Genomic DNA, 264686 nt, shown 5'->3' on the forward strand with positions numbered 1-264686 from the left:
GCACTTTTTTTTAAATTAATTGTATTTTAACTTGTATTTTAACGTATTTTAACTTGTTATGTATGAAAGCGTGGTGTTATGTTTGTCTTGAAGCTGTCGTGGCACTGTAATTTCCTGAAAAGGATTATTAAAGGAATAATCTAATCTAATCTAATCTAATCTAATGACTTCAGAATTAAGGGGTAACATGAGGGGAACTTCTTTACTCAGAGAGTGGTAGTGGTGTGGAATGAGCTTCCAGTGGAAGTGGTGGAGGCAGGTTCGATTTTATCATTTAAAAATAAATTGGATAGTTATATGGACGGGAAAGGAATGGAGGGTTATGGCCTGAGTACAGGTAGATGGGACTAGGGGAGAATAAGTGTTCGGCACGGACTTGTAGGGCCGAGATGGCCTGTTTCCATGCTGTAATTGTTATATGGTTATAAATTGCGTGTGGCCTCATTCTGCCTTCCCTTCCATGTTATGCTCCACCCTGACTCGAAAATTAGTTGCTGGTCCTTCATTGTTGCTGACTAAGTCCTGGAGCTCCCTCCCCAATCACACTGGGGAAGTGCTTTCGCTAGAAAGACTGGATTGGTTCAAGAAGACAGCCCACCACCACCTTCTAAGGACAAAGAGGGCTCAGAGATAATTGCAGGTCTTACCAGCAAGAGCCAGATCCAAAAAAATGAATATATAACAAGGTCAGATATTGCTTTATTTCTTCTAGCAGATGGTTGCCAGTCTTTGAAATGTTTCCCCAAAGAATAGTGGAAGTGAAGTGGTTGGGTTAGGGCAGTGGTTGAAAGATTCTTCAATAGTGAGGGAGTGAAAGTTTACTGTACGTAGATGGAAATGTGGAGTTTACAATCAAATCAACCAGTCTTTAGTAGTGGAGCTGATCAACGGGCTACACCTGCTCCTAATTTAAATGACTCATACACGTTTGTGTGAACTCTGTATATGAAGACCGTGATCTTTCTGTGACTTCCACAGATATTATAGACATGTGCTGGATGCTGGTTAAACAGTTTTAAAAGAAAGTTATACAAAAACTACCAACTTCTTTTTCTCAGGTAGGTATTGGATTTTGGAAATAGCTTCTAATTGCTTCACATCTAATTCTTGCCCATTTATTCTGTGTCACGAGAAACATTTTGTACATTTTCAATACAAACATGCAGAATTCTTGTGCCAAACATCTGGTCATTTTATTTGAAGAAATCAAACATTAAAGTTGGTATAACATGAATAAAATAACAAACCTATATGAAAAACCCTGTCCGAGCCACACAAACCAATACTAGTATGCATTCTACAGGTTAAAACAGTGCACAGGCAGCTGATTTATCAATATTTAAACAGTGATTTCCTGCCCATTACTTTGAATATATAAAATGTAAATTAAATCTTTAATATTGAAGGAAAAAATGCAATTAAATGAATTTTGCATAATGCATTCACATATTTAAGAAGCAAATTTTAAAATATAAATTTCAAAATAAAGCACCCTTGGTTGTTCAAACCATCAACACAGAGGTTTGAAGTTTCACCCACATACAAAATGAAATATGTCAGGTTTTGATGTTACCTTGAAATTAAACAGATACTCAGACTAAATGCTACATTAATTCAGAGTTAACATTATTATGGATACAAAATGAAATTATAATTGAGGTGATCATATTTTGTTGCAGGATGGCATATTGTGTCATTACCATACAAAATCTATTTATTCACATTATTAGCAATAAGTAGCATCTTAATAAGGTCAACAATGATTATCAATTTGCTTAATGGCAATGCTTCATTTACCGTGCCTGAAACCTTTTCCTGTTTTTGCACAAACTGATACTTGCTTTATAAAATTGTGCACCATGAATTCTCATTATTGGTGGTTGGTATTGATGATTGATGAGTAACATTTGGAGTAACATTTGGAGTGCGAGTCCACGTGGGAATACTTGTTTGCCTCGGGGCCACAGCACAAGTAGCAGAATAGTTAGATGATCTTTCACAAACTGCTTTGGTCTCAAGGCAAGCAAAGCAAAACTCCACATGACACCTGGAGCACAGGATATACTTGCACATTTCTTTATGCTCTATAGTAATCCCACATGTGGGACAAGCGCGGAATTTAGGGCATTGGATGTTACTGAAGGATAAAGTTTTCATGTCACAGTTCTTAAGGGCGTCCAGCTGAATGTTTGTACATCCTTCATTGTCACATCGATCAGAACGGGGTGCATGGCCCTTCCATTGCTTCGAACATTGCCAGCAAAATTCATAGCAACTTCCATTTTGCGCTGCACAAATGGAACATCTCACTGAAAGATTTGTCAGATCTTTTCGCTCGACACAAGTCTGGCATCCAGGGCACTGAAGAAAGACAGAACAATTACATCAACACTGAAATAAAATATGTATAGGAAGGAACTGCAGATGCTGGTTTAAACCAAAGATAGTCACAAAATGCTGGAGTAACTCAGAGGGACAGGCAGCATCTCTGGATAGGAATAGGTGAGGTTTCAGGTCGAGACCCTTCTTCAGACCCGACCTGAAACGTCATCCACTCTTTCTATCCAGAGATGCTGCCTGTCCAGTTGAATTACTCTATCATTTTCAGTCTATCTTCAGTGCATACCAGTACCTGCAGTTCCCTCCTACTGAAACTAAATAGGAGAATGGGGTTGAGAGGGAAACATAGATTAGCCATGATTGAATGGCGGAGTAGACTTGATGGGCCGAGTGGCCTAATTCTGCTTCTTGCAAATATGAGCTTGTGATTGCCTATGCCCATTTCCATCTTGCCAATTTGGATTTTCTCAATTCCTGTTATGAATGTTGTTACCATTTATTATAAGTAAGGTGCTGTATTACCGTGCTGAATTCACAGTACTTTGCCGCAGCGAGTAAGGCAACCTTCTCTTCAAAATACTTCTGTTCATCGTCAGTCAGCAATGCATGCCTGCGAACCTCCACATAGGGCCATTCCTTGTTGCACTTTTCTTCTGTTCCACCCTTTATAGCAGGGCAGTGGAATGTGGAATGACCCTAAAATAGGTATTGGTTGTTGCAAACAAAAATACCAATGTTAACATTTGCTTTGATGCAAGGCCATGCAAGAGTTAAAATGAATGAAAAGTGCATGGAAACTGATTGCCAGAAATACTTACAGAATCTATCAGGCTACGGCACCACCCGGTCAGAGATGTGGGGTCCACAGCATGTCCACAGGACATCTCCACTCTGAGAACATTTGGGTCATCATCGCCTACAAACGAGATCTTTCATTAGAGTTCTGGCATAACTTTTATAACAAGCAAATTCTGACATAAAAATATAATGTAAACTCTCCATAAATGTAGAGAATTGTCCCAATATATCTTAGTTACAAAAGGACAAAGCCAACCATCAAACTCTCTCCCCCTTTCTGCTGGGATCACTCTGTGTGTGTAATTTCCTGGTCTGCTCACCCTCCCCACCCAGCCCTTCCATTCCCTGGCATTATCTATCATCTGCAAACATTGAAGAGGTCAACCTTTCTAACTTGTTCCTCCCATATTGCTAGCAAAGGAGATACCATGGAACATTCACTTTGCCAAACAATGCTCAGTTTGGTTCTTCCAATGCATTCAGCTGCAGCCCTCATTATAGATATGGTGCCAGCACGTAGCAAGGAGTAGATTACTAGAGCGGAGATCAGACTGACTACACTTGGAGCTGAGAACTACACTATTTGACCCAGTTGAACCTCAAGGTGGCCCTGTGAAAAACCAATGGGCAATTGGCACTCATCAGTCTGGAGTGTAGCAGAGTATTGAGTATAGAGTTTGGGAAGTCATGTTGCAGTTATATAAGACGTTGGTGAGACCTCATTGAGAGGATTGTATTCAGTTCTGGGCACCTTTTTAGAGGAAAGATGTTGTCAAGTTGTAAAGGGCACAAAACAGATTTACAATGATGTTGCCAGGATTCAAGTCTGAGCTTTTGGGAGAGATTGAGCCGGCAGGGACTCTAGTCCTTAGAATGCAGGAGGCTGAGGGGTGATCTTATAGAGGTGTATGAAATCATGAATAGATTGGTTAGCCGGCCAGTCTCTTGCCCAGAGTAGGTGGATCGAGAAACAAAGGGCATAGGTTTAAGGTGAAGGGGAAAAGGTTTAATAGGAACCTGAGGGTAACTTTTTCACAAAAAGGGGTTCTGGGTGTATGGACTGCACTGCCGGAGGAGGTGGTTGAGGCAGGGACTATTGCTATGTTTAAGAAGCAATTAGCCAGGTGCATGGATAGGACCGGTTTAGAGGGATATTGGCCAAATGCAGGCATGGGACTAGTGTAGATGGATATTTTACCTGTGCTCAATTTTATGGGCAATGTCTCACATAACGAGGAGGCAATGGAGACGGCAGAAGCTGGAATCTGCTGCAAGAGAAGGTGAGCAGCTGCAGGAACTCAGCATCTGTGGAGGGAAATAGACAACCTCCCAAGAGTCTCGACAACGTCCAGTGCTATTTCCCACCACAGATGTTGCCGGACTCGCTAAGTTCCTCCAGCCGTTCCCCTTTCTCTCCACACTATCATATCGAACCAGAATGTCCCTTCGGCAGAAAATGTTAGATTTAGACCAATGTTAGATTTGGGCCGAAAAGTGGCAGATCTTTCAAACCACACAAGCGCCTGACAACGCAGGGATCCTACACAATAGAGATTGACCGTGCACATGCATTGCTGCCGCTGTGTTTTTCGTCACTATTTTGGGAGGTTGAACATTACACAATACACAATACAATTTATTTGTCACTTGAACCTCATAGAGGCTCTAATGAAATGTTGTTTCTACAGTCATACACACATGAAAAAAAGACCCAAGACACAACACAATTTACACAGACATCCATCACCGCGCATCTCCTCCTCGCTGTGATGGAAGGCAAAAAAACGTTTCTCTCCCCTGCACTCCCCATTCCCCTCCCGATGTCAGAGTCAAAGCCCCCGGCGGGCATTAATTGCATTAACTGCCGCTCTAGCACCAGAGACTGGGTATTTGCAGCAAATGACACACCGCTCTCCCCTTAATCCATCTGGAACGTAAAGGGACAGGAGAGTCATAGAATATTCCCCAATATGGGAAGGTAGTTGAAAATGAATGACATCCCTGGGGACAAAGTCATCTTCCGAGTCTGTACTACCCTGATGCTGGAATCTCAGACAAGCCCAATCTCATTCCCCCCCTCCCCCGTTTTTGCACCGTCCGAACTGGCCACACGGGTCACCTCCCACGTCCCAGGAAAGCGTTGACAAGTTCATTAGTTTCCGTTCATTAGTTTCCCAAGGCTGAATTGAAACATTCAGACGGAAGATGCTTGAAACGCTCGGTAGGTCAGGAAACGTCTGCAAATAAAATATATAAACGAATGAGTTTTAAAAAGAAACCTGTGATCTCGTCCTTTCTCTGTACAAACTTCAGGGTGCTGTCATTGGGATCATAGCGCTTTCCCGGCGTCTCCGTCATCCTTTCCTGGATGCTCAGTCCCAACCAATGTGTCCAAAGGTTCATGCCGCCTGTTCACGACCGCTCCGACTGTCTCTAAAGTCAAACACCCGACTGATGCTTGCTGCAAACAAACGTAATACAGCGTGAACCTTATGACCAATCCCATGGAGTTCCAATCTGTAGAGTTTCACTTTCAATTTATTATAAATGAGTAAGACTCGTGTGCCGGGAAACATCACAACACCCCCTCTCCCCCCCCCCCCCCCCCCCCCCCTCCACCACCTCCCCCCCCTCCCCCCCCTCCACACCAACACCGGAATTCCCATTCACTTGGGTGGCTACTGTATGAACACTGCATTCTGGAATTATGAGTAACAGCTCCATTCTCCCTCTCTCTTTCCTTTGCCTCACCCCTAACCCCCCTCTCATTTCCCCGCCACCTCGTAGAAACAAGGAAACATGTTGGTTCGCAAAGCAAGATACAAAGTGCTGGACTCAGCGGGTCTGGCAGCATCTCTGGAGAAATCTCAGACTGAAGAAGGGTCCCGACCCAACACGTCACCTATACATGTTCTCCAGAGATGCTGCTTGACCTGCTGAGTTACTCCAGCATGTGTGTCCTTTTCACCCATCGCCCCACTTTCTTTCTTTCTCTCTTTCTTTCTTTCTCTCTTCTCTCTTTCTTTCTCTCGTTCTTTCTCTCGTTCTTTCTCTCGTTCTTTCTCTCGTTCTTTCTCTCGTTCTCTCTCTCGTTCTCTCTCTCGTTCTCTCTCTCTCCTTCTCTCCTTCTCTCTCTCTCTCTCTCTCTCTCTCTCTCTCTCTCTATCTCCCCCACCTTCTCTCTCTCTCCCCTCTTAAACTCTCTCTCCTTCTCTCTCTCTCTCCTTTTCTTCTTTTTTCTTTCTCCCTCTCTCTTTCTATCTTTCTATCTCTCTCCCCATATCTGTACCATCACTTGCTAGGCTTTTATCTCGCCCCCATCTCTTTTGACGTCACCTTCATGGAAATGTGTCAGCCTCGATAACAATCAGCACGGGAGCACCTCAAGGCTGCGTGCTCAGCCCCCTGCTGTACTCACTCTATACCCATGACTGCGTAGCGAACCACAGTGCGAACTCCATCATCAAGTTCGCTGACGACACCACTGTTGTGGGGTGTATCACTGATGGGGATGAGTCAGAATATAGAAGAGAGATCGAGCAACTGTCCATATGGTGCCAGCGCAATAACCTGGCCCTCAACACCAGCAAAACCAAGGAACTGATTGTGGACTTTGGAAGGAGTAGGAGGGGGACCCACACCCCCATTTATATCAACGGGTCGATGGTTGAAAGGGTCAAGAACTTCAAATTCCTGGGCGTGCACATCTCTGAAGCTCTTTCCTGGTCCGAGAACACTGATGCAATTATCAAAAAAGCACATCAGCGCCTCTACTTCCTGAGAAGATTACGGAGAGTCGGATTGTCAAGGAAGACTCTCTCTAACTTCTACAGGTGCACAGTCGAGAGCATGCTGACCGGTTGCATCGTGGCTTGGTTTGGCAATTTGAGCGCCCTGGAGAGGAAAAGATTACAAAAAGTAGTAAACACTGCCCAGTCCATCATCGGCTCTGACCTTCCTTCCATCGAGGGGATTTATCGCAGTCGCTGCCTCAAAAGGCTGGCAGTATCATCAAAGACCCACACCACCCTGGCCACACACTCATCTCTCTGCTACCTTCAGGTAGAAGGTACAGGAGCCTGAAGACTGCAACAGCCAGGTTCAGGAATAGCTACTTCCCCTCAGCCATCAGGCTATTAAACCTGGCTCGGACAAAACTCTGATTATTAACAATCCAGTTTCTGTTATTGCACTTTACCAGTTTATTTATTCATGTCTGTATATATTTATATCATGGTATATGGACACATTTATCTGTACTGTAGTAAATGCCTTACTATTTTCTGTGTGCTTAAGCAAAGCAAGAATTTCATTGTCCTATACAGGGACACATGACAATAAACTCACTTGAACTTGAACTTGAACTTCAAAAATGCTGCCTGACCTGCTGAGTTCCACCACCGTTTTGCGTTTAGCTTAGATGCACATTTGATGCCATGGGCAGAGTGGGCTAAAGGGTATGAATGTAACCTTTTATTAACCTTTATCAGTTAAATCACTCATCCCAGTCTCTATATATTAAGACGTGCAAAAATTGACAAAGACATTAAAAATATGAATTTATTATGAAAATATAAATGAACTGTTAATCAATTATATTGACAATAAAATCCACAAGGAAACTGGAGATCAGGGAGAAAACCCACGCAGTTTACGGGGAGAATGTACAAACTCTGTACAGACAGCACCCGCAGTCAGGATGGAACCTGATTATTCTGGCTCTGGCACTGTACCGTTGCACCACCGTGCCGCCCATAGGTGTTATAGGGAATGGGCACAGAAGTGAAAATGAAGTCAACAACCATGGTCATATTGCATGGTGTGGCAGGTTTAGGGTGACTTCCTCTTGCTCCTATTTTCTTGTGTTTGTGTGTTGTCAGAAGACTAGTCACATTGTATGTATGCTCTGTTCAACTTAATTCTGGGCCATTTAGCCTTATGGCAGTAAGAATCGTAGAACATGATTGAGCGCAGACAATAAAGGTTTCACTTTTTGAGTAAGAAAGAACTGCAGATACTGGTAAAATCAACGGTAGACACAAGATGCTGGAGTAACTCAGCGGATCAGGCAGCATCTCTGGAGAGAAGGAATGGGCGATGTTTCGGGTTGAGATTGAAGAGTAAATGGCCTGTCCCACTTGGGCGACCTAATTGGCAAGTTAAGAAGAGCTTAGGAGAGTTTGGAAAAAATGTCGTGTTGAAGACCAGCTTCGACTATGTTGAAGACAAGCTTCGACTAGCTTCGACTAACTAAGGGAAAATTGAACCCCGAATAGTGGAGTGAAGACGACCTCCTTCGATCTCCTTCTACCTCCCTTCGACTATGATGAAGACTACCTACGACTAGCTTCGACTACCCACGACTGACATGCCGACCTTCTACGACTAAACCTACGAGTAAAAAAAGTATCGATTTTTCCATGGTGACCTTTTTTTACTCGCGGGCATTTTTTAACATATTGAAAAAACCGCAGCGACCTAGCTGAGGCCTCGAATACGCGGAGACCACTCTCGAACATGAAGGAGAGTTACGAAGACCTCCTACGACCTTGTGGTGACCATGCTGCGAGTATGGATTGAGGGCAAACTCGCCAGAACTCGCGGTGGAGGTCGCCCAAGTGGGACAGCCCCTTAAGGATAAGTAAACTACACACATATTTAATGCAAGGGAATCAATGGAAAAGATGACAAAGTTATCCACACATTTCTTCATTTTATTATTTCACTTGATCAACAGTAAAATTATAACAAGATGTGATACAATTTTCTGAAAATAACATGAAAAATGTGTGCAGAAACCTGCCTTTATGAGTGTGAAATTGTTTGTGATATTTCTTCTATTACTTGAATGTTTATAGTACTATGGTAAATAAAATCTCATGTGTGGATTAACTAGGAATTAGAGTAGGACTTGGGTACAATGATTAAACATTCATTTACGAGACTAGTGGTATATATTGGAGCAGTTATTGCCAGCAGTTCCTGCATTGTTGCCGTACAGTGAGCTGGGCAAAGTTGGCGGCCAACACCAACATTGGAGATAGATTGGGGAGTAAAGAAGGTTATTTAGGATTACAATCTGGAACAAATGAGAAAGTCGGCCAAGGAATGGCAAATAGAATATAACTGTGACAAGTGCAACGTGTTGCATTTTGGTGTTAAACCAGGGCAGGCCTCGGGGTAGAAGAGCATAGTTCCCTGAAAGCAGTGGTGAGTCAGTTATTTGGCATGCTTGCCTTCATTAGTCATCTTTCCACATTTAGTTCTCCAATATTTTCACCTCCCGTCTTAAACACCAACCTTGTGCTTGTACACAACACTGCATTCATTTAAAATATTTATTAATAAAGGATAAAGGTAAATAATGTTTGAGCAAAGGTCATGCATGCAACGTTTATACAAAACTGCCTCGTTGTATTTATTGAATCGATAGGCAGTGTAATCATGCATTTACTCTCCCGTGCTAAACAGCTGATGGGAAAATACAAAGACTATTTCGGTGAGGATAAAAATATAGTATTGAAACAATGCAGGATTGGTTTACAGACGAGAATACGGTGTATAGAACAACAGGTGAAATGTTGAAGCCCCATATTGAAATAAATACTAAGGTACATTGGATAACATACACTTTATGAATGTTAAGATTATCGTTGTGTCGGCATTTTCGGATCAGAGAGATATGGATCATCACTATTCATTGTCTAGAATCTTCATTTCCACACGAATGTTTCACGGGTGAGAATCTCACTCGCTGTACATTCCCCCTCCTACCAGACCCAGTACGGCGAGTATTGTGGATCTGTCCTGGATCCCGTAATCAGCCAATGTTTTCTTGTCTTCCAGTTGCTCATTGGAAAAAAGCAGGCGGAGGTCACATGTGTCCCCGACCTCTGCAGAAAAAGAAGGGGGGGGGGGGGGGGGGTGAGAAAATAACACGGCCTCAAGTCCATCCTGAATGCCTTTTCCACCGATCACTTGCCAGGCATTGTTCACCCCCCCACACCCATCCACACATTGATTCAGCATCTATATTCTAGCTTCCTATCCCCAACAACAATCAGTCTGAGGAAGGGTCCCGACCTGAAACGTTGCTTGTCCATCATGGAGGTGCTGCCTGTCCAGCTCACTTTGTTCCCCAGCACTTTTCATCTGTAAACCAACATCTGCAGTTCCTTGTGCTGCCGTCTTTGGTAAACCGTCTAACTTCGCCTTTACATCCAGCATCGATCCCGTTCATTAGTCACACACGTAACCACGTTTCTATCGACCCCATGGAATATTGTCATTCCAAATTTGCACCCCCCATCACAAACTGCTTTCTCGATTTCATCCCAGCTTTTATTTTTGAAAACTAGACGCCTCATTTTACTCACGGACCTGATAGCACTTTCTCGACCACTTTCTTCTTTAAACTGAGGACTGTCATCCTTTTGAAATCATCTTCGGATTCTCCAATATCAATAGTATTTGTTTTTCCTTTCAGGCCGTTCACGAACACTTGATACGTTTTCCCCATCGCAGCACCCGGACCGTGAACCGCTCTGTTCTCTCTTCGTTAGTTTATAGAATCTGTTTAAAACTGGACAAGGTTTCACTTTTGCTTTCCACATGTTTTCAAGATATGCAGCACTGAGCAATTACGTGGCGAATCTCTGTTGCAACCAAAGATTCTAGAGGAGTGTCACCTGCCTGTGTTTGGCACATACAGTGCCCGCCATAATGTTTGCGACAAAGACCCATCATTTATTTATTTGCCTCTGTACTCCACAATTTGAGATTTGTAATAGAAAATATCACATGTGGTTAAAGCGCACATTGTCAGATTTTATTAAAGGCCATTTTTACACATCTCGGTTTCGCCATGTAGAAATTACAGCTGTGTTTATACATAGTCCCCTTATTTCAGGGCACAATAATGTTAGGGACACATGACTTCACATGTGTTTGTAATTGCTCAGGTGTGTTTAATTGTCTCCTTAATGCAGGTATAAGAGCGCTCTCAGTCTTTCCTCCATCCTTCCATCACCTTTGGAAACCTTTATTGCTGTTGATCAACATGAGGACCAAAGTTGTGCCAATGAAAGTCAAATAAGCCATTGTGAGACTGACAAACAAGAATAAAACTGTTAGAGACATCAGCCAAACCTTAGGCTTACCAAAATCAACTGTTTGGAACATCATTAACAAAAAAGAGAGCACTGGTGAGCTTACTAATCACAAAGGGACTGGCAGGCCAAGGAAGACCTCCACAGCTGATGACAGAAGAATTCTCTCTATAATAAAGAAAAATCCCCAAACACCTGTCCGACAGATCAGAAACACTCTTCAGGAGTCAGGTGTGGATTTGTCAATGACCACTGTCCACAGAAGACTTCATGAACAGATATATAGAGGCTACAAGATGGGGACTCTCTACTAAAGAAAATTCAGGCATGTTCAAAATAAGAATTCAAATTATTTTCATATTTTCTTTCCAAGTTTCTACATTTTATACCAAAAAAAAAGACACAAAATGCTGGAGTAACTGAATGGGTTAGGCAGCGTCTCTAGAGAAACATGGAAACATAGAAAATAGGTGCAGGAGTAGGCCATTTGGCCCTTCGAGCCTGCAACGCCATTCAATATGATCATGGCTGATCATCCAACTCAGTATCCTGTACCTGCCTTCTCTCCATACCCCCTGGTCCCTTTAGCCACAAGGGACACATCTAACTCCCTCTTAAATATAGCCAATGAACTGGCCTCGACTACATTCTGTGGCAGAGAATTCCAGAGATTCACCACTTTCTGTGTAAAAAATGTTTTTCTCATCTCAATCCTAAAAGATTTCCCCTTTATCCTTAAACTGTGACCCCTTGTCCTGGACTTCCCCAACATCGGGAACAATCTTCCTGCATCTAGCCTGTCCAACCCCTTAAGAATTTTGTAAGTTTCTATAAGATCCCCCCTCAATCTTCTAAATTCTAGCGAGTACAAGCCGAGTCTATCCAGTCTTTCTTCATATGAAAATCCTGACATCCCAGGAATCAGTCTGGTGAACCTTCTCTGTACTCCCTCTATGGCAAGAATGTCCTTCCTCAGATTAGGAGACCAAAACTGTACGCAATACTCCAGGTGTGGTCTCACCAAGACCCTGTACAACTGCAGTAGAACCTCCCTGCTCCTATACTCAAATCCTTTTGCTATGAATGCTAACATGCCATTCGCTTTTTTCACTGCCTGCTGCACCTGCATGCCTACTTTCAATGACTGGTGTACCATGACACCCAGGTCTCGTTGCATCTCCACTTTTCCTAATCGGCCACCATTCAGGTAATAGTCTACTTTCCTGTTTTTGCCACCAAAGTGGATAACCTCACATTTATCCACATTATACTGCATCTGCCATGCATTTGCCCACTCACCCAGCCTATCCAAGTCATCTTGCAGCCTCCTAGCATCCTCCTCACAGCTAAAACTGCCCCCCAGTTTCGTGTCATCCGCAAACTTGGAGATGTTGCATTCAATTCCCTCGTCCAAATCATTAATATATATTGTAAATAGCTGGGGTCCCAGCACTAAGCCTTGCGGTACCCCACTAGTCACTGCCTGCCATTGTGAAAAGGACCCGTTTACTCCTACTCTTTGCTTCCTGTCTGCCAGCCAGTTCTCTATCCACATCAATACAGAACCCCCAATACCGTGTGCTTTAAGTTTGTATACTAATCTCTTATGTGGGACCTTGTCGAAAGTCTTCTGGAAGTCCAGATACACCACATCCACTGGTTCTCCCTTATCTACTCTACTAGTTACATCCTCGAAAAATTCTATAAGATTCGTCAGACATGATTTACCTTTCATAAATCCATGCTGACTTTGTCCAATGATTTCACCACTTTCCAAATCCGCTGCTATCCCATCTTTAATAACTGATTCTAACAATTTCCCCACTACCGACGTTAGACTAACTGGTCTGTAATTCCCCGTTTTCTCTCTCCCTCCCTTTTTAAAAAGTGAGGTTACATTAGCTACCCCCCAATCCTCAGGAACTACTCCAGAATCTAAACAGCGTTACCCCCTCCATTAACAGACTCCTAATGGTCCTTCCATAAGCTAGTGTACAGTCCAATACACTTCTAGTACCAATGTGGAAATTGGACTTTGTCAAAGGAACTGATGCTCTACAACGCTGAACTCTGCATTCGGTATCTTCCCCATTGTTCTATCTATCGTAGTTGAGTTTGACGATTGTATTTATGTAAGATATATCTGATGTGTTTGGATAGCATGTGAAATGAAGCTTTTCACTGTACCTCAGTACATGTGCCAGTAATAAACCTAAACCCAATATCTGGGAAAGCTGGACTAAGTGAAACAAAGTAGAATAACGTAGAAGAAAATTAAACTGAAGAGTTCCAGGAAATAGAAACTCAAGTCAAAAACAGAATAACACAAATTGGGTGTGGTTTAGAAGTCTGCTTGCCAAAAGGACAAAGGGTGGCACAGTGGTACAGCTGGTATAGCTACTGATTCATAGCACCAGAGGCCCGGACTCAATTCTGAACTCGGTTGAAATTTGTATAGAAACATAGAAACATAGAAAATAGGTGCAGGAGTAGGCCATTCAATATGATCATGGCTGATCATCCAGAATCAGTACCCCATTCCTGCTTTCTCCCAATGTCCATTGATTCCGTTAGTCCTAAGAGTTATATCCAACTTTTTCTTGAATACATGCAGTGAATTGACCTCCAGAGCCTTTTGTGTCAGAGAATTCCACGGATTCACAACACACTGGGTGAAAAGGTTTTCCTCATCGCAGTCCTAAATAGCCTACCCCTTATTCTTAAACTGTGACCCCCTAATTCTAGACTCTCCCAACATTGGGAACATTTTTCTTGCAACCAGCCTGTCCAATCCCTTAATAATTTTATATGTTTCCTTAAGATACCCTCTCATCCTTCCAAATTCCTTTGAATATACAGAATGGAGTTTGCATGTTCTCCCTGTAATTGTATGACATTGCAAATGCAGAAGGGAATTTAAGGTGTTGAAGGGAACTAATTAAAAGTGTCTTGAAAGCCCCATTTCAAAATAACTCTACCAGAACCACAAGAGACTGCACACAAAGCATTCAACTAGTCTGTACACCACATACAGGAAACACAGACAGAAAGGTACTGTAAACAAGGAGGCCAGAGACATCATGTTATAGGTTAAAGGCCTTTCGTTAAATGTATCAGCCAACGCCATTTTGTTCAAATATTCAGACGGTCATTTCTCAGTCTGCTTTAAATTGTGCTTTCATCAAACATACATTAAATGATATAATTCCCAATGGAAATAGTATTGCCAATAAAACTAGTCTATCGTCTCTCGTTAAACACTTCTTGAACAATCAGGTTTTAAAATAATGCTCTGTTCTTAAAACCATACAGAAACTTCCTGTTTATTTCCTGTTAACCACCGGAGCACCCTACCCCCTCCCGAAGGTGATGATCATTTATCCTACCCATCCCCCTCTCCCCAATCTTACCACCGAGTATGCCTTTCTGATTCTTCAACCTGACCCCTCCCCCCCCCCCCCCCCCCCCCCCCCCCCCCCCCCCCGTCTCTATCATGCACAATCAAGGCTGATTCCCCATATTTGGTGAATACCCCTAATACATTGTAACAAGAACCCTAGGTGAGGGAAGACAGCTACATTTGGATGAATGCAATTTTGTCAAACTGGGACAAAAATAACTGGATAACGTCTGAAACATAGAAACATAGAAAATAGGTGCAGGAGTAGGCCATTCGGTCCTTCGAGCCTGCACCGCCATTCAATATGATCATGGCTGATCATCCAACTCAGTATCCTGTACCTGCCTTCTCTCCATACCCCCTGATCCCTTTAGCCACAAGGGCCACATCTAACTCCCTCTTAAATAAAGCCAGAAGGGTCTTGACCTGAAACGTCACTTATCCTGAGATGCTGCCTGACCCACTGAGTTACTCAAGAACTTTGTGTCTTTTAAAAAAAATAAACCAGCTTCTGCAGATCCTTTTATTTCGAGGAAGATATTTATATTAATGTTTAGTTTAGTTTTGTTTAGATTAGAGATACAGCACAGAAACAAGAGCTTCAGCCTACCAGGTCCATGCCATCCATCGATCACACATACACTAATTCTATGTCCTACACACTAGGGGCGATTTACCAAAGCCATTTAATCTACAGACCGACACATCTTTGGAATGTGGTAGGAAACCGGAGCACCTGAAGAAAACGCACGTGGTAACAATGAGAACATACAAACTCCGCACAGTCAGTTCCATAGTTGGGATCGAGCCTGGTTCTCCAACGTTGTGAGGCAACAGCTCTCTCGCTTCACCACTGTGCTGCCCAGTACAATTAAAGCTGCATTAAAAATGCAATTGGCATCATAATACTCAATTCATAATATTTGAACCAAGCTGATGCCATGTAAGAGCTAACATTTATAATCTTCATGATGTATAAAATGTATAATGCATTCAGCTTCATGGAGCCTCCTGTCAATGCTACATTTTAACTGCAAAGTGGAGAGGGAACTGAATGCCTCATTTCAGTTGCCCAGACATTTACCCAGTCTGACAATTGACTGATATACTGAAAGTTCGGAGAATTTTCATTTGAAACTTTATCACATTTGCCCTCTCACATTTGATCTCTGGTGCTGTCTTAATGGAGTTTGCACGTTCCTCCTGTGACCATGTGGGTTTGATACACCAGTTATTTCCACATCCCACAGATGTGCAGCCTCTGTAGAATGCCCCTAGTATGTAGGGAGTGGATGCAAAAGTGGGTAACATGGAATTCGTGTGAATAAGGGCACTGATGGTCAGCATGGGCTCAGTGTGTTTACTTTCTATTTTATCGAATGCTGGAGGATTTATTCAGTTCTTCCGGACAATATTTTTAACTGAATCAACATTATTAAACAGAATATTAGTGATGACCATTTGTTCTTTCTGAGAAGTTGTCAGGTGCTGTCCTACTCATAATTCGGAGCAAAGCTTCTGTCTTTCCAGCATAACAAGAGTAAGAGGCAATGGGAACCTACCTCAGTAGAGGGTGCAGTCTTTTGTTTAGTTTAGTTTAGAGATACAGCACGGAAACAGCTCTTCGGCCCACCGAGTCCGCACCGATCAGTGATCCTCACACAGTAACACTATCTTACACACACTAGGGACAATTTACATTTATACCAAGCCAATTAACCTGCAAACCAGTCCATTGTTGGTATGAGAGGAAACCAAAAATCTTGGAGAAAACCCACACGGTCACAGGGAGAACGTACAAACTCCGTACAGACAGCACCCGTAGTCGGATTCGAACCCGGGCCTCTGATCTTGTAAGCGCTGTAAGGCAGCAATTCTACCGCTGCGCCACTATGAAAGGTTTGGTTATTGGAGATCATGAGTATGTGTGTTTGAAATCTGTGTGATGAATGAGTATCTAGATGGGTGTTGGTGAAATCAGGAATCTGCGGAGATTCAGCAATTAGTGCCGGGATTACTCACGATGTGTGGAGGTTTTGTGTCATCAGCTTAGTACTGGTGGGGGGGGGGGGACAAGATCATGTCATAAGTGATAGGAGTAGAATTATCCCATCAAGTCTACTCCACCATTCAATCATAGCTGATCAATCTCTCCATCCTAACCCCATTCTCCTGCCTACTCCCCATAACCTCTGACACCCGTACTAATCAAGAATCTATCTACCTCTCCTGTAAATATATCCACTGATTTTGCCTCAACAGCCTTCTGTGGCAAAGAATTTCACAAGTTCACCACCCCTTGACTAAAGAAATCCCTCCTCATCTCCTACCTAAAAGAACGTCCTTTAATTCTGAGGCTATGACCTCTAGTCCTAGACTCTCCCACAAGTGGAAACACCTTCTCCACATCCACTCTATCCAAGCCTTTTGAGGTTAAGAGGGATGCAAACTTGCAGGTTGGTAGACGGATGGTAGACCTCCAGGAGTGGGGTGGGGTGGGACAAGAGATTTTTGGGGGCAGTGCCCAAGGGAGACTGAGGACAACCTGGTATAAAAGTTACATAAAGGGAACCTATATCTCAGGTGTGTTCCCATTCAAGTCAGGGCTCAGAATCATTCGATAGGTCGGCTTTTGCACGAGTGACTTCCCCACTGCGCAGATCATGAGGTCATAAATTAATTATCTCAGGTTTAGCAGTACACTATGTTAATGACTTCATTTTTCATTCCATTTTGTATTTTATTGAAATTGAATCACAGAACATAAAAAGCGAAGTGTAGTTCAGAGGTTCATTTATTGTCACATACACCAATTGGTGTCGTGGAATTCAAGTTGCCATTGCAGAACACTAATAAGAATACAACACAACATTAAAGAAGAATTTAACATAAAACATAAAAACATCCCCCCACAATGGTTCCCACTGTGAGGGAAGGGTCAAAGTCCAGTCCCCATTCCCTTGTCCACCCATAGTCGGGCCTATTGAGGCCTCCGCAGTCGCTGCTACGGGGCCCGATGTTTCAGGCCCTTCTCGCCGGGTGATGGTGCTCCGGCGTCGGGAGAACCTTCTCAGCGGCTTGGGATGCCTGGAACGGCCACATCCTTACCGGAGACCGCGGCTTCAGAAGCCGACAGGCCGCGCTGGATGGAGCTCCACCACTGGTGATCTCAGCGAAAGATCCCAGGCTCCCGATGTTAAAGTCAGCGCCGCAGCCCGCTGCTTTCCTCAGAGATGCTGCTCGGAGGAAAGCCGCCTCTCCGACAAGGTAGGGACTGAGAAATACAAAGAATAGACCTCCAAACAACACTTCTTAACGTACTAAAAATTAAAAAAAGGAAGTGAAAGGGCGGACAGCTGCAGGCAGGGCAGCCATACCCAACTGGACGGTGCCCCCTTGTGTGAACAACTTTCCAGGCAGCTGAATAATCATTTGTTTAAAAAAGTGAAAGCTGGACTAAGTGAAACAAAGCTGGACTAAGTGAAACAAAGTAGAATAACGTAGAAGAAAATTAAACTGAAGAGTTCTAGGAAATAGAAATTCAAGTCAAAAACAGAATAACACAAATTGGGTGTGGTTTAGAAGTCTGCTTGCCAAAAGGACAAAGGGTGGCACAGTGGTACAGCTGGTATAGCTACTGATTCATAGCACCAGAGGCCCGGGTTCAATTCTGAACTCAGTTGCTATCTGTATAGAAACATAGAAAATAGGTGCAGGAGTAGGCCATTCAATATGATCGTGGCTGATCATCCAGAATCAGTACCCCGTTCCTGCTTTCTTCCCAATATCCCTTGATTCCGTTAGCCCTACGAGCTATATCCAATTTTTTCTTGAATACATCCAGTGACTGGGCCTCCAATGCATGAGTTTCATCCGGGTTCCCCAGTTATTCCCACATCCCACAGATGTGCAGCCTCTGTAGAATGCCCTTGGTGAGTAGGGAGTGGATGTAAAAGTGGGTGACATGGAATTAGTGTGAATAAGGGTCATGTTACGGACCTTCTGGACCTTGGCAGCACAGGTAATGATGGTCAGCATGTGTTCCCATTCAATTCAGGGCTCAGAATCATTCGATAGGTCGGCTTTTGCACGAGTGACTTCCCCACTGCGCAGATCATGAGGTCATAAATTAATGATCTCAGCTTTAGCAGTACACAATGTTAATGACTTCATTTTTCATTCCATTTTGTATTTTATTGAAATTGAATCATAGAACATAAAAAGCGAAGTGTTGTGTGAACAACTTTCCAGGCAACTGAATAATATTTGTTTAAAATATTGTTTAAAGTTTGGTTATCAAAGATATTACAATGGTATTTATCACAAATGATTACTTCTCATATATCTTCCAATGTGTAATTTAATATAATTCCACAATAACATTCTGATTAAATCCCCACTAACATAATCACAACATATGGTTTCCAAAGTCTATACAATACATATTTAAATGTTCAGTACAAGGACATGTACAAACACTGCCCGCTTTAAGTTAGGGTAACGTTCTGTCAACCTTTACTTGTCAGATTTTACTTTTGATGGAATCACCGTAGGGCACTTTCTGCAGTGCATGGCCTTCTGGGTAAGCACTGCCCCCATTGCCACCTTGTTTCTAATGTAAACCTCAGTGATCGTACAGTGTTGTTGAAATTACAAACTCCCTTGACTGCAGGAGGTACTGAGTACAGAATTGTTTACGTAAGTACAAGTTTACATCAGTCGCTTATTGCATAAATCAAGGTGTGTCTGTAAATAACTACAATTAGCTAATTAATAATTCAAATAAATTCTTAATTCTATTCATTTTGTCCAGAGTAGTTCTGCAGATCTAAAATCACTATCAATTAACTTCCATTACCTACTTCTATTTATCAAATACATTTGATAAGACAAAGATATTGTTTTATTTTTCTAGCTGATGGTTACCAGTCTTTGAAATGTTTCCCCAAAGAATAGTGGAAGTGAAGTGGTTGGGTTAGGGCAGTGGTTGAAAGATTCTTCAATAGTGAGGGAGTGAAAGTTTACTGTACGTAGATGGAAATGTGGAGTTTACAATCAAATCAACCAGTCTTTAGTAGTGGAGGTGATCAACGGGCTACACCTGCTCCTAATTTAAATGACTCATACACGTTTGTGTGAACTCTGTATATGAAGACCGTGATCTTTCTGTGACTTCCACAGATATTATAGAGATGTGCTGGATGCTGGTTAAACAGTTTTAAAAGAAAGTTATACAAAAACTAACAACTTATTTTTCTCAGGTAGGTATTGGATTTTGGAAATAGCTTCTAATTGTTTCACATCTAATTCTTGCCCATTTATTCTGTGTCACGAGAGACATTTTGTACATTTTCAACACAAACATGCAGAATTCTTGTGCCAAACGTCTGGTCATTTTATTTGAAGAAATCAAACATTAAAGAGCTGGTATAACATGAATAAAATAACAAACCTAAAAGAAAAACCCTGTCCGAGCCACACAAACCAATACTAGTATGCATTCTACAGGTTAAAACAGTGCACAGGCAGCTGATTTATCAATATTTAAACAATAAATTCCTGTCCATTCTTTTGAATGTGAATGTGAAATTAAATCTGTAAATTGACGGAAAAAATGCAATGAATTTTGCATAATTCATTCACATATTTAAGAAATGAATTTTAAAATAAAAATGTCAAAATAATTCAGTTGTTCAAACCATCACCCCTGAGGTTTAAAGATTCACCCACATCCATAATGGAATATGAGTTGGTTTTGATGTTACCTTAAATTTAACCAGATATTCAGATTAAATGCCACATTAATTGAGAGTTAACATTATGATGGATGCAAATTGAAATTACAATTGAGGTGATCATATTTGTTGTGGGATGCTATATTGTGTTATTGCCATACAAAATTAATCTTTTAGCAGTATAAGCAATTTGTATCATCAAAATAAGGTCAGCAATGATCAATATTTTGCTTAATGGCAATGCGTCAATTATTATGTTTTTGTGCAATCAGATTCTTGCTTTACAAAATTGTACACGATGGGTTCTCATTATTGGTAGGAAGATCATCATCATTGGTATTTTCTGAGAGTATATTCAGTATGTGATTCATCCAGCGAATACTTGTATTTGGAGTGCGAGTCCACGTGGGAATACTTGTTTGCCTCGGGACCACAGGATTAGCACAAGTAGCAGAATAGCTAGATGATCTTTCACAAATTGCTTTGGTCTTAAGGCAAGCAAAGCAAAACTCCACATGACACCTGGAGCACAGGATATACTTGCACATTGCTTTATGCTCTATAATAATCCCACATGTGGGACAAGCGCGGAATTTAGGGCATTGGATGTTACTGTAGGATAAAGTTTTCATGTCACAGTTCTTAAGGGCGTCCAGCTGAATGTTTGTGCATCCTTCATTGTCGCATCGATCAGAACGGGGTGCTCGGCCCTTCCATTGCTTCGAACATTGCCAGCAAAATTCATAGCATCTTCCATTTTGTGCTGTACAAATGGAACATCTCACTGAAAGATTTGTCAGATCTTTTCGCTCGACACAAGTCTGGCATCCAGGGCACTGAAGAAAGACAGAACAATGACATCAACACTGAAATAAAATATGTATAGGAAGGAACTGCAGATGCTGGTTTAAACCAAAGATAGTCACAAAATGCTGGAGTAACTCAGAGGGACAGGCGCCATCTTTGGAGAGAAGGAATCAGTGAGGTTTTGGGTTGAGACACTTCATCGGTTACCGAAGGAACTCGACCCAAAACGTCACCAACTCCTTCTCTGGGAGTTGCTGTTTATCCCACTGCGTTACTCCAGCATTTTGTGTCTATCTACTGAAAAACATGCATTTTCATATCTAAATACTTTACACTTTGAAATAGTTTAGGCTGGAGCATTCAGTATCTCACATAAACTGGGGATGAATTCCTGATCACCCAATCTATCCTTGAGCTTTTCTTCATCATCACCATCATCTTTGAGCTTTAGTTTATCTGTGCTATTTCACTATATTCTGCACTCTGTTTCCAATCTGATTTTGCACAACCTGCTGAACTTGTGTATGGCTTGCCCATTCACGGATGATATCATTTGTCTGGATTGCTCACAAACCAAAGATTTTCACTGTATCTCGATGCAAGTGACAAAGATGAATCAATACCAAATTCAACGGGAAGTCAGAACTTGCAACAAGTTCATCAGACAGACAGGTTTCTCTGTCTGAGAGTAGACATTCTTGTTTCATCAGGATGTCAGGGATTATGAGGACAAGGCAGGTGAATGGGATTGAGAGGGAAACATAGATTAGCCATGATTGAATGGCGGAGTAGACTTGATGGGCCGAATGGCCCAATTCTGCTTCTTGCAAATAAGAGCTTGTGATTGCCCATGCCCATTTCCATCTTGCCAATTTGGATTTTCTCAATTCCTGTTATGAATGTTGTTACCATTTATTATAAGTAAGGTGCTGTATTACCGTGCTGAATTCACAGTACTTTGCTTTGCCGCAGCGAGTAAGGCAACCTTCTCTTCAAAATACTTCTGTTCATCGTCAGTCAGCAACGCATGCCTGCGAACCTCCACATAGGGCCATTCCTTGTTGCACTTTTCTTCTGTTCCACCCTTTATAGCAGGGCAGTGGAATGTGGAATGACCCTAAAATAGGTATTGGGTGTTGCAAACAAAAATACCAATGTTAACATTTGCTTCGATGCAAGGCCATGCAAGAGTTAAAATGAATGAAAAGTGCATGGAAACTGATTGCCAGAAATACTTACACGATCTATCAGGCTACGACACCATCCGGTCAGAGATGTGGGGTCCACAGCATGTCCACAGGACATCTCCACTCTGAGAACATTTGGGTAATCATCGCCTACAAAGGAGATCTTTCATTATTGTTCTGGCATCACTTTTATAACAAGCAAATTCTGACATAAAAATATAATGTAAACTCTCCATAAATGTAGAGAATTGTCCCAATATATCTTAGTTACAAAAGAAGGACAAAGCCAACCATCAAACTCTCTCTCCCTTTCTGCTGGGATCACTCTGTGTGTGTAACTTCCTGGTCTACTCACCCTCCCCACCCAGCCCTTCCATTCCCTGGCATTATCTATCACCTGCAAACATTGAAGAGGTCAACCTTTCTAACTTGTTCCTCCCATATTGCTAGCAAAGGAGATACCATGGAACATTCACTTTGCCAAACAATGCTCATATCTATAACGAGCTGCAGCCCTCGTTATAGATATGGTGCCAGCACATAGCAAGGTGCTGATTACTAGTTCAAACTGATTACACTGAGAACTACACTATTTGACCCAGTTTAATCTCAAGGTGGCCCTGTGAAAAACCAATGGGCAATTGGCACTGGACGTTTGCAGCAAATGACACACGGCTCTCCGCTTTAATCCATCAGGAACGTAAAGGGACAGGAGAGTCATAGAATATCCCCAATCATGCGGGTAGTTAGTGACCTAACAGAGTTGAAAATGAACGACATGATTGGGGACAAAGCAATCTTCTGGGTCTGTACTGCCCTGGCGCTGGTATCTCTGACAAAGCCAATCTCATCCATCCCTCCGCCCTTCCCCATTCTTGCTATTTGTACGAATTCTCCCTGTGGCCACACGGGTTACCCCCCACCTACCAAGAAACCGTTGATAGGTTCATTCCTGTCCGTAGAATCCCCACCCCACCCCTCTTTAGGTATTTGTGGCTTTGTGTTATTTTTATCCACTAAAACAATTAAAAGCAAACTTTTAGGACAAACAAATCATTACCGACTAATATATCATCACCACCATTACACTATCAGCATTCCGAACATCATTTTGTTCAAGTATAAAACACCAATTAACCCCGTCTGTCCCATCTCCTTATCTTTCCACATTCTAGCATCTGCAGTTCCTCTTTATTTCACTCTGGCCCAGAACTTCTCTCCCGCTTGCCCCTCGACTCCCTTGTTGAATGTTTTGTCACCGATTCAAACATTCAGACAGAAGGTGCTTGAAATGCTCAGCAAGTCAGGAAATGGCTGCAAAGAAAATATTTTTCCGATATAAAGTAATGTTTTTTTTTAAACCTGTGATCTCGTCCTTTCTCTGTACAAACTTCAGGGTGCTGTCATTGGGGTCGTAGCGCTTTTCCGTCATCCTTTCCTGGATGCTCAGTCCCAACCAATGTGTCCAAAGGTTTCTGCCGCCTGTTCACGACCGCTCCGACTGTCTCTAAAGTCAAACACCCGACTGATGCTTGCTGCAAACAAATGCAATGAAGTATGAACTTTACGACCAATCCCATCAAAACGGAAGCGACGTTTTGCCACGGTTGCAACTCCAATCTGTAGCCGTTTCACTTTCAATTTATTATAAGCAAGACTCGTGTGCCGGGAAATATTACCACATCCACCTCACCACCTCCATTCACTTGGCAACTGTATGAACACGGCATTCTGCAATTTGAAGTAACACCCACTTCTCCCACTCTCTTTCCTCTGCCTCACCCCAGCCCTCTCAAGTCCACTCACACTCAGACCCCTTAAACAAGACCCAAAGTGGTGGCATGCAGCATCTCTGGAGAAATCTCAATCTGAAGAAGGCTCCCAACCCAAAGCTTCACCTACATGTTCTCCAGAGATGCTGCTTGACCTGCTGAGTTGCTCCAGCATTTTGTGTCACCCACTCCCCCTCCACTCTTTCTCTCTCAATCACCCCCCCCCCCCCCCCCTGTCTACCCTGCCCTCTTCCATCCATATCCTTCTCTCTGGCTTTATAAAGGTATATCACTCTTCTTCTCTGACACAAGACTCCAGACGGGCACCCGAATAAGGGAGCACATCACTCACCCCGATCCTGGCCTCTCTCCACTGGCTCCCTGTGCGGTTCCAAAAAAATTTCAAGATCCTCCTTTATGTCTACAAAGCCCTCCACGGGCTTGCCCCCACCTACATCAAAAGCCTACTTACCCACCACACCACCTCCAGGTCCCTCAGATCGGCCGACTTGGGGTTACTGAACATCCCGCGGTCTAGGCATAAGCTCAGGGGCGACCGTGCCTTTGCAGTTGCAGCTCCTAGACTGTGGAACAGCATCCCTCTTCCCATCAAAACTGCCCCCTCCATCGACTCCTTTAGGCCGAGACTAAAAACTCATCTCTACTTCCAAGCCTTTTTTGACGTCCTCTGAGCGAGGCTTTATTGTATGTAGTGATGTTTGTATTTAATCTATGAACCAATGTTGTTTTGTTATACTATTCATATACCAATGTAAAGCACTTTGGCCAACGAGAGTTGTTTTTTAAATGTGCTATAGAAATAAAAGTGACGACTTGACTGGACAATTTTGTCCTCTTTTCAAATCTAGCGTTTGTCCATCCAACTCCCATCCAACTCCCATCCAACTCCCATTCAAGGTCCCTTCATCTGTATCCACCTATCACTCGCCAGGATTCATCCTGTCACTACCTCATTTTCAGCTTTCTCCTCTTCCGTTACTTGGTTCTTGGTTTCTTGGTCCTCCAAAATATTCCAAATGGAATTTAAACTGGAGGTGGTGATTTGGTAATTTGGTACTTACAAAATTCTTAAGGGGTTGGACAGGCTAGATGCAGGAAGATTGTTCCCGATGTTGGGGAAGTCCAGAACAAGGGGTCATAGTTTAAAGATAAGGGGGAAATCTTTTAGGACCGAGATGAGAAAAACATTTTTCACACAGAGAGTGGTGAATCTCTGGAACTCTCTGCCACAGAAGGTAGTTGAGGCCAGTTCATTGGCTTTATTTAAGAGGGAGTTAGATGTGGCCCTTGTGGCTAAAGGGATCAGGGGGTATGGAGAGAAGGCAGGTATGGGATACTGAGTTGGATAATCAGCCATGATCATATTGAATGGTGGTGCAGGCTCGAAGGGCCGAATGGCCTACTCCTGCACCTATTTTCTATGTTTCTATGTTTCAACAAGGGACCAAACCCAAAGGTACACAAAAAAGCTGCAGAAACTCAGTGGGTGCAGCAGCATCTATGGAGCGAAGGAAATAGGCAACGTTTCGGGCCAAAACCCTTCTTCAGACTGATCGGGGGTGGAGGGGGTGGGGACAAGAAAGGAAAAAGGAGGAGGAGCCCGAAGGCTGGGGGATGGGAGGAGACAGCAGGAGGGCTGAGGAAGGGGAGGATACAGCAAGGACTAACAAAATTGGGAGAATTCGATGTTCATGCCCCCAAACCCAAATATTGCCTGTCAATCCCTTCCACACACACTGCCAGACCCGTCGAGTTAATCTAGCCACATTGTGTTTATCCAAGATTCCAGCATCTGTAGTTCTTTGTGTCATCCATTGTGTCACTTACTCCACTTATCTTACAATCCAATCACCCTCACCTCTACCCACTTCTCACTTGTGTAGGATGGAACTGCAGATGCTGGTTTAAACCAAAAATAGACACAAAAAGCTGGAGTAACTCAAGCAAGTCAGGCAGCATATCTGGAGAAAAGGAATAGGTGACATTTCGGGTCGAGGCCCTTCTTCTGACTGAGTGTCAGGGGAAAGCAATCTCTAGAGGTGCTTTCTCCTGAGATGTTGCCTGACCCGCTGAGTTACTCCAGATTTTTGTGTCTGTCGACCTATCGCACACCACCAGATTCAGGAGCAGTTTATTCCCAGCTGTTATCAGGTAACTGAATCATCCTACCACAACCAGAGAGTAGTGCTGAACTAATCTACCTCTTTGATGTCCCTCAGACGGGACTGGACTTTCCTGGTCTTACCTTGCACTAAATGCTATTCCCTTATCATGCAGCTACACACTGTAAGTGGGTTGACCATGTATTGCCTTTCTGCTGACTGGTTAGCAAGCTACAAAAAGCTTTTCACTGTACCCCGAAGAGCGTGACAATAAACTAAACTGAACTGCACTATCACTTGCTAGGCTTTTATCCTGCCCCCATCTCTCTTTTGACGTCATCTTCAAAAATTCTGCCTGACCTGCTGAGTTCCCCCACCATTTTGCGTTTAGCTTAGTTATGCCCCTGTCCCACTTAGGAAACCTGAACGGAAACCTCTGGAGACTTTGCGCCCCACCCAAGGTTTCCGTGCAGTTCCAGGAGGTTGCAGGTAGGTGCCGGAGGTTGCAGGTAGTGGAAGCAGGTAGATGTTACTGCTGCTGGGTGTGTACTTTTGCAAGAACACTGAAGCTGGACTTTGGGCCAGCTTCAGAATTGGTTAAGAGGTCCACCTTATGTAAGATGTTGTTGAGGATTCTGAGGCAACTTCCAATCAGTCACCTTCGTAACATCTGTCCATCGCTGCTTGCTCCCAATTCCACCTCACTGCCCCCTCTCCCACTATTGTTCTCACTATCTGCCGAATCACAAATATGACAATTTGTCTGACTCTCATTAGCAATCTTACAAAATTTTGACATTTTAAAAATCAAGTCTTTAATTTATCCCATCAGATAAAGCATAAAAAGAAGTTTAATTTGACACATAATTCACTTTCATTTTTTTGCAAGTTTTAGAACCAATAGACACATTCTGCAAGCATTTTAGAACCACTAAGGGCACTTACATTTGAGTAGACATGTGTTCAGTGTTATTCACAGCTCAGAGAAACGTGACCCTCTGCCTTCCTCCAGCTTGCAGACACTGATTGAGGCACACCACTTCCTGGTTTTATAGTCCCTCCCCCCTGCCGCCAGCCGGGGCAGCAGAGAGAATGGGGAATTTTGTAAAAACATTAATATCTCTGTCATTTTTAATCGACTTGAAACATCCTCGGCACACATGCGGCGGAGGAGGGCTCTGAGCAAGGTGGACAAAAATGATGGCCGTAGGTGGCGGCGTTCTCTCGGAAATCGCAGCACAGATCGCCAAAACCGGTCAAGAACAGAGTTTTAGTAATATAGATATATTTATAAAGATATAAATAAATAGTTCACTGTAAAACATGTGATTGTATTGAAATTCTAAGAGGAAAAACAAGTTGTATAAGATTCAAGCTTTGTATTTTAATTTGCAGAACAAAAACAATGACAAAACAGAGTGGTGCCTGAGTTCCTCAGTAAGATATTTTATTATTTTCTAATTGTTTCTGTGAATAAGAGACAATATTTCTGTTGCTTTGATATTAGGAGACTATATTGCTACATGCTGAGCCATTGTATAATCCTAGGCAGATTGAACCAATAATAAGGATAGTTTCAAAGTAAGTGTGTAATGGTTTTGTACACCATAGAACAAGAATAAATGTTGTTAGGCTGTGAAACTCTCATCCTTCTATGCTATTGAGTCCTTGATCTCACAAGCTGACTGACTCTTTATGTACATTTCCATTTATTTAGCATTTACTTACTTCTACATTTGTTACATTTATTTACATTTATATATAAGTACTATCCTCTTTAACCCACCCAGTCTTCTCCCAGCTCTCCCATTATTCTCACCAGGGTTCACCTCAACTCTCTTTGTACGAGGATGGTGTCTATCAATCAGTTTGTTTGAAAGCACTGATTCCTCACCTGTTGGAATGTAGCTGTTAGATCACCAGCGACCCTTGGTTTCACCCCAATCTTCAACGATCTCTCTGCAACAGACTCACTGCTCTGTATGAAAAATATTTCTAGCTTCCTAAGAATTAAAGAGCGAGCCTACTAAATAATATTGTAGAGTTTGGGGCAGCATGGTGGCACAGCCATAGAGTTACTGCCTCACAGAGCCAGAGATCGGGTTCAATCCTGACCACAGGTGCTGTCTGTATAGAGTTTGCATGTTCTCCCGTGACCTGCATGGGTTTTCTCCAGGATCTGCAGTTTCCTCCCACACTCCAAAGACATATAGGTTTATAGGTTAATTGGCTTTGCTAAAGGTTGTAAATTGCCCCTAGTGTGTAGGATAATGTTAGGGTATGGGGATCGCTGGTCGGCACAAACTTAGTGGGCCAAAGGGCCTGTTTCTGGGCTATATCTCTAAATTAAACCAAACTACATTCACCACATTCACTGGGTGGTTCTCAACCCAAACCTGGAGCCCACAATTTGCTAAGTGAGACATCTCACCACTTGCTCCCCAGACTTTTTCCAACAACCTTTGGACCAAAACTGATTTGCCGAACAAGTTGATGAATTAGCAATATGCTTATTATTATTATTTTTTAAATTTCAAGTGATTTTCAGAATATTTGTGCCATGACCCAACAAAGATTAGGTCTGAAGGAGGGTTTCAACCCGAAACGTCGCCTATTTGCTTCGCTCCATAGATGCTGCTGCTCCCGCTGAGTTTCTCCAGCACTTTTGTCTACCTTCGATTTTCCAGAATCTGCAGTTCCTTCTTAAAGCCCAACAAAGATTAAATGATAAATAATTTGATGAATATTATTCACGCAAGCGGACAATGTAAAATGCTGTTATAATCCTCAACACAACTTTGGATATTTTTTAAATAGGGTTCCAACGAAGCAGTGGAGAAACGACGATCTAGTTCACCACGATCTGGAAGATCTGGAAGATCTAGAAGTCATGAATCTGAAGAAAGCCTGAAATTACAGAGGAATAAGAATTTGCAGGTAGGGTTGCTGAGCTTGGCTTGCGGACGCTTTGCTCATGAGGAAATCTGCAAAGTCGCCTCTTGATGTTCCCTTCGGCAGTCCATTAGGATTGAGGATCATTTCTTCTGCTCCAGTTCTGTTGATTATGAAATTGCCTGCTGACGTCAATGTGAGGTATTTAAATTCATTCTCATTGGGGCAGACAGCGATTGATGGGGGGTAGATTTTGAAGGCAGTGCACTCCTTTCAATATTTCCCATCGGTTTCATGAGTTGGACCTAGAATATCAAGGAACATACAGGATAGGATAAGACAAATAATGTAAGCCAGCCACCAATACTTTGAGCTGAATGTAATGGGAAGCCTAGAGAGGAGGACGGAAAATGCAGCCGAATGAAAATAGAAAGTAAGAAAATACAGAGTTGGTAGAAAAAATATATTTTCTCGAGCGGTCAGTTTGACATTTTGTAATGTTGCACAATATTCAGAGATATTTCATAGGATTTTTCATCCTAACAAATAGAATGTAAAATGTTATTACTATTTAATGAACTGATCTGTATAACATTTTCTTTATAGGAATCCAAAGAGGCAAATTTCTCAAGGCAACAGTCTTTGGGGGGATCGAAACGAGGCAGAAGCTCAGAACCCAGAGTAAACCCTGAGGTAAGGTGATCGAAACACGATGAATCGAGAACGTCCTAAGATGAGTTCAGATATTTAAAAGGAAGGAGGATTCAAAGGGAAAAAGAATGATCTATAAGAGGCCGATAAGGTAACCTAGAGTCTTGCATACAATTCTAAATGAGAGCCTTATGGTTGCCTCCAACAGAGATGGATGACACTGCATCAACATTATGGAGAAAGAGAATGAGGTAGTGGATATAATAAACATAAAGAGAAACAATATTAACAGGTCCATCATCTTATAAATGGAAATGCCAAGAATACAAAGAAAGACAGAATGTGCTGGAGTAACTCAACGGGTGAGGCAGCATCTCGAGAACATGGATAGTTGGCATTTCAGGTCAGCACTCTTCTTCAAACTGAATGTGATGGTGGGGGGTGGGGGGGGGGGGGGGGGGAGAGAATTTTTGGCGGACGGAGAGGCAGGTAATGGGGGAGTTTAGGCAAGGGTTTTCTTGTAATAGGCAGATGGTTGGAACAATGGCCAGAGATTAACACAGAAGGTTTGAGACAAAAGGGTTGTAGGGGGAGGGGAGCAGTAAGTGTAACACCAGGTGGGACAGTAAAGAGCAAAGATCTTAGAGCAGAGCTTGGTAAAGAGTGTATGAGGTCTAACCATTATTTTCTGATCATCTTTGGTTACATATCTGTAATTGGAGAACTAGAGGAGTGCCAACATGGCATTGTTCTTTAGAAAGAGGGATGTAGCCCAAATAATTACAGGGTGGTCAGGTGGGCAAATTATTACAAAACAAATTGACGACGTTTCGGGTCGTGACCCTTCTTCAGACTGATGTCAGGGAGGGGGTAGGACAAAGCAAGAATGTAGGCAGAGACATTGGGACTAGTGGGAGGACTGGGAAAGGGGGGTGGGGGGGGGGGGGGGGAATGAAATGAGAGAGCTAAGGCTATCTGAAGTTAGACAAGTCAATGTTCATACCACTGGGGTGTAAACTACCAAAGCAAAATATGAGGTGCTGCTCCTCCAATTTGCGCTGGGCCTCATTCTGACAATGGAGGAGGCCCAGGGCAGAAAGGTCAGATTGGGAATGGGAGGGGGATTTGAAGTTCTGGGCAACCGGGAGATCAGCTTGGTCAAGACAGACTGAGCGGAGGTGTTCAGCGAAACGATCATCGAGCCTGCGCTTGGTCTCGCCGATGTAGAGAAGTTGACACCTGGAGCAGCGGATACAGTAGATGAGGTTAGAGGAGGTGCAGGTGAACCTCTGCCTCACAGACTGTTTGGGTCCTAGGATGGAGTCGAGGGGGAGGTAAAGGGACAGGTGTTGCATCTCTTGCAGTTGCAGGGGAAAGTACCTAGGGAGGGGCTGGTTTGGGTGGGAAGGGACAAGTTGACCAGGGAGTTACAGAGGGAACAGTCTCTGTGGAAAGCGGAAAGGGGTGGAGATGGTAAGATATGGTTAGTAGTGGGATTTATTTACAGGTGGCGAAAATATTGGAGGATTACACGTTATATACGACAGGTGATGGGATGGAAGGTGAGGACAAGGGGGACTGTCCTTGTTATGAGAGAGGGGAGGGGGAGTAAGAACGGAGCTGTGGGATATCGAGGAGACCCTAGTGAGAGCCTCATCTATAATGGATGAGAGCCTCATCTATAATCCTGCCTTCCCCCCAACCACAAAGGCGCTAAAGTTGCGCACACGACCAGTGGCAGAACTGCAGCGCCGCTGAAGGCAGGTATTGTAACATCGCTACTAATTGCACAGGAATACATTGGTGAAAAAATGTTTTTAATTTTAAAGTGTGACATATTTTGCTTTCTTAAATTGTTGCCAATCTCCTTTCAGAATGACACAACGTACAACCTGTTTGCAATCTGCAATCACACTGGAGAATTTGGTGGTGGCCATTATGTTGCTCACATTAGACCAGAATCCTCCAGTAAATGGTACTGCTTTGACGATTCACATGTCGCTGAGGTAAGTCTTATTTTGCCTTTGTTGATAAAAGTGTCGTGATTTTTAGAACAAATTATCAGTCCATTTAGGTATTCCAAAATGCATCCAAAAATTAATAGTTGACAATCATTTCTGGCAAAATTAGACCCAAAGTGCTGGAGTAACTCAGCGGGTCAGGCAATATCTCGGGAGGAGAAGGATAAGTGATGGTTTGGGTCAGGGCCCTTCTTCAGTCTGAGGAAGGGTCCTGACCTAAAACACCACCTTATCCTTTTCCCCTTTGGCATAAGCCAGCATTTGCAGCTATTTGTTTCTACATTATTTTGCACATATTGCATAGGATGAAGTTACAGAATTCATTTTGATTATATTGCACCAATTCTAAGAAGCATGATGGGAAGGTTAAAAGTTAACTAGTTGTCATTCTGTAATATCTATATGCTACTTGGCACCTATTTGACTCTAAATGAATATAGTGGGCTGCAGATGCAGTGTAGATACTTCCGCACTGGAGATGCAGTGGAATCTCGTAGTGCCATTATTCCACTGTAAGAGGCAGTGAGTTGGGCCACAGATATCAAATGTTGTATTTATCTGAGATTCTCTGTGTAGTTCATGTTATAGGAACAATATTAAGCCTACTGGCCCATCAAGTCAACTCCGCAATTCAATCATGTCTGATTTATCTATCCCTATCAACCCCATTCTCCTAGCTTTGCTCCAAGTCCCCTGACACCCTTACTAATCGAGAACCTGTCAATCTCTCCCTTAAATATATCCATTGACTTGGCCTCCACAGCTGTCTGTGACAATTCCACAGATTCACCACCCTCTGACAAAAGAAACTTTTCCTCATTTCCTTTCTAAAAGTACATCCTTTAATTCTGAGGCTATGGCCTCTAGTCCTGGACTTGCCCATTAGCGGAAACATCCTCTCCACATCCACTCTATCCAAGCCTTTCACTATTGTTTTCGTAAATGTGAAATTGTGGGTCAATTTTCCCACAACATCTAATCACTGTGACATTAAATACCATGAGGGTTTTTAACATTGCAGTCTCCACATATTATGGTTCTACCAACTCTCTCAATTGGACACAATGAACTACAGATGTAGCAATCTTGCATTGAATACAAAGTGCTGGGATAAATCAACAAATCTCCACGTATTTATATTTCTCTCCTCTTCTATGCTTATCTGACACCCTTTTGTCTCCTTTTCATATCTAGCCTTTTGTTCACCTATCTGCCAATCAAACTTCCTTCACCTGCATCTACCTATCTATTGTGTAGGAAGGAACTGCAGATGCTGGTTTAAACCGAAGAGAGACACAAAAAACTGGAGTAACTCAGTGGGACAGGCAGCATCTCTGGAGACAAGGAATGGGTGATGTTTTGGATTGAGCCCTTCTTCAGACTACAATCAATCGCCAGGCTTTGTCCTACCCCCACCTTCCAGCTTCTTCCTGCTTCAATTAGTTTGAAGAAGGTTCCCGACCCTTCCACAGGTGTTGCTAGACCCATTGAGTTCCTTCTGCATTTAGTGTTTTGATCCAAATCTATGTCTCTGATTGAGTCACATTTTGTGTGAGTTTCTCAGTCTACACCAAAGATTTCTGGTACTTTTGTGCAGTTTAACATTTTTTGAATTTTTCAACAATGTTCTGTCTTTGGATTGTTTAAACCAAAATACTTTATCTGACATTATCTGTGAAATTAATGGACTAACACTTTTACAGGTGGAAGACTTTGTTTATGAAGCATGCCGTGGCAATGGGGTGCCCTGCATAAGGTACAGATGCAGTTTTGATGTTGTTTAATTTAGAGTTACAGGGATAGGCCATTTGGCCCACACAGTCCTTGCCAGCCATCAGTCACCCATTCACACTAGTTCCATGCTATCCCACTTTTGTAGCCACTCACCACGTGTGGAAGGCAATTAACAGATGTCAATTAACATACAAAACTGCATGGCTTTGGGATGTGGGAGGAAACTGGAACACCTACAGGAAACCCACAGGATCATGTGGAGAATGTGCAAACTTGGCACAGACTGCACCCAAAGTCAGGATCGAACCCCGGCCTTTAGTGCTGTGAGGCAGTATCTCTACCACTGTGCACTCAGTTGCTCGCTGAGTTTCTTGTGATCTATGCCAGATCTCTGCAGAATAGAATATACCAAGATCTAACTTGAACCATTTATGTATTTTAACTACAGATCATCTACAGCATATTTGTTAATGTACAGAAAGGAGAAAGCCAACATCATGGAAGGTAAGTGTTTTTTCACAATGCCATTGAGGTTTTTATTCAGCAATAATGAAGCTGTTCACATTCTAAATGCAGCAACACCTAGACACTATCTAGGCAGGTAACATTACCACAAAACTAGTGACGGGCAATGATGATATTCAACAAGAGAATGTTCAGCTATCATCCTGACATTCAGAGTCATTCCCATCACCAAATCCCTCGCTATCAATATGCTGGAGAGTACCATTGAGCAGGCAACTGAGCTGGAGTAGTTTACGGCATACACTATGTCTAGGAATACTGTGGTGAATAATCCACCTCCAAACTCAACAAAACCTGTTCACCATCGACAAGGCTCAAGTCAGAAATGTGATGGAATACTCTCCATTTGCCTGGAAGAGTGCAGCTTCAACAACACTCAAGAAGCGATGACACCAGATAGGAAATAGCCCAATTGCCAGGCACCCCATGCAAACCATTCACTCACTCCACCACCAGTGTCCAGTAGCAGCACTTTGTACCATCTATGGGATGCATTGCAGCAACTTGCCGAGAGTCTGTTGGTCAGCACCTTCCTAATCCATGACCTCTACCAACTAGAAGGGCAAGGGCAGCAAAAGGGTGGGAATCCCATCAATTGGAATTGCCTTGCAAGCCACACACCATTCTGATTTGGAAATATATCGCTGTTCCTTCACAGCTGTTGGATCAAAACCCTGGAACTCCCTCACTAACAGATTTGTAGGTATGAGATCACAAGCGTGAGGTACAGTGAAAAGCTTTTGTTATGTGCTAACCAGTCAGCAGAAATACATGATTACAATCAAGCCATCCATAGTGTACACATACATGACAAAGGGAATAACATTTGGTGCTAGATGAAGTCCAGGAAAGTTCAATTAAAGAGTTCGAGGGTCTTTAATGAGGTAGATAGTAGCTCAGGACCACTCTCTAGCTGTTGATAGAATGGTTCCGTTGCCTGATAGCAGCTGGGAAGAAGCTGTTCCTGAATCTTGAGGTTTGTGTTTTTTCTCCTGTTCCTCTTGCCTGATGGAAGGGAGAAGAGGGAGTGACCAGGGTGAGACTAGCCCATGATAATGCTGGTAGCCTTGCAGAGGCAGCGTGAGGTGTAAATAGGGTTGATGGAAGGGAGGTTGCTTTGTGTGATGGTCTGGGCTGCGTCCACAATTCTCTGCAATTTCTTGCGAACTTGGATGGAGCTGTTCCCAAACCATGCTGTGACCAAACTAATGTTTCACCTTATTGGCCTTTTCGCCCATTCTCTTACATACTGTAGTTATCTGAAGAAGGGTCTCAACCCAGAAAGTCACCTATCTATGTTCAACAGGGATGCTGCCTGATCTGCTGAGTTACTCCATTTAGTGTATTAACCAGCACCTGCAGTTCTTTGTTTCTGCATATCTAAACTGTTGTATCTGTGTTAAATCCTGGGGGCTGCAGAGAGCCGCATCGGAAGATGAGAGACTGTTCACTGACTTTATGTTTTGTGGTATTGGAACGGTGTGTTATTGAAGTCAGAAACTAAATGGGACGAATCATTGCGGTGACAGACAATGGGAAACTCAGGGCCACTGTCGGGGGCTGCACTGTTCAACACCTGCTGGTTCCACCCAGTCTGCACATGGCTTCTCAAACATAGACAAGATCATATCATGAGAAGTGACTGCAATTCGACAGAGTGGAAACGATACGTGAATTGCTGGTTCAGCAGCGTGGAGGGTTTGAATCTGGGGATGGTTGGAAGGGATGGCGTTGAAGGGCAGGTGTTGCATCCCCTTGAGATTGCATTGGAAGATTTCACAGGGAGAGTGCGTGTTGGTGTCAACAGAAAACTAATCCAGGGAAAGTAGACTGCTTGAAGAAGGCACGGTTTGTATGTTGTTGACGTCATGTCCAATGTGGTGAAGGGGTACGGAGGGTGATTCCTTGAATGTGGAGGCAAGTGGGGCAGCATTTGAGGACCACACCAATTCTACCCTGGCTGGAGTAGATGGAATAAAGAGTTAGGAAAGCAATAGGGGACCCATTGAAATTTGGAGAAAATGCAGAATCCATTCATTCTATGACTTCCTCGACATGTGTTCATCATTATAGGAGCAGAATTAGGCCATTCGGCCCATCAGGTCTACTCTGTCATTCAACGGTGGCTGATCTATCTTTCCCTTTTAACCCCATTCTCCTGCCTTGTGTGCATAACCCCTGACACCCATGCAGCTGCTCAGTTGCCCCATCCATAACACAAAGAGGAAAATGACTGGAGAGGGGTTTGGGGGGTGGATAGATTCTGCTAGATACTACTGAAGGAAGTTCAACACCAAGTAGTTTAATTTTTATGTCTTGTCTTCTCAGCCCAAAGCTTTTTCTTTACTCGCATTAAGGATGCCCCTTTGCCCTTCCTCCCAGATACAAGTATGCAATTTTTTTAAACTGCTGGTACAGGAAATCTGAAAATAAAAACAGAGCCAGTTGGAAAATTCAGCAGATTAGGCGGCATTTGTGCGAGGTGAACCATTCAATATGTCAGGTCTGGGACCCTTCATTTAGTTGTTCCAGCATAAGTTTACAAGTGCTAGGAGTAGAATTAGGCCATTTGGCCCATCAGGTCTACTCTGCCATTCAACTATGGCTGATCTATCTTTCCCTCTGCTTCCTGCTCCCCATAACCCTTGACACCCTACTTTTATATCCATTGACTTGGCCTCCACAGCCTTCTGTGGCAATGAATTCCACAGATCCACCACAGATTCATTTGGTTTTGATAAAAATGCTAGATGGGATAGCAGTTCTTCACTCGTTAAATGTGGTCACATCCCCATTGAGTTAATTTGAGTTCACATTCGCAGAGTTTTATGAAAGCATCCCTTCTCTCCAGAGATGGTGCCTGTCCCACTGTGTAACTCCAGACAGTTTGTGTCTATCTCAGGTTTGTAGGCTAATTGACTTGGTATAAATGTAAAATGTCACTAGTGTGTGTAGGATAGTGTTATTGTGCGGAGATCACTGGACAGCACAGACTCGATGGGCCGAAGGGCCAGATACCATGCTGTGGAGCTAAACTAATGTGTGTGAGGTAATATTAAAATTAATCTCCTATTAATCTCTTCCACCTTGCAAGGTAAGATAATTAACAATTTAAAAAGACACACAGTGGAGGCGTAACTCAGTAGCATCACTGGGGAATATGGATAGGTGATGTTTCAGGCCGGGAACCTTATTCAGAGTATTTGTAGTAGTGGGGAGAGGTGGGGGCAGGACAAAGTCTGGCAAGTGACTGGTGGATGCAGATGAGGTGGGGGTTTTGATAGGGAGTCGGTCAGGCAAAGACCAGAGATGAAATGACAAAAAGCGTGAGATAAAGAGATAAGTATAGAAAAGGCTAGAAATGTGAATCTAGTGGAAGAAATGTATAAAAATATAGACACAAAGCTGGAGTAACTCAGCGGGACAGACAACATCTCTGGAGTGACAGTTCAGTTCGAGACTCAAAATATAGATGGAAGGGGGCGGGGAGAAGGGGAAAGGAAGAAATGGGTGTGTATCCAGGTGGGACACAGGGAAGAGAGGGATGAATAGTGGGGCAGGGGTGCAGTGCCTAGTTTAGAATTACCAGCCTTTGCCCATCTTGAATATTCGTGTTATGCAGTTTAATTACTGTTTAGCCATGTAATTATTATGTAAAGGTTTATTTATGCCTTTCACTATTATATTTCTAGAATCTGTTGGGGACACTGATACAGATGCAAAAGCTCAAAGGATCAAGACACAACGAATATGTGATGGAGGTAACAGAGGTCAACAGAGCGATGAAACTTTCTATCCAAATTTACAAGGTCCTCCAGGCAAGAATCGTACACCAGCAAAAAACAGAGATGAAATGATAAGAACAAGAGATGGCAGAAACCAGACTGAAACTGTGGTAGATAATAGGGACAAACCAACTGTAGGTGACAAGTCAGGTGAAATAAATATTAAAAGCAGCAAAGAAACAAGAGCAGAAAACACAATAAGTCAGAGTAGCAACAAAGTGAAATTAGAACAAGCAGAACTGACCGATGTAATAAGTGAAAGGAATGATAATGAAAAGATTCGATTGATAACAAATACAGCAATGGAAACCTGCACTGAGGTAGAATCTGAGAAATCGGTAGAAGGATTATCAGTTATCAACAGCACAGAAGCAGATGACTCCATGTGTAACTGTGGATGTTTCCACCTTAACTTTGCACCTATGGTCCAAGCTATCTCAAATTTACTGAACTGACTTTTTTGCTGTTGGGCAAAAAATATCTGAAGGGAAGATGAAATTAGTAACAATCAATTAAGCAAAATAAAACCCTTTCATTCAGTTTTCTAAAATTAGTTTGGTTATAAATTAGTTTTTGTGAATTCAGAAGCACATTATTTGCATATCTGCAATGTGGATTGTCAAGTCAGATCTGTGCATTTTATTCGGGTTTATTCATAATTTTAGTTTCAGTTTTTAGTTTTTGAGATACAGCGCGGAAACAGGCCCTTTGGCCCACCAAGTCCGCACTGACCAGCGATCCCTGCACACTAACACTATCCTACACACGCGCACACACACACGCGCACACACACACATGAACACACACACGCACACACACACACGCATACACACACACATACGCACGCACACACGCACACAAACACACACACACACGCATACACACACACACATACGCACGCACACACGCACACAAACACACATACCATACATACACACTACACACACACACACACTATACACACACACATACCCACACACGCGCATTCACACATGCACACGCACACATACACACGCACGCACACACACTAGGGACAATTTTACGTTTACACCAAGCCAATTAACCTACAAACCTAATTAATTTAATCTTTAAAATGTGGGAGGAAACCGAGGATATTGGAGAAACCTCATGCAGGTTACGGGGAGAACATGCAAACTCCATACAGACAGCACCCATAGTCAGGATCAAACCCGGGTCGCTGACGCTGTAAGGAAGCATCTCTACTGCAACGTCACCACGCCACCATAATTAATTTATGCTGCTCCTTATCTTTCACATACAATTTACTAGTTTGGCAGAATATAATTTTCATGGGCTATTTTTAAGGTGCAGCCTTTATTATCAATGACAAAGCTGCTGAGCCTTTGGCCAGATATCTCCTTGGATGGTACAGTGTGAATATATTGTTTGAGGGTATCCTGTGAGATGTTATCATGTTTTGCACATTATGGAATTAGTGGTGTATTTATTGGTTGTGGGGAATTGACTCATACCCCTCCCGCCCCCCTCCTTTATGAAAATATAATTGTAAAATATGCTTGAATAAGTCACGTTATTTAACAATGTGTTTCTTCCATATTCTCTTGCATAATGCACAAAACCTTCGAGATTTGGGGGGAAAGATTAAATCGGAACCTGAGGGGTAACCTTTTCACATAGTGGGTGTATAAGCTGCCTGAAGAGATAGACAATAGGTGCAGGAGTATGTGATCAAGGCTGATCATCCACAATCAGTACCCCGTTCCTGCCATCTCCCCATATCCCTTGACTCCGCTATCTTTAAGAGCTCTATATGACTTTCACTTGAAAGTATCCAGAAAATTGGCCTCCACTGCCTTTTCACCCAGAGAGTTGTGAATTTATGGAATTCCCTGCCACAGAGGGCAGTGGAGGCCAAATCACTGGATGGATTTAAGAGAGAGTTAGATAGAACTTTAGGGGCTAGTGGAGTCAAGGGATATGGGGAGAAGGCAGGCACGGGTTATTGACAGGGGACGATCAGCCATGATCACAATGAATGACGGTGCTGGCTCGAAGGGCCGAATGGCCTCCTCCTGAACCTATTTTCTATGTTTCTAAGGCAGAGAATTCCACAGATTCACAACTCTCTGGGTGAATAAGTTTTTCCTCGTCTCAGTTCTAAATGGCCTACCCCTTATTCTTTAACTGTGGCTCCTGGTTCTGCACTCCCCAACATCAGGAACATGTTTCCTGCGTGTCCAATACCTTAATAATCTTATATGTTTCAATAAGATTCCCTCTCATCAATCTAAAATTCCAGTGTATACAAGCCCAGCTGCTCCATTCTTTCAACATGTGACAGTCCAGCCATCTTGTGAATTAACCTTATGAACCTAAGCTGCACTCCCTCAATAGCAAGAATGTCCTTCCTCAAAGTTGCAGACCAGAACTGCATACAATACTCCAGGTGTGGTCTCATCAGGGCCCTGTACAACTGCAGAAGGCCTTCTTTGCACCTATACTCAACTCCTCTTGTTATGAAGGCCAACATGCCATTATCTTTCTTCACTGCCTGCTGTACCTGCATGTTTACTTTCAGTTACTGATGTACAAGGGCACCCAGATCTCATTGTACTTCCACTTTTCCGAACTTGACACCATTCAGATAATAATCTGCCTTCCTGTTTTTGCTACCAAAGTGGATAACCTCACATTTATATATCAGCCATGCATCTGCCCACTCACCCAACCTAGCCAAGTCACCCTGCATCCTCATAGCATCCTCCTCACAGTTCACACTGCCACCCAGATTTGTGTCATCTGCAAATTTGCTAATGTTACTCTTAATCCCTTCACCTAAATCACTAATGTATATTGTAAATAGCTGCGGTCCCAGCACAGAGTCTTACGGTACCCACTAGTCACTGCCTGCCATTCTGAAAGGGACCGTTAATCCCTACTCTTTGTTTCCCGTCACCCAACCAATTTTCTATCCATGTCTGTACCCTACCACTAATACCATGTTCTCTAATTTTGCCCACTAATCTCCCATGTGGGACTTTATCAAAGGCTTTCTGAAAGTCCAGGTACACTACATCCACTGGCTCTCCCTTGTCCATTTTCCTAGTTACAACCTTAAAAAATTCCAGAAGATTAGTCAAGCATGATTTTCCCATGCTGACTCGGACAGATCTTGTTGCTGCTATCCAAATGAGCCTCAATTTCATCTTTTATAATTGACTCCAGCAATCTTGCCCACCATCCGATGTCATGGCTACCTGATCTATAATTCCTTGTTTTCCCTCTCCCTCCTGTCTTAAAAAGTGGGATAACATTAGCTACACTCCAATTCACAGGAACTGATCCTGAATCTATAAAACATTGGAAAATGACCACGAATGCATCCACGATTTATAACCCCCTCCTTCAGTACCCTGGGATGCAGACCATCAGGTCCTGGGGATTCATCAGTCTTCAGTCCCATCAGTCCACCCAACAACATTTCCTGCCCAATGTGAATTTCCTTCAATTCCTCCGGCATCCTAGGTCTTCTGGCCACTAGTACATCTGTAAGATTGTGTGTGAGTTCCTTAGTGAATACAGATCAAAAGTACCTGTTCAACTCGTCTACCATTTTCTTGTCCCCATAGTTGGGGAACAAGGAAATAGTTGGGACTGGTACTACAACAACTTTTAAAAGCCATTTGGATGAGGAAAGGTCTAGAGTGATATGGGTCAAATATGTGCAGGTGGGACTAGTGCAGATAGGGCATCTTGGTCAGCATAGGCAAGTCGGGCCGAAGGGCCTGTTTCATTGTTGTATGAATCTGTGACTCTAAAATCATATTCCTGACACTACATCATCCTGTGAATCAAGAACAGAGATGTTAAAATAGCTGCTCAAATAACTTTTGCTATCTCATGAAGGAGATCATGTCGATCTGTGTCCTTTCTTGTAATACTCCAAACTGCACATTTTTTACAAATTGAACTGTTGAGCTGCATGTAAATCTTTCATTTTATTGATTTAAAATATATTTACAAATAAATGAATGCGTGGTCATTTTGTCTTAAGCTTGTATGTGTCATTATCAAGGTAGACATTGTAGTTTAGTTTAGAGATATAGCATGGAAACAGGCCCTTCAGCCCACCGAGTCTGTACCGACCAGCGATCCCCGCACACTAACACTAACCTAGTTCACTGCATTCAGTGCTCACAAATGGCTTGCTCCGGTGAGGAATCCAACCATAGACTAGGCGACCATTTTGTGAGGCACCTGTTATGTCCATTACAACTGTCTCAAGCATCTAGCTGCATACATCTTTAATTCCTCTCCGCTCCCATTTCTGACTATCCTCGGCCTTCTTTATTGTTACAAAGAGAGCAAATGCAAACTGGAAGAATAGCATTTCATATTCCGCCTGGATAACTTAGAACACAATGATATAAACACAGAAAAATTCCAATTTCTGATAACTCATACCCCAGATTCTACTCCCGCACATACTCAGCTGCCCATCCAGTTTTCTTTTCCCTTTGTTAATTTCACCCACTTCCTCCCTCCTCCCCCTCCCTCACCTGGTTCCATCTACTCCTCATCCACTCCCTATGTAGCTCCAATTATCACCTAGCAGCCTCTGCCCACCTTCCCTCCACACTGCTCTAGCCTGGCCATCCTTCCCCTTCCCTGTCAGTCCTGATACGGCAGAGTCTCGTCCAGAAGTGTCGACATGTCTTTTGCCTCCACAGCTGCCACTTGTCCTGCTGATTTTTAAAAAATTCCAGATACCAGCATCTGCTGTCTCTTGTCCCCATTAACTTAAAGATGGTCATAATGTAGGCCTGGTTCTCATTTTAATGTCAACAGAGACCTTAGTGATGTGGATTATCTGGTTCATTTTCAGATTGTTTCTGGGGAGATGAAATGGCTGGAAAACAGTAATTGCAGCTGAAACTGAGGTCCAATGGTTTCAACCTCCCCTCCATATACTTGGAGAGAATTCCTTATCGTTCATTATTGAATGTTGGACAAGCAAATTTGGTTAGCCCACAACAAAGGCTTTTCACTGTACCTCACTACACGTGACAATAAACTAAACTAGGCATTTGAGGATGTCACTAGCTGAGTGGATAATGGGAGCATGAGGAACTAGTACATGCGTATTTGTAAAAGGCATGTGATGGGGTACCTCAAATTTATGTTACATTTGAGGCTGCAACATAAAGTTGCATAACTTTAAGAGATGGGAGGAAGATTGTCACTTCAAATCAGTTGTGAGACATGCTTAACATAACATTGGAACATTTTTTAACTGGGTGTGGATATTTTTAGTTGCACTTTTGCAGATACACATACATGAGCTATTAACAAACTAGTTTCTGTGCAGATTGTTATCAAGCAACAGTAAGTCAATAGTATTTCCTTATCTGAAACTCAGTGAATTTTGGCTTGTGGTTTTGCATAATTTGATTGAATGAATGTACAATCTTTATCCGTGGGGACCTGTGCTGGACTACATTCATGAGTTGGGGAATGGGACGGACCACGATGGAGGTGGAAGTGCGGGGTTGCATGCACTAGGGAGGGCTGGGTAGGTAAATTACTTAAAGGAGACCTATCAGAGGTAAGTTCTCAACATAGGCTGATTTTCATCAACAGGTATGGTGAATGGATGGTGCAAGGTATTCATGCTCGGATCTACTTAAAGAGGATGTATCCAAGTATAAGCTTCTACTCTTTCTATTCAAGTGTCCTCATACATTATGAGATACAATGCATGGAGGATCTAGAGGATGATTTTCACTTTTCCATCCATATCTTGAATCTCACATCTTCCATTATATTTCATTCGAGACATACAGCTATGCAGCAGAGAAACGGACCCTCCGGTCCATCTCGTTTATACAATCAAGTTGTCAATCTGAGCTAGTCCCATTTGTCTGCATTTGACCCATGTCCCTCTGAACCTTTTCTGTCCATGCATCTGCCAAATGTCTTTGAAGCGTTGTAATTGAACCCAACTCTGCCACTTCCTTTGGCATTGTGTTCCACAAACCAACCAACTTTGGTGAAAAAAAAATTCCCATCTGCACCCATTTCAATCTTTCATTTCCCAATTTTAATCTATGCCTTTAGTTTAAGAGACTGCTACCCTGGGAAAAACAATTCACCCTATCTATGCCCCTCATCATTTTCTATATATATAGTACCTTGATAAGGTCACTCCTCAGTTCACAGCCAGAACTTACTCTCTCATTATAAATCCCACCCTCCACTCCCAGTAACATCCTTGTGAATCTTTCCTGCACCCTTTCCAACTTAATTAAATTAGATTTGAGAATATTTCTGAGCACAAATATTTTTATTTTTAAAAATACATTTTAGAATAAGCACATAAAAAGCATTGTGGAAACACCATATAGAAACATTATCCATAAGGAACAGGAAATTTATATAAAATTGTGACTTGTATCCTCCTTACAAAAGGAGTGCACCGCATTTGATTTATGTTTCGCTTGAAGATAATTTTTAATCTGCGAGGCCTAATACTCATCTCCCATGGATGTCCGTAAGTAATACTAAACATTTTATAACAGATACAATTCTTACATTAATATAGCTACATTAACATTATCGCAGGTAGTAGAGCCATACTTCATCTTAAATGCAACAAGAATTTTCAGCCAGTTCATTACAACTACCTATTATTCCTATGAGTTTTAAGATAATATCAAAATAAATTCAGAACATGAACAATTAACCACATCTGTCACACTATTTGTAACTTGTAGCTGTGTTCAACAATTCTTTGACCCCTGTATCCGGGTATTCTGGGTCTTGTGTTTGACACTGCTCGGGTGTTGTGGCATCAGACCCTGGCAGTTAAAAAACATGAATATTAATTAAAATAAATGACATAGAACATGGAAGTGTACAGAATAGTATCAGGTCCTCAGCCCACAAAGTTCATGTTGAGCATGATGCCATGTTAAACTAAACTCTACGGCCTTGATGTGATCCATGTCTCTCCATTTCCTTGACTCCTAAACGCCCCTGTTGTCATATGATCATAAGATGCAGGAGGAGAATTAGGCCCATCAACTCTGCTCAGCCATTCGATCATGGCTGATCTATTTTTTCCTCTCAACCACATTCTCCTGCCTTCTCCCTGTAAACTTCGATGCTATGGAGGCACAGTGGCGCAGCGGTAGAGTTGCTGCCTTACAGTGCCAGGGACTGCGGTTTGATCCTGACTACGGTGCTGTCTGTATGGAGTTTGTACGTTCCCCCTGTGACCAAGTGGGTTTTCTCCAGGTGCTTTGATTTTCGCCCACACGCCAAAGACATACAGGTTTGTAGGTCAATTGCCTTCTGTAAATTGTCTATAGTGTGTAGGATAGCGCTAGTGTACGGGATGATTGCTGGTCGGCAGGGACTCGGTAGGGTAAGTGCCTGTTTCCACGCTAAAGCCCTTACTAATCAAAACCTACCAATCTCCACTTTAAAAATACCCAATGATATCCTCCATCCCTGTCTGTGGCAATGAATTCCACAGATTCACCGCCCTCTGGCTAAAGAAATTCTTCCTGGTTCCATTTTAATGGCATGTCCTTTTATTCTGAGCTGTCGCTTCTGGTCCCGAACTCTAACATGAATGAAAACCCTCTCCTGGTCAACTCTGTCTCGGCCTTTCATTATTCGCTAGGTTTCAATAAGATCGCCCATCTAAACTCCAGCGAGGGCAGTCCTGGAGCCATCAAACATTCCTCATACATTAACCCAATCATCCCCAGGATCATTCTCATAAATCTCCTTGGGACCCTCTCTGTCACTAATGCAGCTTACTTTAGTAATGGGGCACAAAACTGCTCAATATTCCAAATGTGGTCTGACCAATGCCTTAAAAACCTCAGCATTATATCCTTGCTATTATATTCTAGTCCTCTATCATTGCATTTGTTTTCCTGACTACAGACGCAACCTGTAAATTAACCCTCTGGGAATTCTGTACCAGTCCTTTAGCCATTTTAATTTCCGAATCCTCTCCCCATACAGAAAATACTCTACGCCTTTATTCCTTCTATTGAAGTGCATGATCGTATAATTTGCAACACTGTAGTCCCTCTGCCACTTCTTTGCCCACTCTGCCAACCTGTTCAAGTCCTTCTGCAGACTCCCTGCTTTCTTCACACTACCTGCCCCTCCAGCTATCTTCGTATCATCCGCAAACTTGGCCACAAAACCATCAAATTTCATCATCATTATATTAACATATAATATGAAAAGTAGCAGACCCAACACCGATCCCTGTACAACACCATGAGTCACAAGCAGAGGAAGCCCTCTTTATTCCCACTCTTTGCCTTTTACCAGTCAGCTAATGTTCTATCTATGCTAGTACCTTGCTTCTAATGAAATGACCTCAAAATATTCCAAATGCAGTCTGGCCACATTGAAGGCTGCAAAGCCTCAGCATTGCATCCTTAGTTTTAATTTCTAGTCGAAATGAATGCTTCAGCCCAACTTGCACCTGCCGACCAAGATGCCCCATCTACACTAATCCCACCTGCCTGCTTTTGGCCCATATCACTCTAAACCTTTCCTACACATGTACCTGTTCAAATATTTTTTAAATGTCATTATAGTACAAGTACTACATTTTCTGTTCTTGTGAAGAAGATCCAAAAATGACTTATGGTCTCAGAAAGGAAGCAGTCCTCTTTATTCCCCATCTCTCTCACTCAGCTGCTGAAACTAGTGCTGATCTGCATGGATCCATCTACTCCTCCTGTTGACTGAAACTATGAGCATCCATTAACAGACATCTTCTTTCTCCAGTTGAGCTCTGCAGTGTGTCCAATAAGATAAACACTGGACTCTCTTTGTATGGAAGCCCTCAAGAGAATTTTACAACATAAATGCTCAAAGAGTATTCAAAGATTGACGATATGCATAAGGTAGCAAAGGCAAAACCGTTATAATGGGTGACTTCAATCTACATATAGATTGGGTGAATCAAATTGGCAGGGGCGCTGAGGAAGAGGATTTCTTGGAATGTATGCGGGATAGTTATCTAAATCAACATGTAGAGGAACCAATGAGAGAGCAGGCTATTTTAGACTGGGTATTGAGTAATGAGGAAGGGTTAGTTAGCAGTCTTGTTGTACGTGCCCCCTTGGGCAAGAGTGACCATAATATGGTTGAGTTCTTCATTAGGATGGAGAGTGACATTGTTAATTCAGAAACAATGGTTCTGAACTTAAAGAAAGGTAACTTTGAGGGTATGAGACGTGAATTGGTCAAGATTGACTGGCAATTAATTCTAAAAGGGTTGACGGTGGATATGCAATGGAAGACATTTAAAGACTGCATGGATGAACTACAAAAATTGTTCATCCCAGTTTGGCAAAAGAATAAATCAGGGAAGGGAGTACATCCGTGGATAACAAGGGAAATCAGGGATAGTATCAAAGCGAAGGATGATGCGTACAAATTAGCCAGAAAAAGCAGCATACCGGAGGACTGGGAGAAATTCAGAGACCAGCAGAGGAGGACAAAGGGCTTAATTAGGAAAGGAAAAATAGATTATGAAAGAAAACTGGCAGGGAACATAAAAACTGACTGCAAAAGTTTTTATAGACATGTGAAAAGAAAGAGATTAGTTAAAACAAATGTAGGTCCCTTGCAGTCAGAAACAGGTGAGTTGATCATGGGGAACAAGGATATGGCGGACCAATTGAATAACTACTTTGGTTCCGTCTTCACTAAGGAAGACATAAATAATCTGCCGGAAATAGCAGGGGACCGCGGGTCAAAGGAGTTGGAGGAATTGAGTGAAATCCAGGTTAGCCGGGAAGTGGTGTTGGGTAAATAGAAAGGCCGATAAATCCCCAGGGTCAGATAGGCTGCATCCCAGAGTACTTAAGGAAGTAGCTCCAGAAATAGTGGATGCATTAGTAATAATCTTTCAAAACTCTTTAGATTCTGGAGTAGTTCCTGAGGATTGGCGGGTAGCAAACGTAACCCCACTTTTTAAGAAGGGAGGGAGAGAGAAAACGGGGAATTACAGACCAGTTAGTCTAACATCGGTAGTGGGGAAACTGCTAGTCATTTATTAAAGATGGGATAGCAGCACATTTGGAAAGTGGTGAAATCATTGGACAAAGTCAGCATGGATTTACAAAAGGTAAATCATGTCTGACGAATCTTATAGAATTTTTCGAGGATGTAACTAGTAGCGTGGATAGGGGAGAACCAGTGGATGTGGTGTATCTGGACTTCCAGAAGGCTTTCGACAAGGTCCCACATAAGAGATTAGTATACAAACTTAAAGCACACGGCATTGGGGGTTCAGTATTGATGTGGATAGAGAACTGGCTGGCAAACAGGAAGCAAAGAGTAGGAGTAAACGGGTCCTTTTCACAATGGCAGGCAGTGACTAGTGGGGTACCACAAGGCTCAGTGCTGGGACCCCAGCTATTTAAAATATATATTAATGATCTGGATGAGGGAATTGAAGGCAATATCTCCAAGTTTGCGGATGACACTAAGCTGGGGGGCAGTGTTAGCTGTGAGGAGGATGCTAGGAGACTGCAAGGTGACTTGGATAGGCTGGATGAGTGGGCAAATGTTTGGCAGATGCAGTATAATGTGGATAAATGTGAGGTTATCCATTTTGGTGGCAAAAACAGGAAAGCAGACTATTATCTAAATGGTGGCCGACTAGGAAAAGGGGAGATGCAGCGAGACCTGGGTGTCATGGTACACCAGTCATTGAAAGTAGGCATGCAGGTGCAGCAGGCAGTGAAGAAAGCGAATGGTATGTTAGCTTTCATAGCAAATGGATTTGAGTATATGAGCAGGGTGTATGTACTGCAGTTGTACTGCAGTTGTACAGGGTCTTGGTGAGACCACACCTGGAGTATTGCGTACAGTTTTGGTCTCCAAATCTGAGGAAGGACATTATTGCCATAGAGGGAGTGCAGAGAAGGTTCACCAGACTGATTTCTGGGATGTCAGGACTGTCTTATGAAGAAAGACTGGATAGACTTGGTTTATACTCTCTAGAATTTAGGAGATTGAGAGGGGATCTTATAGAAACTTACTAAATTCTTAAGGGGTTGGACAGGCTAGATGCAGGAAGATTGCTCCCGATGTTGGGGAAGTCCAGGACAAGGGGTCACAGCTTAAGGATAAGGGGGAAATCCTTTAAAACCGAGATGAGAAGAACTTTTTTCACACAGAGAGTGGTGAATCTCTGGAACTCTCTGCCACAGAGGGTAGTCGAGGCCAGTTCATTGGCTATATTTAAGAGGGAGTTAGATGTGGCCCTTGTGGCTAAGGGGATCAGAGGGTGTGGAGAGAAGGCAGGTACGGGATACTGAGTTGGATGATCAGCCATGATCATATTGAATGGCGGTGCAGGCTCGAAGGGCCGAATGGCCTACTCCTGCACCTAATTTCTATGTTTCTATGTAGTCAGCTGTGTCTCAAAAGTCTTTTTCATGCATCCAGCAATAAGATATTTGTAATTAACGTAGCCTAATAAAGCCATTGCATCGTGTACGTACGTCAATGATTTGGTGAAATAAAGGGATTACTGTTGGATTGCACAAATCATCATACCTGCTTCCTTGTTTGTGTCTACCAGTCTGTACATAACCATGTAGGCACTTGTGGACCTAGAAAATATCAAACAATTACGTTTTTTTTAAAAGAGCAGAATATATGTCATGTCTAATCCCAATATATATCAATATGCACATTGTTCCCATCAGGTTCATTAATCACCCTTTTCCCTGCCCTTCGATTTGGTTTGCAAGTGAATTTAAAGATTTTGCAATTTCTCCAACACTAAGTAACTGATTACATTATTGGAGTAACAACACCTTATATTTTGCTTGGGCACGTTACAACCCAGCGGTATGAATATTGACTTCTCCAATTTCAACTAACCCTTGCATTCCCTCTCTCTCCATCACTCCCCACCCTAGTCGCACTGTTAATTTCACTGTTCGTACCCCTTCATTATCACCTCTTCCACAACCAACAATGAACCATTGTTGGCTCCACCTATCCTTGGTCATCGGTGCTGGCACTTATTTTGTTCTGTACGTTTTCATACCTCTAGTTTCCCTCTCCCCTGACTCTCAGTCTGAAGAAAGGTCTCAACCCAAAACATCACACATTGATTTTCTCCAGAGTTGCTACCTGACCCGCTGAGTTACTTCAGAACATTGTGTCAATGTCAAAAGCCAAAGTATCCTTTATTGTCATTCAGACCGCTCGGTTTGAACAAAATTTCGTTGCTTTGCAGTCATACATATAATAAAAATAACAAAACATACAATAAACACAAATTTAACAACCACCACAGTGAGTTCACCAGGCACCTCCTCACTGTGATGGAAGGTGATCTTTGATTACATTATGAATCTATCCAATGGACAAGGCTACAAGTTCATTGGGTGATTTCCTACAAGTATCTTGCAAAAATAATTTGTACCAATACATGTTAACGCAAACATTTCTTAGAAAAGGGATTATGTGTTAAATTTGCTCATTACCTTCGCTTGGTATTTTTCCCGATCTTCATGATGATGAATAAATATTAATTGAAGACGTGAAAAGGAGAACATAAAAATGTCATTAGCTGGCAGGAGGTTGATATGTGAAGCAATTCAGAAACCATAAACATAATGTAAACAATACTAAAACATAATTGTTAACAAATTCAGTGGTGGTGGGAGATTGCAACATTCATGGGGTCCGCCCTGTTTCGACGAATGCAATCAACCCGGCGTGCACAATCAAATAGAACAAGTTGTCCGACAACTTTAGACTGTCCAAGAAGAAGAAGAACAACAACAATTTCAGTGCAGTAGTTAGTGAGCCATCTTAGCTCAGGGTACGTTTATTTGTATATTCTTTACAAGTGGAAAGTACAGCAAGCACACGGGGATGTCCGCACTTACATCTGCTTGCAGTCCACAGTAGGAGTGCTAAACACAAGGCTGGAGCACTATCAGACTCAGGAACAGTTTCTCCCCCTCTGTTATCAGACTTCTCAATGGTCCTTCCATGAACTAGAGTGCGTTTATTCTCCTCCACCTCACAGTTCGTTGTTGGGAATAAGCCAAGTGATCTCCCAACCATTAGATCGGTTCAAAGATTTATGGTCGTGAAACATCTAGTGATGAATGGTGGTGGACAGTAAAACAGCTAACAAGGAGAAGAGACTACAAGAACATCAGGGAAAGTGCAGCCCAGCATGAGGGATCTCTGGTTTCCTCCCACAATCCAAAGACGTACAGGTTTGTTGGTTAATTGGCTTGGTAGAATTGTAAAAATGATCTCTAGTTTGTATAGGATAGTGTTAGTGTGCGGGGATCACTGGTCGATGCAGACTTGGTGGGCTGAAGGGCCTGTTTCTGTGGTGTATCTACAAACTAAACTGCACCGGGTTCTCTCATGGTGGACATTTCAGGAGGCAATCAAAATGTATCTTCTGGCACAGGATTACAAGTGCTTCAACTATATCTTTAGTGCCCCCAGCTGGGTTGCCCTATCACTGATGGTCTTGGAGTGACCTCTTGGTTGGGAGTTCACTTAGCTTCAAGAATAGTGCAAAGCCTGGAAAGAGTGGATGTATAGAGGATGTTTCCACTAGTGGGACAGTCTAGGACCAGTGGCCACAGCATCAGAATAAAAGGACATAGCTATAGGAAGGAGATGAGGTGGAATTTCTTTAGTCAGAAGGTGCTGATTCCATGGAATTCATTGCCACAGAAGGCTGTGGAGCCAGTCTATGGATATTTTTTAAGGCAAAGATTGATAGATTCTTGATTAACACGGGAGTCAGGTGTTGTGGGGAGAAGGTCGGAGAATGGGGTTGAGAGGGAAAGATAGATCAGCTATGATTGAATGGTTGAGTAGACTTGATGGGCCGAATGGCCTTATTCTGCTCCCAACACATATGAATAGCTTATTCCTAACAACCACAGGTTCTTGAAGACTACACCATACTCACCGATGAACTATGGACCATAATAAATAGGAACTGAGATGTTGGTTTATTCCAAATGTAGAGACAAAATGTTGGAGTAACTCAGCGGGTCAGGTAGCATCTACGGAGAAAGTGAATAGGTGACGTTTTGGGTCAGGACTGAAGAAGGTTCTTCATGTGACTGAAGAAGGTCCCGACCTGTAACGTCACCTATCCAATATCTCCAGATGCCGCCTGACCCGCTGAGTTACTCCAGCGTTTTGTGTGGAACTGTGAACTGTCTTGGGTTGCTTCGGTCTTTAGTTGTGTACTGGTATGGAGTTATTAATTAATAGATATTTTTTATTTATTATATATTATTGATCTGTATTGTGATACAGGGCTGTTATAATGCTGAATGTAAGAATTTCATTGTTCCGTGGTTGGGTAATATGACTATTAAACATTCTTGCCTCTTGACTGTAACTTGTACCTGAAAAATGGATGGGGGTCAGCTTTGAAAACCGTGACAAATATTCCACCTCAGCTAACCCACTTACTGCACTGAATCACATTCATATTTAGCTGTTACTTTGATCCTTTTTCAAGGAACAGTTTTATTGCAGACATAAACTAAGAAAATGGCCTGACTCTTGGATTCTATGCTGTCCTTTCCAGGAATCGACAAACGGACTTCCCATTCGTGCTTTGGAGAATTTATCATTCCATGAACAATTTTTACCTTTTCAACAAATCTATCATCAAAGGAGTACCAGTCACCAGAGCCTGATTTTATTTCAGCAATATAATGTCCGCTTCCATAACTTCCAAAGTGGTGCCAGATTGCAAATAGTTCATATTTTTTCACCTAAAGTAGAGAAATGAGACAGCGTTATATTTTTCATGCTATATACATTTCTTATCAATAGTTTAGAAGGTTGAGGGGGGACCTCATTGATACTTACAGAATAATGAAAGACAGAGTGGATGTGGAAAGCATGTGTCCACTGGTGGGAGAGTCTAGGACCAGAGGTCACAGCCTCAGAATTATAGGGCATTTGTTTAGAAAGGAGGTGAGGAGGGTAGTTGATCTGTGGAACTCATTGCCACAGAGGGCTGTAGAGGCCAAGTCAGTGGATATTTTTAAGGCAGAGATGAACAAATTCTTGATTAGAACGGGTGTGAAGGGTGATGAGGAGAAGGCAGGAAAATGGGAATAGGAGTCAGAGATCAGCCATGGTGAGTAGACACTCAAATGGCCTAATTCTCCTCCTATAACTTGTGAATGTACAAGACGTTTGTGTCAAACATGATGTCAAGATAAAATAAACTCATCTGCCTGCACACGGCCCATTTTCTGCTATCTAAAAGCCTCTTAAAAGCTTCCATCATATCTGCCTCCACCAACAAACCCGGCAGCATGTTCCAGGCACCCACCAACTTCTGAGTAGAAAATCTGCCGCGCACATCTCCTTTAAAATTTCCCCTCTAATCTGTGACATTTCCACCCTGGGTAAAAGTGTGAAACTTACATTTAAAATCTGGGACGGTAGAAGTGCTGGGAGGGGCGGCACGGTGGTGCAGTGGGAGAGTTACTTCCCCCAGGTTGTTTGACGAGTCAAATAGGTGCTGACCTCAGGAGCTGTCTGTGTGGAATCTGCACATTCTCCCTGTGACCGCATTAGTCCCCTCTAGGTGGTCCCATTTCCTTCCACTTCCCAAAGATATGTGGTTTGTAGATTAATTGGGATCTGTGAATTGTTCACAGCCACAGAGAGGACTGCTTCGTTTCTTCAGTGAACTATCCCCATTGGAAAGGCAGCACAGTCCAAAGCCACATAGCTTGCACCAATAAAGTGTTAGTGAACTAAAGGCTCAGTTTCCCCATCCTTACAGGGAACATAATTATGTACATTTATGCAATGTGTTGAGATTAGTTTAGTTTAGGTACAGTGAAAAGCTGCCTGCTATCCAGTCCGTGAAAACACTGCAAGATGAATAGAACCAAGCCTTCCACAGTGTACAGACACAAGGTAAAGGGAATGACATTTAGTGCACGATAATGTCCAATTAAAGATAGTCTGAGGATCTCCAAAGGTGATAGGATGGTTCAGTTGCCTGATAACAGCTGGGAAAGATACTGTCCTTGACAGTTGGTTAGCCCCAAAATGTGTTTCCGCGGCCCCTTCAGCCTGTCTGTCTTTTTTTAATTTAAATGTTGTCTAGTTAAATGTAGTTGTTCGTGTTTTTAATAGTGTTTTTAACTGTGTTTATGTGGGGGGCGGGGGAGGGGAAAACTCTCTTCCCAGCACGGGAGACCCGACCTTTTTCCTGTTGGGTCTCCGTTGTCGTTGGGGCCTAGCACCGTGGAGCGGCCTGCAGCCGGAACGACCTGGGAGCTCCAGTCGCAGAGCCTGCGGACTTACCCACCATCGTGGGGCTGGCCGGCATCGGAGCGTGAGGAACATTGGAGGCTCCAGCTGCAGGTCCGGTGGACTGGGATATCGGGAGCTCGCGGGTCTGGGTGGAGAGACCGCTTCCCGGAGCTTCCGCAACGCAACTTCTCCAGCCCGTGTCGCGGGGTTGGAACGACCCGGAGCGGGGCCATACATCGCCCGGCGCGGCTTCAATGGCCGTGGGACATTCCAGCGCCCGCTGGGGGCTCCAACTTTGTGACTTTTAGACCTGGAGCGAAGCCGTACATCGCCCGGCGCGGCCTTAAATGGCCGTGGGACTTACCATCGCCCGCCTGGGGCTTCAACATCGGGAGAGAAATGGTGCAGGGGAGAGAAAAGACTTTGCCTTCCATCACAGTGAGGAGGAGATTCACTGTGATGGATGTTTGTGTGAATTGAATTGTGTGCGTGTCTTGTAGGAATTGTCTCTGGTTGTATGGCTGTGGAAACAAAGATTTGTTTGAGCCTCACTGAGGTTTAAATAACATGTAATAAATATTCAATTCAATTCAATTTTCAATTCAATTACTAGATTGCAATGATGTAAAAGACGCATTGATGAAATTCAGCTCAATATATCTTGGAGCAGTTGTGTACGCTAACCTCTAATGCAGGAAAGTAACTTTACCAATCGCACGCCATTCAGCTGTGCTTTTAGAATTTTGAACGTCACCTTAATGCCTCAAAACCTTTTTTGTTGCCTTCACTGTTGAAATTGTAATCATGACAAGAAGACTGTGTGTGGTGTCAAGGGGCGAGTTACTTGCTGCGGGCTAACTGAACGCTGTCAACATTTAAATGCGTCAAAGCCATTCTTTTCATTTGGTATGTGCAATGATCTCCTTGTAGTACCACTTCCAGGGTGTATTTCTACAAAGCACATTGAATTAATTGGGCACAGGTGGATTCCATTGACTTGGTTACTGAGGGAGAAAGGATGAATTATACCAGGGACTATGTGCGATTGTAAAGAAAAGGTAAAAGGGCACTGGGCCATGTTCAGTATTTGTTGCTTCCTTACCTTGTCCTCTGGGGAAACTTGCTCTGACTGATCTAATGGAGAGAATAAAATAAACACATCAGAAGAAGGGCACAGAGGGGCACAGGGGGAAGCACAGCACAGTGGTGCAGCGGTAGAGTTGCTGCCGTACAGCGCCAGAGACCCGGGTTCGATCCCGACTACGTGTGCTGTCTGTACTACGGAGTTTGTACGTTCTCCCCGTGACCGCGTGGGTTTTCACTGTGTGCTCTAGTTTCCTCCCACACTCCAGATGTACAGGTTTGTGGGTTAATTGGCTTTCGGTAAAGATTATAAATTGTACCTGGTGTGTTGGATAAGCAAGTGTACGGGGATCGCTGGTTGGCACAGATTCAGTGGGCCGCATTGTATCTCTAAACTAAACCAACTAAGAAGAGATTTGTAAACTAAGAATTTAGGCAAAGGAATTAAGTATATAATCTCCAAGTTTGCAGATGACACAAAGCTGGGTGGCATTGTGAGCTGCGAGGAGGATGCTATTAGGCTGCAGGGGGACTTGGTTGGGTGAGTGGGCAGATGCATGGCAGATGCATTACAATGTTAATAAACGTGAGGTTATCCACTTTGGCGGCAAGAACAAGAAGGCAGATTATCTGAATGGTGTCAGGTTAGGAAAAGGGGAGGTTCAACGAGACCTGGGAGTTCTTGTACATCAGTCACTGAAAGTAAGCATGCTGGTACAACAGGCAGTGAAGAACGCAAATGGCGTGTTGGCCTTCATAGCAAGAGGATTAGAGTACAAGAGCAAGGAGGTCCTACTGCAGTTGTACAGGGCCCTGGTGAGACCACACCTAGAATATTGTGTGCAGGTTTGGTCTCCTAATTTGTGGAAGGACATTCTTGCCGTTGAGGGAGTGCAGCGTAGGTTCACCAGGTTAATTCCTGGGATGGCGGGACTGACATATGATGAAAGAATAGATCGACTGGGCTTATATCCACTGGAATTTAGAATGAGAGGGGATCTTATAGAAATATATACATTTCTTAAGGGATTAGACAGGGTAGATGCAGAAAAAATGTTACCTATGCTGTGGGAGTCCAGAACCAGGGGCAAGCCATTTAAGAATAAGGGGCAAGCCATTTAAGACTGAGATGAGGAAAAACTTTTTGACCCAGAGTTTGTGAATCTGTGGAATTCTCTGCCACAGAAGGCAGTGGAAGCCAATTCACTGGATGTTTTCAAGTGGGAATTAGATTTAGCTTTTAGGGCTAACGGAATCAGGGGATTATGGGGAGAAAGCATGAATGGGATATTGATCTGGGATGATCAGCCATGATCATATTGAATGGTGGTGCTAGCTCAAAGGGCTGAATGGCCTACTCCTGCTCCCATTGTCTATGTTTCTATGTAAGAAGATAGTCGTATAATTGTAATCACATGAGATCAGTCAAGTGTCTCGCTCTGATGTGGATGATTATCCCTGATGGTTCCAACAAACCTTGAAATGTCCAAGATGTTCCCCCTTCACAATTCTCAGAATTTCCATTCTGCCCTTGCAGAGTTGGAGTGGAACTTTGTTCTCCTTCCGTCACCTCAGCAAAGCATTTACTTGGGGAATGATTCTCCTGAAAGAGAACAGAATGTGCAAAGGCCATTAATTTACTTAATCTTTCACATTGCCAGATCATGGAGTCATGTTTAGCTGAAGGAAAATTGTAGCTCAAGTTGCCATTGTGTGTCAGACATGTGATCTATCAGATGCAATTGAGGAGTTTTCAATCTGAGAGGAGGTAGAAATTGAACATTAGCGCACACGCATGTACAGACATGTCAACAGATGATAACACCAATGGACTACAAACAAGATCAAGAATGCATCTTTAAGATACGAGAGCAAGCTAATCCAGTGATGAAGATGCTCTCAATACAAATGGATTAATAAGACTGGAACCAGGCAAGACACAATTTGGTTGCAGATTCAAATAGAAGTTGCAAGAAGTTATTATCTGGGAAGAAAAAAAATTGAAGTAGTCTGGAGGCAGATCAGCAATTTGCGTGAGACTGGGCTGCTAGAACTGTTATTGACTTTGAGGCAATCATGAAATGTTGGCAGGAAATATTCTTTTCATTTGGTATCTGTAATGATCTCCTTGTAGTACCACTTCCAGGGTGTATTTCTACAAAGCACATTGAATTAATTGGGCACAGGTGGATTCCATTGACCTGGTTACTGAGGGAGAAAGGATGAATTATACCAGGGACTATGTGCGATTGTAAAGAAAAGGTAAAAGGGCACTGGGCCATGTTCAGTATTTGTTGCTTCCTTACCTTGTCCTCTGGGGAAACTTGCTCTGACTGATCTAATGGAGAGAATAAAATAAACACATCAGAAGAGGGGCACAGGGGGAGCACAGCACAGTGGTGCAGCGGTAGAGTTGCTGCCGTACAGCGCCAGAGACCCGGGTTCGATCCCGACTACGTGTGCTGTCTGTACTACGGAGTTTGTACGTTCTCCCCGTGACCGCGTGGGTTTTCACTATGTGCTCTAGTTTCCTCCCACACTCCAGATGTACAGGTTTGTGGGTTAATTGGCTTTCGGTAAAGATTATAAATTGTACCTGGTGTGTTGGATAAGCAAGTGTACGGGGATCGCTGGTTGGCACAGATTCAGTGGGCCACATTGTATCTCTAAACTAAACTAAGAAGAGATTTGTAAACTAAGAATTTAGGCAAAGGAATTAAGTATATAATCTCCAAGTTTGCAGATGACACAAAGCTGGGTGGCATTGTGAGCTGCGAGGAGGATGCTATTAGGCTGCAGGGGGACTTGGTTGGGTGAGTGGGCAGATGCATGGCAGATGCATTACAATGTTAATAAACGTGAGGTTATCCACTTTGGCGGCAAGAACAAGAAAGCAGATTATCTGAATGGTGTCAGGTTAGGAAAAGGGGAGGTTCAACGAGACCTGGGAGTTCTTGTACATCAGTCACTGAAAGTAAGCATGCTGGTACAACAGGCAGTGAAGAACGCAAATGGCGTGTTGGCCTTCATAGCAAGAGGATTAGAGTACAAGAGCAAGGAGGTCCTACTGCAGTTGTACAGGGCCCTGGTGAGACCACACCTAGAATATTGTGTGCAGGTTTGGTCTCCTAATTTGTGGAAGGACATTCTTGCCGTTGAGGGAGTGCAGCGTAGGTTCACCAGGTTAATTCCTGGATGGCGGGACTGACATATGATGAAAGAATAGATCGACTGGGCTTATATCCACTGGAATTTAGAATGAGAGGGGATCTTATAGAAATATATACATTTCTTAAGGGATTAGACAGGGTAGATGCAGAAAAAATGTTACCTATGCTGTGGGAGTCCAGAACCAGGGGCAAGCCATTTAAGAATAAGGGGCAAGCCATTTAAGACTGAGATGAGGAAAAACTTTTTGACCCAGAGTTTGTGAATCTGTGGAATTCTCTGCCACAGAAGGCAGTGGAAGCCAATTCACTGGATGTTTTCAAGTGGGAATTAGATTTAGCTTTTAGGGCTAACGGAATCAGGGGATATGGGGAGAAAGCATGAATGGGATATTGATCTGGGATGATCAGCCATGATCATATTGAATGGTGGTGCTAGCTCAAAGGGCTGAATGGCCTACTCCTGCTCCCATTGTCTATGTTTCTATGTAAGAAGATAGTTGTATAATTGTAATCACATGAGATCAGTCAAGTGTCTCGCTCTGATGTGGATGATTATCCCTGATGGTTCCAACAAACCTTGAAATGTCCAAGATGTTCCCCCTTCACAATTCTCAGAATTTCCATTCTGCCCTTGCAGAGTTGGAGTGGAACTTTGTTCTCCTTCCGTCACCTCAGCAAAGCATTTACTTGGGGAATGATTCTCCTGAAAGAGAACAGAATGTGCAAAGGCCATTAATTTACTTAATCTTTCACATTGCCAGATCATGGAGTCATGTTTAGCTGAAGGAAAATTGTAGCTCAAGTTGCCATTGTGTGTCAGACATGTGATCTATCAGATGCAATTGAGGAGTTTTCAATCTGAGAGGAGGTGGAAATTGAACATTAGCGCACACGCATGTACAGACATGTCAACAGATGATCACACCAATGGACTACAAACAAGATCAAGAATGCATCTTTAAGATACGAGAGCAAGCTAATCCAGTGATGAAGATGCTCTCAATACAAATGGATTAATAAGACTGGAACCAGGCAAGACACAATTTGGTTGCAGATTCAAATAGAAGTTGCAAGAAGTTATTATCTGGGAAGAAAAAAAATTGAAGTAGTCTGGAGGCAGATCAGCAATTTGCGTGAGACTGGGCTGCTAGAACTGTTATTGACTTTGAGGCAATCATGAAATGTTGGCAGGAAATATTCTTTTCATTTGGTATCTGCAATGATCTCCTTGTAGTACCACTTCCAGGGTGTATTTCTACAAAGCACATTGAATTAATTGGGCACAGGTGGATTCCATTGACCTGGTTACTGAGGGAGAAAGGATGAATTATACCAGGGACTATGTGCGATTGTAAAGAAAAGGTAAAAGGGCACTGGGCCATGTTCAGTATTTGTTGCTTCCTTACCTTGTCCTCTGGGGAAACTTGCTCTGACTGATCTAATGGAGAGAATAAAATAAACACATCAGAAGAAGGGCACAGAGGGGCACAGGGGGAGCACAGCACAGTGGTGCAGCGGTAGAGTTGCTGCCGTACAGCGCCAGAGACCCGGGTTCGATCCCGACTACGTGTGCTGTCTGTACTACGGAGTTTGTACGTTCTCCCCGTGACCGCGTGGGTTTTCATTATGTGCTCTAGTTTCCTCCCACACTCCAGATGTACAGGGTTGTGGGTTAATTGGCTTTCGGTAAAGATTATAAATTGTACCTGGTGTGTTGGATAAGCAAGTGTACGGGGATCGCTGGTTGGCACAGATTCAGTGGGCCGCATTGTATCTCTAAACTAAACCAACTAAGAAGAGATTTGTAAACTAAGAATTTAGGCAAAGGAATTAAGTATATAATCTCCAAGTTTGCAGATGACACAAAGCTGGGTGGCATTGTGAGCTGCGAGGAGGATGCTATTAGGCTGCAGGGGGACTTGGTTGGGTGAGTGGGCAGATGCATGGCAGATGCATTACAATGTTAATAAACGTGAGGTTATCCACTTTGGCGGCAAGAACAAGAAAGCAGATTATCTGAATGGTGTCAGGTTAGGAAAAGGGGAGGTTCAACGAGACCTGGGAGTTCTTGTACATCAGTCACTGAAAGTAAGCATGCTGGTACAACAGGCAGTGAAGAACGCAAATGGCGTGTTGGCCTTCATAGCAAGAGGATTAGAGTACAAGAGCAAGGAGGTCCTACTGCAGTTGTACAGGGCCCTGGTGAGACCACACCTAGAATATTGTGTGCAGGTTTGGTCTCCTAATTTGTGGAAGGACATTCTTGCCGTTGAGGGAGTGCAGCGTAGGTTCACCAGGTTAATTCCTGGGATGGCGGGACTGACATATGATGAAAGAATAGATCGACTGGGCTTATATCCACTGGAATTTAGAATGAGAGGGGATCTTATAGAAATATATACATTTCTTAAGGGATTAGACAGGGTAGATGCAGAAAAAATGTTACCTATGCTGTGGGAGTCCAGAACCAGGGGCAAGCCATTTAAGAATAAGGGGCAAGCCATTTAAGACTGAGATGAGGAAAAACTTTTTGACCCAGAGTTTGTGAATCTGTGGAATTCTCTGCCACAGAAGGCAGTGGAAGCCAATTCACTGGATGTTTTCAAGTGGGAATTAGATTTAGCTTTTAGGGCTAACGGAATCAGGGGATATGGGGAGAAAGCATGAATGGGATATTGATCTGGGATGATCAGCCATGATCATATTGAATGGTGGTGCTAGCTCAAAGGGCTGAATGGCCTACTCCTGCTCCCATTGTCTATGTTTCTATGTAAGAAGATAGTTGTATAATTGTAATCACATGAGATCAGTCAAGTGTCTCGCTCTGATGTGGATGATTATCCCTGATGGTTCCAACAAACCTTGAAATGTCCAAGATGTTCCCCCTTCACAATTCTCAGAATTTCCATTCTGCCCTTGCAGAGTTGGAGTGGAACTTTGTTCTCCTTCCGTCACCTCAACACAGCATTTACTTGGGGAATGATTCTCCTGAAAGAGAACAGAATGTGCAAAGGCCATTAATTTACTTAATCTTTCACATTGCCAGATCATGGAGTCATGTTTAGCTGAAGGAAAATTGTAGCTCAAGTTGCCATTGTGTGTCAGACATGTGATCTATCAGATGCAATTGAGGAGTTTTCAATCTGAGAGGAGGTGGAAATTGAACATTAGCGCACACGCATGTACAGACATGTCAACAGATGATCACACCAATGGACTACAAACAAGATCAAGAATGCATCTTTAAGATACGAGAGCAAGCTAATCCAGTGATGAAGATGCTCTCAATACAAATGGATTAATAAGACTGGAACCAGGCAAGACACAATTTGGTTGCAGATTCAAATAGAAGTTGCAAGAAGTTATTATCTGGGAAGAAAAAAAAATTGAAGTAGTCTGGAGGCAGATCAGCAATTTGCGTGAGACTGGGCTGCTAGAACTGTTATTGACTTTGAGGCAATCATGAAATGTTGGCAGGAAAGATTCTTTTCATTTGGTATCTGCAATGATCTCCTTGTAGTACCACTTCCAGGGTGTATTTCTACAAAGCACATTGAATTAATTGGGCACAGGTGGATTCCATTGACCTGGTTACTGAGGGAGAAAGGATGAATTACACCAGGGACTATGTGCGATTGTAAAGAAAGGTAAAAGGGCACTGGGCCATGTTCAGTATTTGTTGCTTCCTTACCTTGTCCTCTGTGGAAACTTGCTCTGACTGATCTAATGGAGAGAATAAAATAAACACATCAGAAGAGGGGCACAGGGGGGGCACAGAGGGAGCACAGCACAGTGGTGCAGCAGTACAGTTGCTGCCGTACAGCGCCAGAGACCCGGGTTCGATCCTGACCTCGTGTGTTGTCTGTACTACGGAGTTTGTACATTCTCCCCGTGACCGCGTGGGTTTTCACTGGGCACTCTAGTTTCCTCCCACACTCCAGATGTATAATTTGTAGCTTAATTGGCTTTCGAGAAAGATTATAAATTGTCCTTGGTGTGTAGAATAAGCTGGTGGACGGGGATCGCTGGTCGGTGCAGACTCAATGGGCCACATTGTATCTCTAAACTAAACTAAACTGAGAGGAGAATTTAGACGAAGGAATTAAATGTAAAATCTCCAAGTTTGCAGTTGACACAAAGCTGGGTGGCAGTGTGAACTATGAGGTGGATGCTATGAGGCTGCAGGGTGATTTGGATAGGTTGAGTGAGTGGGCAGATGCATGGCTGATGCAGTATAATGCTGATAAACGGGAGGTTATCCACTTTGGTGGCAAGAACAAGACAACAGATTATTATCCGAATGGTGTTTGATTAGAAAAAGGGGAGGTGCAACAAGACCTGGGTGTCCATGTACATCAGTCATTGAAGGTAGCCTGCAGGTACAGCAGGCAGTGAAAAAAGCTACAGGCATGTTGGCCTTCATAGCGAGAGGTTTAGAGTATAGGAGCCAGGAGGTCCTACTGCAGTTGTACAGGGCCCTGGAGAGACCACACCTAGCGTATTGTGTGCAGGTTTGGTCTCCTAATTTGAGGAAGGACGTTCTTGCTATTCAGGGAGTTCAGCGTAGGTTCACCAGGTTAATTCCCAGAGTGGCAGGACTCACATATAATGAAGGAACAAATCAACTGGGCTTATATTCACTGGAATTTAGAAGCATGTGATCTTATAGAAACATATAACATTCTTAAAGGAATGGACAGGCTAGATGCAGCAAAAATGTTCTCGATGTTGAGGGTGTCCAGGACCAGGGGTCACAGTTTAAGAATCAGGGGTAAACCATTTAGGACTTTGATGGGGAAAAACATTTTCACCCAAAGAGTTGTGAATCAGTGGAATTCTCTGCCACAGTAGGCAGTGGAGTCCAATTCACTAGATGTTTTCAAGAGAGAGTTAGATATGGCTCTTATGGCTAATGGAATCAAGGGATATGGGGAGAAAGCAGGAACAGGGTACTGATTTTGGATGATCAGCCATGATCACTTTTGAATGACGGTGCTGGCTCGAAGGGCTGAATGGCCTACTCCTGCACCCATTGTCTATGTTTCTATGTAAGAAGATAGTCGTATAATTGTAATCACATGAGATCAGTCAAGTGTCTCGCTCTGATGTGGATGATTATCCCTGATGGTTCCAACAAACCTTGAACTGTCCACGATGTTCCCCCTTCACAATTCTCAGAATTTCCATTCTGCCCTTGCAGAGTTGGAGTGGAACTTTGTTCTCCTTCTGGCACCTCAGCAAAGCATTTACTTGGGGAATGATTCTCCTGAAATAGAACAGAATGTGCAAAGGCCATTAATTTACTTACTCTTTCACATTGCCAGATCATGGAGTCATGTTTAGCTGAAGGAAAATTGTAGCTCAAGTTGCCATTGTGTGTCAGACATGTGATCTATCAGATGCAATTGAGGAGTTTTCAATCTGACAGGAGGTGGAAATATTGCATTAGTGCGCTTGCCGTAACAACAGGCATGTCAACACACATTCACACTGATGGATAATAAACAAGATCATACAGATCAGAGCAGAGCAAACTGATCCAGTGCTGGAGATATTCTCAGTACAGTTGCATTTGTAATTACGGAACCAGGCAAGACAGAATTTGGTTGCATTTGTTTAAATACATATTGCAATGTCATTGACAGGGAAAGCTGACGGAGGCTGGAGGCAGATCAGCAATTTACATGAGTGGGCTAATAGAAATCTAATCCACTTCAGTGCCATTAACTATGAGGCAAACATGGGATTGATTGATTGCTTGTTGGATTCAAACATACATCATAGAAACAGCCCCTTTGGCACACAGAGTCCATGCTGACTGTTGATCAGCCATTTGCACCAGTTCCATGTTATCCCACACTAATATTAACTCCTGACAGTTTAAGGACAATTTACACAGGAACGCCAAACCCGCATGTCTTTGGGATTTGACCCACAGGTCTGCTTCCTTACCTTGTCCTCTGTAGAATCTTGTTCTGACTGACCTAAAAGAGAGAATGAAATAAACACATCAGAGAGTTTTTGATACCCCCATAATTACATTCACATGAGATCAAGCAAGCCCCTTGCACCGAGGTGATTCGAACAAACCTTCAGCCTCAGTTGGTCTCTCTTCATCATTCACAGAATATTCTTCCTTAAGAATAACTTTCGCTTGCAGAGTTGAAAGATCACCTTGCCCACGTTCCACGGCCGTAAAAATGTGGTTATTCCCAGAATTATTCTCCTGTAAAAGAGCAGGATATCAAAGGAATAGTGTTGCTGTTGGCAGGGGCTAGAGAAGATGCAAAGATCAATGTTCCCGCAATCTCCTCTCTTCCCTCTCGTAATAGCCTGGGATGGATCCCATCAGGACCTGGGGATTTCTCCACCTTAATGCTCGCCAACACCTCCTCCTTCTTAATCTCAAACTGCTCTTGCACATCAGAATTGTCAACACTGATATCCCTGTCCTCCGTGTCATTCTCCTTGGTGAAAACAAATGCAAAATACTTGTACCATGCCTACATCCCCAGACTCCAAACACTAATTACTTCCTTTATCATTGAGTGGTCCTATCTTCTCCCTGGTTTCCCAGGACAATGAACAAGAGGGTTATAGGCACATTATGCACATTGCTGTAGCATAAGTGAACCCTGTCAACATTGAAATGCGTCAAAGCCATTCATTTAATTTACCATTCATATCACCAGATCGGGCCCTAATGCTTAGCTGAAGGAAATTGTGGTTCATTTTGCCATTGTATTTCACACATGTGGCCCATCAGAGGCACTCGAGGAGAGGTAGAAATTGAGCATTAACATGCATGCAGAAACAACAGGCATGATCATGTCTATAGACAAGGAAGAAGATTAATAATACATCTTTGAGATTCTAGAGGAAGCTGATCCAGTGATGGAGATGCTCCCGATAGAACTGGATTAGTAAAACGGAACCAGGCAAGACAAAATTTGGTTGCAAGGATTCAAATACAAGATGCAATAAGTCATTGTTTGGGATAGAACGTTAACAAAAACTGAAGGAGCCCGGCAGCAGATCAGCAATATACATGAGAGTGGGCTGAGAGAAGTCTTAATCCACTTTAGTGCCATTGACTATGAAGCAAGCATGGGATTGATTGATTGTGGAATTGAAATATGCAGCACAGACACGGGCCTTTGGTACACCGAGTCCATGCTGAATGTTGGTCACCCATTTACGCCAGTCTTGTGTTATCCTGTATAAACATTCACTCCTTACAGTTTAGGGGCAATTTACAGATGCTAATTAACCTACAGACCCACATGTCTTTGGGATGTGGGACAAAGCCAGAGCACCCGCAGGAACCCACAAGGTCACAGGGGGAATGTACAAACTGTATACAGACAGCAACCAAGGACTGATCGACCCTGGGTCTGATGCTGTGAGGCAGCAGCTCTACCACCTGTGCCACTATGATGCCCAGGATGTCAGCAGTCAAGATTCCTTTCATTGTGTATCTGCAATCATTTTTGATGGTATCACTTCTCAGGTGGGAATTTCCACAAGGCTTATTGAATTAGTTAGACTACTGTGGGAGAAAGGATGAATTAGACCAGGAACTATAAAGGATTTCAAAAAGGTAAAAGAGCCCTGAATCTTGGTCAGCATTTTCTGCCTCCATACCTTGTCCACTGTTGAGTCTTGCTCTGACTGACCTGAAAAATAAAATGAAATAAACACATCAAAAGAGTTTATGAAAGCCCCATAATTGCATTCACATGAAATCAAGCAAGTCTCTTGCATTGATGCAGATGATTTCTCCCCGATTATTCTAACAAACCTGGAGCTTCCTCAGTCATTTTCCCTTCACCATTCAAATAATATTTTTCCTGCCCTTGGAGAGGTGAAGTCTCACTTTGCCCTCGTTCCATGGCCTCTAAACTGTGGTTATTCTGGGCATTACTCTCCTGTAAGAAAGCAGGATATCAGTTGTTTAACAAGGGAATAGTGTTGCTGTTGCCTGTGGCTGGAGAAGATGCAAAGATCAATGCTCCCGCAATCTCCTCTCTTACCTCGCTCGGTAGCCTGGGATAGATCCCTGGGTGTCCTGGGGATTCATCCACCTGAATGCTCGTCAACAACTTCTCCTCAATCTTCAACTGCTCTTGCACATCAATATTGTACACACTGATCTCTCTGTTCTCCATGTCCTTCTTCTTGGTGAAACACAGATACAAAAAACGTGTTTAGTACCTCGATACATCCCCAGACTCCAAGCACTAATTCTGTCCTTTACCCTTGAGTGGTCCTACCTTCTCCCTGGTTTCTCTGGACAATGATAAAGAGAATAATAAGGACATTGTGCACATTGCTGAAGCATAATTGAAGCCCAAGTAAAAAATGTAATTGCCAAAACTATTCACTTAATTTACCATTTACATTGTCAGCTATGTGCTTGCTCACATTGTCAGTAATGCTTAGCTGAGGGAAATTGTGGTTCAGTTTGCCACTGTGTGTGTCAGATATAAGGTCCGTCAGAGGCAACTGAAGAATTGTCATTCAGAAAGGAAGTAGGAAATTGAGCATTAGAGCACACGCAGAGACTTGGACATGTTAAACATGATCATGCCTATAGACAGTGAACAAGATCAAGAATACATGTTTGAGATTCTAGAGGAAGCTGATCCAGTGATGGAGATGCTCCCGATAGAACTGGATTAGTAAAACGGAACCAGGCAAGACAAAATTTGGTTGCAAGGATTCAAATACAAGATGCAATAAGTCATTGTTTGGGAAAGAACGTTAACAAAAACTGAAGGAGCCCGGCAGAAGATCAGCAATATCTGATCAGGGAAGCTGCTAGTCAGTTATTAAAGATGGGATAGCAGCACATTTGGAAAGTGGTGAAATCATTGGACAAAGTCAGCATGGATTTATGAAAGGTAAATCATGTCTGACGAATCTTATATAATTTTTCGAGGATGTAACTAGTAGAGGGGATAAGGGAGAACCAGTGGATGTGTTATATCTGGACTTTCAGAAGGCTTTCAACAAGGTCCCACATAAGAGATTAGTATACAAACTTAAAGTACATGGTATTGGGGGTTCAGTATTGATGTGGATAGAGAACTGGCTGGCAGACAGGAAGCAAAGAGTAGGAGTAGGGTCCTTTTCAGAATGGCAGGCAGTGACTAGTGGGGTACCGCAAGGCTTAGTGCTTGGACCCCAGGTATTTACAATATATATTAATGATTTGGACGAGGGAATTGAATGCAACATCTCCAAGTTTGCGGATGACACTAAGCTGGGGGGCAGTGTTAGCTGAGAGGAGGATGCTAGGAGGATGCAAGGTGACTTGGATAGGCTGGGTGAGTGGGCAAATGCATGGCAGATGCAGTATAATGTGGATAAATGTGAGGTTATCCACTTTGGTGGCAAAAACAGGAGAGTAGACTATTATCTGAATGGTGGCCAATTAGGAAAAGGGGAGATGCAACGAGACCTGGGTGTCACGATCCACCAGTCATTAAAAGTAGGCATGCAGGTGCAGCAGGTAGTGAAGAAAGCGAATGGTATGTTAGCATTCATATCAAAAGGATTTGAGTATAGGAGCAGGGAAGTTCTACTGTAGTTGTACAGGGTCTTGGTGAGACCACACCTGGATTATTGCGTACAGTTCTGCTCTCCAAATCTGAGGAAAGACATTCTTGCCATAGAGGGAATACAGAGAAGGTTCACCAGACTGATTCCTGTGATGTCAGGACTTTCATATAAAGAAAGACTGGATAGACTCGGCTTGTACTCGCTAGAATTTAGAAGATTGAGGGGGGATCTTATAGAAACTTACAAAATTCTTAAGGGGTTGGACAGGCTAGATGCAGGAAGATTGTTCCCGATGTTGGGGAGGTCCAGAACAAGGGGTCACAGTTTAAGGATAAGGGGGAATTCCTTTAGGACCGAGATGAGGAAAACATTTTTCACACAGTGAGTGGTGAATCTCTGGAATTCTCTGCCACAGAATGTAGTTGAATGCAGTTCATTGGCTATATTTAAGAGGGAGTTAGATGTGGCCCTTGTGGCGAAAGGGATCAGGGGGTATGGAGAGAAGGCAGGTACAGGATACTGAGTTGGATGATCAGCCATGATCATATTGAATGGCGGTGCAGGCTCAAAGGGCCGAATGGCCTACTCCTGCACCTATTTTCTATGTTTCTAATATACATGAGTGGGCTGAGAGAAGCCTTAATCCACTTTAGTGCCATTGACTATGAAGCAAGCATGGGATTGATTGATTGTGGAATTGAAATATGCAGCACAGACACGGGCCTTTGGTACACCGAGTCCATGCTGAATGTTGGTCACCCATTTACGCCAGTCTTATGTTATCCTGCATAAATATTCACTCCTTACAGTTTAGGGGCAATTTACAGATGCTAATTAACCTACAGACCCACATGTCTTTGGGATGTGGGACAAAGCCAGAGCACCCGCAGGAACCCACAAGGTCACAGGGGGAATGTACAAACTGTATACAGACAGCAACCAAGGACTGATCGACCCTGGGTCTGATGCTGTGAGGCAGCAGCTCTACCACCTGTGCCACTATGATGCCCAGGATGTCAGCAGTCAAGATTCCTTTCATTGTGTATCTGCAATGATTTTTGATGGTATCACTTCTCAGGTGGGAATTTCCACAAGGCTTATTGAATTAGTTAGACACAGGTGGATTTCATTCAACAGGTTACTGTGGGAGACAGAATGAATTAGACCAGGAACTATAAAGGATTTCAAAAAGGTAAAAGGGCCCTGAATCTTGGTCAGCATTTTCTGCCTCCATACCTTGTCCACTGTTGAGTCTTGCTCTGACTGACCTGAAAAATAAAATGAAATAAACACATCAAAAGAGTTTATGAAAGCCCCATAATTGCATTCACATGAAATCAAGCAAGTCTCTTGCATTGATGCAGATGATTTGTCCCCGATTATTCTAACAAACCTGGAGCTGCCTCAGTCATTTTCCCTTCACCATTTACAGAAGATTCTTCCTGCCCTTGCAGAGGTGAAGTCTCACTTTGCCCTCGTTCCATGGCCTCTAAACTGTGGTTATTCTGGGCGTTACTCTCCTGTAAGAAAGCAGGATATCAGTTGTTTAACAAGGGAATAGTGTTGCTGTTGCCTGTGGCTGGAGAAGATGCAAAGATCAATGCTCCCGCAATCTCCTCTCTTACCTCGCTCGGTAGCCTGGGATAGATCCCTGGGTGTCCTGGGGATTCATCCACCTGAATGCTCGTCAACAACTTCTCCTCAATCTTCAACTGCTCTTGCACATCAATATTGTCCACACTGATCTCTCTGTTCTCCATGTCCTTCTTCTTGGTGAAAACAGATACAAAAAACTTGTTTAGTACCTCGATACATCCCCAGACTCCAAGCACTAATTCTGTCCTTTACCCTTGAGTGGTCCTACCTTCTCCCTGGTTTCTCTGGACAATGATGAAGAGAATAATAAGGACATTGTGCACATTGCTGAAGCATAATTGAAGCCCAAGTAAAAAATGTAATTGCCAAAACTATTCACTTAATTTACCATTTACATTGTCAGCTATGTGCTTGCTCACATTGTCAGTAATGCTTAGCTGAGGGAAATTGTGGTTCAGTTTGCCACTGTGTGTGTCAGATATAAGGTCCGTCAGAGGCAATTGAAGAATTGTCATTCAGAAAGGAAGTAGAAATTGAGCATTAGAGCACACGCAGAGACTTGGACATGTTAAACATGATCATGCCTATAGACAGTGAACAAGATCAAGAATACATGTTTGAGATTCTAGAGGAAGCTGATCCAGTGATGGAGATGCTCCCGATAGAACTGGATTAGTAAAACGGAACCAGGCAAGACAAAATTTGGTTGCAAGGATTCAAATACAAGATGCAATAAGTCATTGTTTGGGAAAGAACGTTAACAAAAACTGAAGGAGCCCGGCAGAAGATCAGCAATATCTGATCAGGGAAGCTGCTAGTCAGTTATTAAAGATGGGATAGCAGCACATTTGGAAAGTGGTGAAATCATTGGACAAAGTCAGCATGGATTTATGAAAGGTAAATCATGTCTGACGAATCTTATAGAATTTTTCGAGGATGTAACTAGTAGAGTGGATAAGGGAGAACCAGTGGATGTGTTATATCTGGACTTTGAGAAGGCTTTCAACAAGGTCCCACATAAGAGATTAGTATACAAACTTAAAGCACACAGTATTGGGGGTTCAGTATTGATGTGGATAGAGAACTGGCTGACAGACAGGAAGCAAAGAGTAGGAGTAAACGGGTCCTTTTCAGAATGGCAGGCAGTGACTAGTGGGGTACCGCAAGGCTTAGTGCTTGGACCCCAGGTATTTACAATATATATTATTGATTTGGACGGGTGAATTGAATGCAACATCTCCAAGTTTGCGGATGACACTAAGCTGGGGGGCAGTGTTAGCTGTGAGGAGGATGCTAGGAGGATGCAAGGTGACTTGGATAGGCTGGGTGAGTGGGCAAATGCATGGCAGATGCAGTATAATGTGGATAAATGTGAGGTTATCCACTTTGGTGGCAAAAACAGGAGAGTAGACTATTATCTGAATGGTGGCCAATTAGGAAAAGGGGAGATGCAGCGAGACCTGGGTGTCATGGTACACCAGTCATTAAAAGTAGGCCTGCAGGTGCAGCAGGCAGTGAAGAAAGCGAATGGTATGTTAGCATTCATATCAAAAGGATTTGAGTATAGGAGCAGGGAGGTTCTACTGCAGTTGTACAGGGTCTTGGTGAGACCACACCTGGAGTATTGCGTACAGTTCTGGTCTCCAAATCTGAGGAAAGACATTCTTGCCATAGAGGGAGTACAGAGAAGGTTCACCAGACTGATTCCTGTGATGTCAGGACTTTCATATAAAGAAAGACTGGATAGACTCGGCTTGTACTCGCTAGAATTTAGAAGATTGAGGGGGGATCTTATAGAAACTTACAAAATTCTTAAGGGGTTGGACAGACTAGATGCAGGAAGATTGTTCCCGATGTTGGGGAGGTCCAGAACAAGGGGTCACAGTTTAAGGATAAGGGGGAATTCCTTTAGGATCGAGATGAGGAAAACATTTTTCACACAGAGAGTGGTGAATCTCTAGAATTCTCTGCCACAGAATGTAGTTGAATGCAGTTCATTGGCTATATTTAAGAGGGAGTTAGATGTGGCCCTTGTGGCGAAAGGGATCAGGGGGTATGGAGAGAAGGCAGGTACAGGATACTGAGTTGGATGATCAGCCATGATCATATTGAATGGCGGTGCAGGCTCGAAGGGCCGAATGGCCTACTCCTGCACCTATTTTCTATGTTTCTAATATACATGAGTGGGCTGAGAGAAGTCTTAATCCACTTTAGTGCCATTGACTATGAAGCAAGCATGGGATTGATTGATTGTGGAATTGGAATATGCAGCACAGACACGGGCCTTTGGTACACCGAGTCCATGCTGATTGTTGGTCACCCATTTACGCCAGTCTTGTGTTATCCTGCATAAACATTCACTCCTTACAGTTTAGGGGCAATTTACAGATGCTAATTAACCTACAGACCCACATGTCTTTGGGATGTGGGACAAAGCCAGAGCACCCGCAGGAACCCACAAGGTCACAGGGGGAATGTACAAACTGTATACAGACAGCAACCAAGGACTGATCAACCCTGGGTCTGATGCTGTGAGGCAGCAGCTCTACCACCTGTGCCACTACGATGCCCAGGATGTCAGCAGTCAAGATTCCTTTCATTGTGTATCTGCAATGATTTTTGATGGTATCACTTCTCAGGTGGGAATTTCCACAAGGGTTATTGAATTAGTTAGACACAGGTGGATTTCATTCAACAGGTTACTGTGGGAGACAGAATGAATTAGACCAGGAACTATAAAGGATTTCAAAAAGGTAAAAGGGCCCTGAATCTTGGTCAGCATTTTCTGCCTCCATACCTTGTCCACTGTTGAGTCTTGCTCTGACTGACCTGAAAAATAAAATGAAATAAACACATCAAAAGAGTTTATGAAAGCCCCATAATTGCATTCACATGAAATCAAGCAAGTCTCTTGCATTGATGCAGATGATTTGTCCCCGATTATTCTAACAAACCTGGAGCTGCCTCAGTCATTTTCCCTTCACCATTCACAGAAGATTCTTCCTGCCCTTGCAGAGGTGAAGTCTCACTTTGCCCTCGTTCCATGGCCTCTAAACTGTGGTTATTCTGGGCATTACTCTCCTGTAAGAAAGCAGGATATCAGTTGTTTAACAAGGGAATAGTGTTGCTGTTGCCTGTGGCTGGAGAAGATGCAAAGATCAATGCTCCCGCAATCTCCTCTCTTACCTCGCTCGGTAGCCTGGGATAGATCCCTGGGTGTCCTGGGGATTCATCCACCTGAATGCTCGTCAACAACTTCTCCTCAATCTTCAACTGCCTTTGCACATCAATATTGTACACACTGATCTCTCTGTTCTCCATGTCCTTCTTCTTGGTGAAAAACAGATACAAAAATACGTGTTTAGTACCTCGATACATCCCCAGACTCCAAGCACTAATTCTGTCCTTTACCCTTGAGTGGTCCTACCTTCTCCCTGGTTTCTCTGGACAATGATGAAGAGAATAATAAGGACATTGTGCACATTGCTGAAGCATAATTGAAGCCCAAGTAAAAAATGTAATTGCCAAAACTATTCACTTAATTTACCATTTACATTGTCAGCTATGTGCTTGCTCACATTGTCAGTAATGCTTAGCTGAGGGAAATTGTGGTTCAGTTTGCCACTGTGTGTGTCAGATATAAGGTCCGTCAGAGGCAACTGAAGAATTGTCATTCAGAAAGGAATTGGAAATTGAGCATTAGAGCACACGCAGAGACTTGGACATGTTAAACATGATCATGCCTATAGACAATGAACAAGATCAAAAATACATGTTTGAGATTCTAGAGGAAGCTGATCCAGTGATGGAGATGCTCCCGATAGAACTGGATTAGTAAAACGGAACCAGGCAAGACAAAATTTGGTTGCAAGGATTCAAATACAAGATGCAATAAGTCATTGTTTGGGAAAGAACGTTAACAAAAACTGAAGGAGCCCGGCAGAAGATCAGCAATATCTGATCAGGGAAACTTCTAGTCAGTTATTAAAGATGGGATAGCAGCACATTTGGAAAGTGGTGAAATCATTGGACAAAGTCAGCATGGATTTATGAAAGGTAAATCATGTCTGACGAATCTTATAGAATTTTTCGAGGATGTAACTAGTAGAGTGGATAAGGGAGAACCAGTGGATGTGTTATATCTGGACTTTGAGAAGGCTTTCAACAAGGTCCCACATAAGAGATTAGTATACAAACTTAAAGCACACAGTATTGGGGGTTCAGTATTGATGTGGATAGAGAACTGGCTGACAGACAGGAAGCAAAGAGTAGGAGTAAACGGGTCCTTTTCAGAATGGCAGGCAGTGACTAGAGGGGTACCGCAAGGCTTAGTGCTTGGACCCCAGGTATTTACAATATATATTATTGATTTGGACGGGTGAATTGAATGCAACATCTCCAAGTTTGCGGATGACACTAAGCTGGGGGGCAGTGTTAGCTGTGAGGAGGATGCTAGGAGGATGCAAGGTGACTTGGATAGGCTGGGTGAGTGGGCAAATGCATGGCAGATGCAGTATAATGTGGATAAATGTGAGGTTATCCACTTTGGTGGCAAAAACAGGAGAGTAGACTATTATCTGAATGGTGGCCAATTAGGAAAAGGGGAGATGCAGCGAGACCTGGGTGTCATGGTACACCAGTCATTAAAAGTAGGCCTGCAGGTGCAGCAGGCAGTGAAGAAAGCGAATGGTATGTTAGCATTCATATCAAAAGGATTTGAGTATAGGAGCAGGGAGGTTCTACTGCAGTTGTACAGGGTCTTGGTGAGACCACACCTGGAGTATTGCGTACAGTTCTGGTCTCCAAATCTGAGGAAAGACATTCTTGCCATAGAGGGAGTACAGAGAAGGTTCACCAGACTGATTCCTGTGATGTCAGGACTTTCATATAAAGAAAGACTGGATAGACTCGGCTTGTACTCGCTAGAATTTAGAAGATTGAGGGGGGATCTTATAGAAACTTACAAAATTCTTAAGGGGTTGGACAGACTAGATGCAGGAAGATTGTTCCCGATGTTGGGGAGGTCCAGAACAAGGGGTCACAGTTTAAGGATAAGGGGGAATTCCTTTAGGATCGAGATGAGGAAAACATTTTTCACACAGAGAGTGGTGAATCTCTAGAATTCTCTGCCACAGAATGTAGTTGAATGCAGTTCATTGGCTATATTTAAGAGGGAGTTAGATGTGGCCCTTGTGGCGAAAGGGATCAGGGGGTATGGAGAGAAGGCAGGTACAGGATACTGAGTTGGATGATCAGCCATGATCATATTGAATGGCGGTGCAGGCTCGAAGGGCCGAATGGCCTACTCCTGCACCTATTTTCTATGTTTCTAATATACATGAGTGGGCTGAGAGAAGTCTTAATCCACTTTAGTGCCATTGACTATGAAGCAAGCATGGGATTGATTGATTGTGGAATTGAAATATGCAGCACAGACACGGGCCTTTGGTACACCGAGTCCATGCTGATTGTTGGTCACCCATTTACGCCAGTCCTGTGTTATCCTGTATAAACATTCACTCCTTACAGTTTGGGGGCATTACAGATGCTGATTAACCTACAGACCCACATGTCTTTGGGATGTGGGACAAAGCCAGAGCACCCGCAGGAACCCACAAGGTCACAGGGGGAATGTGCAAACTGTATACAGACAGCAACCAAGGACTGATCGACCCTGGGTCTGATGCTGTGAGGCAGCAGCTCTACCACCTGTGCCACTACGATGCCCAGGAGGTCAGCAGTCAAGATTCCTTTCATTGTGTATCTCAAGTCAAGTCAAGTCAAGTTTATTCGTCACATACACATACGAGATGTGCAGTGAAATGAGAAGTGGCAATGCTCGCGGACTTTGTGCAAAAAGACAAACAAACAAACAAACTACAAACAGAATGGAACAGAATCACATTTTCTTTTCCATATTAAATAATATGGGCGGAAGGAAAAAGGGAAAAAACAGCAAATTAAAAAAAAGCAGCAAGAGTGGTTCAGTAAAGTTCGTCCCTGGAGAGTTTACAGACCTAATGGCCTCTGGGAATAAATTCCTTCTAAACCTCTCCGTTCTCACAGCATGGCAACGGAGGCGTTTGCCTGACTGTAGCAGCTGGAACAGTCCGTTGCAGGGGTGGAAGGGGTCTCACATGATTTTATTGGCTCTGGAGTTGCACCTCCTGATGTATAGTTCCTGCAGGGGGGGCGAGTGTAGTTCCCATAGTGCGTTCGGCCGAACGCACTACTCTCTGCAGCCTTCTTGTCTTGGGCAGAGCAATTCCCAAACGAGATTGTAATATTTCCGGACAAGATGCTTTACACAGCCGCTGAGTAGAAGCATTGGAGGATCCTCAGAGACACTCTGAATTTCCACAATTGCCTGATCTGCAATGATTTTTGATAGTATCACTTCTCAGGTGGGAATTTCCACAAGGCTTATTGAATTAGTTAGACAACTGTGGGAGAAAGGATGAATTAGGCCAGGAACTATAAAGGATTTCAAAAAGGTAAAAGGGCCCTGAATCTTGGTCAGCATTTTCTGCCTCCATACCTTGTCCACTGTTGAGTCTTGCTCTGACTGACCTGAAAAATAAAATGATATAAATACATCAAAAGAGTTTATGAAAGCCCCATAATTGCATTCACATGAAATCAAGCAAGTCTCTTGCATTGATGCAGATGATTTGTCCCTGATTATTCTAACAAACCTGGAGCTGCCTCAGTCATTCTCCCTTCATCATTCACAGAATATTTTTCCTGCCCTTGCAGAGGTGAAGTCTCACTTTGCCCTCGTTCCATGGCCTCTAAACTGTGGTTATTCTGGGCGTTACTCGCCTGTAAGAAAGCAGGATATCAGTTGTTTAACAAGGGAATAGTGTTGCTGTTGCCTGTGGCTGGAGAAGATGCAAAGATCAATGCTCCCGCAATCTCCTCTCTTAGCTCGCTCGGTAGCCTGGGATAGATCCCTGGGTGTCCTGGGGATTCATCCACCCGAATGCTCGTCAACAACTTCTCCTCAATCTTCAACTGCTCTTGCACATCAATATTGTCCACACTGATCTCTCTGTTCTCCATGTCCTTCTTCTTGGTGAAAACAGATACAAAAAACTTGTTTAGTACCTCGATACATCCCCAGACTCCAAGCACTAATTCTGTCCTTTACCCTTGAGTGGTCCTACCTTCTCCCTGGTTTCTCTGGACAATGATAAAGAGGATAATAGGGACATTATCCCATATTATCCCAGATATGCAATTTGCTTGAGACTGGGCTGATACAAGTCTTAATCCACTTTAGTGTATATTAGCTTTGAGATAATCGTGGGATATTGTCAGGGAAGAATCTTTACATTTTGTATCTGCACTGATTTATTGGTATTATTATTTCTAGGGTATATTTCCTTAAAGCTTATTGAATTAAACCAGCAAAGATGGTTTTTATTGATCTGGTTACTGTGGGGAAAAGGACGAGGTATTACTAGTGATTTCAGTTGGGAAGGACAAGGCATTACATGTGATTTCAAAGAAAAGATAATAGAACTCGAGACCGTGTTCAGCATTTTCGGCTTCTTCAACTTTTGCTGTGTAGAATCTTGTTCTGACTGATCTAAGGGAGAGAATGAAAGAAAAAACCCATCAGAAGTGATTTTGAAAGTCGCAGAATTGTAATCACAAGAGATCAACCACGTTCCTTGTCCCGTGTGGGTGAATTGTCCCTCGTGGTTTCAACAAACCTTGAGCTTCCTCTGATCTCCCTCCACAATCCTTAGATGTTCCTCCCTGGAACTGCTGGGTTGGAACGGAACCTTGTCCTTCTTCCATAGTATCATGACGCCGTTTTTGCGAACCAAGTTGCTCCTGAAAGAGAGCAGGATATCACCAAGGAAGGATCCCGACACAAAACATCGCCTATCCATGTCCTCCAGAGATGCTGCCTAATCCACAATTACTCCAGCAACGTGCTCTATGTAAGCTTCCAGCATCTGATGTGTCTGAAGAAGATCAGTTGTTTAACTGGGGCATAATGTTTCTGAACAGTATCTGCTGTTCACTTCATTGTTCAAGATTGCAAGCCCAGATAACATCCTGGTGAATCCCTTCTTCTTCCTTTCCAGGTTAATCATATTCTTTTTACAGTTTGATGTCATCTGCAAATTAACTAATGATGTCTCAAAACCAAAACTCAAATTGCCTTGTTACATTCATTGACATTCTGTTAAACCATTTCCCTGACACCATGTACACTCACCAATAAACCAGCCTTGCGCAGTCACACATAGTTTTTATGATTATGATATTGCCGTTTGTGGAAGAAATCTGTGCTGCACTTCAAGATTAATGCAAGTTGTTTTTCCTAAAAACATCTGACTATCTTCAACCTGTACTGGATTAGCTTCTGTTGAATTCAGAAAACATATGTAGAAGATGCTGGAGTGGCCGTGGTGTCCTTGGCCACCATTGAGTCCATGCTGACCATTGTTAACCTGTCCACACCAGTTCTAGATTACCCCACATACGTATTCACTCCCTACACTTTAGGGGCCATTTACAGAGGCAAATTCACCTTTTACTCATTCCCTAATCATTGTCAATCTTCCGAGTGGTTCAACAGAATGATAACATCAATGTTGGACAATTGGTCCCCTGGATAGACAACTCGATAGAGCCACCATTGTTGTACTTGGAGCAAAGGACAAATTGTTGCCAATTCAGGTGGCACCCTTCCTCCACGTGCCATCTACCAACTGACTGCCCCTTGGGATCAGAGGGGCACCAGAAAGGGAGATGAGGGCCACAGGCAAATAACCAGTTACTAAGGCTGGTCTCCACTAGTCAGCTTCACTAAAACTCAGCTGGTAGTCAGCCTTTGCCCAATTAACCAACCAGCTCATGGGCCCAGCACCAGCAACAAATAGGAAGTAATTCCCTGGGCTGGATGCCAACTAGCTGGCTGCCCTAGTTAACTATCGCAGATGTGCACCACGACAGAACCACAGCTTTCTTATTAAACGTTTCCAATTCCCACACTTCTTGAAGCCCGTCAGTCAACACCTCACCTCTTTTCAAACTTGTTTTCCGTGTCCTTATTTTATGTCCCTTTATGATTATGCTTTGATCTTTTTCTACATAAACTGTTCCTATGCCAACTTGTAGCTACAAGATCTGAATAGGCTATGTAAAGATTAAATCTCAAAGACACTGTGCTAAATAGGATGTTATACGTTTCATTCCATGGATTTAGTATGAATGTAGAGTAATAGATTGTGGTTCCGAATAATGGCTAAATTTATACAAGTATACAGTAGGAGGCTGGAGGCAGATCTCAGTAATTTGAAGAGAGTGTGCTGATAGAAGTCTTAATCCACTTCAGAGCTATTGGCTTCGAGGCAATCATGAGATGTGAGCAGGGAAGATTCCTTTCATTGTGTATCTGCAATGATTTCCTGACTATCGCTTCTCGGGTGTATTTCAACACCCAAGGCTTATTGAATTTCTTTTCTGCCCTTGCATGGTTGAAATGGGACATGGTCTTCCATCTGTAGCTTTTACACAATAGTTATTCTGGGAATTATTCTCCTGTAAGAGAGCAGGATATCAGTTATTTAACTGGGGAATCGTGTTGCTGAATGAGATCTACTTTCACTTCACTGTTCAAGGACAGTTTCTTCCCAGCTTTTCACTGTATCTCGGTGGGGTCAAGGAAAGAGCGTTCAGTTCACAGCCCTGTTTCCACCAATCTTTCCACCACCACGCACAAGAAGCGAGAAGACAGACACCATTGTATGCAGATGCCGAGACATGTGCTCAGCTCTGGCTGAATAACTTCTAATCTTGCGTGTGGACTCTATAAGAAGACTGTATCTTGGTACACGTGACAACAAATGAAACGCAACTCAACTCAAGCCTGCAAGCCTAGGTAACATCCGGGTGAATCTTTTCTGCACTTGTGGCCAAGTTAAGACTAACATTTTTAAACAACTCACAACTTGAAGGGTACAAGAAGGCACCAGAAATGGGCAGCTTTGCGATCTGCTATTCTTACATTCTTGTACTCCAGTATGATTATTACTGAACTGTATGTTTAACTGTACCCAGGTACATGTGACAATAATGTGCCATTGAACCACATAACAGAAAAAAGATACACCAGAGCTGAGACAAACTCCAGCAAAATTAATGCTTTTATGCATTACCTACCTTGTTCTCTGGTAATGTTGGGCACCATTCATTGTAGTCATCCTAAGCAAAAACAAACCTGCTGTTAAACAGCGAAACTACTGGTAATATGATTGCACTGACCAGGGGAGACCTTCATCTCTGATGACTAAAGATAACAGCAGCTGATCATGTCATCATGTCGCACAGAGTGTGGTGAATCTGTGGAACTCTCTGCCACAGAAGGTAGTTGAGGCCAGTTCATTGGCTATATTTAAGAGGGAGTTAGATGTGACCCTTGTGACTAAAGGGATCAGGGGGTATGGAGAGAAGGCAGGTACAGGATACTGAGTTGGATGATCAGCCATGATCATATTGAATGGCGGTGCAGGCTCGAAGGGCCGAATGGCCTACTCCTGCACCTATTTTCTCTGTTTCTATGTTGTCTTCAATGTTTAGATGGATGCAGTCAGCAGTTACTGATCTTGCATGAGTTTAATATGAGCAACTCAACACAGTTTTGTTTTTTTGATAGAATATGATTTTGAAAGCAGTTTAGTTTAGTTTAGAGAAACAATGCGGATGAGAACAGGCCCTTCGGCCCATCGAATCAGCGCCGACCAGCAAACCAACACTATCCTACACACACTAGGGACAAGTTACAATTTTACCAAACCAATTAACCTATAAACCTGTACGTTTTTGGAGTGTGGGAGGAAATCGGAACTCCTGGAGAAAACCCACACAGGTCACGGGGAGAACGTACAAACTACAGACAGACAGCACCTGTAGTTAGGGTCACACCTAGGACCCTGGCACTATAAGACAGCAACTCCACTCCACCCCTGTGCCACCATGCTGTCAGTTTGATCCTTTTCCTTTTAGAAAGGAAAACCGATGTACATTGTATAACAGATTCCAACACTATGCCAATAGTATTACACCAGAAATATATGTTCATCGTGGAATTAAGCTGTCTAATGCTGGGAAGTGCCTACTTGAAGTCACAGTTCCATCTATTTGCTGTTTTAACACTCCTTGACACAGGCACAGACTGCAGAGCCCAAAACCTGTAACCACACAATCCATTGGTGACGCTAGTCGGTTCTTTATCACCTCTCCCAGAGTTTGTGGTGCTGGCTCGAAGGGCCAAATAGCCTACTCCTGCACCTATTGCCTATTGTCGACTGGCATGGCTTTAGTGAAAGTGAAGAATATAATGACTGTATTGTCTAGGTATCATCATTGTGGGAGCCAGACTGGATTGATCAGAGTATCTAGAGCTATCTACCACTCGATGCATCAGAGCCACAGACATGACCCCAGATCAAACATCGTGCCAAACATGCCGAAACTAAAAACCCAGTGAAAACTCAAAAGACCTGCAAGCTGTAACTTTTTGGCATAATATTGAAGCTTGTTTCTGCATAATATATTACATGCTAAAATCTCAAATAAAGCAAAAACAAGGAATGGAAGGGCAACAGAAATTGAGTGAGAGTTAGCGACCTCAGTGAGATAATGTGGAAAATATAAAGTTTGTGTTTTAAACAAATGAATGTTGCTAATAGTTACTACAGGGAATGCTTTTAATCTCCTTCGGTTTTGTAAATCACAGCAAAAATGTCTAGTGTAAATGGCAATATTGCAGAATGCACCATAAATTAAAACTCATTGCTAATTGTAACTAAAATATAAGCACTAATGACAAGCATCTTACCTTGGATTTCTTAAATACCAAATCTGATGGAAGACTAATGTAATCTTCAATTTTCCTATATCGCATACAGTAGTAGTCAAATTCAAATCGTTTTAGTTGAAATGTAAGAATTTGTGGCAAATTCTTAAAATAATATCTCTGCAAAATGCAAGGTGGAGATTCATCTTTATTTATTTCTTAATTTGCATAAATATTTGCATTTCAAATGACCCAACCACCCACTGCTTTGTATTATACATCCTTGGCCTAGATAGAGTGGGTGTGGAGAGGATATTTCCACTAGTGGGAGAGTCTAGGACCAGAAGCCATCGCCTCAGTATAAAAGGACAGACCTTTAGGAAGGAAATGAAGAGAAAAGGAGAGCTAGATAGGGCTTAAAGATAGCGGAGTCAGGGGATATGGGGAGAAGGCAGGAACGGGGTACTGATTGGGGATGATCAGCCATGATCACATTGAATGGCAGTGCTGGCTAGAAGGGCCGACTGGCCTACTCCTGCACCTATTGTCTATTGAATTCCTTTAGCCAGAAGGTGGTGAATCCGAGGAATTAATTGCCACAGAAGGCCGTGGAGGTCAAGTCAATGGATATTTATAAGGCAGAGATTGATAGATTCTTGATTAGAGTGGGTGTCAAAAAGGCAGGAGAATGGGATTGAGAGATAGATTAGTCAAGATTGAATGGTGGTAGACTTGATGGGCCGAATGGCCTAATGCTGCTCCTATAACTTATGAACTTATGTGAATATATTATGAATGAACCTACATGCTGTAGTTACACAGACCCTGCCAGTGAAGACATTTGTTCACAACCAGCAATAAATGAGGGCTAAGAACTGATTTCACCTTGAACTAATATCATTTTCTGCCAGTCACCTGCTTCTATTACTTCTCCCTTTAACAGCTAATGAAGAATTAGAAATACCAGGATGATCAATTTGAAAAACGTACGGATGTTGATTCAGTCTTTTCCTCACAGACGTCACAATAACATTTGTTGTCGCCTTCCATCTTTTCCACGTCCAAAAACGCTCGAAGGGAATCTTCCTTTACCAAGAAAGAAACAGATTAGAATAGAAATGTTCCTATACATGTGTAAAACATGAGGCGTGGAATACAAGAATTGGACATTATGCCTCAGGTGTACAAGTTGCTGAGACTACAGCTACAGTATTGTGTGTAGTTTGGTTGCCATAATATGGGAAGATTTTGATTAAGCCAGAGGTGGTGCAGTAAAGGGCGTTGCAGGGACTGGAGGGCTGGAATTATAAGGTGAGACAAGAGGGAATGGGATTCTAGAGAGACACAAAAAGCTGGAGTAACTCAGCAGGTCAGACAGCATCTCTGGAGAAAAGGAATAGGTGACATTTCGGGCCCTGACCCTTTTCTTCAGACTGAGAGTCAGGGGAAAAGGATGGGATTGTCTTCCCTGGAGTAAAGGAGGCTAAGGGCTGACCTTAGAGAGATTTAGACAATTATGAGGGGCATGGAAAGGTAGAGAGTCACAGTCTTCTTCCCAGAGTAGGGGAGTCTAAAACTAGAGTATACAGGCTTTAGACAGGAGGGATTAGATTTAAATAGAACCTGAGGGGCATGTGGTGAAATACAGCCCGAGCTGTTGGGGAAAGTTGGAGAAATGGGAACTATTGCAATGTTTAAATGGCATTTGTTCAGGTATGTGTATTGGAAATGTTTTGAAGGATATGAGCTAACCAAACAAATGCAACCATCTCAGGCAGGCACATTGGTCCACGTTGATGAGTTACAATAGGTTGAAGGATCTTCCTGTAAAACATACTGTATAACCCTATGCCTTAGATATTTGTATTGTCTAAAACATGCTATAGCTGGTGTCTAAAACATGCTATAGCTGGTGTCTAAAACATGCTATAGCTGGTGTCCAAAACATGCTATAGCTGGTGTCTAAAACATGCTATAGCTGGTGTCTAAAACATGCTATAGCTGGTGTCTAAAACATGCTATAGCTGGTGTCCAAAACATGCTATAGCTGGTGTCTAAAACATGCTATAGCTGGTGTCTAAAACATGCTATAGCTGGGGTCTAAAACATGCTATAGCTGGTGTCTAAAACATGCTATAGCTGGTGTCTAAAACATGCTATAGCTGGTGTCCAAAACATGCTATAGCTGGTTTCTAAAACATGCTATAGCTGGTGTCTAAAACATGCTATAGCTGGTGTCTAAAACATGCTATAGCTGGTGTCCAAAACATGCTATAGCTGGTATCTAAAACATGCTATAGCTGGTGTTTAAAGACACATTAAGTTGTGAAAAATTGCAAATAGTTCTCATCTTTCATGGGCAACTGAGAGATCAGGTAGGTTAAGGTGGACTGAGCGAAGGTGTTCAGCAAAACGATCGCGAGACCAAGCGCAGGCTTGACGATCGCCTCTGCTCAGTCCACCTAAACCTACCCGATCTCCCAGTTGCTCAACACTTTAACTCCCCCTCCCATTCCCACACTGACCTTTCTGTCCTGGGCCTCCTCCTTTGTTAGAGTGAGGCCCAGCAGAAATTGGATGAACAGCACCTCATATTTCGCTTGGGTAGCTTACACCCCAGCGGTATGAACATTGACCTCTCGAACTTCAAATGGTCCTTGCTTTCCCTCTCTCTCCATCCCGTTCCCCTTCCCAGTTCTCCCACCAGTCTTACTGTCTCTGACTACATTCTATCCCTGTCACGCCTACTCCCCTGACATCAGTCTGAAGAAGGATCTCGACCCGAATCGTCTCTCCACAGATGCCTCCTGTCCAGCTGAGTTACTCCAGCATTTTGTGTCTATCTACTGATCTCTGATCTGTTACTTTGCATTACAATGGTACTCACTCTATTTGGATTTTTGCCAAGTCTAACCTCATGCAGGTCAGTGATTACATTTTCAAGCATAACTGCTGGGAAACTCCAAATGTTTAACACATTTGTCTTGCACTGTTTAACTTACCATACACGTAAACTTCTCCAACGAATTAGCTGAACACATAGATAGAGGTATATCCAGGAAAAGATTCTCTTTGTCCAATGGTACCTCGCATTTTGAACACATCATTGAGTGAACCATTGTGACCTGATAAATCTGAAATCCACAAGACAATGAAGAAAATTGGACTTATGATCCATGAGTAGGAATTAAATAATACTGAAAAGAAAACCAATATTTAAAAACAAAAATTCACATTATAAAAAGAGCAATGATCATTTTTATTTCTTCAAGGTGTACAATATAATTTATTAAGGAATAAAATTACTTGGGAACAAAACTCCTTGGCCGCGCTTGTGGCGCAGCTGTATAGCTGCTGCCTCACAGCACCAAAGACCCCCAGTTTGATCCTGATCCCGGGTGCTGTCTGTGTGGAGTTTGCGCGTTCTCCCTGTGACACCGTGGTTTCCTCCGGGTGCTCCCGTTTCCTCCCACATCCCAAAGACATGCGGGTTTGTAGGTTAATTGGCCTCTGTAATTTAACCCAAGCGTGTAGGGGAGTGGCCGCGAAAGTGGGATAACATAGAACTAGCACGAACGGGTGATCAATGGTCAGTGTGAACTCGGTGGGTCGAAGGGCCTGTTTCCCTGCTACACCTTTCAATGTTATTTATCCCCATATGGAATTTCACATGGGTTTGACACAAAGGTGGAAAGTGGTCTGTTATTGTTCTCCCTGGGACTCTGCAATCTCAGTTGCTCTCTGTGCAAGGCCAGTGATGTAGAGAGGCAGGCTTAGGTCAAGGACTCCACATATTAGTATATTGGTCACCAAGGAAGTCAGAACATTATTACACTAGGTGAGGGAGAATCGTCACCCTATTCTCTAGATCACTCTGAGCCTACCTACACTTCAAAGCTTCAACCATTGCCTAGTGATGAAAGTTCTTGTGGCAATTACAAAAGTGACTGATGGGATGGGATATACTGGAGGTGTTTTTCAGGGTTCGGGCACATGGAAATGATGTTTGATGCAGAAGCTAATTTTTCATCAGTTAAGTAATAAAAACGATCAGAGGAACTTTAACTGTACTGACTGAGACTTAGTGGTCAACTATCTATATGTCCTAGATAGACACAAAATGCTGGAGTAACTCAGCGGGTCAGGCAGCATCTCTGGAGGGGGGGGGGGGGGGTTTGCACACTTCACGTGATTAGCCCTGTTTCGACGAATGCAATCAACCTGGTGTGCCCGATCAAATAAGATCAAATAGAACACGTTATCCTACAACTTTAGGCTGTTCACACCATACACAAGAAGAAGAAGCATCTGGAGAGAAGGAATGGGTGATGTTTCAGGTCATGGCCCTTCTGCTGCCTGACCCACTGCGTTACTCCAGCATTTTGTGTCCACCTTCGATTTAAACCAGCATCTGCAACTTGAGCGCCCTGGAGCGCAAAAGACTACAAAAAGTGGTAAACACTGCCCAGTCTGTCATTTGGCTCTGACCTCCCGTCCATCGAGGGGATCTATCGCAGTCGCTGCCTCAAAAATGCTGGCAGCATCATCAACGACCCACACCATCCTGGCCACACACTCATCTCCCTGCTACCTTCAGGTAGAAGGTACAGGAGCCTGAAGACTGCAACAACCAGGTTCAGGAACAGCTACTTCCCCACAGCCATCAGGCTATTAAACTTGGCTCAGACAAAACTCTGAACATTAATAGCCAATAATCTGTTATTTGCACTTTATCAGTTTATTTATTCATGTGTGTATATATTTATATAATGGTATATGGACACACTGATCTGTTTTGTAGTCATACCTACTATGTTCTGTTGTGCTGAAGCAAAGCAAGAATTTCATTGTCCTATCAGGGACACATGACAATAAACTCTCTCTTCAACTCGCTCTCTCTATATTTCCTTCCCTATGTCCCTCAACATGCATTTCAGTACCAAACCATTCAGTGGAGCATGGGTGGGGTACGTTAACCCAGAGGAAGATCAGATATTCTACATCCATGGTGTGAACTGGACATGGAGATTTGTGCTAATTGAAGGAGAGGTGATTGTAGAGGATGCTCTCATTTCAACCCTGCCACCAGGAGGATGGTAATGGAGTCTGAAACTGTCACTTTCACGTTCAAGAACAGCTTCCTTCCAGGAACCATCAGTCTTGAGAACTACAAACACCACAAACTGTCCTGGTTGCATGATGATTTTTAGCAATAATAAGTGTTTTTAATGTATTTGGGTTTTTTTTGTTTATTGTGTTATCGATGAATACTGTGCTTACAGGACTGTTGTGCTGTTGCAGGTTAAAATGTCATTGTTCCGTTTTGGTGCATATGAGAATTAAGCAGGTCAGGCAGCAACTCTGAAGAAAAAGAATAGGTGACGTGTAACTGTCACTTGTGGAGAAATAATCCAAAAGGGAGACTCTAGGAGGCTGGAGTTGCTGGGATTTGAGCAAAAAAATAAACAATAAAAAATTGTTGGAGGAACGCAGTGGGAAAGCATCATCTGTGGAAGGAAAATAATTGGTGAAATTTCAGGCTGAAGCCCTGCATCAAGACTGGTGCAGGTTCTTGATCCAAATCATCGACAAGTTAATTCTCCTCCGCACATGATACTCAACTCATGAAGTTCCTGGGGCAATTTGCTTTCATGCAAGAGAACGGAACAGGATAATTAAGAAGTTGAAAATGACAGTCAGTTGCAGAGTCTCTTGCCCAGAGTTGGTGAATCGAAGACCAGAGGACATAGGTTTAAGGCGAAGTGGAAAAGATTTAATAGGAATCTGATGGGTAACTTTTTCACACAGAGGGTGGTGGGTGTATGGAACAAGCTGCCAGAGGAGGTAGTTGAGGCAGGGACTATCTCAGTGTTTAAGAAACAGTTGGACAGGTACATGGTTTGGAGGGATATGGACCAAACACAACCAGGTCGGACTAGTGTAGCTGGGACATGTTGGTAGGTGTGGGCATGTTGGGCCGAAGGGCCTGTTTCCACACTGTATCACTCTATGACATTTAACAGAGGCACCATTTAAAAGCTAATTATGTCGAGTACAACCAGGGATCAATCTTACCTTCAGAATATTGTTCTCTTTGTCCATTTTGGTGCTCAGTTTGCTCATCAGACTGCGGAAACATACTTCAATATCGCACTGTTTGTAAACTTAACAAAATTGTTCAAAAATGTTTAAGTGAGCATGCAAGTTTAAATAATACCTTAAAAACATTAGCATCAATTTCCTGGTAAGTGCAGATATCAGTAGTTTATATTTTCTTGAAGATTAATTGTAAAATAGGAATTGCATAAATAAACAAAACAATGCTGGGAATACTCAACAGGTCAAACAACTTCTGTGGAGATAGAAAAATAGAGGTGACATTTCACGTTGATGATCTTTCGTCAAATGTTGATGGAAGATTGTCAACCTCAAATGTTTACTGATGCAATTATCAAGAAGCTCATCAGCGCCTCTACTTCCTGAGAAGATTATGGAGAGTCGGTTTGTCAAGGAGGACTCTCTCTAACTTCTACAGGTGCAGAGTAGAGAGCATGCTAACCGGTTGCATCTTGGCTTGGTTCGGCACTTTGAGCGTCCTGGAGAGGAAAAGACTACAAAAAGTAGTAAACACTGCCCAGTCCATCATCGGCTCTGACTTTCCTTCCATCGAGGTGATTTATTGAAGTCGCTGCCTCAAAAAGGCTGGCAGTATCATCAAAGTCCCACACCATCCTGGCCACACACTCATCTCCCTGCTACCTTCAGGTAGAAGGTACAGGAGCCTGAAGACTGCAACGACCAGGTTCAGGAATACCTACTTCCCCACAGCCATCAGGCTATTAAACCTGGCTCGGCCAAAACTCTGAACATTAATAACCCATTATTTGTTATTTGCACTTTATCAGTTTATTTATTCATGTGTTTTGTAGTCAATGCCTATTATGTTCTGTTGTGCTGAAGCAAAGCAAGAATTTAATTGTCCTATCAGGGACACATGACAATAAACTTGAACTTGAAATACTGTATTTTTGCAGAAATCTCTCCGGCCCCATTGTGCCTGCAATAACCATCAACTTGCACTGCAGTAAATGTTGATAACCATCATTGCTATCTATAATACACCTAGGTGAGCATCAAATCAGCTTTGCAGAGCAATGGTATTACCTAAAGGTTTTTTTTGGTAATACCATTCCTGGGATGTCAGGACTTTCATATGAAGAAAGACTGGATAGACTCGGCTTGTACTCGCTAGAATTCAGAAGATTGAGGGGGGATCTTATCGAAACTTACAAAATTCTTAAGGGGTTGAACAGGCTAGATGCAGGAAGATTGTTCCCAATGTTGGGGAAGTCCAGAACAAGGGGTCACAGTTTAAGGATAAGGGGGAAATCTTTTAGGACCGAGATGAGAAAAACATTTTTCACACAGAGAGTGGTGAATCTCTAGAATTCTCTGCCACAGAAGGTAGTTGAGACCAGTTCATTGGCTATATTTAAGAGGGAGTTAGATGGTGGCCCTTGTGGCTAAAGGTATCAGGGGCTATGACAGAAATATTTCAAATGTCATTAGAAACGGGAATAGTGTCGGAGGATTGGCGTACTGCGCATGTTGTTCCATTGTTTAAAAAGGGGTCTAAGAGTAAACCTAGCAATTATAGACCTGTTAGTTTGACGTCAGTGGTGGGCAAATTAATGGAAAGGATACTTAGAGATAATATATATAAGCATCTGGATAAATAGGGTCTGATTAGGAACAGTCAACATGGATTTGTGCCTGGAAGGTCATGTTTGACTAATCTTCTTGAATTTTTTGAAGAGGTTACTCGGGAAATTGATGAGGGTAAATCAGTGGATGTTGTATATATGGACTTCAGTAAGGTCTTTGACAAGTTTCCTCACAGAAGGTTGGTTAAGAAGGTTCAATTGTTGGGTATTAATGGTGGAGTAGCAAGATGGATTCAACAGTGGCTGAATGGGAGATGCCAGAGAGTAATGGTGGATGGTTGTTTGTCAGGTTGGAGGCCAGTGACTAGTGGGGTGCCACAGGGATCTGTGTTGGGTCCACTGTTGTTTGTCATGTACATCAATGATCTGGATGATGGTGTGGTAAATTGAATTAGTAAGTATGCAGATGATACTAAAATAGGTGGGGTTGTGGATAATGAAGTAGATTTTCAAAGTCTACAGAGAGATTTATGCCAGTTGGAAGAGTGGGCTGAAAGATGGCAGATGGAGTTTAATGTTGATAAGTGTGAGGTGCATCTTGGCAGGACAAATCAAAATAGGACGTACATGGTAAATGGTAGGGATTGAAGAATGCAGGTGAACAGAGGGATCTGGGAATAACTGTGCACAGTTCCCTGAAAGTGGAATCTCATGTAGATAGGGTGGTAAAGAAAGCTTTTGGTGTGCTGGCCTTTATAAATCAGAGCATTGAGTATAGAAGTTGGGATGTAATGTTAAAATTGTACAAGGCATTGGTGAGGCCAATTCTGGAGTATGGTGTACAATTTTGGTCGCCTAATTATAGGAAGGATGTCAACAAAATAGAGAGAGTACAGAGGAGATTTACTAGAATGTTGCCCGGGGTTCAGCAACTAAGTTACAGAGAAAGGTTGAACAAGTTAGGGCTTTATTCTTTGGAGTGCAGAAGGTTAAAGGGGGACTTGATAGAGGTCTTTAAAATGATGAGAGGGATAGACAGAGTTGACGTGGATAAGCTTTTCCCCACTGAGAGTAGGGAAGATTCAAACAAGGGGACATGACTTGAGAATTAAGGGACATAGGTTTAGGGGTAACATGAGGGGGAACTTCTTTACTCAGAGAGTGGTGGCTGTGTGGAATGAGCTTCCAGTGAAGGTGGTGGAGGCAGGTTCGTTTTTATCATTTAAAAATAAATTGGATAGTTATATGGACGGGAAAGGAATGGAGGGTTATGGTCTGAGCGCAGGTATATGGGACTAGGGGAGAATACGTGTTTGGCACGGACTAGAAGGGTCGAGATGGCCTGTTTCCGTGCTGTAATTGTTATATGGTTATATATGGTATGGAGAGAAGGCAGGTACAGGATACTGAGTTGGATGATCAGCCATGATCATATTGAATGGCGGTGCAGGCTCGAAGGGCCGAATGGCCTACTCCTGCACCTATTTTCTATGTTTCTATGTTTCAACAAGGGACCAAACCCAAAGGTACACAAAAAAGCTGGAGAAACTCATCACATAAGATAGTTCTGGGGTCATATGTAAGCCAGAATGGCAGTATTCTTCCTCTAAAGAACATTAGTAATCTGGGTGGATTTTTAAGACAACCAGTAGCTTTTGTGGATATTATTCATGAAACTGGCTGGGTTTTTCTTCTAAATGAAACAATTTAAATTCTGCATTTTGGAATTTGAACACAGGTGTCTGAATTACATGTCCAATGTTTTAACTACTGTGCTACCATGGCAGTTGTAAAAAAATCCACACCCATAAACATGTACACCCATAAAATATTGATAATATATGATATAACTTTTAGCCTTTGGATTTGCCCTTCCTTTGTGACTATAATACTGGCTCCACTCATGGACCAACAATCATAAATAGATCAATAGACAGAATTCTAACAAATGGAGAAACATTTTTTTAATATAAAAAAGCTGCTAACTGATGAAAGCATTGACTTATCTCTTGCTTACCATTTAATTCCAAGTAGGAAGTCAAGCTTTTTGTACACACGGAGTGATAATTTTCCCTTGCTAATTGTTCAAACAGGTTTTTCAGTTCATCTATTAAACGATCTTGAGTTTGTGATCTGGGGGGAAAAACGGTAAATTCTAAATTGCTTTAAGCCTCGGAATAAATAGCAATCATCTTTAAAACAAGAATAACTAGTTGGGTACATAAAACTTGAAGGAATTAAAACAACACCTGTTATATGAGCTTTCAGACTAAAGATGGTTAAGATACTGCTATGTAGGTAGAAAAACATCTTTAATAAAGACACAAGGAACTGCAGATGCTGGAATTTGGAGCAAAAAAAAGTGCTGGAGGAACTCAAGGGTATATATACTCAGGCACCTACTGTGATGGGAATGGATAGGCGATGTTTCGGCTCCAGACCCTTCTTCAGACTTTAATGGAACTGGCTAATGTTTTTGGATGGTTTCCACTTTGTGTGATAGAAGACTTTGTGCATCCTCATGGATATTGATTCTCTTTTGTTATAGTTTGAAAGTGGCATTCTAATTTTCTAACGCATGATTCCATAAAGTGAGAACCCCATTTTACATGTTTAAATGTGAACACTTTAACAGTGCAGCTTGGACCCATGACACTGAGTTGCAATGGACCCTTGGTTTCAAAGCCACAGGCATTGATTTGTTTTTAATTATTTCCAACACCTGTACGTGCACATTTTTGACATGACTCGCTTTGCCTGCTAGTTCAGAAGGTTGCAAGTGTGTTTCAGGCATATGCAGAGTAGTTTGCACATCAAGTCCCACACTGGTTTAGAGTCATAGAGCTTAGAAACATGTCCCTCAGCCCAACATGACCCGTCTATACGTCCCACCTGTCTGTGTTTGGCCCATACCCCTCCAAATCTGTCCTATCCATTTACCTGTCTAATTGTTTCTTAAATCCCCACCCTTAACCTTTGAATAAATTGTGCCTTCTGTGAAAAGAACTAAACTCAGAATATCTATCCACGTAAGGTCACCAGGTCAGAGGGCTTCACGCACGGAGCCGCTCAATCCATCTGGAGGACATCACAGCTTCCGCTATATGTTGTTAATACACGAAACGCGTACTTTCCTACCTGTTAAAAACCGCCAAAATGTTGAATTTTTGCGCTGTAAATAATTGTGGAAGTCAGGGTTACCGTGAGAGACATGTACCCAACTTCAGAATTCCAAAAGTGAAGCGAAATGAAGGTAAAGAGAAGCGAGAGCTGAAGAGACTACAACGGCTAAACTGCTTGGCGAACATTGGCCGTGCAGATATCGAAATTGAAAATATTGGGAATTATCGCGTTTGCTCACTGCATTTCATCAGCAGTAAGGCATTATTTGTGTTTTTTCTTGATTCCTTTGGTATCTAAAAAGTGATAAATCTGGCTTTAAAATTTAAAAATCGCCCATGGTTCTGAAGTGGGTTTTTACATACAAAAAGCAAACGCTTCTGAAGCTAAATTTATCATTTAAAAAAATCTCCAAAGTTACGAATGGTGTGTGGTAAAGTAAGTTTTCTATCATTATGCTATTGAGGTGTATATTTTGGCAAATAATAAAATGTCCTGACAGCTTAAACAGCCACTCCCTTTCAATAGGATGTTGTCAATTTGCTGAGGTTGATTATGTCCAATTAACAGCTAACAATGATGCCATTCCTTGGCTTGCATCTGAGTAAAATATAATTCAAAACACACGTATGGTTTGTGATTTTTTAATGATAAATTTTGCTTCAGAGGCGTTTTCTTTTTGTATGTAAAAACCCACTTGAGAACCATGGGCGAATTAAAAATGTTAGACAGATTTATCACTTCTGAAACTTTTGAGATGCCAAAGGAATCAAGAAAAAACACAAATAATGTCTTACTGTTGATGAAATGCAGTGAGCAAACGGCCAATGTTCACCAAGCAATTTGGCTGTTGTTGTCCCTTCAGCTCTCGCTTTTATCTACCGTCATTTCTCCTCACTTTTGGAATTCTGAAGTAGGATAAATGTCTCACACGCTTATCCCGATTGCCATAATTATTTACAGCGCAGAAATTGACCATTTTGGCGGGTTTTAACGGGCCCGCTACGCTGGAAACAATGGTCAGTGTTTACCTACAGTTCATTGCATGTACTCCAGTTGGAGTAGCGTAGCAACAGTACGGGTCATGGGTCGTGACCCGACTGCCGTGCAACCTCCCTATACATATTTTAATTTCAAAATAATCGTGTAGCTATCAAATAATTTTCATCTTTCTAATTTCTACATCTTTTGTTTTAAATTTAGTTTGCCAATCAGGATTGAATAATGAACAAGCAAAAAAACACAGCTGTTGTAAATGATCAATTCTTTAGACTTTAGAGTAACAGGTCCTTCAGTCGGCCAAGTCTACGCCAACCAGCAATCACCCCATACACTGGCACCATCCTACACACTAGGGACAATTTACAATTTTCCAGAAGATAATTAACCTACAAACCTGTATGTTTGGAGTGTGGGAGGAAACCAAAACATCTGGAGAAAACCCACGTGGCCACAGGGAGAGCGTACAACTTCTGTACAAACAGCACCTGTAGTCAATATCGAACATGGGTCTCTGGCGCTGTGAGGCAGCAACTCTACCGCTGCGCACTGTACTCACCCTTTTTTTCCCATTTCTCACCTCACAGTTTCTGCCCAGCTTTCTGAGTATTTCCAATACGTTCTGTTTATAAATGAGTATTGAATAATACACAGCTTTGAGTTGTGGGAATCTCCATCACATTCCCTCCCCCTAACAATATCTCACTTGCAATTTTCTGGGTTGCATTCTCTTTTCCAAATACAAGTTCACCATCAATTTATACGTTTTGACTTTTTTGTCAAACAGGATATTCAGTTTTCAGAAAGATTTCTATAATTACCACAAATATAGTAGTCAACAGAAACATTAATTCTATATACAAATAGAGTAGTGAACAGAAACAATATTTATTACATAAAAATGCTACACATAGAGTGACCATCGTACCTGCTAATGCAATCTTTAAATTCTGGAGTCATGAACCATGTTTGAAGTAATGTGTTCAGATAACTTGTGGATCCCTGATTATTCAATCCAACAAAATTCATTTCTGATTTTGATCCTGAGTAATTTGAATTGAAAGGAAAAGTTGTTTAAAATCCCAATAGTATCTATTCTGTTCAAGGTTTTTCATTGCTATAACCAACATAATTGTCACAATGCAAGAGTGCAAAAAAGATTTGCTTGGGCCAAAGGGGATGAGGTTAATTGAGATGCAGCTTTGCCCAGTAGTTGAAAGCAGACTTGAGAAAAAAAAAAAGGTTTTTGAAAAAAAACAAACAAATATAGAGCATTAGAGAGAATTATTCAGGGAATGCTAAGGACCAGGAGTGTAATGGTTGACTGAATTGTCACCTCAGAGAGCATTGTGAAATGAGGGTAGGAAGAGGTCCAGTGTTACTCAAGTAGAGACTGGTGTCAGGGGTTATGGGGAGAAGGCAGGAGAGTGGGGCTGAGAGGGAAAGATAGATCAGCCATGATTGAGTGGCGTAGACTTGGTGGGCCGCATGTGGCCTAATTAATGCGGCTATATAATGCTCCTATAACTTACGAACTTGTGACTGCAGACAGCTGCAAGCATAGAAGGCTGGGTCTAACGCTAAGCTTTGGGTAGTGATATCTCATTTTAAATTGAATTGAATCTTAGACTAATTACCCTTTCCCAAAACATTGAGGAAAAATAAACATTTCAGACACATAGAACCGTGGAGGATTGGAGGTGGAGATGGTCGCCTTGGTCGGGGGTCACTTTTAGCATTGTCCCATGAGGGTGAGTATATCCATCCACAGCTTTGCTCTTCCTATGAAAGCCTGTAGGTTTCAAACACATTCTCTCCCCCCGCCCCACAGATGCGAACTGGATTTCTGCGCGTTTCTGACTATGTTATGAGGGTTTTCCAGCGATGAGGTTACTTTACCTCGGTTCTTGCCAGTCGCGGCCATTATTCTCTTAAATCCTGCAAAACATTATCAAAAATGTTATGAAGTGAGAACATAGAACAAAGAGGGAGAGAGAGAGAGAGAGAGAAAGTCACACATTGCTGGAGTAACGGCGGATTAGGCAGCATCTCTGGAGAGCATCATGAACAGGCGAGCTTTTCTAGAGTCGGGACCCTTCTTCACACATTCGGAAGTGTGAAGTTCACCACATACAACGGTGGGTAATGGAGAGAGAGAATTGGCCTCCACAACATTAGTGAAATGCCGCACACGTTTGCAAAAGTGCCTCAATTCGTCTGATCGTTGGTTGAATGCTAAAATATTTGTCTTTACCGTAGCGCGGCTATAACCAAGGGACAACTTACGATTCCACCCCTTATTGATGGCAGGCCACCGGTACAGCCAGGGCATGACCGGGCCAATCTCACAGCGATAAAGCCATGAAAGCGTCCACACGATAGTTCTGGAAATTGTTTTCAGACAACATCAGTAAAACTACGGTCGTTTTTATTTCTACGAAAGACGACCGCTCTCAACTTTCGGTTTCGTTTGTTTTGAAAAGTTCGTTCGTCGGAGAAGGCAGTTCCAGTTTCAATTTACTGTAATTGGCCCCGTGTTACAAGCAAGGGGAACAGCAGAGTTTTGTTTGGAGATTTAAAACCAACCTGCTTCCATTAAAATGTAGATTTCAGATGCTGGTTCCCTGGAGTCTGTTGTCGTCGATTATGTCATTAGATCCTCTAGGTTTGATTTGAGTTTATTATTGTTATAAGTTCATTTGTTCATATGTGATATGAGCAGAATTAGGCCATTCAACCCATCGAGTTTACTCTGCCATTCAATCTTAACTGATCTATCTTTCCATCTCAACCCCATTCTCCTGCCTTTCCCCCGATACCCTACTAATCAAGAACCCGTCAGAACATCCAGGTTAGGAACAACTTCTTCCCTACAGCCATCAGGATATTAAACACTACAACCTCCAATAAGGGTTTCACCCAATAAACAGCTAACTACGGCCTGTTTCCTTAATTATCATTATTTTTTTGGATATCTTTCATTCTTTGTTCTCTATCTCTCTACATCATCATCTATATCTCTCATTTCCTTTCTCCCTAACGTATGAATAAGGGTCTTGACCCAAAACATCACCCATTCATTCCAGAGATGCTGCCTGTCCCACTGAGTTACTCCAGTTTTTTGTGTCTATCTTCGGCATCTGCAGTTCCTTCCGTCACAACTTCCAATAAGGTCTGAACTGCACAGACTTGGGGGCATTGGTTTTGTCTTTTCGCACTGTAATTGGTTGTTTTTTATGTTATACTAGACTAAGTGGGACCCGTTGGATCCCAGCATCACACGGGAGGGCTGGCTACCAATGCAATATTCCACCTCTCCAACAATTCCAATATTGCTCGCCAGTGGTGGGGGGGGGGGGTGGGGGGGGGGGGGGGGGGGGGCTTTCTGTTGCGCTAGTATGGGTGTTGCGGGCCGAAGGTACTGGTTTCCAGAGGGCCAAATGGACCAAATGGACTCTTGGGCTGGCAGCCAACTGTTGCAACGATTTTAAAAGCCAAGCCAAGGCAAACAATTGGGCAGCTGCCACCTGACAACCAAAATTCATTTTGTGAACACAAACACTTTTAAAAAGGCGAGGCAAACATTTGGGCAGCAGCCACCTGACAACCAAAATTTATATTATGAACACAAACTTTAAATAAAAAGGCAAACAATTTGGCAGCAGCCACATCGAGGGGACTCAGCGTGGAGTAGATGTGCGTTCAGTGTTATTCACAGCTCAGAGAGCCGTGACCCTCTCGCTTCCTGGGTCTGGCAGAGACTGAGTGAGGCTTGACACTTCCGGGTTTTATAGTCCCTCCCCCTGCCGCCAGTGGGGGCAGCAGCGAGAATGGGGAATTAAAAAAAAACATTAATATGTCTCCGATTTTTCATCGATGGGTGAAATCCTCTGGTCCCGGAAGGCGGAGGGGGGCTCTGAGCGATGTGGCCAAAAATGACAGCCGTAGATGAAAAAGCTACTTTTATAACAACTAACCAGGTTCGCTTCTTAATAAACAGACACCACACAAACTGTTTGGTAGACCAGTTCAAAACTTTACTTATTATCGGCCGATGGAAGGGAGCGAGAATTCCAGCTAAGTGACCAATGTAGACACTCGACTGTCCTCGGTCCACCTCTCTGAACAACAGAATTACATTGCATTAAATAGGGTTTTTTTGTCCCCTTAGCACATTCCACAGACATTAGTCATGGTCAGATGTACAGGAAAAGGTTTCCACAGAATGCATCACATCAAAGGCATTTTGTTTACATGGTACAAGATATACTAAAAACATTGGCCATTTGGTTTAGGTCATTTTATCTTCAAAGAGATCACCCTAGCTCTTTCGCTGCTTCCTCTCTGTCACTTGGTCCCTCATAAACATAGGACACTTGGTTTACGGCATCTTATCTCAAAGAGATCTCTCTAGCTTCTCCTCTCTGCTTGTCACTTGTGAGACAATGTTATAGGATTTATTATCTCACACACCACAACCTGAGGCAAGCCTAATTTGGGACTAAATATAAGCTGTAAACTAGCCCAGAAGCCAATTTAAAATCTTCTTATATTTTTAACTAAAATTCGGCTTCATCATAGATGGCGGCCTTCTCTAAGAAATCGCAGCACAGTGGGCCAAAAGCGGTCAAGATCAGACTTTTAGTAATATAGATATATATAGGTGTGTGAGTGTTTGTGTGTATCTATCTATCTATCTATCTATCTATCTATCTATCTACTATTAAAACTCTCGTGCCATCTGACCGGCTGCTGTCCGGCTGCCTGTCTGCCTTTTGATTCGTTGACTTTCTGCCTTTTGATTTGTTGACGGCTGCTCCTTCCTATCAGCTTCCAACACACTTCGAAACAAACTTGCAAGACAGGAACACTCTGAACCTTTCACTGCTGCAGCAGGCAGGGGAGGTGCAATTGGATTTTTTTTTAATCCACTGCTGAGGGAGGCAGGGGAGTGCTGGAATCTTACATTTGGGAACCGCTTCAGTTCCATTGGAGGAATATTGGGTATGGGGATCACACCATTGGGGGAGCAGACCCAACGGGTCTGCACTTGGTCTAGTCTACCTATATACTATTAAAACTCTCGCGCCATCCGACCGGCTGCCGTCCGGCTGCCTGTCTGCCTTTCGATTCGTTCCCGCCGTGCGATGTCACAATGCCCGATGCTCGCAGACGTCCAATCGCGATGCCCGACGCTCGCAGACGTCCAATCGGAATGGAGTCATTTACATGTACGGCTTCCGGCCGCATTTCTTCCTTTGATTCCCTGCAACTCCGAAACCGGACGCAGAATCGCCGACGTCTTTTCCATTTCGGTAGAGATTTCACTTTTCTTTCTAAGTATCCGCACCTCATTACATTTCGTCGTGTTTAAGTGCACGTTTTTAATCAAATCCTTCCCCCCCCCCCCCCCCCCCCCCCCCCCCCCCCCCCCCCCCCCAATATTTCAAAACTAAACTGGCTTCTCACCCACTGAAGCTTCACCAGCCCCTGCTGAACGTTCCATCGTGTGATGTCACAATGCCTGATGCTCACATATGTCCAATCGGAATGGATTCATTTACATATGCCTATGCAGGAGCCCCAGCCAATGGTGAACGTTCCATCGTGTGATGTCACAATGCCCAATGCTCAAAGACATCGTTGCCATAGAGGGAGTACAGAGAAGGTTCACCAGACTGATTCCTGATATGTCAGAACTTTCATATGAAGAAAGACTGGATAGACTCGCCTTGTACTCCCTAGATTTTAGAAGGTTAAGGGGGTATCTTATAGAAACGTATAAAATTCTTAAGGGGTTGGACGGGCTAGATGCAGAAAGATTGTTCCGGATGTTGGGGAAGACCAGAACAAGGGGTCAAAGTTTAAGGATAAGGGGGAAAGCAGAATCGCCGACATCTTTTCCATTTCGGTAGAGATTTCACTTTTCTTTCTAAGTATCCGCTCCTCATTACATTTCGTCGTGTTTAAGTGCACGTTTTTAATCAAATCCTTCTCCCCCCCCCCCCCCCCGATATTTCAAAAATAAACTGGCTTCTCACCCACAGAAGCAGCACCAGCCCCAGCCCCTGGTGAACGTTCCATTGTGTGATGTCACAATGCCCAATGCTCAAATACATTGTGGCCCTTGTGCCTAAAGGGATCAGGGGGTATGGAGAGAAGGCAGGTACAGGATACTGAGTTGGATGATCAGCCACGATCATATTGAATGGTGGTGCAGGCTCGAAGGGCCGAATGGCCTACTCCTGCACTTAATTTCAATGGTTCTGTTTCCCTCTCCTCACCCCTCTCCCCCACCCCCCTTCCCTCTCTACCACCACCCCCTTACCCCTACCCCTCTTTCACCACTCCCCCTACCCCTCCCTCCCCACTCTTCCACTTCTATCCCCTTACCCGACGCCTATCCCTCCCCCACCCCTCTCTCTTCCGCTCCCTTCCCCTCTCTCCCCCACCCCTTCCCCTCTGTCCCTCTTCCACCACTCCCCCGTCCCTCTTCTACCACTCCCGCTACCCCTCTACCCCTCCCTCCCTCCCCACTCTTCCACTTCTCTCCCATTCTCTCCTCCCCCTCTCCTCACCCCTCTCCCATCCCTCTCTCCCCCACCCCCCTTCCCTCTCTCCCCCCACCCCATTCCCCCTATCCCTCTGTCCCTCTTCCATCACTCCCGCTACCCCTCTCCTCCTCCCTCCCCACTCTTCCACTTCTCTCCCCCTTCCCCTCCACTCTCCCTCCCAACTCTTTCCCCTCTCCCCCCACCCCTCTCCCCATCCCTCCCTCCTTCCCTCCCTCCCCATCCCCCCTCCCCCACATCTCTCTCCCCATCTCACACCCCCTACCCCGCTCTCCTTTCCCTCGAAGTTAGACATAAAAAAACCTGGATAAACTCAGCGGGTGCGGCAGCATCTATGGAGCGAAACCCGGAAGAAGGGGTTTCGGCCAAAAACGTTGCCCTTTTCCTTCGGTCCATAGATGCTGCTGCACCCGCTGAGTTTATCCAGCATTTTTGTTGTTGTACCAGCCTCTCTCTCTCTGCCCTTCTCTCTTCTCTCGACTCATGCACGCCCGCTCCAACCCCTCCACCCCGCCCCCCCTTCACCTCTCTCCCCCATCCTCTCCTCCCCCCCCTCCCCCTCTCCCTCTCCACCCTCCTCCTCCCCTTCCTCACACAATATTTTTTGTGGGGGCGGGTCCACAGTGTGTGTGACTGTTTGTGGAGGCAGCCACACGCTCTCCATTCAAGAAGACGCTCATCTGTTTGTGGAGGCGCGTGATTAGTATGTGACCAAAGATCTTATAGCGGAGCTCTCTGCAACCCCGCTACCCCTCCCTCCCTCCCCACTCTACCACTTCTCTCCCCCTTCTCTCCTCCTCCTCTCCCTCTCCTCACCCCTCCCTCCCCTCTCTCCCCCACCCCCCTTCCCTCTCTACCCCACCCCCTTCCCTCTCCCCCCCCACCCCCTTCCCCCTATCCCTCTGTCCCTCTTCCATCACTCCCCCTACCCCTCTCCTCCTCCCTCCCCACTCTTCCACTTCTCTCCCCCTTCCCCTCCACTCTCCCTCCTCACTCTTTCCCCTCTCTCCCCCACCCCTCACCCCATCCCTCCCTCCTCCCCTACCTCCCCATCCTCCCCCTCCCCCACATCTCTCTCCCCATCCCCCTCTCTCACCCCCTACCCCGCTCTCCTTTCCCTCCCAAATCTGTCCCGTTTCCTCCACCTCCTCTCCCCTCCCTCCCCTCTTCACATCCCCCCTCCCCCCACCTGTGTGTTTGGGGGGTGGTTAATGTGAGTTTGATGCCGCAGCCCCCCCTCCCCCCCCCCCTCGCAAAACGCCGTTGGGGAAACAGACCCAACGGGTCTGCACTTGGTCTAGTTATTATTAAAACTGTGTGTGTGTGTGGGTGTATGTCAGATTTGGCCTTTGATTCCTTGGTCCGCCAGCACCACATGCTGAAACTTCGTCATTTTTTCCATTTCGTTAGCTAATTCACTTTTACATTCACTCATGCACTCCTCAAAACATTTGGACATTTTTATGTACACGTTTTTTAATAAAATTCTCCACCTCCACCACTCCCCCCCCCCCCCCCCCCCCCCCCCCCCTCCTGAACGGAAACCTCTGGAGACTTTGCACCCCACCCAAGGTTTCCGTACGGTTCCCGGAGGTTTTTGTCAGTCTCCCTACCTGCTTCCACTACCTGCAACCTCCGGCAACCACCTGCAACCTCCGGGAACCGCAGGGAAACCTTGGGTGGGGCGCAAAGTCTCCAGAGGTTTCCGTTCAGGTTTCCTAAGCGGGACAGGGGCATTACACTCCATCCCAAACTCTCTGATCCTCTTCTTCCTCCCTGCTCTCCACTCCATCTGCCCGCCTGTCCACGATGGGGTTCAGAGCCTCCAGCCGTTCTGGCCCTCACCTCTGGAACACTCTCCCACTATCCATCCGTACCATAGAGTCTCTCCCCACCTTTAAAACCTCCCTCAAAACTCACCTCTTCACACTGGCCTAACCCAATAACTCCACTTTCTATCAAATTCATGGATATGTTGCTTTTGTTTCAGTTTATTTATGTATTTGTAATTTGCTTGTTTTAACTGTAAGGTGGCCTTGTGTGTTCTGGAAGCCACCCATAGATAAAATGCATTATTATTATTGTTATTTTTGCTGGTCAGGGTTGCATTTCACACCTGCCCATGGCAGCTTTTGAGAAGTGATGTTGACTCACCTTCTTGAGACACTGGTCCTTCTGGTGAAGATCTTCCTCAGCTGCTCTTGGGAAAGAAGATCCAGAATTTAAATGAAAGGCCGAGACACAGAAGAAAGAGTGTTTCCAGGAATGGGAGAGTCTAGGACCAGAGGGCACAGCATCAAAATAAAAGGATGCACCTTTAGAATGGAAATGATGAGGAATTTCTGTAGCCAGGGGATGGTGAATCTGTGGAATTTATTGTGGAGGCCAAGACATTGGGTATTTTTAAAGCGGAGATTGAAAGATTCTTGATTAGGAAGGGAATCAAAGTTTACGAGGAGGTGACAGGAGAATGATATTGAGAGGGAAAAGCAGATCAGCCATGATTGAACGACGGAGTAGACTCCATAGGCTGAATAATCTGATTCTGCTCCTAGGTCTTTTGGTCTTATGGTCTAAATCCAGTGATGATGAGGGAAAACTTCTCAATTTTAAATACAGAGATGGTGATGTGGCAAGGAACTGGGTGTGCACAAGTACTTGCTGACTTTTTTATTTCTCAGTGGTGGAGGTCCCAGGTTTGGAAGGGGCTATTGCAACAGGCCAGGCAAATAACAGCCGTGCATTAGGTAGCCGGCACACACAGCAGCTATGCTGTGCAAATGCTACAGAACACAAATATGCAAGAAAATACAAGGGGTACCAGTCCACTGTACTGGATGGAATTGAATGATCTCAGTTCTGCCTCAGACCTCAGAGTGATCTCAGCCACCAATTGCTTTTTTTCCATTGATGCTTACTGACCCGCTGAGTTACTCCAGCATTTTGTGTTTATCTTTGGTGTAAGCCAGCATCTGCAGTTCCTTGCTACACGCAATGTTCATCCTGTTGGGTTGTAAGATACCCAAGCAGTATATGAGGTGCTGTTTATCCATATGAGGTGGCTATAAAAATGTATGTGGCCAATTCAGTTAACTTTCACCACTATGTTGAACCCACTTTGTTGATGGGGAGAAATTCAGTGATGGAGAAACCACTAAATTCAGTAGGGAGGTGATAGATCCTTATGGGTATGGCAGCTAAATGGAACAAATGTTACTACCATCAAATGCCAAACCTAGAATGTTCAGACTTTGTTTCATAATCCGAAGAGTATTGAAGGGAAGTAAACATTGTGCAATCATCAGCAAACATCCTCCCTTCTACTGAGAAGGCCATTATTAAAGCATTTCAAAGTAAATGGATCTTGGATGCAGTTGACGAACTGCAATAAAAAACCTAGAGCAGAGAGGAAAGATACAAACCCAACCTAGTAAACAATTGAAACGGCAGATGCTGGAATCTGCAACAAAAAACAGAAATGCTGGAAGAACTCAGCCAGTCAAGCAGCATTTGTGGAAAGGAACTCTAGGTCAGGAACTCTACCTCAGAGACCTGACCTCCATTCAGGGGAAGAGTCCCTGACCTACACTATTTTCCACAGATGCTGCTTGGCTAACTGGTTCTTCCAGCATTTCTGTTTTTGTTACATTCCCAAGCTATTGGAAGAGGAATAAGTTGTTAAAAAAACGTCCTTAAATAAGGGTGCTGCCTCACAGCACCAGAGACTTGCGTTTGATCCTGACTACGTGTATCGTCTGTGCAGAGTTCATATGTTTTCCCTGGGACCGCGTGGGATTTTCCGGGTGCTCCAGTTTCCACCCACATTCCAAAGACGTGCAGGTTTGTAGGCTAATTAGCTTCTGTATAATTGCCCCATGTGTGTTGGATGCCAAAGTGGGGTAACATAGAACTAGTGTACAGGTGATCAATTGGTCAGCATGGACTCAGTGGGTCGCAAGGCCTGTTTCCACGCTATAACTCAAAACTAAACTAAACTAAAGGTCACTGGCCCCAGATGGGTAGTTATTTTAAGCTGCTGGGGAAGTTACTGACTAAACTATTTGGGTTACATTGCCTGGTGCGTTTAAAATACATTGCTTGAATGCATGTTGCAATAATAACTAAAGTCTGGGTTATTAAATATTGGAGTCAGGGAATTCAACCGGGCTCTATTCTCCCAATCGAAGAATGAAGATTAGACTGGGATCTATAATAGTGTAGGCAAGTGCTGTCACTGGGTTGAATTCTATCCGCAGAAATTCAAACGACAACATTTTTGTGGTGTAAAGAAAGGTGAGTCATCATTTTCTGAGACCATTAGGGTGGCATGGTGGCGCAGCGGTAGAGTTGCTGCCTTACAGTGCCAGAGACCCAAGTTAGATCCTAACGATGGATTCTTGTATGTACGGAATATGTACGTTCTCCCCGTGACCTGCGTGGGTTTTCTCTGAGATCTCCGGTTTCCTCCCACATTCCAAAGACGTTCAGGTTTGTAGGTTAATTGGCTTGATCTAATAGTAAAATTGTCCCTAGCGTGAGTAGGATAGTGTTAATGTCGGGGATCGCTGATGGGCATCAATAGTGGGCCGAAGGGCCTGTTTAAGCACTGTATCGCTAAAACTAAACTAAATCTAAGTGTGCTGATGGAGGTATCCAATTGCCATCTGTGATTATACACTAACACCCTGGAAGAGAGAATCGTCCCAGGAATGATTGGGTTAACATCTGATGAGTGTTTGTTGGCACTGGGCTTGTGCTCACTGTAGTTTAGAAGGATGAGGGGACACTGCATTGAAACTTACTGAATAGTGATAAGCCTGGTTAGAGGAGATGTGGAGGGGATGTACGGGTTGATTAGTACAGGTGTCGGGGGTTATGGGCAGAAGGCAGGAGAATGGGGTTAGGAGGAAGAGATAGATCAGCCATAACTGAATGGCGGAGTAGACTTGGTGGGCCGAATGGCCTAATTCTACACCTGATACTGAGGAGTATGATCTTATGATGTTTCCACTAGAGGGAGAGTCCAGGACCAGAGGCCATAGTCTCAAGAAAAAAAGATATACCTTTAGAAAGGGGATGAGGAGGAATATCCTATAGCCAGAGGGTGGTGAATCTATGGAATCCAGTCCCACAGATGGCTGTGGAGGCCCTCATTTGGTATTTTAAAAGCACAGATTGACAGATTCTTGTTGAGTGTCAGGAGTCATGGGGAGTAGGCAGGAGAATGGAGTTAAAAGGGAAAGATAAATCAGTCGTGATTGAATGGCAGAGTAGACATAGAAACATAGAAACATAGAAAATAGGTGCAGGAGTAGGCCATTTGGCCCTTTGAGCCTGCACCATTCGCCATTCAATATGATCAAGGCTGATCATCCAACTCAGTATCCTGTACCTGCCTTCTCTCCATACCCCCTGATCCTTTTAGCCACAAGGGCCACATCTTTGGTAACGTGTGGCTGAGGAACTGGTGCACGGGGCAGGGATTTAGATTTTTAGATCACTGGGATCTGTTTTGGGGTAAGGGGGAACTGTACAAAAGGGACGGATTGCATCTTAACAGGTGTGGGACCAGCATTCTGGCAGGCAGGTTTGCCACTGCTACACGGGTGGTTTTAAACTGAATAAGGGGGGTGGGGTGTCGAATGGGCTAGTGGAGGATGGAGTTAAAGGGAAAGGGTTTCTTAAATGTGTGAGGGTAGAGACAGAGGGGTGTAAAATGAGGGTAGAAGCAATAGGTAGCAAGGTGAAAAGTAAAAGTGGCAGGCCGGAAAATCCAGGGCAAAAATCAAAAAGGGCCACTTTTCAACAAAATTGTATAAGGGGTAAGAGTGTTGTAAAAACAAGCCTGAAGGCTTTGTGTCTCAATGCAAGGAGCATTCGTAATAAGGTGGATGAGTTGAATGTGCAGATAGCTATTAATGACTATGCTATAGTTGGGATCACGGAGACATGGCTCCAGGGTGACCAAGGCTGGGAGCTGAACATCCAGGGATATTCAATATTCAGGAGGGATAGAGAGAAAGGAAAAGGAGGTGGGGTAGCGTTGCTGATTAGAGAGGAGATTAACGCAATGGATGGAAGGACATTAGTTTGCAGGATGTGGAATCGGTATGGGTAGAGCTGCGAAACACTAAGGGGCAGAAAACGCTGGTGGGTGTTGTGTACAGGCCACCTAACAGTAGTAGTGAAGTTGGAGATGGTATCAAACAGGAAATTAGAAATGCGTGCGACAAAGGCAAAACCGTTATAATGGGTGACTTCAATCTACATATAGATGGGGTGAATCAAATTGGCAGGGGTGCTGAGGAAGAGGATTTTTTGGAATGTATGCGGGATAGTTATCTAAATCAACATGTAGAGGAACCAACGAGAGAGCAGGCTATTTTAGACTGGGTATTGAGTAATGAGGAAGGGTTAGTTAGCAGTCTTGTTGTACGTGCCCCCTTGGGCAAGAGTGACCATAATATGGTTGAGTTCTTCATTAGGATGGAGAGTGACATTGTTAATTCAGAAACAATGGTTCTGAACTTAAAGAAAGGTAACTTTGAGGGTATGAGACGTGAATTGGCCAAGATTGACTGGCAATTAATTCTAAAAGGGTTGACGGTGGATATGCAATGGAAGACATTTAAAGACTGCATGGATGAACTACAAAAATTGTTCATCCCAGTTTGGCAAAAGAATAAATCAGGGAAGGTAGTGCATCCGTGGATAACAAGGGAAATCAGGGATAGTATCAAAGCGAAGGATGATGCGTACAAATTAGCCAGAAAAAGCAGCATACCGGAAGACTGGGAGAAATTCAGAGACCAGCAGAGGAGGACAAAGGGCTTAATTAGGAAAGGAAAAATAGATTATGAAAGAAAACTGGCAGGGAACATAAAAAATGACTGCAAAAGTTTTTATAGATATGTGAAAAGAAAGAGATTAGTTAAAACAAATGTAGGTCCCTTGCAGTCAGAAACAGGTGAGTTGATCATGGGGAACAAGGATATGGCGGACCAATTGAATAACTACTTTGGTTCCGTCTTCACTAAGGAAGACATAAATAATCTGCCGGAAATAGCAGGGGACCGCGGGTCAAAGGAGTTGGAGGAATTGAGTGAAATCCAGGTTAGCCGGGAAGTGGTGTTGGGTAAATTAAATGGATTAAAGGCCGATAAATCCCCAGGGCCAGATAGGCTGCATACCAGAGTACTTAAGGAAGTAGCTCCAGAAATAGTGGAGGCATTAGTAATAATCTTTCAAAACTCTTTAGATTCTGGAGTAGTTCCTGAGGATTGGCGGGTAGCAAACGTAACCCCACTTTTTAAGAAGGGAGGGAGAGAGAAAACGGGGAATTACAGACCAGTTAGTCTAACATCAGTAGTGGGGAAACTGCTAGAGTCAGTTATTAAAGATGGGATAGCAGCACATTTGGAAAGTGGTGAAATCATTGGACAAAGTCAGCATGGATTTACAAAAGGTAAATCATGTCTGACGAATCTTATAGAATTTTTCGAGGATGTAACTAGTAGCGTGGATAGGGGAGAACCAGTGGATGTGGTGTATCTGGACTTCCAGAAGGCTTTCGACAAGGTCCCACATAAGAGATTAGTATACAAACTTAAAGCACACGGCATTGGGGGTTCAGTATTGATGTGGATAGAGAACTGGCTGGCAAACAGGAAGCAAAGAGTAGGAGTAAACGGGTCCTTTTCACAATGGCAGGCAGTGACTAGTGGGGTACCGCAAGGCTCAGTGCTGGGACCCCAGCTATTTACAATATATATTAATGATCTGGATGAGGGAATTGAAGGCAATATCTCCAAGTTTGCTGATGACACTAAGCTGGGGGGCAGGATTAGCTGTGAGGAGGATGCTAGGAGACTGCAAGGTGACTTGGATAGGCTGGGTGAGTGGGCAAATGTTTGGCAGATGCAGTATAATGTGGATAAATGTGAGGTTATCCATTTTGGTGGCAAAAACAGGAAAGCAGACTATTATCTAAATGGTGGCAGACTAGGAAAAGGGGAGATGCAGCGAGACCTGGGTGTCATGGTACACCAGTCATTGAAAGTGGGCATGCAGGTGCAGCAGGCAGTGAAGAAAGCGAATGGTATGTTAGCTTTCATAGCAAAAGGATTTGAGTATAGGAGCAGGGAGGTTCTACTGCAGTTGTACAGGGTCTTGGTGAGACCACACCTGGAGTATTGCGTACAGTTTTGGTCTCCAAATGTGAAGAAGGACATTATTGCCATAGAGGGAGTGCAGAGAAGGTTCACCAGACGGATTCCTGGGATGTCAGGACTGTCTTATGAAGAAAGACTGGATAGACTTGGTTTATACTCTCTAGAATTTAGGAGATTGAGAGGGGATCTTATAGAAACTTACAAAATTCTTAAGGGGTTGGACAGGCTAGATGCAGGAAGATTGCTCCCGATGTTGGGGAAGTCCAGGACAAGGGGTCACAGCTTAAGGATAAGGGGGAAATCCTTTAAAACCGAGATGAGAAGAACTTTTTTCACACAGAGAGTGGTGAATCTCTGGAACTCCCTGCCACAGAGGGTAGTCGAGGCCAGTTCATTGGCTATATTTAAGAGGGAGTTAGATGTGGCCCTTGTGGCTAAGGGGATCAGAGGGTATGGAGAGAAGGCAGGTACGGGATACTGAGTGGATGATCAGCCATGATCATATTGAATGGCGGTGCAGGCTCGAAGGGCCGAATGGCCTACTCCTGCACCTAATTTCTATGTTTCTATGTTTCTATCTAACTCCCCTAGACCTGATGGACTGAATGGCCTAATTCTGCTCCTATAACTAATGAAGGTATCAACTATGTTGGTGACACACAATCTGCCTGTCATGTTAGCTAGTATCTGCAGGCCGAAGTGTGTAGATGTGAGACTTTAACCCAAAGGTCAAGTAAAATATGCTTATCAATTGAAAGCAGCAAATCTCATTCAAACAGAAATAGACCTGTATATGGGAGACCTTACAAAAAAATGGAACATAATTGTGCTGAGTTTAGATGATGTGATGCTGGTAACTATAAGGTAAATATAATACCCAAGTTATCACACTAATCCAATCACTCCCACACTAACATTGTCGATTCTTCCTGTCTGCATATGTTTCCTGGTTCACCTCAGGTTTAAGGGCACAGACAAAATGTTATTAACAGGACCATTTTAACTTTGCAGCAATTTGAAAGCTCTGCATTTGTTGCAGTTTGATAACGTGGAGAGCAGTAAAGAGTGGGAGAAGAATACGTGTTCCGTGTTTGACCCCCTCAGTCCAACTACTGCAGATGGTTTCAGCGGTTCAGGGTTTGAGAGGTCAAATCAACCACTTTTGTTTTTTGTCAAGGGCACCATGTGGGAATATCCACTATGTTCACCCAGTGGTACAGCACGTGACTCTAGCGTTGAGTGTGGTGCTGATCCATGCGGTCAGATGCCTTCAGCAAGAATGTATGACTCAAGGAGAACCCAAACACTGTCCAAAAGAACTGGCTGTCATTTCCATCTCAGGGTATTTTGGGGAATTTATCTATCTATCTATCTATCTATCTATCTATCTATCTATCTCTCTGTTCTTAACCGGTTTTGGCGATCTGTGCTGCGATTTACGAGAGAACGCCGCCACCTACGGCCGTCATTTTTGGCCACCTCGCTCAGAGCCCCCCTCCGCCGCATGCGTGCCGAGTATTTTTCCCGTCGATTAAAAATGACAGAGATATTAATGTTTTTACAAAATTCCCCATTCTCTCTGCTGCCCCCGCTGGCGGCAGGGGGGGAGGGACTATAAAAGCAGGAAGTGGTGTGCCTCAATCAGTGTCTGCAAGCTGGAGGAAGGCAGAGGGTCACGTTTCTCTGAGCTGTGAATAACACAACACATGTCTAATCAAATGTAAGTGCCCTTAGTGGTTCTAAAATGCTTGCAGAATGTGTCTATTGGTTCTAAAGCTTGCAAAAAAAATGTCTATTGGTTCTAAAGCTTGCAAAAAGTGTCTCTTGGTTCTAAAGCTTGCAAAAAATGTCTATTGGTTCTAAAGCTTGCAAAATGTGTCTCTATTGGTTCTAAAACTTGCAAAAAAAATGTCTATTGGTTCTAAAGCTTGCAAAATAAATGTCTATTGGTTCAAAAGATTGCAAAAAAATGTCTATTGGTTCAAAAGCTTGCAAAAAGTGTCTCTATTGGTTCAAAAGCTTGCAAAAAGTGTCTCTATTGGTTCAAAAGCTTGCAAAAAGTGTCTCTATTGGTTCAAAAGCTTGCAAAAAGTGTCTCTTGGTTCTAAAGCTTGCAAAAAATATGTCTATTGGTTCTAAGCTTGCAAAAATATGTCTATTGGTTCTAAAGCTTGCAAAATTATGTCTATTGGTTCTAAAGCTTGCAAAAAATGTCTATTAGTTCTAAAGCTTGCAAAAAAAATGTCTATTAGTTCTAAAGCTTGCAAAAAAAATGTCTATTGGTTCTAAAGCTTGCAAAAAATGTCTATTGGTTCTAAAGCTTGCAAAAAAAATATGACTATTGGTTCTAAAGCTTGCAAAAAAATGTCTATTGGTTCTAAAGCTTGCAAAAGAAAATATGACTATTGGTTCAAAAGCTTGCAAAAAATGTCTATTGGTTCTAAAGCTTGCAAAAAGTGTCTCTATTGGTTCAAAAGCTTGCAAAAAGTGTCTATTGGTTCTAAAGCTTGCAAAAAATATGTCTATTGGTTCTAAGTTTGCAAAAATATGTCTTGGTTCTAAAGCTTGCAAAAATATGTCTATTGGTTCGAAAGCTTGCAAAAAAATGTCTATTAGTTCTAAAGCTTGCAAAAAAATGTCTATTGGTTCTAAAGCTTGCAAAAAATGTCTATTGTTTCAAAAGCTTGCAAAAAGTGTCTATTGGTTCTAAAGCTTGCAAAAAGTGTCTATTGGTTCTATAGCTTGCAAAAAGTGTCTATTGGTTCTATAGCTTGCAAAAAGTGTCTATTGGTTCTATAGCTTGCAAAAAGTGTCTATTGTTTCTAAAGCTTGCAAAAAAATATGTCTATTGGTTCAAGCTTGCAAAAAAATATGTCTATTGGTTCAAGCTTGCAAAAATATGTCTATTGGTTCTAAAGCTTGCAAAAATATGTCTATTGGTTCTAAAGCTTGCAAACATATGCCTATTGGTTCTAAAGCTTGCAAAAATATGTCTATTGGTTCTAAAGCTTGGAATAAAATGTCTATTGGTTCAAAAGCTTGCAAAAAGTGTCTATTGGTTCAAAAGATTGCAAAAAGTGTCTCTATTGATTCAAAAGCTTGCAAAAAGTGTCTCTATTGATTCAAAAGCTTGCAAAAAGTGTCTATTGGTTCTATAGCTTGCAAAAAGTGTCTATTGGTTCTATAGCTTGCAAAAAGTGTCTATTGGTTCTAAAGCTTGCAAAAAATATGTCTATTGGTTCAAGCTTTCAAAAATATGTCTATTGGTTCTAAAGCTTGTAAAAATATGTCTATTGGTTCTAAAGCTTGCAAACATATGTCTATTGGTTCTAAAGCTTGCAAAAATGTGTCTATTGGTTCTAAAGCTTGCAATAAAATGTCTATTGGTTCAAAAGCTTGCAAAAGGTGTCTCTATTGATTCAAAAGCTTGCAAAAAGTGTCTATTGGTTCTATAGCTTGCAAAACGTGTCTATTGGTTCTATAGCTTGCAAAAAGTGTCTATTGGTTCTAAAGCTTGCAAAAAATATGTCTATTGGTTCTAATCTTGCAAAAATATGTCTATTGGTTCTAAAGCTTGCAAAAAAATGTCTATTGGTTCTAAAGCTTGCAAAAAAAAAGACTATTGGTTGTAAAGCTTGCAAAAAAATGTCTATTGGTTCTAAAGCTTGCAAAAAAATGTCTATTGGTTCTAAAGCTTGCAAAAAAATGTCTATTGGTTCAAAAGCTTGCCAAAAAATGTCTATTGGTTCAAAAGCTTGCAAAAAGTGTCTCTATTGGTTCGAAAGCTTGCAAAAATATGTCTATTGGTTCTAAAGCTTGCAAAAAAAATGTCTATTGGTTCTAAAGCTTGCAAAAAAATGTCTATTGGCTCTAAAGCTTGCAAAAAAAATGTCTATTGGTTCAAAAGCTTGCAAAAAAATGTCTATTGGTTCAAAAGCTTGCAAAAAGTGTCTCTATTGGTTCGAAAGCTTGCAAAAATATGTCTATTGGTTCTAAAGCTTGCAAAAAAAATGTCTATTGGTTCTAAAATGGTTCATACTAGCACTCCAGAAAGCCCCCCTCCCCCTCGTTGGCTTGGCTTGGGTGCCTCTTGAAATTGAAAGGCACTACTTACTGCAAATGGTGGCTTGGTTGCTTTGGCTTGAAGTTGAAAGGCACTACTTACTGCAAATGGTGGCTTGGGTGTAGCTTGAAGTTGAAAGACACCACTTACTGCAAATGGTGGCATGAAGTTGAAAGGCACTACTTACTGCAAATGGTGGCTTGGGTGCTTTGGCTTGAAGTTGAAAGGCACTATTACTGCAAATGATGGCTTGGGAGCTTTGACTTGAAGTTGAAAGGCACTACTTCCTGCAAATAATGGCTTGGGTGTGGCTTGTAGTTGAAAGACACTACTTACTGCAAATGGGGGGGGGGGCGTGGGTGCAATGGCTTGAAGTTAAAAGGCACTACTTACTGCAAATGGTGGCATGAAGTTGAAAGGCACTACTTACTGCAAATAGTGGCTTGGGTGCGTTGGCTTGCAGTTGAAAGGCAGTACTTACTGCAAATGGTGGCTTTGGTGTGGCTTGAAGTTGAAAGGCACTGCTTACTGCAAATTATGGCTTGGGTGTGGCTTGAAGTTGAAAGGCACTACTTACTGCAAATGATGGCTTGGGAGCTTTGATGTGAAGTTGAAAGGCACTACTTACTGCAAATGGTGGCTTGGGTGCATTGGCTTGAAGTTGAAAGGCACCTCTTACTGCTAATGGTGGCTTGGGTGTGGCTTGAAGTTGAAAGGCACTACTTACTGCAAATGGTGGCTTGGGTGCACTGGCTTGAAGTTAAAAGCCACTACTTACTGCAAATGGTGGCTTGGGTGCATTGGCTTGAAGTTGAAAGGCATTACTTACTGCAAATGGTGGCTTGGGTGCACTGGCTTGAAGTTAAAAGCCACTACTTACTGCAAATGGTGGCTTGGGTGCATTGGCTTGAAGTTGAAAGGCATTACTTACTGCAAATGGTGGCTTGGGTGCACTGGCTTGAAGTTGAAAGACATTACTTACTGCAAATGGTGGCGTGGGTGCTTTGGCTTGAAGTTGAAAGGCACTACTGTAAATGCACTTACTTCCTGTTTGCACTGTATATTGATTTTAGATAAAACGCTACCACTTACGGCTGTGATTTTTGGCCATCTTACTCAGTCCCCCTCCGCTGAGCAGGTGCAGAGAATTCTTCCCATCAATGAAAAATAAAAGTGTTATTAGTTTAAAAAAAAAATGTTGAGAATCTCTCTCCTGTCAATCACTCCATGAAAGCCACAGCTTTTCCGATGGGGAGGGGTTATAAAACCCGGAAATTTGGGTGGGGCTCAGTCTCTGCAAGATGGAGGAGGGAGAGCTCACGACTCGCTGTCTTTAGTGGCTTTGCACCCTACTTCAAATGGTATGAAACTGCACTTGAATTTGGTGGCCTTGCACCCTGCTAGAAGTGGTAAGAAACTGCACTTGAGTTTGGTGGCCTTATACCCTGCTTGAAATAGAATTTCAAGGATTAGCCGTGAGTCAACTACCAGCCCACCAGCCGTGAGTGAGTGAGTTGCCAGCACAACAGGCTTGATTGACTGAGACGCCAGCCCAAGAATCCATTTGGCGCACAATTTGCATACTAGCCCTCTGGAAACCAGTCCCTTCAGCCCACAACACCCATACTAGTGCTCCAGAAAGCCCCCCCCCCCCCCCAACTGGCCACCAATATTAGAATTGGTGGAAAGGTGGAATATTGCGTTGGATGACCAGCCCTCCTGTGTGATGCTGGGACCCAACGGGTCCCACTTAGTCTAGTAGTAACATAGAAACATAGAAACTAGGTGCAGGAGGAGGCCTTTCGGCCCTTCGAGCCAGCACTGCCATTCTTTGTGATCATGGCTGATCATCCCCTATCAATAACCCTTGCTTGCCTTCTCCCCATATCCCTTGACTCCACTAACTCCCAGAGCTCTACCTAACTCTCTCTTAAATCCATCCAGTGTCTTGGCCTCCACTGCCCTCTGTGGCAGGGAATTCCATAAATTCACAACTCTCTGGGTGAAAAAGTTTTTTCTCACCTCAGTCTTAGATGACCTCCCCTTTATTCTAAGACTGTGGCCCCTGGTTCTGGACTCGCCCAACATTGGGAACATTTTTCCAGCATCTAGCTTGTCCAGTCCTTTTATGATTTTATATGTTTCTATAACATATCCCCTCATCCTTCTAAAATCCAGTGAATACAAGACTAGTCTTTTCAATCTTTCCTCATATGACAGTTCCGCCATCCCAGGGATCAATTATAAAATTATCAATCACGTATTCAATTCAATCAAATTCAATGTCATGGATGAATTTCCAAACAGGCTGAAAACTATGAAGGAAATTCTAAACTAATTTCTTAAACTAATACGGGCTTTTCTTCTGGATCCCTGACAGTGACAATGTTATCCAAATCGCAAGATAATTGCATAAATAATATGCTGAACTCCAAAAATGGCTGCACGAGAAATAATCACACCCACATACATGAAATTCTCACGGGCACATACAGACCCCAATCAAGCTGGTGATGGGTTTATAGTCATGGTAGTCCAAGCAGAGAATTGTTGACACCACTGGAGGTTTGGTGAAGGTAGAGGTGGGGGTGGGGGGGGGGGGGGGGGAGACTTTTGCTGGAAAGTTCGAGTAAGTGAATCAGTGATTTGGAGAGAATCACTGCCTTCCAACAGCCTACCCGGACTCGATACTCGACCCCACAAAGGAAGAATATTTGTACGTTACATTACAGTAGTATCCAACATATCAACATCTTCCGGAATGTCGGCTGTACAAGAACGGGATCAAATTTGGCTAAAGGGCCTGTCCCACTTTACAAGCTAATTCAAGAGTTCTCCCGAGTTTCCCCTGATTCGAACTCGGAGATTTATGGTAATAGCCGCTCGTAGGTACTCGGGGCCCCAGTGGACATTTTTCAACATGGTGAAAAATCTTCACGAGTCTTCACGAGCTTACCGCGTTTCCCGAGTACCTGCCATTAGCGTTACGAGCCGCTAAGAGACGTCCCCGAGCTCCGACGTACCCGCAACGTACATTCTACATACTTACCACGAGTTTGATTTTTTTTTTAAACTCGGCAGAGCTCTTGAATTACCTCGTACAGTGGGACAGGGCCTTAAGACGGGCAACTTTGCCCAGATGGCCACTGTTAATCAAAGATCTGTTGGCATCCTAGAATCTCTCATTGTAGGAAGAACTAGAGCTTCCAGGAAAGGTTGGAAAAGAAGAGGGGAAGCAAACAGCAAAATAAAACTAGTACCCGTAGTTGGCACTGAAATTCAAAGTTCATTTCATTCCACTCCTTGGGGAACAGTTTGTTGGGATATCTATTAGTTGTGTTAATCCTGGCTAAATTGGACCAGTTAGGACTTCAAAATGGGGTTAGGTTTCAGAGTTGCTGGGAGATTTGGTCAAATTGGAATTACCCTCTGCAGAGCTGGGATAGGCTGCGAAAAGGTGCCAGAGTGTCTGGAGCTTAGATACAATTTGCAAGCAAAGAATGGGAAGCCCTGCAAACCCTGTCGATCTGGTGCAAAATGCATAGAATGGATTGGATGGCTGCACACCAGACATACACCTTGTAAATAGTTGTAAATAATGTTGGAGAGTCTGGATTTGCTAAGTGTTGATTGGATGAGGTGTTGAGCCTTGTCTGAGTTTTCTGTCAATCAGGGTAAATGTTTCCAAGTTGACTTCGTCTCGAAGTCCGTTGTGAAAACAATGTATTGAACTGTTGTATCATTGGGTTAGGACAATGCCTGTTATGTATGGGGTTAATCAATATCTGTAATTGGGTGATTAAGAGACCAGCCCCATGTGGTTCGGCCTTCGAGGTCCCGGGACCTATAAAAGTCCACGACCACGAGGCTCAGCATCGATCTTCTGGAAGAGCGCTCGGGACCGCGTACCCTTCTGGAGTGCCGCTGTCTGAGCGAGGCCTAGAGGGCTTGAACAGGCAGACACAAGGATCGAACCTGCGGTGGGATAGATACAGTGTGTGATCTGTGACACGCTTTTGGTAAAATAAAATGTAGTTGATTCAAGTGCTTGATTCAGTGTTTTTACTGAAACTAGACTGGGGGGGAAGCTTATAAACGAGCAATTATCAGTTGAACATAGAGCAATCATCAATTAATTCAATTTTTACATTAATGTAATCAAACAATGTGAGAAATAGATTTTAATTTAAAATTGTCTTCTCGGGTCAAATTGTTTCATAGAGAATTTGTAGAATCGTGGAATTTTAAAGTTTAGAATGAGCCCATTCAACCATTGAGCTGAATACTGAGCTTTTAAGGCATTACCGCCCTATCCTTCAACTACCAAATTATACATCAAAAGGATACAGGAACATGTCTAGCTGAAGCTAAATGCCACATAATGCCCAACATGAGCAAGATATGTCTCTATCTTGCTTTCATATAATGGTTAATTTTAGCTTAGTTTAGTTTAGTTTAGAGAAACAGCGTGGAAACAGGCCCTTCAGCCCACTGAGTCCACACTGACCAGTGATCCCCGCACAACAACATTATCCTACACACACTAGGGACAATTTACATTTATACCAAGCCAACTAACCTACGAACCTGTATGTCTTTGGAGTGTGGGGGGAAACTGTAGATCGCGGACAAAACCTACACAGGTCACGGGAAGAACGTACAAACTCCGTACAAACAAGGCTAATGTGATGGCAATGGACATAAAACAGCACTTCACTGGCCTCATCGTGTCTTGAAATGTTGAAATGTCAAGCTTCTTTCTCTCAAAATAATCCACCGCAGACATACAAATGACATCAGGGTTGCCAGAAAGCAGTAGTGGCGACTAACTGCTCCAATGCTTTCAATGGCAGAAACTGCAACAGGGCAGTTTTAAACCAAAAGAACTTACTACAAGACTGAGCAACCAGCCACAACACTTACTTTTCCAAGCAGCCATGGTAGTCTTTCGGTAAGAAAAATTAGGAAATGAGAGCAATACAGGGTGCACTGACTTAGGGAAGTACTAAGGCAAGACTCAACAACACGCTGAAATGCACACACACCCCAAGTCAATCATTTGCATTTCATGCTAACTTTGTCCAGATCATTAGTTTCTGGAGGAGCAGAATTTAAATATAAATATAGAAAAATGCAGTGGGCAATTTGCTACAGGATACTGGGACAATAGATAATATATGGAAGGAGAGTGGGGAGAGAATGCAGGCGATTTGCTGAATTCTGCTTAATGAGCACGTGCAACCTGGAATGTGTGACCTAAGGCAATCTTTTATATTACTGATAGTTGTGTGGAAGTTCCTCAAACATACTAGCCATACCCACCCTCTCCCCACTCACGCCTCCCCAATCAACGCCATCTACACTTCCCTCTGCCTTGGGAAAGCACCCAGCATAACAAATGGCCACTTACACCCAGTCATTCTCTCACCTCCCCTCTCCTGTCTGAAGATACAAAACCCTGAAAGCATTTACCACCAGACTCAGAAACAGCTTCGTGCAAACTGTTATTAGATTAGGAAACAGTCCTCTCATAAACTAAGGATGTAATCCCGATCTCCCAACCAACCTCATTGCGGGCCTTGCACCTTTTAAAACATCTGCACTTTCTATGTAGCTGTAACACTGTATCTCGATATTCTGCACTGTAGTATTTGGATCTTTGCACAAACTGTCGTGCTGGGGTGTGGTTTAATTGTACTCGTGTCTGGTTATGATTCAACTGGATGGCAGACTAACAAAGTTTCTCACTGTATCTCAGTATGTGGCAAAAATAAACCAATACCAATACCAGGAAATGGCTGCCCTTGATTGTGACAGAGGAGTGTTAGACTCTAATCATAACTGACAATTGAATGGGAGATGTAGTTAGTTCAGCAGTCATGGCTCCTGCCACTGTAGAAGTAGCTGAGTGTGTAAAGGTGAACTATTACTAGAAATGCTTATGAACAAGAATGACTCCATCTCTTAGAAAATCTGGTATTACGACTGGATAAAAAGCAGAACTAGGATCCATGATACTGCATATTGCTCAAATACAATTTCTACATTTTTTAGAGTGGTTACAGAAAGAATACTGTTAATGGAATTGAATGGGCAAGAGTAGAAGCAAGAGAGAACTGTCTCAAGGAGCTGAAGATGCTACATTCAGCTAGGTTGCAGGCAGTGGAGAGGTTAAAGAGAAATAATGCAACACGATCGTGTCTGAAGGGAAAGTCTTTTTTCTTTTTTGGTTGTTTTGGGATCCATATACTTTTAAATGTAGGGTATTGGCACTGAGATGAAAGATGTTGCAAGTGATAACTGGCTTGGCTTCAGTGTTGTTCAACAAGACTGTAAGCTGTGAACTATTCTGCCACCTAATTCACTGCTCAATTCCACACTCATACTGGGATGTGCTATCTCTCGTCCCGAGCATTTGGCAGGGGTGGTCTATCAGGTCTTCCATTTTGGTTGTGAGCAAGCGATACTCTTGGACAAGTAACCATGGGTAACGACATATGAAAACGTAAACCAGGTGATTTGGACTGCCTCACAAAAATCATTCATCATTTTCTGAAAGTCGAATAAAAATGCTATCTTAAGATGGATATAGTTTGTTACTTTATATCAATGTACAGGGACACATCATATATTTTTCTGGTCTGTGATGGAATATCAACGGGAAGGCCAGCATTAATTGTCCATGTGTTATTGCCCTTGACAAGGAGGTTGGCGAAACAGACTTCACTGTGATAATCCATGGCTTTAAGATGAGAGGAGCAGGATTTAAAGAAGTTAGCTGGGCAAGTGCTTGGAATGAAGCTGTGGGTGATATGGTGGAGGCAGATATGATGGTGGCATTTAAGGGGCTTTTAGATAGGCACATGGATATGAAGGGAATGGAGGGATATGGATGAGATACAGGCAGCTGTTTAACCATGATGCTCGGTCACAGTTCGATGCACTGTCTGTGCACTCTTTGGCAACTGATTAGAGTGACACTGATCACTACTGCAGCTGTGTGTGTGTTCATTTACTATGTTATTTTTAATTAGTTTCATCATTACGAACCTGATTGAATGTCTTACAAATCTGATTGAGCTTTTTGAAAAAGTAACCAAAAAGGTAGATGAGGGTAAAGCGGTAGACATTGTCTATATGGACTTCAGCAAGGCATTCCCCTAGAGATGAGGAGAAATGTCCTCACTCAGAGATTGGGAAATCTCTGCCTTGGAAGGCTGTGGAGATTCAGTCACTGAATTCATTGAAAAACAGAGATCAATAGATTCCCATCAATTAAGGGAAAGAAGGGATAAAGGAATGGTGCTGATGTTGACAAATGGTGGAGCAGGCTTGAAGGACCCAATGGCTCACTTTTGCTCCAGCTTCTTATGTTTATATTTACCCAGTATCAATATGTGCAACATGCATCTCACTTTTGTGTTCGAGTGAAAACTAACAGCCACATTGTTTTATAACCAAACATGTATTTATTGAACAGAAAGAACCCATGGCACAAATGCTACTTGCACTATTCCAATTGGCCTATTCGTACAATACAACTCTCAGTCAAGTGATTGATTTGATGTGGGCAATGCCTTATTGATCAATACATGATCAGCCCATCAAATAATCTTCTGCAGTAAGTGTGGCAATGTTCACGAGGCGTTTAAGTGTATAACTACCTTGGCTATTTGACCAAAATGTCCTTTAGTCTTTGTGTGGATAGATGGTTCTGGTATTTCAATGGATTAACATCACTACAATGCAATTGTCCTTGATACATGCCATAGATATCCAGACAGTTATGTTAGGTACACAAAATTGCTGGGGAAACTCAGCGGGTGCAGCAGCATCTATGGAGCGAAGGAAATAGGCGACGTTTCGGGCCGAAACCCTTCTTCAGACTGATGGGGGGTGGGGGAAAGAAAGAAGGAAAAGGGGAGGAGGAGCCCGAGGGCGGGCAGATGGGAGAGTGGGAGGAGACAGCTAGAGGGTTAAGGAAGGGGAGGAGACAGCAAGGGCTAGCCAAATTGGGAGAATTCAATGTTAATGCCATAAGGACGCAAGGACCCCAGACGGAATATGAGGTGCTGTTCCTCCAATTTCCGCTGTTGCTCACTCTGGCAATGGAGGAGACCCAGGACAGAGAGGTCGGATTGGGAATGGGAGGGGGGAGTTGAAATGCTGAGCCACCGGGAGGTCAGGTAGGTTATTGTGGACTGAGCGGAGGTGTTCGGCGAAACGATCGCCCAACCTACGCTTGGTCTCACCGATGTAAATCAGCTGACATCTAGAGCAGCGGATGCAGTAGATGAGGTTGGAGGAGATACAGGTGAACCTTTGTCGCACCTGGAACGACTGCTTGGGACCTTGGATGGATTAGAGGGGGGAGGTGAAGGGACAGGTGTTGCATTTCTTGCGGTTGCAACGGAAAGTGCCCGGGGAGGGGGTGGTGCGGGAGGGAAGGGAAGAATTGACGAGGGAGTTGCAGAGGGAGCGGTCTTTGCGGAAGGCAGACATGGGGGGAGATGGGAAGATGTGGCGAGTGGTGGGGTCACGTTGGAGGTGGCGGAAATGGCGGAGGATTATGTGTTGTATTTGCCGGCTGGTGGGGTCAAAGGTGAGGACCAAAGGGACTCTGCCCTTGTTGCATGTGCGGGGATGGGGAGAGAGAGCAGTGTTACGGGGTATGGATGAGACCCTGGTGTGAGCCTCATCTATGGTGGCGGAGGGGAATCCCCGTTCCCTGAAGAACGAGGACATTTCCGATGCCCTGGTATGAAATGTCTCATCCTGGGAACAGATGCGGCGTAGGCGGAGGAATTGGAAGTAGGGGATGGAGTCTTTACAGGGGGCAGGGTGGGAAGACGTGTAGTCCAGATAGCCATGTGAGTCAGTGGGTTTGTAATGTATGTCGGTCAGGAGTCTGTCCCCTGCGATGGAGATGGTGAGGTCAAGGAATGGTAGGGACGTGTCGGAAATCGTCCAGGTGTATTGGAGTGCCGGATGGAAGTTGGTGGTGAAGTGGATGAAGTCAGTCAGTTGTGTGTAGGTGCAGGAGGTGGCGCCAAAGCAGTCATCAATGTAACGGAGGTAGAGGTCGGGGATGGGGCCCTGGTACGTCTCGAACATGGATTGTTCAACGCACCCGACAAAGAGGCAGGCGTAGCTGGGGCCCATGCGTGTTTGGAGGAAATGGGAGGAGTCAAATGTAAAGTTGTTGAGGGTGAGGACCAACTCCGCTAGGCGGAGGAGAGTGTCAGTGGCTGGGTATAGGTTGCTCCTCTGGTCGAGGAAGAACCGGAGGGCTCCGAGGCCATCCTGGTGGGGGATGGAGGTGTAGAGTGACCGGACATCCATGGTGAAGATGAGGGGGTGAGGGCCCAGAGAGTGGAACACAGACAGTTATGTTGTCCAGCCCCAAGACTCCATCCACACTTCAGTGACCTACAGCTGTGCTTCATGTCATCCAGCGGTTTAGTTAGCAGCTTTATCTTTCTCAGAGTTGCCAATTACCTGACTGGATGCAGCATGAATGGTAAAATGAGGAGAGGACACAGAGCAGAACAAGCTGCCTGACAAAGAAGGAACAGGAATGGCTCATGGGCTGTAAGCTAGGCTGTTCCTATTTATTTTACACAACCTAATTGGCAGCGTTAATAGAACAGCCGCCTCAGTGCTCTGACGACCTTGCTGCAGTCCTAACCTCCTGTGCTGTCGATGTGGAGTCCGCACGTTCTCCCTGTGACTATATAGGATTTTTCAAGTCTCCTCCCACATCACAAAAACATGTGGGTAGGTGGGCCAGGCGGACTGAGTCTGAAGAAGGGCCCAGACCCCAAATGTCACCTATCCTTTGTCTCCAGTGATGCTTCCTAACCCGTTAATCTACTCCCACACTTTGTGTCCATCTTTGGTAGAAACCTGAATCTGCAGTTCTTTGTTTCTACATTAGTCCCTAAATATGAACCATGTTCCTTTCTCTGTAGATGCTGCCCGATCTGCTGACTATTCACAACTTTTCCATTTTATTCCTCCAAAATCCATAGTATTTTTTATGTTAATTTACATCAAAGAGCATGATTAAAATCAAAATATACAGCAAATTCACAATCATATAAAAGAAAGTCACACTATCCAAGCCTTCCCTAAAGGCACTCATAGAAATAGAGCATGGAAACAGGCCCAATGTCCCAACTTGCCCACACCGGCCAACATGTCCCATCTACTCTAGTCCCACCTGCCTGCATTTGGCCCATATCCTTCCAACCCTAACCTGTCCATCTATCTATCTGAATGTTTCTTAAATGTTTTGATAGCACCTGCCTCAGCTACCTCCTCTGGATAGCACCTGCCTCAGCTACCTCCTCTGGCAGCTCATCCCATATACCCATGACCATTTGTGTAAAAATGGTAACCCTCAGATTCCTATTAAATCCTTCCCTCCTCATCTTAAACCCATGTCCTCCTATTCTTGATTCCCATTCTCTGAGCAAGAGGCTCTGTCCATTTACCCGATCTATTCCTCTCATGATGTTGTACACTTTTTATAAGATCACTGCGCTTCATGGAACAGAGTCCTAATCAATCTCTGGGTAAAATAACTTGCCTTTTAAATCTCCTTTAAGTTTTTTCCCCCTCTAACCTTATAGCTGTGCCCTCTACTTGACAGTTTCAGCCTTGGGAACAAAACTTCAGAATAAGGCTAAATTATTGGATTTGTTTTTCGCTCGATTGCCGGAGCTTGAGAGGAGACCAGATAGAAGCTTATAAAATAATGGGAGACATAGCTAGGGTAGAGATTCAGAGTCTTTTCCCCTAGGGTGGAACTGACAAATACCAGAGGGCATAGCTTTAAGGTGAGAAGGAGAAAGTTTAAAGGCGATACAGGAGGCAAGTGGTGAATGCCTGGAACCCATTGTCCAGGGTGTAAGGGGAGCAGATACAATAGCAGTGTTTAAGATGCATTAGGACAGTCACACAAACAGGTAGGGAATTGAGAGCTATAGACCAGGACAAGGCAGATATGCAGTTTCAATCGCCATTAAGGTCAGCACAGATGTGATGGGCTGAAGGGCCTGTTCCTGCGCTGTACTGCTCTCGGTAGAGACACGGAACTGCAGATGCTGGTTTACCAAGGAAAGGCACACGATGCTGGAGTAACTCAGCAGGTTGGGCAGCATCTCCGGGTTCTCCTCGGGTGCTTCACTTGCCTCCCACACTCCAAAGCTGTACAGGTTTGTAAGTTAATTGGCTTCGGCAAATTGACCCTGGTGTGTAGGATGGTGCTGATGTGTGCAGGGATCGCTGGTCAGTGCGGACTAGATGGGCCTGTTTCCGCTCAAAATCTCTGAACGAAACTAAACTAAACTAAACATATGGATAGGAGTAGGAAGGAACTGCAGATGCTGGTTTACATTGAAGATAGGCACAAAAAGCTGGAGTAAACCAGCGGGTCAGGCAGCATCTCTAAGGAATAGGTGATGTTTTGAGTCGAGACCCTTCAGACTGAGAGTCGGGGGTGTGGGAAACTAGTGGTTTGAAAATGTACAAACAGATCACAACCGGCACTGTTGACACAAGAAATGCGGAGGATAGCTGACGATTTGGGTCAGGACCTTTCTTCACACCTTCTGAAGAAATGTCACCTATCCGTGTACCCCAGAGATGCTGCCAGACCCGCTGAGTTACTCCAGCACTCTGTGTCTGTACGGCTCTTATATGGTCAGAAGTGATAGGAGCAGAATTAAGCCATTCGGCCCATCAAGTCTACTCGCCCTTCAATCATGACTGATTATAGGCACAAACTGCTGGAGTAAAGCCCCTGTCCCACTTAGGAGAGCTAAACAGCAACCTCTGGTGACCTTGCCCACCACCCAAGGTTTCCATGAGGTCACCGGAGGTTTTGGTCACTCTCCCTAATGGTCGAAAGTGGTTTCCGCGTGGTCGAGGCTTCATCTAGGTTGCTGCTATTTTTTCATCATGATTAAAACCAGCCTCGACTAAAAATAGGTTGCCCGTTATAAAATTCAATCATTTTTTAGTTGAAGCTGGTTGCGACGCTAGTCGAAGGTAGTCAAGGGAGGTTGAAGGAGGTTTTCTTCATAGTTGAGGAAGGTTTTCAACATATGCGTGGGAGGTGGTAGGAGGTTGCAGGTCACCTTGACCTTGATTTTTTTTTTGGGTTGCGGGCAAGGTCACCACAGGTTGCTGTTTAGGTCTCCTAAGTGGGACAGGGGCTTAACTCAGTGGGACAGGCAACATCTCCGGAGAGAAGGAATGGGTAACGTTTTGGGTCGAGCCCCATTCTTCAGACAGAAGAATTGAGTCTGAAGAAGGGTCTCGACCCGAAACTCCAGAGATGCTGCCTGTCCCGCTGTTACTCCAGCATTTTGTGTCTATCTTCAGTTTAAGCCACTACTGCAGTTCCTTCAATCATGGCTGATCCCTCTCTCCTTCCTAACCCCATTCTCCTGCCTTCTCCCCGTAACCCCTGACGCCCGACATATCATGTACACTGCTCTCTGTTGATGCTCCTTCATCGGTCAGTCGGAGAATGTTTATGGGACTTCCGAAACTCTTTGAATACAAAATAGTAATATATGGCATCCAGGACGCAGTTAATGTTTGCCAAACATAGACAGATCTGCAGTGCGTTGCGCAGAGTCGTCAGGTATTTTGCATGTATCAGCGAGTTCCGCGCCAGGAAATACAGCAGCATTGCCAGGTGGTAGGGCGTGAAACAGACCAGGAAAGTGGACAGGTTTGAGAGGACAATGTTGACGGACTTGCTGTTGTCCCTGCACCCCTCTTTTGCCCCGTTTATTCTCCGCAGAGCCCTGACGATCTGCACGGAGCAGAAGACCATGACGAGAGCCGAGAGCACAAACAGGGTCTGGATGAACACAACCACCGGCAATTTCCAGAGGGACGGGCTGTGGTTAAAAAAGCAAACGGACTTGGCGGTTTTGGTGAAGTAAATGCAGGCGCTGCAAGACCAGACCACGATCCAAACCGTGGCGCAGGCAGCGGCTGTTTTCTGGGGTGACCTGAAACTCCTGGCCAAAAATGGGTGTTTGATGGAGATGTAGCGATCGAGGCAAATCAGCACAGTCATCAGGATGCTGGCATAGGTATTCACATAGTACAGGCACTCCAGAAACATGCAGAACGCCGGCCCCAGGGACCACTCGACTGTCTGGTACGCGTAGATTTTGAAAGGCAGCGAGAAAAGCAGTAGGATGTCTGCCATAATCAGATTCATCATGTAGATCACAGACACGTTGTTTCTTCTGAACCGAAAGCATAGGCTCCACAGGGCAAAGACGTTGAAAACCAGGCCCAAAATAAATGTGGGTACGCTGACGAACAGCTGGAAACGCCTCACAAACTCATCCACTGTTATGTTCGCTGTAGGCACCAGTAGTGGGGAGAGAAAGGCAATGACAAAGTGATCTGTTAACAAGACAAACACACGCCCAAGCCCACAGTAAAACAACAACAAAAATCACACCATCAGTCACAGGAGCAGAATTGGCCTATTCGGCCCATCGATGCTACTCCATCATTCAATCATGACTGATTTATCTTTCCCTCAACTACATTCTCCTGCCTTCTCCCCATAACTCTTGGCACCCAATCTTCACCTGAATAACAGCCTCCACAGCTGCCTGTGGCAGTGAATGGAACAGATTCACCACCATCTGACACAATTATTTCCTCCTCATCTCCTCTGTAAAAGTATGTCCTTTTATTCTGAGGCTGTGCCCAGTGTGTGTGGGGTGACTCTCCCACTAGTGGAAACATCCTCCCCACATCCAACATTTCCCTGTTTGGTAAGTTTCTATGAGGACCCTCTCATCCTTCTAAACTCCAGCGAGTATAGGCCCAACGCTGTCAATGCCAATCTAATGTTAACTTAATCATCCCCTGGATTGCTCTAGTAAACCTCCTTGGGACCCTCCAACCCCAGCTCATCCGTCCACAGATCACGACGTCGCAATCTGCAAAACATACCCAAAGAAGTTAAACATAGAAACATAGAAAATAGGTGCAGGAGGAGGCCATTCGCCCCTTCGAGCCAGCACCGCCATTCATTGTGATCATGGCTCATCGTCCCCCATCAATAACCCGTGCCTACCTTCTCCCCATATCCCTTGACTCCACTAGCCCCTAGAGTTATATCTAACTCTCTCTTAAATCCATCCAGTGACTTGGCCTCCACTGCCCAATGTGGCAGGGAATTCCATAAATTCACAACTCTCTGGGTGAAAAAGTTTTTTCTCACCTCAGTCTTAAATGGCCTCCCCTTTATTCTAAGACTGTGGCTCCTGGTTCTGGACTCGCCCAACATTGGGAACATTTTTCCTGCATCTAGCTTGTCCCGTCCTTTTATAATTTTATATGTTTCTATAAGATCTCCCCTCATCCTTCTAAACTCCAGTGAATACGAGCCTAGTCTTTTCAATCTTTCCTCATATGACAGTCCCGCCATCCCAGGGATCAATCTCGTGAACCTACGCTGCACTGCCTCAATCGCAAAGATGTCCTTCCTCAAATTAGGAGACCAAAACTGTACACAATACTCCAGATGTGGTCTCACCAGAGCCCTATACAACTGCAGAAGAACCTCTTTACTCCTATACTGAAATCCTCTTGTTATGAAGGCCAACATTCCATTAGCTTAAGCTCCAAGCATATAAAAGCCTGGTATATTGCTGCTCCATGTGAGATCCTTTCACTCAAGGGAACATCAATAAGATCCAGGCAGTGCAAAACAGAGCAGCAAGGTTCATATCTAACAAGTACACGTGGCAGAGCTCAGTCTCCAGCATGAAAAAGGACCTTCAACTTCATCCACCTACTACTTGTCGCAAGTTTATCAGACTGACAACATTCCACAAGATCAAGAATACCACTACTGATTTAAAGATGAAGGACCACATCCAGTTAATCCAGCACCCATCGGCACGTCAACCAGAAGCGACCAACTTGGACATTATTTCATTCCACACGGCACTTCATTAGCACTTTCTAACTCGTTTTTCTTCAAGACAGCAAGGAATTGGAATACCCTACCAGCCAGCATCAGAGATCTCCAAAACATCAACACATACAAAGATGCATCTCCAAAAGCATCTCCATCTTGACTAGCGCGTCCACCGCCATCATGGTGCTGAGTGATGTTCTACCTAGAGCGTTTCAGCGTATTACATCCAGATCCAGATCCAGATCCAGACATGTGGCCCCAAACTGCTCACAATACTCAAAATGCGGTCTGACCAGTGCTCTATAAGGCCTCAGCATTACATACTTGTTTTTACACTAGAGTCCTCTTGAAATAAATTCTAACATTTAATTTTCCCTCCTTACTACTAATTCATCTTGCAAATTATTTTGTATTTGCATTTGGGCAAGTACGATTCTCCTCTCTATCAATAGGCTGAAAATGCCTAACATTGGTGACGAAAATTTCAGGTAGATAAAAAAAAAATTTTAAATGGAAGATTTCTGAAATCCCCATCAATTCTAAAGGAATGACGTGCCAAAGTTATAAATCTGACTTCGATAAACTGATAACTAGATATTAATCTGTATGATCGGTTATTACAAAAAGGTATACTTGTTGTCATTACCAGATATTGTGAGGTTTGATAGCCATTGTGCAGATTTTTGGAATTACTTGTGTACGAGTTCTTGTTTGCTAGTTCTCTCTTCTGTAAAACCCCTGTCCCACGGTACGAGTTCATTCCAAGAGTTCTCCCCAGTTTGCTCTGATTCGAACTCGGAGATTTACGGTAATGGCCACTCGTCGGTACTCGGGGCTCTCGTGGACATTTTTCATCATGTTGAAAAATCTTCACGAGTCTTCCCGTGCTTACCTGCTGTTAGCGAGTCTTCCCGAGTACCTGCCGTTAGCGCTAAGAGACGTCCCCGAGCTCCGACGTACCCGCTACGTTCATTCTCCATGCTTACCACAAGTTTTTTTTAACTCGGGAGAGCTCTTGGAATGAACTCGCACCGTGGGACAGGGCTATAAGCAAGCCTGTTTTACACTGGAAACCTCCTTTGTTCTACCCAGTCACGCTGTATACAGTAACAGTTCTGGAGTAAATAAATCTGCCCATTGTACTTAGTAAGGGGGGTCCATAAATTAGCCAAAAAACCCACTCCCCTTATAACTAACTCACCCCTCGCAACTGCAAAATCTGTCTCTTAAAACAGTGCAGAATAAAAAACCTACCACTTGCGCCGGTTTGGTTCATTTTCCCTCCGTGGTGACAACCTCAGACTGCTTCCTGCTCGATGTGCTCTGTAAGTGAAATGCACACAGGCTTTAAATTAGCAGAAGCTTGCTTTTCCTTTTTGGCAAACTGTAACCCCACCACAGAAATGAGCTGACACCCAACTGAAAACCGAGTTTATACTCAAAGCAAAACCGACACTATTCAGCAAAACGGTCGTTCCGACGTCCGTCTCATTCAAAATGTTTTGTCCTCGATTAACATTAATAGACGATAGCTGAAAAGTAAGTGCTTGAAAAACACACATCATTATTAACTGTATATTAATCAGCAACTTATAGAGAGGAAGTGACACTGCATAATTTACATACATTAATTAACATATATTTGTATGTTTTTTTTGGTTTAAAAAAAATATATTTTTATTAGAAGTACAGTAAATTACAATAATACACATCAGATATATCTTATTACATTTGTTGTACCACTTCATTTTTCGAGCTTTAAAAAAGAAAGAAATAAAAGAAGTAAGGAAAGTGAACAAGAATCGTGAAGGTGCAGGCAAGTGTTGGGAAAAGAAAGCCCCTTAGGGAAGAAGTTAGAGAAGGAAGTAAAGAAAGGAAATAAGACCCTAGAAAGAAAAGAAAAAAAAGGAAAAACAATCGCTCTATTGCAACACAAAACTCACAAAAAAGGATATACCAACCGTGTTTTTTTTAAAAAGTTTATTTTATACCCCCCGTTACCAGATCCTGGTACCATTTATATTTTAAATTACTATTGCACCTTATGCTTGTAATAGTTCCATAAATGCAGACCACGTCTTTTGGATGTGGTCTGCTTTGCCTGCTAGGAGGAGTCTCATCTCTTCCAAGTGTAGTGTTTCGAACATGTTTGAAATCCACATTTTTATTGTTGGTATTGGAGCATTTTTCCAAAATTTGAGTATAAGCTTTTTTCCCCATTATTAGCCCGTAATTAAGTAAGTTCTTTTGAAACACGTTTAGTTCGGGGTTACCTTCTGATATTCCAAAAATGTTCAATTCTGCTTTTGGTACAAGTTTTATTTTAAATAATTTTGTGAAGATTTCAAATATTTCGTTCCAAAATCGTTTGGATTTTTATACAAAAAACAAAAGAGTGCGCTATGGTAGCTTCTTGTGACTGACATTTATCACAAATGGGTGAGACATTGGGGAAAAGTTTATTTATTTTAGTTTTTGAATAATATAGTCTATGTAATGTTTTATATTGAATTAGAGTATGTCGTACGTTGATCGAGCATTTATGCACATATAGTAAGTGTTTATCCCAGCTCTCTTTTGAAATTTTTATAGCTAATTCTTGTTCCCAGTCTCTTCTAATACCATCGGTTGTAGGTATTTCTATATTTAAAATAATGTTGTATAAGTATGATATTAGATTTGCTGATTCAGCCTTTATCTTCATGGCTTCATCCAATAAGTCTGGGGACATGTTATGATAGTCTTTTGTGTATTTTTTCAGATAGTCACGGATTTGAAGATATTTAAAATATTGATTATTTTTCAAATTATATTTCAGTTGTAATTGTTGAAATGATAATAATTTTCCTAATTCATACAAGTCTCCGAGCGTTTTAATTCCCATTCTTTCCCATTGTGTAAATGATTTATCTATAATTGAAGGTTTAAACGACGGGTTATTGACTATTGGCATTAAAAGAGATAGATTTCTTAATTTTAGATTCTGTTTTATTTGTTTCCAAGTTCTAATTGTGCTATGTATCATTGGATTTTTATTATAATTTTTGTTATTCAGATTCATTGGTGAGAGGAGAGTCACTCCTGTATTACACGGAGAGCAGTCCTCTCTCTCCATTACAATCCAGTCCACCTGCTGGGCAGAATTGTCCAGCAGGTGAATCATATTTTTAATATTTACTGCCCAATTATAGTACATAAAATTAGGGAGCGCTAGACCACCCATCTCTTTTGATTTACTAAGGTGTGCTCTTTGTATTCTGTGGGATTTATAGTCCCATATAAAATTTGTAATGTCTGAGTCTAGTTTTTTGAAGAACTTTTTTGGAAGATATATTGGAATTGATTGAAATAAATATAGGATTTGTGGTAAAAAGATCATTTTTATAGCATTTATTCGACCTATTAAAGACATCGGGAGCGTTTTCCAGAATTTGATTAGATTATTTAGTTTCTTAAGTAAGGGGCTATAATTGGCATTAAACATAGCATGATAGTTTCTAGTGATTTCATTTCCTAAATATTTAAATTTTTCTGTGGCTATTTTAAAGGGGAATTTCAAAAGATGTGTTGAGTCTTTCAGTTTTATCGACATAATTTCACTTTTGTTCCAGTTTATTCTGTATCCTGAGAAAGATCCAAAGTCCTCAATTAGATTTAATATGTTTGGTATACTGATTTGGGGTTTTGTGATATACAGTAATACATCGTCTGCATATAAGGATATTTTGTTATTTGAATATTTAGTATTATAACCGTAAATATCCGGGTGTGTTCTAATATTTTCAGCTAAAGGTTTAATTACCAGAGCGAATAACAGCGGTGATAATGAACATCCTTGTCTATTGCCCCTTGTTAATTGGAATTTCGTAGATAGTATATTATTAGTTAATATTCTAGCCGTGGGTTTGTTATATAATAATTTTATCCATGCAATGAAGTTCTCTCCCTTTTGAAATTTTTGCAATACTTTAATCATATAATCCCATTCTACTTGATCAAACGCTTTTTCTGCGTCCAATGAAATGATAGCTAACTCTTGTTCTTGAGGTTTGTGAGAGTGCATTATGTTAAGCAGACGTCTCAGGTTATTAAATGAATGTCTCTTAGGTATAAATCCCGTTTGATCCTCATTTATTAATTGACTAACATATTGACTTAGTCTTCTAGCTAGTGTTTTCGCTAATATTCTTTGGTCCGTATTTAACAAAGCAATAGCTCCAAATGAGCCTGGTTCTTCTATATCTTTATCTTTTTTAAGTATTAATGTGATCGCTGATTCTGCTAGTGTTTCAGGTAAGATTTGTTCTTTAAAAGCATATGTATACATTTTCTGTAGGCGTGGTGTAACTATGTCGTAAAAACATTTATAAAATTAATTACTGAATCCGTCTGGTCCTGGTGTTTTTCCATTCTTAAGTGAGTTTATTGTGTCTTCTATTTCCTTAGCTGTAATTTGTGCTCCCAGTTCCTCTTGTTCCTTCAGTTCTAGTTTTGGAAGGTTACAATTGTCTAAAAATTCTGAAACTTTATTATTGTCTATTAGCATTTTTGATGTGTATAAATTCTTGTAAAATTGAGCAAATCTTTTATTGATATCATTAGGTAGTGTTAATAATTCCCCTCTATCTGATTTAATCTTTAAAATTGCATGATCTTTTTCCCGTTTTTTCAGTTGGCGTGCCAAAAGTTTATGGGGTTTATCCCCAAATTCGAAATGTTCTTGTTTTGTAATTTGGAATAATCTTATAACCTTCTCTGATAATAATTTATTTAGCTTAAATTTCAGTATTAAAATTTTATTATGTTTATCCATAGTTGGATCTTTAGCATTATCTATATCTAGTTTTCTGATTTGTTCTTCTAATTGTCTTTGTTCATTCTTATTCTTTTTGTTTTGAAAAGCTTGATACGAGATAAAAACTCCTCTAATAAATGCTTTGAAGGATTCCCATAATAAAGTGGGCGATATATCTGGTGTATCGTTTGTCTCAAAAAATAGGTCCATCTGTTTTTTTAGATATATACTCCCTTGTGGGTCTTTCAAAATTTGCGAGTTAAACCTCCAGAACGATTTGTTCGTAGACATTCCTTCTAATTTTAGAACGAAAGTTAGCGGGGAGTGATCTGAAATCGTATTGATGTGATATTTAGGGTTCATAGTATAAGGGATTAGTTTTGTATCCACTAGGAAGTAGTCTAAACGTGAGTATGTTTTGTGTACCATTGAATAAAACGAGTATTCCCTTCCAGTCGGATTCGCGATCCTCCAGACGTCTGCTATATTTGTATTTTTTATATATGTATTTAAGAGTTCACTAGTTTTAGATTTCATATTACCTCTTTGTTTTTGCATCAATTTATTTAAGTACGGATCTAAAACACAGTTGAAGTCTCCTCCAATTATAACATTTTGGTAGTTAAATTCTGCGATTGTATTCAGGATTTTATTAAAAAATTGAGGATTATCAAAATTGGGCGCATATATATTTACCAAAGTGATTGGCGTAGCATGGATTTCTCCTGTAACTATAAGGTATCTCCCTTCCTTATCTGATATAATGTTCTTTGATTTGAATGGTATTCCTTTGCGAATAATAATTGCGGTGCCTCTGGATTTCTAAGTATATGAGGAGTGAAATGTTTGGCCTATCCAATTCGCCCTCAATCTGATCTGATCTTGATATTTAAGGTGCGTTTCTTGTAGAAAAGAAATGTCCGTGTTATATGATTTCAACTGAGCTAGTATTTTGCCCCGTTTAATTGGTTCATTAATACCCCATATTCCAGCTACACAATGTGATTCCTCCCATTTTCTTTTGTTTATCATCTAGCATTTTCTCTGATTTTAATACCCTTATTTATTACGGTGCATCCATACCTCAGGACTCTGGATATTTGGGGGGCGTTTATATTACTAACTTCCTTGGTAGATCCTTTTTGCGATTTTCCTTGAAAAAAAAACACATAGTAGTGACATATTGTGATTAAAAAAAAATTTGAACAAGTAAAATAGTAAGATTAAACGAGAACTTACCAGTTTGAAATTTGATCTGTATTTTATGAGGAGTTACGATGAGGGATTACGTGAAGAACCCGCTCAGTGCGCAGGCGCGGCATACTTCCAAGCAGCGGTGTGGAATCACAGATAGACACAGTTATTTTGAAGTAAACATAGTAAAGATAAGGAGACATCAATTTATTAGTTTGATCCATATAATGAGGGTGGGAGCGGAGGGCACGTAATCCCTCATCGTAACTCCTCATAAAATACAGATCAAACTTCAAACTGGTAAGTTCTCGTTTAATCTTACTATTTTACTTCGGAGTCACGTGAGTGACTACGTGAAGATTTCAAAGCTCTGTGATTTCAAACCGTGTAACAGTTTCATTTCACTCACTGCCGAAGTTCTTGAGGGAGGAAGTTTTATCGTAATGAACCAATGAGTCTATTTGTAGAAAAACACAATGGTATTTTTTAAACAATAACAACAAAGAATTAAGTTGCTCCCCTGGGCTTAAATTAAATATTTGCAGTTCGTAAATCTTTACTGCAAATAAACCAGGTTTTGCCAACGGCTTATTATAAAATTTCTGAACGGTCTTTTCCCTTCCCACCATCCTGCTGTAGCCAGGATGTGGTCTATAGGCATGTCCATTCTTTAGCCGTCGACATGGATGCTGCCCTGGTGGAATAAAATTTGTACATGTTAGTGTTTATCCCAGCAGTTTCTAGCACCTGCTTGAGCCATCTCGCAATGGTTTGGCTCGTACCCCACCATAAGGTTTTTGTGACTGACCCACAAGGCTTTTCATCTCCCTCGAATATTCTGGTTGTGTCTATGTAGGATAGTAGGTGGGTCATGGCACATAAACGTGGTTCTGGTGGGTAAGCCACGACTGGATTAGGTGTTCCTGGTCTGCTCTGTTTGACCAGTCGCTGGATAACGACAGATCTGGTCTGGAGCTGTGATCATGTTGTCCAGTCGCAATAGGTGTAGTGACTGGACCCTCTGAGCGGATACAAGTGCCATCAACATGAGCGTCTTTAGTGTAGCTTGCTCGAGGCCGGGGGATCTGGCTGGTGGCCATTCCCTGAGATATGTCAGGACCACACTGATATCCCAAATATGGGTATACCTGGGCTTAGGGCTTGATATTGTAAATGCTCTTCATCAGTTTTACCACCAGTGGATGGGATCCCATCGCCTGTTGTCCTGCCGCTGGTTTGAGATAAGCAGAAAGAGCACTCTGCGCTGTGTTGATGGCACTGTAGCTGATCCCTACATCGTGGTGTAGATGGCCAGGAACTCCAGTATGTTGGTGGCTGTAGCTGTTGCGTATGTTGTCCATGTTTCCTGGCAGTACTTCTCCCTTTTTTGATGCTGGTTAAGTACTGCCTCTTGGTGGATGTTCGAAGGGATGCCGACATGGTGGTGATGGTTTGTTTGGACAATCCCAGTTCCAGGTAAGGTCTGTTCAAACTTGCAAACCAGGCGTTTAATTTTCTCATGGCATGGGTGTTTAGCTTACCTGGTAGGTAAGTAGCTGATAGCCAAATATGTCTTTCGACATACCATTGCCAAATCATGTTGACCAATTTGTCGCATGATAATGATTTTATGCCACCCATATGGTTAATATAAGCCATCACCGTAGTATTTATCAATTTGTAACCGAACATGCATGTGCTGCATATTAGATAAATATGCTTTTAAACCATAAAAGGCGCCCAACATCTCTAGTCTGAAGAAGGGTTTCGGCCCGAAACGTCGCCTATTTCCTTCGCTCCATAGATGCTGCTGCACCCGCTGAGTTTCCCCAGCAATTTTGTGTACCTTCGATATTCCAGCATCTGCAGTTCCCTTTTGAACACATCTCTAGATAGTTAATGCCCAGTGTAAGTAGTAATGATGACTCTAGTTTAGTCCATCTACCACTTGTGCTGGATATGGAGTTAGTCGCTCCCCAGCCTTGAGCACTGGCATCTGTTTGAATAACTAAAGTAGGGTTAGTGATAAAGATAGGGCTGAAACTATGCCAAACGTTTTCTGCCCACCACTGTAGCTCTGACATTGCTTCAGTGGGTAAGTTCATGACATGATCATAGTGACCTGTATGTCGTTTTATTGCCCGTACCTTTGCTCTCTGTAAATTTTTTGATAGTGCAAAGGTCCGAATTGTGTAGCCGGAAATGCTGCTACCATTTCCCCAATTACTCTTGCTACTTGTCGAATAGTTGGTCGCTCGTTGACCATTCATTTGTTGCAAGATTGTGCTAATTCAACCATTTTTGCCTTTGGCAAGGTAACAGTCATATGGACTGAGTTAATTGTGAAGCCCAGGTAGTCCATGATAGTGGATGGCTTCAACTTAGATTTATCTGGATGTAGGACGAACCCCAGAGTTTCGAGGAGCTGTTTTGTAGCTGATACTGCTGCCACAGCCAATTCCATCATTTTCCCTACTATGAGAATATCCTCCAGATATGCCATGACAATATGTTTTTGTTTTCTTAGTATTGCCATGGCTGGGTTCAATATTTTGGTGAATAATCTTGGGCTGAAGTTCGCCCATAGGGCAATGCTTTGTACCATCCAGATAAATTTTAGGTATCTGCGATGATCCTTGTATATGGGTACTAGATAGTAAGCATCTTTAAGATAAATGCTTGCCATGAAGTGTCCTTTGGAATTCAGTTGTTTGGCAGTAACATATGTCTCCATTTTGAAATGTATATACTTAACAAATTTGTTTAGTGATGTTAAGTCAATGATGATGCGACAGACACCATCTTTTTTGGTTTTAGTGAATATATTCGATACAAATTCCAAAGGTTCATGTTTGGTCTTTTCGATGACCCCCTTTGTGATAAGTCTCACCAGTTCAGCTTGTCCCTCACGTTTCTCTTTGACGGAGGGAGAAATACCCTTTGGGGCCATTGTTGAACTGGCGGCGTTTTTTCTGACATGAATTGTATTTTATATCCTGTAATGTTGTTGAGTATATACTTGTCACTCGGGACCATACCCCATGCTTCTTTAAACAAGTGTAATCTCCCCCCTGTTAATAAAGCACCCTTATTCTCTATATGCTGGTAGGGACCAGACCCACCTACCTCCATGGTTATTGGTGATTCTGTTTCTTCATTTTTCTGAAGATTTTGTTCTGACGTGCTGGCGATGTTGGGGGGAGGCGCATTTTCCAGAGGGTCCGCTGCGGGCCCTGATCTGAAAGATCTTTGGGGATAATGTGCGGAACCCAAGCGTTCACCAGTCCCATATTGCGGACATCGACTGGTGGATGCCGTGGGGTGCTGCCGCTTGGGTATCGGAGGTCTTGGTTTGCTCGTCCCGGGGCCTGCCCTCATTAGGCCGAAGGTTTTTGATGCTTCCTGCATCTCCTTCAGTTTTTTATTGAAATCTTTCCCAAATAGCAGCGCGTCCGTCTCCGCAGCTGGGGCTTTACACAAGCCAGCAAATCTGGGATTGAGGGCAGGTCTTATGTTTCCCTCCGGAGATTGTTGATCTCAAATTGTGTGGTACACATTAATGCCAGCACATCCTGCTGGCAGGTATCCATCTCCGTGCTCTCCACGGAACGAGCAAAGGCTGTGATGGCTGACGTCAGGAGCCTTAGGATCCGCTGTAGCTTGAGTTCTTGGGTCTGGATGTGTGACCCACATGCCCCCAGATTTGGCTGTTGACACTTTTAACTTTGAGGGCCTCACCGTTTTCTGGTGCTGTGTTGTTTCAGCACCTCAGCGAGCACCTTTTCCAGTAATGGTTGATGCTGGCCGCCATTCTTGGTTCCAGCGGTGCTCCAGCCCGTGGGGTTGCTACAAACGGTCCATCACACCCAACAGCTCTTCATGTTCCTGCACCCCTGGCATACTCCCGAATTCGTCCGCCTGCCCCTGTTCCAGACCAGCCCAGCCCTGGTCACCAATGCTAGCCTCCAGTAATGAGGGAGCAGAGGGCAGTGTACAGAACACTGTGGAGGGGGTGCCTGACCTCCCTCCGCGAGAGTGCTCTTTCTGCGCATCTCGGTGGAGCTGCTCCAATTGCTGTTGGATGCAGCTCAGGCGGCTGTCTCTCCTCCATTTAGGTGGAGACATGTCCCCGTCCGACGAATCGGACGCCACCGGCCGGATGCCTGTTCGGATGGCTAGACATCCAGCCCGCAGTTCAGGCACTAGCGGGACTGGGCTCGGCGCGGTGATGGGGATAGCGGGGCGACCAGTAATTGTTCCTACCGCCTGTTGCTGCCCCCCCTGCAATGGAATGTTCCTCCGCTGGTCGAGCGGGGGACAGGTTCTTCTGGAGCTTTTGTGCCTTGTAGTAGCGAGAGCGCCCCTCAAGCAGCGCGTCTCGCAGGCACCTGCTCCGTGAGCCGCTCCAGCGGCTCAGGCAGCTCTCTCTCCCCCCGTGCGGGTGGAGAGACGTCCCGTCCGACATCGGGAACACCTGCCGGATGCCTCTCGAGTGGCTATGCGTCCAGCCCGCTGCTTCAGGTACTAGCGGGCTGGCCTCGGCACGGTGTCGGGGAATTACGGAACACCGGGTAACGCTCCTACCGCCTGTTGCTGCCCCCCTCCCCAACGGGAAAACGGGGGACAGTTTTGTTCCAGAGCCTTTTTCTCTGCCTGTAAAAAACACAAGCAGAAAAAGGCTCACCTGTAAAAGAAAACCCGACCTCAGGGTACTCACCTGACGGTCCGGTTCATCCTGTAACGGGACAGCCTAACTCCCGTGGCAGCCGCTGTTGCACTGCTGGCGTAATGCCGCGCCTGCGCACTGAGCGGGTTCTTCACGTAGTCACTCACGTGACTCCGAAGTAAAATTACAGTGTGTGAAGTATTCAACACTGTAGTGCGTGTCCCACCCGTCTGTGGGATTCGACATCTATTCGACTTCCGAAGTTGATGTTGTACAATTAGCACCGCTCCTTTTATTACTCTAAACCTAGGAGGGCGGTACCATTTCAAAATCAATTATTTTTCATCCAATTACACCATATATATTTCATTCAGACTTATCAGATCTGTGTTCAACTACTGTGAAATTTATTTATCTAACACTTTCATCTAATAATTATTTATAATTAGTTATACTTTTGATAATAGTAAGCTGTTAACTGTAAGCGTTAACCTGAAACAGGCTCCTGGAATTATGCCAGGTGCCTGAGTCTTCTCCCTTCCCCACACAAACTACATACCACTTACACATTCAGTATTATCTACTTTAATTCTAAAATTTGTTATCTCTATATACGCGCTAGTCAGTCTTTTTAGCACATTATTACATTTTGCCCATTATATAGTTCAGGTTAGTTTCCATTTATATTTCTATATTAGTATTGTTAATTATTGTTAATTCTCTATATTTTGTAAAGCTGTTTTAAGATCTTAAACCGCCATTTGTCCTTGTGATGTTTTCCACATTCGGCTCTGCTGTTCGTCTCTGCGTTGCTTATCAGTCTTTCCTTCATTTTGAACAAAGAATTCCTTGAGTTGAATTCCAAAGCGTCCAAAGGAGATAAGGTATCTAGACCGGCGCACGTGGAAATGATCTTCCATTTTAAACTTTTAGAGAATAGTATTTCTTCCCTTATCTTCAGGTGTTCTCTGTGAGGTAATAAAAGGAAATAAATTGTCCATATCGTCCCGCTGCCTTGATTAATCTTCTGTTTCTGCCACAATCTCTTGGGCATATTTATAAGATGCGTCCGAATTAGTGAAAGTTTTCTCTTTTCCCTTGAAAGTAATGCGCATCCTGGCCGGATAAAAAACGCCACATCTGACATCTTTAACTCCATGGAGAATCTGTCTTGTCTTTGCAAACTTTCTTCTCTTTTGCACGATCTCATAGGGATAATCCCGGAGGAGTTTGATAGTGTCGTTTCCAAAGGTCATCTTCACTCCATATTTGATTTTTTTCATCAGCTCTTCAAGTGCTGAAATGTCCCGAAGTTTGACTATGATCTGTCGTGGATGGGCTGGATCTGCTTGTGATCTTGGCTTAAATCTAGGTATTCGATGTGCCACTTCAATTTCCGGTTCCACAGGTAAATTGAGTACCTTTTTGATTAAGTTTGCAGTGAACTCACGGGCGTTAATTCCCTCTGCTCCTTCAGTTACTCCCAGTATTCGTAAATTTTGGCGCCTTGAGTGAGGTTCGAGATCAAGACATTTATCTGAGAATTTTGCCAGTTGACTCTTGAGGCTGTCTAGTTCTAGCTTCATTCCCTGCATATCTTCAGCCATTTGTTCAACATTTGTTTCCATGTCTTTCATTTCAGTTACATGTGAAGAAACAATTACATGCACAGCCTCAAACTTCTTCTTAGTTTCTACTTCCCCTTTATTAATTCTCCCCATTAGCTCTTCATGCACATCCTCAATTAGTTTTTGTATAATGCCAATGCAGTCAATAACTTTTTGATTACCAGCATTAATGTTCGACATATTTTCCATCAATTTAACGTTAATATTTTCCATCATTTTTATGTTTCCAGCCTCAATATCTTTTCTCAGTTCTCTTACCGAGTTCTTTATCTCCTCCATTTCATTTTTCTCCTTAGTAGCTGTAAAGAAGCGTGTGGTGAGGTCACTATGTTAAAGGTACATGCACATATCATCTACATCCTTCCCCTTAGAAACAAAAGGCAACAAGGTAGTGACAGGGCGACCACGTCACGTGCGCTATGAGCAGCTACGCAAAGTCGCCATAACGGACAGGCGGCTTGACAACACGTCCCGACCGGGTACGCATCTCGCCATCTCCCCTCCCTGCAGGAAGAAAAGGAGCAGGTGCAGGTGCAGGTGCAGGTGACCGAACCGGAACGGGGGATCCGGGAGGGGATGGAGAAGATGGAGAAGAAGGAGGGGACGCGGGCGCAGCAGCGGGCAGGCGGGCAGGCGAGGGAGGGTGAGCAGGGGGAGAAGTCGGCCGATAGAGCTGAGAAGGCAGGGACCGAGGCATGCGAGGAGCGGCGGGAGGAGTGGAAGACTGCAGCGGCGGAGCAAAAGGGTCCGCTGGCGGTGGTGGTGGCTCGTTGACAAGCCGCAGGTGCTGTCGTGACCGGCGGTAAACGGTGCCGTCATGGTCGACCAGATAGGACCGAGGTGAACCTGCGGAGCCGACGACGGTGGTGACCCTGGAGTGACCGGAGGGGGACTGCATTCGGACAACTTGACCGGGGAAGAGACTCGGGAGGGGACGGCAGGACTTATCGTGGGAGCGCTTTTGGATTTCGTGCTTAAGGGCAATGCGCTCCTGGACAGCAGCGGGCTTGAGGACGGAGGGCACGAGGGAGCGCTGGGCCACCGGGATCGGGGGCCTTGTGGTGCGAGACATGAGTCGCTGCGCAGGGGAGCCCATGGCAGGGTCGCGGGTGATGTTGCGAAGGTTAAGGAGGGCAAGGTAAAAGTCAGAGCGAGACAAACGGCAATGTTCCAGCAAGTCTTTAGTCATCTCAGTCTTGGCTCTTGTAGCCATTCCAGAATCCACTTCAGAGGTCTGTTCTTCAGTTTTCTGTGTTTTCAGCAGTTTTGTTATTGTTCTCTGTGGGCTCTGAGCTGAAGACGTTTTTTTCATTTTAAAGCCTTTATCCTCCGTTTTAAATCGCAGCGCTTACTGATGGCGTCGTCAGCGCGACGTCCCAGGGCTCCGGTGAGTTTTTGAATCGGTCCCGACCTCCAGACCCGATTTTAACGCGAAAAATCGCGATTTTGCAGGAGCGGAGCTAAAAGTTGCGGCTGCTAGTCCAGCATGGCGCCACCGGAAGTCCTATATGTATGTTTTAAAAAACATATATTTGCATGATGGGTGTGGATGATTTCAAAGGGTGTAGAGGTGGTTTATCAGAATGAAGCCCAGATTAGGCGATGTCATTTACAGGGAGAGTTAGGCAGGCTTGCATTTTTTTATCTGGAATGCCGGGGGCCACGAGGAGACCTGATAGAAGTATACAAAGTTACATGAGGAATAGATAAGGTAGACAGTCAGAATCATTATAGACACAAAAACTGGAGTAACTCAGCGGGACAGGCAGCATCTCTGGAACGAAGGAATGGGTGACGTTTCGGGTCGAGACCCTTCTTCAGGCTGTTTAGGGATAAGGGAAACAAGAGATATAATAATAATAATAAACTTTATTTCGGACTCAAGGTCCAGACAAGGGGCAACATTACATTAAAAATGCATTGCATATTAAATATCATAAATATATATAAAATCATGGTATATCACATAAAAACATCATAATTTATATTTAACAAAAACCCACAATACTTAAGTTAAAAATCCAGATTAAAAGATGATCAATGTCCTACAACGAGACAACGATACCAGTGTCTCTACAACTGGGATTCGTAGCGTGTAGTGCTAACCCTTATGTTTGTCAAGGCCACAATAAGCGCATTTTTAGAGTCATTTATCCTGCAAATGAATTTATACATGTGGTGTCTTAGGATAGCTTCTAAAGTACTGACTCCTGCAGCCACAAACATATTACTGGCACTACACCATCTAGGTTGCCTTAGCAGTGTTCTCATGGCATTGTTATATGCCACCTTTAGTCTCTGCATACTTGTCTTTAAATAGTTCGACCACAGGTGCTCAGTGTAGAGTGGTGTGCAGTATGCTCTAAATAGCGACATCTTCACCACATTTGCACACGCACCAAATTTACGCAAGAGGATATTTGCATGTACATACAGCATGCGTCGTTGCCTATAAATATAGAAGATGATGTGGAGAGATAAAGAACAATGAATAAAAGATATGCAAAAAAGTAACAATGATAAAGGAAACAGGCCATTGTTAGCTGTTTGTTGGGTGAAAACGAGAAGCTGGTGCGACTTGGGAGGGGAAGGGATAGAGAGAAGGAATGCCGTGGCTACCTGAAGTGAGAGAAATTAATATTCATACCACTGGGCTGTAAGCTACAAATGCTAAATATGAGATGCGGTTCCTCCATTTTGTTTTTAGCCTCACACTGACAATGGAGAGACTGACCTAGGACCATTATCCCAGGATGCAAAACTCAAATACTAGGGGGAATAGCTTTAAGGTGGGAGGGACAAAGTTTAATGGAGATGCCTGGAGCAACCTTTACTTTTACACAGAAGATGGTGCGTGCCTGCAATGTGCTGTGGGGGTTGGTGAATGAAGCAGTAAATCTTCCCCGCACTCTTTCCAGCTTAATGGTGTATTTTCCGAGTTGACAGCAAGGTGACCAAAAGTGAACACAACACTCCAAATGGAGACTCACCAACATGCACAACTGTGCTTAAATGTTCCAACTTAAGGGCCTGTCCCACGAACATGCGGCTTGCATGCGGCAAGCGCGACCAAACCGGAAGCGGGGGCCGCGTGGAGGTCGAGTGAGTGACAATAAGTTCAAGCGAAGTCCGCGGGAGGTTCGCGCGTGACGTACGGCATCGAGACGCTGCGCACGCCCGTCAAGGCAGCTGCGCACGCCCATCGAGGTGGTGCGTACGGCGTTGAGGCGGCTGCGGGGCGGCAGGCCATTGCTGCGCGGAATTTTTGTACACGGTCAGTTTTTCGGAGCCCCGCGCGATGTCGGGACCAGCTCCGCACAACTCCATACGGGTCCGGCGATCGAAGTGGGACCGGCCCCGCGAGGCCGTATGACTCAAGCGACCACGTTAGGTCACGCTCGCCGCATGGAGTCGCACGCTCGTGCGACAGGCCCTTAAGAGTCATAGAGAGATACAGTGTGGAAACAGGCCCTTCAGTCCAACTTGCCCACACAGGCCAACAACTTCTATAATCAATAGAACACAAAGCGCTGGAGTAAATCAACAGGTCAGGCACCATCTCTGGAGGACATGGACAGTGAACATTTGAGTTTGGAGCCACTCTTCAGACTGTTTGCAGGGGACAAAGCTGGCAAAGAGGTGAGGAGCGGAACAAAGCCAGGCAAGTGATATGTGGATACAGGTGAGGGGGGTTTGTCTGTTAGTTGGGTGAGAAAAGGCCAGAGCTGAAGGGGAGATGAAAGGGTGACAAAAGGTGACAAAAAGGAGTCATGAAGGTGTCAAATAAGGAGAGAAGACAAGTCCAATTGTAGAGGAGGATGGGGTTTAAAGAGTTAATGTGTACATGACAGATTGCATGTTGCGTGTGGTGAGCCTGCTTTACTTTACCTAGTATTGCTAGCTAATGAGTAACAGGTGCTTTTGTAGATTGTGACTAAAAAGGGAAGAGGCCCGATACCAAGTAGTACCTCCGAGAGAAATAAGTCTGTTCTAGACAATAAGTACCGGTGCAGAAATGTGTTGCTTGTGTGATTAGCTGGACCCATGACCACTCATGTATAAATATAGTGCCTGTGCACAGAATAATTCAGTGGGACCGCGAGGAGCTGGCAGGTACGTGACCATAAATGCAGCGACTCTCCCACTCCCGCTAACGTAATAAAGTTGTGTCTTTACTATGAGCATCAGTGCCTGATGGTGGTGTTATTCCAGAGAGCGGGCGAGCTTTAACACAATGCAAAGTCAGAGGGAGGGATATAGGTACAGGTGGATGGAAGGGGGGAAGGGGGGAAGGGGGGCAGTGTGGTGCGAGTAAAGGCTGGTGAATCTGTGGAACTCGTTGCCACAGAAGGCTGTAGCCTCCCTTTGATCTGGTATTTTGTTGGTTCACATGCTTGATCAATGGTGTTTTATCATTAATGTTTTATTATTATTAATGTTTAGTGTTTTCTGAGTCATTCATCACTGTCACTGTATGTCATGTTGTTACTTGCGTGCGGAGCACCAAGGCAAATTCCTTGTATGTGTGATGAAGCTGAATTTTAGTTAAAATATAAGAAGATATTAAATTGGCTTCTGGGCTAGTTTACAGCTTATATTTAGTCTCAAATTAGGCTTGCCTCAGGTTGCGAGTGTGTGGGATAATAAATCCTATAACATTGTCTCCCAAGTGAGGAAGTGACAGAGAAAGAAACAGCTAGTCACATCTTTGAAGTAAGATGCCATAAACCAAATGGCCTATGTTTATGAAGGACCAAATGACAGAGAGGAAGCAGCGAAAAGCTAGGGTGATCTCTGTGAAGATAAAATGTCGTAAACCAAATGGCCAATGTTATCTTGTACTATGTAAACAAAGGGCCTTTGATGTGATGCATTCTGTGGAAACCTTTTCCTGTACCTCTGATCATGACTAATGTCTGTGAAATGTGCTAAGGGGACAAAAAAACCCTATTTAAGGCAATGTAATTCTGTTGTTCAGTGAGGTGAACGGAGGACGGTCAAGTGTCTGTAATGGTCACTTGACTGGAGTTCTCCCTCCCTTCCATCGGCCGATAATAAGTAAAGTTGTGAACTGGTCTACCAAATAGTTTGTGTGGTGTCTGTTTATTAAGAAGCGAACCTGGTTTAGTAGTTATAAAAGTAGCTTTTTCATTGGCGTAGTTTTGCAGGCCTCGCTGGGACCACATCAACAGCTGACTGTGCAAGAGGTTGCAGAGGTTGCCGGGATTGGAAGGGAGATAACTGAGCTCTATCGGCCCCCTTGTAAGGCCGACTCCCTAGAAACTCCCGGGAACATCTGTGATCCTTCATCAGACATTGAATTGGTTCCCTGCCGAGGTTCTTAGAAACAGACAAAGGTAAGACCAGTTAGGCTTTATATGTTTTTTTTTAAGAAGGGATTGTGTATGTATTTTTAAGACAGAATTGTGCATGTATTTTTAAGAAGGACTTGAGCGGTTTCTCTTTCTATCTCTCTTTGTTTTCTCTTTTTTATCTCTCTCTACTAAGGGCTCATCAGCCTCATTAAGACATCCGTGATTTGTCGGGTTGAGATACGGGGGGGGTTGAGGTGTGCGTCTGGCTTATTGAGACATCCGAAGAGTTGTCGGATTGAGAAATAAGTTGTATATTAAGTTTAAAAAGTCTGCCAGGTTGAGAAACAGGGGTCCCAGTTAGCGGGTCTGCTTCGTTGAGACACTTGGGTCGTATATTAAAGGGTTAAAAAGTCAGCCAAATTGAGAAACTGGGGTCTCGAGTAGCGAGTCGGCCTGGTTGATATATTTGGAACAATTAGTCAGCCAAATTGAGAAACTGGGGTCTCATTAGCGGGTCAGCCTAGTTGATATATTTGGAACGATTCGGAATTAAGAAGTCTGTTTTCTCTCTCTTTCTATCTATCTATGAGGAATGCTCTGGATAACAGTCCATCATATGTGTTATTTGAATCCTAAGTATAATAAGAAATTTAGAATGTTAAGTTACAAGTTGACCAAACGGTTGGGGGATGAAGCCTGGCCAGTAGGGGGAACATGGAATGTAGAGACATTTATATGGGAAAGGAAGGCAGGAAAGAAATGGAAGAAAGGAATTAAAACATGGGACGCAGACGCAGTGAAGAAGCATGAGGAGAGTATAGAGTTTGAAGTTGGATGGATACTGTATGTAAGAAGGGGATAGAGTTAAGAAACAAGGATAGCACTCGGAAAGGATGGAACGTATTGCAACTAGAATGCCAGTGGGCAGAGGAACAAGAGGAAATAATTAAAAGACAGACAGGAGGTGAGAAACAGGTGATGGTTAGTAAAAAATAAACCCAGTACTGGTAAATCCTCTGGAGGAGACTTCATGTCTGGCACGACGACCCTATTTGGTAATGAAGATGAGGAGTTAGATAATCTTGGGAGATGTCCACCTCCCTATGCCCTACCAGTAGCAATGGCATCTTTACCTGGGACAGTTCCGTCAGTAACATCCCTATACCTTGAAGTTCCGACCTTACAAAGCTCCCCAGGATTGGGAGCACGGGAATGCCTTTCTGTGCGTAATTTGCTTAAGGCATAACAGCTGGTCATTATTAAATGTACTGCATACACTGGTGCTGGGGACCCTATAGCAAAAGGCAATGAGTTGCCGATAGTGTATCCAAACAATGCAGCCTGTACATCCAAATGCGTAGTGACAGCACGTAAACAGATGCTAGCAAATAGAACGGTCCTGCCAAACATGAAGGAGGTATGTACATTACAGAGGGACGCCTCTCATATATAATAATAACTATGGAAACAAGAGGGCTGTGCCATTGATTCAGCACACCCCGCTTGGACAAGTTGGTGTATACGATACATTTTTACTCGTCTTACCCATGCTGGTAAGGAGGGAATGATAGGATAACAAAGGAAATGTGGTGGCAGGCCTATGAATGTAAAATTTGCCAACGAAGTAATCCAGGCAAACCATTTTAAGATACCCTCAGCGGTGACGCCAATGCCATCACGATCGTTTGAATGCATACAGATTGATTTTATTGAAATGCCAAGGGTCCAGTGTTATAAATATTGCTTAGTGATTTTAGATTTATTTAGCAGGTGGAGTGAAGCTCTACCAACCACTAATAATACTGCTGAAACTATGGTAACATTGTTGTTAAGAGAAGTTATTCCCAGGTTTGGCCTACCTACTGCCATAAGTTCAGACAATGGTCTTCATTTTATTGCCACTATTAATAAGGGAAAATGTGCACATTTTAATATTCGACTGCAATTTCACTGTGTACACCACCCACAGGCATCTGGGATGGTGGAAAGAGTCAATGGGGATTGCAAAACAAAATTACCCCGGAGGTAAATCCTTTTTCTGACAGGCAACTATGTTATAAAAAAATTGGGGATGAAGGGAAATTTGATGGAGAAATGAGGAAAGAGCTAGGGAGACTGAAAAGTCAAGGAGTGTGACTAATCATGATCTGGATCAATGTCCAATTAGGGTTAGGTAACCAGGATTTTGGTAAACAGAAGTCTTGTCAGAAAAAGGGAAAGTAAATTACAAAGAGATGTCTTTGAAGATGAAATATTATATACTGCTGGTAAAACAATGTTTTTGTATATATACTGCTGGTAAAACAATGTTTTTGTATATGTACTGCTTGTAAAACAATGTTTTTTATGTGGAATGTGTGAAATTCGAAGCAATGAGCAAAGTTGTGTGTCACTTTAAGAAGTTTGTCCTTTAAAATGCAAATGGGACAGACAGTTTTTGGTGTGCTCCGTTAAGAAACAGGCATGAATGGGGGGCGGAGCTATACTCGAATGATAAAATGTGTTGGTTGATTATAAATCTTTTGAACCAAGTTTAAAAAAGACTCATCCCGATTAAAGTGTTAAATGAGATTGGAAATGTCAAAATTACAGAGAAAAAGAAAATGTATTGATTACTGATTCTGAGTGAGTTCTTTTGGGAAAGATTGTTTTGAGATGATAACAGAGGTTGTCTTTTAAAATGCAAATGAAGCAAGATTACTGTTTGGTAAAAGATAAAGTAGATTGGGGAAGAGAACATATTTGGAAAATTGAATATTTAGGTGGAGAGAGCCTCTTCGGATATTATCGAATTAAAGAATAAATTCAAAGGGAAGTGTTAGGAAGGAACTGGAGATGCTGAGAGATCAAAGGAAGACAAAAGTGCTGGAGAAACTCAGCTGGGAACAAGATTGATACAGGAAAAGCTGCTGTGTCCACCCCCTGGAGAGTGGGGGGAAGCCACTTACAGGCCCTGGGCAATTAACTAATTATGTATGGTCGGCAATTAACCCATGTCTTGCCAGATCTACATTCCCAGGTTGGATGAGTTTTTGCTGGAAACCAGTGACCAAGGCCATAAAAGCTATACGATGATGGTGCTGGGACAAGAAGAAATTGAGATTGTGTTGAAAAGAACAACCAAGTGTTGCTAACAACATGAACTGCTGTAAAGATTGAAGATCATCGTCGCTGGATACATTTGATTGACTGTGAACAGTTTGTGGAAACAAGGACGATGGGCTATTGATACTCCCTTAATTCTGGGGTGGCCCAGCCCACATGGACTGAACTTTCTTCAGACTGGAAAGCTTGTGGACTAACCCACATTCAAAGGATAGTACACACCTCCTTTTAAACAAGATTGAAGTCAAACATGACAAGCGCAGCAAAGATACCCTGACTACAGACAGTAAGAGGTCTGCAAAGGCCAGTTAAATCTACCTGTTTTTGCCACAACCAAGGCACTGGTGTATTTTTAGGAAACAGTATATTTGTGACAGGGCATTGTTATGTTGCAAATGCAGTGCCACACAAAAGAAGCATGAACCAGTTACACCAGCACAAGGGGAGTTCCAAGTGAAGCCGAATAAAGGCTGAGCAATTTTTATGATCCTTTTCCTGTCCTATGGTAGTATCTTAGTGTCACGTCCGGGGGAGGTTGGTGGCCATTTAAAATGTTTGGAGGGACTTGTGGAACGATTGTCCACTATGAAATGATTGTGTTACTAGTGTACTATTAATTTGTCTGATGAGATGCTTATGGTCTTTCGTATGTACTCAGCAAGGACTGTAGTTGTTATCAAAAATTTGATAAAAGGATGGAATGATGAAGCTGAATTTTAGTTAAAATATAAGAAGATATTAAATTGGCTTCTGGGCTAGCTTACAGCTTATATTTAGTCTCAAATTAGGCTTGCCTCAGGTTGCGAGTGTGTGGGATAATAAATCCTATAACATTGTCTCCCAAGTGAGGAAGTGACAGAGAAAGAAACAGCTAGTCACATCTTTGAAGTAAGATGCCATAAACCAAATGGCCTATGTTTATGAAGGACCAAATGACAGAGAGGAAGCAGCGAAAGAGCTAGGGTGATCTCTGTGAAGATAAAATGTCGTAAACCAAATGGCCAATGTTATCTTGTACTATGTAAACAAAGGGCCTTTGATGTGATGCATTCTGTGGAAACCTTTTCCTGTACCTCTGACCATGACTAATGTCTGTGAAATGTGCTAAGGGGACAAAAAAACCCTATTTAAGGCAATGTAATTCTGTTGTTCAGTGAGGTGAACGGAGGACGGTCAAGTGTCTGTAATGGTCACTTGACTGGAGTTCTCCCTCCCTTCCATCGGCCGATAATAAGTAAAGTTGTGAACTGGTCTACCAAATAGTTTGTGTGGTGTCTGTTTATTAAGAAGCGAACCTGGTTTAGTAGTTATAAAAGTAGCTTTTTCATGTGAATACTTGGCCAATAAACGTACTTACTTACTTATTTACTTAAGGCAGTAACTCTACCGCTGCACCACCGTGCCATCCCTGTGCATGAAGTGTATCAAGTGCATGAAGCTTGCTGTCATTCTGACCAGGTTCCTTCTGCTATTGTCAATGAGATATGATGCATGTATTTTGTATTGTAGCTTTTGTTCTCAAACTGCTTTTGAATGGCATTTTTTTCTAATTTCTAATGATGGATGATCACTCGAGATTGGAGTTTTCATTTCTCTACAGCAAACACTTCAGAAGTTGCAAGACTCTTCAGCAGGACCGGCCTTGGGAGGTGCGAGGCCCAATTGGGAACAATTTTGGTGAGGCCCAGGTTCCCAGCCAAGGTCTGTAGAATCATAGAAATACAAATGAAGTCTATTATCTATATAATTAAAAGTTTCATCTTTACCACTTCCTGTTGCACTGTGCTTTGATTTTAGAAAAAACGCTACCACATATGGCTGTGATTTTTTGGCCATCTTACTCAGAGCCCTCCTCCACTGTGCAGGCCCCGAGGATTTTTCCCATTGATGAAAAATAAAAGACTTATTAGTGTTTAAATAATCTTGAGATTTCATCTCCTGTCATCACCGCCATGAAAGCCACGGGGAGGGACTATAAAACCCGGAAGTGTGGGCGTGGCTCAGTCTGTCTGCAAGATGGTGAGGGAGAGGTCACGACTCTCTGTCTGAGCTGGGAAACCACAGAACACTGTGAGTATGCAATGTACTTGAATAAATGATTTGTTAGCCCTTCATGAAAATGAAATGAGTTGTTTGGCCTGCCCTGTGCTTAAAACTGCAATGCAATAGAAATGTAGTGAAAATGCAATGAGCTGTTTTGCTTGAGCCTGCCCTGTGCTTGAAAATGCAATGAAGTGAAAATGCAATGAGCTGTTTGGCTTGAGCCTGCCCTGTGCTTGAAACTGCAATGGCAATGGAAGTGAAATGAAAATGCGATGAGCTATTCGGCCTGCCCTGTGCTTGAAACTGCAATGCAATTGGAAATGAAATGAAATGAGTTGTTTGGCCTGCCTGAAACCACTAATTTCGGCCCACAACACCCTTATTAGCCAAGAAACCAGTCTCTTTTGCCCAAAATGCCCATATTATCCCAGGAGGAGCATTTTGGCCGAAAAGGCCCGCGCCATGCCAGGAAAAATCCAGAAAATGTACCTTTCACTGAGATTTCACTCAGATTTGTTTTAAAAGAGCCCCTTCAGCCCATCAGGATAGACTTTCCTCCTCAGCTTCGGCCAGCTGCTGTCAACCTTCTACCGCTGCACCACAGAGAGCATATTAACGTATGGCATCTCTGTGTGGTATCTCAGCTGCATGGAGGCGGAGAGGAGAGCTCTTCAGCGTGTCGTCCACAGAGTGCAGAAGATCATTGGGACACAGCTACCAGCCTTGGAGGGCATCTACCACACACGGTGCCTCAGGAAGGCCATCAACATCCATAAAGATTCCTCACACCCTTGTAATGGACTGTTCGAACTACTTCCCTCCGGCAGACGTTACAAGGCCTTCTTCGCCAGAACCTCCAGACTCAGGAACAGCTTCATTCTGAACCGGCCCTGCTGAATGTCCCCCACCCCCTGGACTGTCTCCCTCGGATGGTCACGTCGCACAGACACATCTGCACTTTAGTCTGTTTGAACTGTTTTACTGTTTTAATGTTCTTTTTACAAACCATGTTCTCGGGGTATCTAAATCTAAATTTTATTAGTTGTTTAAGTTATGACATCAGATGGAAGCTGCATACCAAATCTCATTGCGCTTATGTGCAATGACAATAAAATATATTATTATTATTATTATTATTATTATTCATTGCTGTGATCTGCAGAAAAAGATGAAAAATATCTAAAATTGATTCTCCACACTCTCTCCCTTCTCTCTCACACAGTCTCTCATCTGTTGTGGGCAGAATTTCTGGCAGTTTCTGAGCTGCCAGTCCACCAGGCCTGAGTGACTGAGCTGTGCGTGTGTGTGCCTTAGTTGCATGTGTGTTAGTTGTCTGTGTGTGATGTGTGTGTGGGAAGGAGAGAAGGGAGGGAGAGAAGGGAGAAAGGAGAGGAGGGAGGGAAGTAGAGAAAGAAGGGAGGGAGGGAAGCAGCGAAGGGAAAAGAGAGAGAGGAAGGAGAGAAAGAAGGGAGGGAAGGAAGGAGAGACGGGAAAAAGAGAAAGGAAGGAGGGAGAGAAGGAGAGACGGGAGGGAGGGAAGAAGGGAGGGAGGGAAGGAGAGAAGGGAGGGAGGGAGGGAAGGGAAGGAGAGAAGGGAGGGAGCAGATGCCGGGGTCTGGGCGGACGGGTGTGAGCTGAGGCCGAGGTTTGTAAACGTTGCACCAATCCCTGGCCCGGCCCCTCCTGTATTGTTCACCGCGTCTCCCGGGGAGAGAGAGGGGTGGAGCTGGGGCTGTGTGCATGAAGCACGGCGACTGGAGGGGCGGGAGCGCTGCCGTGATGACGCACCACCCCCTCTCCCCCTTCTCCATTCCCCCTCACACCCCCTCCCCCTCCACCCCTCTACTCTCTCTCCCCCCCTCCACCCGGGGTAGATCTACCTGAGCTGAGAGTAGATTACTCTAGCGCGGGGCCCCCTTAGGTGCGGGACCCATTTGGGAGCAAATTGTCCAATCAGCTTAAGGCCGGCCCTGCTCTTCAGGGATATCTTGGTGAGAATCTGCATTCATTGTGATAGTTTTTTTTTTAATGTTTTCTGGAATATACAAAAGCACCAGATTTGTTTTCCATTTGGAGTAAGTAGGCACACTGCAGTGGTGATTTGTTGTGCTAACAATCCAAAACTCTTGCCAATCCATAACGAAGGAGATTTCTTTAGTCAGAGAGGATGGTGAATCTGTGGAATTCATTGCTGTGGAAGCCAAGTCAATGAATATTTTCAAGGCAGAGATAGATAGATTTGTGATGAATGATTATGGGTGTCAGGGGTTATGAGGAAAAGGCAGGAGAATGGGGTTGAGAGGGAGAGGTTGATCAGCCATGATTAAATGGCGGAGTGGATTGAAGGGCGGCAAGGTGGTGTGGCAGTACAGTTGCTACCTTACAGGTTCGATCCTGACTATGGGTGCTGTCGGTACGAAGTTTGTACGTTCTCCCCGTGACCGCCTGGGTTTTCTCCGACATCTTCAGTCTCCTCCCATACTGCAAAGGAATACTGGTTTGTAGGTTAATCGGCTTGGTATAATGGTAAATTGCTTCTAGCGTTCGTAGAGATTGCTTGCCAGTGCAAACTCGGTGGGCCGAAGGGCCTGTTTCTGTGCTGTATCGCTAAACTAACTTTAAAAAAAGTAGGTACGCAAAAATGCTGGAGAAACTCAGCGGGTGCAGCAGCATCTATGGAGCGAAGGAAATAGGCGACGTTTCGGGCCGAAACCCTTCTTCAGACTTAAAAAAAAGTAGACTTGATGGGCCAAAAGGCCTAATTCTGCTTCCATCACCTATGAACCTATGAAAAATCGGCAGAAGTGGGGTGAAGAATGACAGCTGATACCCGCTGATGCAAACACCAGGAGATCATTGGAGCATCTATCAGAATCTGAAACGCCTTTTCTTTTTGCACGGACTTTAATTGACCTGCTGATAGACACAAAATGCTGGAGTAACTCAGGCAGCATCTCTGGATAGAAGCAATGTGTGACGTTTCGGGACGAGACCCTTCTTCAGACTGACTGCTGAGCTTTTCCTACATTTTCTGCTGTTATATCTAATTTCCAGCATCCTCAGGTTTTTCTAGAACCAAAAACGGCAGATGCTGGTTCACATTGTGTCTTTTTTTTTAATCCACCAATTACCACCAGCAGTTATCGCTTGCCCTGTGTTTCACCACTCTCAGGTCTCCACTAGAGAGCAGCTTAAGCCCACTGTGCTGCAAAACTTTGCAAGTACTTTTCGTTTATTCCACTGGGCAATTAATTTAACCCTCGGGATGAAACATGAAAAGGTTATATTATAAATTGAAGCAACATATGCATTCTGATTAAAGAAACAACAGATGCGAAAGGAATCTTATATATTATGGAGCCAAGAAACAAGGAACTGCAGATGCGGGCTTGCAAAGGAAAAGAGACAAAGTGCTGGAGTAACCCAGCAGGTCAGGCGGCATTTTTGGAGAACAGGGATAGGTGACGTTTTCGGTCGGAATCCTTCTTGGTTTCTTGGTCCTCCAAAATATTCCAAATTGAATTTAAACTGGAGGTGGTGGAGGGATGACTTCAGACTGTATCTGCGAAGTTCTCCAGAGATGCTACCTGACCCGTTGAGTTACTCCAGAGCTTTCTAACCACATTGGCTCGCTAAGTAGCACAGATTCCCAGCAATAACAATGAGGCATATTTGGAAACGAAACGGAAACTAACTCCTGATAGTGTGTGCCACTGATTAGGTTGCAGAGTTGGACGCGTTTACAATCGGGATGTATTTCCTGCAGAAGTGACAGAGCGCTGCGGTTGTGCCTGGTCTCAGACACTGCGAATCTCAGCAGAGGAAGTGTGTGAGTTGAACTCCCAACACCCGGAGCGTGGCTAAAACCACTGCCCATTCACTCGCTTTGTTTAATTTCAGACTGACAACAAGTGTCGGACTAAGAGGGGAAAACCGTAAAAGGAAAGAAATGAGGAACAGCGGAATGCGAAACAATGCAAATCCCACAGGTAAGCGACAGGACTGCAACGCTATAGTGTACTATCCAGTACTTCAGTGTTAATCGCGGGGCAATGATGATTCTACTATTGACCTATCCCCATATGCACTTGCACCGAATGGCAAATAATATAAACGGGCCGGAGTTAATGAAAAGCCTCTTCTACCATAAAGCCCACCTACCTGCACCATGAATGCACTAATCTGGAGACATTCAGTTTAGGGTGGAAACAGCCCCCAGCTGGTCAGCTACTTATTTGATAAAATAATAATTCTCACAATTATTCTCATAATCCTCCATTCAATTTACAACAAACATCTTGACCATCTGTTTAATTGTGGTTTGGAAACAGGCTCTTCGTCCCACCGAGTCCACGCCGACCTGTGCACCCTGGTTCTATGTTGTCCCGCGTTCTCATCCGCTCCCTACACATTAGGACCAACTTCCAGAGGCGAATTATCCTGCAAAGCCTGGGGTGTGGGAGGAAACTGGAGCACCATATTATTTCTAGTGACTACCCCCGACACACATAAACGCACACACACAGCTTATTGTTTCTGCTGCATCCTATATATGATCGGTGTTAACAATGCTCTTATTGTTGATTAGGATTTGTCGGGATATATAACCAGGGGGCCACATGCTACCTGAACACGTTGCTTCAGACTTTCTACATGTCTCCTGAAGTGAAGGATACTATCATCAGGTTTGTACACTCAGTAATAAATAAGAATCAATATGCCAGCCACATTTCATTCAATTACTTTGATGTTTCATGTGCGTGAGTGTTAGCTGGTTATGTACAAAATGTAGGTGCTATATAATGTCAAATCCACACTAACAGCTACAGGGGGTGTCGTGGAAATTGACCATTTTATGTCCCTTCCCTTAGATTAAATGAACAACGATTTAAAAAGATCAATAAGGAAGCCAGCATCATTTATCAACTTAAAGAACTGTTTGCAAAGCTAGATGCAAGAGAAACACCAAGGACAGATTTGATTACAAGAAATCTAGGCATGAGCAGAGATGATGGTAAGTAAGAATGCAAGAATAATTCTGCAAATTTCTGACTGGAATACAGTGTGTAAATTATATAACAATGACATGTTCAGCATCAACATTGGTCATAAACAAGAATGGGTATTCAGCCCCTCGTGTCTTCACTGGCATTCAGTAATATTATGCCCTCAATTATACCTCCCGCTGCCTCGGCAAGGCCAGCAGCATCATCAAGGATGAGTCGCACCCTGGCCACTCCCTCTTCTCCCCCATCTCCCATTTGGCAAAAGGTATAGAAGTGTGAAAACGCACACCTCTAGATTCAGGGACAGTTTCTTCCCAGCTGTTATCAGGCAACTGAACCAGAGAGCAGTCCTGAACTACAATCTGTCTCATTGGGAACCCTCGGACTATCCTTGATCGGACTTTATCGCTTTACCTTGCACTAAAAGTTATTCTATTATCTTGTATCTATACACTGCGAATGGCCCAATTGTGATCATGTATTGTTTTTCCACTGGCTGGTTAGCACGCAACAAAAGCTTTTCACTGTACCTCGGTACATGTGACAAAATAATAAACTGACTGAACTGACCACACAACCAATCTTTCTGTACCAACTCCATTTCGTTGATTATTTTACAATATAAAAATCCATTAATCTGTCATGAATAAACCTAGGAACTCTGCTTCAGGAGTCCTCTTGGGCACGGTGGCACAGTGGTAGAGTTGCTGCCTTACAGTGCTAGAGACATGGGGTTTAATCCTGACTACGGGTACTCTCTATATTGCATTTGTATGTTCTCCCCATGACCTGTGTGAGTTTTCCACAGAAGCTCTGGTTTCCTCCCACACTCCAGGGATGAACAGGTTTGTGGGTTGATTGGTTGAGTAAAATTGTAAATTGTCCCTCGTGTGTGTGTGTATGACAGTGTTAGTGTGCGGGGATCACTGGCCGTCGCGGACTCGGTGGGTCAAAGGGCCTGTTTCCGCACTGTATCTTGAAACTAAACTTAAAAGACTTCCAAATACTTGCTACCCTTTGTCTGAAGAAATTTCTTCTCATCTCAGCCCTAATTTGCTGACCCGCTTACTTCATGACTGGCTCTTGGTTTTGGACACCAGAGTGAAGAGAAAAAAAAAGCAACAGGGTCAAATCTTCAGATCCAGTCTGAAGAAGGGTTTTGACCCAAAATGTCACCTACTCCTTTTCTCCAGAGATGTTACCTGACCCGCTGAGTTACTCTGGCATTTTGTGACTATCTTAGGTTCAGATTTATCCTGTTGTGCCCAACAAGAATGTTATACATTCCAATAGATCACTTCTTAATCTCAAAATGTTGCAGGCACTGAAAATCTGAAACAGAAAATGTCTGAAATATTTAGAAGGACAGGCAGATTTTATGGTAAAATTGAACTAATCTGAAACACTTTTTTTCTTCCTGCACAGAGGCTGCATAATTTTCTGAATATTTTCTATTTTAATTTAATTGAAAACCTTTTTTATGAGTTGCCAGAAAGGTGTCGTGTGTTAGAACATGTGAATACATGAAACCTTTTAAAATGTTAATCTGAACTTGCATTTGTACTATTTTGGCAGTATCACTATGCATCTCAGGCCATTGCAGTAAACATTGTTATGCCAATGTTCGATAAGATAAATTGAAGGCCATAGAAGGCTAATTGAAAGTCTGCTAATCGTAACAGAGATTCTGCTGCTCATTATTCAGAGAAAAACATTTAAAACATTAATCATAACATTTAATCATTGTGAGCAGAATGCAAGATACACTATACATGCAAGATTGAGAACTTACTGCTAGAAATTCGTCAATAGTCCAACGGTGCTTTATTGTCACACGTACGAAACACAGTGAAATTATTTTTTGAGTCGCCAGATTTGGGGCAATTTCCAGTGTCTGACCGTGCACTAGGTGTTATGGAGCGGAGCCCGATCCAGGCGAGTCCCAGGCTGCTGCTGGGCCTCCAGCCTTCACCTGGATCGTTCAGCGAACCGACATCCCTCTCCTCTTCAGAGTTGATGGTAGAATTTTCTTTTCTTTTACAAACATGGTTTTCGTTATTTCTTCTCCCTGTCCCCTTTGAGTGTTCCTTCGCTGAACTCTGACGGGATCTCAGGCTGGTGTTTAGCGTTCCAACGGCATTCCCAATGCTCCATCCACTGTTTCCAACATTGCTGTCACTTCCTATAGCTTTTAACAATGAATAACATTTTATTATTCAGAATTAAGCAACAAAAGATAATTTTGTTTTATCTTTAAGTTTACAAACAACAAGACGCAGAAGAATATTTCAGACGGTTAGTGAACAAGGTCAGCAAAGAAACTGAAGGGGAGACCTGTAACATATTGCAGGTAAGATGTAATAGATTTCAAACACTTATTCAGGCATGCAATAAAATCAATCTGTGTGGGATCTGATACTGATTTATCTCTTTGGTTCATATGCAAATAGTTTATGATGCCTGACCAAATTTGAGGAAGGCTGGCATAGAATTTGGAATATGAATGTACCTTTACCATATCGGGTTTTACTGTACATGTTACAATAAAGTAGAGCTTGAAAATTGTTGTCATTGATCTTATCATCTGAGGCAAAAGATGAGGCATTAGTCAATAAGTTAATATATTCCAATTCCCTTCCCTACCATCCAGTCCCTTCATATTGTAAAGATGCCAACATTTACACAGTGATTCTGTATTGAATTGAATGACTTGTAACAGGGCTGCACATTATCATTGCTGGTAGATAAGAAAACAATATATCATAAAACAAATTCAATAATCCCACACTGGCTGGGGTGAGCCTGCGTTTAAAGGGACAACTGCCCGGAAGCCTAGTATCCCACTTGACACAGAGAGATTCCATTTGTAACATCCCTGTAAGAGGAGTTGAGAAATTTCTCCTGTAATATAAATGGGGTGAGCAATAGGAAAATAAAATTAATTGAAGGATCCCAGTTTTGTTGATTGATAAAGGATCAGTGTGAATTTTATGTGGAGGAAAGAACTGCAGATGCTGGTTTAAATCGAAGATAGACACAACATGCTGGAGTAACTCAGCGGGACAGGCAGCATCTCTGGCGAGAAGGAATGGTCTCGACCTGAAACGTCACCCATTCCTTCTCTCCAGAGATGCTGCCTGCCTCGCTGAGTTACTCCAGCATGAGTGTGAATTTTATGGTGAGAAAACAACAGGTAGGATTTAGCTAACTTTGTTCCTGAATGAATAAGTTTATTGGCCAAGTATATATTCACATACAAGGAATTTGCCTTGGTGCTCTGCTCGCAAGTAACACAACATACAGTAACAATTAAGAATAACACATAAAACATTAAACATTAATAATAAAATATTATAGTTTAAACATGTGAATGAAATAAAATACCAGAGTAAAAGGAGGCTACAGATTATTGGTTATTCAGAAGAGCTACTACTCATGGAAAAAAGCCGTTTTTATGTCTAGCTGTGGCGGCTTTGACAGTCCGGAGTCGCCTTCCAGAAGGAAGTGATTCACAGAGTTTGTGGCCGGGGTGAGAGGGGTCAGAGATGATCTTGCCCGCTCGCTTCCTGGCCCTTGCAGTGTACAGGTCATCAGTGGGGGGAAGGTTGCAGCCAACAACCTTCTCAGCTGATCGAACTGCAGCCTCCAGGTGTCGTGCTTGGTGGCTGAGCCAAACCAGACCATGATGGACACGGTGAGGACAGACTCTACGATGGCCGTGTAGAATTGGACCATCATTGCCTGTGGCAGATTGTGCTTCCTCAGCTGCCGCAGGAAGTACACCCTCTGTTGTGCATTTTTGACTGTGGAGTCGATGGTGGCCTCCCATTTAAGGTCCTTGGAGATGATGGTTCCCAGGAACTTAAAAGACTCCACAGATGTGACTGTGGCGTTGTTGATGGTGAGTGGGGTGAGGGGAGGGGGAGCTCTCCTAAAGTCTACTATCAATCCCACTGTCCTAAGAGTATTGAGCTCCAGGTTATTACGAAGGCACCAGGACGCCAGCTGTGTCACTTCCTGTCTGTAAGAATCTGTGTTCACTGTACCACAAGGCAATTGTTTGCGTGAAAAAAAAGACTTTTGGCGTATCAGAGAAGAGTGAGAAAATGTTCATAAACTAAGAATCTTTTTACTTGTAGATATATCGGGCTAAAGACATGAGAAGGTTAGTGGGATCTGTAATGGGACAATGATTGTGAAGAAATAAATAATGTAAAAATGAAAATTATAACATTTTCCACCCAGATCTACCAAAGTAAAATGATTAATAGCCAGAGGTGTTTGGAATGCAAAGTTGAAGACACAACACAATGCGATCTTTTGGATATTCCTTTGCCAGTTCACTCAAATGATAGAGGTATCCACATCCAAAATGTGGTAAGTGGCACGTAAATATTTTTACATGGTTCCGACAAAGCATGCGTTAGAATAGGATTGCAAGGAAGGTCAAAGCAGAGCCTAGAAATAAAAAAACAGGACCTTAATTGGTAACAGAAAACCATGGAGTCCTTCTGTTGGCAGATAAGGATTTCATGCAATGGTCTTCAATAAGGATTCTTTCCAGTGGTATCCAATGGAAAGAACCACTGATCCTAGTTGTGAAGGGCTCATTTGTTTTGGAAGATGAGCATCAGATGGTTTACCTTGCCAGTAATGAACCAGATACCAAGCGACATGTTAAGCTGCAGGGAATATACTGAAGGAGTGAGAGACTGTTGCTGCTGCACTTTCACTTCCAATGGGTTGATCTGCCAATGAGACAGGATGTACTTGGTGACTTTCAACAAGAGGATAAAGGTGTATGGGAAAACGACATCCCATGGTTTGCCCTCCTATTTCCTTGGTGTGGCACGGTGGTGCAGCGGTAGAGTCTCTGCCTTACAGCACGAGAGACCCGGGTTCGATCCTGACTACAGGCGCTTTCTGTACGAAGTTTGGACGTTCTCCCAGCGACTGCGTGGGTTTTCTCTGGGTGCTCCGGTTTCCTTTTACATTCCAAAGACATCCTGGTTTGTAGGTTAATTGGCTTCAGTAAAAATTGTAAATTGTCCCGAGTGTGTGTAGGATAGTGCTAGTGTACGGGGACCGCTGGTTGGAGCTGGGCCAAAGGGCCTGCTTCCGCGCTGTATCTCTAAACTGAACTAAACTAATTTTGAACATTATCCCCACTTACAAATATATCCCTGGTCCTTGGTTTCTAAGTCTAATCCCCAATCTAGAACTCACATCCCAACAGCACAATGGAAGAACCTTCACCCGAAAGACTGCAGCGATTCACGGTGGCAGGTTACCAGGGCCATCTGAAGGGCAATAAGAAATGGGCAATAAACAATGACTTTGCCAGCAGCTTGCAGATACCAGGAATGTTTTTTTTTTAATGGGTAACAAGAGAACATGGGTTGTTACAGAACAAGTTCTGCAGGTATGATTTGTGGTAGGTCATCTTCTTGCGAATGAAACACAAACCAAAGGAATAGTTAGATCTCAAGCCGTGTGTTGAGCAGCCAGGTTGTTGTCTCTGTGCCAATGTGCCAGGCCCTGAGCACCATTTGGTGGGTGGTAGAGCGGGCACCCAGAGATGACATGGTTGGTTATTAATCAGTGGAACAGTATACCCAGTTTTAGCGCAAGGAATCACATCTTACTGAGAGGTTTGTGGGGTTAACTGAGCTCACTCTGCCTTTGATGCCCCAGTGGATACCAAGTGATCCATTCATTGTTATTATTGCAACTCGTATTGACTAATGCTACAGAGGACTTTTCACAATGGGGACCCAGCGTGGAGGGAGCTGCCAAGAGAACAAATGGGGACCTGGTGTATGTGGGGGGATGGGACCGCCACGAATGAAGAGGGATTATTGGAGACTGTAATGAATAATCTTTGCAGGCCTTGCGTACGGTCTGCAAAACAAAGAATTTAACTGGGACCTGTCACATGTGATAATAGCGTAGGGAATATTAATAAATCAATTATTGCATTACTATGAATTTGAAACCTTCACCAAATTTGAGTTTATCTTTTTGACAATCCACCAGTTACTTGGTCACCTTTGATTTCTGATTTCTTTGGCCAATCAAATTTAAATTCCCCTGCTCTTTTTGGGAATTGAACTCATGATTCCAGCATTACTCGACAGATAATGAAACCAGCCATCCCAGGTTCCCTCTCTCTGCAGTCTTGTCAAATATTCTGGGCAACTGAAATAATTGTTGTTACTTAAGTGGAAATGTTAATAATGTTACATTGCTGCTGATGAACTTGCTGAAGAACTGTTTTGTAGTCTTAGCAACCAGTTTCATTATGAATTTATTGAATTAAATCACATTTATAATGCAACTTTTAATCTTTCTTTACAGAATGCCACCTTTCAAGACTTCTTGAAAACTTCCATTTTGGATGGAGATAACTTGTGCTATTGTGACAGGTGTGATAAGAAAACAGAATTGGAGATTGTGAGTTAATTCTTTGTTCCTTTGATTCAGCCATCCAATTCCTGCTCTTGGTGATAGACATAAAATGCTGGAGTGGGTGATGTTTTGGGTCAAGACCCTTCTTCAGTCTGAAGAAGGGTCTCAACCCAAAACATAACCCATTAACTTCTATCCAGAAATACTGCCTGTCCTGCTGAGTTACTCCAGCATTTTGTGTTATCTTCAATGCAAGCCAGCATCTGTAGTTCCTTCCTACACATTTTGTCCTGCTCTTGGTGGCCAGTTTTTCATGTTGGTCAGAAGATAAAGGCCAGAATCATTACCTACACCCAATGGCCTGTTTTTCTTTCATGTCTTTTCTCCTCTCTCTTCCCCCCTCGGGCTCCCCCGACCCCTTCTCTTGTTTCTCTCCCTGTTACTCCTCATGTAGCTAATTTGTCAGTAATTCCAAATTCAACCTTTATTATTGGCGTTGTTTGAGATGGGCAGTGTTGTCAAATGTAATTCAATGTGTGTTTAAAGTCACATGAGCATAATTCTCCTGGGCATCTTCCTCGAGGTACAGTGAAAAGCTTTTGTCTCCTCTGACTGGTTAGCAAACAACAAAAGCTTTTCACTGTACCATGGTACACGTGACAATAAACTAAACTCTGCATCAGTCCCATGGGAGTGAGGATAACTTGGTCCCCTCTGGTTTTGTGGATTCTGAGATAACTAATGAGGCCAATGTGGGAACTGCATATTGTTCTAGATGGAGTCAAGTTTGGTGGTATTTTTCCAGTGCCTCAAGATACCTGCTGTTCTAAGGAGGATTTGCAAGGGCAGATGTTACTGCTGCTGGGTGTGTACTTTTGCAAGAACACTGAAGCTGGACTTTGGGCCAGCTTCAGAATTGGTTAAAAGGTCCACCTTATGTAAGATGTTGTTGAGGATTCTGAGGCAACTTCCAATCAGTCACCTTCGTAACATCTGCCCATCGCTGCTTGCTCCCAATTCCACCTCACTGCCCCCTCTCCCACTATTGTTCTCACTATCTGCCGAATCACAAATATGACCATTTGTCTGACTCTCATTAGCAATCTTACAAAATTTTGAGATTTTAAAAATCGTCTTTAATTTATCCCATCAGATAAAGCATAAAAATAAATTTAATTTGACACCTAATTCACTTTCATCTTCAGTATTAAAAAAGTTATGGCCATTTTCATACTCGGAAATTGGCATCTTGTTCCCGATTGCTTTTTCATTGACTTAACACAAAAGCTGTGATCGAGAACATTTAAAAGCCGATAACTTTCTTAAAATTTAAGAGAACTGAAATAATTTTTCAGTTATTATTGATTGAAGCATTCTGAAACAAATATGAAACAATCTTACTTAGATGACTTGAAATTAAAGCATATAATTAGTTAGTTACCTAATTGTAGCTAATTACAAAATTCAATTACTAGATCTAAACATCTATCCATTTCTTAAGAATAGATTAACATTTGTAAATAGCCTAAGTGTCCAAATAACATTCACACAAGAATTCAGAATATAACATAATTTTAAAATCTCATTGTCATGGGTTTATAGGCCAAATGGAAGGAATTTAATGTTTAATACCTGCAAATTAATGGCCATTTAAATCAGCTTGCGAGTGGGTTTTACTGGAACGGGACCATTTAGAACGTTCAGATGCGGTGGATTTATACCCCCATATCTGAAGCAAATACACTGCTGGTTCTTCGGGGGGAAAAATCACCGTTTCGCAACGTAAAATGTGAATTAAATACATCTTAAGCAACACTTTTATACATAAAAATAAACTACTTTCTTTTACATGGGCCTGCATAAAATCCGTCCCAGTTGTCGGCATTGACGGCTTCAGAAGCTGCTTTTAAAATCATTCCAGCGATTAACTTGTCGGGTGAATTTTTTTTCCAAACACACAGAACGGCCGTAGGAACGATTCTTTAGCAACATCTTGCACTCCAACAAATATAATTCAGGACCAGGTTGGGAAAAAATCCCGTTTTAACCCCCCCCCCCCTCAAACGCGCCAAAATCACGCACACGGCCAGTGGCAGAATTACAGCGCCGCTGAAGGTAAGTTTGTAACATACCTACTCTCATCTCTACTTCTCCATACTTTGATATTTTTCTAAAGTGTTGCCAATAACAGTTTGGCTGTTGAGGTCCATCAAGAGTTGCTGATTAGTTTAGAGATTTAGTTTAGAGGTACAGCACAGAAACAGGCCCTTCGACCCACTGGGTCCGTGCCGACCAGTGATTAACACTATCCTACACCCATTTGGGACAATTATTTTTACATTTACCAAACTAATTAACCTACAACCCTGTATGTCTTTGGAGTGTGGGAGGAAACCAAAAATCTTGGCGAAAACCCATGCAGGTCATGGGGAGAACGTACATACTCCGTACAGACAGCACCCATAGTCGGGATCGAACCTGAGTCTCCGGTGCTGCATTCGCTGGAAGGCAGCAGTTCTACCGCTGCGCCACCGTGACCGCCCTGGCCATCTGATGTGTGCTTTAGTTATGCAGTATCGCCCAACACATAATTCCGTGAAACAATGCATCAGAAAAGTCACCAGTGTAATGGTGGGCCAGAACTTCGCACCTACTGATACCTCTAACCCTAATTAAATACCAGATCATCCATGTACACAAATTGCCTGCCCCCTCATGTCCATTGATGCAAGTGGGCCTTTACTGAAGTATTGAACTTGTCTTCTTAGTTTCTTCAACCACTCTTTCATTTACATCAGAGAATCTTGAAAATGGGATATTTGTCCAGATGGACAAAGAAATGAATGCAGATAACATTGTTACCTGAGTGTTAGAATAAGACCCACTTCTTTTAGATATTAATTAATTAATTAATACATACTTTATTGATCCCCTCAGGGAAATTCAGATGTCCAGAAGCCCCCAACCAACAAAACCACAGATTCAAAACGAACGCAGACAGAAAATACATAGAATACAATGTGGACACTACCTGAGAGCAATAAATACTTAAAAAGACCAATAATTAACAGTTAAAAATAAAAATTGCAAAATGCATCCCCCTACAGCCGAATTATAAAATCTAATGGCTGCAGGGGTGAAGGATCTCCTGAACCACTCCGTTCTACAGGGCAGGGAGAGGAACCGGTTGTTGTTCCGAGTGCTCTTTTAACTCTCCAGAATTACATGGAGAGGATGCCCGGGGTTTTTCAGGATGACCTGCACCTTGTGACCTGCAGATATGTAGTTTCTCTGTCCAAATGATACATATGAAGGCAGTAGAGATCAGACCAAACTTTAGAGTCACTGCAGACACACATTGGTCCTTGATGGAACTAATTTTGTGTTGACATTTACATTAATGATAGTTTGCCTTTCTTTTATTTCAGAGATACTATTTTGAAAAGCTGCCACAGATATTGGTTCTACAGTTGAAAAGATTTGAAATTGATCATTTCACAATGTCCATGAAGAAGATGCACGACAATGTAGAGATTCCACTGAAGATGACATTTCAGAAGAAGCGGGTATATATTTACAGTACATTACACTTTAAGCTATTTTCGAATGTTGTCTTCCCATGGATTTTTTTTATTTGAGTGGAATCAGAATAGATTTTCTCCTGTAATAATCCCCCAAATAAAGATTTGCTTCCTGCAGTATAGAAAGGAAACCCACAAATGGGCCATTCTTTGTAAAGTGAACCCAAAATGCCACACACGTTACCAAAAGGCATCACATGAAGTAATACATCAAAAAATTATAGTAAGAGATTAATCTTATTCATTGCTATTTTCCTACCTACTTGACTGCTAAAGATATGAACATTCTAGCTTTTTAAAATTCACGAGTTTGTAAGATAAAACCGAGTTATGAAGAAAATGTGTCCGTGTGAGATCACACACGTGACCAGTTTGACCTCTGACCCTAAACAAACATTGTCGGCATAACATAAATATTTCACTTGATAAACTTCAAAAAAAAAAATGAATCGTACATACAGTACAAAACAATACACCTGTAATGCCTTCAGAATGCCACAGCTTTTCATAGTTTTGGTCACACACGTGACTAAGAATGGGCCAAATGTGCCATATTTTACTGCTTGCTAAAATTGCCCTCTCTAAGAGGAATATGTTAGTTACACCCTGTCTAAATCATCGACCCCTTTGGCTAGAAAGAAAAATTATACATCTGATGCATTTAGTTTTTATGGGTTTTGGGAGAGAGGGCAGAAACAAGTCCTACGGCTGCACTCTAACTATCCTACACACTAGGGACAAATTACATATTTTACCAAGCCAGTTAGCCAACAAACCTGTACGTCTTTGGAGTGTGGGAGGAAACCGGAGCTTCAAGAGTTCAGAGTCTTTCCTTTGAACATCACAGAGGACACTATCAAGGTGTCCCATTTTAGGCCAACATAAACATTACAATTCATGGTGAATACCAAGACGAAGAAGGGACCTAAAATGCAAGTTGATAAAGTTGACGTGGTCAAGAAACAGTCGAAGACTCCAAACACAGTTCCAAAAAGGTTCTTTAGTAACTTGTCAGTTTCTTTGTTGAACTAAATTAAGGCGCATGTTGCAATCAAAAGCGCTTGAACAATTGGTTGGGATGAAAGCCAAACTGGTAAACTTGGTAAACCCATGCGAGTCACGGGACTTCAAGAGTTCAGAGTCTTTCCTTTGAACATCACAGAGGACACTATCAAGGTGTCCCATTTTAGGCCAACATAAACATTACAATTCATGGTGAATACCAAGACGAAGAAGGGACCTAAAATGCAAGTTGATAAAGTTGACGTGGTCAAGAAACAGTCGAAGACTCCAAACACAGTTCCAAAAAGGTTCTTTAGTAACTTGTCAGTTTCTTTGTTGAACTAAATTAAGGCGCATGTTGCAATCAAAAGCGCTTGAACAATTGGTTGGGAAGAAAGCCAAACTGGTAAACTTGGTAAACCCATGCGAGTCACGGGGAGAACGTACAAACTCCGTACAGCCAGCTCCCGTAGTCAGGATGGAACCTGGGTCTCTGCCGATCTATCTCTAAACTAGTACTCTACCTCTGTGCCACTGTGCAGCCCTTTACAAGTGATGTGTCGTTTGCCAAATATTTCGGGTTAGGGAATATTTCTTCATGCAGAGAGTGGTGAACCTTTAAAACTCTCTAAGACCAGAGGGACTTGTGGGTCAGTCATTGGATTCACTCTTCAGAGTGATGCATAGAAATTGGAATATTCAGGGAATCAAATTATATGGGAGTGAATGCAGGAAAAAGATATAGAGGAAGGAAATCAACCTTGACTTGGTCCTGAAGAATGTCAGAAAAGGTTTGAAGGCCAAATGACCACTACCTATTCCTATTTCTATTATGTTTTCATACAACAGAATATTGATGCATACTTGTTCAGTTGTGAATTGATAAATCGATGGTTACAATCGACAGGCCAATGTGTCTGTCCACTCTTGGCAACAGCGTCGTTCAGTGAAGAATGGCTCCTATTTGTCCTTCTGCTGTCCTTTTGATCAACAGTAACACAGGGCTTGCATTACTATTCTCCTTGGTTTGAATTTCAGCACAAAACCAAAAGAACCAGTGCCAGTCAGCCAGGATGTTCAGGTAGAAATAAATCACGAGTTACAAGTCTCTGAATCTTGCTACTCAATTTAAAACCCCACTGGCTTCTGATTAGAAAATCAGAATTCGTGTCCATGTGCCTATGCAAAATTCTCTAAGGCCACTATCGTGTCGGCCTCCACCACCACCCCTGGCAGCTTGTTTCAGGCACCCACGGTTCTCCTTGTCAAAACATCTGCCCCGTAATTCTCCATTTAAAAACGTTATCCCTCTCACCCCATGGCCGTGCCCTCTAGTATTTGATATTTCCATCCTGGGAAAAATGTTCTGACTGTCTACCCTATCTATGATAGGTGCAGAATATGGCACAGATCCCATAAATATATACATTTCTATCAGGTCTTCCCTTGCCTTCCTCTGTATTCTAGAGAAACCAATCCAAGTGTCCAACCTCTTCCCAGTGGCTAATACCGTCCGTCTAATCCAGGCATTATTCTGGTAAACCTCCTCTGCACCCTATCCAAAGCCTCCACATACTTCCTGTTATAATGTGACCAGAACTATATACAATATCCCAAATCTGGCCAAACCCAAGTCCTATGAAACTACATAATGACTTCCTGACTCTTACGCTCAATATCCCGACCAATGAAAGAATAAATCTCCTCTTTGATAAATCTATCCTCTTTAGCCTGCAAGGTTTATTAGGAGCTTGATGCTTTGGACTTTAAATTATCCATTAAACTGGTTGAGAAAATTTGCAACTGGCAAGGAAAGTATAAAAATGATCTTAACCAAGGTATAATTGTTAATTGAATGCCAAATAATTGCTAAGGTACTCATGCTATGAAATGCCATGCTTCCAGGCAGTGAATTTTTGTATGATATTTTTTAAACGACCCTTTATTTATTTCCATATCTTTTCTCCTCTTTCTCTATCCTCCCCCACCCGCCTTCTCATGCCTCTTCTCCCTGTTACTCCTCTTGTAGCTAATTTGGTTCACATGCTATCTTTTGTTATTGCCGTTTCTTCCTTTGCCCTTTTGTGCCTTTAAATGTGTTCTTGCTGGTCACTGTCATCTTAAGGGCCTGTCCCACTTGGCCGTCATTTGGGCGTCACGCAGGTGGTGCGCGAAGATTTTGTACATCACAAAATCTTGGGGAAACGCGCGCAACTGTGCGTCACTGCCTACGTCACCACGCACCATGCACGTTTAAGGTGCACCATGCACGCATCACGTGCGCGGCACGACACTTGCGTCGTGAGGCGTAAATGATGTTGCGTCAATTACGCACAAATGACCCCCAAGTGGGACAGGCCCTTTAGACATCCTCTTACCATATTCGATCAGTTCAACAAGTTACAATGTAAAATATGTTCATGAGCTGAAGGAATCTTGCCCGCGGCATTGTCTGGCTTCAGTAAGATTGTGCCACTATGTATCAAATGAGACCTGAGGCACATCAATAAATAAATATATATATATATATATATATATATATACACTAGACCAAGTGCAGACCCGTTGGGTCTGTTCCCCCAACGTGTGGTTGTAGGGGGGGGAGGCGGCATGCAGCGTCACACACTAACTATCCCCCGCCCCCCCCCCCCGCACTCATGCTAATTACACCCCTTGATATTATATTAATATTATTAATTTGCTCCTTTTACCCCATCACCACCCTATCTACTGACGCATAGTCCCCAACTTGCAGTCACATCTAGAGAGGGGGGGGGGGGGCGGGGGTAGAGAGTGAGGGCAGAGAGAGAAGGGGCAGAGGCAGAGAGAGAGACAGAGACACAGAGAGAGGGGTTTAGGGGAGGGAGGAAGGGTGGGGGAGGGGAGGAGGGGAGAGAGAGAGAGAGGGGGAGAGAGAGGGTGTGCTGAGAAGGGGGTGAGATGAGGGGAGGGGGGAGGTGGGGAGCAGGGAGGGGGAGGGAGGGTGGAGGGAAGGGGGTAGGGGTGTGTGGAGGGGAGGGGGGTTTAAGGGAGGGACGGTGGGGGAGGGGATGGATGGGAGGAAAAAGGGGGGAGGGGAGAGGGGGGGAGAGGAGAGAGGGAGAGAGAAAGAGAGAGGGATAGGGAGAGAGAGAGAGGAAGAGTGCCTTTTTAATTCAACCCAAACAACCATTTGCAGGCAGTGCTTTTTTACGTCAAACTAACTATATTTTCATTTTCAAACCAAATTAAGGGTACTCACAGTGCTGTAGACATTTGTTCAGTGTCATTCAGAGCTCAGAGTGACAGAGACTAATTGACAGAGCTCCAGCTTGCAGAGACTGATTGAGGCACACCACTTCCTGGTTTTATAGTCCCTTCCCCTGCGTCCAGCGGGGGCAGCAGAGAGAATGGGGAATTTTGTAAAAACATTAATATCTCTGTCACATTTCATCGACGGGAAAAATCCTCGGCACACATACGGCGGAGGGGGGTTCTGAGCGAGGTGGCCAAAAATGACGGCCGTAGGTGGCGTCGTTCTCTCTGAAATCGCAGCATAGATCGCCGAAACCGGTCAAGAACAGAGTTTTAGTAATATAGATATATAAATAAATAGTTCACTGTAAAACATGTGATTGTATTGAAATTCTAAGAGGAAAAACAAGTTGTATAAGATTCAATCTTTGTATTTTAATTTGCAGAATAAAAACAATGACAAAACAGAGTGGTGCCTGAGTTCCTCGGTAAGATATTTTATTATTTTCTAATTGTTTCTGTGAACATGAGACAATATTTCTGTTGCTTTGATATTAGGAGACTATATTGCTACATGCTGAGCCATTGTATAATCCTAGGCAGATTGAACCAATAATAAGGATAGTTTCAAAGTAAGTGTGTAATGGTTTTGTACACCATAGAACAAGAATAAATGTTGTTAGGCTGTGAAACTCTCATCCTTCTATGTTATTGAGTCCTTGATCTCACAAGCTGACTGACTCTTTAGGTACATTTCCATTTATTTAGCATTTACTTACTTTTACATTTGTTACATTTATTTATATTTATATGTAAGTACTATCATTCATGCCCGTATCATAGCCCCTAGTGTGTAGGATAGTGTTAGGGTATGGGGATCGCTGGTCGGCACGAACTTAGTGGGCCAAAGGGCCTGTTTCTGGGCTATATCTCTAAATTAAACCAAACTACATTCACCACATTCACTGGGTGGTTCTCAACCCAAACCTGGAGCCCACAATTTGCTAAGTGAGACATCTCACACTTGCTCCCCAGACTTTTTCCAACAACCTTTGGACCAAAGCTGATTTGCCGAACAAGTTGATGAATTAGCAATATGCTTATTATTATTTTTTTTTTAAATTTCAAGTGATTTTCAGAATATTTGTGCCATGACACAACAATGATTAGGTCTGAAGGAGGGTTTCAACCCGAAACGTTGCCTATTTCCTTCGCTCCATAGATGCTGCTGCACCCGCTGAGTTTCTCCAGCACTTTTGTCTCCCTTTCCAGAATCTGCAGTTCCTTCTTAAAGCCCAACAAAGATTAAATGATAAATAATTTGATGAATATTATTCACGCAAGCGGACAATGTAAAATGCTGTTATAATCCTCAACACAACTTTGGATATTTTTTAAATAGGGTTCCAACGAAGCAGTGGAGAAACGACAATCTAGTTCACCACGATCTGGAAGATCTGGAAGATCTAGAAGTTATGAATCTGAAGAAAGCCTGAAATTACAGAGGAATAAGAATTTGCAGGTAGGGTTGCTGAGCTTGGCTTGCGGACGCTTTGCTCATGAGGAAATCTGCAAAGTCGCCTCTTGATGTTCCCTTCGGCAGTCCATTAGGATTGAGGATCATTTCTTCTGCTCCAGTTCTGTCGATTATGAAATTGCCTGCTGACGTCAATGTGAGGTATTTAAATTCATTCTCATTGGGGCAGACAGCGATTGATGGGTAGATTTTGAAGGCAGTGCACTCCTTTCAATATTTCCCATCGGTTTCATGAGTTGGACCTAGAATGTCAAGGAACATAGAAACATAGAAAATAGGTGCAGGAGTAGGCCATTCGGCCCTTCGAGCCTGCACCGCCATTCAATATGATCATGGCTGATCATCCAACTCAGTATCCTGTACCTGCCTTCTCTCCATACCCCCTGATCCCTTTAGCCACAAGGGCCACATCTAACTCCGTCTTAAATATAGTCAACGAAATGGCCTCAACTACCTTCTGCGGGAGAGAATTCCAGAGATTCACCACTCTCTGTGTGAAAAATGTTTTCCTCATCTCGGTCCTAAAAGATTTCCCCCTTATCCTTAAACTGTGACCCCTTGTTCTGGACTTCCCCAACATCGGGAACAATCTTCCTGCATCTAGCCTGTCCAACCCCTTAAGAATTTTGTACGTTTCTATAAGATCCCCCCTCAATCTTCTAAATTCTAGCGAGTACAAACCGAGTCTATCCAGTCTTTCTTCATATGAAAGTCCTGACATCCCAGGAATCAGTCTGGTGAACCTTCTCTGTACTCCCTCTATGGCAAGAATGTCTTTCCTCAGATTAGGAGACCAAAACTGTACACAATACTCCAAGTGTGGTATCACCAAGACCCTGTACAACTGCAGTAGAACCTCCCTGCTCCTATACTCAAATCCTTTTGCTATGAATGCTAACATACCATTCGCCTTCTTCACTGCCTTAATGACTGGTGTACCATGACACCCAGGTCTCGTTGCATCGGCCACCATTCAGATAATAATCTACTTTCTTGTTTTTGCCACCAAAGTGGATAACCTCACATTTATCCACATTATACTGCATCTGCCATGCATTTGCCCACTCACCCAGCCTATCCAAATCACCTTGCAGCCTCCTAGCATCCTCCTCACAGCTAACACTGCCCCCAGCTTCGTGTCATCCGCTAAGTTGGAGATGTTGCATTCAATTCCCTCGTCCAAATCATTAATATATATCGTAAATAGCTGGGGTCCCAGAACTGAGCCTTGCGGTACCCCACTAGTCACTGCCTGCCATTGTGAAAAGGACCCGTTTACTCCTACTCTTTGCTTCCTGTCTGCCAGCCAGTTCTCTATCCACATCAATACTGAACCCCCAATACCGTGTGCTTTAAGTTTGTATACTAATCTCTTATGTGGGACCTTGTCGAAAGCCTTCTGAAAGTCCAGATATAACACATTTCCCTTATCCACGCTACTAGTTACATCCTCGAAAAATTCTACAAGATTCGTCAGACATTATTTACCCTTCATAAATCCATGCTGACTTTGTCCAATGATTTCACCACTTTCCAAATGTGCTGCTATCCCATCTTTAATAACTGATTCTAGCAGTTTCCCCACTACCGACGTTAGACTAACTGGTCTGTAATTCCCCGTTTTCTCTCTCCCTCCCTTTTTAAAAAGTGGTGTTACATTAGCTACCCTCCAATCCTCAGGAACTACTCCAGAATCTAAAGAGTTTTGAAAAATTATCACTAATGCATCCACTATTTCTGGGGCTACTTCCTTGAGTACTCTGAGATGCAGCCTATCTGGCCCTGGGGATTTATCGGTCTTTAATCCATTCAATTAACCTGACACCACTTCCCGGCTAACCTGGATTTCACTCAGTTCCTCCATCTCATTTGACCCCCGGTCCCCTGCTATTTCCGGCAGATTATTTATGTCTTCCTTAGTGAAGACAGAACCAAAGTAGTTATTCAATTGGTCTGCCATGTCCTTGTTCCCCATGATCAATTCACCCGTTTCTGACTGCAAGGGACCTACATTTGTTTTAACTAATCTTTTTCTCTTCACATATCTATAAAAGCTTTTGCAGTCAGTTTTTATGTTCCCTGCCAGTATAGGCAGGGAACATACAGGATAGGATAAGACAAATAATGTAAGCCAGCCACCAATACTTTGAGCTGAATGTAATGGGAAGCCTAGAGAGGAGGACGGAAAATGCAGCCGGATGAAAATAGAAAGTAAGAAAATACAGAGTTGGTAGAAAAAATATATTTTCTCAAGCGGTCAGTTTGACATTTTGTAATGTTGCACAATATTCAGAGATATTTCATAGGATTTTTCATCCTAACAAATAGAATGTAAAATGTTATTACTATTTAATGAACTGATCTGTATAACATTTTCTTTATAGGAACCCGAAGAGGCAAATTTATCAAGGCAACAGTCTTTGGGGGGATCGAAACGAGGCAGAAGCTCAGAACCCAGAGTAAACCCTGAGGTAAGGTGATCGAAACACGATGAATCGAGAACGTCCTAAGATGAGTTCAGATATTTAAAAGGAAGGAGGATTCAAAGGGAAAAAGAATGATCTATAAGAGGCCGATAAGGTAACCTAGAGTCTTGCATACAATTCTAAATGAGAACCTTATGGTTGCCTCCAACAGAGATGGATGACACTGCATCAACATTATGGAGAAAGAGAATGAGGTAGTGGATATAATAAACATAAAGAGAAACAATATTAACAGGTCCATCATCTTATAAATGGAAATGCCAAGAATACAAAGAAAGACAGAATGTGCTGGAGTAACTCAACGGGTGAGGCAGCATCTCGAGAACGTGGATAGTTGGCATTTCAGGTCGGCACGCTTCTTCAAACTGAATGTGATGGTGGGGGGTGGGGGGGGGGGGAGAATTTTGGGAGGAAGGAGAGGCAGGTAATGGGGGAGTTTAGGCAAGGGTTTTCTTGTAATAGGCAGATGGTTGGAACAATGGCCAGAGATTAACACAGAAGGTTTGAGACAAAAGGGTTGTAGGGGGAGGGGAGCAGTAAGTGTAACACCAGGTGGGACAGTAAAGAGCAAAGATCTTAGAGCAGAGCTTGGTAAAGAGTGTATGAGGTCTAACCATTATTTTCTGATCATCTTTGGTTACATATCTGTAATTGGAGAACTAGAGGAGTGCCAACATGGCATTGTTCTTTAGAAAGAGGGATGTAGCCCAAATAATTACAGGGTGGCAGGTGGGCAAATTATTACAAAACAAATTGACGACGTTTCGGGTCGTGACCCTTCTTCAGACTGATGTCAGGGAGGGGGTAGGACAAAGCAAGAATGTAGGCAGAGACATTGGGACTAGTGGGAGGACTGGGAAAGGGGGGGGGGGGGATGAAGTGAGAGAGCAAAGGCTATCTGAAGTTAGACAAGTCAATGTTCATACCACTGGGGTGTAAACTACCAAAGCAAAATATGAGGTGCTGTTCCTCCAATTTGCGCTGGGCCTCATTCTGACAATGGAGGAGGCCCAGGGCAGAAAGGTCAGATTGGGAATGGGAGGGGGAGTTGAAGTTCTGGGCAACCGGGAGATCAGCTTGGTCAAGACAGACTGAGCGGAGGTGTTCAGCGAAACGATCATCGAGCCTGCGCTTGGTCTCGCCGATGTAGAGAAGTTGACACCTGGAGCAGCGGATACAGTAGATGAGGTTGGAGGAGGTGCAGGTGAACCTCTGCCTCATTTGGAAAGACTGTTTGGGTCTCTGGATGGAGTCGAGGGGGAGGTAAAGGGACAGGTGTTGCATCTCTTGCAGTTGCAGGGGAAAGTACCTAGGGCGGGGGTGGTTTGGGTGGGAAGGGACAAGTTGACCAGGGAGTTACAGAGGGAACAGTCTCTGTGGAAAGCGGAAAGGGGTGGAGATGGTAAGATATGGTTAGTAGTGGGATTTATTTACAGGTGGCGAAAATATTGGAGGATTACACGTTATATACGACAGGTGATGGGATGGAAGGTGAGGACAAAGGGGACTGTCCTTGTTATGAGAGAGGGGAGGGGGAGTAAGAACGGAGCTGTGGGATATCGAGGAGACCCTAGTGAGAGCCTCATCTATAATCCTGCCCCCCCCCCCCACAAAGGCGCTAAAGTTGCGCACACGACCAGTGGCAGAACTGCAGCGCCGCTGAAGGCAGGTATTGTAACATCGCTACTAATTGCACAGGAATACATTGGTGAAAAAATGTTTTTAATTTTAAAGTGTGACATATTTTGCTTTCTTAAATTGTTGCCAATCTCCCTTCAGAATGACACAACGTACAACCTGTTTGCAATCTGCAATCACGCTGGAGAATTTGGTGGTGGCCATTATGTTGCTCACATTAGACCTGAATCCTCCAGTAAATGGTACTGCTTTGACGATTCACATGTCGCTGAGGTAAGTCTTATTTTGCCTTTGTTGAGAAAAGTGTCATGATTTTTAGAACAAATTATCAGTCCATTTAGATATTCCAAAATGCATCCAAAAATTAATAGTTGACAATCATTTCTGGCAAAATTAGACCCAAAGTGCTGGAGTAACTCAGCGGGTCAGGCAATATCTCGGGAGGAGAAGGATAGGTGATGGTTTAGGTCAGGGCCCTTCTTCAGCCTGAGGAAGGGTCCTGACCTAAAACACCACCTTATCCTTTTCCCCTTTGGCATAAGCCAGCATTTGCAGCTATTTGTTTCTACATTATTTTGCACATATTGCATAGGATGAAGTTACAGAATTCATTTTGATTATATTGCACCAATTCTAAGAAGCATGATGGGAAGGTTAAAAGTTAACTTCAGTTGTCATTCTGTAATATCTATATGCTACTTGGCAACTATTTGACTCTAAATGAATATAGTGGGCTGCAGATGCAGTGTAGATACTTCTGCACTGGAGATGCAGTGGAATCTCGTAGTGCCATTATTCCACTGTAAGAGGCAGTGAGTTGGGCCACAGATATCAAATGTTGTATTTATCTGAGACATTCTCTGTGTAGTTCATGTTATAGGAACAAAATTAAGCCTACTGGCCCATCAAGTGAACTCCGCAATTCAATCATGTCTGATTTATCTATCCCTATCAACCCCATTCTCCTATCGTTGCTCCAAGTCCCCTGACACCCTTACTAATTGAGAACCTGTCAATCTCCCCCTTAAATATATACATTGACTTGGCCTCCACAGCTGTCTGTGACATTTCCACAGATTCACCACCCTCTGACAAAAGAAACTTTTCCTCATTTCCTTTCTAAAAGTACACCCTTTTATTCTAAGGCTATGGCCTCTAGTCCTGGACTTGCCCATTAGCGGAAACATCCTCTCCACATCCACTCTATCCAAGCCTTTCACTATTGTTTTCGTAAATGTGAAATTGTGGGTCAATTTTCCCACAACATCCAATAACGTTGCAGTCTCCACATATTATGGTTCTACCAACTCTCTCAATTGGACACAATGAACTACAGATGTAGCAATCTTGCATTGAATACAAAGTGCTGGGGTAAATCAACAAATCTCCACATATTTATATTTCTCTCCTCTTCTATGCTTATCTGACACCCTTTTGTCTCCTTTTCATATCTAGCCTTTTGTTCACCTATCTGCCAATCAAACTTCCTTCACCTGCATCTACCTATCTATTGTGTAGGAAGGAACTGCAGATGCTGGTTTAAACCGAAGAGAGACACAAAAAACTGGAGTAACTCAGTGGGACAGGCAGCATCTCTGGAGACAAGGAATGGGTGATGTTTTGGATTGAGACCCTTCTTCAGACTACAATCAATCGCCAGGCTTTGTCCTACCCCCACCTTCCAGCTTCTTCCTGCTTCAATTAGTTTGAAGAAGGTTCCCGACCCTTCCACAGGTGTTGCTAGACCCATTGAGTTCCTTCTGCATTTAGTGTTTTGATCCAAATCTATGTCTCTGATTGAGTCACATTTTGTGTGAGTTTCCTCTGACTTTTTCTCAGTCTACACCAAAGATTTCTGGTACTTTTGTGCAGTTTAACATTTTTTGAAAATGTCAACAATGTTCTGTCTTTGGATTGTTTAAACCAAAATACTTTATCTGACATTATCTGTGAAATTAATGGACTAACACTTTTACAGGTGGAAGACTTTGTTTATGAAGCATGCCGTGGCAATGGGGTGCCCTGCATAAGGTAGAGATGCAGTTTTGATGTTGTTTAATTTAGAGTTACAGGGATAGGCCATTTGGCCCACACAGTCCTTGCCAGCCATCAGTCACCCGTTCACACTAGTTCCATGCTATCCCACTTTTGTAGCCACTCACCACGCGCGGAAGGCAATTAACAGATGTCAATTAACATACAAAACTGCATGGCTTTGGGATGTGGGAGGAAACTGGAACACCTACAGGAAACCCACAGGATCATGTGGAGAATGTGCAAACTTGGCACAGACTGCACCCAAAGTCAGGATCGAACCCCGGCCTTTAGTGCTGTGAGGCAGTATCTCTACCACTGTGCACTCAGTTGCTCGCTGAGTTTCTTGTGATCTATGCCAGATCTCTGCAGAATAGAATATACCAAGATCTAACTTGAACCATTTATGTATTTTAACTACAGATCATCTACAGCATATTTGTTAATGTACAGAAAGGAGAAAGCCAACATCATGGAAGGTAAGTGTTTTTTCACAATGCCATTGAGGTTTTTATTCAGCAATAATGAAGCTGTTCACATTCTAAATGCAGCAACACCTAGACACTATCTAGGCAGGTAACATTACCACAAAACTAGTGACGGGCAATGATGATATTCAACAAGAGAATGTTCAGCTATCATCCTGACATTCAGAGTCATTCCCATCACCAAATCCCTCGCTATCAATATGCTGGAGAGTACCATTGAGCAGGCAACTGAGCTGGAGTAGTTTACGGCATACACTATGTCTAGGAATACTGTGGTGAATAATCCACCTCCAAACTCAACAAAACCTGTTCACCATCGACAAGGCTCAAGTCAGAAATGTGATGGAATACTCTCCATTTGCCTGGAAGAGTGCAGCTTCAACAACACTCAAGAAGCGATGACACCAGATAGGAAATAGCCCAATTGCCAGGCACCCCATGCGAACCATTCACTCACTCCACCACCAGTGTCCAGTCACAGCACTTTGTACCATCTATGGGATGCATTGCAGCAACTTGCCGAGAGTCTGTTGGTCAGCACCTTCCTAATCCATGACCTCTACCAACTAGAAGGGCAAGGGCAGCAAAAGGGTGGGAATCCCATCAATTGGAATTGCCTTGCAAGCCACACACCATTCTGATTTGGAAATATATCGCTGTTCCTTCACAGCTGTTGGATCAAAATCCTGGAACTCCCTCACTAACAGATTTGTAGGTATGAGATCACAAGCGTGAGGTACAGTGAAAAGCTTTTGTTATGTGCTAACCAGTCAGCAGAAATACATGATTACATTCAAGCCATCCATAGTGTACACATACATGACAAAGGGAATAACATTTGGTGCTAGATGAAGTCCAGGAAAGTTCAATTAAAGAGTTCGAGGGTCTTTAATGAGGTAGATAGTAGCTCAGGACCACTCTCTAGCTGTTGATAGAATGGTTCCGTTGCCTGATAGCAGCTGGGAAGAAGCTGTTCCTGAATCTTGAGGTTTGTGTTTTTTCTCCTGTTCCTCTTGCCTGATGGAAGGGAGAAGAGGGAGTGACCAGGGTGAGACTAGCCCATGATAATGCTGGTAGCCTCGCCGAGGCAGCGTGAGGTGTAAATAGGGTTGATGGAAGGGAGGTTGCTTTGTGTGATGGTCTGGGCTGCGTCCACAATTCTCTGCAATTTCTTGCGAACTTGGATGGAGCTGTTCCCAAACCATGCTGTGACCAAACCAATGTTTCACCTTATTGGCCTTTTCGCCCATTCTCTTACATACTGTAGTTATCTGAAGAAGGGTCTCGACCCAGAAAGTCACCTATCTATGTTCAACAGGGATGCTGCCTGATCTGCTGAGTTACTCCATTTAGTGTATTAACCAGCACCTGCAGTTCTTTGTTTCTGCATATCTAAACTGTTGTATCTGTGTTAAATCCTGGGGGCTGCAGAGTGCCGCATCGGAAGATGAGAGACTGTTCTCTGACTTTATGTTTTGTGGTATTGGAACGATGTGTTATTGAAGTCAGACACTAAATGGGACGAATCATTGCGGTGACAGACAATGGGAAACTCAGGGCCACTGTCGGGGGCTGCACTATTCAACACCTGCTGGTTCCACCCAGTCTGCACATGGCTTCTCAAACATAGACAAGATCATATCATGAGAAGTGACTGCAATTCGACAGAGTGGAAATGATACGTGAATTGCTGGTTTAGCAGCGTGGAGGGTTTGAATCTGGGGATGGTTGGAAGGGATGGCGTTGAAGGGCAGGTGTTGCATCCCCTTGAGATTGCATTGGAAGATTTCACAGGGAGAGTGCGTGTTGGTGTAAACAGAAAACTAATCCAGGGAAAGTAGACTGCTTGAAGAAGGCACGGTTTGTATGTTGTTGACGTCATGTCCAATGTGGTGAAGGGGTACGGAGGGTGATTCCTTGAATGTGGAGGCAAGTGGGGCAGCATTTGAGGACCACACCAATTCTACCCTGGCTGGAGTAGATGGAATAAAGAGTTAGGAAAGCAATAGGGGACCCATTGAAATTTGGAGAAAATGCAGAATCCATTCATTCTATGACTTCCTCGACATGTGTTCATCATTATAGGAGCAGAATTAGGCCATTCGGCCCATCAGGTCTACTCTGCCATTCAACGATGGCTGATCTATCGTTCCCTTTTAACCCCATTCTCCTGCCTTGTGTGCATAACCCCTGACACCCATGCAGCTGCTCAGTTGCCCCATCCATAACACAAAGAGGAAAATGACTGGAGAGGGGTTTGGGGGGTGGATAGATTCTGCTAGATACTACTGAAGGAAGTTCAACACCAAGTAATTTAATTTTTATGTCTTGTCTTCTCAGCCCAAAGCTTTTTCTTTACTCGCATTAAGGATGTCCCTTTGCCCTTCCTCCCAGATACAAGTATGCAATTTTTTTAAACTGCTGGTACAGGAAATCTGAAAATAAAAACAGAGCCAGTTGGAAAATTCAGCAGATTAGGCGGCATTTGTGCGAGGTGAACCATTCAATATGTCAGGTCTGGGACCCTTCATTTAGTTGTTCCAGCATAAGTTTACAAGTGCTAGGAGTAGAATTAGGCCATTTGGCCCATCAGGTCTACTCTGCCATTCAACTATGGCTGATCTATCTTTCCCTCTGCTTCCTGCTCCCCATAACCCTTGACACCCTACTTTTATATCCATTGACTTGGCCTCCACAGCCTTCTGTGGCAATGAATTCCACAGATCCACCACAGATTCATTTGGTTTTGATAAAAAAAGCTAGATGGGATAGCAGTTCTTCACTCGTTAAATGTGGTCACATCCCCATTGAGTTAATTTGAGTTCACATTCGCAGAGTTTTATGAAAGCATCCCTTCTCTCCAGAGATGGTGCCTGTCCCACTGTGTAACTCCAGACAGTTTGTGTCTATCTCAGGTTTGTAGGCTAATTGACTTGGTATAAATGTAAAATGTCACTAGTGTGTGTAGGATAGTGTTATTGTGCGGAGATCACTGGACGGCACAGACTCGATGGGCCGAAGGGCCAGATACCATGCTGTGGAGCTAAACTAATGTGTGTGAGGTAATATTAAAATTAATCTCCTATTAATCTCTTCCACCTTGCAAGGTAAGATAATTAACATTTTTTTTAAAAGACACACAGTGGAGGCGTAACTCAGTAGGTCACAGGGGAATATGGATAGGTGATGTTTCAGGCCGGGAACCTTATTCAGACTATTTGTAGTAGTGGGGAGAGGTGGGGGCAGGACAAAGTCTGGCAAGTGACTGGTGGATGCAGATGAGGTGGGGGTTTTGATAGGGAGTCGGTCAGACAAAGACCAGAGATGAAATGACAAAAAGCGTGAGATAAAGAGATAAGTATAGAAAAGGCTAGAAATGTGAATCTAGTGGAAGAAATGTATAAAAATATAGACACAAAGCTGGAGTAACTCAGCGGGACAGACAACATCTCTGGAGTGACAGTTCAGTTCGAGACTCAAAATATAGATGGAAGGGGGCGGGGAGAAGGGGAAAGGAAGAAATGGGTGTGTATCCAGGTGGGAAACAGGGAAGAGAGGGATGAATAGTGGGGCAGGGGTGCAGTGCCTAGTTTAGAATTACCAGCCTTTGCCCATCTTGAATATTCGTGTTATGCACTTTAATTACTGTTTAGCCATGTAATTATTATGTAAAGGTGTATTTATGCCATTCACTATTATATTTCTAGAATCTGTTGGGGACACTGATACAGATGTGAAAGCTCAAAGGATCAAGACACAACGAATATGTGATGGAGGTAACAGAGGTCAACAGAGCGATGAAACTTTCTATCCAAATTTACAAGGTCCTCCAGGCAAGAATCGTACACGGGCAAAAAACAGAGATGAAATGATAAGAACAAGAGATGGCAGAAACCAGACTGAAACTGTGGTAGATAATAGGGACAAACCAACTGTAGGTGACAAGTCAGGTGAAATAAATATTAAAAGCAGCAAAGAAACAAGAGCAGAGAACACAATAAGTCAGAGTAGCAACAAAGTGAAATTAGAACAAGCAGAACTGACCGATGTAATAAGTGAAAGGAATGATAATGAAAAGATTCAATTGATAACAAATACAGCAATGGAAACCTGCACTGAGGCAGAATCTGAGAAATCGGTAGAAGAATTATCAGTTACCAACAGCACAGAAGCAGATGACTCCATGTGTAACTGTGGATGTTTCCAGCTTAACTTTGCACCTATGTTCCAAACTATCTCAAATTTACTGAACGAACTTTTTTGCTGTCGGGCAAAAAATATCTGAAGGGAAGATGAAATTAGTAACAATCAATTAAGCAAAATAAAACCCTTTCATTCAGTTTTCTAAAATTAGTTTGGTTATAAATTAGTTTTTGTGAATTCAGAAGCACATTATTTGCATATCTGCAATGTGGATTGTCAAGTCAGATCTGTGCATTTTATTCGGGTTTATTCATAATTTTAGTTTCAGTTTTTAGTTTTTGAGATACAGCGCGGAAACAGGCCCTTTGGCCCACCAAGTCCGCACCAACCAGCGATCCCTGCACACTAACACTATCCTACACACGCGCACACACACACGCGCACACACACACGAACACACACACGAACACACACGCATACGCACGCACACACGCACACAAACACACACACCATACATACACACTACACACACACACACACTATACACACACACATACCCACACACGCGCATTCACACATGCACACGCACACATACACACGCACGCACGCACACACACTAGGGACAATTTTACGTTTACACCAAGCCAATTAACCTACAAACCTAATTAACGTAATCTTTAAAATGTGGGAGGAAACCGAGGATATTGGAGAAACCCCATGCAGGTTACGGGGAGAACATGCAAACTCCATACAGACAGCACCCATAGTCAGGATCAAACCCGGGTCGCTGACGCTGTAAGGAAGCATCTCTACCGCAACGTCACCACGCCACCATAATTAATTTATGCTGCTCCTTATCTTTCACATACAATTTACTGGTTTGGCAGAATATCATTTTCATGGGCTATTTTTAAGGTGCAGCCTTTATTATCAATGACAAAGCTGATGAACCTTTGGCCAGATATCTCCTTGGATGGTACAGTGTGAATATATTGTTTGAGGGTATCCTGTGAGATGTTATCATGTTTTGCACATTATGGAATTAGTGGTGTATTTATTGGTTGTGGGGAATTGACTCATACCCCTCCCGCCCCCCTCCTTTATGAAAATATAATTGTAAAATATGCTTGAATAAGTCACGTTATTTAACAATGTGTTTCTTCCATATTCTCTTGCATAATGCACAAAACCTTCGAGATTTGGGGGGAAAGATTAAATCGGAACCCGAGGGGTAACCTTTTCACATAGTGGGTGTATAACCTGCCTGAAGAGATAGACAATAGGTGCAGGAGTATGTGATCAAGGCTGATCATCCACAATCAGTACCCCGTTCCTGCCATCTCCCCATATCCCTTGACTCCGCTATCTTTAAGAGCTCTATATGACTTTCACTTGAAAGTATTCAGAGAATTGGCCTCCACTGCCTTTTCACCCAGAGAGTTGTGAATTTATGGAATTCCCTGCCACAGAGGGCAGTGGAGGCCAAATCACTGGATGGATTTAAGAGAGAGTTAGATAGAACTTTAGGGGCTAGTGGAGTCGAGGGATATGGGGAGAAGGCAGGCACGGGTTATTGACAGGGGACGATCAGCCATGATCACAATGAATGACGGTGCTGGCTCGAAGGGCCGAATGGCCTCCTCCTGAACCTATTTTCTATGTTTCTAAGGCAGAGAATTCCACAGATTCACAACTCTCTGGGTGAATAAGTTTTTCCTCGTCTCAGTTCTAAATGGCCTACCCCTTATTCTTTAACTGTGGCTCCTGGTTCTGCACTCCCCAACATCAGGAACATGTTTCCTGCGTGTCCAATACCTTAATAATCTTATATGTTTCAATAAGATTCCCTCTCATCAATCTAAAATTCCAGTGTATACAAGCCTAGCTGCTCCATTCTTTCAACATGTGACAGTCCAGCCATCTTGTGAATTAACCTTATGAACCTAAGCTGCACTCCCTCAATAGCAAGAATGTCCTTCCTCAAAGTTGCAGACCAGAACTGCATACAATACTCCAGGTGTGGTCTCATCAGGGCCCTGTACAACTGCAGAAGGCCTTCTTTGCACCTATACTCAACTCCTCTTGTTATGAAGGCCAACATGCCATTATCTTTCTTCACTGCCTGCTGTACCTACATGTTTACTTTCAGTTACTGATGTACAAGGGCACCCAGATCTCATTGTACTTCCACTTTTCCGAACTTGACACCATTCAGATAATAATCGGCCTTCCTGTTTTTGCTACCAAAGTGGATAACCTCACATTTATATATCAGCCATGCATCTGCCCACTCACCCAACCTAGCCAAGTCACCCTGCATCCTCATAGCATCATCCTCACAGTTCACACTGCCACCCAGATTTGTGTCATCTGCAAATTTGCTAATGTTACTCCTAATCCCTTCATCTAAATCATTAATGTACATTGTAAATAGCTGCGGTCCCAGCACCCAGCCTTGCGGTACCCCACTAGTCACTGCCTGCCATTCTGAAAGGGACCTGTTAATCCCTACTCTTTGTTTCCCGTCACCCAACCAATTTTCTATCCATGTCTGTACCCTACCACTAATACCATGTTCTCTAATTTTGCCCACTAATCTCCCATGTGGGACTTTATCAAAGGCTTTCTGAAAGTCCAGGTACACTACATCCACTGGCTCTCCCTTGTCCATTTTCCTAGTTACAACCTTAAAAAATTCCAGAAGATTAGTCAAGCATGATTTTCCCATGCTGACTCGGACAGATCTTGTTGCTGCTATCCAAATGAGCCTCAATTTCATCTTTTATAATTGACTCCAGCATCTTCCCCACCACCGATGTCAGGCTACCTGATCTATAATTCCCTGTTTTCCCTCTCCCTCCTGTCTTAAAAAGTGGGATAACATTAGCTACACTCCAATTCACAGGAACTGATCCTGAATCTATAAAACATTGGAAAATGACCACCAATGCATCCACGATTTATAACCCCCTCCTTCAGTACCCTGGGATGCAGACCATCAGGTCCTGGGGATTCATCATTCAGTCCCATCAGTCCACCCAACAACATTTCCTGCCCAATGTGAATTTCCTTCAATTCCTCCGGCATCCTAGGTCTTCTGGCCACTAGTACATCTGTAAGATTGTGTGTGAGTTCCTTAGTGAATACAGATCAAAAGTACCTGTTCAACTCGTCTACCATTTTCTTGTCCCCATAGTTGGGGAACAAGGAAATAGTTGGGACTGGTACTACAACAACTTTTAAAAGCCATTTGGATGAGGAAAGGTCTAGAGTGATATGGGTCAAATATGTGCAGGTGGGACAAGTGCAGATAGGGCATCTTGGTCAGCATAGGCAAGTCGGGCCGAAGGGCCTGTTTCATTGTTGTATGAATCTGTGACTCTAAAATCATATTCCTGACACTACATCATCCTGTGAATCAAGAACAGAGATGTTAAAATAGCTGCTCAAATAACTTTTGCTATCTCATGAAGGAGATCATGTCGATCTGTGTCCTTTCTTGTAATACTCCAAACTGCACATTTTTTACAAATTGAACTGTTGAGCTGCATGTAAATCTTTCATTTTATTGATTTAAAATATATTTACAAATAAATGAATGCGTGGTCATTTTGTCTTAAGCTTGTGTCATTATCAAGGTAGACATTGTAGTTTAGTTTAGAGATATAGCATGGCCCTTCAGCCCACCGAGTCTGTACCGACCAGCGATCCCCGCACACTAACACTAACCTAGTTCACTGCATTCAGTGCTCACAAATGGCTTGCTCTGGTGAGGAATCCAACCATAGACTAGGCGACCATTTTGTGAGGCACCTGTTATGTCCATTACAATTGTCTCAAGCATCTAGCTGCATACATTTTTAACTGCTATTTTAATTCCTCTCCGCTCCCATTTCTGACTATCCTCAGCCTTCTTTATTGTTACAAAGAGAGCAAATGCAAACTGGAAGAATAGCATTTCATATTCTGCCTGGATAACTTAGAACACAATGATATAAACACAGAAAAATTCCAATTTCTGATAACTCATACCCCAGATTCTACTCCCGCACATACTCAGCTGCCCATCCAGTTTTCTTTTCCCTTTGTTAATTTCACCCACTTCCTCCCTCCTCCCCCTCCCTCACAAGCTGCCACTTGTCCTGCTGATTTTTTTTAAATTCCAGATACCAGCATCTGCTGTCTCTTGTCCCGATTAACTTAAAGATGGTCATAATGTAGGCCTGGTTCTTATTTTAATGTCAACAGAGACCTTAGTGATGTGGATTATCCAGTTCATTTTCAGATTGTTTCTGGGGAGAGAAATGGTTGGAAAACAGTAATTGCAGCTGAAACTGAGGTCCAGTGGTTTCAACCTCCCCTCCATATATTTGGAGATAATTCCTTATCGTTCATTATTGAATGTTGGACAAGCAAATTTGGTTAGCCCACAACAAAGGCTTTTCACTGTACCTCACTACACGTGACAATAAACTAAACTAGGCATTTGAGGATGTCACTAGCTGAGTGGATAATGGGAGCATGAGGAACTAGTACATGCGTATTTGTAAAAGGCATGTGATGGGGTACCTCAAATTTATGTTACATTTGAGGCTGCAACATAAAGTTGCATAACTTTAAGAGATGGGAGGAAGATTGTCACTTCAAATCAGTTGTGAGACATGCTTAACATAACATTGGAACATTTTTTAACTGGGTGTGGATATTTTTAGTTGCACTTTTGCAGATACACATACATGAGCTATTAACAAACTAGTTTCTGTGCAGATTGTTATCAAGCAACAGTAAGTCAATAGTATTTCCTTATCTGAAACTCAGTGTATTTTGGCTTGTGGTTTTGCATAATTTGATTGAATGAATGTACAATCTTTATCCGTGGGGACCTGTGCTGGACTACATTCATGAGTTGGGGAATGGGACGGACCACGATGGAGGTGGAAGTGTGGGGTTGCATGCACTAGGGAGGGCTGGGTAGGTAAATTACTTAAAGGAGACTTATCAGAGGTAAGTTCTCAACATAGGCTGATTTTCATCAACAGGTATGGTGAATGGATGGTGCAAGGTATTCATGCTCGGAGCTACTTAAAGAAGATGTATCCAAGTATAAGCTTCTACTCTTTCTATTCAAGTGTCCTCATACATTATGAGATACAATGCATGGAGGATCTAGAGGATAATTTTCACTTTGCCATCCATATCTTGAATCTCACATTCTTCCATTCTATTTCATTTGAGACATACAGCTATGCAGCAGAGAAACAGACCCTCCGGTCCATCTCGTTTATACAATCAAGTTGTCAATCTGAGCTAGTCCCATTTGTCTGCATTTGACCCATGTCCCTCTGTCCATGCAGCTCCCAAATGTCTTTGAAGCATTGTAATTGAACCCAACTCTGCCACTTCCTTTGGCATTGTGTTCCACAAACCAACCAACCGGTGAAAAAAAATTCCCCATCTGGACCCATTTCAATCTTTCATTTCCCAATTTAATCTATGCCTTTAGTTTAAGCGACTGCTATCCTGGGAAAAACAATTCACCCTATCTATGCCCCTCATCATTTTCTATATATATAGTACCTCGATAAGGTCACTCCCCAGTTCACTTCACTGGAGAGAAAATTACCAGAACTTACACTGTCTCTCATTATAAATCCCACCCTCCACTCCCAGTAACATCCTTGTGAATTTTTCCTGCACCCTTTCCAACTTAATTAAATTAGATTTGAGAATATTTCTGAGCACAAATATTTTTATTTTTAAAAATACATTTTAGAATAAGCACATAAAAAGCATTGTGGAAACACCATATAGAAACATAAGGAACAGGAAATTTAAAAAAAATTGTGACATCTTACAAAAGGAGTGCACCGCATTTAATTTATGTTTCGCTTGAAGATAATTTTTAATCTGCGAGGCCTAATACTCATCTCCCATGGATGTCCGTAAGTAATACTAAACATTTTATAACAGATACAATTCTTACATTAATATAGCTACATTAACATTATCGCAGGTAGTAGAGCTATACTTCATCTTAAATGCAACAAGAATTTTCAGCCAGTTCATTACAACTACCTATTATTCCTATGAGTTTTAAGATAATATCAAACTAAATTCAGAACATGAACAATTAACCACATCTGTCACACTATTTGTGACTTGTAGCTGAGTTCAACAATTCTTTGACTCCTGTATCCTGTATCCTGGGTCTTGTGTTTGACACTGCTCGGGTGTTGTGGCATCAGACCCTGGCAGTTAAAAAACATGAATATTAATTAAAATAAATGACATAGAACATGGAAGTGTACAGAATAGTATCAGGTCCTCAGCCCACAAAGTTCATGTTGAGCATGATGCCATGTTAAACTAAACTCTACGGCCTTGATGTGATCCATGTCTCTCCATTTCCTTGTCTCCTAAACGCCCCTGTTGTCATATGATCATAAGATGCAGGAGGAGAATTAGGCCCATCAACTCTGCTCAGCCATTCGATCATGGCTGATCTATTTTTTACTAATCAAAACCTACCAATCTCCACTTTAAAAATACCCAATGATATCCTCCATCCCTGTCTGTGGCAATGAATTCCACAGATTCACCGCCCTCTGGCTAAAGAAATTCTTCCTGGTTCCATTTTAATGGCATGTCCTTATAATTCTGAGCTGTACCTTCTGGTCCCGAACTCTAACATGAATGGAAACCCTCTCCTGGTCAACTCTGTCTCGGCCTTTCATTATTCGCTAGGTTTCAATAAGATCGCCCATCTAAACTCCAGCGAGCGCAGTCCCGGAGCCATCAAACGTTCCTCAGACATTAACCCAATCATCCCCAGGATCATTCTCATAAATCTCCTTGGGACCCTCTCTGTCACTAGTGCAGCTTACTTTAGTAATATTGCACAAAACTGCTCAATATTCCAAATGTGGTCTGACCAATGCCTTAAAAACCTCAGCATTATATCCTTGCTATTATATTCTAGTACCCTATCATTGCATTTGTTTTCCTGACTACAGACGCAACCTGTAAATTAACCTTCATGGGAATTATGCAGCAGCTCCCAAGTCCTTTAGCCATTTTAATTTCCGAATCCTCTCCCCATATAGAAATACTCTACGCCTTTATTCCCTCTATTGAAGTGCATGATCATATAATTTGCAACACTGTAGTCCCTCTGCCACTTCTTTGCCCACTCTGCCAACCTGTTCAAGTCCTTCTGCAGACTCCCTGCTTTCTTCACACTACCTGCCCCTCCAGCTATCTTCGTATCATCCGCAAACTTGGCCACAAAACCATCAAATTTCATCATCATTATATTAACATATAATATGAAAAGTAGCAGACCCAACACCGATCCCTGTACAACACCATGAGTCACAAGCAGAGGAAGCCCTCTTTATTCCCACTCTTTGCCTTTTACCAGTCAGCTAATGTTCTATATATGCTAGTACCTTGCTTCTAATGAAATGACCTCAAAATATTCCAAATGCAGTCTGGCCACATTGAAGGCTGCAAAGCCTCAGCATTGCATCCTTAGTTTTAATTTCTAGTCGAAATGAATGCTTCAGCCCAACTTGCACCTGCCGACCAAGATGCCCCATCTACACTAATCCCACCTGCCTGCGTTTGGCCCATATCCCTCTAAACCTTTCCTACACAAGTACCTGTTCAAAGACATCTTCTTTCTCTAGTTGAGCTCTGCAGTGTGTCCAATAAGATAAACACTGGACTCTCTTTTTATGGAAGCCCTCAAGAGAATTTTACAACATAAATGCTCAAAGAGTATTCAAAGATTGATGATATGCATAAGGTAGTCAGCTGTGTCTCAAAAGTCTTTTTCATGCATCCAGCAATAAGATATTTGTAATTAACGTAGCCTAATAAAGCCATTGCATCGTGTATGTATGTCAATGATTTGGTGAAATAAAGGGATTACTGTTGGATTGCACAAATCATCATACCTGCTTCCTTGTTTGTGTCTACCAGTCTGTACATAACCATGTAGGCACTTGTGGACCTAGAAAATATCAAACAATTACGTTTTTTTTAAAAGAGCAGAATATATGTCATGTCTAATCCCAATATATATCAATATGCACATTGTTCCCATCAGGTTCATTAATCACCCTTTTCCCTGCCCTTCGATTTGGTTTGCAAGTGAATTTAAAGATTTTGCAATTTCTCCAACACTAAGTAACTGATTACATTATTGGAGTAACAACACCTTATATTTTGCTTGGGCACCTTACAACCCAGCAGTATGAATATTGACTTCTCCAATTTCAACTAACCCTTGCATTCCCTCTCTCTCCATCGCTCCCCACCCTAGTCGCACTGTTAGTTTCACTGTTCGTACCCCTTCATTATCACCTCTTCCACAACCAACAATGAACCATTGTTGGCTCCACCTATCCTTGGTCATCGGTGCTGGCACTTATTTTGTTCTGTATGTTTTCATACCTCTAGTTTCCCTCTCCCCTGACTCTCAGTCTGAAGAAAGATCTCAACCCAAAACATCACACATTCATTTTCTCCAGAGTTGCTACCTGACCCGCTGAGTTACTCCAGAACATTGTGTCAATGTCAAAAGTCAAGGTATCCTTTATTGTCATTCAGACCGCTCGGTTTGAACAAAATTTCATTGCTTTGCAGTCATACATATAATAAAAATAACAAAACATACAATAAACACAAATTTAACAACCACCACAGTGAGTTCACCAGGCACCTCCTCACTGTGATGGAAGGTGATCTTTGATTACATTATGAATCTATCCAATGGACAAGGCTACAAGTTCATTGGGTGATTTCTAAGTATCTTGCAAAAATAATTTGTACCAATACATGTCAATGCAAACATTTCTTAGAAAAGGGATTATGTGTTAAATTTGCTCATTACCTTAGATTGATATTTTTTCCGATCTTCATGATGATGAATAAATATTCATTGAAGACGTGAAAAGGAGAACATAAAAATGTCATTAGCTGGCAGGAGGTTGTTATGTGAAGCAATTCAGAAACCATAAACATAATGTAAACAATACTAAAACATAATTGTTAACCAATTCAGTGGTGGTGGGAGATTGCACCATTCATGGGGTCCGCCCTGTTTTGACGAATGCAATCAACCCGGCGTGCACAATCAAATAGAACAAGTTGTCCGACAACTTTAGGCTGCCCAAGAAGAAGAACAACAACAATTTCAGTGCAGTAGTTAGTGAGCCATCTTAGCTCAGGGTACGTTTATTTGTATATTCTTTACAAGTGAAAAGTACAGCAAGCACACGGGGATGTCCGCACTTACATCTGCTTGCAGTCCACAGTAGGAGTGCTAAACACAAGGCTGGAGCACTATCAGACTCAGGAACAGTTTCTCCCCCTCTGTTATCAGACTTCTCAATGGTCCTTCCATGAACTAGAGTGCGTTTATTCTCCTCCACCTCACAGTTCGTTGTTGGGAATAAGCCAAGTGATCTCCCAACCATTAGATCGGTTCAAAGATTTATGGTCGTGAAACATCTAGTGATGAATGGTGGTGGACAGTAAAACAGCTAACAAGGAGAAGAGACTACAAGAACATCAGGGAAAGTGCAGCCCAGCATGAGGGATCTCTGGTTTCCTCCCACAATCCAAAGACGTACAGGTTTGTTGGTTAATTGGCTTGGTAGAATTGTAAAAATGATCTCTAGTTTGTATAGGATAGTGTTAGTGTGCGGGGATCACTGGTCGATGCAGACTTGGTGGGCTGAAGGGCCTGTTTCTGTGGTGTATCTACAAACTAAACTGCACCGGGTTCTCTCATGGTGGACATTTCAGGAGACAATCAAAATGTATCTTCTGGCACAGGATTACAAGTGCTTCAACTATATCTTTAGTGCCCCCAGCTGGGTTGCCCTATCACTGATGGTCTTGGAGTGACCTCTTGGTTGGGAGTTCACTTAGCTTCAAGAATAGTGCAAAGCCTGGAAAGAGTGGATGTATAGAGGATGTTTCCACTAGTGGGACAGTCTAGGACCAGTGGCCACAGCATCAGAATAAAAGTACATAACTATAGGAAGGAGATGAGGTGGAATTTCTTTAGTCAGAAGGTGCTGATTCCATGGAATTCATTGCCACAGAAGGCTGTGGAGCCAGTCTATGGATATTTTTTAAGGCAAAGATTGATAGATTCTTGATTAACACGGGAGTCAGGTGTTGTGGAGAGAAGGTCGGAGAATGGGGTTGAGAGGGAAAGATAGATCAGCTATGATTGAATGGTTGAGTAAACTTGATGGGCCAAATGGCCTTATTCTGCTCCCAACACATATGAATAGCTTATTCCTAACAACCACAGGTTCTTGAAGACTACACCATACTCACCGATGAACTATGGACCATAATAAATAGGAACTGAGATGTTGGTTTATTCCAAATGTAGAGACAAAATGTTGGAGTAACTCAGCGGGTCAGGTAGCATCTACGGAGAAAGTGAATAGGTGACGTTTTGGGTCAGGACTGAAGAAGGTTCTTCATGTGACTGAAGAAGGTCCCGACCTGTAACGTCACCTATCCAATATCTCCAGAGATGCCCCCTGACCCGCTGAGTTACTCCAGCGTTTTGTGTGGAACTGTGAACTGTCTTGGGTTGCTTCGGTCTTTAGTTGTGTACTGGTATGGAGTTATTAATTAATAGATATATTTTATTTATTATATATTATTGATCTGTATTGTGATACAGGGCTGTTATAATGCTGAATGTAAGAATTTCATTGTTCCGTGGTTGGGTAATATGACTATTAAACATTCTTGCCTCTTGGCTGTAACTTGTACCTGAAAAATGGGTGGGGGTCAGCTTTGAAAACCGTGACAAATATTCCACCTCAGCTAACCCACTTACTGCACTGAATCACATTCATATTTAGCTGTTACTTTGATCCTTTTACAAGGAACAGTTTTATTGCAGACATAAATTAAGAAAATGGCCTGACTCTTGGAATCTATGCTGTCCTTTCCAGGAATCGACAAACGGACTTCCCATTCGTGCTTTGGAGAATTTATCATTCCATGAACAATTTTTACCTTTTCAACAAATCTATCATCAAAGGAGTACCAGTCACCAGAGCCTGATTTTATATCAGCAATATAATGTCCGCTTCCATAACTTCCAAAGTGGTGCCAGATTGCAAATAGTTCATATTTTTTCACCTAAAGTAGAGAAATGAGACAGCGTTATATTTTTCATGCTATATACATTTCTTATCAATAGTTTAGAAGGTTGAGGGGGGACCTCATTGATACTTACAGAATAATGAAAGACAGAGTGGATGTGGAAAGCATGTGTCCACTGGTGGGAGAGTCTAGGACCAGAGGTCACAGCCTCAGAATTATAGGGCATTTGTTTAGAAAGGAGGTGAGGAGGAACTTCTTTAGTCAGGGTAGTTGATCTGTGGAACTCATTGCCACAGAGGGCTGTAGAGGTCAAGTCAGTGGATATTTTTAAGGCAGAGATGAATAAATTCTTGATTAGAACGGGTGTGAAGGGTGATGAGGAGAAGGCAGGAAAATGGGAATAGGAGGCAGAGATCAGCCATGGTTGAGTAGACACTCAAATGGCCTAATTCTCCTCCTATAACTTGTGAATGTACAAGACGTTTGTGTCAAACATGATGTCAAGATAAAATAAACTCATCTGCCTGCACACGGCCCATTTTCTGCTATCTAAAAGCCTCTTAAAAGCTTCCATCATATCTGCCTCCACCAACAAACCCGGCAGCATGTTCCAGGCACCCACCAACTTCTGAGTAGAAAATCTGCCCCGCACATCTCCTTTAAAATTTCCCCTCTAATCTTTGACATTTCCACCCTGGGTAAAAGTGTGAAACTTACATTAAAAATCTGGGAAGGTAGAAGTGCTGGGAGGGGCGGCACGGTGGCGCAGTGGGAGAGTTACTTCCCCCAGGTTGTTTGACGAGTCAAATAGGTGCTGACCTCAGGAGCTGTCTGTGTGGAATCTGCACATTCTCCCTGTGACCGCATTAGTCCCCTCTAGGTGGTCCCATTTCCTTCCACTTCCCAAAGATATGTGGTTTGTAGATTAATTGGGATCTGTGAATTGTTCACAGCCACAGCGAGGACTACTTCGTTTCTTCAGTGAACTATCCCCATTGGAAAGGCAGCCCACTCCAAAGCCACATAGCTTGCACCAATAAAGTGTTAGTGAACTGAAGGCTCAGTTTCCCCATCCTTACAGGGAACATAATTAGGTACATTAATGCAATGTGTTGAGATTAGTTTAGTTTAGGTACAGTGAAAAGCTGCCTGCTATCCAGTCCGTGAAAACACTGCAAGATGAATAGAACCAAGCCTTCCCCAGTGTACAGACACAAGGTAAAGGGAATGACATTTAGTGCACGATAATGTCCAATTAAAGATAGTCCGAGGATCTCCAAAGGTGATAGGATGGTTCAGTTGCCTGATAACAGCTGGGAAAGATACTGTCCTTGACAGTTGATTAGCCCCAAAATGTGTTTCCGCGGCCCCTTCAGCCTGTCTGTCTTTTTTTTATTTAAATGTTGTCCAGTTAAATGTAGTTGTTCGTGTTTTTAATAGTGTTTTTAACTGTGTTTATGTGGGGGGGGGGATGGGAAAACTTTAAAAAATCTCTTCCCAGCACGGGAGACCCGACCTTTTTCCTGTTGGGTCTCCGTTGTCGTTGGGGCCTAGCACCATGGAGCGGCCTGCAGCCGGAACGACCTGGGAGCTCCAGTCGCAGAGCCTGCGGACTTACCCACAATCGTGGGGCTGGCCGGCCTTGGAGCGTGAGGAGCATTGGAGGCTCCAGCTGCAGGTCCGGTGGACTGGGATATCGGGAGCTCGCGGGTCTGGGTGGAGAGACCGCTTCCCGGAGCTCCCGCAACGCAACTTCTCCAGCCCGTGTCGCGGGGTTGGAACGACCCGGAGCGGGGCCATACATCGCCCGGCGCGGCTTCAATGGCCGCGGGACATTCCAGCGCCCACTGGGGGCTCCAACTTTGTGACTTTTAGACCTGGAGCGAAGCCGTACATCGCCCGGCGCGGCCTTAAATGGCCGTGGGACATACCATCGCCCTACCTGGGGCTTCAACATCGGGAGAGAAATGGTGCAGGGGAGAGAAAAGACTTTGCCTTCCATCACAGTGAGGAGGAGATTCACTGTGATGGATGTTTGTGTGAATTGAATTGTGTGTATGTCTTGTAGGAATTGTCTCTGGTTGTATGGCTGTGGAAACAAAGATTTGTTTGAGCCTCACTGAGGTTTAAATAACATGTAGTAAATATTCAATTCAATTCAATTTTCGATTCAATTACTAGATTGCAATGATGTAAAAGACGCATTGATGAAATTCAGCTCAATATATCTTGGAGCAGTTGTGTACGCTAACCTCTAATGCAGGAAAGTAACTTTACCAATCGCACGCCATTCAGCTGTGCTTTTAGAATTTTGAACGTCACCTTAATGCCTCAAAACCTTTTTTGTTGCCTTCACTGTTGAAATTGTAATCATGACAAGAAGACTGTGTGTGGTGTCAAGGGGCGAGTTACTTGCTGCGGGCTAACTGAACGCTGTCAACATTTAAATGCGTCAAAGCCATTCTTTTCATTTGGTATCTGCAATGATCTCCTTGTAGTACCACTTGCAAGGATGTATTTCTACAAAGCACATTGAATTAATTGGGCACAGGTGGATTCCATTGACCTGGTTACTGTGGGAGAAAGGATGAATTATACCAGGGACTATGTGCGAATGTAAAGAAAAGGTAAAAGGGCACTGGGCCATGTTCAGTATTTGTTGCTTCCTTACCTTGTCCTCTGGGGAAACTTGCTCTGACTGATCTAATGGAGAGAATAAAATAAACACATCAGAAGAGGGGCACAGAGGGGCACAGCAAAGTGGTGCAGCAGTACAGTTGCTGCCGTACAGCGCCAGAGACCCGGGTTCGATCCTGACTACGTGTGCTGTCTGTACTACGGAGTTTGTACGTTCTCCCCGTCGGTTTTCACTGGGCACTCTAGTTTCCTCCCACACTCCAGATGTATAATTTGTAGCTTAATTGGCTTTTGAGAAAGATTATAAATTGTCCCTGGTGTGTAGAATAAGCTGGTGGACGGGGATCGCTGGTCGGTGCAGACTCGGTGGGCCGCATTGTATCTCTAAACTAAACTAAACTGAGAGGAGAATTTAGACGAAGGAATTAAATGTAAAATCTCCAAGTTTGCAGTTGACACAAAGCTGGGTGAACTATGAGGTGGATGCTATGAGGCTGCAGGGTGATTTGGATAGGTTGAGTGAGTGGGCAGATGTTTAGAGAGGTTTAGAGTATAGGAGCCAGGAGGTCCTACTGCAGTTGTACAGGTCCCTGGAGAGACCACACCTAGCGTATTGTGTGCAGGTTTGGTCTCCTAATTTGAGGAAGGACGTTCTTGCTATTCAGGGAGTTCAGCGTAGGTTCACCAGGTTAATTCCCAGAGTGGCAGGACTCACATATAATGAAGGAACGAAACAACTGGGCTTATATTCACTGGAATTTAGAAGCATGTGATCTTATAGAAACATATAACATTCTTAAAGGAATGGACAGGCTGGATGCAGCAAAAATGTTCTCGATGTTGAGGGTGTCCAGAACCAGGGGTCACAGTTTAAGAATCAGGGGTAAACCATTTAGGACTTTGATGGGGAAAAACATTTTCACCCAAAGAGTTGTGAATCAGTGGAATTCTCTGCCACAGTAGGCAGTGGAGTCCAATTCACTAGATGTTTTCAAGAGAGTTAGATATGGCTCTTAGGGCTAATGGAATCAAGGGATATGGGGAGAAAGCAGGAACAGGGTACTGATTTTGGATGATCAGCCATGATCACTTTTGAATGACGGTGCTGGCTCGAAGGGCTGAATGGCCTACTCCTGCACCCATTGTCTATGTTTCTATGTAAGAAGATAGTCGTATAATTGTAATCACATGAAATCAGTCAAGTGTCTCGCTCTGATGTGGATGATTATCCCTGATGGTTCCAACAAACCTTGAACTGTACCAGATGTTCCCCCTTCACAATTCTCAGAATTTCCATTCTGCCCTTGCAGAGTTGGAGTGGGACTTTGTTCTCCTTCCGTCACCTCAGCAAAGCATTTACTTGGGGAATGATTCTCCTGAAAGAGAACAGAATGTGCAAAGGCCATTCATTTACTTACTCTTTCACATTGCCAGATCAAGGAGTCATGTTTAGCTGAAGGAAAATTGTAGCTCAAGTTGCCATTGTGTGTCAGACATGTGATCTATCAGATGCAATTGAGGAGTTTTCAATCTGACAGGAGGTGGAAATATTGCATTAGTGCGCTTGCCGTAACAACAGGCATGTCAACACACATTCACACTGATGGATAATAAACAAGATCATACAGATCAGAGCAGAGCAAACTGATCCAGTGCTGGAGATATTCTCAGTACAGATGCAAATGATGGACCCAGGCAAGACAGAATTTGGTTGCATTTGTTTAAATACATATTGCAATGTCATTGACAGGGAAAGCTGACGGAGGCTGGAGGCAGATCAGCAATTTACATGAGTGGGCTAATAGAAATCTAATCCACTTCAGTGCCATTAACTATGAGGCAAACATGGGATTGATTGATTGCTTGTTGGATTCAAACATACATCATAGAAACAGCCCCTTTGGCACACAGAGTCCATGCTGACTGTTGATCAGCCATTTGCACCAGTTCCATGTTATCCCACACTAATATTAACTCCTGACAGTTTAAGGACAATTTACACAGGAACGCCAAACCCGCATGTCTTTGGGATTTGACCCACAGGTCTGCTTCCTTACCTTGTCCTCTGTAGAATCTTGTTCTGACTGACCTAAAAGAGAGAATGAAATAAACACATCAGAGAGTTTTTGATACCCCCATAATTACATTCACATGAGATCAAGCAAGCCCCTTGCACCGAGGTGATTCGAACAAACCTTCAGCCTCAGTTGGTCTCTCTTCATCATTCACAGAATATTCTTCCTTAAGAATAACTCTCGCTTGCAGAGTTGAAAGATCACCTTGCCCACGTTCCACGGCAGTAAAAATGTGGTTATTCCCGGAATTATTCTCCTGTAAAAGAGCAGGATATCAAAGGAATAGTGTTGCTGTTGGCAGGGGCTAGAGAAGATGCAAAGATCAATGTTCCCGCAAACTCCTCTCTTCCCTCTCGTAATAGCCTGGGATGGATCCCATCATGACCTGGGGATTTCTCCACCTTAATGCTCGCCAACACCGCCTCCTTCTTAATCTCAAACTGCTCTTGCACATCAGAATTGTCAACACTGATATCCCTGTCATCTGTGTCCTTCTCCTTGGTGAAAACAAATGCAAAATACTTGTACCACGCCTACATCCCCAGACTCCAAACACTAATTACTTCCTTTATCATTGAGTGGTCCTATCTTCTCCCTGGTTTCCCAGGACAATGAACAAGAGGGTTATAGGCACATTATGCACATTGCTGTAGCATAAGTGAACCCTGTCAACATTGAAATGTGTCAAAGCCATTCATTTAATTTACCATTCATATCACCAGATCGGGCCCTAATGCTTAGCTGAAGGAAATTGTGGTTCATTTTGCCATTGTATTTCACACATGTGGCCCGTCAGAGGCACTCGAGGAGAGGTAGAAATTGAGCATTAACATGCATGCAGAAACAACAGGCATGATCATGTCTATAGACAAGGAAGAAGATTAATAATACATCTTTGAGATTCTAGAGGAAGCTGATCCAGTGATGGAGATGCTCCCGATAGAACTGGATTAGTAAAACGGAACCAGGCAAGACAAAGTTTGGTTGCAAGGATTCAAATACAAGATGCAATAAGTCATTGTTTGGGAAAGAACGTTAACAAAAACTGAAGGAGCCCGGCAGAAGATCAGCAATATCTGATCAGGGAAGCTGCTAGTCAGTTATTAAAGATGGGATAGCAGCACATTTGGAAAGTGGTGAAATCATTGGACAAAGTCAGCATGGATTTATGAAAGGTAAATCACGTCTGACGAATCTTATAGAATTTTTCGAGGATGTAACTAGTAGAGTGGATAAGGGAGAACCAGTGGATGTGTTATATCTGGACTTTCAGAAGGCTTTCAACAAGGTCCCACATAAGAGATTAGTATACAAACTTAAAGCACACGGTATTGGGGGTTCAGTATTGATGTGGATAGAGAACTGGCTAACAGACAGGAAGCAAAGAGTAGGAGTAAACGGGTCCTTTTCAGAATGGCAGGCAGTGACTAGTGGGGTACCGCAAGGCTCAGTTCTGGGACCCCAGCTATTTACGATATATATTAATGATTTGGACGAGGGAATTGAATGCAACATCTCCAAGTTTGCGGATGACACGAAGCTGGGGGGCAGTGTTAGCTGTGAGGAGGATGCTAGGAGGCTGCAAGGTGACTTGGATAGGCTGGGTGAGTGGGCAAATGCATGGCAGATGCAGTATAATGTGGATAAATGTGAGGTTATCCACTTTGGTGGCAAAAACAGGAAAGTAGATTATTATCTGAATGGTGGCCGATTAGGAAAGGGGGAGATGCAACGAGACCTGGGTGTCATGGTACACCAGTCATTAAAAGTAGGCATGCAGGTGCAGCAGGCAGTGAAGATGGCGAATGGTATGTTAGCATTCATAGCAAAAGGATTTGAGTATAGGAGCTGGGAGGTTCTACTGCAGTTGTACAGGGTCTTGGTGAGACCACACCTGGAGTATTGCGTACAGTTTTGGTCTGCTAATCTGAGGAAAGACATTCTTGCCATAGAGGGAGTACAGAGAAGGTTCACCAGACTGATTCCTGGGATGTCAGGACTTTCATATGAAGAAAGACTGGATAGACTCGGCTTGTACGCGCTAGAATTTAGAAGATTGAGGGGGGAATCTTATAGAAACTTACAAAATTCTTAAGGGGTTGGACAGGGCAGATGCAGCAAGATTGTTCCCGATGTTGGGGAAGACCAGAACAAGGGGCCACAGTTTAAGGATAAGGGGGAATTCCTTTAGGTCCGAGATGAGGAAAACATTTTTCACACAGAGTGGTGAATCTGTGGAATTCTCTGCCACAGAATGTAGTTGAATGCAGTTCATTGGCTATATTTAAGAGGGAGTTAGATGTGGCCCTTGTGGCGAAAGGGATCAGGGGGTATGGAGAGAAGGCAGGTACAGGATACTGAGTTGGATGATCAGCCATGATCATATTGAATGGCGGTGCAGGCTCAAAGGGCCGAATGGCCTACTCCTGCACCTATTTTCTATGTTTCTAATATGCATGAGAGTGGGCTGAGTCTTAATCCACTTTAGTGCCATTGACTATGAAGCAAGCATGGGATTGATTGATTGTGGAATTGGAATATGCAGCACAGACACGGGCCTTTGGTACACCGAGTCCATGCTGATTGTTGGTCACCCATTTACGCCAGTCTTGTGTTATCCTGTATAAATATTGACTCCTTACAGTTTAGGGGCAATTTACAGATGCTAATTAACCTACAGACCCACATGTCTTTGGGATGTGGGACAAAGCCAGAGCACCCGCAGGAACCCACAAGGTCACAGGGGGAATGTACAAACTGTATACAGACAGCAACCAAGGACTGATCACCCCTGGGTCTGATGCTGTGAGGCAGCAGCTCTACCACCTGTGCCACTATGATGCCCAGGATGTCAGCAGTCAAGATTCCTTTCATTGTGTATCTGCAATCATTTTTGATGGTATCACTTCTCAGGTGGGAATTTCCACAAGGCTTATTGAATTAGTTAGACACAGGTGGATTTCATTCAACAGGTTACTGTGGGAGACAGAATGAATTAGACCAGGAACTATAAAGGGTTTCAAAAAGGTAAAAGGGCCCTGAATCTTGGTCAGCATTTTCTGCCTCCATACCTTGTCCACTGTTGAGTCTTGCTCTGACTGACCTGAAAAATAAAATGAAATAAACACATCAAAAGAGTTTATGAAAGCCCCATAATTGCATTCACATGAAATCAAGCAAGCTCTTGCATTGATGCAGATGATTTGTCCACGATTATTCTAACAAACCTGGAGCTGCCTCAGTCATTTTCCCTTCATCATTCACAGAAGATTTTTCCTGCCCTTGCCGAGGTGAAGTCTCACTTTGCCCTCGTTCCATGGCCTCTAAACTGTGGTTATTCTGGGCATTACTCTCCTGTAAGAAAGCAGGATATCAGTTGTTTAACAAGGGAATAGTGTTGCTGTTGCCTGTGGCTGGAGAAGATGCAAAGATCAATGCTCCCGCAATCTCCTCTCTTACCTCGCTCGGTAGCCTGGGATAGATCCCTGGGTGTCCTGGGGATTCATCCACCTGAATGCTCGTCAACAACTTCTCCTCAATCTTTAACTGCTCTTGCACATCAATATTGTCCACACTGATCTCTCTGTTCTCCATGTCCTTCTTCTTGGTGAAAACAGATACAAAAAACTTGTTTAGTACCTCGATACATCCCCAGACTCCAAGCACTAATTCTGTCCTTTACCCTTGAGTGGTCCTACCTTCTCCCTGGTTTCTCTGGACAATGATGAAGAGAATAATAACGACATTATGCACATTGCTGAAGCATAATTGAAGCCCAAGTAAAAAATGTAATTGCCAAAACTATTCACTTAATTTACCATTTACATTGTCAGCTATGTGCTTGCTCACATTGTCAGTAATGCTTAGCTGAGGGAAATTGTGGTTCAGTTTGCCACTGTGTGTGTCAGATATAAGGTCCGTCAGAGGCAATTGAAGAATTGTCATTCAGAAAGGAAGTAGAAATTGAGCATTAGAGCACACGCAGAGACTTTGACATGTTAAACATGATCATGCCTATAGACAATGAACAAGATCAAGAATACATGTTTGAGATTCTAGAGGAAGCTGAACCAGTGATGGAGATGCTCCCGATAGAACTGGATTAGTAAAACGGAACCAGGCAAGACAAAGTTTGGTTGCAAGGATTCAAATACAAGATGCAATAAGTCATTGTCTGGGAAAGAACGTTAACAAAAACTGAAGGAGCCCGGCAGAAGATCAGCAATATCTGATCAGGGAAGCTGCTAGTCAGTTATTAAAGATGGGATAGCAGCACATTTGGAAAGTGGTGAAATCATTGGACAAAGTCAGCATGGATTTATGAAAGGTAAATCATGTCTGACGAATCTTATAGAATTTTTCGAGGATGTAACTAGTAGAGTGGATAAGGGAGAACCAGTGGATGTGTTATATCTGGACTTTCAGAAGGCTTTCAACAAGGTCCCACATAAGAGATTAGTATACAAACTTAAAGCACACGGTATTGGGGGTTCAGTATTGATGTGGATAGAGAACTGGCTGACAGACAGGAAGCAAAGAGTAGGAGTAAACGGGTCCTTTTCAGAATGGCAGGCAGTGACTAGTGGGGTACCGCAAGGCTTAGTGCTTGGACCCCAGGTATTTACAATATATATTATTGATTTGGACGGGTGAATTGAATGCAACATCTCCAAGTTCGCGGATGACACTAAGCTGGGGGGCAGTGTTAGCTGTGAGGAGGATGCTAGGAGGATGCAAGGTGACTTGGATAGGCTGGGTGAGTGGGCAAATGCATGGCAGATGCAGTATAATGTGGATAAATGTGATGTTATCCACTTTGGTGGCAAAAACAGGAGAGTAGACTATTATCTGAATGGTGGCCAATTAGGAAAAGGGGAGATGCAACGAGACCTGGGTGTCACGATCCACCAGTCATTAAAAGTAGGCATGCAGGTGCAGCAGGCAGTGAAGTAAGTGAATGGTATGTTAGCATTCATATCAAAAGGATTTGAGTATAGGAGCAGGGAAGTTCTACTGCAGTTGTACAGGGTCTTGGTGAGACCACACCTGGAGTATTGCGTACAGTTCTGGTCTCCAAATCTGAGGAAAGACATTCTTGCCATAGAGGGAGTACAGAGAAGGTTCACCAGACTGATTCCTGTGATGTCAGGACTTTCATATAAAGAAAGACTGGATAGACTCGGCTTGTACTCGCTAGAATTTAGAAGATTGAGGGGGGATCTTATAGAAACTTACAAAATTCTTAAGGGGTTGAACAGGCTAGATGCAGGAAGATTGTTCCCGATGTTGGGGAGGTCCAGAACAAGGGGTCACAGTTTAAGGATAAGGGGGAATTCCTTTAGGACCGAGTTGAGGAGAACATTTTTCACAGTGAGTGGTGAACCTCTGGAATTCTCTGCCACAGAATGTAGTTGAATGCAGTTCATTGGCTATATTTAAGAGGGAGTTAGATGTGGCCCTTGTGGCGAAAGGAATCAGGGGGTATGGAGAGAAGGCAGGTACAGGATACTGAGTTGGATGATCAGCCATGATCATATTGAATGGCGGTGCAGGCTCAAAGGGCCGAATGGCCTACTCCTGCACCTATTTTCTATGTTTCTAATATGCATGAGAGTGGGCTGAGTCTTAATCCACTTTAGTGCCATTGACTATGAAGCAAGCATGGGATTGATTGATTGTGGAATTGGAATATGCAGCACAGACACGGGCCTTTGCTACACCGAGTCCATGCTGATTGTTGGTCACCCATTTACGCCAGTCTTGTGTTATCCTGCATAAACATTCACTCCTTACAGTTTAGGGGCAATTTACAGATGCTAATTAACCTACAGACCCACATGTCTTTGGGATGTGGGACAAAGCCAGAGCACCCGCAGGAACCCACAAGGTCACAGGGGGCATGTACAAACTGTATACAGACAGCAATCAAGGACTGATCAACCCTGGGTCTGATGCTGTGAGGCAGCAGCTCTACCACCTGTGCCACTATGATGCCCAGGATGTCAGCAGTCAAGATTCCTTTCATTGTGTATCTGCAATCATTTTTGATGGTATCACTTCTCAGGTGGGAATTTCCACAAGGCTTATTGAATTAGTTAGACACAGGTGGATTTCATTCAACAGGTTACTGTGGGAGACAGAATGAATTAGACCAGGAACTATAAAGGATTTCAAAAAGGTAAAAGGGCCCTGAATCTTGGTCAGCATTTTCTGCCTCCATACCTTGTCCACTGTTGAGTCTTGCTCTGACTGACCTGAAAAATAAAATGAAATAAACACATCAAAAGAGTTTATGAAAGCCCCATAATTGCATTCACATGAAATCAAGCAAGCTCTTGCATTGATGCAGATGATTTGTCCACGATTATTCTAACAAACCTGGAGCTGCCTCAGTCATTTTCCCTTCATCATTCACAGAAGATTTTTCCTGCCCTTGCCGAGGTGAAGTCTCACTTTGCCCTCGTTCCATGGCCTCTAAACTGTGGTTATTCTGGGCGTTACTCTCCTGTAAGAAAGCAGGATATCAGTTGTTTAACAAGGGTATAGTGTTGCTGTTGCCTGTGGTTGGAGAAGATGCAAAGATCAATGCTCCCGCAATCTCCTCTCTTACCTCGCTCGGTAGCCTGGGATAGATCCCTGGGTGTCCTGGGGATTCATCCACCTGAATGCTCGTCAACAACTTCTCCTCAATCTTCAACTGCTCTTGCACATCAATATTGTACACACTGATCTCTCTGTTCTCCATGTCCTTCTTCTTGGTGAAAACAGATACAAAAAACTTGTTTAGTACCTCGATACATCCCCAGACTCCAAGCACTAATTCTGTCCTTTACCCTTGAGTGGTCCTACCTTCTCCCTGGGTTCTCTGGACAATGATGAAGAGAATAATAACGACATTATGCACATTGCTGAAGCATAATTGAAGCCCAAGTAAAAAATGTAATTGCCAAAACTATTCACTTAATTTACCATTTACATTGTCAGCTATGTGCTTGCTCACATTGTCAGTAATGCTTAGCTGAGGGAAATTGTGGTTCAGTTTGCCACTGTGTGTGTCAGATATAAGGTCCGTCAGAGGCAATTGAAGAATTGTCATTCAGAAAGGAATTGGAAATTGAGCATTAGAGCACACGCAGAGACTTGGACATGTTAAACATGATCATGCCTATAGACAATGAACAAGATCAAGAATACATCTTTGAGATTCTAGAGGAAGCTGATCCAGTGATGGAGATGCTCCCGATAGAACTGGATTAGTAAAACGGAACCAGGCAAGACAAAGTTTGGTTGCAAGGATTCAAATACAAGATGCAATAAGTCATTGTCTGGGAAAGAACGTTAACAAAAACTGAAGGAGCCCGGCAGAAGATCAGCAATATCTGATCAGGGAAGCTGCTAGTCAGTTATTAAAGATGGGATAGCAGCACATTTGGAAAGTGGTGAAATCATTGGACAAAGTCAGCATGGATTTATGAAAGGTAAATCATGTCTGACGAATCTTATAGAATTTTTCGAGGATGTAACTAGTAGAGTGGATAAGGGAGAACCAGTGGATGTGTTATATCTGGACTTTCAGAAGGCTTTCAACAAGGTCCCACATAAGAGATTAGTATACAAACTTAAAGCACACGGTATTGGGGGTTCAGTATTGATGTGGATAGAGAACTGGCTGACAGACAGGAAGCAAAGAGTAGGAGTAAACGGGTCCTTTTCAGAATGGCAGGCAGTGACTAGTGGGGTACCGCAAGGCTTAGTGCTTGGACCCCAGGTATTTACAATATATATTATTGATTTGGACGGGTGAATTGAATGCAACATCTCCAAGTTCGCGGATGACACTAAGCTGGGGGGCAGTGTTAGCTGTGAGGAGGATGCTAGGAGGATGCAAGGTGACTTGGATAGGCTGGGTGAGTGGGCAAATGCATGGCAGATGCAGTATAATGTGGATAAATGTGATGTTATCCACTTTGGTGGCAAAAACAGGAGAGTAGACTATTATCTGAATGGTGGCCAATTAGGAAAAGGGGAGATGCAACGAGACCTGGGTGTCACGATCCACCAGTCATTAAAAGTAGGCATGCAGGTGCAGCAGGCAGTGAAGTAAGTGAATGGTATGTTAGCATTCATATCAAAAGGATTTGAGTATAGGAGCAGGGAAGTTCTACTGCAGTTGTACAGGGTCTTGGTGAGACCACACCTGGAGTATTGCGTACAGTTCTGGTCTCCAAATCTGAGGAAAGACATTCTTGCCATAGAGGGAGTACAGAGAAGGTTCACCAGACTGATTCCTGTGATGTCAGGACTTTCATATAAAGAAAGACTGGATAGACTCGGCTTGTACTCGCTAGAATTTAGAAGATTGAGGGGGGATCTTATAGAAACTTACAAAATTCTTAAGGGGTTGAACAGGCTAGATGCAGGAAGATTGTTCCCGATGTTGGGGAGGTCCAGAACAAGGGGTCACAGTTTAAGGATAAGGGGGAATTCCTTTAGGACCGAGTTGAGGAGAACATTTTTCACAGTGAGTGGTGAACCTCTGGAATTCTCTGCCACAGAATGTAGTTGAATGCAGTTCATTGGCTATATTTAAGAGGGAGTTAGATGTGGCCCTTGTGGCGAAAGGAATCAGGGGGTATGGAGAGAAGGCAGGTACAGGATACTGAGTTGGATGATCAGCCATGATCATATTGAATGGCGGTGCAGGCTCAAAGGGCCGAATGGCCTACTCCTGCACCTATTTTCTATGTTTCTAATATGCATGAGAGTGGGCTGAGTCTTAATCCACTTTAGTGCCATTGACTATGAAGCAAGCATGGGATTGATTGATTGTGGAATTGGAATATGCAGCACAGACACGGGCCTTTGCTACACCGAGTCCATGCTGATTGTTGGTCACCCATTTACGCCAGTCTTGTGTTATCCTGCATAAACATTCACTCCTTACAGTTTAGGGGCAATTTACAGATGCTAATTAACCTACAGACCCACATGTCTTTGGGATGTGGGACAAAGCCAGAGCACCCGCAGGAACCCACAAGGTCACAGGGGGCATGTACAAACTGTATACAGACAGCAATCAAGGACTGATCAACCCTGGGTCTGATGCTGTGAGGCAGCAGCTCTACCACCTGTGCCACTATGATGCCCAGGATGTCAGCAGTCAAGATTCCTTTCATTGTGTATCTGCAATCATTTTTGATGGTATCACTTCTCAGGTGGGAATTTCCACAAGGCTTATTGAATTAGTTAGACACAGGTGGATTTCATTCAACAGGTTACTGTGGGAGACAGAATGAATTAGACCAGGAACTATAAAGGATTTCAAAAAGGTAAAAGGGCCCTGAATCTTGGTCAGCATTTTCTGCCTCCATACCTTGTCCACTGTTGAGTCTTGCTCTGACTGACCTGAAAAATAAAATGAAATAAACACATCAAAAGAGTTTATGAAAGCCCCATAATTGCATTCACATGAAATCAAGCAAGCTCTTGCATTGATGCAGATGATTTGTCCACGATTATTCTAACAAACCTGGAGCTGCCTCAGTCATTTTCCCTTCATCATTCACAGAAGATTTTTCCTGCCCTTGCCGAGGTGAAGTCTCACTTTGCCCTCGTTCCATGGCCTCTAAACTGTGGTTATTCTGGGCGTTACTCTCCTGTAAGAAAGCAGGATATCAGTTGTTTAACAAGGGAATAGTGTTGCTGTTGCCTGTGGTTGGAGAAGATGCAAAGATCAATGCTCCCGCAATCTCCTCTCTTACCTCGCTCGGTAGCCTGGGATAGATCCCTGGGTGTCCTGGGGATTCATCCACCTGAATGCTCGTCAACAACTTCTCCTCAATCTTCAACTGCTCTTGCACATCAATATTGTCCACACTGATCTCTCTGTTCTCCATGTCCTTCTTCTTGGTGAAAACAGATACAAAAAACTTGTTTAGTACCTCGATACATCCCCAGACTCCAAGCACTAATTCTGTCCTTTACCCTTGAGTGGTCCTACCTTCTCCCTGGTTTCTCTGGACAATGATGAAGAGAATAATAACGACATTATGCACATTGCTGAAGCATAATTGAAGCCCAAGTAAAAAATGTAATTGCCAAAACTATTCACTTAATTTACCATTTACATTGTCAGCTATGTGCTTGCTCACATTGTCAGTAATGCTTAGCTGAGGGAAATTGTGGTTCAGTTTGCCACTGTGTGTGTCAGATATAAGGTCCGTCAGAGGCAATTGAAGAATTGTCATTCAGAAAGGAAGTAGAAATTGAGCATTAGAGCACACGCAGAGACTTGGACATGTTAAACATGATCATGCCTATAGACAATGAACAAGATCAAGAATACATGTTTGAGATTCTAGAGGAAGCTGATCCAGTGATGGAGATGCTCCCGATAGAACTGGATTAGTAAAACGGAACCAGGCAAGACAAAATTTGGTTGCAAGGATTCAAATACAAGATGCAATAAGTCATTGTCTGGGAAAGAACGTTAACAAAAACTGAAGGAGCCCGGCAGAAGATCAGCAATATCTGATCAGGGAAACTGCTAGTCAGTTATTAAAGATGGGATAGCAGCACATTTGGAAAGTGGTGAAATCATTGGACAAAGTCAGCATGGATTTATGAAAGGTAAATCATGTCTGACGAATCTTATAGAATTTTTCGAGGATGTAACTAGTAGAGTGGATAAGGGAGAACCAGTGGATGTGTTATATCTGGACTTTCAGAAGGCTTTCAACAAGGTCCCACATAAGAGATTAGTATACAAACTTAAAGCACACGGTATTGGGGGTTCAGTATTGATGTGGATAGAGAACTGGCTGACAGACAGGAAGCAAAGAGTAGGAGTAAACGGGTCCTTTTCAGAATGGCAGGCAGTGACTAGTGGGGTACCGCAAGGCTTAGTGCTTGGACCCCAGGTATTTACAATATATATTATTGATTTGGACGGGTGAATTGAATGCAACATCTCCAAGTTCGCGGATGACACTAAGCTGGGGGGCAGTGTTAGCTGTGAGGAGGATGCTAGGAGGATGCAAGGTGACTTGGATAGGCTGGGTGAGTGGGCAAATGCATGGCAGATGCAGTATAATGTGGATAAATGTGAGGTTATCCACTTTGGTGGCAAAAACAGGAGAGTAGACTATTATCTGAATGGTGGCCAATTAGGAAAAGGGGAGATGCAACGAGACCTGGGTGTCACGATACACCAGTCATGAAAAGTAGGCATGCAGGTGCAGCAGGCAGTGAAGAAAGCAAATGGTATGTTAGCATTCATATCAAAAGGATTTGAGTATAGGAGCAGGGAGGTTCTACTGCAGTTGTACAGGGTCTTGGTGAGACCACACCTGGAGTATTGCGTACAGTTCTGGTCTCCAAATCTGAGGAAAGACATTCTTGCCATAGAGGGAGTACAGAGAAGGTTCACCAGACTGATTCCTGTGATGTCAGGACTTTCATATAAAGAAAGACTGGATAGACTCGGCTTGTACTCGCTAGAATTTAGAAGATTGAGGGGGGATCTTATAGAAACTTACAAAATTCTTAAGGGGTTGGACAGGCTAGATGCAGGAAGATTGTTCCCGATGTTGGGGAGGTCCAGAACAAGGGGTCACAGTTTAAGGATAAGGGGGAATTCCTTTAGGACCGAGATGAGGAAAACATTTTTCACACAGTGAGTGGTGAATCTCTGGAATTCTCTGCCACAGAATGTAGTTGAATGCAGTTCATTGGCTATATTTAAGAGGGAGTTAGATGTGGCCCTTGTGGCGAAAGGGATCAGGGAGTATGGAGAGAAGGCAGGTACAGGATACTGAGTTGGATGATCAGCCATGATCATATTGAATGGCGGTGCAGGCTCAAAGGGCCGAATGGCCTACTCCTGCACCTATTTTCTATTTTTCTAATATGCATGAGAGTGGGCTGAGTCTTAATCCACTTTAGTGCCATTGACTATGAAGCAACCATGGGATTGATTGATTGTTGAATTGAAATATGCAGCACAGACACGGGCCTTTGGTACACCGAGTCCATGCTGATTGTTGGTCACCCATTTACGCCAGTCTTGTGTTATCCTGCATAAATATTGACTCCTTACAGTTTAGGGGCAATTTACAGATGCTAATTAACCTACAGACCCACATGTCTTTGGGATGTGGGACAAAGCCAGAGCACCCGCAGGAACCCACAAGGTCACAGGGGGAATGTACAAACTGTATACAGACAGCAACCAAGGACTGATCGACCCTGGGTCTGATGCTGTGAGGCAGCAGCTCTACCACCTGTGCCACTATGATGCCCAGGATGTCAGCAGTCAAGATTCCTTTCATTGTGTATCTGCAATCATTTTTGATGGTATCACTTCTCAGGTGGGAATTTCCACAAGGCTTATTGAATTAGTTAGACACAGGTGGATTTCATTCAACAGGTTACTGTGGGAGACAGAATGAATTAGACCAGGAACTATAAAGGATTTCAAAAAGGTAAAAGGGCCCTGAATCTTGGTCAGCATTTTCTGCCTCCATACCTTGTCCACTGTTGAGTCTTGCTCTGACTGACCTGAAAAATAAAATGAAATAAACACATCAAAAGAGTTTATGAAAGCCCCATAACTGCATTCACATGAAATCAAGCAAGTCTCTTGCATTGATGCAGATGATTTGTCCCCGATTATTCTAACAAACCTGGAGCTGCCTCAGTCATTTTCCCTTCACCATTCACAGAAGATTCTTCCTGCCCTTGCAGAGGTGAAGTCTCACTTTGCCCTCGTTCCATGGCCTCTAAACTGTGGTTATTCTGGGCATTACTCTCCTGTAAGAAAGCAGGATATCAGTTGTTTAACAAGGGAATAGTGTTGCTGTTGCCTGTGGCTGGAGAAGATGCAAAGATCAATGCTCCCGCAATCTCCTCTCTTACCTCGCTCGGTAGCCTGGGATAGATCCCTGGGTGTCCTGGGGATTCATCCCCCTGAATGCTCGTCAACAACTTCTCCTCAATCTTCAACTGCCTTTGCACATCAATATTGTCCACACTGATCTCTCTGTTCTCCATGTCCTTCTTCTTGGTGAAAAACAGATACAAAAAACTTGTTTAGTACCTCGATACATCCCCAGACTCCAAGCACTAATTCTGTCCTTTACCCTTGAGTGGTCCTACCTTCTCCCTGGTTTCTCTGGACAATGATGAAGAGAATAATAAGGACATTATGCACATTGCTGAAGCATAATTGAAGCCCAAGTAAAAAATGTAATTGCCAAAACTATTCACTTAATTTACCATTTACATTGTCAGCTATGTGCTTGCTCACATTGTCAGTAATGCTTAGCTGAGGGAAATTGTGGTTCAGTTTGCCACTGTGTGTGTCAGATATAAGGTCCGTCAGAGGCAATTGAAGAATTGTCATTCAGAAAGGAATTGGAAATTGAGCATTAGCGCACACGCAGAGACTTGGACATGTTAAACATGATCATGCCTATAGACAATGAAGATCAAGAATACATGTTTGAGATTCTAGAGGAAGCTGATCCAGTGATGGAGATGCTCCCGATAGAACTGGATTAGTAAAACGGAACCAGGCAAGACAAAATTTGGTTGCAGAGATTCAAATACAAGATGTAATATGTCATTGTTTGGGAAAGAAGGTTAACAAAAACTGAAGGAGCCCGGCAGCAGATCAGCAATATGCATGAGAGTGGGCTGAGAGAAGTCTTAATCCACTTTAGTGCCATTGACTATGAAGCAAGCATGGGATTGATTGATTGTGGAATTGAAATATGCAGCACAGACACGGGCCTTTGGTACACCGAGTCCATGCTGATTGTTGGTCACCCATTTACACCAGTCCTGTGTTATCCTGTATAAACATTCACTCCTTACAGTTTGGGGGCAATTTACAGATGCTAATTAACCTACAGACCCACATGTCTTTGGAATGTGGGACAAAGCCAGAGCACCTGCAGGAACCCACAAGGTCACAGGGGGAATGTACAAACTGTATACAGACAGCAACCAAGGACTGATCGACCCTGGGTCTGATGCTGTGAGGCAGCAGCTCTACCACCTGTGCCACTATGATGCCCAGGATGTCAGCAGTCAAGATTCCTTTCATTGTGTATCTCAAGTCAAGTCAAGTCAAGTTTATTCGTCACATACACATACGAGATGTGCAGTGAAATGAAAAGTGGCAATGCTCGCGGACTTTGTGCAAAAAGACAAACAAACAAACAAACTACAAACAGAATGGAACAGAATCACATTTTCTTTTCCATATTAAATATTGTGGGCGGAAGGAAAAAGGGAAAAAACAGCAAATTTTAAAAAAGCAGCAAGAGTGGTTCAGTAAAGTTCGTCCCTGGAGAGATAGGAGTTTACAGACCTAATGGCCTCTGGGAAGAAACTCCTTCTAAACCTCTCCGTTCTCACAGCATGGCAACGGAGGCGTTTGCCTGACTGTAGCAGCTGGAACAGTCCGTTGCAGGGGTGGAAGGGGTCTCCCATGATTTTATTGGCTCTGGAGTTGCACCTCCTGATGTATAGTTCCTGCAGGGGGGGCGAGTGTAGTTCCCATAGTGCGTTCGGCCGAACGCACTACTCTCTGCAGCCTTCTTGTCCTGGGCAGAGCAATTCCCAAATGAGATTGTAATATTTCCGGACAAGATGCTTTACACAGCCGCTGAGTAGAAGCACTGGAGGATCCTCAGAGACACTCTGAATTTCCTCAATTGCCTGATCTGCAATGATTTTTGATAGTATCACTTCTCAGGTGGGAATTTCCACAAGGCTTATTGAATTAGTTAGACTACTGTGGGAGAAAGGATGAATTAGGCCAGGAACTATAAAGGATTTCAAAAAGGTAAAAGGGCCCTGAATCTTGGTCAGCATTTTCTGCCTCCATACCTTGTCCACTGTTGAGTCTTGCTCTGACTGACCTGAAAAATAAAATGAAATAAACACATCAAAAGAGTTTATGAAAGCCCCATAATTGCATTCACATGAAATCAAGCAAGTCTCTTGCATTGATGCAGATGATTTGTCCCTGATTATTCTAACAAACCTGGAGCTGCCTCAGCCATTTTCCCTTCATCATTCACAGAATATTTTTCCTGCCCTTGCAGAGGTGAAGTCTCACTTTGCCCTCGTTCCATGGCCTCTAAACTGTGGTTATTCTGGGCGTTACTCGCCTGTAAGAAAGCAGGATATCAGTTGTTTAACAAGGGAATAGTCTTGCTGTTGCCTGTGGCTGGAGAAGATGCAAAGATCAATGCTCCCGCAATCTCCTCTCTTACCTCGCTCGGTAGCCTGGGATAGATCCCTGGGTGTCCTGGGGATTCATCCCCCTGAATGCTCGTCAACACTTCCTCCTTAATCTTCAACTGCTCTTGCACATCAATATTGTCCACACTGATCTCTCTGTTCTCCATGTCCTTCTTCTTGGTGAAAACAGATACAAAAAACTTGTTTAGTACCTCGATACATCCCCAGACTCCAAGCACTAATTCTGTCCTTTACCCTTGAGTGGTCCTACCTTCTCCCTGGTTTCTCTGGACAATTATAAAGAGGATAATAGGGACATTATCCCATATTATCCCAGATATGCAATTTGCTTGAGACTGGGCTGATACAAGTCTTAATCCACTTTAGTGTATATTAGCTTTGAGATAATCGTGGGACATTGTCAGGGAAGAATCTTTACATTTTGTATCTGCACTGATTTATTGGTATAATTATTTCTAGGGTATATTTCCTTAAAGCTTATTGAATTAAACCAGCAAAGATGGTTTTTATTGATCTGGTTACTGTGGGGGAAAGGACGAGGTATTACTAGTGATTTCAGTGGGGAGGACAAGGCATTACATGTGATTTCAAAGAAAAGGCAATAGAACTCGAGACCGTGTTCAGCATTTTCCGCTTCTTTAACTTTTGCTGTGTAGAATCTTGTTCTGACTGATCTAAGGGAGAGAATGAAAGAAAAAACCCATCAGAAGTGTTTTTGAAAGTCGCAGAATTGTAATCACAAGAGATCAACCACGTTCCTTGTCCCGTGTGGGTGAATTGTCCCTCATGGTTTCAACAAACCTTGAGCTTCCTCTGATCTCACTCCACAATCCTGGAACTGCTGGGTTGGATAGGAACCTTGTCCTTCTTCCATAGTATCATGACGCCGTTTTTGCGAACCAAGTTGCTCCTGAAAGAGAGCAGGATATCACCAAGGAAGGATCCCGACACAAAACATCGCCTATCCATGTCCTCCAGAGATGCTGCCTAATCCACAATTACTCCAGCAACTTGTGCTCTATGTAAGCTTCCAGCATCTGATGTGTCTGAAGAAGATCAGTTGTTTAACTGGGGCATAATGTTTCTGAACAGTATCTGCTGTTCACTTCATTGTTCAAGATTGCAAGCCCAGATAACATCCTGGTGAATCACTTCTTCTTCCTTTCCAGATTAATCATATTCTTTTTATAGTTTGATGTCATCTGCAAATTAACTAATGATGTCTCAAAACCAAAACTCAAATTGCCTTGTTACATTCATTGACATGCTGTTAAACCATTTCCCTGACACCATGTACACTCACCAATAAACCAGCCTTGCGCAGTCACACATAGTTTTTATGATTATGATATTGCCGTTTGTGGAAGAAATCTGTGCTGCACTTCAAGATTAATGCAAGTTGTTTTTCCTAAAAACATCTGACTATCTTCAACCTGTACTGGATTAGCTTCTGTTGAATTCAGAAAACATATGTAGAAGATGCTGGAGTGGCCGTGGTGTCCTTGGCCACCATTGAGTCCATGCTGACCATTGTTAACCTGTCCACACCAGTTCTAGATTACCCCACATACGTATTCACTCCCTACACTTTAGGGGCCATTTACAGAGGCAAATTCACCTTTTAGTCATTCCCTAATCATTGTCAATCTTCCGAGTGGTTCAACAGAATGATGACATAAATGTTGGACAATTGGTCCCCTGGATAGACAACTCGATAGAGCCACCATTGTTGTACTTGGAGCAAAGGACAAATTGTTGCCAATTCAGGTGGCACCCTTCCTCCACATGCCATCTACCAACTGACTGCCCCTTGGGATCAGAGGGGCACCAGAAAGGGAGATGAGGGCCACAGGCAAATAACCAGTTACTAAGGCTGGTCTCCACTAGTCAGCTTCACTAAAACTCAGCTGGTAGTCAGCCTTTGCCCAATTAACCAACCAGCTCATGGGCCCAGCACCAGCAACAAATAGGAAGTAATTCCCTGGGCTGGATGCCAACTAGCTGGCTGCCCTAGTTAACTATCGCAGATGTGCACCACGACAGAACCACAGCTTTCTTATTAAACGTTTCCAATTCCCACACTTCTTGAAGCCCGTCAGTCAACACCTCACCTCTTTTCAAACTTGTTTTCCGTGTCCTTATTTTATGTCCCTTTATGATTATGCTTTGACCTTTTTCTACATAAACTGTTCCTATGCCAACTTGTAGCTACAAGATCTGAATAGGCTATGTAAAGATTAAATCTCAAAGACACTGTGCTAAATAGGATGTTATACGTTTCATTCCATGGATTTAGTATGAATGTAGAGTAATAGTTGTGGTTCCGAATAATGGCTAAATTTATACAAGTATACAGTAGGAGGCTGGAGGCAGATCAGTAATTTGAAGAGAGTGTGCTGATAGAAGTCTTAATCCACTTCAGAGCTATTGGCTTCGAGGCAATCATGAGATGTGAGCAGGGAAGATTCCTTTCATTGTGTATCTGCAATGATTTCCTGACTATCGCTTCTCGGTTGTATTTCAACACCCAAGGCTTATTGAATTTCTTTTCTGCCCTTGCATGGTTGAAATGGGACATGGTCTTCCATCTGTAGCTTTTACACAATAGTTATTCTGGGAATTATTCTCCTGTAAGAGAGCAGGATATCAGTTATTTAACTGGGGAATCGTGTTGCTGAATGAGATCTACTTTCACTTCACTGTTCAAGGACAGTTTCTTCCCAGCTTTTCACTGTATCTCGGTGGGGTCAAGGAAAAAGCATTCAGTTCACAGCCCTGTTTCCACCAATCTTTCCACCACCACGCACAAGAAGCGAGAAGACAGACACCATTGTATGCAGATGCCGAGACATGTGCTCAGCTCTGGCTGAATAATTTCTAATCTTGCGTGTGGACTCGATAAGAAGACTGTATCTTGGTACACGTGACAACAAATGAAACGCAACTCAACTCAAGCCTGCAAGCCTAGGTAACATCCGGGTGAATCTTTTCTGCACTTGTGGCCAAGTTAAGACTAACATTTTTAAACAACTCACAACTTGAAGGGTACAAGAAGGCACCAGAAATGGGCAGCTTTGCGATCTGCTATTCTTACATTCTTGTACTCCAGTATGATTATTACTGAACTGTATGTTTAACTGTACCCAGGTACATGTGACAATAATGTGCCATTGAACCACATAACAGAAAAAAGATACACCAGAGCTGAGACAAACTCCAGCAAAATTAATGCTTTTATGCATTACCTACCTTGTTCTCTGGTAATGTTGGGCACCATTCATTGTAGTCATCCTAAGCAAAAACAAACCTGCTGTTAAACAGCGAAACTACCGGTAATATGATTGCACTGACCAGGGGAGACCTTCATCTCTGATGACTAAAGATAACAGCAGCTGATCATGTCATCATGTCGCAGAGAGTGGTGAATCTGTGGAACTCTCTGCCACAGAAGGTAGTTGAGGCCAGTTCATTGGCTATATTTAAGAGGGAGTTAGATGTGGCCCTTGTGGCTAAAGGGATCAGGGGGTATGGAGAGAAGGCAGGTACAGGATACCGAGTTGGATAATCAGCCATGATCATATTGAATGGCGGTGCAGGCTCGAAGGGCCGAATGGCCTACTCCTGCACCTACTTTCTATGTTTCTATGAAGAAGGGTTTCGGCCCGAAACGTCGCCTATTTCCTTCGCTGCATAGATGCTGCTGCACCCGCTGAGTTTCTCCAGCATTTTTGTGTACCTTCTATGTTTCTATGTTGTCTTCAATGTTTAGATGGATGCAGTCAGCAGTCACTGATCTTGCATGAGTTTAATATGAGCAACTCAACACAGTTTTGTCTTTGATAGAATATGATTTTGAAAGCAGTTTAGTTTAGTTTAGAGAAACAATGCGGATGAGAACAGGCCCTTCGGCCCATCGAATCAGCGCCGACCAGCGATCCCCGCACACCAACACTATCCTACACACACTAGGGACAAGTTACAATTTTACCAAACCAATTAACCTATAAACCCGTACGTGTTTGGAGTGTGGGAGGAAATCGGAACTCCTGGAGAAAACCCACGCAGGTCACTGGGAGAACGTACAAACTACAGACAGACAGCACCTGTAGTTAGGGTCACACCTAGGACCCTGGCACTATAAGACAGCAACTCCACTCCACCCCTGTGCCACCATGCTGTCAGTTTGATCCTTTTCCTTTTAGAAAGGAAAACCGATGCACATTGTATAACAGATTCCAACACTATGCCAATAGTATTACACCAGAAATATATGTTCATCGTGGAATTAAGCTGTCTAATGCTGGGAAGTGCCTACTTGAAGTCACAGTTCCATATATTTGCTGTTTTAACACTCCTTGACACAGGCACAGACTGCAGAGCCCAAAACCTGTAACCACACAATCCATTGGTGACGCTAGTCGGTTCTTTATCACCTCTCCTAGAGTTTGTGGTGCTGGCTCGAAGGGCCAAATGGCCTATTCCTGCACCTATTGCCTATTGTCGACTGGCATGGCTTTAGTGAAAGTGAAGAATATAATGACTGTATTGTCTAGGTATCATCATTGTGGGAGCCAGACTGGATTGATCAGAGTATCTAGAGCTATCTACCACTCGATGCATCAGAGCCACAGACATGACCCCAGATCAAACATCGTGCCAAACATGCCGAAACTAAAAACCCAGTGAAAACCCAAAAGACCTGCAAGCTGTAACTTTTTGGCATAATATTGAAGCTTGTTTCTGCATAATATATTACATGCTAAAATCTCAAATAAAGCAAAAACAAGGAATGGAAGGGCAACAGAAATTGAGTGAGAGTTAGCGACCTCAGTGAGATAATGTGGAAAATATAAAGTTTGTGTTTTAAACAAATGAATGTTGCTAATAGTTACTACAGGGAATGCTTTTAATCTCCTTCGGTTTTGTAAATCACAGCAAAAATGTCTAGTGTAAATGGCAATATTGCAGAATGCACCATAAATTAAAACTCATTGCTAATTGTAACTAAAATATAAGCACTAATGACAAGCATCTTACCTTGGATTTCTTAAATACCAAATCTGATGGAAGACTAATGTAATCTTCAATTTTCCTATATCGCATACAGTAGCAGTCAAATTCAAATCGTTTTAGTTGAAATGTAAGAATTTGTGGCAAATTCTTAAAATAATATCTCTGCAAAATGCAAGGTGGAGATTCATCTTTAATTATTTCTTAATTTGCATAAATATTTGCATTTCAAATGACCCAACCACCCACTGCTTTGTATTATACATCCTTGGCCTAGATAGAGTGGGTGTGGAGAGGATATTTCCACTAGTGGGAGAGTCTAGGACCAGAGGCCATCGCCTCAGTATAAAAGGACAGACCTTTATGAAGGAAATGAAGAGAAATGGAGAGCTAGATAGGGCTTAAAGATAGCAGAGTCAGGGGATATGGGGAGAAGGCAGGAGCGGGGTACTGATTGGGGATGATCAGCCATGATCACATTGAATGGCAGTGCTGGCTAGAAGGGCCGACTGGCCTACTCCTGCACCTATTATCTATTGTATATTGAGTTCCTTTAGTCAGAAGGTGGTGAATCCGAGGAATTAATTGCCACAGAAGGCCGTGGAGGTCAAGTCAATGGATATTTATAACCATATATAACCATATAACAATTACAGCACGGAAACAGGCCATCTCGACCCTTCTAGTCCGTGCCGAACACGTATTCTCCCCTAGTCCCATATACCTGCGCTCAGACCATAACCCTGCATTCCTTTCCCGTCCATATAACTATCCAATTTATTTTTAAATGATAAAAATGAACCTGCCTCCACCACCTTCACTGGAAGCTCATTCCACACAGCCACCACTCTCTGCGTAAAGAAGTTCCCCCTCATGTTACCCCTAAACTTCTGTCCCTTAATTCTCAAATCATGTCCCCTTGTTTGAATCTTCCCTACTCTGTGGGAAAAGCTTATCCACGTCAACTCTGTCTATCCCTCTCATCATTTTAAAGACCTCTATCAAGTCCCCCCCTTAACCTTCTGCGCTCCAAAGAATAAAGCCCTAACTTGTTCAACCTTTCTCTGTAACTTAGTTGCTGAAACCCAGGCAACATTCTAGTAAATCTCCTCTGTACTCTCTCTATTTTGTTGATTTATAAGGCAGAGATTGATAGATTCTTGATTAGAGTGGGTGTCAAAAAGGCAGGAGAATGGAATTGAGAGATAGATTAGTCAAGATTGAATGGTGGAGTAGACTTGATGGGCCAAATGGCCTAATGCTGCTCCTATAACTTATGAACTTATGTGAATATATTATGAATGAACCTACATGCTGTAGTTACACAGACCCTGCCAGTGAAGACATTTGTTCACAACCAACAATAAATGAGGGCTAAGAACTGATTTCACCTTGAACTAATATAATCTTCTGCCAGTCACCTGCTTCTATTACTTCTCCCTTTAACAGCTAATGAAGAATTAGAAATACCAGGATGATCAATTTGAAAAACGTACGGATGTTGATTCAGTTTTTTCCCCACAGACGTCACAATAACATTTGTTGTCGCCTTCCATCTTTTCCACGTCCAAAAACGCTCGAAGAGAATTTTCCTTTACCAAGAAAGAAACAGATTAGAATAGAAATGTTCCTGTACATGTGTTAAACATGAGGCGTGGATAACAAGAATTGGACATTATGCCTCAGGTGTACAAGTTGCTGAGACTACAGCTACAGTATTGTGTGGAGTTTGGTTGCCATAATATGGGAAGATTGTGATTAAGCCAGAGGTGGTGCAGTAAAGGGCGTTGCAGGGACTGGAGGGCTGGAGTTATAAGGTGAGACAAGAGGGGATGGGATTCTAGATAGGCACAAAAAGCTGGAGTAACTCAGCGGGTCAGACAGCATCTCTGGAGAAAAGGAATAGGTGACATTTCGGGCCCTGACCCTTTTCTTCAGACTGAGAGTCAGGGGAAAAGGATGGGATTGTCTTCCCTGGAGTAAAGGAGGCTAAGGGCTGACCTTAGAGAGATTTAGACAATTATGATGGGCATGGAAAGGTAGAGAGTCACAGTCTTCTTCCCAGAGTAGGGGAGTCTAAAACTAGAGTATACAGGCTTTAGACAGGAGGGATTAGATTTAAATAGAACCTGAGGGGCATGTGGTGGTATACAGCACGAGCTGTTGGGGAAAGTTGGAGAAATGGGAACTATTGCAATGTTTAAATGGCATTTGTTCAGGTATGTGGATTGGAAATGTTTTGAAGTATATGAGCTAACCACAAACAAATGCAACCATCTCAGGCAGGCACATTGGTCCACGTTGATGAGTTACAATAGGTTGAAGGATCTTCCTGTAAAACATACTGTATAACCCTATGCCTTAGATATTTGTATTGTCTAAAACATGCTATAGCTGGTGTCTAAAACATGCTATAGCTGGTGTCTAAAACATGCTATAGCTGGTGTCTAAAACATGCTATAGCTGGTGTCTAAAACATGCTATAGCTGGTGTCTAAAACATGCTATAGCTGGTGTTTAAAGACACATTAAATTGTGAGAAATTGCAAATAGTTCTCATCTTTCATGGGCAACTGAGAGATCAGGTAGGTTAAGGCAGACTGAGCGAAGGTGTTCAGCAAAACGATCGCGAGACCAAGCGCAGGCTTGACGATCGCCTCTGCTCAGTCCACCTAAACCTACCTGATCTCCCAGTTGCTCAGCACTTTAACTCCCCCTCCCATTCCCACTGACCTTTCTGTCCTGGGCCTCCTCCATTGTCAGAGTGAGGCCCAGCAGAAATTGGAGGAACAGCACCTCATATTTCGCTTGGGTAGCTTACACCCCAGCGGTATGAACATTGACCTCTCTAACTTCAAATGGTCCTTGCTTTCCCTCTCTCTCCATCCCGTTCCCCTTCCCAGTTCTCCCACCAGTCTTACTGTCTTCAACTACATACTAATCCTGTCCCATCCCCTCACCTGACATCAGTCTGAAGAAGGATCTCGACCCGAATCGTCTCTCCACAGATGCCTCCTGTCCAGCTGAGTTACTCCAGCATTTTGTGTCTATCTACTGATCTCTGATCTGTTACTTTTCATTACAATGGTACTCACTCTATTTGGATTTTTGCCAAGTCTAACCTCATGCAGGTCAGTGATTACATTTTCAAGCATAACTGCTGGGAAACTCCAAATGTTTAACACATTTGTCTTGCACTGTTTAACTTACCATACACTTAAACTTCTCCAACGAATTAGCTGAACACATAGATAGAGGTATATCCAGGAAAAGATTCTCTTTGTCCAATGGTATCATGCATTTTGAACACATCATTGAGTGAACCATTGTGACCTGATAAATCTGAAAGACACAAGACAATGAAGAAAATTGAGCTTATGATCCATGAGTAGGAATTAAATAATACTGAAAAGAAAACCAATATTTAAAAACAAAAAATCACATTATAAAAAAAGCAATTGATCAATTTTATTTCTTCAAGGTGTACAATATAATTTATTAAGGAATAAAATTACTTGGGAACAAAACTCCTTGTCCGCGCTTGTGGCACAGTGGCGCAGCTGTAGAGCTGCTGCCTCACAGCACCAAAGACCCCCAGTTTGATCCTGATCCCGGGTGCTGTCTGTGTGGAGTTTGCGCGTTCTCCCTGTGACACTGTGGTTTCCTCCGGGTGCTCCCGTTTCCTCCCACATCCCAAAGACATGCGGGTTTGTAGGTTAATTGGCCTCTGTAATTTAACCCAAGCGTGTAGTGGAGTGGCCGTGAAAGTGGGATAACATAGAACTAGCACGAACGGGTGATCAATGGTCATTGTGAACTCGGTGGGCCGAAGGGCCCGTTTCCCTGCTACACCTTTCAATCTTATTTATCCCCATATGGAATTTCACATGGGTTTGACACAAAGGTGGAAAGTGGTCTGTTATTGTTCTCCCTGGGACTCTGCAATCTCAATTGCTCTCTGTGCAAGGCCAGTGATGTAGAGAGGCAGGCTTAGGTTAAGGACTCCACATATTAGTATATTGCTCACCAAAGAAGTCAGAACATTGTTACACTAGGTGAGGGAGAATCATCACCCTATTCTCTAGATCACTCTGAGCCTACCTACACTTCAAAGCTTCAACCATTGCCTAGTGATGAAAGTTCTTGTGGCAATTACAAAAGTGACTGATGGGATGGGATATACTGGAGGTGTTTTTCAGGGTTCGGGCACATGGAAATGAACTAATTGTTTGATGCAGAAGCTAATTTTTCATCAAGTAAGTAATAAAAACAATCAGAAGAACTTTAACTGTACTGACCGAGACTTAGTGGTCAACTATCTATATGTCCTAGATAGACACAAAATGCTGGAGTAATTCAGCGGATCAAGCAGCATCTCTGGAGAGGGGGGGGGAGATTGCACACTTCACGTGATTAGCCCTGTTTCGACGAATGCAATCAACCTGGTGTGCCCGATCAAATAGAACACGTTATCCTACAACTTTAGTTTACTACAAAAGCACCATACGCAAGAAGAAGAACTACTTCCCCACAGCCATCAGGCTATTAAACTTGGCTCGGACAAAACTCTGAACATTAATAGCCCATTATCTGTTATTTGCACTTTATCAGTTTATTTAATCATGTGTGTATATATTTATATAATGGTATATGGACACACTGATCTGTTCTGTATTCATGCCTACTATGTTCTGTTGTGCTGAAGCAAAGCAAGAATTTCATTGTCCTATCAGGGATACATGACAATAAAACTATCTCTTGAAATCTCTCTCTCTCTCTATATATATATATCTATATCTATATCTATATCTATATCTATATCTATATCTATATCTATATCTATATCTATATCTATATCTATATCTATATCTATATATTTCTTTCACCATGTCCCTCAACATGCATTTCAGTACCAAACTATTCAGTGGAGCATGGGTGGGGTACGTTAACCCAGAGGAAGATCAGATATTCTACATCCATGGTGTGAACTGGACATGGAGATTTGAGCTAATTGAAGGAGAGGTGATTGTAGAGGATGCTCTCATTTCAACCCTGCCACCAGGAGGATGGTATTGGAGTCTGAAACTGTCACTTTCACGTTCAAGTACAACTTCCTTCCAGGAACCATCAGAGTCTTGAGAACTACAAACAACAAACACAAACTGTCCTGGTTGCATGAAGATTTTAGCAATAAGTGTTTTTAATGTATTTTGTTTTTTTTGTTTATTAAGTTATCGATGAATACTGTGCTTACAGGACTGTTGTGCTGCTGCAAGTTAAAATGTCATTGTTCCATTTTGGTGCATATGACAATTAAGCTCTCTTGCCTCTGGGATGAATTGTAACAATATCAGAAGGCCATCAATAATAATCGGCAGATAGACACAAAAAGCTGGAGTAGCTCAGCGGGACAGGCAGCATCTCTGGAGAAGGAATGGGTGACGTTTCGAGTCGAGACCCTTCTTCAGACTGAAGTCACGGAAAAAGGATATAGCGAGATAAAGAACAATTAATGCAAAAAATTAACGATGATAAAGGAAACAGGACGTTTGTTGGGTGTAAATGAGAAGCTGGTGCGACTTGGGTGGGGGAGGGATAGAGATGCCAGGGTTACTTGAAGTTAGAGAAATCGATATTCATACCACTGGGCTGTAAGCTGCCCAGCAAAATAATCAGTCTGTGTTTGGAATAAATATCTTTTGATAAACAAGTAAAGGGCCTGTCCCACGAGCATGCGACTGCATGCGGCGAGCGCGACCAAACCGGAAGCGGGGACCACTCAGAGGTCGAGTGATCTCGTACGAGTTGACGTGAAGTTCGAGCGAAGGCGTACGTCATCAAGACGGTGCATACGGCCTCAATGCGGCTGCGGGCCAGCAGGCTGTTGCCGCGCGGAATTTTTGGACAGCGTCAGTTTTTCGGAGCCCCGCGCGATGTCGGGACCAGCTCCGCACAACACCATACGGCTCCGGTGATCGAAGTGGGACCGGCCCCGCGATGCCGTACGGCTCAAGCGACCACGTTAGGTCGCGCTTGCCGCATGGAGTCGCATGCCCGTGGGACAGGCCCTTAACACATTAACTAACTAAAGTGTGTCACACTAAGTTTCTGTAATGAGTGATTACTGTGTATACCCCACCCCTTCCCAAGTTCTGTGTTCTCCTACAATAGACAGTTTCTATCACAGCAACATGCCACAAAATGTCCTGGATGACTTCCTAAAATCTGACCTTTTTATCCAAGGATTTCAGTACAATTCACCTTGGTTCATGCCCTATTCTGGATTTTGAAACAACATTGAAAAAATTCAATTACATCTTATCTCCTAGAGCAGGGATGGGCAACCTACGGCCCCCGGGCCAAATGTGGCCCGTAACCCAAAATCATCCGGCCCGCAGGGGTAGTTTTTCCCCTGTAATTATCCAACCCACAGACTTCCGTCATAACCGGTACGTCCCGGGCCCGAGGCTGCGGAGCCCAGGCGGGGTGACGCAAGGATGGGAGACGGTCTGCGCTAGCGGCCGCAATGACAGGGCCATCGAGCAGCGCTGAGCTCTGGCTGTATCGCATCCTGCGCAAAGCCGCCGGCACGGCCGCGCACCTTCTGTGTCCGGGCTTCACTGTCGGTATCGAGGTTGTCAATAGGCCGGGGAAGAGTGAGCGTGAGTATTTGAGCCACCGCCTTCAGAGCAGATCCAATACAATGGTCCGTAGGTACGCTGTGTTTGTGAGTGCCCGTAACTAGGGTTCAGTGCTCCCGGTGGCGTCCTCGAAGGGGCGGGATCTATGTGTACATGTGATAGATGTGGCCCGCCATCTGCTCACAGACATGCGTACTGGCCCCTATGCAGAACAAGGTTGCCCACCCCTGTCCGAGAGAATGGAGGAATGGATGATAAATTTAAAGAAAGAAGAAATAGGTGAAGGAGTGTATAAGAAAACAGGTTGCAAAGAATGACAACATGTGTAGGAAGGAACTACTGGTTTACACACAAGATAGACACAAAATGCTGGAGTAACTCTGCGGGTCAGGCAGCAACTCTGATGAAAAAGAATAGGTGACGTGTAACTAGAGAAATAATCCAAAAGGGAGACTCTAGAGTCTGCAGATGCTGGGATTTGAGCAAAAAATAAAAAAATAGTTGGAGGAACGCAGTGGAAAAGCGTCATCTGTGGAAGGAAAATATTTGGTGAAATTTCAGGCTGAAGCCCTGCATCAAGACTGGTGCAGGTTCTTGATCCAAAACATCGACAAGTCAATTCTCCTCTGCACATGCAACTCAACTCATGAAGTTCCTGGGGCAATTTGCTTTCATGCAAGAGAACGGAACAGGATAATTAAAAAGTTGCCCAGAGTTGGTGAATCGAAGACCAGAGGACATAGGTTTAAGGCGAAGGGGAAAAGATTTAATAGGAATCTGATGGGTAACTTTTTCACACAGAGGGTGGTGGGTGTATGGAACAAGCTGCCAGAGGAGGTAGTTGAGGCTGTGACTATCTCAATGTTTAAGAAACAGTTGGACAGGTACATAGTTTGGAGGGATATGGACCAAACACAACCAGGTCGGACTAGTGTAGCTGGGACATGTTGGTAGGTGTGGGCATGTTGGGCCGAAGGGTCTGTTTCCACACTGTATCACTCTATGACATTTAACAGAGGCACCATTTAAAAGCTAATTATTTTGAGTACAACCAGTGATCAATCTTACCTTCAGAATATTGTTCTCTTTGTCCATTTTGGTGCTCAGTTTGCTCATCAGACTGCGGAAACATACTTCAATATCGCACTGTTTGTAAACTTAACAAAATTGTTCAAAAATGTTTAAGTGAGCATGCAAGTTTAAATAATACCTTAAAAACATTCGCATCAATTTCCTGGTAAGTGCAGATATCAGTAGTTTATATTTTCTTGAAGATTAATTGTAAAATATGAATTGCATAAATAAACAAAACAATGCTGGGAATACTCAGCAGGTCAAACAACTTCTGTGGAGATAGAAAAATAGAGGTGACATTTCACGTTGATGATCTTTCGTCAAATGTTGATGGAAGATTGTCAACCTCAAATGTTTACTGATGCAATTATCAAGAAAGCTCATCAGCGCCTCTACTTCCTGAGAAGATTATGGAGAGTCGGTTCGTCAAGGAAGACTCTCTCTAACTTCTACAGGTGCACAGTAGAGAGCATGCTGACCGGTTGCATCGTGGCTTGGTTCGGCAACTTGAGCGTCCTGGAGAGGAAAAGACTACAAAAAGTAGTAAACACTGCCCAGTCCATCATCGGCTCTGACTTTCCTTCCATCGAGGGGATTTATCGCAGTCGCTGCCTCAAAAAGGCTGGCAGTATCATCAAAGACCCACACCATCCTGGCCATACACTCATCTCCCTGCTACCTTCAGGTAGAAGGTACAGGAGCCTGAAGACTGCAACGACCAGGTTCAGGAATAGCTACTTCCCCACAGCCATCAGGCTATTAAACCTGGCTCGGACAAAACTCTGAACATTAATAACCCATTATTTGTTATTTGCACTTTATCAGTTTATTTATTCATGTGTTTTGTAGTCAATGCCTATTATGTTCTGTTGTGCTGAAGCAAAGCAAGAATTTCATTGTCCTATCAGGGACGCATGACAATAAACTTGAACTTTAAATACTGTATTTTTGCAGAAATCTCTCCGGCCCCATTGTGCCTGCAATAACCATCAACTTGCACTGCAGTAAATGTTCATAACCATCATTGCTATCTATAATACACCTAGGTGAGCATCAAATCAGCTTTGCAGAGCAATGGTATTACCTAAAGGTTTTTTTTGGTAATACCATTCCTGGGATGTCAGGACTTTCATATGAAGAAAGACTGGATAGACTCGGCTTGTACTATCTAGAATTTAGAAGATTGAGGGGGGATCTTATCGAAACTTACAAAATTCTTAAGGGGTTGAACAGGCTAGATGCAGGAAGATTGTTCCCAATGTTGGGGAAGTCCAGAACAAGGGGTCACAGTTTAAGGATAAGGGGGAAATCTTTTAGGACCGAGATGAGAAAAACATTTTTCACAGAGAGTGGTGAATCTCTAGAATTCTCTGCCACAGAAGGTAGTTGAGACCAGTTAATTGGCTATATTTAAGAGGGAGTTAGATGTGGCCCTTGTGGCTAAAGGTATCAGGGGCTATGACAGAAATATTTCAAATGTCATTAGAAACGGGAATAGTGCCGGAGGATTGGCGTACTGCGCATGTTGTTCCATTGTTTAAAAAGGGGTCTAAGAGTAAACCTAGCAATTATAGACCTGTTAGTTTGACGTCAGTGGTGGGCAAATTAATGGAAAGGATACTTAGAGATAATATATATAAGCATCTGGATAAACAGGGTCTGATTAGGAACAATCAACATGGATTTGTGCCTGGAAGGTCATGTTTGACTAATCTTCTTGAATTTTTTGAAGAGGTTACTCGGGAAATTGATGAGGGTAAAGCAGTGGATGTTGTATATATGGACTTCAGTAAGGCATTTGACAAGGTTCCTCACGGAAGGTTGGTTAAGAAAGTTCAATTGTTGGGTATTAATGGAGGAGTAGCAAGATGGATTCAACAGTGGCTGAATGGGAGATGCCAGAGAGTAATGGTGGATGGTTGTTTGTCAGGTTGGAGGCCAGTGACTAGTGGGGTGCCACAGGGATCTGTGTTGGGTCCACTGTTGTTTGTCATGTACATCAATGATCTGGATGATGGTGTGGTAAATTGGATTAGTAAGTATGCAGATGATACTAAGATAGGTGGGGTTGTGGATAATGAAGTAGATTTTCAAAGTCTACAGAGAGATTTATGCCAGTTGGAAGAGTGGGCTGAAAGATGGCAGATGGAGTTTAATGCTGATAAGTGTGAGGTGCTACATCTTGGCAGGACAAATCAAAATAGGACGTACATGGTAAATGGTAGGGAATTGAAGAATGCAGGTGAACAGAGGGATCTGGGAATAACTGTGCACAGTTCCCTGAAAGTGGAATCTCATGTAGATAGGGTGGTAAAGAAAGCTTTTGGTGTGCTGGCCTTTATAAATCAGAGCATTGAGTATAGAAGTTGGGATGTAATGTTAAAATTGAACAAGGCATTGGTGAGGCCAATTCTGGAGTATGGTGTGCAATTTTGGTCGCCTAATTATAGGAAGGATGTCAACAAAATAGAGAGAGTACAGAGGAGATTTACTAGAATGTTGCCTGGGTTTCAGCAACTAAGTTACAGAGAGAGGTTGAACAAGTTATTCTTTGGAGCGCAGAAGGTTAAGGGGGGACTTGATAGAGGTCTTTAAAATGATGAGAGGGATAGACAGAGTTGACGTGGATAAGCTTTTCCCACTGAGAGTAGGGAAGTTTCAAACAAGGGGACATGATTTGAGAATTAAGGGACAGAAGTTTAGGGGTAACATGAGGGGGAACTTCTTTACTCAGAGAGTGGTGGCTGTGTGGAATGAGCTTCCAGTGAAGTTGGTGGAGGCAGGTTCGTTTTTATCATTTAAAAATAAATTGGATAGGTATATAGACGGGAAAGGAATGGAGGGTTATGGTCTGAGCGCAGGTATATGGGACTAGGGGAGAATACGTGTTCGGCACGGACTAGAAGGGTCAAGATGGCCTGTTTCCGTGCTGTAATTGTTATATGATTATATATGGTATGGAGAGAAGGCAGGTACAGGATACATAGAAACATAGAAATTAGGTGCAGGAGTAGGCCATTCGGCCCTTCGAGCCTGCACCGCCATTCAATATGATCTTGGCTGATCATCCAACTCAGTATCCCGTACCAGCCTTCTCCCCATACCCTCTGATCCCCTTAGCCACAAGGGCCACATCTAACTCCCTCTTAAATATAGCCAATGAACTGGCCTCGACTACCCTCTGTGGCAGAGAGTTCCAGAGATTCACCACTCTCTGTGTGAAAAAAGTTCTTCTCATCTCGGTTTTAAAGGATTTCCCCCTTATCCTTAAGCTGTGACCCCTTGTCCTGGACTTCCCCAACATCGGGAGCAATCTTCCTGCATCTAGCCTGTCCAACCCCTTAAGAATTTTGTAAGTTTCTATAAGATCCCCTCTCAATCTCCTAAATTCTAGAGAGTATAAACCAAGTCTATCCAGTCTTTCTTCATAAGACAGTCCTGACATCCCAGGAATCAGTCTGGTGAACCTTCTCTGCACTCCCTCTATGGCAATAATGTACTTCCTCAGATTTGGAGACCAAAACTGTACGCAATACTCCAGGTGTGGTCTCACCAAGACCCTGTACAACTGCAGTAGAACCTCCCTGCTCCTATAGAATAGAAAGAAATAATTTTATTGCCACACAACCAAGGTCGGTGGTATTTGGGTTGCCAGCAGCGGTACAATAATAAAGAACACAACCACATTAAAATTTTACACAAACATCCACCACAGCATTCATCACTGTGGTGGAAGGCACAGAGCTTGGCCAGTCCTCCTCCATTTTCCCCCGTGGTCGGGACCTCCACCCTCCACAGCCGTTGCTGCAGGCGTCCAGATGGTAAGGGACAAAGTCAAAGTCAAGGTGAGTCCAGGATCGGCTCTTCCCAACCAGAGACCGCGGCTTCAGGCTGGTGTAGGCCGCAGGCCGGCGGTCAAAGTTTTAAAGTACCTGCCGTGCCGCAGCCGGAAGCACCGCAGTCTGCAGGGCCGGCGGTCGAAGCCCCCCTCCTGGGATGATGTTAAGTCCATACCGCACCCGCGGTAGAAGACGGCCGCGGGCCGGCGGTGAAAGCTTCTTCCACCCGGGTCCCCAACGTGAGATCCCGGGCTGTAGACGCCGCACCAGCTGGAGTTCTGCAGACCGCGGCTTCAGGCTGCCGGCTGCCGCGGGCCAGCGTAACGGAGCGCTCCCCTCCAGCGAGGTCTCACCCGCTCCGCGCCGAGAGTCCACGCTGTGCCCGCCGCTGAAGCTCCGGGCGCGTCTCCGGGAAAGTCGGCGCCGATCCATGCTGTTAGGCCACGGGGGAGGCGACCTGAAAAAGTCGCCTCTCCATGGAAGAGGCGGCCGAAACGGTTTCCCCCTTACCCCCCCACACCACCCCCCACACATAACACACAAAGAAACATTAAAAACATTAAATACTCAAATCCTTTTGCTATGAAAGCTAACATACCATTCGCTTTCTTCACTGCCTGCTGCACCAGCATGCCTACTTTCACCTACTTTCAATGACTGGTGTACCATGCCACCCAGGTCTCGCTGCATCTCCCCTGTTTTTGCCACCAAAATGGATAACCTCACATTTATCCACATTATACTGCATCTGCCAAACATTTGCCCACTCACCCAGCCTATCCAAGTCACCTTGCAGTCTCCTAGCATCCTCCTCACAGCTAACACTGCCCCCCAGCTTAGTGTCATCCGCAAACTTGGAGATATTGCCTTCAATTCCCTCATCCAGATCATTAATATATATTGTAAATAGCTGGGGTCCCAGCACTGAACCTTGCGGTACCCCACTAGTCACTGCCTGCCATTGTGAAAAGGACCCGTTTACTCCTACTCTTTGCTTCCTGTTTGCTAGCCAGTTCTCTATCCACATCAACACTGAACCCCCAATGCCGTGTGCTTTAAGTTGGATGATCAGCCATGATCATATTGAATGGCGGTGCAGGCTCGAAGGGCCGAATGGCCTACTCCTGCACCTATTTTCTATGTTTCTATGTTTCAACAAGGGACCAAACCCAAAGGTACACAAAAAAGCTGGAGAAACTCATCACATAAGATGGTTCTGGGGTCATATGTAAGCCAGAATGGCAGTATTCTTCCTCTAAAGAACATTAGTAATCTGGGTGGATTTTTAAGACAGTTGTGGATATTAATCATGAAACTGGCTGGGTTTTTCTTCTAAATGAAACAATTTAAATTCTGCATTTTGGAATTTGAACACAGGTGTCTGAATTACATGTCCAATGTTTTAACTACTGTGCTACCATGGCAGTTGTAAAAAAAATCCACACCCATAAACATGTACACCCATAAAATATTGATAATATATGATATAACTTTTAGCCTTTGGATTTGCCCTTCCTTTGTGACTCTATAATACTGGCTCCACTCATGGACCAACTTAATCGTAAATAGATCAATAGACAGAATTCTAACAATTGGAGAAACATTTTTTTTATATAACAAAGCTGCTAACTGATGAAAGCATTGACATTTCTCTTGCTTACCATTTAATCCCAAGTAGGAAGTCAAGCTTTTTGTACACACGGAGTGATAATTTTCCCTTGCTAATTGTTCAAACAGGTTTTTCAGCTCATCTATTAAACGATCTTGAGTTTGTGATCTGGGGGGAAAAACGGTAAATTCTATTTAGTCTCCGAATAAATAGCAATCATCTTTAAAACAAGAATAACTAGTTGGGCACATAAAACTTGAAGGAATTAAAACAACACCTGTTATATGAGCTTCCAGACTAAAGATGGTTAAGATACTGCTATGTAGGTAGAAAAACATCTTTAATAAAGACACAAGGAACTGCAAATGCTGGAATTTGGAGCAAAACCCAAGTGCTGGAGGAACTCAAGAGTATATATACTCAGGTACCTACTGTGATGGGAATGGATAGGCAATGTTTAGTCTCCAGACCCTTCTTCTGACTTTAATGGAACTGGCTAATGTTTTTGGATGGTTTCCACTTTATGTGATAGAAGACTTTGTGCATCCTCATGGATATTGATTCTCTTTTGTTACAGTTTGAAAGTGGCATTCTAATTTTCTAATGCATGATTCCATAAAGTGAGAACCCCATTTTACATGTTTAAATGTCAACACTTTAACAGTGCAGCTTGTACCCATGACACTGAGTTGCAATGGACCCTTGGTTTCAAAGCCACAGGCATTGATTTGTTTTTAATTATTTCCAACACCTGTACGTGCACATTTATAACATGACTCGCTTTGCCTGCTAGTTCAGAAGGTTGCAAGTGTGTTTCAGGCATATGCAGAGTAGTTTGCACATCAAGTCCCACACTGGTTTAGAGTCATAGAGCTTAGAAACATGCCCCTCAGCCCAGCTTGCCCACACTGGCCAACATGTCCCATCTATACGTTCCACCTGTCTGTGTTTGGCCCATACCCCTCCAAACCTGTCCTATCCATTTACCTGTCTAATTATTTCTTAAATGTTGCTATAATACCTGCCTCACTACCTCCCCAGGCAGCACGTTCCATACACCCACCACTCTTAGTGTGAAAAAGTTACCCTCAGATTCCTATTCAATCTTTTCCCCTGAAACCAAAAATCTGAAAAACCCGATTCAGCTAACACTAAATATTAACCTCACATAGAAAACCTGAAGTGTGTAGGAAGGAACTGCAGATGCTGGTTTACACTGAAGGTAGACACAAAATGCTGGAGTAACTCAGCGGAACAGGCAACATCTCTGGACAGAAGGAATGGGTGATGTTTTGGGTCGAGATCCTTCCTCAGACTTGGAAACCTGGAGTTCAGTAACAAGTAGAAATCCCCACCCTTAACTTTTGAATAAATTATTCCTTCTGCGAAAAGAACTAAACTCAGAATATCTATCCAATAGGGGGGTTGCATGTAAGGTCACCGGGTCATAGGGCTTGACGGATGGAGTAGCTCAATCCATCTGGAGGACATCGCAGCTTCCGGTATATGTTGTTAATACACGAAACGCGTACTTTCCTACCTGTTAAAAACCGCCAAAATGTTGAATTTTTGCGCTGTAAATAATTGTGGAAGTCAGGGTTACCGTGAGAGACATGTACCCAACTTCAGAATTCCAAAAGTGAAGCGAAATGAAGGTAAATAGAAGCGAGAGCTGAAGAGACAACAATGGCTAAAGTGCTTGGCGAACATTGGCCGTGCAGATATCGAAATTGAAAATATTGGGAATTACCGCGTTTGCTCACAGCATTTCATCAGCAGTAAGGCATTATTTGTGTTTTTTCTTGATTCCTTTGGTATCCAAAAAGTTTTAGAAATGATAAATCTGGCTGTAAATTTTTAAATCGCCCATGGTTCTGAAGTTGGTTTTTACATTTATAAAAAAGCTTATGAAGCAAAATTTATCATTAAAAAAATCTCCAGACTTACGAGTGGTGTGTGGAAAAGTACGTTTTCTATCATGCTTTTGAGGTGTATATTTTGGCAAATAATAAAATGTCCTGACAGCTTAAACACCCACTCCCTTTCAATAGGATATTGTCAATTTGCTGAGGTTGATTATGTCCAATTAACAGCTAACAATGATGCCATTCCTTGGCTTGCATCTGAGTAAAATGTAATTCAAAACACACGTATGGTTTGTGATTTTTTTATGATAAATTTTGCTTCAGAGGCGTTTTCTTTTTGTATGTAAAAACCCACTTGGGAACCATGGGCGAATTAAAAATGTTACAGACAGATTTATCACTTCTGAAACTTTTGAGATGCCAAAGGAATCAAGAAAAAACACAAATAATGTCTTACTGTTGATGAAATGCAGTGAGTAAACGGCCAATGTTCGCCAAGCACTTTGGCTGTTGTTGTCCCTTCAGCTCTCGCTTTTATCTACCGTAATTTCTCCTCACTTTTGGAATTCTGAAGTGGGCTAAATATCTCACACGCTTATCCCGATTTCCATAATTATTTACAGCGCAGAAATTGACCATTTTGGCGGGTTTTAACGGGCCCGCTACACTGGAAACAATGGTAAGTGTTTACCTACAGTTCATTGCATGTACTCCAGTTGGAGTAGCGTAGCAACAGTACGGGTCATGGGTCGTGACCCCACTGCCGTGCAACCTCCCTATACATATTTTAATTTCAAAATAATCGTGTAGCTATCAAATAATTTTCATCTTTCTAATTTCTACATCTTTTGTTTTAAATTTAGTTTGCCAATCAGGATTGAATAATGAACAAGCAAAAAAACGCAGCTGTTGTAAATGATCAATTCTTTAGACTTTAGAGTTACAGGTCCTTCAGTCCGCCAAGTCTATGCCAACCAGCAATCACCCCATACACTGGCACCATCCTACACACTAGGGACAATTTACAATTTTCCAGAAGATAATTAACCTACAAACCTGTATGTTTGGAGTGTGGGAGGAAACCAAAACATCTGGAGAAAACTCACGTGGCCACAGGGAGAACATACAACCTCTGTACAAACAGCACCTGTAGTCAATATCGAACATGGGTCTCTGGCGCTGTGAGGCAGCAACTCTACCGCTGCGCACTGTACTCACCCTTTTTTCCCCATTTCTCACCTCACAGTTTCTGCCCAGCTTTCTGAGTATTTCCAATACGTTCTGTTTATAAATGAGTATTGAATAATACACAGCTTTGAGTTGTGGGAATCTCCATCACATTCCCTCCCCCTAACAATATCTCACTTGCAATTTTCTGGGTTGCATTCTCTTTTCCAAATACAAGTTCACCATCACTTTATACGTTTTGACTTTTTTGTCAAACAGGATATTCAGTTTTCAGAAAGATTTCTATAATTACCACAAATATAGTAGTCAACAGAAACATTAATTCTATATACAAATAGAGTAGTGAACAGAAACAATATTTATTACATAAAAATGCTACACATAGAGTGACCATCGTACCTGCTAATGCAATCTTTAAATTCTGGAGTCATGAACCATGTTTGAAGTAATGTGTTCAGATAACATGTGGATCCCTGATTATTCAATCCAACAAAATTCATTTCTGATTTTGATCCTGAGTAATTTGAATTGAAAGGAAAAGTTGTTTAAAATCCCAATAGTATCTATTCTGTTCAAGGTTTTTCATTGCTATAACCAACATAATTGTCATAATGCAAGAGAGCAAAAAAATTTGCTTGGGCCAAAGGGGATGAGGTTAATTGAGATGCAGCTTTGCCCAGTAGTTGAAAGCAGACTTGAGGGGAAAAAAAAGGTTTTTGAAAAAAAACAAACAAATATAGAGCATTAGAGAGAATTATTCAGGGAATGCTAAGGACCAGGGGTGTAATGGTTGACTGAATTGTCACCTCAAAGAGCATTGTGAAATGAGGGTAGGAAGAGGTCCATTGTTACTCAAGTAGAGACTGGTGTCAGGGGTTATGGGGAGAAGGCAGGAGAGTGGGGCTGAGAGGGAAAGATAGATCAGCCATGATTGAGTGGCGGAGTAGACTTGGTGGGCCGCATGTGGCCTAATTCTGCTCCTATTACTTACGAACTTGTGACTGCAGACAGCTGCCAGCATAGAGGGCTGGGTCTAACGCTAAGCCTCGGGTAGTGATATCTCATTTTAAATTGAATTGAATCTTAGACTAATTACCCTTTCCCAAAATATTGAGGAAAAATAAACATTTCAGACACATGGAACCGTGGAGGATTGGAGGTGGAGATGGTCGCCTTGGTCGGGGGTCACTTTTAGCATTGTCCCATGAGGGTGAGTATAGGGTGATTTCACGAAAGGTCACTGGAGCGTAAATCCCCACTCACGTGACCGAAAATTTTAACTGGGGGACAAGGGGCACTTCCGGTACATGTTAGTGGATGGGAAAACACGCACTTTCACACCCGTTAAAAACATCGAAAACGGCCAGTTTTTGAGCTGCAATTAAGTGAGCCAGTCGGGGTGACCGTGAGGAACAGCTACCTAAATTTACAGTCCAAAAAAAAGATAGAAACTAAGGTAAATACAAGAGGGAGCTGAAGGTGTAAAAACGACGGAAGTTGATTGCCGACATTTTTCGTGGAGATTTAAAGATCCAAAATATCGGGAATTATCGCGTTTGCTCGCTGCATTTCATCAAAAGTGCCATTATTGACTTTGTTATCTTTATTCATTTGTTAGATGAAAAGTATTAAAAGTTAGAAATCCTTCAGTAAAATTGCAAAATCGCCCATGGATCTCGGGTGGGTTTTAACATGCAAAATGAACACGCTTCTGAAGCTCCATTTACCATTTAAATAATCGTAAGCTTGCATCTCAGTAAAATTGATTTCCAAACGCATTGAGAGTTTACGATTATTTAAATGGTAAATGGAGCTTCAGAAGCGTTCTCATTTTGCAAGTTAAAACCCGCCCGAGATCCATGGGCGATTTTGCAATTTTACTGACGGGTTTCTAACTTTTAATACCTTTCATATAACAAATGAATAAAGATAAAAAGTCAATAATTCCACTTTTGATGAAATGCAGCGAGCAAACGCGATAATTCCCGATATTTTGGATCTTTAAATCTCCAAGAAAAAAGTCCGCTAGCACTTCCGCCTTTTTTACACCTTCAGCTCGCTCTTGTATTTACCTTAGTTTCTATCTTTTTTTTGGACTGTAAATTTAGGTAGCTGTTCCTCACGGTCACCCCGACTGGCACAGTAAATTGCAGCTCAAAAACTGGCCGTTTTCGATGTTTTTAACGGGTGTGAAAGTGCGTGTTTTCCCATTCACTAACATGTACCGGAAGTGACGCTTGTCCCCCAGTTAAAATTTTCGGTCACGTGAGTGGGGATTTACGTTCCAGTGACCTTTCGTGAAATCACCCTATTCAAACATTCAGACAGAAGATGCTTGAAACGCTCGGTAGGTCAGGAAACGTCTGCAAATAATATATATAAACGAATGAGTTTTAAAAAGAAACCTGTGATCTCGTCCTTTCTCTGTACAAACTTCAGGGTGCTGTCATTGGGATCGTAGCGCTTTCCCGGCGTCTCCGTCATCCTTTCCTGGATGCTCAGTCCCAACCAATGTGTCCAAAGGTTTCTGCCGCCTGTTCACGACCGCTCCGACTGTCTCTAAAGTCAAACACCCGACTGATGCTTGCTGCAAACAAACACAATGCAGCGTGAACCTTACGACCAATCCCATGGAGTTCCAATCTGTAGAGTTTCACTTTCAATTTATTATAAATGAGCAAGACTCGTGTGCCGGGAAACATCACAACACCCCCCTCTCCCCCCCCCCCCCCACCTCCCCCCCCCTCCCCCCCCCTCCACCACCTCCACCACCTCCACCACCTCCACCACCTCCCCCCCCCTCCCCCCCCCCCTCCCCCCCCCCTCCCCCACCTCCCCTGCTCAGCCCCCTGCTGTACTCACTCTATACCCATGACTGCGTAGCGAACCACAGTGCGAACTCCATCATCAAGTTCGCTGACGACACCACTATTGTGGGGCGTATCACAATAAGTTTCTATAAGATCCCCCCTCAATCTTCTAAATTCTAGCGTGTACAAGCCGAGTCTATCCAGCCTCCCATGGAGGAATGCAAATAACTCTGCTTTGAAGGATGTTTAATTAATAGATGCAAATTAATGTTGTTGTTTAACATTTCATTTGGAGTTTGATGGTTATTTTTCCCATTTGAACCAATAGGCTTCTTTATTAACAAAAATAACAAGTTAGTATTAGAAGTATCTTTTTGCAAATGAAGCCAATTCATTTTCATAAGTTATGTTCCTCTTCTCCCTTGAAGATAGACATGAAATGCTGGAGTAACTCAGCGGGGCAGGCAGCATCTCTGGAGAGATGGAATGGGTCATGTCACCCATTCCTTCTCTCCAGTGATGCTGCCTATCAGTCTGAAGAAGGATCTCAACCTGAAACGTCACTCATTCCTTCCATACGCTGCATATCCCGCTGAGTTACTCCAGCATTTTGTGTCTATCTTCGATTTAAACAAACGTCTGCTGATCTTTCCTACACATTCCCTCTTCTCTTTGGTGGATGACTGTAATGCTGCCAGGCGGTGGATAGAGATATCTTTGTGCGACTGGCCAGAATGACACGCGAAAGCATCCTGGCTCCACTTTCGCAACTCAAAACACTTTCTGTGGTTCCAATGAACTACATCTCACATTAGCACCCTGAAGTTGCAATGAGGCTAAAACTATCCACAAACTATTCAACACAAACTATCAATGGAAATTCAAAGTAGCACCTTCACCAGTTGAACTGGCTGAGGCAGAAGGGCATTGCCAGCAGACTGGATCAATGGCAAATGGTGAGTGCCACAAATTACTTGCTCCCATCCTTATCATTCTAACTACTTCAGGTGCATCTGTCCATAACATTGATGTTAGGAGTGATTACCGCACAGTTCTAGTGGAGAAATGATCCTGTTTTCCATCTAAGGATACATTTTGTTATGTTGGCATGCACGGGGTCGCATGGTGGCGCAGCGGTAGAGTTGCTGCCTTTCAGCACTAGACACCCAGGTTCCATCCTGACCACGGGTGCTGTCTGTACGGAGTTTGTACTTTCTCCCCATGACCTGCATAGGGTTTCTCCGGGGTGCTCTGCATTTCTTCAACACTCCAAAGACGTACAGGTTTGGAGGCTAATTGGCCTGGTAAAGTTGTAAATTGTCCCTAGTGTGTGTAGGATAGTGTTAGTGTGCAGGGATCGCTTGTTTGACTCGTTCTCGGTGGGCCAAAGGGCCTGTTTCCACGCTGTATCTCTGAACTAAACTAAACTAAAACAGCCTCTTGCTGTAAAGGATCGACTCAGAACAAATCTGCCAACTCAACACGAGATATCCATGTGACATCTTGGACATGAGCAACTGCAGAAATATACACAATCTGTAACCTAATGGCCAGCAATCTTGCATTACAGTTAAGTCAGGGAGCCTCTCCGATTCCAAGAGGAATGCATAAGGTTCTATCTAAAAGAGAAGTTCATAAGATCATGTCATAGGAGCAGAATTCGGCCATTCGGCCCATTGAGTCTAATCCGCCATTCATTCATGGCTGATCTATCTTTCCCTCTCAACACCATTCTCCTGCCTTCTCCCCATAACCTTTGTCAACCTGGCAAACCTACAGTGATTCGAAGAGGGACGCACAAGAGCTTGTGATGTGTTTAAAAATGAGGGGAAAATGCGTGTCATGCTGGGTTGACGTCTCCTTGAGTGAAGTGCAGGAATTGGCAAAATGCCAAAGTTGTATTCAACCGAGCCCAGCCCCTGTCTTGTAAATCATCAGCAGTTGTAAGAAGTCAAAACTGAAACTAAATAAATGGGTTACAGGAATATTGCGAAATGCAAAACAAGTAGCTTCAGCAAAACATGGATGAACTCAGCAGGTCAGGCAACCTCTGTCCTATATTGAACCAGTTCCCCCAACAGAGAGCTACACTCTATTTGAAAAACATTTTTTTGCATACATGCAAAAGCAAATGAAAATTAGAAATACTTCCAAGGTGCTTAGATTGGGCATGATCGTTCAATAACTTTCACTATGTGAACTTTGATAGTAAGGGAAACAAGCAAGAGATTCTGTGGTTGCAAACAGGGCTATTGATGTTAATGAGTTTAAAGATACACCGTGGAAACAGGCACTTTGGCACACCGAGTCCTCACTGACTAGTGATCCCCGTACATTAACACTATCCTACACACACATATGGGAGAATTTGACATTTATACCAAACTAATTATCGTACAAACCTGTCTGTCATTGGAGTGTGGGAGGAAACCGAAGCTCTCTGAGAAAACCCCCACTGTCACAGGGAGAACATACAAACTCCATACAGACAGCCCCCTTAGTCAGGATTGAACCTGGGTCTCTGGTGCTGGACGGCAGCAACTCAACACAAACGTGCTTCTTGATGCCTATGCAGCTGTCGCAGCTCGGCTTTACAGAAAATCATGGTACGGACTGGTTTCCTGGAATGTATCACCTTCCTCCCTCAGTAATGCAGGTTTGCCTGTACCTCCACCACCAATAACCCTGCCACAGTTACTCATCCAGGCTACTCCAAAGAGGACCTTTCAAACCCCTGTCTTCTCTGTCCAAGTAAGGACAAGGTCGATAGGTGCATGGAAATGCCACCACCTGCTGGTTCCACTGCCCAAAGTGAGACACAAGGCTGGAGTAACTCAAATGTCAGGCAGCAACACTGGAGAAAATGATTAAGTGACTTTTCTGTGTTGAAACCCTTCTGCAGACTGTCAAGGGAGAGGCAAACCAGAGGTATGACAAGGTTCAGAACAAATCAGGGACAGCACTGATGACCAAGGAAAGGTGGAGCCCATGTTGATTCACGTTTTTCTCTCACATCGGTTGTTTCGACAATAATCGACCAGGCACCAGGGTTGCTTTAAACGTACGTTTATTGAGCAGGAGTCTCCACACAGGTTTGACAACCTAGCAAAGAGTCAGCTGACTGCCCTTAATTGCAATGCTTTATATACATTAATGCCACCGTTTAGCCCCCTCCCACATTACCCAAACAATCGACAGACCTGTACACAATGGTCATGATAACAGGCACGTACACAATGGGAGATGTTAATGAGTGGAACAATACTAGAGCTAAGACAGGGAGTACACAATGGGAGATGTTAATTATTGGAACAATACTAGAGCTAAGACAGGGACATTTCTCAGACATTCGGGAGCCAGTGGGTTGCATATTCTTCAGCCTTCTGAAACTCAGCCACCTCAATCAGACGAGTGCGGGGAATATCAAAGTTGCGAATATGCAGCATCAGCAGGATAATGTGTATTTCTCAGGATCACAACTTCCTGAGGCCTGCAGCCACATAGTCAGCAACTTTGGTGAGCAGACATTTTAAGTTTCAACCCAGTTCACCTGACCTCCATTTTCCCTTCACATAACCATTTTACAGTGCTGATTCAAGATTTACATTCACATTCCCCCCTTTTGCCATTTTTATGGCAACACTCACAGTCCATTTAAAAGTCCCATTCGCCGAATCTCGTAACCTTCTAGTTCCCTGGCCAAGGCTTCTTGGACCGTCCGACCCTTGTCCCCCAATTCTCCTTCCTCACTCACTTCATCGTTGTCGCTGTTGTTGGGGAATGGTAACAGTTTCTCCTGCTCATGCTGTAAGATCATTATTCGTGGTGAAGTTACATGGCCTAGCTGGTGCTCTTGACGCCATCCTAGATCCATTATAGCAATTGTCGTAGGAGTGGTTATTGTTCTTAGGTAGCGGTAAGCAGTTGGCCGGTGGAGCAAGAAGCATATCATAGTCGATGCTGACGGGCTTGACAGGGACCATTTCTTTTCCCTGGCACTTCACCAATCGTTCGGTTCTGCCCCATGCAGGGGATGGGGTAAACAGGGAGGTAACTGATGTCATTTGTGGATAACAAACCACCTGCCCCTTCCCGAATAGCTCGTTGTGTGCCTGGATGAATAAATTGGAGTCTTCTCGTTCCCCTCTCTTTCCTCGTTCGTTCCGTCCATGTTCAGGCTTTGTCCATTTCCAGCCAAAACCGATTAACCCTGCAGTGGTCACCACACATATTAATGCCACAAAGACCCTCATCTCAGCGATTTATTTCGTATCTGTGAAGACAAGGGAGGGAAAAAGAAAAGAACGTGCAATTTCATGTCAAAATTAATTCGTGCCCTGCTTCCCGTGGACTGGATCCCCCTCCCTGACCTTGACCTCCCCCCTTTGCTTGGTGTCACCAACCACTTTGCAATGGTGCAAATGCCCCCATGCCGATCGTCCTTCTACCTTTACTGCGGTGGGGGTGGTGAGGAGAACCTGGAAGGGGCCCAACCATCGAGGAGAAAGGGTGTCTTTACGAACCCAATTCTTAATCAACACATAAGAGCCCGGGGTGATCCGTCCATTAACGGGAAAATCTATGTCGCCCACATAAGCGGCCTTGACCTCCCCAAGAATCTCACGCAGGGCCCTTGTAAGGGCAAGGACGTAAGAGACCATCTCCTCCGTCATGTGATGCAATGTCATTGTGGCCGGGATAATGTCTGTCCAGGGGGTGCGCAGAGGTCGGCCATAGATGATCTCTGCAGGAGACAACCTTGTCTTCCCTGCTGGAAGGACTCTGATCTGGAACAAAGCAACAGGCAACATTTTAACCCAGGTGGAGCCCGATTGGTCCACCAGCTTGGCAAGCTTGGTCTTCAGGGTCTGGTTCAAGCGTTCCACCATTCCTGCAGCCTGTGGGCGATAAGCACAATGCAGCCGCTGAGTTACTCCCAGCTGTCGGCACAATTCTTTATTGATAGCGGCAATAAAGTGAGGGCCGTTATCTGAACTGATGGTATTTGGAACCCCAAATCGAGGAACAAACTGCCGTAATAAAATAGACACCACCGTAGAAGCAGTACAATCAGTGGTGGGAAAGGCTTCAATCCATCTAGAAAACACATCAACAATAACAAGTACATGTTTATAACACTGACACTTAGGCAAATCAATAAAATCCATCTGTAAGGTTTCAAACGGAGCAGTAGGTAATGGAGTACGACCTGTCTGGCAGACAACTCCTTTACCTGGGTTGTGTGTCGCACAGGTGAGGCACCGTGCGCTAGTTTGTGCTGCCAAAACCTTAAGTCGAGGATGCCACCATGCCTGTAAGAGAGCGTCTACTAGCAGGGTGGCCCCACAGTGAGTGGCTAGATGTAGGCAATCAATGACCCAGGTCGCTAACTGGTCTGTCATACAGGTCTGTCCGGCCGGCGTGAGCCACAGTCCAGAGTCAGCCTTCCGACAGCCCAGCTGCTCCCATTCCATTATAACATCAACAGAGGCGTCCCCCTGTAAGAGCAATACATCATTTATGGTTGGCATAGGTTTCTCAGATTCAGACGAGCCCATATAAAGGCTTTTCACCTGCCTCATCATACTACCCACCACTTTAAATCTATCGCGTGAAGCACACTTAGCCGCTTCATCAGCCAACCTGTTACCGATTTGGACCGGGGAATCTCCTGTCGTGTGAGCCGCACATTTAGCGGGATTTGGAGGAGCGGACACAGGACTGGCAACGGGGGCAGGCTGGTTCAACGGGGGTGCTCCACGGACTCCCCAAGGATAATCCTCTACCTCCTCCTCGTCGTCACCTCCCAAATCTATGCCAGCCACCGACTTACGTAAGTCTTTATCTACCTTGGCCTTATTTTGTCTCTCTCTCTGCTGACGATCCTTACTTTCCTTTGCATGCCTGCATTCTTGTTTTAGTACTGTCGCTGACTTCTCCTGACCCCCTTCGGTCAGGGGTATTCCTAGTTTCAAGGCATTACTCTGCCAACTGGCCGTTAAAGACCGTGCCTTTTCTCTGTTACAATGATCGATCCACAACTGAATGGCCTTTTTATATATATTTTTTCTATCCGTTTTCCATATTACACTTTGGGCCCTTGACAACACACCCATATCATTGGAACCCCCTTCAGGCCATTCATCCTTCCCCAGTTTATGAATGAGTCCTCCCGACATACGCCTAAAGGTCTCCTCCATTTCTGGATGCAAGAAACATAGCTGATGTAATGGCCGGTCTGGGTGACCACTGGTGTCCATACCATTACCCATTTTTAAACTTATAATATCACACACAATATTTCAGGGTTAACCGCGAGTCCTTGGTTCCGCCGTATCTCACTCGGTCACTTCAATTCCTGACCTTCGCGTGGAGGATTTCCTCTCTTAACAACCAGTCTAAGGCGGACTTTCTGTGAGATACGGAGGTACCTTGGTCTCGGTTAACACTCAATACTTTTTAATCCGACGATTCAATATACACTTATGCTATTACACACCAATAGTTCAGGGTTAACCGTGAGTCCTTGGTTCCGCCGTATCTCACTTGGTCACTTTAAAGCGGACTTTCTGTGAGGTACGGGGTACCTTGGTCTCGGTTAACACTCAATACTTGTTAACTCTTTCAGGGTCAACCGCGAGTCCTTGGTTCCGCCGTATCTCACTTGGTCACTTCAATTCCTGACCTTCGCGTGGAGGATTTCCTCTCTTAACAACCAGTCTAAGGCGGACTTTCAGTGAGATACGGAGGTACCTTGGTCTCGGTTAACGTCTCAATACCAGTTAACTTCCTATACACAGTGCACTCCTCTTATATACCGTCTACGGTCCCCCTCTACGGGGTGTTTTATCCGCTCGATCAGACTAGGATAATCCTCGAGACGGTCACACAAATATCCCAACCAAAATTTCAGGGTTAACCGTGAGTCCTTGGTTCCACCGTATCTCACTCGGCCACTTCAAAGCGGACTTTCTGTGAGGTACGGGGTACCTTGGTCTCGGTTAACACTCAATACTTGTTAACTCTTTCAGGGTTAACCTAGAGTCCTTGGTTCCACCGTATCTCACTCAGTCACTTTGAAGTGGACTTTCTGTGAGATATGGGGGTACCTTGGTCTCAGTTAACGTCTCAATACTAGTTAACTTCCTATACCCAGTGCACTCCTCTTATATACCGTCTACGGTCCCCCTCTACGGGGTGTTTTATCCGCTCGATCAGACTAGGATAATCCTCGAGACGGCCCTATCCCAGTGCCCACAACCGGAACGTTCGGATGTCGTCCCACCAACTGACGCAAGTCAGCGAATTACCCTGCTACGCCGGGATACGAGGAAGGACCAAGAGGAGATTTAACTAAATCTACTCACTTGGCTGCGCACCCTTCACATCGATCCCGTCGCCCAGTGGATTCACTCGCCGGCTCGATCAGTTGCTGGTTGACATCCCACCGCTGCCACCAAATGTTGATTCACGTTTTTCTCTCACATCGGTTGTTTCGACAATAATCGACCAGGCACCAGGGTTGCTTTAAACGTACGTTTATTGAGCAGGAGTCTCCACACAGGTTTGACAACCTAGCAAAGAGTCAGCTGACTGCCCTTAATTGCAATGCTTTATATACATTAATGCCACCGTTTAGCCCCCTCCCACATTACCCAAACAATCGACAGACCTGTACACAATGGTCATGATAACAGGCACGTACACAATGGGAGATGTTAATTATTGGAACAATACTAGAGCTAAGACAGGGACATTTCTCAGACATTCGGGAGCCAGTGGGTTGCATATTCTTCAGCCTTCTGAAACTCAGCCACCTCAATCAGACGAGTGCGGGGAATATCAAAGTTGCGAATATGCAGCATCAGCAGGATAATGTGTATTTCTCAGGATCACAACTTCCTGAGGCCTGCAGCCACATAGTCAGCAACTTTGGTGAGCAGACATTTTAAGTTTCAACCCAGTTCACCTGACCTCCATTTTCCCTTCACATAACCATTTTACAGTGCTGATTCAAGATTTACATTCACACCCACAATGGTCCATTGTTGGCTGTGGAAGTGGTGATGCGAAAAGTGGATCTGGCAGGACTAGGGTGGGGTAGGAATGGAGATGGAATACAAGGGCTACTTGAAATTGAAGAACTCAATATTCATACCAAAGATATAACCATATAACAATTACAGCACGGAAACAGGCCATCTCGGCCCTTCTAGTCCTTGCCGAACACTTATTCTCCCCTAGTCCCATCTACCTATAAGATAGACACAAAAGGCTGGAGTAAGTCAACGGGACAGGCAGCATCTCTGGAGAGGAATGGGTAACGTTTTGGGTCGATACCCTCGAGCTTGTAAGCTGCCCAAGTGAAATATGAAATATGTTCCTTCAAAGCGTCACCTATTCCTTCTCTCCAGAGATGCTGCCTGTCCTGCTGAGTCCAGCATTGTGTGTCACATCAGTTGTAGATTAGCCCACTTTCTCATCCACTCCCTACACACCGTTCAGAGGCCTGAACCTTCCTAATTTGAGGAAGGACATTCTTGCTATTGAGGGAGTGCAGCGTAGGTTTACAAGGTTATTTCCTGGGATGTCGGGACTGTCATATGCTGAGAGAATGGAGCGGCTGGGCTTGTACACTCTGGAATGAATATATAACAAGGTCAGATATTGCTTTATTTCTTCTAGCAGATGGTTGCCAGTCTTTGAATTGTTTCCCCAAAGAATAGTGGAAGTGAAGTGGTTGGGTTAGGGCAGTGGTTGAAAGATTCTTCAATAGTGAGGGAGTGAAAGTTTACTGTACGTAGATGGAAATGTGGAGTTTACAATCAAATCAACCAGTCTTTAGTAGTGGAGCTGATCAACGGGCTACACCTGCTCCTAATTTAAATGACTCATACACGTTTGTGTGAACTCTGTATATGAAGACCGTGATCTTTCTGTGACTTCCACAGATATTGGAGAGATGTGCTGGATGCTGGTTAAACAGTTTTAAAAGAAAGTTATACAAAAACTACCAACTTCTTTTTCTCAGGTAGGTATTGGATTTTGGAAATAGCTTCTAATCGTTTCACATCTAATTCTTGCCCATTTATTCTGTGTCACGAGAAACATTTTGTACATTTTCAATACAAACATGCAGAATTCTTGTGCCAAACGTCTAGTCATTTTATTTGAAGAAATCAAACATTAAAGAGTTGGTATAACATGAATAAAATAACAAACCTATATGAAAAACCCTGTCCGAGCCACACAAACCAATACCAGTATGCATTCTACAGGTTAAAACAGTGCACAGGCAGCTGATTTATCAATATTTAAACAGTGATTTCCTGCCCATTACTTTGAATATATAAAATGTAAATTAAATCTTTAATATTGACGGAAAAAATGCAATTAAATGAATTTTGCATAATGCATTCACATATTTAAGAAGCAAATTTTAAAATATAAATTTCAAAATAAAGCACCCTTGGTTGTTCAAACCATCAACACAGAGGTTTGAAGTTTCACCCACATACAAAATGAAATATGTCAGGTTTTGATGTTACCTTGAAATTAAACAGATACTCAGACTAAATGCTACATTAATTCAGAGTTAACATTATTATGGATACAAAATGAAATTATAATTGAGGTGATCATATTTTATTGCGGGATGGCATATTGTGTCATTACCATACAAAATCTATTTATTCGCATTATTAGCAATAAGTAGCATCTTAATAAGTTCAACAATGATTATCAATTTGCTTAATGGCAATGCTTCATTTACCGTGCCTGAAACCTTTTCCTGTTTTTGCACAAACTGATACTTGCTTTATGAAATTGTGCACCATGAATTCTCATTATTGGTGGTTGGTATTGATGATTGATGAGTAACATTTGGAGTAACATTTGGAGTGCGAGTCCACGTGGGAATACTTGTTTGCCTCGGGGCCACAGGATTAGCACAATTAGCAGAATAGTTAGATGATTTTCCACAAACTGCTTCGGTCTTAAGGCAAGCAAAGCAAAACTCCACATGACACCTGGAGCACAGGATATACTTGCACATTTTTTTATGCTCTAAAATAATCCCACATGTTGGACAAGCACGGAATTTAGGGCATTGGATGTTACTGAAGGATAAAGTTTTCATGTCACAGTTCTTAATGGCGTCCAGGTGAATGTTTGTGCATCCTTCATTGTCACATCGATCAGAACGGGGTGCTCGGCCCTTCCATTGATTCGAACATTGCCAGCAAAATTCATAGCATCTTCCATTTTGCGCTGTACAAATGGAACATCTCACTGAAAGATTTGTCAGATCTTTTCGCTCGACATAATTCTGGCATCCAGGGCACTGAAGAAAGACAGAACAATGACATCAACACTGAAATAAAATATGTATAGGAAGGAACTGCAGATCCTGTGGCCCCGGTGGGCGACGCGACTCTTGTCAGCAGCGGCCTCTGCAGTCCGTCTGTCTTTTTATTGTTTTCTGTCTTGTTTCTATGTAGTTTTTATTGTTTTTTTTGTCGGGGTATGTGTGTGGGGGTGGGGTGGGGGAACTTTATGGTCTTTCCCCTGCACGGGAGACCCGACCTTTTCTTTGTCGGGTCTCCGTTGTCGTTGGGGCTGCAACGTGGAGCGGCCTCCAACAGGAATGACCTGGGGCTCCAGTCGCGGAGTTGTGGACCTACTCACCATCACGGAGCTGGCCGAGTCCGGAGCGGGTGTAGCTGTGGTGGAGCGCTGCTGTGACCCGACACCCTGAGATTCAGAAGCTCTTACCGCAGGTCTGTGGACAGTAATACCGGGAGCCCGCGGGTCCCTGGTGGGAGACCGCTTTTCGGGGCTTCCGCAGCGGCGACTTCTGCCGCCCGAGTTGCGGGGTTGAAGATTACCTGGAGCGGGGCCTACATCACCGCCCCGCGCTGCTTGGAATGGCTGCGGGACTTTGTGAGCGCCCGCCGGGACTCCAACACCAAGACCCGGTGCGTGGCCTTGCATCACCTGGCGTGGCTTTAATGGCTGCGGGACAATTAACATCGCCCGCCGGGGGCTTTGACTCTGTCTTTGACTCTGACACGGGGGGGAGAGGGGAGTGCAGGGGAGAGATATGTTTTTTTTTGCCTTCCTTCACAGTGAGGAGAAGATGCGCTGTGAAGGATGTTTGTGTAAATTGTGTTGGGTCTCGGGTCTTTTTTGTTTTGTATGTATGGCTGCAGAAACGGCATTTCGTTTGGACCTCAACGGGGTCCAAATGACAAATACATGTATTGTATTGTATTGTATTGTATGATAGTCACAAAATGCTGGAGTAACTCAGTGGGACAGGCAGCATCTCTGGATAGGAATAGGTGAGGTTTCAGGTCGAGACCCTTCTTCAGACTCGACCTGAAACGTCATCCACTCTTTCTATCCAGAGATGCTGCCTGTCCAGTGAATTACTCTATCATTTTCAGTCTATCTTCAGTGCATACCAGTATCTGCAGTTCCCTCCTACTGAAACTAAATAGGAGAATGGGGTTGAGAGGGAAACATAGATTAGCCATGATTGAATGGCGGAGTAGACTTGATGGGCCGAATGGCCTAATTCTGCTTCTTGCAAATATGAGCTTGTGATTGCCTATGCCCATTTCCATCTTGCCAATTTGGATTTTCTCAATTCCTGTTATGAATGTTGTTACCATTTATTATAAGTAAGGTGCTGTATTACCGTGCTGAATTCACAGTACTTTGCTGCAGCGAGTAAGGCAACCTTCTCTTCAAAATACTTCTGTTCATTGTCAGTCAGCAATGCATGCCTGCGAACCTCCACATAGGGCCATTTCTTGTTGCACTTTTCTTCTGTTCCATCCTTTTCAGCAGGGCAGTGGAATGTGGAATGACCCTAACATAGGTATTGGGTGTTGCAAACAAAAATACCAATGTTAACATTTGCTTTGATGCAAGGCCATGCAAGAGTTAAAATGAATGAAAAGTGCATGGAAACTGATTGCCAGGAATACTTACAGAATCTATCAGGCTACGGCACCACCCGGTCAGAGATGTGGGGTCCACAGCATGTCCACAGGACATCTCCACTCTGAGAACATTTGGGTCATCATCCCCTACAAACGAGATCTTTCATTAGAGTTCTGGCATAACTTTTATAACAAGCAAATTATGACATAAAAATATAATGTAAACTCTCCATAAATGTAGAGAATTCTCCCAATATATCTTGTTTACAAAAGGACAAAGCCAACCATCAAACTCTCTCCCCCTTTCTGCTGGGATCACTCTGTGTGTGTAACTTCCTGGTCTGCTCACCCTCCCCACCCAGCCCTTCCATTCCCTGGCATTATCTATCACCTGCAAACATTGAAGAGGTCAACCTTTCTAACTTGTTCCTCCCATATTGCTAGCAAAGGAGATACCATGGAACATTCACTTTGCCAAACAATGCTCAGTTTGGTTCTTCCAATGCATTCAGCTGCAGCCCTCGTTATAGATATGGTGCCAGCACATAGCAAGGTGCTGATTACTAGATCAGACTGACTACACTTGGAGCTGAGAACTACACTATTTGACCCAGTTGAACCTCAAGGTGGCCCTGTGAAAAACCAATGGGCAATTGGCACTCATCAGTCTGGAGTGTAGCAGAGTATTGAGTATAGAGTTTGGGAAGTCATGTTGCAGTTATATAAGACGTTGGTGAGACCTCATTGAGAGGATTGTATTCAGTTCTGGGCACCTTGTTAGAGGAAAGATGTTGTCAAGTTGTAAAGGGCACAAAACAGATTTACAATGATGTTGCCAGGATTCAAGTCTGAGCTTTTGGGAGAGATTGAGCCGGCAGGGACTCTAGTCCTTAGAATGCAGGAGGCTGAGGGGTGATCTTATAGAGGTGTATGAAATCATGAATAGATTGGTTAGCCGGCCAGTCTCTTGCCCAGAGTAGGTGGATCGAGAAACAAAGGGCATAGGTTTAAGGTGAAGGGGAAAAGGTTTAATAGGAATCTGAGGGTAACTTTTTCACAAAAAGGGGTTCTGGGTGTATGGACTGCACTGCCGGAGGAGGTGGTTGAGGCAGGGACTATTGCTATGTTTAAGAAGCAATTAGCCAGGTGCATGGATAGGACCGGTTTAGAGGGATATTGGCCAAATGCAGGCATGTGACGTTTGCAGATGGATATTTTACCTGTGCTCAATTTTATGGGCAATGTCTCACATAACGAGGAGGCAATGAAGACGGCAGAAGCTGGAATCTGCTGCAAGAGAAGGTGAGCAGCTGCAGGAACTCAGCATCTGTGGAGGGAAATAGACAACCTCCCAAGAGTCTCGACAACGTCCAGTGCTATTTCCCACCACAGATGTTGCCGGACTCGCTAAGTTCCTCCAGCCGTTCCCCTTTCTCTCCACACTATCATATCGAACCAGAATGTCCCTTCGGCAGAAAATGTTAGATTTAGACCAATGTTAGATTTGGGCCGAAAAGTGGCAGATCTTTCCAACCACACAAGCGCCTGACAACGCAGGGATCCTACACAATAGAGATTGACCGTGCACATGCATTGCTGCCGCTGTGTTTTTCGCACTGTTTTGGGAGGTTGAACATTACACAATACACAATACAATTTATTTGTCACTTGAACCTCATAGAGGCTCAAATGAAATGTTGTTTCTACAGTCATACACACATGAAAAAAAGACTCAAGACACAACACAATTTACACAGACATCCATCACAGCGCATCTCCTCCTCGCTGTGATGGAAGGCAAAAAAACTTATCTCTCCCCTGCACTCCCCATTCCCCTCCCGATGTCAGAGTCAAAGCCCCCGGCGGGCATTAATTGCATTAACTGCCGCTCCAGCACCAGAGACTGGGTATTTGCAGCAAATGACACACCGCTCTCCCCTTAATCCATCTGGAACGTAAAGGGACAGGAGCGTCATAGAATATTCCCCAATATGGGAAGGCAGTTGAAAATGAATGACATCCCTGGGGACAAAGTCATCTTCCGAGTCTGTACTACCCTGATGCTGGAATCTCAGACAAGCCCAATCTCATTCCCCCCTCCACCGTTTTTGCACCGTCCGAACTGGCCACACGGGTCACCTCCCACGTCCCAGGAAAGCGTTGATAAGTTCATTAGTTTCCGTTCATTAGTTTCCCAAGGCTGAATTGAAACATTCAGACGGAAGATGCATGAAACGCTCGGTAGGTCAGGAAACGTCTGCAAATAAAATATATAAACGAATGAGTTTTAAAAAGAAACCTGTGATCTCGTCCTTTCTCTGTACAAACTTCAGGGTGCTGTCATTGGGATCGTAGCGTTTTTCCGGCGTCTCCGTCATCCTTTCCTGGATGCTCAGTCCCAACCAATGTGTCCAAAGGTTCCTGCCGCCTGTTCACGACCGCTCCGACTGTCTCTAAAGTCAAACACCCGACTGATGCTTGCTGCAAACAAACGTAATGCAGCGTGAACCTTATGACCAATCCCATGGAGTTCCAATCTGTAGAGTTTCACTTTCAATTTATTATAAATGAGTAAGACTCGTGTGCCGGAAAACATCACAACCCCCCCCCCCCCCCCCCCCCCCCCCCCCCCCCCCCCCCCCCCCCCCCCCTCCACCTCCCCCCCCCCCCCCCCCCCCCCCCACCTCCCCCCCACCTCCCCCCCCCCCCCCCCCTCCCCCCCCCCCCCCCTCCCCCCCCCACACCCCCTCCACACCAGCACCGGAATTCCCATTCACTTGGGTGGCTACTGTATGAACACTGCATTCTGGAATTATGAGTAACAGCTCCATTCTCCCTCTCTTTCCTTTGCCTCACCCCTAACCCCCGTCTCATTTCCCCGCCACCTCGTAGAAACAAGGAAACATGTTGGTTCGCAAAGCAAGATACGAAGTGCTGAACTCAGCGGGTCTGGCAGCATCTCTGGAGAAATCTCAGGCTGAAGAAGGGTCCCGACCCAACACGTCACCTATACATGTTCTCCAGAGATGCTGCTTGACCTGCTGAGTTACTCCAGCATGTGTGTCCTTTTCACCCATCACCCCACTTTCTTTCTTTCTCTCTTTCTTTCTCTCGTTCTCTCTTTCTCTCTCTTTCTCTCTTTCTCTCTCTCTCTTTCTCTCTCTTTCTCTCTCCCTATCTCTCTCTCTCTCTCTTTTTCTCTCTCTCTCTCTTTCTTTCTCTTTCTCGCCTTTTCTTTCTTTTTTTCTTTCTCCCTCTCTCTTTCTATCTTGCTATCTCTCTCCCCATATCTGTACCATCACTTGCTAGGCTTTTATCTCGCCCCCATCTCTTTTGACGTCACCTTCATGGAAATGTGTCAGCCTCGATAACAATCAGCACGGGAGCACCTCAAGGCTGCGTGCTCAGCCCCCTGCTGTACTCACTCTATACCCATGACTGCGTAGCGAACCACAGTGCGAACTCCATCATCAAGTTCGCTGACGACACCACTGTTGTGGGGCGTATCACTGATGGGGATGAGTCAGAGTACAGAAGAGAGATCGAGCAACTGTCCATATGGTGCCAGCGCAATAACCTGGCCCTCAACACCAGCAAAACCAAGGAACTGATTGTGGACTTTGGAAGGAGTAGGAGGGGGACCCACAGCCCCATTTATATCAACGGGTCGATGGTTGAAAGGGTCAAGAACTTCAAATCCTGGGCGTGCACATCTCTGAAGATCTTTCCTGGTCCGAGAACACCGATGCAATTATCAAAAAAGCACATCAGCGCCTCTACTTCCTAAGAAGATTACGGAGAGTCGGATTGTCAAGGAAGACTCTCTCTAACTTCTACAGGTGCACAGTTGAGAGCATGCTGACCGGTTGCATCGTGGCTTGGTTCGGCAATTTGAGCGCCCTGGAGAGGAAAAGACTACAAAAAGTAGTAAACACTGCCCAGTCCATCATCGGCTCTGTCCTTCCTTCCATCGAGGGGATTTATCACAGTCGCTGCCTCAAAAAGGCTGGCAGCATCATCAAAGACCCACACCATCCTGGCCACACACTCATCTCCCTGCTACCTTCAGGTAGAAGGTACAGGAGCCTGAAGACTGCAACAACCAGGTTCAGGAATAGTAACTTCCCCTCAGCCATCAGGTTATTAAACCTGGCTCGGACAAAACTCTGATTATTAGCAACCACTTTCTGTTATTTGCACTACCAGTTTATTTATTCATGTCTGTATATATTTATATCATGGTATATGGACACATTTATCTGTACTGTAGTAAATGCCTTACTATTTTTCTGTGTGCTTAAGCAAAGCAAGAATTTCATTGTCCTATACAGGGACACATGACAATAAACTCACTTGAACTTGAACTTCAAAAATGCTGCCTGACCTGCTGAGTTCCACCACCGTTTTGCATTTAGCTTAGATGCACATTTGATGCCATGGGCAGAGTGGGCTAAAGGGTATGAATGTAACCTTTTATTAACCTTTATCAGTTAAATCACTCATCCCAGTCTCTATATATTAAGACGTGCAAAAATTGACAAAGACATTAAAAATATGAATTTATTATGAAAATATAAATGAACTGTTAATCAATTATATTGACAATAAAATCCACAAGGAAACTGGAGATCAGGGAGAAACCCCACGCAGTTTACGGGGAGAATGTACAAACTCTGTACAGACAGCACCCGCAGTCAGGATGGAACCTGATTATTCTGGCTCTGGCACTGTACCGTTGCACCACCGTGCCGCCTATAGGTGTTATAGGGAATGGGCACAGAAGTGAAAATGAAGTCAACAACCATGGTCATATTGCATGGTGTGGCAGGTTTAGGGTGACTTCCTCTTGCTCCTATTTTCTTGTGTTTGTGTGTTGTCAGAAGACTAGTCACATTGTGTGTATGCTCTGCTCAACTTAATTCTGGGCCATTTAGCCTTATGGCAGTAAGAATCATAGAACATGATTGAGCGCAGACAATAAAGGTTTCACTTTTTGAGTAAGAAAGAACTGCAGATACTGATAAAATCAACGGTAGACACAAGATGCTGGAGTAACTCAGCGGATCAGGCAGCATCTCTGGAGAGAAGGAATGTGCGATGTTTCGGGTTGAGATTGAAGAGTAAATGGCCTGTCCCACTTGGGCGACCTAATTTGCAAGTTAAGAAGAGCTTAGGAGAGTTTGGAAAAAATGTCGTGTTGAAGACCAGCTTCGACTAGCTTCGACTAACTAAGGGAAAATTGAACCCCGAATAATGGAGTGAAGACAACCTCCTTCGATCTCCTTCTACCTCCCTTCGACTATGATGAAGACTACCTACGACTAGCTTCGACTACCTACGACTGACATGCCGACCTACTACGACTAAACCTACGAGTAAAAAAAGTATCAATTTTTCCATGGCGACCTTTTTTTACTCGCGGGCATTTTTTAACATATTGAAAAAACCGCAGCGACCTAGCTGAGGCCTTGAATACGCGGAGACCACTCTCGAACATGAAGGAGAGTTACAAAGACCTCCTACGACCTTGTGGTGACCATGCTGCGAGTATGGATTGAGGGCAAACTCGCCAGAACTCGCGGTGGAGGTCGCCCAAGTGGGACAGCCCCTTAAGGATAAGTAAACTACACACATATTTAATGCAAGGGAATCAATGGAAAAGATGACAAAGTTATCCACACATTTCTTCATTTTATTATTTCACTTGATCAACAGTAAAATTATAACAAGATGTGATACAATTTTCTGAAAATAACATGAAAAATGTGTGCAGAAACCTGCCTTTATGAGTGTGAAATTGTTTGTGATATTTCTTCTATTACTTGAATGTTTATAGTACTATGGTAAATAAAATCTCATGTGTGGATTAACTAGGAATTAGAGTAGGACTTGGGTACAATGATTAAACATTCATTTACGAGGCTAGTGGTATATATTGGAGCAGTTAATGCCAGCAGTTCCTGCATTGTTGCCGTACAGTGAGCTGGGCAAAGTTGGCGGCCAACACAAACATTGGAGATAGATTGGGGAGTAAAGAAGGTTATTTAGGATTACAATCTGGAACAAATGAGAAAGTCGGCCAAGGAATGGCAAATAGAATATAACTCAGACAAGTGCAACGTGTTGCATTTTGGTGTTAAACCAGGGCAGGCCTCGGGGTAGAAGAGCATAGTTCCCTGAAAGCAGTGGTGAGTCAGTTATTTGGCATGCTTGCCTTCATTAGTCATCTTTCCTCATTTAGTTCTCCAATATTTTCACCTCCCGTCTTAAACACCAACCTTGTGCCTGTACACAACACTGCATTCATTTAAAATATTTATTAATAAAGGATAAAGGTAAATAATGTTTGAGCAAAGGTCATGCATGCAACGTTTATACAAAACTGCCTCGTTGTATTTATTCAATCGATAGGCAGTGTAATCATGCATTTACTCTCCCGTGCTAAACAGCTGATGGGAAAATACAAAGACTGTTTTCGGTGAGGATAAAAATATAGTATTGAAACAATGCAGGATTGGTTTACAGACGAGAATACGGTGTATAGAACAACAGGTGAAATGTTGAAGCCCCATATTGAATGAAATACTAAGGTACATTGGATAACATACACTTTATGAATGTTAAGATTATCGTTGTGTCGGCATTTTCGGATCAGAGAGATATGGATCATCACTATTCATTGTCTAGAATCTTCATTTCCACACGAATTTTTCACGGGTGAGAATCTCACTCGCTGTACATTCCCCCTCCTACCAGACTCAGTACGACGAGTATTGTGGATCTGTCCTGGATCCCGTAATCAGCCAATGTTTTCTTGTCTTCCAGTTGCTCATTGGAAAAAAGCAGGCGGAGGTCACCTGTGTCCCCGACCTCTGCAGAAAAAGAAGGGGGGGGGGGGGGGGGGTGAGAAAAGAACACGGCCTCAAGTCCATCCTGAATGCCTTTTCCACCGATCACTTGCCAGGCTTTGTTCACCCCCCCCCCACACCCATCCACACATTGATTCAGCATCTCTATTCTAGCTTCCTATCCCCAACAACAATCAGTCTGAGGAAGGGTCCCGACCTGAAACATCGCTTGTCCATCATGGAGATGCTGCCTGTCCAGCTCACTTTGTTCCCCAGCACTTTTCATCTGTAAACCAACATCTGCAGTTCCTTGTGCTGCCGTCTTTGGTAAACCGTCTAACTTCGCCTTTACATCCAGCATCGATCCCGTTCATTAGTCACACACGTAACCACGTTTCTATCGATCCCATGGAATATTGTCATTCCAAATTTGCACCCCGCATTACAAACTGCTTTCTCGATTTCATCCCAGCTTTTATTTTTGAAAACTAGACGCCACATTTTACTCACGGACCTGATAGCACTTTCTCGACCACTTTCTTCTTTAAACTGAGGACTGTCATCCTTTTGAAATCATCTTCGGATTCTCCAATATCAATAGTATTTGTTTTTCCTTTCAGGCCGTTCACGAACACATGATACGTTTTCCCCATCGCAGCACCCGGACCGTGAACCGCTCTGTTCTCTCTTCGTTAGTTTATAGAATCTGTTTAAAACTGGACAAGGTTTCACTTTTGCTTTCCACATGTTTTCAAGATATGCAGCACTGAGCAATTACGTGGCGAATCTCTGTTGCAACCAAAGATTCTAGAGGAGAGCCACCTGCCTGTGTTTGGCACATACAGTGCCCGCCATAATGTTTGCGACAAAGACCCATCATTTATTTATTTGCCTCTGTACTCCACAATTTGAGATTTGTAATAGAAAATATCACATGTGGTTAAAGCGCACATTGTCAGATTTTATTAAAGGCCATTTTTACACATCTCGGTTTCGCCATGTAGAAATTACAGCGGTGTTTATACATAGTCCCCTTATTTCAGGGCACAATAATGTTAGGGACACATGACTTCACATGTGTTTGTAATTGCTCAGGTGTGTTTAATTGTCTCCTTATTGCAGGTATAAGAGAGCTCTCAGTCTTTCCTCCAGTCTTTCCATCACCTTTGGAAACTTTTATTGCTGTTTATCAACATGAGGACCAAAGTTGTGCCAATGAAAGTCAAATAAGCCATTATGAGACTGAGAAACAAGAGTAAAACTGTTAGAGACATCAGCCAAACCTTAGGCTTACCAAAATCAACTGTTTGGAACATCATTAACAAAAAAGAGAGCACTGGTGAGCTTACTAATCACATAGGGACTGGCAGGCCAAGGAAGACCCCCGCAGCTGATGACAGAAGAATTCTCTCTATAATAAAGAAAAATCCTCAAACCCCTGTCCGACAGATCAGAAACACTCTTCAGGAGTCAGGTGTGGATTTGTCAATGACCACTGTCCACAGAAGACTTCATGAACAGATATATAGAGGCTACAAGATGGGGACTCTCTACTAAAGAAAATTCAGGCATGTTCAAAATAAGAATTCAAATTATTTTCTTATTTTTTTTCCAAGCTTCTACATTTTATACCAAAAAAAAAGACACAATGCTGGAGTAACTGAATGGGTTAGGCAGCGTCTCTAGAGAAACATGGAAACATAGAAAATAGGTGCAGGAGTAGGCCATTCGGCCCTTCGAGCCTGCAACGCCATTCAATATGATCATGGCTGATCATCCAACTCAGTATCCTGTACCTGCCTTCTCTCCATACCCCCTGATCCCTTTAGCCACAAGGGACACATCTAACTCCCTCTTAAATATAGCCAATGAACTGGCCTCGACTACATTCTGTGGCAGAGAATTCCAGAGATTCACCACTTTCTGTGTAAAAAATGTTTTTCTCAACTCAATCCTAAAAGATTTCCCCTTTATCCTTAAACTGTGACCCCTTGTTCTGGACTTCCCCAACATCGGGAACAATCTTCCTGCATCTAGCCTGTCCAACCCCTTAAGAATTTTGTAAGTTTCTATAAGATCCCCCCTCAATCTTCTAAATTCTAGCGAGTACAAGCCGAGTCTATCCAGTCTTTCTTCATATGAAAATCCTGACATCCCAGGAATCAGTCTGGTGAACCTTCTCTGTACTCCCTCTATGGCAAGAATGTCCTTCCTCAGATTAGGAGACCAAAACTGTACGCAATACTCCAGGTGTGGTCTCACCAAGACCCTGTACAACTGCAGTAGAACCTCCCTGCTCCTATACTCAAATCCTTTTGCTATGAATGCTAACATGCCATTCGCTTTATTCACTGCCTGCTGCACCTGCATGCCTACTTTCAATGACTGGTGTACCATGACACCCAGGTCTCGTTGCACCTCCACTTTTCCTAATCGGCCACCATTCAGGTAATAGTCTACTCTCCTGTTTTTGCCACCAAAGTGGATAACCTCACATTTATCCACATTATACTGCATCTGCCATGCATTTGCCCACTCACCCAGCCTATCCAAGTCATCTAGCAGCCTCCTAGCATCCTCCTCACAGCTAGCACTGCCCCCCAGCTTCGTGTCATCCGCAAACTTGGAGATGTTGCATTAAATTCCCTCGTCCAAATCATTAATATATATTGTAAATAGCTGGGGTCCCAGCACTGAGCCTTGCGGTACCCCACTAGTCACTGCCTGCCATTGTGAAAAGGACCCGTTTACTCCTACTCTTTGCTTCCTGTCTGCCAGTCAGTTCTCTATCCACATCAATACAGAACCCCCAATACCGTGTGCTTTAAGTTTGTAAACTAATCTCTTATGTGGGACCTTGTCGAAAGCATTCTGAAAGTCCAGATATAACACATCCACTGGTTCTCCCTTATCCACTCTACTAGTTACATCCTCGAAAAATTCTATAAGATTCGTCAGACATGATTTACCTTTCATAAATCCATGCTGACTTTGTCCAATGATTTCACCACTTTCCAAATGTGCTGCTATCCCATCTTTAATAACTGACTCTAGCAGTTTCCCCACTACCGACGTTAGACTAACTGGTCTGTAATTCCCCGTTTTCTCTCTCCCTCCCTTTTTAAAAAGTGAGGTTACATTAGCTACCCCCCAATCCTCAGGAACTACTCCAGAATCTAAACAGCGTTACCCCCTCCATTAACAGACTCCTAATGGTCCTTCCATAAGCTAGTGTACAGTCCAATACACTTCTAGTACCAATGTGGAAATTGGACTTTGTCAAAGGAACTGATGCTCTACAACGCTGAACTCTGCATTCTGTATCTTCCCCATTGTTCTATCTATTGTAGTTGAGTTTGACGATTGTATTTATGTAAGATATATCTGATGTGTTTGGATAGCATGTGAAATGAAGCTTTTCACTGTACCTCAGTACATGTGCCAGTAATAAACCTAAACCCAATATCTGGGAAAGCTGGACTAAGTGAAACAAAGTAGAATAACGTAGAAGAAAATTAAACTGAAGAGTTCCAGGAAATAGAAACTCAAGTCAAAAACAGAATAACACAAATTGGGTGTGGTTTAGAAGTCTGTTTGCCAAAAGGACAAAGGGTGGCACAGTGGTACAGCTGGTATAGCTACTGATTCATAGCACCAGAGGCCCGGGCTCAATTCTGAACTCGGTTGAAATTTGTATAGAAACATAGAAACATAGAAAATAGGTGCAGGAGTAGGCCATTCAATATGATCGTGGCTGATCATCCAGAATCAGTACCCCATTCCTGCTTTCTCCCAATATCCATTGATTCCGTTAGTCCTAAGAGTTATATCCAACTTTTTCTTGAATACATGCAGTGAATTGACCTCCAGAGCCTTTTGTGTCAGAGAATTCCACGGATTCACAACACACTGGGTGAAAAGGTTTTCCTCATCGCAGTCCTAAATAGCCTACCCCTTATTCTTAAACTGTGACCCCCTGGTTCTAGACTCTCCCAACATTTGGAACATTTTTCTTGCAACCAGCCTGTCCAATCCCTTAATAATTTTATATGTTTCCTTAAGATACCCTCTCATCCTTCCAAATTCCTTTGAATATACAGAATGGAGTTTGCATGTTCTCCCTGTAATTGTATGACATTGCAAATGCAGAAGGGAATTTAAGGTGTTGAAGGGAACTAATTAAAAGTGTCTTGAAAGCCCCATTTCAAAATAACTCTACCAGAACCACAAGAGACTGCACACAAAGCATTCAACTAGTCTGCACACCACATACAGGAAACACAGACAGAAAGGTACTGTAAACAAGGAGGCCAGAGACATCATGTTATAGGTTAAAGGCCTTTCGTTAAATGTATCAGCCAACACCATTTTGTTCAAATATTCAGACGGTCATTTCTCAGTCTGCTTTAAATTGTGCTTTCATCAAACATACATTAAATGATATAATTCCCAATGGAAATAGTATTGCCAATAAAACTAGTCTATCGTCTCTCGTTAAACACTTCTTGAACAATCAGGTTTTAAAATAATGCACTGTTCTTAAAACCATACAGAAACTTCCTGTTTATTTCCTGCTAACCACTGGAGCACCCTACCCCCTCCCGAAGGTGATGATCATTTATCCTACCCATCCCCCTCTCCCCAATCTTACCACCGAGTATGCCTTTCTGATTCTTCAACCTGACCCCTCCCCCCCCCCCCCCCCCCCCCCCCCCCCCCCCCCCCCCCCCCCCCCCCCCCCCCCCCCCCCCCCCCCCCCCCCCCCCGTCTCTATCATGCACAATCAAGGCTGATTCCCCATATTTGGTGAATACCCCTAATACATTGTAACAAGAACCCTAGGTGAGGGAAGACAGCTACATTTGGATGAATGCAATTTTGTCAAACTGGGACAAAAATAACTGGATAACGTCTGAAACATAGAAACATAGAAAATAGGTGCAGGAGTAGGCCATTCGGTCCTTCGAGCCTGCACCGCCATTCAATATGATCATGGCTGATCATCCAACTCAGTATCCTGTACCTGCCTTCTCTCCATACCCCCTGATCCCTTTAGCCACAAGGGCCACATCTAACTCCCTCTTAAATAAAGCCAGAAGGGTCTTGACCTGAAACGTCACTTATCCTGAGATGCTGCCTGACCCACTGAGTTACTCAAGAACTTTGTGTCTTTTAAAAAAAATAAACCAGCTTCTGCAGATCCTTTTATTTCGAGGAAGATATTTATATTAATGTTTAGTTTAGTTTTGTTTAGATTAGAGATACAGCACAGAAACAAGAGCTTCAGCCTACCAGGTCCACGCCATCCATCGATCACACATACACTAATTCTATGTCCTACACACTAGGGGCGATTTACCAAAGCCATTTAATCTACAGACCGACACATCTTTGGAATGTGGTAGGAAACCGGAGCACCTGAAGAAAACGCACGTGGTAACAATGAGAACATACAATCTCCGCACAGTCAGTTACATAGTTGGGATCGAACCTGGTTCTCCAACGTTGTGAGGCAACAGCTCTCTCGCTTCACCACTGTGCTGCCCAGTACAATTAAAGCTGCATTAAAAATGCAATTGGCATCATAATACTCAATTCATAATATTTGAACCAAGCTGATGCCATGTAAGAGCTAACATTTATAATCTTCATGATGTATAAAATGTATAATGCATTCAGCTTCATGGAGCCTCCTGTCAATGCTACATTTTAACTGCAAAGTGGAGAGGGAACTGAATGCCTCATTTCAGTTGCCCAGACATTTACCCAGTCTGACAATTGACTGATATACTGAAAGTTCGGAGAATTTTCATTTGAAACGTTATCACATTTGCCCTCTCACATTTGATCTCTGGTGCTGTCTTAATGGAGTTTGCACGTTCCTCCTGTGACCATGTGGGTTTGATACACCAGTTATTTCCACATCCCACAGATGTGCAGCCTCTGTAGAATGCCCCTAGTATGTAGGGAGTGGATGCAAAAGTGGGTAACATGGAATTCGTGTGAATAAGGGCACTGATGGTCAGCATGGGCTCAGTGTGTTTACTTTCTATTTTATCGAATGCTGGAGGATTTATTTAGTTCTTCCGGACAATATTTTTAACTGAATCAACATTATTAAACAGAATATTAGTGATGACCATTTGTTCTTTCTGAGAAGTTGTCAGGTGCTGTCCTACTCATAATTCGGAGCAAAGCTTCTGTCTTTCCAGCATAACAAGAGTAAGAGTTAAATGGGAACCTACCTCAGTAGAGGGTGCAGTCTTTAGTTTAGTTTAGTTTAGAGATACAGCACGGAAACAGCTCTTCGGCCCACCGAGTCCGCACCGATCAGTGATCCTCACACAGTAACACTATCTTACACACACTAGGGACAATTTACATTTATACCAAGCCAATTAACCTGCAAACCAGTCCATTGTTGGTATGAGAGGAAACCAAAAATCTTGGAGAAAACCCACACGGTCACAGGGAGAACGTACAAACTCCGTACAGACAGCACCCGTAGTCGGATTCGAACCCGGGCCTCTGATGTTGTAAGCGCTGTAAGGCAGCAATTCTACCGCTGCGCCACTATGAAAGGTTTGGTTATTGGAGATCATGAGTATGTGTGTTTGAAATCTGTGTGATGAATGAGTATCTAGATGGGTGTTGGTGAAATCAGGAATCTGCGGAGATTCAGCAATTAGTGCCGGGATTACTCACGATGTGTGGAGGTTTTGTGTCATCAGCTTAGTACTGGTGGGGGGGGGGGGACAAGATCATGTCATAAGTGATAGGAGTAGAATTATCCCATCAAGTCTACTCCACCATTCAATCATAGCTGATCTATCTCTCCCTCCTAACCCCATTCTCCTGCCTACTCCACATAACCTCTGACACCCGTACTAATCAAGAATCTATCTACCTCTCCTGTAAATATATCCACTGATTTTGCCTCAACAGCCTTCTGTGGCAAAGAATTCCACAAGTTCACCACCCCCTGACTAAAGAAATTCCTCCTCATCTCCTTCCTAAAAGAACGTCCTTTAATTCTGAGGCTATGACCTCTAGTCCTAGACTCTCCCACAAGTGGAAACACCTTCTCCACATCCACTCTATCCAAGCCTTTTGAGGTTAAGAGGGATGCAAACTTGCAGGTTGGTAGACGGATGGTAGACCTCCAGGAGTGGGGTGGGGTGGGACAAGAGATTTTTGGGGGCAGTGCCCAAGGGAGACTGAGGACAACCTGGTATAAAAGTTACATAAAGGGAACCTATATCTCAGGTGTGTTCCCATTCAAGTCAGGGCTCAGAATCATTCGATAGGTCGGCTTTTGCATGAGTGACTTCCCCACTGCGCAGATCATGAGGTCATAAATTAATTATCTCAGGTTTAGCAGTACACTATGTTAATGACTTCATTCTTCATTCCATTTTGTATTTTATTGAAATTGAATCACAGAACATACAAAGCGAAGTGTAGTTCAGAGGTTCATTTATTGTCACATACACCAATTGGTGTCGTGAAATTCAAGTTGCCATTGCAGAACACTAATAAGAATACAACACAACATTAAAGAAGAATTTAACATAAAACATAAAAACATCCCCCCACAATGGTTCCCACTGTGAGGGAAGGGTCAAAGTCCAGTCCCCATTCCTTTGTCCACCCATAGTCGGGCCTATTGAGGCCTCCGCAGTTGCCGCTACGGGGCCCGATGTTTCAGGCCCTTCTCGCCGGGTGATGGTGCTCTGGCATCGGGAGAACCTTCTCAGCTGCGTGGGATGCCTGGAACGGCCACATCCTTACCGGAGACCGCGGCTTCAGAAGCCGACAGGCCGCGCTGGATGGAGCTCCACCACTGGCGATCTCAACGAAAGATCCCAGGCTCCCGATGTTAAAGTCAGCGCCGCAGCCCGCTGCTTTCCTCAGAGATGCTGCTCGGAGGAAAGCCGCCTCTCCGACAAGGTAGGGACTGAGAAATACAAAGAATAGACCTCCAAACAACACTTCTTAACGTACTAAAAATAAAAAAAAGGAAGTGAAAGGGCGGACAGCTGCAGGCAGGGCAGCCATACCCAACTGGACGGTGCCCCCTTATGTGAACAACTTCCCAGGCAACTGAATAATTATTTGTTTAAAATATTGTTTAAAGTTTGGTTATTAAAGATATTACAATGATATTGATCACAAATGATTACTTCTCATATATCTTCCTATGTGTAATTTAATATAATTCCACAATAACATTCTGATTAAATCCCCATCAACATAATCACAACATATGGTTTCCAAAGTCTATACAATACATATTTAAATGTTCAGTACAAGGACATGTACAAACACTGCCCGCTTTAAATTAGGGTAACGTTCTGTCAACCTTTACTTGTCAGATTTTACTTTTGATGGAATCACCGTAGGGCACTTTCTGCAGTGCATGGCCTTCTGGGTAAGCACTGCCCCCATTGCCACCTTGTTTCTAATGTAAATCTCAGTGATCGTACAGTGTTGTTGAAATTGCAAACTCCCTTGACTGCAGGAGGTACTGAGTACAGAATTGTTTACGTAAGTACAAGTTTACATCAGTCGCTTATTGCATAAATCAAGGATGTGTCTGTAAATAACTACAATTAGCTAATTAATAATTCAAATAAATTCTTAATTCTATTCATTTTGTCCAGAGTAGTTCTGCAGATCTAAAATCACTATCAATTAACTTCCATTACCTACTTCTATTTATCAAAGACATTTGATAAGTCAAAGATATTGTTTTATTTTTCTAGCTGATGGTTACCAGTCTTTGAAATGTTTCCCCAAAGAATAGTGGAAGTGAAGTGGTTGGGTTAGGGCAGTGGTTGAAAGATTCTTCAATAGTGAGGGAGTGAAAGTTTACTGTACGTAGATGGAAATGTGGAGTTTACAATCAAATCAACCAGTCTTTAGTAGTGGAGCTGATCAACGGGCTACACCTGCTCCTAATTTAAATGACTCATACACGTTTGTGTGAACTCTGTATATGAAGGCCGTGATCTTTCTGTGACTTCCACAGATATTGGAGAGATGTGCTGGATGCTGGTTAAACAGTTTAAAAAGAAAGTTATACAAAAACTAACAACTTCTTTTTCTCAGGTAGGTATTGGATTTTGGAAATAGCTTCTAATTGTTTCACATCTAATTCTTGCCCATTTATTCTGTGTCACGAGAGACATTTTGTACATTTTCAATACAAACATGCAGAATTCTTGTGCCAAACATCTAGTCATTTTATTTGAAGAAATCAAACATTAAAGTTGGTATAACATGAATAAAATAACAAACCTATATGAAAAATCCTGTCCGAGCCACACAAACCAATACTAGTATGCATTCTACAGGTTAAAACAGTGCACAGGCAGCTGATTTATCAATATTTAAACAATAAATTCCTGTCCATTCTTTTGAATGTGAA

General features: G+C 43.3%; 7 protein-coding genes across 9 annotated transcripts; 1 reads left to right on the forward strand and 6 right to left on the reverse strand.

The window, feature by feature from the left end:
• Window positions 1-1265: 1265 nt before the first annotated feature.
• LOC116979528 (probable E3 ubiquitin-protein ligase ARI10) lies at window positions 1266-5591 on the reverse strand. The gene is made up of 4 exons (XM_033031060.1): window positions 5418-5591; window positions 3159-3256; window positions 2863-3036; window positions 1266-2361 (listed from the first exon to the last, which is right to left on the reverse strand). Exons 1-4 carry the CDS (start codon window positions 5539-5541, stop codon window positions 1843-1845), a joined length of 915 nt encoding a protein of 304 aa, XP_032886951.1. The 5' UTR covers window positions 5542-5591; the 3' UTR covers window positions 1266-1842.
• A 3602-nt stretch (window positions 5592-9193) lies between these two features.
• LOC116980104 (ubiquitin-60S ribosomal protein L40-like) lies at window positions 9194-10735 on the reverse strand. The gene is made up of 2 exons (XM_033032213.1): window positions 10519-10735; window positions 9194-10031 (listed from the first exon to the last, which is right to left on the reverse strand). Exons 1-2 carry the CDS (start codon window positions 10655-10657, stop codon window positions 9886-9888), a joined length of 285 nt encoding a protein of 94 aa, XP_032888104.1. The 5' UTR covers window positions 10658-10735; the 3' UTR covers window positions 9194-9885.
• An 8254-nt stretch (window positions 10736-18989) lies between these two features.
• LOC116980105 (uncharacterized protein DDB_G0292642-like) lies at window positions 18990-24064 on the reverse strand. The gene is given in 5 exon segments (XM_033032214.1): window positions 18990-21217; window positions 22127-22150; window positions 22153-22305; window positions 22428-22538; window positions 23694-24064. Coding segments are annotated over 5 exon segments (957 nt in total). The 5' UTR covers window positions 23808-24064; the 3' UTR covers window positions 18990-20662.
• On the forward strand, window positions 23926-38625 carry LOC116980106. Its single transcript, XM_033032215.1, has 8 exons — window positions 23926-24090; window positions 27666-27707; window positions 29088-29207; window positions 29769-29855; window positions 31688-31819; window positions 33538-33590; window positions 34017-34072; window positions 37786-38625. The coding sequence occupies exons 1-8, from the start codon at window positions 23926-23928 to the stop codon at window positions 38331-38333; spliced, it is 1203 nt and encodes a 400-aa protein (XP_032888106.1). The 3' UTR covers window positions 38334-38625.
• Window positions 38626-44298: 5673 nt separating this feature from the next.
• Window positions 44299-234164, reverse strand: LOC116979527 (glutenin, high molecular weight subunit PW212-like). 3 transcript variants are annotated; one of them, XM_033031057.1, is made up of 37 exons: window positions 234050-234164; window positions 230650-230765; window positions 225144-225232; window positions 220645-220776; window positions 218932-219027; window positions 217463-217600; window positions 212437-212580; window positions 212205-212331; window positions 212048-212079; window positions 210068-210211; window positions 209836-209962; window positions 209679-209710; window positions 79797-79838; window positions 77333-77456; window positions 77147-77205; window positions 76310-76436; window positions 76153-76184; window positions 72801-72944; window positions 72569-72695; window positions 72412-72443; window positions 69644-69787; window positions 69412-69538; window positions 69255-69286; window positions 64545-64680; window positions 64407-64438; window positions 63594-63720; window positions 62146-62177; window positions 61316-61442; window positions 59861-59892; window positions 59031-59157; window positions 57591-57622; window positions 56761-56887; window positions 55304-55335; window positions 52569-52694; window positions 50409-50431; window positions 49468-49523; window positions 44299-44717 (listed from the first exon to the last, which is right to left on the reverse strand). In XM_033031057.1, exons 1-37 carry the CDS (start codon window positions 234148-234150, stop codon window positions 44617-44619), a joined length of 3378 nt encoding a protein of 1125 aa, XP_032886948.1. In that variant the 5' UTR covers window positions 234151-234164; the 3' UTR covers window positions 44299-44616. The 3 variants fall into 3 exon arrangements, with proteins under 3 accessions (XP_032886948.1, XP_032886950.1, XP_032886949.1); XM_033031058.1 differs by having other exon boundaries at window positions 44657-44721; XM_033031059.1 differs by lacking the exons at window positions 55304-55335; window positions 56761-56887; window positions 57591-57622; ... (1 more) ...; window positions 59861-59892; window positions 61316-61442 and having other exon boundaries at window positions 44619-44721.
• LOC116979530 (ubiquitin carboxyl-terminal hydrolase 9-like) lies at window positions 187483-200424 on the reverse strand. Its single transcript, XM_033031062.1, has 8 exons — window positions 200380-200424; window positions 200224-200255; window positions 196327-196453; window positions 195112-195143; window positions 192351-192476; window positions 190192-190214; window positions 189254-189309; window positions 187483-187547 (listed from the first exon to the last, which is right to left on the reverse strand). Exons 1-8 carry the CDS (start codon window positions 200396-200398, stop codon window positions 187537-187539), a joined length of 426 nt encoding a protein of 141 aa, XP_032886953.1. The 5' UTR covers window positions 200399-200424; the 3' UTR covers window positions 187483-187536.
• Window positions 234165-245601: 11437 nt separating the features above from the next.
• On the reverse strand, window positions 245602-250901 carry LOC116979529 (probable E3 ubiquitin-protein ligase RNF144A-A). Its single transcript, XM_033031061.1, has 4 exons — window positions 250708-250901; window positions 248458-248555; window positions 248162-248335; window positions 245602-246802 (listed from the first exon to the last, which is right to left on the reverse strand). Exons 1-4 carry the CDS (start codon window positions 250784-250786, stop codon window positions 246278-246280), a joined length of 876 nt encoding a protein of 291 aa, XP_032886952.1. The 5' UTR covers window positions 250787-250901; the 3' UTR covers window positions 245602-246277.
• Window positions 250902-264686: the final 13785 nt, after the last annotated feature.

Source organism: Amblyraja radiata, chromosome 13, assembly GCF_010909765.2.
Source record: "Amblyraja radiata isolate CabotCenter1 chromosome 13, sAmbRad1.1.pri, whole genome shotgun sequence".
Classification (NCBI taxonomy): domain Eukaryota; kingdom Metazoa; phylum Chordata; class Chondrichthyes; order Rajiformes; family Rajidae; genus Amblyraja; species Amblyraja radiata.

Excerpts from the sequence above, each read along its gene's own strand:
- LOC116980104 (XM_033032213.1), bottom strand. The coding sequence starts at position 10,657 with ATGGGGAAAACGTATCAAGTGTTCGTGAACGGCCTGAAAGGAAAAACA. Across the intron at positions 10,032-10,518 it reads GGTCGAGAAAGTGCTATCAG|AGGTCGGGGACACATGTGAC; the intron begins GTCCGTGAGTAA and ends CTTTTTCTGCAG.
- LOC116979530 (XM_033031062.1), bottom strand. Across the intron at positions 195,144-196,326 it reads AACATCTGGTACAGTTCAAG|ATCAGTCAGAGCAAGTTTCC; the intron begins GTTTGTTGGAAC and ends TCTCTCCATTAG. Across the intron at positions 189,310-190,191 it reads GGAAAAAATATCAATCTAAG|GTCCACAAGTGCCTACATGG; the intron begins GTAATGAGCAAA and ends GATATTTTCTAG.
- LOC116979527 (XM_033031057.1), bottom strand. The coding sequence starts at position 234,150 with ATGAATTTTGTTGGATTGAATAATCAGGGATCCACATGTTATCTGAAC. Across the intron at positions 79,839-209,678 it reads AAGACTCAACAGTGGACAAG|GATGACTACAATGAATGGTG; the intron begins GTATGGAGGCAG and ends GTTTTTGCTTAG. Across the intron at positions 72,696-72,800 it reads ATCCCAGGCTACCGAGCGAG|GAGAGTAATGCCCAGAATAA; the intron begins GTAAGAGAGGAG and ends GCTTTCTTACAG.
- LOC116979528 (XM_033031060.1), bottom strand. The coding sequence starts at position 5,541 with ATGAACCTTTGGACACATTGGTTGGGACTGAGCATCCAGGAAAGGATG. Across the intron at positions 3,257-5,417 it reads GAGAAAGGACGAGATCACAG|GCGATGATGACCCAAATGTT; the intron begins GTTTCTTTTTAA and ends TCTCGTTTGTAG. Across the intron at positions 3,037-3,158 it reads GCCGTAGCCTGATAGATTCT|GGTCATTCCACATTCCACTG; the intron begins GTAAGTATTTCT and ends TACCTATTTTAG.
- LOC116980106 (XM_033032215.1), top strand. The coding sequence starts at position 23,926 with ATGAAGTATGAACTTTACGACCAATCCCATCAAAACGGAAGCGACGTT. Across the intron at positions 29,856-31,687 it reads AACCCAGAGTAAACCCTGAG|AATGACACAACGTACAACCT; the intron begins GTAAGGTGATCG and ends ATCTCCTTTCAG. Across the intron at positions 33,591-34,016 it reads AATGGGGTGCCCTGCATAAG|ATCATCTACAGCATATTTGT; the intron begins GTACAGATGCAG and ends TTTTAACTACAG.
- LOC116979529 (XM_033031061.1), bottom strand. The coding sequence starts at position 250,786 with ATGACGGAGACGCCGGAAAAACGCTACGATCCCAATGACAGCACCCTG. Across the intron at positions 248,556-250,707 it reads GAGAAAGGACGAGATCACAG|GGGATGATGACCCAAATGTT; the intron begins GTTTCTTTTTAA and ends TCTCGTTTGTAG. Across the intron at positions 246,803-248,161 it reads AGTACTGTGAATTCAGCACG|TGCCCTGGATGCCAGAATTA; the intron begins GTAATACAGCAC and ends GTCTTTCTTCAG.